Source organism: Halichoeres trimaculatus, unplaced genomic scaffold (genome assembly GCF_033239565.1).
Source record: "Halichoeres trimaculatus isolate MK-OKI-2021-1 unplaced genomic scaffold, fHalTri1.1 fHalTri1_scaffold_7, whole genome shotgun sequence".
NCBI classification, from domain to species: domain Eukaryota; kingdom Metazoa; phylum Chordata; class Actinopteri; order Labriformes; family Labridae; genus Halichoeres; species Halichoeres trimaculatus.
Window position 1 is genome coordinate 18,032,767 of NW_027437185.1, and position 279,544 is coordinate 18,312,310.

The window sequence follows — 279,544 nt, forward strand, 5'->3', positions numbered from 1 at the left end:
AAGAAGTCACATGTATTTCCAGGAGACACTGGAGTGACATGTGAACCCATCATGTCTTTAATGACCTCCTCTGACTTTCTCAGTCTCTGTGGGGACACTCCATACATGAGTCCCATGAGATCTACACTGTTTGCTGCTGTGCACATGTCAGAGTGCAGACTGTGGCGTTGGAAGCTTTCTGGGTAATGACTTAACACTGCATCTCACCTTTATGCTTCTGTCTAAAACTAGCTCAACCTAAATAAAATCTGAACGAGCAGGAAGCAGGGATGAGGGGCGGGACTTCAGCCTCAAGCCAATTAAAGCAGAAACACCTGAGCTAGAAACTTTCTGTGGCATGGATGGGTTTTTTTTGTCTGCAAGAACAACAGTGTTGAAGCCTTTTGGTGTGCAAATGCTCCAGCAGCTGTTTGAGTTGAAGATGTGCATGTGGGAAACTAAAAATAGGACGCACACACCTCTGAGCCAGCTGCCTCCTCGCTGCCTTTGGGAGCGCCTTTGCATCTCCCCTCTCTCCTCTGCCAGTCCTCTTGCTCTCCTCCATCTCACAGATTGCCTGTTGGAACCAGTCACTCTGTTTTCCTACTTTTCTTGGTCCCTGTACCAGGTCTTTTGTCTACGGCCAGTCCTGTGCTGGCATGAAAGACCTGAAACAGGACACCGTTCCCCCCTCACTATGCTCCATTATCCACCCTGATGGGAAAGTAGAACACTGTAGCACAGCTCTGACAGTCTGAAACCTCATCCAATGACTCTCTGTCCAATTATTTAAGCAGCACAAAAGTTTATATCCATCCCAGATATAGAAAATCTGGTGATAAATGGATATTTATATCAGAAACTGTACTTGAAAAGTGTACTAGTAACATGCCAAAAGTTTTTGGATTCAGAGGTTGGCGTGACATCAAGTGTGAATGGTGCAGTTGGAGCCGTGTCTTTGTTCTCTTTTCCTGATTCATAATAAAAAAGCTTCACTGGAACAAGGCAAACGACTCATCTGACATCAGACGGTGGCTAATTTGTGTATTTTCCATTTATAATGAAAAACTGTGACTCAAAAATAATCATAAATTCATCTAATAGTTTTATCTGTTCAACTAAAGCCTGAACTTTTCCCCCTGTTGTCCAGGAAGTTTTCACAGTTGACACAAACAAACTGGAGATGGTGTTTCCCTTCCAACCAGTCCTGAAAAATCACAAACTAGATCAGACGACCTTTTAGAAAGTTTTGCGTTTTGACATTTTTGTGTGTAGCAGTTCAGGAGGTATTGTTAAGAGGAAAGTTTGGTTTATGTTAAGAAAATGATGACAGTTTAAATTGATAAAAACAGAAGTTGGAGGAAGATATATGACAGGAGGGGGAAAAACTGAAGTTGCTCTTCAATACTTATCGACCTTGACAAAACCTGCTTTAACTTTGGTGCAAAATGATAACACTGGATATTGATACTCAAAATTATCTGTGTGGATGTCAGTGGGCGGCATAATCAAAGATGCAAGAAATATTAAAATAGGAAATGTGAATCAAGTTTGAGGAATTATAAGACAGACAGAAATCATTTCTCCCAAATGCCCCTCTCTTGTCTAATTATGTACACGCCATTTAAAGGGGACATATCAAGCTGATCCCTGATTTAATACTTACATATAATATAATAAATTTGAAAACAAGACCTTTCACCCCCTTAACTTTCAAAAAATGAGATATTGTATTTTTTCTGATATCCTAGAACGAGATTTGATGCCTCTGGAAATAGGTCATTGCCATTTGGCCGCGAGATTTCAACCTTCATGACGACACGAGGATCCTTTCTTTTTATTGGAGTATTCTGATTAAGCAGCTCCTCCTCTGTGATGTCAGTTAGTCACACAACCGCCACCGAGGGATACACCCACCAAGAGCCGAGTATAAACGTATAAACTATACATGTTACAGTACCGGTTTGACTCACCACACTGAAGCGTCCTGAGATGATCTATGTCGAGGTGGATTTTCTTCCTCCTGAGCAGCAGAACCGTCCGGGTCTGACTCGGGGTCCACTACAAAAAAAGTATCCTACACTCTGCCATTTTATTAGTGCTATCAATGCCTTACGGTGAAGTTTTTGTCAAACAGCAAACTCGCTCGGTCTGCTCCATCCAATATGGCGATTTTGTAAATACTGTCATGCTGCAAAAACTGCCCCCTGGCTCTACCCCCTCCGCCCCTCTGATAGAACTGACCAATCAGAGCACAAAGGGCTGTGACGTTGCGAGGTTACTGGAGGTCATTCTGGAAATTATTGTGGGGCAATGAAGGAACTAAATGACTTGTACTGAAGGCAGAAATGCTTTACAGGCATCCTAGTCTGGCATAGTGAAAAGGAGAAACAAGCATGATATGTCCCCTTTAAAGCACCCATGTATCCATACAGATATGCTTTTCATTAAAAAAAAAAAAAGAAAGAAGAAGAGAAAAGAAAAATTCTAGTCCAAGTCATATAAATAGACTTTATTTGAGTTCATTTTATTCTGATTGCAACATTAAATAATAAAGGGTCATATTAGGACCATTTCACTGGATATTGATTAATCCACAACTAACTGGGTAATAGATAAGAGTTCATTTGGAGTGACAGTGCCCTGATTTTTGAAGTTTGAAGCCAATCAGCTCAAACAGCACCAATATAGAGTGATTATCTAGCAAATCCAGCTACTGGCCATGAAATTCCTCTATCATACAGTACAATGCTGACAAAGTGCTTGTGTTGGCTGTTGTTGGACCAGTTTATTTGTTTTGATTTCCCTGGTAAAAGGTAGCAAATTGATCTTGACATTTCTACCATTTTACATGCATGTGTGAAACAAAAATAAGAACCATGTGCAGACAAAAAAGATACAAGGAAAAAATGAAAAAGAGAAGAAGAAGAAGAAGAAGAAGAAGAAGAAGAAGAAGAAGAAGAAGAAGAAGAAGAAGAAGAAGAAGAATGAGAAGAAGAAGATAGCTCAAAACACCAGGAATGTTTACAAGAAACCAGAGAATAGCACTGGGAAGACTTAATAAACTGACACAGAAAGGAAGAAACACTAAGTCCATGTCCACGCAATGTAATCAGACACAGGTAAGATAATGAGATACAAGTGAAACTAACGGGGTGCAACCGAAGTGGAGGTAAACCAGGAACAAGGAAATCAAACACACAGGAAGAGTTCTACAAAATTAAACAGGAGACATTTCAAGTGTAAAAAAAAGAAACAAGAATGTTGGTTCAAAAAATGAGATAAGAACTAAAACTTTTGATGACTGTTAAATACTAGAATATACGACAACACCTTAAACCATAGTTCAAAGTTGAAACCTAAACAGGAAGTAAAGAGAAAAGTCATGTCAATATTTGACTGTTTTTATGAAAGTGATTTACCTTTATCCAGACATTTATGGACTAATGTATACATGGATTTTTGTCTTGAATTGTGCAGGCTCATATTTTCATACACAGTAGAAAATCTGTCAAAGCAATGCGAGATGGATGAATGCTGTGTTGGGTTTGTCTTTTCACTGCAGTTGTAGACAATAAGAAACTCACAAAAAGCTGCCAGCCATCTTTCAAGACGAGCAAGATGCCCGAAGGCTTTGTGTTTGTGATTCCACAGAGCATCAATTCAAAGGTGAAGCAGCCTCACAAACAAAGACTTGGCTCTTCTCCATGAAGGTCGGAAATCAAGCAGGCCTGTACGCATGTACACTACGCAGCATGGTCTATGAATAATAAAAAAAAGTGGCCTCTATTTATCCTCCCTCAAGACTCTGAGAACAGGAAAATTCTCTTTCACAAAGTAAACGTGGTAACGTGATTATTATGGCCTGCAGTATGTGTGCGGATGATGAAAGTAATTCACATCAGAAATGACTGGCCGACTTTCTTTCAGTCATCTGCTGTGGAACAAACCCTCTCAATCACAGCCTTTGATGTGCTTTTGTGTGTGTCTAATTCCCATTCAGTCGGCAGATACATGTGCCACGCTGTTTGCTCCGTATCAATTTTGGAGAAAGACTCAGAGCATCAAAACTGGGTTATGCAACCTCTTCTTCTCTCTCTGTGCCTCACCACAGCTCATAAGAAAAACACATCAGTTTTACTGCGCTGAATTCAAATGACTGTCCACCTAATTACTTGTTTTAAACAGGAGATGATTGGAAAATGAAGGGCAAATAAGGGCAGGTATAGATGTGAAAAATGTTGAAATTCAAGTTTTTGATATTAAATCACCAGTGAAGTTCTTCATTATCCCGTGGCATTCGCTGGTAAATGGGGGATGCTGTCATTGCTGTGATTAAAAGTGTGTCACAAGTGATTAAAGTGACACTTAATGCCATCTAGGGGCCAGATCCTGACTCCTGTAGAACCGTGGATATAATCTGTCTGCTGTGCCAAACTGGGAAATGTCACCGGCCCCTTGGAGGGGTTTATGCTTTTGCTCAAGGCTCTCTCTCTCTCTCTCTCTCTCTCTCTCACACACACACACACACACACACACACACACACACACACACACACACACATACTTGAAGCAGCAGAAGCCAGATACTGTTTAGCCATACTCACTTTCAGTCATAGTTTGAAAGTTTCGTGTTTTCTGTGGGTTTTCAGTGTGAGCTGTTTTTCCCAGGATAACGGCTCTGGATCCTGTGGAGAGCAGGGGGGGGCTGTTCCTCGACCTGCATGTAAGTCTCGTCTCCGTTTCTTCAAGGAGCTGTGATCCTGCTTGGCCCGATCTGTAGTCTCCTTTATCTAAAGTTAATCACAGCAGCCTGTCCCCGACTCATGGCCGGCACCCAAACCGTGGATTTATCACACAAACATTCAACATGGCAGCTCAGTATCACCACTCGTCTTTCCTCCTCTTTGACCTTGACTCTTCTTGCTCTCTATGTGATCTCCTGTGAAAGAAGCCTGCGAGCCAGATGTTTATTTTTCTCTGAGCAGAATGAAACAGGAAATAAAAGATAATGCACGCTGTCGTCGATGTAATCAGTGTCACTTTTAAGCTCTGGTTCAGCTGTGTAAGAAGCTTGTAGGTCGAGCTGTTTGATTGTAGCCTGTGATCAACTGTGGGCTGTTGTCATGAGGGTGACTAATTAACATCGCCCTAATTTAGAAAATCAGTCATTCTTTGGTGCAGAAGCAGGCTGTGATATAATACCACAATCAAAATCAAACCTAATCACACAGGCTTTCAGGGTCTGGCAGGATTATTTTTGAGTTTGTTGCCATGGCAATCCAGTCCATCCCATGGCGGCATTTCCAGAGCGCGGTGAAGGATTAGGTGGTGATGTCAGACATCTGTGTCAAATCCTTCTCCAGCTCATTTCAGCCATTTGTCATGTTCTCAGATGACAGATGACAGCCTCACACTAGCAGAGGAAGTGAATGTACTGCAGCTCCATGATGAGTTTCAAACTCCTGTTTTTTCCCTCGCTTTCTTTGCCCAGGCTCTCAGCTTCCTCGCTCCCTTTCTGCCAGCCTGGGGTGAAATGGCCTTTGAGGTAAATACCATTTGTTTTGTGGCGTTTCTATGATGGCTGAATAATGGCTGGAAGTGTGAGGCTAAATGAGAGTCTGAGGCCGGGGATGGGAGTAATCTGGCCTTTCTTTCTGAGCAGTGACACAGGCCAATAGAGATTAATGAGAGTGCAGGGGTCTTAACACTTTCATTACTAAAGTAGAGACAGCATCTGCTCTGTGCTGTTTACACCTCAACACTTTTACATTGTTTGACCACATAAACATCAAAACTAAACAGGCAAAGGTTAAAAACAGAGTACACATCACGCTGCAGCCACAGCTTTTAAAAATACTACAACCCTCAATACAATGCTGCCACCCTCAGCCTTACAAAACTTTTTTTTCTTTTAACTTTGTATTTTTAGCTGCCTTTCTCTGGGCTTTGCAAGTTTTGTTGAAATATTTTTTTGCACTGACTTTAAGAATCTCCAGAGCTTTGGAGCCCTTTGTTATGATGATCTTTCTGTTCCTAAACCAGCAGGTCCAGTTTTGACTCACCTTGAGAAAAGTCTGAGCCGCTACCCAAGAGTTTCACAAAGTTTCCAAGCAGAGAAATCTTCACTTCTTCTCAATGTACCCCAGCGGTCCAAGCTGTGTTAAAATAAATGATTCTGAGTGAAATATCTTAATAGATGGCCTTGAAATATAAAGTGAAGTTACCTGTGTGATTCATCTTATATTCAGACAATTCTCTTGGCTTTTCTCTACCAACGCCATCTAAATGTAAGAACTTCATTTTCAACACTAAGGTCATCAGATATTCTAAACATTACTATTCCCAGGAGGTTAAAGTGTACTTGATGTTAAGTTTGCATCAGAAAATGCTGCAAGTGATCAATCTGCATGATTCAGGTTATGTCCAGTCTGGTTTCATGTATGAAATGAAATAGGGTTTTTGGATCCTGAACGCCACAGTTGAAAGACTGGGATTCATTGATTGGCTGGCACAGGTTTCACATCAACATAAACACTGTCCATGCTCCAGGACGCACTTATTAGCAGATTTGCTCGGTACACGTGGACCAAAGTATCTTTTAGAAACAAATTGGGGGGTATTTGTCTTTGAAAATACCTGGCTACATGTGTACAGGGCCTTGATCTGCGTGATACAGCAACCTAGCTCAGGTCATATCAGAATCCAAGTCACCAGAGAAGAGTCGAGCCTCCAAACCCGGGTCTGAAATGAGTTCTCATTATCTGAGTATTCATAAAGAAAGCTGATGTTTTCCTTCCTACAACTAACTCTATGATCCTCAACAGGCTATCTGGGGCATTTTGAGGGTGTAGATAAACGTATTTAGTTTTTAAAAATTTGATTCTGACTGATCCTATGAGCATGTCCAGAGTCTAAAGTTCACGAAGAAGCCTAAAGGCTAAGAGGATTTTCCATTAATCACATTTGTTAGGAACCAAACATCTTGGCCTCCTGTGGTTGAGTCATTTCAGTGGCTAATGTAAGCTAGCCTGCTAACAATAATGTCAACAGCCCAGGTAACTTCTTCATCTCATTCAGCTCTGAAATCTCATTTTCCTGGGTGGATCCTGGTGTTTTAGCATTTGATTTTGTCTCCATTGCCTTCTCCTTGACAGCTCTTCAAAGGTAGGGTCAGCAGGATTTTCCTAAAAAATAAAATGTCAACTTTTACAGGAGTAATCCTGCTCAACTGTCACTTCTGGTCCTGTATGTCAGCGTGAGTGTTTGCTTTGAACCATAGACTGTACAAAACATGGACGTAGCCTCCGTGACGTCACCCGTTGGTTTCTGATACTGTGAAATGAAGCCAGTCCGTGGACACAGCCACATTTGTTATGACTCCAGCTGCAAGTTTCCTTTCAAACAGCCACAGGGCACCCGTCAGTCACATGACCTAGGCTATGTCTCTGATTGGACAATCAAACATCCTAATAACTTTGAACCCCGGAGTTAGAAAAAAATCACTCACTGAACAGTGTGTGCCAAAAATGAAATCAGCATTTTAGACCCAAGCCATTTTTTGAACCAAGCTGTAAATATGTATTTGAAAGCAAAAAAAAGTCTGTTTTTATGACTGGTGTACGTGACTTTCTGCAGCCAGCCTCAAACGGATCCTCAATGCAGAGCAGCTTTTAGCACTTCCGCATAGGATGTTGCCCCTTGCTTTGAACCCTCTCCTTGATGTTTTGGCTTAGGGCGGAGAGTAGGCGTGGTTACATCAGCCAATCACAGAGCACCCAGTGGGCAAGTGGCTTTGCTTGTTGATTAGCGAGTGGAAGAAGCTATCCTGAATGCAGTGGCAGCTGCTGGTCAGTCAAGGAGGGGAAGCTCATTTATTTCTGGCCTACATCATAAATTTGCTTATTTATTTAAACGTAAATTCTACCCTCCATGTTAGCTTGCTAGATTGCTGACTGGCTCATTTCACTGTCAAACAAAAATGGATTCGGCCTCAGACAGATCATGCAATCATCATGCAGAAGCCGAGCGTCCAGGCCAGCCCACTGTCTCATAGACCCCCAGAGACGCTGAGCGTCCGAGGGCCGGACAAAGCCCAATGTTCATCCAATGACCGTCCAGTGGAACAACCCACTCTACACTTCCCCGCTGACTGTGTTAAATCGCTGAGACGCTGCTGGGATGAATGAGAAGGAGGTGGAGCCAGTTACCTGTGATAGGTAGCTGATTCTGAACAAAAGATGAAGGAATTCTAGCGCATATTTTGTCAACAAAATGCACACACAGCAACACTTTTTGTAGGGACATTTTAGGGAGAGCTGAGCTTCCGTTGCAGTCCTAGAGCAATCGCCACTGCCTGAATGGCTGAGATAGAGGACGTAGCACGGAGCAAGAAAAACAAGGTGAGATGAAACAGATAAAGCTTTTAACTAAACAAGAGTGAAACCTGACTCAGCTTTTGGGCACTTGGAAAGCAGCTCGGGACAAAGAGTGGGTCGATTACTTTCTACTGAACAGGTACGTGTCAAAAACCCAGTGATCAGCTTGTGCTAACCTGTCAGCTATAGTCTGGTGCACGGCTCTCTGGAGTCTCTCCCACATAGAAACGCAATGTTGCAGGTGGTTATAAAATATATTTCCTTTACCTAATAAGGAACCAATTAATATAGTTTGAGAAAAACTATTTATGTTGCTGTTTGATCCCAAATTGTCCACAAAACAGGCAGAGGTTTAAAAAAAAAAGATAATTTATTGAAAGCAGACAGAGGAAATGTAGACCAAGGCTGAGTTGTGGTGGGGTAAGTGGCACTTGTAGGACCAGATGAAGTGGGCACTTGAGAGGCTCACAGTTTAGGAGGTGAGAGGCCAAGCAGTGAGTGGTGAGGCTCCAGAGGCAGAGGCAGAGTGAAAGGCACAGGAAACACCACAGAAAAATAGAGGTTACACACACGTTTGCACTAAAAATGAGCCAACTATACCGCCTACGAAATGGTAATCATGAGCAGATGTGGAAAGGGTGAGTGAGAGCCCAGAGCCTGGAGATGATGCCCAGCATCTGAAATGGAGCACAGGGAAGACAAACATCCACAGCAGGGCAACAGACATCTGAATGCTGTAATGACCTGCACAGACTTTTTGAAGGGCAGAGGTGGGAAAAAAGGAACATACTGTGTGTGTTTTACACAAGGGGGCAGTCTATCATATTTTAATCAGCCAAGGGGGCAGTTTCGTGTTTTTTTTTTTTCCACCCGAGGGCACTTAAGTGTGTTTTGCCAACAAGAAGGCCACTTTAACCCGTGTTTTGGCTCCCCTAAGAGGGCTCTTTAGCCCACAGTTTTGCTCTCACAGGGCCACTTTAGCACGCCTCTTGGTTCCTCTGAGAGGACACCTAGCCCATGTTTTGGCTCCTGTAAAATCAAGATAATAACGCTTTATCAAGATTTTTCCACCCGGGAGTCTTAATGCAGTCCCTGCTCAAGTCATTACTCAAGTCCAAGTTGATTTACAAGTCCTGAAAATCAGACCCCAAGTCAGATTGAAGCCTAGCCTTAAACACTACAGCACTGATATCAGGGTAATGGAAAACCACACATTGATGGATGGACGCTTGCATGAATAGCCTTTGTTCAGTTTATTGTTGAATTACTGCTGACTGTATTTTACAGCACAAAGCTTGAACAGAGTTTCTTCCAAACATCTCTGAATAATTTTGCGGTTGGAGAAAATTGAATCTCATTAGAAATACATGACTTCTTTTTCAGACTATTTTTCATGCTGTCAGGACTTCTATTAAAGTCATTGTTTACAAAGGGTTCATGTCTTTTTGTTTCTTAGCTGGCTCTGTTTTCTTAAGCTAAAGCGATGTATCTTTATTTGAACAGTTTCAATTTGGTTATTGATCCATTTAAACTGCTGCAGGAAGGCAAATTGTTTTCTTTTAAGTCAACGAAACAAACATTCAGATATTTGTATGAGTGTATCCTCAGAACTTCATGTTTCAGTCTTGATATTCCCACCACATAGGACCAAGCACTGAACCTAGGTTGACAGACTGTTGCTGCCTTTTTGTATATGTTCTGCAATCTGTAGTGTCTTTGAAAAGCACCCAGCAAAATAAATGTATTTTCATTATTAGTATTATTATTATTGTTGTTGTTGCAGCAGCTCTGTCTTCTTTGTCTGTATCTTTTAATTTTTTTTCCCCTCTTTTTCGTAATCTTTGTATTTGGAATGGATCATTACTTTGTATGGCTCATTTGTTGGTCATGGACACCAAACTTTTTGTGTCTTCAGTGATATTTTTACTACCTCTGCTCCTGTGTTTGTCTGGAGATCCTACATGTAACCATGGCTGCATTGTTTACATGTGAACTCAGCTGTTAGCAGCCTGTAGCATGTCAATGCTAACTGGTGCAAGGCCTGATGTTTCCCCATAAGGTGAGGACAAGGAGGTGAAGACGACATGCTGGTTCTCAGGTGTGAGCTAAGAAGTGACAACATGGACCTGTCCGTCCATCCATCATTATTGGGAACATAAGATCTATCTCCAATAAGATGGACGAGCTAGCTGTGCTAACCCAGCAACAGAGGGAATACCAGAGGGCAGAGTAGCATCATGCTATTCACAGACATGGATAACAGAGCTAACACCAGACACCAACACCACATTGGAAGAACTCCACCTGCTGTGAGCAGACAGGATCTAGGAGAGGAGAAAAGAGCAGACTGCTGAAGAAGCTCAGTCCTGGACCCTGTGGAGGTGGAGGCTGGCTGAAGTCAAGAATGATGGACAAGCTGTCATCATCTGTTTGTTTTGGACCCTTTTGCACTTTCTATACACTTTCTTACTTTTGTTTTCTGGATTGCTGCAGTGACACCTCCTGAGTTTTCCCTCGGGATAAATAAAGTATTTTCTATTCTATTCTATTGATTTGCTTTAAAGTAATCTGTAGGGATATGTTTGTGCACTGTTGATAATCACAGCAATGTTAGCAGGTCAGCTGACATGGATGCAACATATCCACCATCTGGGTCCCACATTTAATCTCTGGAGGGATTAATCTGGGAAATATAAGGGGTTTCTTAGATGCATTATTCACATGGATTTGTATAAAATTCTCGATTGCTTTTCCTCAAAAATGTATCCTGCAGTTCTTCAACAGAGAACAACTGATGTAATAATCTCTCTAGAGGAAAGAATGCTGTTTAATGAGTGTAGCTAAATGGATTTGCCATTAATACTCAGCTTTTGTGTGATGCTGGCTCCTTACTCTCTTTAAAACAACAGATCATCAGTGAAAATAGATTGGACGAGGTTCAAAGAATTGAGACAGACTGGAAGAGACAATATGCCTCGGCCTCCCTCCCTGCGGTGAGTCGCTCGCTCCAATATGAAACCGATTTCAATTTATAGGAACTTCAGCAGATTTCTGTGACAAGTCCAACCCTCAGATAATGATTTATGTTTTATCAGGGAGTTTTAAGCTCACATCATGCAGTCGTGCGAAATATTTGTTTTCATTAAACCCCCTCTGTGCCTTTGAGTCAAATTGAACGCTCAAATTTAATACTGAGATTATTTCCTTATACAGCGAAAGCTCTATAATGCATTCATAGCAGACTGTCTCCCAAGGCCCTTGTTAAAAGGCATGGAAGAAATTAACAGTGAACAAATTTTTTTATCTTCCTCATATGCTTTAAAAATAAGGGCTACACATAAAGAAAACCGCTCTGAAGCTATTTGAGGATGTTTTATAAAGCAACGACACCTCGAGGTATCGTTTCTGGGATGGAGCTCTAATTGAACAGTGCTGGGAAAATGTTGGGAGGAACTGAGACAGTGTTCTCCTCCTGATTATTTAATAGGACGACACATTAGCTGAGTGCAGCACATTTTGGCTGAACAAACCTGCTCCACAGAGGAGACAAATCTTTGTCTTCCTCAGTCTAATGACGTCTATACAAACTCTGAAATACAAAGTAAAAAAGACATCCTAACGTTACCTCAGCCTCGTAACTGACTGTCTGTGTATAAGAAGGTGAGGAAGTCCTTGTCTATCCCCCCATAACACCTTAACTGTTTACCTGTCCTGTGCTATTCATTGTCTGATATCACACAATGAGTGATTATTTTCAGATTTATGACACAATGTCCTACATTATTTTATCCTTTGCAGTATACTCTGTACCCCTCCTTTGATTTATTACAGCCTGCTGAGCAGCATGCACCACTTTTACACAGTGGTGTAGCAGAGCTGATCAGTGGCCCTCGGAGGTGATTTATGAGCAATGGGATTTCCGGTCAGAACGGCTTAATTGAGCCTGTATATTCTCCAGAGCAGTCCTTGAGAAGGGGATAAGGTAATGAGGGGGAAAATGACGAGTGGAAGACACTTTGACTGTAAATCAGAGTTGAACATTTAAAAACACACACACACATACACACTTTATGTACACTTACACAAATGCTGCAGAGCGTCAAGTTCACTTCACTGACCTCATAACAAGAGAAGTTACTTCTTCACTACACCCCCATTCTTCCACCATTCTTCACCCACTGGCGCACTCCTCATCCCAGGGGGAGCTCAGGTGAGCGTGCAGGTAGCTCGCTGTCCCCTCAGCATGCCCAGGACTGCTGGATATTTCGCCAATTAGGACTTTGCACCTGGATTTAGAACATTGTTTCTGCTCAGAGCAGAAGAGCTGGATGGATACCACAGGGGGTTGGAGATATATCTGAAAATGTGAAGAGCAACACACATGATGCAGATAGCTAAATGAATGCAGCAGCAGTGTGTATGGAGGTGAAAGACTGTGTGCTTGATGTTGTGCTGCGTTGCTGGCGCCAGAGCAGCGAGCTGAGAGTGCAGATAGGGCGCCACAGGAGAGAAAGTAGACTCAGTGTGGACTCGATGCCTGCTGAACTCAGCACTATTGACTGACACCTGTCATTACAGCCTGGAAGTGTCTGCATGTGTGTGTGAGCATTCAGTCAAAAGGCACCTGGGCACAGTGGAGGTACTCCTGAATCCTTGTTCGATGAAAAGGCCCAGTAATTTCTGTGTCATCAGTTTGTGCTGAAGACATGTGACCAAGGCTTACAAGCTAAACAAGCAGACCGGTGCAAATATGAGGGTAAGACGTACAAACTATCCAGAATCATACACACTTTGTCCCTTGTTAATATTTTGATTTTTATTTCCCACATTTTAAGATTTCTGTCTCTGATATATCAAGCATCAAAGAAGTCATTTTGTTTGCCACACATTTATTTTTGACACAATGATAATCCATAAATCTTGTGTAAGGAGGGATCGTTAGCTCTCCTCTAAAGGCACATGGCTGTCAGGGGCCCTAAAGATTACTTGCCGTGGTGAAGTAGTGGGATATGAGCCCATAATCCTTAATGGCACACACGCTTATAGTGACAAACACTTTTGATACTTGATCTAAACTTTTTTTCTTGAAAAGAAACCCGTTCACTGCCATATCTCATCCTGGATTAGCTTTGTGTCACACCTATTTTCCAGGTGTTTGTTTAATTGATGTGGTTCATCATCTCTGTTTTAGAGTCAGTTTTCTCCTGTTTCTCTGCTCTCTGTGGCTGAAAGTGACGTGTAATATAGCTGTGCTGTGTCAAAACTTGAAAAAGCACTATTTATGTACAGTCCATTTCACCTGCGTCTGCCTGTCCCATCTTTGTTTGTTCTTTTTTTCTTCTTCCTTCTGTGGTCAGTTTCATCAAACTTTCTCAACCCTAACACGGCTGCTTCCTCATGGCTTCCTTTGTTTTCACCTTTTGCTGGACCCTGTTTCTATTTTACCTTTGGATATTTTTTTCCTGGATATTAAAAAGTGTGCATTATTTTCCTTTTTGTCTTTTTTTCTTGTGATGAACCCTTGTCGCCAACATTTGCCATAGGGGCAAATGAAAGATAAGGTTATGTGAAGGATAAAAGAGAACAGGTAGAGTACCATGTATGCATGTTTATGTGGAAATTGCCCCCTTAAATATCATCCAACTTTCCACAGAAAATGTCTCTCGCTGTGATTTTGTCACTTCCTCCCCTTGATTAATCTACACTCTGTTCTATGGATACTTCCACACGTTGGTCTTGGCAGAATCAGGCCAGAAAGAGACCTCAAATGTGCTACAAGGCTGCAAATTGGCTCCTGTTTCTCTAACTAGGTCCCTGCAGGGTCCTCATGAAAGAGCATGCAGTTTGTAGGTTTTACTTTACCATAGTTCAGATCACAATATCCCTTCAAAGACAGAAATTGGCTCAAATGTTTTTGATGAAATGGATACTAATGAATGACAGACCCAAAGCAGTGATGCTTAAATTAAAAACTAAATTAAAGTACATTTATCTCCATTCTGTTTAGAGATAATTTATAAGAAATATCTTAAAAGCAAACTTATTCGAGCCATGCAAAAATAGAAAAAAAATGTTGAGGTAAAAGCCTCTGCATACGATCATTATCTGAGTACTTCTGTCCAGCCCCGGGAATAACCCTTTTCCTTCTGTATCAACCATGTGAACCTCAGCAGACAGATCTTAAGTTTCACTTTAAGCTAATGAGCCACATTTCCATTCATCCCCCCAGCATCTATAAAACTCTGAGATATCACTCATCTAAAATTAGATGAGTGAGCAGAAAAATATGTTGGTGCTGGGTATTTAAGTCGATGTGCTGCCAGCAGAAACTTGTCTCCCAATAAGAGAGAAAAAGAGTCTGGGTTATCTTCCACAGACAGGATTACAAGTTAATGTGTATGTGGTGTTTCTATTTCAAGTGTCATCTGTAGAAGAAAATATCCTGGGGATGGGCAATAACTTTTGAATATTTGAATTGTTATCAGTATAAAAAAAAAAATTAAATAGTTCATGTGAAGATGGCTTTGTCCTGTCTGCGGCAGGTTGCATTTTTAAACAAAACAAAACAAAACAAAACAAAACAAAACAAAACAAAAAAACAGGTTGAGGGGGACAGAAGGTTGTGCATGGCACCCACCTTAAATACCCAATTACTATCAAAAATAAAACAAACCGTGTCCAAACCAGATTGTATTTAAATTGAGTAGGGCAACAAACGAACATAATGAACAGAGCCATACCAGAAGTCAACGGGTTGGAGGATTTACAGCCAAAAACAAGAATGAGGAGATGCCCAGAAGTAGATTGGGAAGTGCAGGAACTCCTTTGATAAAATGAACGAAAATGAGATGCAGGGCAAACTGCGAGTTTAAGCAGACATATTACAAGTCTTCAACAGCCATGCACAGCGATGCGCAAAGAGTGCAGCACTGTCTGCAGATCAACAGTCAGGCCCTGTTTACACGACAACGTTTCATCTGCTAAAACGCAGTGAAAAAATCTGCGTTTACACGGAAACACTGAGGGACTGAAAACGCTGTAGTAAGCATGCCAAGCCTGCAGGTGGTGCTATAACTGTCTTGTCCAAAGCAGCTTCGGGAGATCTCAACTGAAGTAGTGTTTAGCTGATCATCTGGTGTATTGGGGAATACTAAGTACAAAATTGGAGTAACAGATGCTCATTTTGTATGAAAGCAGTCAGCAGATTGAGCAGCACAAGCACAACATGGTAGTCCACGGCCATCGTAACAACAGTATCCTACTGTTGTGCTGTTGTAGGCGCTCGTTGTAGGCAGAGTGTGACGTCAGCGTTTCCACTGGAATCGCGGCTTACTGTTTACACGGCAACGTTGTCGGCAGTGTTTCAGAAAAATCCCACTCTTCGGGCCGTCTTCAAAACTTCGCGTTTTAGGTCGGCTGAAACGCCATTTCCGTGTAAACGCGAGGCTGAAAAACTTTTGTGTTTCACCCTAAAACCCCTCAGTGGTAGTCTTTGTAACCCAAGAAGTGAGTTTGATGATTGACATGCAGTGAATAACAGCCCTCTCTCTCTTTGTCAAATTGTAATGTTGGCAGGTACGTGTATGTGGTTGGGCAACAGCGGCGACGGTTTGCAGTGGGGCAACAATCTTTGTCAAATAATTTTTGGAATTAAGTATGAGCAAATATGGAACAGCTGTTTTGCTTGAAATGCCCATCCCTAGTGATAACCTCATATGTCCTCCTCAATAATACTTCCAGTTATCCTGTTTTCTAGATTTAACATCAGGCCTCCATTATTCCATGTCTCAATAAGAGTCATTTCTCCTCTCATAATGTCTAATAAGCAGGGTAATTTTCTCACCCATGTTTTCAGGCATTGCAGTTATTTTCCAACACAGGCGCTATAATTACACCATCAGACTTCCCTCATGCTAAAGAAAGCTGTTGTGGGAAATATAAGGCCTGCTGCTAACCCTGTCGGATAACTGAGGGTGGTTAGCGGTGTCAGTGATGTTTTTTTGATTGAAGATTTAATGTTACTTTGCATCCTAGAGGAGGATGTTGGTTATCGACCGTCTGTGAAGACTGTAAGGCCGGGGCAAAGATCTGAGGATATTGATCCACAAAGGAAGCAGGGGCAATGTTCAGGTGGTGTGGTGGGATAGGCCCGCAAGGTCACCTGGGCCAGGCCAGGCTATGCAACGCCGTGACGCTGAGTACATTTGATATGCAAAAACGGAGTCATTGATTTTTCATCAGGCTATTAGGATTCAGATTGTGTTAAGTGCGAGGGGAAATGGAATCCAAAGCGGATCTGGTTTTCAAAGACGAGGAAAGGGGCATTGGATTTCAAACTGAGAGATTTCACGCTGTGTTCCTATTGAAAGAAGGCTGAGGGGAAGAGATATGGTCCTGCTGAGCGGAGGAGAGGAAGACCGGCCACTATATCCCTGACAAATTTATTATGTTACAATCCCCTTCCAGGTTTTCACCATTTTATTCTCTGCTGGGATATTAAAAAGCTAATGCCTCCTTTTCACGAGTTTCTTGAAATCCATTGACATCCTTAACCACATCTCTACTCAGCAAAAGGAAGTGAATAAAGACTCAAAGGTTATTCAACACTTTTGATTTTTTAACATATGGTTAGAGGCTGAAGTCTGCCTTGGATTTAAGAGCCATGTGGACTCATTCATCAGCTGAAAAAGATAGATTGGGTGAATTGATTTTGTTGAATAAAAGATCCTAAGATCCAATTTTTTTCATAAAACTTTAGCATGTGGGATCAAATATATATCTTTGCATCCTATCAAGGCTGTGTCCTCTAAGCTTGTGTTAGAGGACACTCACTGTCCCAAGGGGGATAAACAGGTCTTCATCTATCATCACTTGGGTTGTTTCTTTGGGTTCCAGAAATAAGGTCCCCAAGCCTCGCTCCTTACAGATGCAATGTGGCGACACTGCAGAAAACTGCTCTCTATAAATAGTGCTCTCTATTAATGGTGCTTGTGGTGTACGGCTCTGGTTCTCTTCACGTTTCTCGCCAGTCCTCTCAAGAGGATGAGGGACAAATCAAAAAGGTTCGCAAGGGGATCTGTATCATTTGTTACATGCTGCAGGTCTTCAAGGGTTTGTTGGTTAGTTGGATAGTGAATGTGGGTGGTTGTTAAATCTCTAACAAAACTGAAAATGTAAAATCACTCTGCGTTTCCCAACAAGATACATAGAAAAATGACGCTGAGTTGAATGAAAAATTATGTTTTATCTTAATCCAATCAGATTACTGTTCTCATTCAGGCCATCAAATAGGTCAGGATAACCAGTCAGCCAATGGATTCCTTATATTGTTAAACTCATGTTTGAATGGAGGCACTCGATGAATATGACTCACTTAGATGATTCGATTAGATTGTACTTCATGCTTGGGTTCAGACACGGGGAGATTCTGCTATTATTGGGGGCTGTGGATGACACAATAATAAGATTGTGGGATGTGATGGATTTTGAAAAAATAAGTCCGACCCTTTGGCAGTAGCTGCATTTATCACCGACAAGCTGGAGGGGCACAGAAAGCTCCATAGATAAAAGCTGTACCAGTCCAACTTATCAAGTATTGACATCCTAATTTGGAATGAAGTTTTGAAGGTACCATATTATGCTCCTTTTCTTCAGTTTAATATGGATCATTGATGTCTTCATGAAATGGTAGTAATATGTTTTGGTCCAAAAAGGCAATAAATCAAGCACAGCAGCATTGTTTCCAGGCTCTCATAGCCCCTCTGTTCAGAACGCTCTGATTTAAATGAGCCACCGCTGATTAGCATACTGAAGCTAACACAGAGACAGGGGGACACTGAGGAAAAGCTCTTACATCTGCTCCACAGCACACAGCATTTAAAATACTCACATTTCCAGGGTCTGCGGTTTGTTGGTGGATGGTTGGTAACGCGTCTGGATTCAGGACCAGTCTATTCTCTAGCCCTCTGTTGTGCTGTCCGAAGTTGGAAAAGCAGTCGGCCGTGAAGTGACTAGCACACACATGCACAGTTTTACTGAGTGAAGCTGGCACATTTCCTTGATAACTCTAGCCACTTAGTCTTCTTCTGAGATGGGAAGCTTGTGCATGGAACTGTGTGGCTGTTTACAGCCAACAACAAAGCAGTGATGGCTCTTCAACTTTGGCATTATCTCTCCAGCAGCGGGGAGGGGAGTGGGTGGGGAGGGGGTTCGGGGGTATTTGCTCCAGTGGACCAATCAGGTCAGACTTGCTCCTGATTGGTCAAAAAAAGGAATCGCTTATGGCAAATCCCAAAAATCCAAACAGCTCCTTTTAGGTCCGGATTTTACATTCACAAGGACTATGAAGTACAGGTTTTGTCATTAAGTACAACAGTTTGTGGTCTGGGAGGAAAGACAAAGACCCACAAATTTCAGTAAAAGACTTAAAAAAGGGATTTTTGCATAATATGGGACCTTTAATATGATACTGGTATGTTGGTTTGTTGGTGTGTTTGCTTTTCTGGTGTGGCAACAGTGTGCTTCCATAGAGAGAACTTTCAAAGTTATTTTTGTTTCAATTCCACAAAATGTGCCTGGTTGCCATCTATATGTTAATGTGTGTTAGAAACTGATGAACAACACAGGTAATTATACAGATTTTCTTATGAGTCCTATTTGAATCAAATGACGAAACGTTAAAAAATGCTCAAGCCTTGTGTCTCTGGCACATGTAAAGGAGACCAACGTAATGTCCATGCATGTGTTGTCTATGGAAACCTTCTATAGCTAACAAAGCTAACGTCTTCTAGTCACTCTTCCTTTTTGAAAAAGCTTTTAAAATGTCATATGTAAAGTTTTTGTCAACTTAAGTTGTGTTGCTCCTTATATAAAGTCATTTGAAGCCAGACCATTTATTTTATGATCAACTGTTTACAGCAGTTTTTAAGCAGCTCTTGCTAGCTAACTGAGCAAAAATCACCCTGTGAATTGTTATCTCTGGCTGATATTTATATGTTTCCAGCTGACACCATTCTTGATAAAACACACGATAAAACAAAATGCTGAATCACAGGGAAAAGCCACCTTTGTCCTTAAAAGTTTCACTGGGTTTAAAAGTAGCTTTTTAGCTGAACATGCTAACATCTGCAGTGACTAATTAAGCGGCTTAACATAGCATTTAATCATCTTCTTGCTTCTTTGATCCACTGCTTTTCTTTGGCTTTGAAAACACTAAAAACTGAGGGAAAAAATAACTTAATACCCTCCTAACTAGCTCTTTTTATAGCACTGTGCAAATTGTTTCAATGTGTGGAGAAGTTAGAAGCTTCAAACGCCTCGCTGTTTTAGAAATGGCTGCGATGCTATCAAACATTCTTTTTAGGGGAGAGCTTTGGTGTACTTTAGTGCACAGAGTCATAAGAAAGTTAGAAAGTTAAATTGTTGCTCATTTGAGCCATAGTTAGAAGACAAATACAATTCTAATCCATTTATTTGCTTTTTTGCACACTTACAATCAAGGATTAGTCAAATATCCATTGGCATTATATATTCTACCTACACAACATCATCTATCCAACACATACGGACAACAATGGACAAAGAGTTTTACAATGGCAAACAGATCTAGGCAGTGCTTTCCTCAATGAATCAACGGTCAGTTATTACACACCATTTTCATCCATCACACAGATTAGTGAATTGAAGATTGTTTGATATTGCATAATTATGCTAAAGGTGAAATGACATGCAGTGCCTTTACCAAAGCCTACGATTAGTTTATGTGTTATTAGTGGAGTAAAGTGATATTCAATCGCTAACTCACAGCACCATCTGGGTACATCCATGTTAAGAAAACAGCTATTGTGGGAAATAGCACAAAGAGTAAGTGATAAGTTGATGAGTTAAAATGATGTTGCCCCTGAGGTTGCTTTGTTGCTTCAACTAGTGACATATCAGCCTTTAGTGCGACTGGCTCCCGGCTCTCTGAAGTGAGAGCAGGGGTGGTGATGTAAGCCCCAACAGGAGTAACCTGATTAACACATGTGCATATCACACACAACACTGTGCATACTTTACAAATCAAGGACCCACACTGCCTTGTACTTTGTGTGCTCAGCTGCTCATGCTGGCGGGAAAGTGGCCTTTTGTGTGATTCAGTGTGTGTCTCAGAGGGTGCTGTCTATTGCCTTTATAGTTAATACTTTTGTTGAAATGATACTTCCATCTCTTCTTTGTCGTCTTCTCTATTTTTAGAGGCGGTATTTTCTCAGGAGCTCTGATTGCCACATGTACTTCCTCTCTGGAAAGTGATCAGGTATCCTAATGCGCCGGAAGTCCTGGATGCATTTCTCCAGCTCCTGCTCTGGAGTCATCTTCTCCTTGTTTGCTTTCCTCTTCGCTGCCTCTCGTTCTCTGACTCCGAAGGTTCTCACACGAAGCCCGTCTGTCTTGCGGCGCATTTCTGCCTGCTGCATCATGTGACCTGGTCCTTTGGGCATGGGACGGTCCAGCGTCTGGATGTGAGAGTGCCGACTAACGGGGCCGCAGATCACAGTCCCCTGAGGGGAGCTGGCCTCTGATTGGGTCTCGGAGCAGGAAGTAGAGAGCTCGTTGACGGAAGTGCCGCTCTCTCCTTCGCGTTCACTTTTGTGGCTTTTGCAGCAGCAGTCACAGTGAGAGGACATCCACCGTGAAGGCCCTCCTGAAAACACACACACACACACAAACACAAGCAGCGTTACAGTAAGTCCCACCTTCATGCAGAAATGCACTGTAAACTAATGTGGTGGTGGTGTGTACAGAGATGGATTCAAGCTGTAATCAAAAGTAACAGTTTCACTGATCAAGCAAATTCTGACGAATGCCTACACAGCAGTTTCAATGTCATACGGATGCCTTTCAAGGAACATCCCATGAGTGTGTGAGGGCACTTGGGGGGTTACAGATTTCAGAACATACACATTAACAGATTCGACAATTGACTACTGAGTCCCAAAGAGCTGGAAGGACATGCACATTTCCTCCTCAGATAAGAAGAACCCCCGAGAGCTGCTCCCAATAAGACCTCACCCATTACCAAAGGGAGAGCTCGTCTGAGCGCCAAAGCTATCGGCTCTGCTGCAACAGCTTCCTTGAAGTAAAAGTTTTTTTTTTCCTATTTTTTTTAGATCACTTCGTGAGGAGGACACGGTGTGTTCTACCTTTAGGGAGTCGACAAGCTAGAAAAAGCAGGTAAAGTATAATTTGTCTCAGGGTGTAACAGAACTAGGTCAGTGAATAAATGAAGCTGCAGGTGTCCTGACCTCCTGTCAGGTAGCTTAGATGGAAACAAACCAGATAGTGGCCTAGTATCAGGTCATTTTCGCTTCTTCCTTCTTTCTCTTTGGATTTACATCCAGAGGAGTGCTCAGGGGAGGCAGAAATAACGCCTTAAAATCAAACTGTGATTGCCTGTGTGCCTTCTCAGAGGTGGGAGCCTGGATTAAATCAACACATTAAGCTGCTTTATGTCTGGTTGCTCATATCTTAATTTGTATTTAAAGGTAACTTTTTCTTTTGATGCTTTATTTAACTCTAAGAACCTTAGACTGTATATAGAGAGGACAGCGTGGCCAAAATGCCAAAATACCAAAATACCCCTGTCACAGGCGCCACCATTGTAGCAGTTTGCAGCCAGAGTCTGCGCAGTGGAGGGATTCTGGGAGAATCTGAGTGGAGCTGGGTGACAAAAATAATATATATATATTTTTTCTTTCGAGAGTTTAATCACTTTTTGACTCTACCTCCCGACAATCCCTGAGAACAGCATCTGTCAATCATAGTAAAACGTTACGTAAAACCTTGTTTTTAACCTCGTATAACTAATGAAAACAAAATTTTTCAGAAAAAAGACGACTTGAATACAAGACAGCCAAATGATATCTTCAAATCACCACAACAATCGGACATTAGAAATATTTCTACAAGGAGTATTAATTTTTAAAAGTTTGACCACAGCCCATCTGGAACGGCTGGAAAGCCAGATTTTTTTAACCTATACTGCAGCCAGCCACCAGGGGGAGCAGTTTTTATGGAGACCTCAATTTGAGCCGAGCAAGCGGACGTCCATTTTTTTGACAGTCCATGCTAAGAACACTTATTTTATTAAACACGTGAGGTTGAATTAATCAAGCAAAGACTGAAATCAAACACTACCCTTTATGTTGTTTTAAAGAGTTGAATTTCCAGCATATACAAGCAGCTGGAAAAAAAATCTTTTTGTTGGATCCTCAAGAAATGAATAAATTATTGCTGTTTATTCAAGTCAGTGCCTGAGTTTGGCCCCCCCTGTCAGAAAAGTCTTAACACACCCCTGTGTCTTGAATCGTTACATCCTCCTGCTAATGATCAAGCAGAGATGCTGCTCCACACTGCAATGTGACAGGATAAGTCACCAGGTAAAGATGGTTAATGCTGAAGCTGTATTTTATGATAAATCCCCCTGAACTCTGCTCTTGTTTAGAAGTAATAAGAGGTAGAAATGGACTGAAAACTGCTGGGTTTGCTGTAATATTTACAGCAATGTATGAGAATCAAACTAATGTCCACTGACTTTAAAAAGCTCTTAATGGCTTTTTCCAGTGTGATGATACAGACTCAACAGCAATGATATCTCAGAGGGAGCAATAATTTGTCCATTACCTCCTTCCAGTGCATGCACCAATTTATAGCGAGCAGAGTTCAAGGGGGATTTTAACCTCTCTGCACACGCTGTAATAATGACCTTATCTCTGGTGCGATGATTGCATTGAGCAGATAGTGAGAGAGTCACTAACAGCTTTTTAATGGCTAATCCATGAGTAAAGAGGCCAATCAGCGCACCAATTTCCCCCCGCAGAAAATGAATCTAGCTGAATCCGGCAGACAGGCCACACCAGGCAAATGGATGCGGGCGCTTTAGAGAGGAGGATGAAGAGGAGGGAGGCTGAGCATTGTTTCTAAATGGATGGATGCTGTCGTCTAGAGGGGCAACTCATTTAGGAAACTAGCCAACATCCAATAATAGCATCATCAAATTTTTAAACTGTGCAGGGGAATGAATTGTATTAAAGCCACTGACAGGCTTAGAGGCACCTGGCCTAGTACACCATCCCATACAACTGTTTGTCTCAATTAGACGTAAAGCTTAGCCTATAATGCAGAAACATATCTAATCATGTAAGAACATTGTGACACACTCTGTGTCTTGTGTTCAGATGTCACAGTTAAAAGCCAGGACGGGGAAATACAGTTTTTATGGGCACATTTAAACAAGCAGGGGTATACTGTACTCTTTGGTATCTTTTCAGGGAAGCCATTGATTGTAATGAGTTTTTCTCAGATTCATGCAGCCTGTCTAGAGATCATGTTCCAACCGCATTAAAAGACTGGTCCTCAGAGCCGACTCGGCTGTGCACTTCTCATAAATAACACAGAGTGGGGGAGTGGAGTTCTGCTCGGAGTGATGCAGGCGTGTCACTCGGGGTATCCTCAGACTCCTCTCCGGCTCTAATGAAAGCAGGGATGTTCGTCCTCGTGCCGGAGAGAGATCAGAGCTGTGTGAAAATCCAACTGTCTGGATATTATGTCAAAACGACACATTTTTTACGCATTAAAAGGTTTTAAATGGCAGAAAAGTAGGACATGACGGAGACTGAAGGCAAAGGGCTCTGACAAGCTCAAATTCAAATGTCATTGGGTTTCTTGCCAGACATTGTGCGTGTGTGTGTGTGTGTGTGTGTGTGTGTGTGTGTGTGTGTGTGTGTGTGTGTGTGTGTGTGTGTGTGTGTGTGTGTGTGTGTGTGTGTGTGTGTGTGTGTGTGTGTGTGTGTATGAGTGTGTGTGTGTTTTCTTTTTTTTCAGCCGTGCCTTTGGACTGACTCATCAAGGGTGTCTGATGATTATTTCTTTAATGGCATAGCAGCTCCATGCCTCAGTCATTTTATCTGACAGACACTTTCATACCCTGAAAGTCAAGAGGCAGGAAAATAAATAAATAAAGAGGAACAAGAAAGACTTATCACTCTGCAACTCTGTGTTGTTATTGCACATAACCAGAAGGCCATAACGCAATTTATTTCAGATTTATACTTCAGTGACCCCAAGCTGTCTGCTCTTCAATTCTGAATCTCTGCAGTGATGTGAACTGTGCCCTCAATCTAAATAAATGAAAGCAAGTTTTTGAACACAGAGAATTTACATCCAGGCTATCAGTGTGTGCAAAAAAAAAAAAAAAAAAGCCAACTTCACTTTTTCAATTTCCAAAGTAAACACTCTTTCCCCAAACACAAGAAACATCCTGCAAGGCTGCATGCTGTGAGTCATCTCAAAAAGCCTCAGTTGCTGCTTGATTCCAGCACAATTATATTCCCCGGCCACAACTTTGGTTGTGATACACAATAAATAGAACAAAAAAAGTCTCAGTCCTGATAAGCTTGATGAAAAAAGTTGTGTTTTGTCTGGGTAATATCATCTGACGTGCTGGATGTGCATATTCATGCAGCTAAGCTCATATGAAAGGAGAAACGCTCTGATCTTTGACACACTCTCAGCTTCCATATCCAGTTACACAAATAATTTTCTGACTCAGCCACAGCCTGAGGAAGAGTGTAGTTTACATGCTTGTTAGCTCACAATTCAGGCCAGCGTGTCCTTGCAGCAGAAAAAAGGCTTGTCTTGCAAATGCAGTGACCGTCCTCACAGGGAAAGGGAAATCCATTCCACTTCTTCTGCTAAAGTATCACTTCAGCAGTTTGTTTCAAGGCTCATGTGGCTTCAGCTAACCTTCTGCTGCATGAAGTGATGATTTTTATATCTGAATACGATGGAATGTGTCATCATTAATGATCTGCACCCAGCTGAAACATCCACCATCAGCAGCAGGAGGAGCGGTCCGGGAAACCAAAGGAGTCCTGACGGGCTTTACGTTCAAGGACACACTTTACTTTTACAAAGACCTGATACAGCCCGAGTCCAGATTATCCTGAGGAGAGTGACAGCTTTATTGGCTGATTGGTGATGACAAGCTGGTGCTTCCTCCTCCCCGAGTGAGAGGGTGTCAGCCTGCTGAGTGTCTCCCTGACAGGGGGAGATGAACAAGCACCGCAGACAGATTGAGATGTCTATATCAGCCTGCCTCTGTAGACCTCCCCACCCCAACCCCGAAACACAAACCCTTCCTCATCCTCCTCCACCCTGCTCTACACAAGCATGAAACAAAGGCAGAAGCGGATAGGAAGAGAGAGAAGCTGTCCTGAGCGTTCACCAAGCTCCTGTCATCACCTAAATGATGCCTCGAGAGGCTGCAGGAAACACGAGGGGCTCTTCTGCTCCCTCGTCCTGTCAAGTAGGTGATTTTCAGGAAGTGACATTTGAAGAAAGTGCGTGTCACACTGAGACATGGTCTCATCTGATGCTTGGATCCTCTTTAAACTTCTCCATCACGCAAACTTCACTTCCAACTTGTCCCGCATACGTACAGCAGACCTAGTTGATTTTTTTTTAAACAGGCAGTTTTTCCTCCTCCTAATAGAGCCAGGCTGAAACTAGTCTCCTGCATACCTACACTTGGAATCCCCGTCTTCAGGAAACTCTCAGCTCTTCCCACAAAGTGAGTTCAGACCATCCAAGTATCCATTAAGTGTCTCTGGAGGGATCATTACGGTGTAAGATGTCAGACTGTAAAAATCTCAGACAGCAGAGAGCAGAAATAAGAGAACAAGGAGCAAGGAGACAATTTCTAATCACGACTGAAAATGATCCAGCAAAATAAAAAACAAACAGACAAACTGGAGGTGTATGCAGTAATCCATCAAGGTCTATTTAAGTGTCTGTATTAGTTAAAATTGCATTATCATTCACCTTGGTAATGAAGTTACCAGCAGGGAGTTTGAGGAAAACTCTCCTTGATGGTGCGTTCAAGGGCACACCAAACACCTGTGATCTGTGAGTCTGCAGTCAGTGTGGTGTCGAGAAAAATCCAACCCAGAAGACATTCAGCGAGCAGGAACAGAAAGTCTGTGAGGGTTTGTGTGAATCAGCCTATTTCATGCATGAAAACATTATTATTTAGCACCCTAGGTCCCAAATTGGGAATTTTACAACCCTACCAATTCTTGTTGCCTGGCAACAAGGCAACTTGACAGAAACAAACAGAAATTTTGCAACAGTTTGTCTCCTTTGAGCATGTTTTATGTCTCTGCAAGTCAATTTCAGTACATTCAAAGCTCCATAAACATCAATGAAACAGCTTTTTTACTGCGGGATTCAGACAACAAGCATCATCACTTGAAAGGCTTGAAGCACAATCTACTGCATGCTGTGTGATTGATTTCAAAATGTTTTTTTTTCTTTGCAGCTGCAGCTTTTCAATAAACTCAGGCTTGCTCTCAAGGTGAGCCAGATTGTCTATGTGCACTGATGTAGTGCACACTCTCGTGCCTTTCTCTTCGCCACCCTCCTGCCCCGGTGCTCTTAAGACAAGTTGTTCATGGGAGGAACATCCATCTCTTCCAGGCATTGCATATCCATCCAGAATCTGACCAGCCTCTCTCAGAGCTGGGGGACGGCCCAATCTCTGCCCTGCTCCTACACTCTGGTAATTGATTACTTTCCCCTGTCTATCCCTGCTGCCTTGTGGCCATTGTTCAGGAGCCATTATGGCCACACATCATCTCATTCAGGGCTCAAATGAAGAGAGCACAGCTACATTAACAGAGCACACCTGGCAGGAATAATCATTCTCCATCTGCGCTGTGCATGTCTGCCCTTTTTGACAAGGCCTCTGCACAGCTCTTTCAGATGGAAAAGGATGAAACTGTCTCTGATGTTCCCGCTCCTTCTGCTCACTAATGATTTGTTCCACCACTGATGTTGAAGCTGTAATGTCAAAGGAGGTTAGGATGTGTTTGGTCCACAATGATTACGGAGTCTCATTCATGGTTTGACATAACCTTTTCCTATTTTAGAACATGAATTGTGTTTTCATCTGCCTTTCAAATTGGGAAATGCTCATCTCTCTGTATTGCGTCTCCACTCTGGATGACTGGATGAGAGGAAATATTTTGGGAGCACAGATTGCTTTTTAATTAGCCCACCATTCCCCCTTTCTGTCTCTCTTTCTGTCTCTCCCTGGAGATAATGCGCAGCGAGGAGAGCGGTCCCAAATGCCAACTGGGAGGTGAAAGCTGTTAATCAGTACAGTAAAGCTGTTGACACACTCAATCTAACAAACTGAATGTCCTTATCATGTTAATGACCTACATTTCTTCAAAACACATTACCTGACACCATCACAGAACTGCCAGAAAGAGAAAAACGGAAGCAGGAGAAATGAAAGAAAACTCATTTTAAGTAACTGTTACAATTTCATAAGTTGTTGGATATTTTTTATATTTACCTCTGCCAAGGAAGTTATGTTTTTGGAGAGTTTGTCTGATTGTTAACAGCATAACTCAAAAAGTCACTAAGAGATCTTGATGAAATTTTCAAGAAATTTTCAAAATGGGATAAGGAAGAAGTGATTAAATGTTGGAGGTAATACGGATCATCGTCTGGATCCAGGATGTTTTTTAAAGGATTCTTTATCATGGTGAGATAGGGCCGTTTTCACCATATGTGTATATAACTCCATGATAAATGGTTAGATTGCTTTAAAAACAATACAAGACAAGGTGACCATAATTTCTGACAGATGTAAAAGTATGATCCAGATCCTGGAAATATTCTGGATACTAAGATCCAGAATATGAAATATGTACTGGGTCATCAACAGGACTCATTTTCAACACTGTCAGGTAACAAATTATCGTACAAACCTGCAAATAACACCACCTGAGTGCTTTTCTAGTTTTGTGTCTGTATTTAACTATTTCTCAAACTTTTAACTCACTTTTTTCCCATGATTAAGTCTGTTATTAAGTTTGACCTTCTTGACCTGCTTAAAATCCTAATACGTTGTTACACTCTGCTTGACGGTGCAGTGGAAGAGGTCCCTGGTTCAATTCCCTGACAAGGCTAGTGCCACTCTACAGTGTCTTCCTCCAACAGTCTCAGAACATGATCGATGGGTTGACTAGTAACTCTTAATCACCCATGAGTGTGAGTTTGGGTGTGAATGGTTGTTTGTTAACCCTGTGATGAACTGGGGACATGTTCAAGGTGAAATTCACCTTTTTCCCTTGACGGGATGTGGTTAAAGGGAAAAGACAGATGAATGATTAAGTAGTTTGTTATGTAATTTTGTCTTCTGCTCATATTTTTGACTCTACATTTCTCAATTTTCATTATGTTACTACTTTGTAAAACTCTCAGTTTGTGCTGTCTTTGGTGCCCCCTGTGGACAAAGCAGTACACCTTTTCTCGTAACTTTTCTCATCTTGTCCTTGGTCAGCAGGAGCTGGGATTGGCTTCCTTCTTTCACCTTGAATCAATAGATATGGATGATCTCCTGTTTGTGTTTAAGCAGCATTTTCTGATTGAGATCTCATCCTATTTTCCATCAAACACTTTTTACTAAGAGGGTAAACTCACTGTCTAACACTAAACTAGTGGCAGCATTTACAGGCATTTAAAGCTGCAACAGGAATAATAGACCTTGTTGCCAAAACTACTATTTTGACACAAGCATACTCATGAAGATCTCCCAGAATCTCTCAGTTTTTCACCCCAACATAAGACAGACTTTTTCCAAATTGCTCCAGCAGCAGAAGGAATTTTTCATTTGTTGTGAGTGACGGCGGCTGCATTTCGAGACCGTTCATGACTTGTTTAAATTTTATGCTACCAATGGAGCTGCTTAGATGCTTTTCCTCTCAGTATGTGCTTTCCACTCTTTCGTTGCTACTCTGTGATCAAAACACATAATACTGAGAAAAATGCAAAAGTTTTATACTAATAAATGGAAACTCTGTAAATCTGCTGAAATGACAACTGATGGAATTATGTGAAAAACTCCTTCAAATTTTGTCCACCATCTCTAATACAAGAGGATAAAACAGCAAATAACCTCACAAGCCACACTGCTCGTTAACGCACCAACACTGGACAATAGAAGAAAATTGTTGCCTGGTCAGATGAGTCTGGATTTCTGCTGCAGCATTCAGATGATAGGGTCAGAATTTGGCATCAACAACCTGAAAGCATGGATCCATCCTGCCTTGTATCAACAGTTCAGGCTGCTGCTGGTGGTGTAATGGTGTGGGGGATATTTTCTTGGCTCACTTTGGGCCCCTTAGTACCAACTGAGCATGGTTTAAAGTCCACAGTCTACCTGAGTATTGTTGCTGACCATGTCCATCCCTTTATGAGCACAGTGTACCCATCTTCTGATGGCTACTTCCAGCAGGATAACGCTCCATGTCATAAAGCTGGAATCATCTCAGACTGGTTTCTTCAACATGACAATGAGTTCACTGTATTTAAATAGCTTCCACAGTCACCAGATCTCAATCCAATAGAGCACCTTTGGGATGTGGTGGAATGGGAGATTCTCATCATGGATGTTCAGCCGACAAATCTGCAGCAACTGCGTGATGCTATCATGTCAATATGGACCAAACTTTCTGAGGAATGTTTCCAGGACCTTGTTGAATCTGTGCCCAGCTCTGAAGGCAAAAGGGGGTCAAACCCAAAACTAGCAAGGTGTACCTGATAAAGTGGCTGTTGAGTGTATAATATTCACATCAACCTGTTTCACAACCAGCTACAAATTCTTCTTGGGGGCTACACATTTATGTTTTTATTTCACTCTTCTCATTGTTTTAACTTGGTATTTCTTTGGACAGCTTTGAATTTTGAACATGACCATTTTTCCACTCTGTTTGAAGGGGGCATCTTGATCTACCTTTTAGTGAATACAAAATCAGTCAATCTCCTTAATGTTTGTTTCTTTATTTTCTGTATATTTTTGAATCAACCAGCGTCCACCCTCTCTAACATTTCCTCTGATGTTTTTTCTTTTAACCAGTCAGCACAGAGCCCTCTCTAGCTCAGTTTTTCAAAAGTCACCCCGTCAAACACAACCTCTTTCATCACGGCCATCAGATGAAAAACTCCATGATTAATGTGCAAACTGTGCAGCCTCCTGAGGTGAGTTTCCTTGCGTCAGTGATTTTTTTTTTCAGTCTTTTTGGAACAGACAGCCCGTATCCCACCCAACAGGAGTGGGTGGCAATTATTGAGAGTGTTGTGTCATAACTTTTTATGGTAAAGAGTTGTTTCACTGACTGTTTGTTCAGATGACACAAGGGCAGTAAATGGTTGTTCCTTTTTGAAATGGATTCCACACTAATACAGAGAGTCAGTGGAGCTTGTTGAAAACAAGAAACACATTTAACAAGAAGAGAAACATGGATGAGCCTAAGGAACTGACAGGCCGGAAGTAAAAAACTCTCAGTGTGTTTGCTGCTCTGAATTACTTATTTTACACTCGGAACAAAAACAGCCTCTGTGTTTCTCTCCACATGAGCCTGTGAGTGGATGAGAGGGAGGTGAGGGGGGGAAGAGAGCAGAGAAATGTTTCGCCGAAAACAACAAACAACAATAAAGCACATCTGTTTTGTGCTCCCCCCCAAAGGTGCACTTGTCTACATGCATTCTTAGCTTAGGACAAGCTGCCCTGGGCCTGCTGGTGTCCCACATTCAGAATCAGGTTACAGTATTAGTTTACAAAGTGGAAGCTGTTCTGTGAAGCCAAAGCTCTCATGTCTGTCTGTCTTACTGATGTGTCCATCCATCACCCTGACTCCATCTTTATCTTCAATCCTACCCTTAATTTATCTCCTCATCTTCATTGTTGCTTAACAACATCACCCCCCGTCCAAAAACAAAAAAAGTTTCCCCCGCTCCTCTCCCTCAGACCCAATGAACTTTTCTGTCTGATACTTCCTTTAATCTATTTTTTGCTCCTCGCTCCCGCCCTCTTCTTTCTGCCTCACTTCCTTCTCCCCATGGCCAGGTCTCATGCAACTTTTACTCCCTCATCCCTCCTGCTCCGCAGCTCTCTTCTCCATCTGCTCGCCTCTTTCTTCTTCTTCCTTAAATCCCCTCTTCTCCCTCTAATCATCTCATTTCGGTTCTTTTCTAACTCTGCATCTTTGCATGCTTTACTTCTGCTTACTTAGCCCCCCTGCCTCTTCCTACTGTCCCAAGACTCGTCCTGGGGCGCTGCCTCTTAATAGGGGAGGGGGTAACACCTCCACCATATGCTGTTCTGTATGACTCAGGAAAATGAGTGTTCGTGCAGGTCAAGGTAGACCCCTCTTTTATAATTAGAGACAATATTGGTTATCATTAGCCAACCATATGTCATGTCTTCTTTCTGCACCCCCAACCTTGACCCTCCAACTAGGTTTTCCCCCTCTCCTCCAAAGGGAGCAATTCACAATAATGAACAAAGTGCTTTTTAATAGGCCATATGTTCCTACTCTTCCCTCAGCAAAGAGTGGAGTGAACCATATTTGCTGCTAATTAAGATATTTGCTGATGAACAAACTTTGTCCTTGAGTTAAGAATGAAAAAGAAATGATGCTAAGAATATGCACCAGCATTCATGGGATTTTTAGCTGCCCACTGGTGCTATATTATTCATAAGCCATCAGATTCTGAGCGGTAGCCCTGGCCTCCACGTGACGCATGTGGACTTGAAGTGTAGCAGCATTGTGACTCAACCCGCCTGAGGCCTGTGGGCAAGTTTGCCTCTTATCCCGGATCCCGAACAGAAGTTTAATGTCAGCTGCTGCAAGGGCTGCTGAGATTCAAGTAACCCGACCATGCCTCCTGGTGGTGTGAGCAAACACACATCACTTCCTGCAGAATGCCTCTGTATCTAGACCATTAGAGTCGATTATTAGGGCTCTTTTTTGGGGGGAAACAGTGTGGCTTAAAACCTACATCTTTATCAACTTAAATCGATCTAAAACTCTGCTGATGTAGCTATAGGACATGTTGTATTTGGGAATTGAAAAACTCATCTCTTTTATTGACTTTACATTAACAGTTGTTGACAGAGTTTTTGTTATAATAAAAAATATAATTAAAGTTACGTGCTTCCATCAATATTTTTCTCAAAGTTCAAAATAAATCTCACTCACGGTAGAAGATGTACTGTGCGTAATTGGACCAGACCCTGTCATCTGCGTAATGACCGATGGCGGACGCAGTCAGGGACGAGTTGCAGGCCACAATGTGAAAGCCGCTTTCTGACAGCATGTCAAAAGCCCTCTCCAGGTGTCTGAACTTGAGGATAAACCTGCAAGAGTAACGATCTGGCGGTCTGTCCAAATCCCTGTTCTCATTCAGGGCGTCTCCAAAAACCTCTTTGGCCAAGCCGATCCTGCTGCTGATGAAGATCCTCGGTAACTTTTTGGTCTTGGTATCAATTTGACTTTCTCTGCCGCCCCCGGCGCAAACACCTTTGAAAGCGACCGTGATGTAGCCATACCTCCTGTCCAGGGGATAAGGGGGATAAAACCTCTGGTCGCTCCCCAGAGACACGTCGTCGTAATCACTGTAGTATATATCGTCTGGCAGCAGCTTTGACTCCTCAGATGCCAAAAGTTTCACCAAATCTGGGAGCTGGAAATATTCCGCTTCTCGTTTCAACCTTCCCCTCTCTGGGAAGTGGTCAGGGAGAACAACTTGCTTATCTCTAAGGTAATCCAATACATACCGGAACAGAAAACCGTCCCTATCAATGAAATAACGTCCTCTTAGGTCCCGGGATAAGTCATTTGAAGACCCCTTCTTGTTCGAGAAAAGCTTTCCAAGTAAGGAATTTGGAATGCTTGTCAAAGTAGCAACACGAGTGTAGTACACCTGTCCACCCACATTTAGCTCAACTACATCCGATGGGGGACTTTGCACCAAGCCTTGCTCTTTTGCAGGTTGCGTTTTGCCGTTTTCACTCAGTGCCATTTTACCCCCAAAATCGTGCACTATAATCTGAGTCTCGGAGTGCAGGCGTCCCAAAAGTTCAGGGGTGCAGTTGCATGGCGGTGATGCCTTCAAACCCGAAGCAAAGTCCCGATTCAAGCTGAAGTCCTTGCATCCAGAGTCTCATGACAAAGTATCCGGAGGTGTACCTACAACAGAGGCTTTAACTCCGTGCGTAAATGTGCTTGCCCACGATGCATCCTTTTATGAACGAAATTGATTATCATAACCAAAGAGCGCATCGTGTGACACGCATCCAGAGTGAGGGGTCATCAGTGTGACTTCGGAAAAACACAATCCGCATTTTATTATAAAATTTTCCGGCAAAAAAGTAAATCAATTTTCTCTCTATCGCAAGTTTTCAGAGGAAATGTTCGTCTTCTTGCGTCTGGTTCCAAGTCCAATCACCTTAAGCCTAGAAAAAAACTAAAAAATGCGCGTACATCCCGCTGCTGAGCGTCCCTCGTGACTGCTGGGATGCTGAAACAAGCTCTGGGGTTGCTCTCGGAGAGGAGGATGGACGGAACTCCGGCGCGCACCCATCTCTCCAAACTGCTGAGTGCGGAAGCGTTTGGTCTGGCAGAAGCTTAAAGATAATGTTGCTCCAGGCTGTGCAGGAGACAGAGAGGGAGAGAGGGAGAACGTGGTCCCATGAAGTAGTGTCTTACATCATCTTAAAGGAAAATGACATTTGCAGACGATCAACACGGCGCGGACTGATGTGGCTGCATCTGTGCAGTTTTTCCATGAATTTCTGATTTCGCCACGGGCGCTGTGCAGCTGGCGGAGAGGATTCAGCTTTTAAACATCCAGCGTTGCGGATTTTAATCCCTTCTTCTGAGTCTTCACTGAGGATTTCGCATTTACATTTAACGCTTTTAGCTGACGCGCTTATCCCGTGAGACGGGTAAGGGGGTTAGGTCCCATGCAGTGACTTGCTCGGAGAGTCATCGGCAGTGACAGCTCCACGTGAACAGAGCTGGTGATCCATAGAAAAGAGCTATTTGTATCAGTTTCTGCCCAGCTGCAAATCGCAGTGTCCACATAAAATTATTTAACAAATATCATGACAGATTCATTCCTGCCTCCTTTTAAAGTATATCATATATTCAACCAGAGCAAAGTGAAGTCTGAATTCAGCACCACGGACAGATCTCAGTCCCAGCTGCCTGATGTCCCTCTATTGACTTGCAAATAAACAGATAATATATATCTTTGAGTAGAATAACACTGATTTATGTCTTTAACATGTGTTCTTGACATTTGATGTTGATATAACATGAATTGTGTACCTAAAGTATGTGGGCTATCCACTTTTTGGTGGCAAAATAAAAGTCTGGATTTATTTGATTGAATCATGAATCGTGAATCATTTCATTCTGGGTTAAAGCAGCAGGGGAAAAAAGGTTTGAGTCTTGTATATTATGGCTCAGGGCCTGTTCAGTGAATTTGTCATAAAGCCATCAGCACACTCCACAGAGGAGCCAAGAACTGGAGGGTGGAAAATCCAGTTTGGATGTGAGATGTAAGCAGAGTTTTAGGCTCAACAATGCATGGCATCTTGTGTAAATGCAGCTGAATATAGGTCACAAGCTTGTGATGTGTGTGTAGGGGTTCTAACAAGGAAACTTAACATAATAACACACATTCAAAGGTGCATGATCAGGTGATTTAGGGAGACCATATGAACCTGTTTGCTCTACATATGAGGTGTCAGGTTATCTGTGCTGCCCACATCACTCAGAGCCCTAGCAGCACTAAAACTAATCTGGTTTTCAGACTGCTTTTGTATTTGCTGTTTGCTTTTCAGCTTTGTTTTCTGTGCTGTTTTGAAACCCCGCTGTACAAAAATCAGAAGCTTTTATTGCTGCGGTGCAGAGAGAAGGCGTTGATGATGGGAGAGCACCCTTGACTGGTGGTTTTGAGGAGGCAGCGGTCACGCTTTACCCTGTTAATTCAGAGTAGATTGTGTTGAAGAGGGGTTGCTAAGCAGCCACGAGGGACTGAGTGGGATTCAAACAGTGGGGATTTATAACTACACTGAGCATCCCACCGATCTCTTTTCTGCCATGCTGCTTAAATTATATGTAACATTGTTCTGTTTTGAGGATTGTGTGACCTCTATATCTAAGCACATCATTGGAGGCATGAAAAACAAATGGAGGCCATGGAGTATCTTATTTGCCTTCTTAGATTTCATGAGTATCCCCAGTGTTGGATTTGTAAAACAGTAACACTTGTTCTTTCACTCACCTTGCTCTGGGATAACTCTCTCCCCTGCTGTAAACCCTGCTTCTTATTCATCTCACTCATCATCCCATTAGAGCCAATTTCCCTGCCTCCTGTCTTCACTTTATTTCCTGTCTGTGTGCTGCGCCCAGGTTAGATTCTATCTTTTAGAAAGGGGTTGAATTTCATGCAACTTCAGCATGAATAATGTAAAACAATATAGGTCCCAGCTGAGCGTGAAGTAAGAAAATCTGAATTTGCTCCGACATTAAACTGACAGTCTCACTTTTTGCCCGGTCTTGTATTACAATCTACTAGAGACACCCGGAAAGAGGGTTGAGGAATAATGACACTTGGGTAGGTCAGGTTGATCTCAGACTCTGCTTCATTAATGTTAAGCAGCCAACAAAGTGAAAAGGAAAAACAGATCCAAACATTTTGCAGATATTCCTGTGCATGTGGAAACAGCTTACCCTGCTTTTAACTCGCTTCTCCTCACTTTTAACATGCTTATATTTCCAGATAAAAGAGGAAAGCCTGTTTTCTTTGTAGATCTTTAATGAACGTGTAGCACTGCTTTTTACAACTACTTTAACCTCAGTTTGATATGAATAAGCACAATCTTTGCATCCCATATCTGCAGAGGATCTAGAAGGTCAAAAGGTTACTCATATTTATTGACCATTAAAGAGGTTTTATTTTAGTTTTTTTTTTTTTTTGTAAGGGGACAGAGGAATACCTCAACATGTTTATTTTGTCCACTAACAGACTGACAGACTGCTGAAGAAGCCTAGTCCTGGACCCTGTGGAGGTGGAGGCTGGCTGAACTGGAGAATGATGGACAAGCTGCCATCATCTGTTTTCTTATGGACCTTTTTGCACTTTCTATACACTTTCTTACTTTTGTTTTCTTGTATTGCTGCTGTGAATTGTACATTTCCCCTCAAGGATGAAACGCTAAGTATATTCTATCTTATTCTCTCATAGGATATCATCTCAGTATGTCATTGTTGTAGGATTTCAGTCCTATAAAAGGTAGTTTTAGATCGCCTACCTGTGTCAGTTGGCTGTTTCTTTGGTATTTTTCATAGGTAGAAATAATCTCATTGGCTGTGCTCAGCTCCAGATTCATCACTCTGTTGTGGATGACTATAACAATGTCCATTCATAATTTTTTCTTCTGTCCTTCCCTCTACAGCCACAGATCTCTCTCAATGAACAAACAGCTGCATGACAGAATAGGCTCCACGCTGGGCAGCTGCGAGAGTCTTTGAAAAGGAGTCCTGATGCTTTGATGAGCAGCATTTGTTACAAATGTACACTTTGACCCAACTGTTCTTACACTTTGTGCTCTGCTGTTTTCGTGCATGAATGAGATTCATTCATATGTGGATCAATTTATTATTGTAGCATTTTTTATTTTCATTTTTTATCTTGTCTTGTTTATGTAATAAAAAACAAATATTTTATAGAGCCTTTATCATGTTGTCATATTTACAGAAATTATTGTCCTTCGATAGTGCTCTGATGTTGATGTTGTCTTTTCTACATTTATGATCTGACTGTTTCTGATATTTGAATCAGAACAAAGCTTTGAGCGTGAATTTTGTGCAATTGTACACAGGACTACGAGTTTTTATTTTTAACCGGGTTTCCAATTGGCTTTGATTTTCTTTAATTCCCTGAGGTGTGTGTTAGCAAAACAACCACCTACAGTTACCCATCATGACCAGCAGGCAGCGCTGCGTGTTGTAAACAGGTCTGCCATGGGGCTGGCTTCCTCAGTTCTCCATTTTGTATGTTTTTCCTGGAGGTTAGCGCCTACTTTCCTAATGGCTAGCTGCAAATCTCCCTAGCTCATCCAGTTCTACGCAGTTTGCGAGACAATTTACAGCTGCATCGTTTCGAAAGAGTCCAAATTCTTCAAACTCACGGACCTCGTCGTGTTTAGTCGTTTTATCGAGCCATGTAGCGAGGACAAGGCGCACGAGGAGCAACGTTAACAAACATTGAGTCAGTGTTGCGTGTTGTGGACTGACACTTTCAACCAAAACAATGTTGACAGACGACCTGTGGACACATACCAGCAATCAGTCATTTCAAGGGTAAATATGAGCTCTTATTTAGATTTCAACCGATATAAGTTATAACCATTGTTATGTACACAAACATTGCACATTTAACGCAAAATGTCTAATTAAACGGGCTATGTTTGTGAGCAGGCTAACATTACTGTGACGACAGTCGACTGAAATGAAGGCACGTAGCATTAACCGTTAGCCACACTGCTACCTAGCATTAGCAGTAAGCTAACGATATTTATTTAGGCTTTTTGAGCTTAAAATGTGGCCGAAAATGTGGAGTGTGTAGTTTATTTATGCACAGTGCATTTAAGGATACGCTACTGTTTTGTTTGGTTGGTGAAATAAATCGTAAATACCATTAGCTACAACAGTTAGCTTTTCCAAGCGTCGTGAGCTATCAAGGGCGCGCAGGGGGGCACACTTGGCAACTTACCCCACTCGTTTACTAGCATAATGTTTGCTGCATACTCTCTGCATGTGCACCACTTAAATGCACTGTAAGCCAAAGTAGGCCTACGCTGTAGCATGACCAAGTAGTTTTTTTGGACTGTTTTAATGTGGCGTCTACGCACTAAGCCTAACACAGTCTGTTAATCTCATCCTTTCCCCTAAAATGAAAGATGGATAAAGGAGGAGTGAAGAAGATAATATACAGAAGAGATGACCATTTAACCAAATTGGTCTACACTGAAAGCCCTGAGGAGGGAGGTCTGTTGAAAGTGGCTCCTCACAGTGCCATGTCCATCACCTCTGCCACATCTGTCGTTCTTCCATCCAGCCCGTTGATGCAGCCAGGACAGGTGCCGAACGGCCTCAGCAACAGCCCCCTTCCAGAGGAGCTCACCTCTGTCACTGCCACTGTTGGCACCTTGTTTGATGACCCAGAGTCCAGGGGCCTGAGTAGAGATCAGAAGCCCCAGCAGCAGCTTCTATTCCAGACACCAGCTTCCTTTTCATTTGGGCGTCAGACCCTGCGGGAAAATCTGCCTCAGTTGGAGGCCACTACAACAGACATTACACCATCCTCCATGGATTCACTTATTGGGGGATCAGATCCCAACTTCTTCCCCATGAAAACAGAGGATTTCTCCATGGATAAAGGAGATCAGGATCCCATTGACCTCGATCACGCCTTCGAGCATATGGGGAAAGATGTAGACGTGCACCAGAAACTGTTTTGTGACAACACTCTGGATCTGCTTCAAGACTTTGAGCTGACAGGCTCCCCTTCAGATTTTTATGTAGGAGATGACGCTTTCCTGTCCTCTTTGGCAGACGATTCTCTGCTTGGGGATGTAAGCTCAGAGAGGGACATGAAGCCTGCTGTCGTTGAGAGTGCCAACAGCAGTGGAGCAGCTTCTGTTGCTCTCAATGGCAGCAGCATTACAAGTCCAGATCAGTCCAGCTCTAGCATGTCCACAGCTGCTTCCTTAACCCCTACAACCACTTTGTCTGCTTTGGTGAAGAAAGAGAAAGATGCTAGCTTCATTCAGCTCTGCACCCCAGGCGTCATCAAACAGGAGAAGACATCCACAGGCCAGAGTTATTGCCAAATGAGCGGGACAACCTCCACAAACATACCCAGCTCTAATCCCATCTCCATCTGCGGGGTCAGCACTTCAGGAGGACAGAGCTTCCACTTCGGGGTCAACTCCAGTAGCGGGGAAGCTCAGCAGCAAAAGAGTCAGAAACCAGTGTCAAACGTGTTTCTCCCAGTGACGACCATCAGCGCACCCTGGAACAGAGGCCTGGCTGCTGGAGACAACAGGAGCACCGAGACTTTCTCACCCTCGCCCTCTGTCACAGTCAGCTTTGTCAAGTAAGTAATAACATTCACCAGCCAGCAGCCCGGTCTGACCTGACCTTTTGTTTTGGTCTCACTAACCTCAGCTTATGTGTTTGTGCTCATCCCAGATACAGACCTGATCAAAATCTTTAGACCAGTTGAAAAATTGCTAGAATTTACTTTTTGCACATTTGGACCTTAATGAGATTTTAAGTAGAGCTACAATATGCAAAAGCAAGAAGGGGGGGTGCGACAAAAAACATTTGGAACTTGTCATAAAAAATTTTAAAAAAATGAAATGGGTTGTTTATCATCTGATCAAAAGTTTAAGACCACAGGGTATTTAAGGCAAAATCTGCTCTAATTTTTCATTTTCTGTCGGGCATTCACACAGTCATGCCCTCCTGATGGCTAAAGCTAAGAAACTGTCGCTTCTTGAACGTGGTCGGCTCATCGAGCTGCATAAGCAAGGCCTCTGGCAGCGTGGCAGTGCTGCTGAGGTTGGACGCAGTTAGACAGTCATTCTAAATTTTTTGAAAGATCCTGAGCATTATGGAACCAAAAAATTGAAGTGGTAGACCCCAAAAAAACATATTTTTTTCTGGTTTGGAGAATTTTTTTTGGTAATTTTTTGAGCGATGGTCTTAAATTTTTGATAAACAGACTGTTTTAGTTAACTTGTTGTTTTCAATAAATTACTTTTTTCACAGTGCTTTTTTTCCACACACCCCCTTCCTGCTTTTGCATAGTGTAGCTCTACTTAAAACCTCATTAAGATTAAAATGTGCAAAAGGTAAAATATAGCAATTTTTCAACTAATCTTAAGATTTTGATCAGGTCTGTATGTCTTGCTCCATCCTGTCGTGCAACACAAGAAAGCAGAGTTCCTCTGCTTTGGGATCAATCTTAAAATTGCACGGTCATGGCCACAAATTTCCAGACATTGTGCTGCAGTAAAAAAAACTCTGGATAATCAGCGGCTTAAAGAGAACAGTCATTTAAGGGAGTGTAAAAATAGATTATTTAAAGAGAAAAGAAATGTCATTTGCTGGTTTAAGCCTTGCAAATTCACAAATTGTTTCTAATCTAATGAAATTGTTTTATTTACAGCTGAAAATCCTGTTTAGGCAAAAAAAAACATCCGCCCTCCTTAAAAAGAGGCTTTCTTAAAGTACTTTTGTGATTTTTAATGATTTCATTAGTAGGATCTATTTATTAGGCTGGTTATATGCGTTTGGAAAAAATCGACATCGTCCAAGAGCATTGGCTGTAAAACAGTTATTATCTGCAGACACTGAGGACAGCCTCTGTGAATTAAGCATAGTGTAGTTTAGGAGAGCTTCTCTCATAGATATCAGTCATCTTCTGAAATCATTCCTTTTTTGTTTTTTGTTCATGAATTAAATCTGTCTTTAAGTCTGTCTGAAGCAGGCTCAGATTAAGTGTGTACAGTAGAAATTCATGTGCATGGAATACTCAATCTTTTTATTTTCAAACAGTTTCACTTTGTCAAATGTGGGACACAGCCGTGATCGTGTGATGTTGGTGTTGTGTGTCTGCCATCAGCTGACCTGCTCTAAATATTAGCTGATAAAAATCTGATATGGATGGATCACTAAATTTTATGGTTTTGTTTATTGTTTCAGTGTCTCTGGGTCAGGACAGTTTAGTCTTGTGGCTCCTGTATTGAGAGCCATAGTTCAGCAGAGAAATGCTGCTGTGAAATGTTGAACTGAAGGGGTGTGTGGCTCAGAGATGCTCCCTGACACTGTAGATGTCGCTCATTAAAACTGAAGGCTGCTTTTTGTTTGTTTACTCGGCTTTATGGCACTCCTGTTTATTACCCTGTGTGCCAGGAAATGGTTTTGGTATTACTGTGAGCTTTTCTTGACAGCCTTTGTTACCTGAGTGGAGTAAACAACGATCCAGTAAAAGAGGCTATGGCTGCTCTGTTAAAAAAAACAAAAACAAAAAAAAAACAGAACTCATAAGTTTTCACACACCTTTGAAATTGAATCAGCATTGAAAGTATTTGTTTGTGCTGTGTCACACTCTACTTCCTCAGACTTTATCAAGTTTCACAAAGCAAACACGGGTAATTCGGATAACATCTCTCACCAAGTAGGTTATCAGCTGGTGGTGTTCATCCAGGATTTTCCACTGTGTGGGTGCTTTCACAGAGGAATTATAAACAGCTGGTCCCTTAAAGCCTTTTTAAATACAGCAGAAGAAATTTGAATGTTTGAATCAAGTGCAGGAAGAGTTACAAAGCGTCAGAGCTTTGTGGAAAAGGTATGTCATGATTAAGATAATGAGATAAATTAGAGGTGCCTAATTTCTGGAATTTATTCTGTAGTCTGTAAACACACCTTTCTTTGGTGAGTTTAGTTTACACCCGTGGGGTGTGTTGTGATATTTTTGTGGCTCTGTTGGAATGGTCACCCTGTTTTCCTCCTTACATGTAGACGGGTGAGGAGGTGGACAAGGAGCAGTGTTTCAACAAGCTAAAATAAAAATCTGCTCCTCACAGGTTTGGTTTGTGGTGCTGGGCTTCCATGGCAACAGAGCTTGATTTGAAATCGAGTCTTTGGTTGGTTTAACCCCTGAGTTGGTTTTTTTAACCCTTTAATTCTGCTGTGTGAGGCTGGTTTGCAGACTGTGCGGGACATAGCTGCAGCAATAAGCACATTGGTCTGAAGAAAGGATGTTTTGTTTCACAGTTGGGGAATTCCGCTTTTATGTGAGCCAGACATTAAGCTTTTTTTAAATCCCTCAACAAGCATGCACTTTTTAGCTTAATAGAATAGAATAGAAGAGAAATACTTTATTTATCCCCGAGGGGAAATTCAGGAGTCACAGCAGCATTTAAGAAAACAAAAGTAAGAAAGTGTATAGAAAGTGCAAAAAGGTCCACAAGAAAATAGATGCTGACAGCCCGTCCACCACTCTCCAGCCCAGCCAGTCTCCACCTCCACAGGGTCCAGGGCTGATCCTCCCCAGCAGTCTGTTCAGTCTCTGTCTCCTGGATCCTGTCTCCCCACAGCAGGCGGAGCTCCTCCAATGTGGCGTTGGTGTCTGATGTTAGCTCCGTTAGCCATGTCTGTGAATAGCATGATGCTACTCTGCCTTCTGGTATTCCCTCTTTTGCTGGGCTAGCACGGCTAGCTCATCCATCTTACTGGAGATAGATCTTGCGTTCTCAATAACGATGGATGGAAGGACAGGTCGATGTTGTCACTTCTTAGCTCACACCTGAAAACCAGCACGTCGTCCTCACTTCCTTCTCCTCACCTTGTGGGAAGACATCAGGCCTTACACCAGTTAGCACTGGCATGCTACAGGCTGCTAACAGCTGAGTTCACATGTAAACAATGTGGCCATGGTTACATGGAGGATCTCCAGACAAACATAAGAGAAAAAGTAGTAAAAATATCACTGAAGCCACAAAAAGTTTGGTGTCCATGACCAACAATGAGCCATACAAATAATGATCCATTCCAAATACAAAGATTATGAAAAAGGGACAAAAAAAATTACAAGAAACGGACAAAGAAGAGAGAGCTACTGCAATAGGCAGCATCTAGCCCAACGTCTTTTACTTCTAAGTTTAACAGCTTTCCTTGCTGCTCCACCTCTTTTCATGGGGGCTCATGAGGTCACTTGATAACTTGAAGTTTCATCGTGCCCAGTATAAACCTGTGAGTCTGTAGGTCTCCACTTTAAGCAGCTCAACCCCACTCAGGCCCACAGTGTGTCTTTTGTACAGTTCTAGTTTTGCTGCTCGGTGGAGTTTTATGGCTTCAGCTGTAAACATGGCCACGGTCATGAAATGGCTCAATGGAAATTCTTCACCAACAGTGGTGCGACAACGTCACGTGCCTCAAACACTTTTTGTTTTCCTCCCCTTTCCGCTCACACTTGTCTGATTGTTAGTATCTGACATGGGAGTGATCAGCTCAAAGACTGACACGCAGACGGATGTTGATTCATCGAGAGCACTGATGTGTCTTACGCTAAGAAAAGCTGGATGCTCCCGTCATGACAGTCAAACTCATGCTTGTTGATCAGGAACAGATGGAGAGAGACATGAGATACACCTCACCTTCATTTCACATGTGGCTTTAATTTCCTTGTCTTTGTGTTCCTCTGAGGTGTGTTTAAGTGTGTGAAAGCCCAGGATTATGTTTGTGCATGTGCTGTGAGCTCAGTTGATTTTGCGTGGGTGTTTGGCTGTTTGGTGGCTGCATCATCAGTGTCTAAACTTAGCGTTTCTCTGTGTGCGTCTCTGTGGTGAGTGGGCGTGTGCTCTCGTTCTGTGCCTTTTCGCCTCGACCCATGTGACATTTAGCAGCTCACCTGATGCCGGCTGCAGCGGCTTGCTGGTTTTCAGGCAGGTTTGCATCAGGTCACTTCCAGCCTCACACAATTGTGCTGCTGCTTCCTGCTGAGGCCAGGGGGACCTTGCATGGCACGAGTACTGATCTCCTGGAGCCCCACAGTTTGCTGCTCTGCACTGTGCCAGTCTTCTTGTATACAGCTTACATACGTCAAAATTAGACAGATTCCCACACACTGCTGGTTCTCTTTACCTCCCATAGGTCTCCTGTTTGTCTCTATTTTGTTCTTTGTTTTGTTTTATTTGATTTGGACACTCAGACTAACAAACACCATGCACACTGAGGATGTATTGTTCAGTTTCAGGAGAACTACACACCCTCATCCTTTGACGACCAGTCTCAATAGACACTATCAACAATGAGACACATTTTTTAGGAAATACACGACGAAAGTGAGGGATAAATCCAGAACCTCTGGTAAATAATCACACAGCTTGTTTTGTAGGCTAGGCCCGGCCTGTGTTATGTAACTGTTTTTTTAAAGCATGGTATTTCCTCCTCTGTCTGTGATTGGCTGAGCCCACTGAGGTCACCTCAATTTGTGGGTCAGATGTAGTGACTAAGCCATACATACTGCTGCTTACTTAAGCCTGGGCCCCTTGTGCGCCCCTCCCCCTGCTCTCTAACTGTAAAGCCCATACAACACTTAAGGTGAGGCACAGTGAGACTTGTGGAGGGCGTCTCGTTGGCGTGAGTTACACAGCTGTCTGACTGAATAGAGCAGCTCTCACATCCCACAGTCAGACAAAGCGGTGTTCTGTTGCCTTAGCGCCTTGTGTTCCTTTATGTGTGTGTTTGTGAGGAATGTATGGCTCAGGTTTTCACACAAGTAGAAGGTCATTCATTGAAAGTCATTCCAGTTGACATTCATTCAGGACTTGAATGGAGTTTTTCTGTCTATTTCCTAGAAGTCAACTTTCATTCTCTCCCTTGTCTTGGTAGATACTGTTGTGTAATAACTGGGGAATTACTACCTACTGTCATAAACATAAGGGCCAGATTAAAACTCCAGAGAATTTCATGTGTAAGAATATTGTATCAGCCCTGAAAAATAACTGATCACTTGTAAAGAAAACCATGAAACAAAAAAACAAAGGGAGAGGGCACCTTCCAGCTTGCTAGACGTGGAGAAAGTCGAGTCTTTCACTGTTACCCTCTACCCCAACAGCTGAACCTCCCCTTTAGCATAAATCCATCTGTTCATAAGAAAGTAACCTGACATACCTTCAAGGAGATAGCACTAGAGATAGACCCATATAATTTTTTCAGGGCTGATACCAATATCAGTTGTTAGGGATGTCCCGATATTACATTTTCACTTCCGATAAGGTACCGATACTGCAGCATTGAGTATTGGCCGATATCAATATTAATCTGATACAATATCAGTATTAAACATGTATACTTTTATTACTTATTTTGTAGTATGTCTGTCATGTTATAAAAGGCTTGATTAAGTGATATTATTCAAACAAAGAACAGTAGTCAGCAACAGTAGGTATGAGGAAAAACTGACCCATTTATCATTAACCAATGGGTAACAGAAACTGCTTATATTGAAGTGTTTATATCGGAGATTTTAGATGCATTCCGATACGATACCGATACTTGTTTTTTTGCTGATATCGGACCGATATCCGATATCAATATCAGACTGGGACACCTCTATCGGTTGTTTTAGTCAAGGAGGCCGATAACCGATATTTGGAGCTGATATTCATGTGCAGCAAAAGTGAAAATATTTGCATCAAAATTTTGAAAAACACCAACTCTAGCACTAAACTTCATATAAACGCCGAAATAAATCAATGTTAAAATAGTTCAAATTAAGTTCAGCTTTTCTTTACAAAAATCAAATGTAAGTAGTAAGAAGGTGTAACTCAAACCTTAAAAGCACTTAGCACCTTTTAGTGACAAACAGATAATATAATTGCAAACAAAATTCTCATATAAACCCAACATTTCACAATTTAAAATTAACAAAAAATAATCCTCATATGAATAAAACAAACAAAATTATGACCTTCCCTTCTGTTGTAATGTTTTTTTTCCCATTTTAATTGTCCACCCAGCTTTACGGTTCCTCGCAGTAACTGCGCCCCATTGTCTTTGAGTCCTGCGTCCAGAAGTTCCCAGAAAGGAAAAACACACAAAGTAATCCACCAAAAAGCAGAGATCGTTTTCCCTGGTCCTGATCTAATGATGGCAAAAAAATCCCACGGTTCACTAAACAATAAATTGTTAAAAAAGCATAACAAACTCCTTTAGTTAATCCATTAGGTTCCGGCATGCGCGCTCCTGTGGGTGGAGAATCCAGTAGGAAACTTTCTCCGCTTACACTTTAGTCTTCTCTACAGAACTTTAAGTCTTTACTAAACCTTCAGGTCATTTAGAAAGAACACATTTTTATTTCACTTAATTCTCTGTGATCAAATTGCCGAATCTTTCGTGTCGTCAGAATCTTTCCTGACACAACACACGTTCGCACGTTGCGTTTCCTGGACCTCCTCTTCCCAGCTACGCCATATTCTTAAACAACTTTCCACTGATTAAAACTTTATCTTTGCCCCATTTTAACCTTTTATTACAGTGGAAACCTTTTATCATTTTTACCACCAAATGACAGTCAACTAATCACTCATTAGATCTGTCACCTTACTTTTCTTCATTCTTTCTTCACACAAACACACATACAGCTTTTTAATTTGGCTCTGTCACAACAGCGTTTGCTAAAAATCAAAAACTGTTACAAACTAAACTACACCAAAGAATCTTTAAAAACATAAAGCAGCATTCAAAACTAAAACGAAACTTAACAATAAACTGTTGTGTATTCTAGAGCTGAAACGATTCCTCGAATGATTCGAGGTACTCGATTACAAAAATTACTCGAGTAATTTTCTCCGCCTTGAGGAACCGTTTGATTTTAAAAAAGATCAAAGAGTGGTATTTCAAATAGAGCTGAGGCCATGTTAAGAGAGTTTTCAGACCCCTCAAGCTACCTCTTATACAAAATAGCAACTAGCAACAAATCTAGCTTCTTTCCTGGAGTTTGGAGACTAATGAGTCATTCTACGAAACGGGTGACTTTTGGGTCCGCAACATTTGATGAGATGTACAAGCCACAAAAAAATTGTCAAAGTGTGTTTACAGATTTTGGAGCTACCAAAGCAAGTGCTGTTATTGACATGCTGTATCAGAAAATTCTATTTCTTAAAGAAAGAGAAAAGAGAAAAAAAATCATTTGATAAATAGCTGCTCTTTAACTAAACAAAAATTGTATTTTATCCGATTACTCGATTAATCGAGTACTAGAATACTCGAATACTAAAATATTTGATAGCTGCAGTCCTTGTGTATTCATTATAATCGCGATATTGTCCAAAATAATCACAGTCGCACAGTTTTGCCAAATCGTGCAGCACTACTGTGGTGCTTTACTCAAATACAGCCGTGTTGCTGAGTGGACTTTGTGACTACTTGTTGAATGTCTAAGTTTCTTCATAATGGTGTTACTTCAACAGAAGAGGTTGGAGAAGAGCCCATTACTCCACCTGGAGGTCTACACTTGAGCACTGACTGGAGGGCTTCAGCCAGAGTGAGAGCAAAGATTGAACTGGTGCTGATAAAGTAGCTGTTTGTCACAGCTGTCAGGAGTCTCAGCTGTGCTTTTGTGGCAGGTTTGATACATGAGTAGTTTGTCTTTATTTATAGCTCTATTTATTTATATAAAGCTCATATTTAGTGTATGGAAAGCGGCAGCTCTCAGTGATCAGGTTCAGACACACCCCTCACTCTTGTCTCTCTTCATCCTGTTATTTGCTTCCTCAAACCGAGGGCACAGACCAGAAGCTTTCAGCTGCTCTAAATCACCTCTGCAATATTGCCCATGTGTGTACGTGGCATGCGTGTGTGTCCGCTTTGTGTATTATGTATGAGTGTGTAGGTGTGCACATGTGTGTGCATGTGGGTGTGTCATAAGTGCTGGGGCAGCCAGGACCACAGAGCGCTGCTGTGGAGCTCTCACTCTCCTGACCTACTTTCCCTCCCGCCTCTCCACAGCTGGCGCCGAGTGAACACACCAGATCAGATGCCAGCCATTCCAGTCGCTTTCACGTTATTACCGCATTCCCCTCCAACCACAGCTTTGCCCTTTCTTTATTTAGATTTTGTTGTGTTTTGTCACTAAAAGGGCTTACAAAGACTCCATGTACTCCCTGCTGAGGCTAAGAGGATATAGCTCAGTGTTTTGCCCCTCCTCTTACTTTTGTTGTCAAGTCAGCAAAGCCCAAACTTTGGGAGTGGGTTCCTCCCACATCTCCTGTATCCAGCTAAAGGAATTATGGTAATGCACCCTGTAGCAGCAAGAAGCCTTCAATTCATTTCACAGGCAGGAAGCCACCTCCCACACACACAAGTCATTAAAGGCTCTTAATATGGAAACTGATACAGAAACTTGAACCTGGGGGGCTCTTTTTTTTGCTTAGCCATGGGTTAGCTTCATTCCCCTCCTGTGGTGTTTGAAGTCAGGCTACAAAATGTTGCTATAATGGAAGCCAGTTTGTCCATACAGCATGAAGGAGGGGACAGCTGCTCCTTGTTGGCAGCGACACAGAGGGATCATCCACAGTGTCACGTGGAACAGTTTCTCACTGAGGGCCCTTGTCATCAGCTAAAACTACGGGTGTAAAAGCTCTCTACACGCGCTCTCTGTCTCTCTTTTGTGTTTCTTCTATTACTGTTTTAATTTGAGGGTTAGGTTGCCCAGTGTCTCCACTCCCTCATAGAGGACGTGTTGTCGTTCTGCATGCAAGAATGATTCAGAGCGTGCAGACCAGTTCCTCTTTCTATTTTGGTGGCTCTTGACCTCGGGGAAGGAGCACTTCCTTCTGCTCTTCCTCTGCTCTCCTCACACTCAGCTGAGTTCAGAGTCGTATGATATGAAATCCATAGCCTTCAGATCTTTGTCAAGATCCCCCCTGTGACATTATAACTTTAATACAGCATCTTGACCTCCGAGACGGACAATTAACAATGTTACTGTTTCTGTTTTAATCTGAGATGAGTCATGTACTGTGACACAGCCTAAAGTAGGTCAAGTAGATGATCAGTAAGTCAAAGAAATGCACGTGGCTCATAAATAAAAGGGTGTGATTTCATAGATGGAGCTCATCTGCCTGTCTGAACAGACCAGGAACCTGAGGTACACAGAGCAGGGGCCTGCAAAGCCACTCGTGACACTCTGGGCTGAAAGGGGATTATGAACGGTTAAGCAGGGCACTAGGCCACGGGCATTATTGTAAGTGCGTGAAGTGGCTTGCCTCATTAAAACCCAAGCTGATTGACTGCGCTCCCACAGACGTAAGCAGTTCACTTCCTCAGTGTGGCTGTTGTTGAAGCCGAGGCCCATCTCAGGGTGTCTCTGCCTCTGCGCTTGTGACTGTGCTCTGACCGATAATAAACTCTGGGGGAATGCGAGCACTTCCTGCCAATGGCAGCGGCTCGTTTCTACAGATGGTTTCAGAAAGAGGAAATTCGGTCTCTCCACATCGCTTTGCAGTTTTGATTGTTTTGTGCCTGACAGCCCACAAAAGCAGAACTGTAGCTCGTCTTCTGGCTGATCCGAGTGTCACCATCCGTTACTGCGTTTGTAGAGAGATGGAGGCGGGGACATAACTTCAGGCTTATTTCTGTTTTCCTTGAAACAGATAGTGGCCACAGTAATTGGATTTGACCCGGGTAGCCTAAAGCTGTCTGGTAAAGCCGTTCTGCTGACACCCTCCCTGAGGGCCAGTGAAGGACAAACTGGTTACCCCACCACACCCTCTGACATCATCATCATCACCACACCCTCCTGCTGGGCTGTGGGGCCTTTTCTTTGTTTGTGTGTGTGTCCGTACTGCATATAACTGTTTGTCCCCTTTGCAGCCTGTCAAGAAAATCCTGTATAAATCTGTGAGTGACAGATGGCAGCTGGTTACATCATGACAGCAGCTTTTATATGAATTATTTTCAGATTGTGTCCCTTCAACCAGGCTTCTGTTGTTTGAGTTTCCTGGAGGATTCTTGAATGTAGATGTGGACATTTAGACAGGCTCATTGTGTTCATTTAAAAGAAAAAAGTGACATAGTTGTTGAAAATTCTGAATAGAAACTTCAGCTGAGCTGTGACCCTGAAACACTCTTTCAGATCATTTTTCCTGTAAATGATCTTCGAGGTATTTTATTTGTCCTTATAGCGACTTAAAGGGATAGTTCAGTTTTTTTGAAGTGGGGTTGTATGAGCTCTATGTGACCACTAAGGACATTAGATACAGTAGAAAGGTGCCTCCTCTCCCTCAGTAAGACACAGACTGTAATCGCTGGTGATGAGGAAATAGACGCTAACAGGGAGAGACTGTACCAAATTCAAAGGCTATTTTCTCTGCCTACAAGGACTAAAATCAAAAAGTAATACCACAGTTTAAGAGTATGCTACATATAATATTTTTTAAGTGCATTAAGTCTACATTTATCCGGACCTAACTAACTGGTCATGTATCCTTCCGCGCAGTGCTAGTGCGCGCCGTCCCCCCTCCTCCTTCCAGCTGTAGGGAATGTAAACAAGCTATGCTTCGGGCGCCGGTTGTAGCCTCATGTAAGTTTGATCAAGTATCGTAATTCTTTTGTTTGTACTCTAAGGATTGTGAGGCAGCGTAGGAAATTCAAAATGAGTGACTGACAGCGACGATGAAGTTCCATTCACTTTGGAACCAAAAGGATACCTGTATGAACCGAAGTACACAGAAGAGGAGCTGCTACAGATGGCGACTGAAAAGAAAACAGAGGAAACATCCACGGATGTTGATAAATGTTTATATTTCTGAAGACTTAATGCACTTAAAAATTATTATATGTAGCGTACTCTTAAACTGTGGTATTACTTTTTGATTTTAGTTCTTGTAGGCAGAGAAAATAGCCTTTGAGTCTGGTACGGTCTCTCCCTGTTAGCGCCTGTTTCCTCATCACCATCGATTACAGTTTGTGTCTTACTGAGGGAGAGGAGACACCTTTCTACTGTATCTAATGTCCTTAGTGGTCACATAGAGCTCATACAACCCCACTTCAAAAAAACTGAACTGTCTCTTTAAGGGCAAAGCATCAGGCTGTAAACAAAATGGACTCATTTTCACCCTATAAAGTTGTTCAAGCACTCTGGAGTCACATTTTTGGCCGTGTGGGACCTGCCTGTGCTGAGGTGGCATTTTCCCTCTTTTAGTTTCCATTCACAGTCCAGGGGCGTGCATTGTGAATAAGCTGTCTGTGAATGACTGGAGACCTGTCTACGCTGTGCCCCACCTCTGTCTCCTGCAGTCCTGCAGAACCTGCCAAAGAAAATGTGGTCATATGGATTACTTGTCGGTCATGTGCCCATTCTTGTGCCTGAACATCTGTACTCAGGAGCTCTACCTAAACAGAGACTGTCTGAATCGTTGTATCTGGATTTTTTTTTCTCCACCCAGCATTACTCGAAATCTATTACTCATGTCCTCCACCCCCTCACTGTGAAAACCACAAAATAATAACATCCCGTTCAGTCAGGACGATTCACTCTGCTCCTATCTTTTTATTTCAGATACTTTTCAGTCATTGGGTGAGAAGTGATGTCTGTCTGCGTCTTGTGTGCAGTGACACAGCTCAAAGAGGGGTTTCTTCTTGAATGATGAGTCAGATGTATGAGATGTGGGGTGGGTCTTTGTGGGTCACTCCTCAGGGAAATACCTGCCCCATTATCTGCTGGATGATGATTTACTAAGTTAACCCTTTAGCCGCTGGCTGAGTTTGTGCCACTGGGCATTGGGTGGTAGCTTAGTGTGAGATTTGGGGGCTGCTGCGAGCTAATGATGATGCACTAATGATGCACGATATATCAGTATCGGCCGATGTTGGTAATTTTTTATCATATTGGTATCAGCTGATGTGTAAAAGTGGGTCAATATTTACTCATTGGCTGCCAGCCATTTTCAGAGCATCTTGAACAGTCTTTCAAGACCCAAATAAATTTTTTTTATATGACTGTAAACACCAAAACTACCTTAGAAGAGTGGACTCTCTTCTTTTATGTCTGTCTTGCTGTTTTTGATCCAAAAACCAAACAAAACATAATTTTAAGATTGCAATCATTCTTTGATCCTCTCCATGGTCTTTGGTCTTCTCTCATGATTGCGCTACTTTTTTTCTCTGAACTACCCCGACACATTATCTCAGATTGTTTTGTTCTTTTTCTTTTCTTTTTTTCTTTTTTTTTTTTTTTACAGTAACTATTGGTCATTAGCCATAACAGTCATTAGCCATAACATTATACAACAACAATATTGGTATCGGCCAAAATTTTCACATCAGTGCGTCCCCACTGTACACTGATTGATGCACCCTCTGTGGACACGTTTTTCGCACAGTTGCCATAGTAATGTGATTTAAGTGCTTGTAGCGTCTAAATCAGGGGTGTGCAACCTGTGGCTCTGGAGCCTCATACGGCTCTTTGACTACTTTGCAGTGGCTCCTTGTAGCTTTAATAATATTATTAAAATAAAGGGCTTTTAATATTTTAATGATAACGACACAGACACTAAGTAAAATCATAATATGAAATTTGGACTAATAAAGGAACACCTCGAAACAAAGCTTTATTTTTTTGTGTGTTTTTTTATTCTTTATTTTTTTTTATTATTTTCTTTTATTTCAATTTTTGACATTTTTGCAAATTAAGAAAAAGAATTCCACATTTTTTGAAGATTTTGCAAATTTTTGAATTTTTATATAAATCCCTCTTTTTTGCATTTTTAGAAAGTTTTTACAATTTTGGAAATTAAGCAAAATTTTGAAATTGCATTATTTGTTTTTTTTTTTTGCAAATTTATGACATGTCATCAATTTCTTTGAAATTTTGCACATTTTTTAAATTCATTTATTTTTATTTTGGCAAATTTTTGATATTTTTTTTAATTACCAAATTTTGCTAAATTTATAAAAATGTATGACATGACAAATTCCTTTTTTCCTTAAATTTGCAAATTTATTAAAAAATAAATAAATAGATAAATTAATTAAAAATAAAAAACTTAGAAATCCCATGTACAAATTTATAAACACAAAAACTTCTCGCTTAGATAATTATTCACCTGTTTATACACTTTTTTTGTCTTAATGTGGAGATAAAGCAGATTTTGTGGCTCCCGAATGACTTTCATCCACGTAAGCTGAGACAAAACGTCTCTTTTGAAAGTAAAGGTTGCAGACCCCTGGTCAAAATCATATTTGTTGTCTTTTTGTTGTCATCCCATGAAGTATAGATCCTGGATGGCAGGTTGGGTTTGATCATTTATTTTGTTGTAGATATCATGTAAAATGTGTGTATGCTGACACACTCAGTCTACTGACTCCTGAATAATGGTCAAAGGGTCAATTGTTTTATTTTGTGTTTTTCTATTCAATTCTTACAAAAACGCTGCCAGAGTTTTCACCCAGTGACTCAAACAAAAAGTTGTTTGATTCCACTTTGGCTGTATTTTAAACAGCCCTTCCGTTGCCTTGGTTTCCCACCTTGGACATGTGTTGTGTCTTCAGTTTGGATCATCACTTATTTATTGCTCCTCTTTAATACACCTGGGCTCTCACTTCAAAACTCCTGCAAATATCTTAGCATGCATGTTGAGTTTTTCCTGAGTAGGCAGTCTGATGAATTTAAAGCAGCTGGTTTGCTGGATTTCTCTGGCTTCAGCCCCTGTGTGTCTTGTATTAGGCGTGCCCTGTGCTTCACCTCTAACAGGTGGATTAGGAGGAGTCGTTCACTGAACGCCCCACTTTGCTCTCTGCCTCCCTGGATCCAAAAAGACTCTGGCGTCGATGTCTGAGGTTAAAATTTCAGCTGCAAGCATTGATGAGTGCAGACAGAGATACTCAGGAAATAAAAGCCCACAAACTATCAGTACACTTTTGTCTTGAGTACCAACCATAAGAGGTAAATGGACAGACTTATTGACCGCAGCGTGTCGTTAGCGGTGCTCAGGAAGCTCTCAGTCCTGTCACGAGGAGACATCCTGCTCTAAGCTCTCTGCCTCATCTTTTTTTATAATCAACTGCTGAATGCCTCTGGACTTGCTGCTTTGATGTCTCACCCAGGTTTCCCCGTCCTGATACACCCACTGACTACTGGGGCCTGGCCTGCTTTCATGCTAATACCCTTGTGTTGTGTAACCAGGAGTGAACTTGGCTCTCTGGCTAAAATCTGCATATCTGTGTGTGTGTTCATGCAGTGACAGTTCAGGGCAGCCCTTATCAAACACAAGTGTTTGTTTTGGTTGAGGTGGCAGACCTGTGAACAGACTGACACAGTTGTTGCGGATCACAGACTTGGTATCCTCTTAGTGTGGGTGGTGTTGTTGCTGTTGCCACTGGGTAAGAAAGGGGGTGTGGACCTCTGGCGCATGGATAGTGCATAGCCCCGACGCCCTCTAGTGGTAGCTTTGCAAACGTGCACCTCTGTTGTTCACTGGGTCTGGAAACGTTTGTGGTTCAGTCAGAGAAGAAAGAAGCCTGTTTTATGACAACCGCTGCGTTTAGAAGGTTGACCGCAAATCTTCAGATAATTTCTGCTTTGAAGGCCCAAAACAGGCACAATTGCCTTACTTATCTTCCCATGATGTGAAATGGAGGCAGCGTTGAGGAAAAGCAAGCACAAGGGACACATTGACTGTGCTGGGAGTAGCTCTATGTATGTATGGTGTATCTGTGTGCTTTGTTGAAGTGTGTGTGCTGTAAATCTGAACTACAGCTGAACTCCCAAAACTCAGAGAATACTTATAGCCGTAGGCGTGGGCTGAATACCTCACATACAGAATTTCTCTTTTACAAACATATGGGTATGACTAAAACCTGTGTCTGCATTTTACTTAAAATAATTCAATTCTGTAAAGAAAACTGAGAAGTTACGATGATGACAGAAGTTTACGTCCATGGTTCCTCTCCTGGTGTGTCACCTTTTCAGAGTGACTGAACATCCTAACATTTCTCCCTTCTGTTCCACCTCCAGACAGGAACTGGGCACAGTCGCACCCGCTGCACAGGCAAAAAGTGGGACTCATAAGATCTGCCTGGTGTGCTCGGATGAAGCTTCAGGCTGCCACTATGGCGTGCTCACCTGTGGCAGCTGCAAGGTGTTCTTCAAGCGTGCAGTGGAAGGTATGAGGACATCATTATTAGCTCACTGATTGATGTGTGGCCTGTGATAAGCTCATTGATCACTAATCTGTGTGACTTGAGTTTTCTGAAATGCCGTTTTAATTAGGATCTTAAGTCTGAGGCGTGATCATAATAAAGTAAAGGATTGTGATGTGTCTAATTAGTTTTTCCCCCCTAGAGTGTTTGTCACAGCAGTGAAGGTAAATAACAGATTAATCTTCCTCTTCTGTGTACCACAGGGCAGCATAATTACCTGTGTGCTGGGAGGAACGACTGCATAATAGACAAGATCAGGAGGAAGAACTGCCCAGCCTGCCGCTTTCGCAAGTGTTTGATGGCAGGAATGAACCTGGAAGGTAAACTTCACATCAGTGACAGAGAACTTTTTATCCATTTCCTGTAATGTCCTCTCCACATTCATTTATTTTTTTCAAACTCTCCTCTCCTTCTAGCACGCAAAACCAAGAAGCTGAACCGCTTAAAGGGCGCCCAGCAGAGCAACCCTCCCGAGCTGACTCCTTCTCCTCCCATCGAGGCTCATTCACTCGTACCGAAGCGCATGCCTCAGCTCGTTCCCACCATGCTGTCACTGCTGAAGGCCATCGAGCCTGACACAATCTTCGCGGGTTACGACAGCACCCTGCCCGACACCTCCACCCGCCTCATGACCACCCTCAACAGGCTGGGTGGCAGGCAGGTCATTTCTGCTGTCAAGTGGGCCAAGGCTCTGCCTGGTAGGTAGTTAGTAGAGCTGAGTTAGTGACGCGGGTAGAAATGTATTTATTAGGGCTGTCATTTTAACACGTTAATTAGATTAATTAATTACACCTCAAATTAACACATTATAAAAATTAACACAGATTAATCTGGATCCCAAACTTGCGGGGCGTTCAAAGACGCACTTATTTTCAAATGTCTGGCATTTACAAACAGTTTGTCCTACTTGGAAAAAGTGGTGTTCTCGTCAGATTTTCAAATTTCCGACGGTCCCTGAATGTATCACACATGAGGTCAGCAACATCCTCTAAACTGGGGGGGAAGCGAGAGTGATTTTTGGGGGACTGCCGTCCACATCTCGTTTATTCACGTCCTTTTTGAAAATCTGCAGAAAATCAACCGTTTGCTCAAGCTCAATTCTGTAAAAAAACAGGTAACACTCTTTACTGCTTTAAACAAGCCCTGAATGATCGATATTTGTCCTGTATTTAAATCTAAAGAATTCTTTGAAAATTTGCTTTCATCTTCCTGGTGTCATGTTTCAGCTTGGGGCTGCTCTGCACCAATGAGCAACAGTTTGTGTGTTCAGAGCATGTAAAACTAAAAAAATACTTTTCTTTGATCCAAGACTTGAATTAAGTGTTTTGTACATAGTTCCTCACAGTTTTTAGCCTTTAGCCTTGGTTCTCCTGACCTCATAGAAATGTAGAACTTCATATTGCAGTGAAAATTGAGTCCACATCGAGTAAAAATGTGACAGAAGCAAAAACCGTCCTAAACATCAAATCAGCTTATCTTAGGTGCAGGACTGTGTAGATTTTGTAAAGATAGAACCATAAAACTTTTTTCATGTGTTCCTTATGCCTCAGGGTACCTAAAAATGTGTTTTATATATTCCCACCTTATTTTAAAATGTTTTAAATGTCTTTTAATGTAATTTTAATGTCCTGGAATTCAAAGTCTTTATTTTGGGTCCTTAAGCAGATATGAGATTGAAATGCGATTAATTAGATTAATTAATTACAAATCCTGTAATTAATAAGATTAATTTTTTAATCGCCTGACAGCACTAGTATTTATTGTTGAGTGTACAAAGTGATTGGACAAAGGGTGTTGAAATAAGAATTTCAAAAAAAGCTCTGCATATAGAGGGGATTATATTGTGTTCCTGTTCTCATGTTTCAGTATTTCACAAACCAAAATGCAGCGGATGTGCCATCATATTTTATTTTACCAGCACACAACTCATTTCAAGCCTACATTTTTAAAACGAGATGTTGAAATATATCAGAGCACATTATGTGACTCAGCTCTGTAAGGAGCAAAGATGGCATTCAGCTGATAAAACCATGAAATAATGTGGGTTTTTTTGTTTGGTTACTCATTATTATTATTATCTTCTCACACACACTCTGTCTTCATACGCTTATCTTCAGGTTTCAGGAATTTGCACCTGGACGACCAGATGACTCTGCTGCAGTGCTCCTGGCTCTTCCTCATGTCTTTCGGTCTGGGTTGGAGGTCTTACCAGCAGTGCAACGGCAACATGCTCTGCTTCGCACCAGACCTCGTCATCAATGAGTGAGTATCAGTCTGTTGAGTCACATTGTGTTGTGACTGTTCCTGATGAAAACGCAGTAGTGTCAGCAGTTTTGAGCACCCCATGGTCTGATTTAAGAGATCCTGATGAATAAATCCCTGGTTTTATTTGTGTATTAGTCAGCCAACGTATAACCCTGTTCTGTTGCAGTGGCTGACTGATCAGTAAAGCTCTGTAGTATCTCCAGAGGATTGCGAGTGTCAATCAGCAGTTATCTGTAATCACAGTTTGATCTCTGTCATAGGCCTGATGACTCTGTTTGTAAACGACCCTCTGAGTGTCGTGAGCGGTCGGCACAGCCACCGTGCTCCAGGCTGCAGAAGGCCTTTTACTTTTCCCTATTTTCCGTAATCATGAGCTGAAAGTTAATTGGATCATAATTAATATCTGATGATGCAATGTTCTCCATTTGTCAGTCAGCCTTGAAAACAAATTTCATCTACGGCATGTTTTTTTGTACTTTATGTTTTCAGTTTATTAAGTCTGCCATAATACAATCTTTCACATTTTGATTAAAGTCTTCAGGTTGTTTCATGAATAATGGAGGAATCTGGTGTTATTGTGAAGTTCATTTTTAATGATTTTTGTCTGTTCACTTGAGCGAGCAACTCCCACGCACACATTTTAAGAGTTTTGCAAGTTTCTTCCAACTTTCCTCCCACAACATCACTTCATCACCGAGGTGACACTCGCTCGTCTTCTTAACGTTCTGCTCCAACGAGCTAATAGACTGAACTCATTTCTGGAAGAATGATTTAAAACAGGATCCACCAGTAAGACCTTGAACGTTTAATCTACAGAGATGTTACAGATAGCTGCTTCATCTCCCTGATAGAGACGGCACCAGTAGGCCCATAAATCAACTCTTACTTGAGGTGAAAGCAGGATAAGCTGTTTAATCGCTTTCTTCTAACTCCACCAGGGAGCGGATGAAGCTGCCCTACATGGCCGACCAGTGCGAGCAGATGCTGAAGATTTCCAGCGAGTTTGTGCGGCTGCAGGTTTCCCACGACGAGTATTTGTGCATGAAGGTCCTGCTGCTGCTCAGTACAGGTACTACAGCTCCTCTCCTTCCTCCACCATGGCATTTTGAAGATGGCGCTGTTTCCATACAGTCGTTACAAATGCCATTACTCCAATCCAATACTGTCCACTGATGCTAAAAGATAATGTTAATGAATGCACAGGACGAGGCAGCGGATCACAGCACTTTCCAAACTCAGGAGCTGACATTCAGAGATTGTGAATTAGAATTGAATTCTCATAAGCTGGCTCAGTGTAAAACAGAGAAACACACGCCCACACACACACACACATGCCCTCACACACACCACTCAAGAGCACTGATTATCTTGAGGCACAAACAACACCTTATGTTGTCTCTTAAACTTAATCTGTTGTTGGAAATTAAAGGTGAACAAAGGCTCAATAATTGTGCTTTTATTAAAAACGTGATTGGAACTTAAATTAGAGACATCTTTGACACAGCTCTCTGTTTGACTGCCACTTCAGGGTGTTGTAGCACGTTCTGCAAGTTGTATTCCTGCGTCTGTGCTGTTGAATATCAGTAGGAGACCACTGAATTGATGATTTGTTGTTTGTCAGCAGCGGTTTGTACCTCTTCACATTTTGTAGGTGTTTAAAAAAAGCATGAAAACTGACTCCTGCTCTGCATGACACCCTGAGGCCTCTCATCAGAGCAGCACTTCCACCATCTTTCTCCCAGATGTTGACCTTTAGTTTTTCCCCCTCCTGCAGTGCCAAAAGACGGCCTGAAGAGCCAGGCGGTGTTTGATGATATTCGGATGTCGTACATAAAGGAACTGGGGAAAGCCATCGTGAAGCGTGAGGAGAACTCCAGTCAGAACTGGCAGCGTTTCTATCAGCTCACCAAGCTGCTGGACTCCATGCACGAGGTAACTCTCACAACATCAGCAGTAAACCTTATTATCAGGGTATTGACGGTCTTCAAGATTACAGAGGCAACCCTGCTTCATTCTTCTTTATCTGCTGCATTTTCCAAGAACTGATGTGTGTGAAGCTTTTCTGATAATGCAGAGTAACCTTCATTTACAGTTTTCAGTGACAATAGTGTTATCTCAGATCTCGGCTCATCCTCTTTATGTAGTGTGGTGTGTTTCTGGATGATTTGACTCCTGGATGTGTCAGTATGTATTGACCATAATCCTCTTTTCTCCGTGTGTAGTTGGTCGGTGGACTGCTCAACTTCTGCTTCTACACCTTTGTGAATAAATCCCTGAGTGTGGAGTTCCCAGAGATGCTGGCAGAGATCATCAGCAACCAGTTACCAAAATTCAAGGCCGGGAGCGTCAAACCCCTCCTCTTCCACCAGAGATGACTCTACCCTGAAACAGACACATTGCCTTAAAAAAAAAAAATCCCACCACATCACCTCACCACCAGAACCCTCTTCCCCATCCCCAACCCCTCACTCCCCCACCCCCTCCCTCCAGGAGCAAAGATGAGAGGACTGAGGATCTGAGGCGAGGAGTCAGCGATGTTTTTCGGGAGCGAGTATGCAACTTTGTGTAAAGACTGGAAGTGTTTGTGTAGAGAGCTGACAGCGAGCATGGAGGCTTGGTTGAGCGGTCTACGAAACAAGTAGGAAATGTTTGTAAGATAAGAAATAATCAGAGAGAGAAGTAGGCTAACATCCACGTCGTCTCAGGTTTCCTACCTTCAAACACAGAACAATATCTGGAGTAGATAAAACAAATATCTGTGTACAGATTCTGATAGTATTTTCTACATTTTCAAATCATAACAGTTTATACAATTTTACAGGTCGTCGTTATCTAAGGAGGTAACGTTTAATTAATAACATGCTCTTAAGTAGGCTTTTGACTGTATGTTCCTCTTTTAGTTTTTATAGGCAGTTATAACAGAACCTTATAGTCTCATGGGAAAATAGCTGTTTTCCAGTCGTTTAAAAAGCATATGTCATTGCTTTGATTGAAGCAGTGAACATAAGAAACAAATCTGTTGAACTGTCACAGTGCATCATTCAGAAGATCACTTCTCCCACATGCTGACCTCTTCCAGGTTTACACACGTCTATTATAAAGGGAAAAAAAATGTGCCTTTTTTACTTCAATTATCATCTACGTCATTTCTTCCTACATGGCCGAGGCGGCGTCTCCAACTCGCCACGGTCTGACTTTCATCATATGTTGATTGTTCTTGTGTGACATGCAGTTAAAAGTTTTTCCTTTTTCTAAATGGCTGTGTTTATCTTTAGAAGTGGCAGCTCGGTCCATCCTCTCTGTGTAGAAAACCCTTATCAAAGCCTGCTTCCTTCTTATCACACGTTTCCCCCCGCACACCCTTCTCTTCCAGTGCGATGTCAGCACTTTGTATCCTTAAGGCTTTAAGAGACTGTGAAGACAGACTGTTAAACTGTAGCGGGCTGTAATGTATGACTTTGGATGGACGGTTGTCGGGAACTTTTCTAGTAGCCCACTCTGATGTTTATTTTAGCCCCAGCTCCCACCCAGATAGTCTAATAATGGAATGTGATAGATAACCTGCGTCTACCAATCATAGAAGAGAGGGCATGTTTCACTATGTTTAAAGGATTATGTCATTTTTTAATTAATCAGGACAACTAATTTCTGTGTTTCCAGCTTGTGTCAGACTGGTTGGAAAATAACCGTCCTTTTTTTAAATACTTTTTACAGTCTGTTTTATAAAACTGACAAACATGTAGTCATGACTCTGCCACTGATGATCCTTCTAAGACCGTATAACATATGCTCAATTCAGCTTCTGTTTCAATGATTAATAACTTAGAGCCTTTGCATTGTCTCCGTGCTGCATTTGTTAAAGGAATATTTGAACATTTTGGGAAAGCCTTATTCTCTTTCTTGTCAGTAGATTGGAGATATTGATACATCAGATGTTTTTTGCTGCATGTATTTGCAGCTGGAATCGGTGGCAGGTTTGTGTTAGCTTTGCTGTTTTGTTGAAACTCTGGCCCAGGCTGGATTTTTGCAGGCACTTCCGGTTTTTATGCTAAGCTAAGCTAACCAGCTACTGACTGTAGCACATTTGAATAACAGCCTCAGTTTTTTTTTGTTGAACTCTGGAGGAGAAAGTGAATAAGCTTGTTTCCCAAATGTCAAACTAATCCACTGAGATGAAGCGTCTGTATGTTAGCGTTCAGCACTTGGTTGGATTTGGTGAAGAACAGCTGTAAATCACGTCTCAACGTCCCACAGAGCTCTGTTTAAGCTCCTTTCAAAGTCTGTAGACACCTGGTCTTACTGTCTGTCTATCTGTCGAACATTTACACGTTAGTGTTATTTAGTCCATCCCCAATGTTAGAAAGCACTTAGCATCAGTCACTTAACGGCGTTTTGTCACAGTGAAAGTGTCGTGTCACTGACTCAGGAGGTGGGCACAATGGCTCCTTTTTGTTCTCTGGGAACTGTTTCAGTGCCAAACTCCTGTTTTTGTCTGATTTCAGTGATGCTTGAAGTTGGGCAGCGTTTGAACTGGAAGAGGAGACTAGTTCCAGTATTGCAGCTTTGTTCACCATTAGAAACAAAATTTGTCAACCCCCCAAGCTTGAAGTCATTTTAAATGAACGATAGCTGTGACACAGGGCACTTACAGAATGATATAAACGATGATGATCTCCTCGTCTCTGCGTTTCATCAGTTTTCTGAGTTTCATAACTTCAACATTTTGTGTTTCCAGAAAAGGATCTGACACGAACGTGAACCTTGCAGAGGGAACTCGTTAGACTGAGGAGAAACAATGTTGACAGATTGAAGATGCTGATGCCTCTTTATGTTAGAATAATTGGATAAATGTGTTGAGTAAGCACCTACAAAGAGTTTGATGCTGCATAAAGAAATGGAAAATTGTTCCAAAAGAAAATAAGCGCTTATTATAGATGTTAAACTTCCCCCTCTCTCAGGTTATAGAAATCTGATTTACACGTTGTCTTTTCGTACTCGTACTTAGAACCAAACGTTGGGATTGTTAAGAAAACCTGTCTTTATGTTTTATTTTTTTGTCAGGCAAAAAGCTCGCTCAACAGATTTAGGAGAGGAATGTGCTGCCACGTCATCCTTCACACTCAGATTAACAAATACCTGTCGCTTTACTTTATTCATGTTTATTCAAAATAGTTTTAAAACTCATTGTCGCTAACTGCAAAGGGGTTACTTATGGGTTACTTTCACATTCAGTATATCCAAATCTCTGCCGCTGCTGCTGCTGTTCATTCAAACAGCTTAAATATATTTATAAGAAATCGCACACTTGCCTCTTCTTGCTCAAAAATGTATCTTAATTTCCTTGTACATTTTTGAGGACATCTGAATATGCAATAGAAACAACAGATACTCTATCTCCATCACATTACAAAATGTGGTTGCCTCGTGTTTTTTTTCCAGGATAAGCTATTTGCATACAGGAGATTCACTTTTAACTATTTCTGCAGGACAGATTTTTCAGGAAACAGACACCCTCACATCGTGATCAGTCCACCACGACTGATCACACTCACAAAAAAAAGCCTATTTGATGTTTGACTACAAGGTGACCAAAGCAAGCACAGACAAATTCAACTCGTCAGTGTGAACTAAAGTTGAAGACAAATGTACAGTTGTCTGATTTTTGTTCTTTTAGACACATTTTTTTACTCTAACATGTTGGCTTTGGTCAAATTGTGTAATACTGTGAATAGGATAGGAGTCAAGTCTTTTTTCACTCACACACAAAAAGAAAAACTGTTTGTGAAAGTAATCAACCAGCTTGAATCTAAAAGGATTTGCACTACCCAAATATTGTTTGAAAATCTATTTTGTATAAAACATATGCAGACATTTTGAGAATTATCAAGGGCAGATCATGTTTCACTGGTATATGCTTTCAATAAAATAAAAAAATGTTTTGCTTAAAAAAATGAATATGTACATATAATCCATTGTAAAGAATATGTGGTGTATTTGTCTCCAATAACAGTTTTTCTATACCTTCCCTCTGTATTATTTCTCCTCTGTAGTGTGGCTCCAGTTGATCTTCTCCTCCATTGATTAAAGGTCGAACTGTGTGTGTGGTACTTCTCCAAACAATGAACTGTATGCTGATGTTTGCCATGATATTAACTCGATGAATCTGAACAGTGGAACCAGTAGGCTCATTGTAAGACACTTTTCATGATCACACCAAACACTTGTTCATCAAATAAATGCGCTTTTCCATTCTGAGTCCTGCTTGATTTACTTGGAATGAAGGCTCCTAGGGGTTATACTATAAAAAGACATCTATTTTTTACACATTATTACTTAAATTTATAACTTTTTTTAATTTCTGGAAGGATATTATTAGGAATCCTGATGAGAAATGCCTGTTCATTAGCTGATGATGAGGATGTGTAGGTTGGAAATTTAGAGAGAAAGATGCTGTGCTTTGTCACACTTATGTGAAGATACATATAAGCATACATTAGTCTTTAAAATTTTTATATGTTTGACTTATGAAGGTAAAAAAAAGAGAATTTCTGCTCAGCTTCACTTCCAAGGTGCCCAGAGAAGAATAAGAAGTCTAAGGTCTGAAGTTGCTAAAAAGATTTTGATTACAATGAAAACACTAATAACTGACTGCTGTCTTGGTGAAATAAGAATTGACCACTTATCATCAGTCTGGTAAATGTATCGATGACAGGTGGTAGATCTTTCTGAAGGGGTCACATTAGTTGAAATTAAAAACAGTTTTTCCTCTTTTGTATTTTGGTTTTAGACAGCCTATGCGTTCAAATGGAAGACTTTATCAAGGCCGGGGTTATTGTGACTTGTAAAAATGATAAGGCAGTTTCGATCCTGCTGGATGAGCGAGTTATGCCCCGACTTGCCCGTGGAGGGCGGAGCTTTGTACGGACAAGGTAAGCTCGTGCACCACCTTACTTTAAACAAACATGCAAATCGGCCATGATGATGAAAAGTGGGTTGTTTTGTTGTAGTGTATAGAAGCCTATTTCTGCCAGGAAAGGGTGGAATGGTTAAAAAGAAAAGAAAAAAGAAAATGATTTGATCAAAAATAATGACTCAGTATCTGATAATTACGACTTAAAATCTAATAACTGTCAGACACTGAGACATTATGACTTTTCTTTCTTTCTTTCTTTCTTTCTTTCTTTCTTTCTTTCTTTCTTTCTTTCCTGGAAGACACATGCTTCCATAAATGTGAGCTGAATGCACCTGCATGTAGAGGTTAATCTTTATTTCTACTGAGTGAAAATGCTGGTCGATGAAATGAGGCATGTTTTGATGTACAAGTGAATTAAAACGTAGAACCAAAACGTTTCTTTACTCCACTCTGCCTTGATAATAATTAATGGTTTTGTTAGATGATAATTTTTCAGTTACTGCTCCAGACATAAGTGAAGAAAAGTGATAAACAGATCTGTCTACCAGTAATGATGAATAACCAGCACTGGGCAGGTGTATCCTTGTAGGATGTACTGTATAGAAATTATGGACTGTTGTGTAGTTCTTTTAGTGTAGTTCACTTAGCTTTCAATATTTTAATAATTTAGTATTGCATTTCTAATGTCGTTGTGAAAGTATCCATGTAGTTGTATAGTAGACATAAATAGTAGGCTAGCTGTCTGTATGATGTACTTTATTTCATGGGGCATCTCTGTCTCCTGCCCACATGTAAATGAACTAGTTTCTGTGGGACAGCTGGGTGGCTGTACATGTCTCTATCAAAATCTAATGAAAGATATTTTCAAATTAAAAAAGGAAAAGAAGGGGGAGAGAGAACAAGATTTTGTGTCACATTAGTTAAAGACTGTCGTCACTGTTTACAATTTTCGCACTGAGGTTGGAGCGGGCACGCGCATCTGCCCGCCAGTGTAACCCGTCCACGCGCATGTAAACACCTGACCACTGCAGGAGAGACAGAGCCGGCTACATTTTGAAGCCAAAATCATCCTCTCCTCTTTCAACCTCCTGTTGATTCACAGTTGTTCTTCCTCTGAGCAGGATGACGGATGTAGCGACGTTTGTGTCCGAGGACCAAACGGCGGACGGCGGCCTGCGGCGGGACTTCAGGCGGCTGACTCGGCTGTACTGCATGAATGGCGGACATCACCTCCAAATCCTACCCGATGGGACGGTGCAGGGCCAGAGGGAGGACGGGGACGATCACAGTAAGCCAGCTGCAGCGCACTGCGCATTTTACATCCAGGTCAGACCTGCAGCATGCTGCGTTCACTTCCCTCCCTGCTGTAGGTGTGTCAGGTTCAGAGGCACACGAGTGGAATGAGTTAGGAAGCAGAGTGGAGAGATTAAAAGGGCGATCCCCAGCAGTAATGCTGCTTGAGGCCCACTTTTTAAATAAGGCTGATTTATTTACCGAAACAACAAGTATTGAACATTACACATTAAAAAGTCAGTGTCTGAACTGTATAGGCAAAATGTTTTACTGTCAGTCCTATTGAAGCCTTACCTGCATCTAAAGCACCAGTATTTTAAATGTCTCCAGTCCAAAGAACAACAAAAAAGCTCTAAAAGTCATAGTCACTCATGATTTAAAAATCCTTATATTTCACTTTTACCAGTGACAGTATCGAAAGTTTTCAGTCACTGCCTTGTTGTCGCACTTTTTCGTCCTTTCAGTTGTATTAAAGCTCACAGCAGTCGACATTGGTGTTGTGATCATCCAAGGAACAGAAGCTGGACGATATTTGGCCATGAGTGATGAGGGACGCTTGCATAGTTCAGTGAGTATCTGCAGCACACCTGCTGACTTGTGTGACACTAAAGGTTACATACATATCGATTGTAAACACTCATTATACTCACCATCAAACAGCCTTGATGAGCCTCAGTTACATCACTTGCTTTGTTTTCTCTCAGCCCACAGTGACAGATGAATGCTACTTCCTGGAGAAGCTGGAGGAGAATCACTACAACACGTATCGATCTCAGAAGTATCAGGAGGAGAACTGGTACGTAGCCCTGAAAAAGAACGGGAAACCTAAACTGGGTCCAAGGACTCATATTGGACAGAAGGCCATCTTCTTTCTGCCCCGGCAGCTGAACGAGTGAAGACGCACAGGCCTCGGCTGGCATGTGAAGCGGCTGCAGAATGGGTTTGTTTTTACAGAAAAAAAAAACAGTGAGGCATTATAACGGCCGATGGAGTGCTCATTGTTGTTATTCAGAAAGAGACCAGCTGCTGTTTCATCCTAGTATTTATCTGTAACCAAAGACTAACGCATCAGGGCTGAAAGACAGAGCATGGCATCTTTTGTACACTAACACATCATCCCATTTGATCTGGTGACAGGTCTTATTTTACCTTTGCCTTACAGTATAAAAAGGACAGCTGAGCTCAACCTGTGGTGATTTCTTGGAATAAAGAAATAAATGGCCAGTGAAACACAATGATGTGATAAATCATCTAGTATAGCATTAGTATATTTGAAGTCACTTAAGTTAAGGATGTAACAGGTGTAAAAACACATGTAATAACATATGACGCAGCACTATGGTGGCCTGGTTTAAGGTTACGAGCTCAGAGTCCTCTCTGATTTGATGTCTGTAATCTGTGCTTTGCTGTGAAGTAATGCCACGAGCAGCTTAAGCCTCTTGCTGCTCTGCCTGTGCCTCTGAAAATTACAAAGTTACACTGAGCTGCCACATGGTGTCATCAATGCGTGAAACCTTAAAGGTGTCGATCTTTTGAATTTCACGTGCCATAACCCCCTGACAGCCGTGAAGAGTATTCATCATGTGTGCACAGCAGTTAATAATCCAGACGACTCAGACATGAGGCATTCAAAGTGACATTTATTTAACACTAAACATTCTCTGTACAGTTTCATATCAACAAAAACCCCAGGGTCAGCTCTACGTCACATAGAAAGAAGCGTAATGAGTCTGTATCAAAGCCATGGCGAATGTATGGAGTTAACTGATAAGGCAAACAGTTCAGTTTGCAGGACCAGACTCAAATCCAGAAGAAATTCTTCCACTGATAACAGAAGTTAAATAAAACAACTGCTGTTTATTCCTCGGCAGAACACAAAACTAAATCCTGCACCACTGCATCATTCATTCCTGGTTAAATATGTCTGTGTCTTGAAGTTATGATGGGAACATCCTCCCAGTTTTATTGGTTATGTTTCTACAAGTGCACCTGCAGACAACATTCTTTGATATAGATTTTATACCCCACTCAGAACAGCTAACATCTTACACCTCATGAATCATCAATTAAATCTAAGGGCAACAATCCCACCTGAAAATGGAATCTGAGTTATTTTTATGCTCTTAGATAACTTGATCCAAACATCTGAGAGAGATGATTAACAGCTGAAATCTAGACAGCAGAGAGTCTCCTCTCTAATCGCAGAGGATGAGACTCCACTGACTCACTGCAGAGTCATGGAAAGGTCACGCTCTTGCATCCACATGAGCTTTTTGAGGATATGAACCAGAAAATTTGCTCATATATGCAGAAAAAAAAATCATCAGGGTGGCTGTCATGCCCCAAACTTAGGCGTCCCACCCTGTCAGCTGACCTGCTCTGAGGTTTGACATTTATGACCATCTACCTCCTGGATCATCAAAGATCATATTTATGAAACAAAATTCATACTCCAGGGTGGAGAATTACCTGATTTAATGTACATCAAAACATTTAACAGGCAAAAATCATAACGTCTGACACACTGATGTCATTTTGGAGCACTCCACTGACACACAGTTTAAATTACAAGCATGTATGTTTCGTTATGATGCTGCCCAAACAGATCTCAACTGCAGCAGCAGCCAACACTGCCCCCTCCTGGCTGAAAAGAAGGGCAACACTACTTAAAGCCAACAGGTGAGAGAAAGAAGTGAATATCTGTGTACCAGCATTTACAGCCTAACAGCTCGCGTTTAGAGTGTAAAAACAGCCTCGAATGGTCACAATAAATCCAGGACGTGAAATTAGTGCAGAGTACTAAGATTGTTGCATGCTACGGCAAAACTACCAAAGTGTGTATTCGTTAAAACCTGCTGGCTTCAAGTGTCACCAACATGAGACTCTCCCTGCGATGAGGGCAGATGCATGCTTGTACGCTACCACCAAATGATATAAGGCAATACTTACACGTTACAGACAGAAATGTAAATAGCACTTAACATTCGCCACTAATGAGTACATTAAGGTACTATTACTGTTAACCATTTTCCATTAATAAAGTTTCAAAACAAAATAAAAACAGGTGATATAAGTCCTGAATATATTATCAACACTTGTCTTTATCTATGACTCCACTGTCCAATTTCTTGTTAGATGTCTTCATTTTAAACTTTTGTGTTGTCCAGTTCTTCAACATCAAAGGTCCTGAATCAAAGTCAAGAGAAGACGTACACATTAAATCAGAAGCATTGGCTTTAAGATGTGTGGAATGATCTGTCAGTGATCATGTGTCGGAACAAACGTGGCACTGAGTGGTTAATCTGTGCATCATTTCTAGACACTACAGTGCAGCCGAATGATCAAAGGGCTACGGTCGGAGTCAAACCCAATACTGCTTGCACTTCAACTCCTGAGCTAAACCAGCTCTTCTATATCTGTACCAAGGTTGTAATAGTTAACTAAAACGAAACTAAAAACGAAAACTAAAATTTAAAATACATTGCAGTTAACTTAAACTAATAAAAACTAGAAAAGAAAACAAAAACGATAAGTAAACTAAAACTGTATCTTGTGTTCACAAAACTAACTGAAACTAACTAAAATTAAAGACAAAATTCCCTTAGTTATAGTTTTTGACAATATTAATAGCCTTTAGGATTTAGATCAATCCGACACATTTTCCCAACCAATTTTAGACAGTTTCAGGCTGTTGTCAGTGCTGTACAGCACCATCATAGCGGCGTATAGGGACATGCTTGTTTACTGCACTGACTGGCTGTGCTCTGTGCTGCAACGAAACGTAGTGGAGCAATGAATCAGAGCATCTGTAATAATTTAATTGTTACAGAGTCCAAGTTTTTATTGTATTTGAGTCTGCCTTTATTGTTACAGAGTCCAAGTTTTTATTTATTGAAGCTCATATTATATTGGGTTTTTTCTATAATTTATGTCAACATTATTTTATAAAATTTATGCTTATATTTTTTATACTAAGTTTATATTATTTTCATGTGTTAAAGGCAGCAGCCAATAGTTCAGTATCAGCATTGACTGAGCAGTGAGCACTATGTTGGACTTGAAAATAAACAGTATGACAAAATATTTACTCTGACATTTTTGAATCCTGCACCTGGTTAATAAGGTATGAAAAAAGTAAAACTAAACTGAATCTAAACTAAAACTAAAACTAAACTAAAACTAAGGCTTGTTGCAAAAGTCAAAACTAAATAAAAACTAGAATGCCTGCTCTAAAACTAATTAAAACTAAACTGTAATGGAAAATAAAATGTCAAAACTAACTAAAACTAAACTATAATGACAAATCCAAAACTATTATAACCTTGATCTGTACTCATTTGTTTCAAGTTCTGTATGCGTGTAATGGTGTCCATTAACATGTTTATGACGGTGACTGGATTAATAAAACGTACCTCTAATAGATGAAGAGTACTCTTGTTCGGGGAAGAGTGGCGTAGGTGGGATCCGCCAGTTTACGCACTCTGGAGTAGTTAACAAAGCCTCTGATGAACAGCATGAAGCCTGTCAAAGAAAAAGATATAATGACATGGATTAAAATCATACAACATCAAATATTAAGTAAAGGGTCTGTCATCTAAAAATGTTTATGTTTTATTTTGTCTGTTTCCTTGCACTTACCCAGAGCCAGGAACACCCACCACAACCAGTACTGCCCGTCAAAGTAACCAGGGAAGTATGTAGAAAACTGGAAGATGATTGAGAGAATCATTGACACTCTGTTAGTCAAACACACAAAATGACTAATAACATGTGAATGCACGTCTCTGAACTGGACCAGTAGCAGTGAGTGTTCATGTAACAGCTCTTACCCGGACGATAAGAACCCATTTGATGAGTGACAGGCCGAAGCCGGAGATGGCTCCGTAGCGGCCGGCTGCTGATGTGGTCAAACAGAACGACAAGAAAAAGCCGATCCAGTTGAACAGGAATGCCACTGGTGATGGAAAAAAAGAAAAATGATAAAAATTGAATGGAAAAAAAACACATTTTATAAACACCACTGATGTGACTTTAAAAGCATCTTAACAAAGGCCATCTGTAGATTTTTAGCTGGCTGGGACATGTCCTCCTCTCACCTTTCTACTTCATTAGTTTTTCTGGTGAGTATCTTGGCGTTTGCAGCCTTTGAATATACACTAAATTCTAAAACAATTCTAAAGAGTCTCTACAAGAACAAGAATTCAACTTCTTCCATGATTACCTACAAGATTTTTTACTACAACATGGAAACCTTTCAATGGTCTTGTTACAAGCTCTATGTAAAAAAACTTCAGCGTATTTTACTCTCTGAGGGTTTTACTTCTATTGGTCTGATGTTAAATTTCTAGTCCAGCTCTTACTGAAGAAAGTGAGCATGAAGATGCCATCATTCCCTATTCGCAGCTGGTCGGCATCCTCAAAGTCATCCCTGGCAACGAAGTCGTCCTCCTGCACCAACAGAGAGAAATAACAGGTGTTCATTTCTTTTTTTATTCTGATTTTTGTTCCTGACTCTAACACAGAACATGACAAGTTCACATCAATAATGAGGCCTTTTTCTTGTTCGTTGAAGCGTACCGTGACTCTTCCAGTGACCAGGGGGACAGCTGCTTCTTCTTTGCTCCTCTCAGCTTCATCATAGGAGGGCAGAGTGGTGGCAACGCTGTACGACGGGGGGTTGGGGAATCTTCCTCCATCTTCCTTGTATTCAAAGAAAGCTGGAGGAAGGAGCAAAACCATTCAATGAACAATTCAATCAATTTTGTAATTAACCTTTAATTATGCTCATAGGTTCAGTTAGTATTGACCCCAATCAAAAGTGATTGAAAATTTATTGTGCAAAGTCTTGATGACTTTTGTATATTTTACTCAGCTTAGACAGTCTCTCAAACAGCAACAACAGTCTTGATTACATGTGGAAAACAAACACTTCTGACTCATCATGTTTGAATTGTTGAAAAAAGTGGATGACCTCTAAAATTTATCAAAGGAAACCAAGAGACACAAAACCAATGAAAACTCTTGTTCGATTTTTTCATATGTCTGCCTTAATTACAAGACAAAGAAGAAGAAGAAAAAGAAGAGAGCGGTGGTTGCTGTGCGTAAAATAATTGACATAATCGACATTGAAGTTTTGATAGTAAAGGTCGACATATAGAGGATCGTATCAGGATCTTATCAGCTCAAAGGTCAGCGCTGCTTCAGGGATTTCACTCTGGGAGGGGTTAGCAAGGACACATTTCAACCAGACCGCTAGATATCGCTAATTCTCCCGTTTCTACACACCACACCTTTAAGTGTTAACCCTCTGTTGTTTTGGGGGGAAAGTCATTCATGGGACTGCTCCATCTAACTACAATTACACTGAGGAAGACAGAACACAATTGTTTGGTTAATTTTCTGCTGCTTCATTGAAGAATTTTTTGTTAAATCTGTATCTAAAATGCAAACAGCAGAGCTTTATGTTAGTACTCAGCACATTTGAGCAGTTTGTTGCTGACAGGCAAAATCTACTTTCACTTCCTTCGACATGACAATCAGCAGCAGAGACTTAGGCAGGACAAAGTACAGCAGGAACAAAGACACTGGTAGTATGTTAGCCCATTACGGCTAATGTTCTGTCTGTTACAGGCTTAGACCTTATCTGGGTCGTTTGGCAGCTATCCAGAGTGCTTCTTTGTGTTGTCCAAACAGAAACTGCACTGAACCAGATCAATAGACTCACCCTGAGGAGCTCAAGGCAACACCCATTTATGCAATGTGTTGACCTTTGGCCTCATAAGAAGTGAGATAAGACACATCAGAGCTTTCTGAGCGCTGAGCACACAAGCCATTACTTCCAACATAAATCTTTCAGCAACTTTCAATACAGGACGAGTAAAAGCAATGATTGACTGATTATACACACCCGTTTAAAAAATACACCTTAGTACGCACAGCCTGGCAAGCATTTGCACTTCAACTCCTTGTGTCAGATTTCAGTAGTAAGTGTTTTCTTTTTACACATTTTTAACCTTTATCTGACAGTTGACATTATTTACTTGCAAAGTAGAGTAAGATTATAGACACAGCAACAAACAGTGATCTGAAATAAAGATTACAGCTTTGGGAGAGCGTTTATACTCAATATTAGTGTAACACTGTGAATAAAAAATGTTCTCCAAAGTTTTTCGCTTTAACTCATGTTGCCACAAGTTCACTCTCAGTACTCCAGCGTGCTACACTTCCACTTTCCATTCAGAATACGCATGCAGCAGCACTGGCTTCTTAAAGATTTAAATGTTTCTTTCATTTCACTCTTAGCTGTGTGAAACGGAGCAGTTGGTGGATCATCACCTGCGTTTGCTGCAGTGACGCTGCTGTAGGGTGGTGGTGCATCTTGGGCAGGGCCCTCCTGGGATGGCTGGGCGGGCTCCTCCTCATTAACCAGCTGAGAGAAAGTAAACAAAAACAACACGACTTGGGTCAAAGTGATGTGATACAACTCAGGAATTCTCAGCTGGCTTTGATCAAGGAAACAGTACTGGCATCTGATTATATTCATTATATCACGAGTTTATGTTTGGAAATGATAGACTTTCTATGTTAATATAGAGTTTCTAGATTAGCCAAACATCTGAAATGAATCTGAACAAAGAACATCATCTGTAGTCTCTTCTGTAAACTTATTATCTTAGGAATTTCCTGTTCACTACACAGTTTCTTTTAAACAGTTCAAAGAGAGGAGGCTATGAGAGGATGTTAGTCTCTTGGTTGGCACAGATATGCTTAATACGTAGGACAAGTAAAGCTACAACAAAAGTAGACTTAAGGTGAGATCACTGATAAACTTGCAATCATATCATTTACACACATGTTGTGCTTGATGCTGTGCAACAAGTGTCCATAGAAGACACATCTTTCTCTGTCTCTTTGAAACTCTCCACATACCACCTCTTATGGTAACACAGAGCTTTACTAAACATATTTACAGCTGCCCTCCCAGTTTAAACTACAAACATTGCACTTGTGATTTCATGTATTAGCTAACCAATTCAAACAAACTGGAAGTTGCATCGTCATAATAGTATATCTATCTTTAACATCCTATAAACTGCTGTCTGGCTTGTCATTAGTCTACAAAGGGTATTTAAAGAGCATATCCGGGCCACAGACTCTGGCTAACCTCACAAGTTTTCTGGTTAGCAAGTCAATGAAAATATCACATTGGCTGTCATACGGTATAAGTAACAAAAATGCCTCTTGGCATGAACATGCATTTTAATGACGTGTATTCGGTTTGATATAAGCTTAGAGTATTTTTCTTAAACTCAGACCCAGCCGTAAACAAACCTCTGTAGAGTTCGTTGTCTCCCCTCACTGACAGGCTTATGTTGACTCGGCTGTAGCTAATGCTAGCTCTCAGCTACGTTTTCCTGTTCCAGCAAACTGTTACGTACCTCTTGATATCTGATGTTACTGTTTTGTTCTGCCATTGTGGCGGAGGAGTGAGATATCTGTGACGTCTTCCTCCCTTTTCAGTTGTAACGGTGCGTTTTACAGGGAATTTCGCCAAAGAGGTATAAGAAATACTGTTGCCTACTTGTCGGCCATCTCCTTCCTTCTCCACCTCCCGACGCCCAGACAGCAGCAGGATCCTGTGCTGCCTTCAAAGGCTGTTGGAATTTCTGAATGTTTTATACATACACTCGAATTAAAGAAGAAAAAGACACTTACATGGACAATCATCACACATTAACTTTGAAATTGTGTACACTGGGCGCTATGAATATTCAAAGTAGCAATTCATATTCATATGACAGTTTTTCCAGTGCTAATTTTGAACCTCTCAATACGTTTTATGTTCATAAAGCTCTTTGGTGTGATAAACACCTGTTCTGTACGAAAAAGTATGATGTGTTTAAAAACTATTATTAAAAAAATGTATCTATTAAATCTAAAGGTAATGAAATAAGTCTGTTTCAGTGCAAATGCAGGCTATACAACATAAATATTTGCCAAGGGATTCATTATTTTTCAACCTCGACCTCACAGTTGCTTTCAACTACTACAACACAATAATAAAACTGCATCTGTATCATCCTGTTCAGTAGGCAGTATTTTTGAAATTGCTGGAAGAAGTGCACAATATAAGACATCCCTCAGCTATAGAAAGCTTTAAGTACTTGCAAGTTGTACATTAAAGTAGAGTGATGATGGTATAGTAAATTCAATCTGAATGTGAATTATTTCTCTTAAACCAACTACCCACCCACTCTCTTAAAAGAGTATGCAATTTGAAAATTATCTCCAGCAAGTTTGCATATAAAAATTTACAAGGATCACTTAAAGGCAACACTAGTTGTTCCGTATTGTCATGTGACAGGAGGTACATAATGTCTTCTTCAGCACCATCCCAAACCACACACAGACAAAGAAAGATATACAAATTGAAAGGACTTTATTACAAAGAACAAACGAAAGGCAAAGCTGTACAGTCACATGAAAACCTATAAGGCATACAGCACCTGATTATTACACGAGTATTAGTGGAAGTTAACACCAAGCGCTGCCTGATGTTCTACAATCTCTCTCCAAAAGAAAAATAACTGGAGTGAATTTTAAAAACCATCCACAAAGCTTGATCTCCTCAGTTCGTCTTAGGTGGCTCCACAAGCTTGTTGTGCACATGCATCATCCCTATAAGAAGGACAAAAAAATCAGCATTTTTAGCTCACTTTGAATTGTGTCTGTTCTAAAAACATTTGTGCTTGATGCTGCCATGGCTGGCAGTTTTTCTATATGAACTGGAATAATTCAAGCATTTGAAATTTTTTGATTCATCTCACCTTTGAAGTACTTTACAGTTTTGACGCGCAGTTCTAGGGTGGCGTCTTCGTCACAAACAAAAACAGTCTGTGGATGCTGCTGGAATGCTGACACTGTCCACATGTGATTCACACCTTCCTCTATGGCTTTGTACAAAGCAAATGCCTTGTGTGCTCCAGTGATCAGAATCATGACCTGAGAAGAAATTGGAAACATGACCTTTGGTCTGAGCAGGCACAACCTGCAAATGGTGCTTTATGTTGAGTCATGGAGACAGATCATTGAGCAATAGAGTGTTCCGCAACTTAAAGTTCGAAGAGAAAATAATTTACCCTTAACTGAGCTGTATTTGACATTTTGGACAAAATAAGCAACAGGAATCAGACCTTAAGCACCAACAAAACAACAAGTTGATGTTTATCTAGCCCTCTAACCTCTTTTGCATCCATGACAGTGCCCACTCCCACTGTCAGAGCCATTGTGGGGACCTTTGAGAGATCACCATCAAAGAACCGAGCATTAGCTATGATTGTGTCCTTTGCCAGGGTCTTCACTCTGGTTCTGGAAGCCAGGCTTGAACCAGGCTCATTGAAGGCAATGTGGCCATCTGGTCCAATACCTATTGGACAGGAGGATCTGAATTTGTGATTGTTACAAAAACAATGACAGGGAGGATTTCTTGTTAGCATGTAATACCTCCAACAAACAGCTCAATCCCCCCTGCTGCGCTTATCTTTTCCTCAAAGGCATCACACTCCGCTTGCAGGTCAGCAGCATTGCCATCTAAGATGTGGGTATTCTCTGCTTTGATGTCTATGTGCTTGAAGAAGTTATTCCACATGAAGGAGTGGTAGCTCTCTGGGTGATCTCTGGGAAGCCCTAAACAAGATAATATCACAGCTCATTTTGAATGAATACTGCTTTCCTTACTGCCTTACAATTTCATGTGGTGAGACAGAATGGTAAAAACTTACCTACATACTCATCCATGTTGAATGTTTTCACATACTGGAATGAAATCTCTCCATTTTTGTAGAACTCAATCAGTTTTTTGTAACATCCGAGGGGGGTGCTTCCTAAAGACAGGCAAGTGCTTACAAAGCAAGTATTGTGGGTTTGTCCATTTCAGGAAAGTTCATCTTCATAATGCACTTATTACTCCATTGAATCATTAATCATCTCTGAAAGGTAACGTATCAAACATGCCCTGGCCATTGTATGTTGTCAGCAGCATATAGCAGGAAAGGACAAGCTAACAATTTACACAGTTCTTCTTAATAAATACATCAAAATTTAGAAGTGCACAACTGTGATTGTGTCTTTGCCAGTCAAGTCCCTTTGTTTCAAGTGGGAAGTCAACTACACGTAAAAGACCTCTTCATTTTGGAATTATAGCCATTAGGTGGCCTTTGTAACTCGATTTTTGTTTTTTATCCTGTATCAACAGATGTGTAGAGATAATGCTGACTATATCAAAGTTGAACACGTATCTTCAACACTAAGTTCGAAAGTAAAACGAACACACGATGAGCCCCTCTACTTACCTGTCGGGAGGCCCAGGGTGAAATACTTTTCTGGACCCGGTTTGAACAGTAAAATCTTGTTTTTAATGTACTTTGCAGCCCACTCGCTTGCCAGATCGTAGTCATTGAGAATGATAAGCTTCATCGTCCTGCTGGAAAAAAAAAACACAGGGATAGAGAAAACCTGTTCCTTAAAAAAAAAATAACTCGGCCTCGAAGGAGTTCAGAACAAAACACGCCTTAACCAGACTTTACACCCATCAAGGGAACTATGACATCCTAGAACCGTAAATTAAGGTTCAGGTTGTTACCGTGCATACATATCGGTGGAACAAGCTGGCAAACGACGGCATCAACTTTGACACAACCATGCGGTTCAACACAAACTTTACCTGAAGCATCAGCGTCGTGGTGAGATCCAAAGACGATAGTTACAGCACGCACGTAAACCCTTAAAGTGTCTGTAGCTTTTATTTGCAGCAGACGGGATATGAATGGATCATGTGACTCCTGCTGTTGGGTGATAACAGCGCTCGCAGCGGAGGAGATGTTTACTAAACCACCATCCTTGCTAATGTTAGCTTTTATGCTAAGTTAGCGAGAATGACTTGGGAAGTTGAGTCTCCAAGCCCATGGGTGCTATCTAGACGCTCACAATGCAGTTGTAAATATGGATAATAGCTTTTAAAAAAACTTTAGAAACTGGGAGTAGACACAATTAAATGATTTATTCACTGATAGAGGCTAGCTCAGTTAGCCGTTCGCAGCGGTTGCTAGGCGACATGAAAGACACAACTAACATGTCCAATGTAGCAGTAACTTGGTTAATTGTCATAATTGCGCGACATTTCACTCACATCTTTCTATTATTCAACTACCAACTATTTAAATAGAGGATATTTGCCTTAGAATAATTCCATGCCATCATGAAAACCAATAAATCAGCTACATGCGTAGAGCTCCTATTAGTTTATAAAAGGTTACGAAACTAAACTTAATATTCATGTCTCTTTGTGACCTACTTAACTATGCAACACTACCAAAAGGAAGATTGATTATTTACCTATACCGGCAGTTGTTTCTTCAAGCCTAAATCTGCTGTCGTTGGGTTGGTGATGGATAGAAACAGCTTTTTCTTCACATCGTTCACAAATGCCAGATGCTTTCGACAGAAGCGTGCGGGCTAGGCTTATTGTTTACAACAGAAAACCAAACTCGTATAGTAAAAAAACAAAGAGATATGAGGTACCACCACATGCAAAACTCGTCACTGACTAGAGAGGTTCCTCACACTAGGTGCCCTAACTTTCATGACAGGTGTGTTCACAGCAGCTCCATCCCCATCAGCTTGACAGAAGTAATACATGGCCGTTATGTGCCCAGTTTGACCTCCAAAGTAAAAAGGTTGGAAGATGAGATTTTCCTTAACTTTATTAAAACCATAGTGTGACACAGACCAGAACACGTACAGAGCACACAACAGAAATAAATACCATCATGTGTACAGCGCTCATTGTCAAACAGGCTTATTGCAGCTGGCTTTGATTTATGTCATCCAGAAAGAGAGAGGGCATGCTATGTCATCAGAGAGATCAGGAGCTGGGCTCAGTGTGCTAGTCACCCTGCCTGCTTTTAACTGTGGAGTGCAGTTCCTGAAACACAAAACCTGCTCTGATATACACCCAGGTTGCACCTCGTTCTCAAGCAACCAGCTCCTGTTTAGCTTTGCTTAGGGAGGCGTTAGAAGGCTGCTTTAATCAAGGTCCATTTCAGGCTTGTTTTCTGTGGTTTCTGAGCTGGGGTTGGCTGTGTTCTCATTTGTTCCCTTGTCTGCAGTTTCTTCTTGGGATTTCTCCTGTCCATTCACAGGCCCATTCTGCTCTGCAGGAGTGTCCTCCTTAGGGAGCTCAACCTTGGGTTTAGGTTTGGTCACAATAGGGTTGCAAGCTGAGAACAGCTCCTAGTAAAAGATTTTTAAAAAACATAATTTAATTAGTTTTATTTAACCAATCCTACAGTTCAATTCTGTATGAAAATCCCTCATAATTAGGATAATTCCAATGAAACACCCTAGGTTTGTTTACTTTCCATGTGTCTGTTGCAATTTCTTTTGAAAGACAAGAAACTCACCCTGGTTTTTGCCTGGATGTCTTTTACTTTAAAGGCAGGGTCCATCGTCAAGCTCTGTTTGCTTTGCTGGTTCATGGCGCTGTTCATCCACATCATAATGTCGCTGGTCAGTTTGTCCACTTTGTTGACATCTGCCTCATCTAGATGGTCATACTGCTCCTCCTGTGATATCAAAAGAAGTGTTACTAACTCTGGCAGTCTCAATTACTTGCATTTTTAGAGATGCCCCCTGTATTTTTATCGAATCACCTACAATTGTAGTCAGATTATATCATGAAGTTAAATGTATGATACCAAATGAACATGCCCGTCTTTAAGGTAAACAGTGTTACGGGGGGAAACAAAAAAGCTTTTAGTTTTACCTTCATTTTGTACGCCTCAACAAATTTCATGTACTGCTGGATCTGTTTTCCCATTTCATCAAATGCTTTAGGTCTCTCCTCAGCCTCAGCATACCTCTCCTGGATGGGCTGGCCCAGTTTCTAGAGCAACAATGGTGCAAAACTCATAAATTTGTGCTAAAATATAATAAAGTCTGTTTTTTTTTCGGAAGAAAAAGTTACTTTGACAGTAGGTACCTTTAACTCTGCCAGTTTGTCAATGTACACCTGTTTGGGTTGGTCCTCTCCATCTTCATAAAGCCAGTTTTCAGTGTCCTCCAGTTTTAATGACAAAGTGTCTCTGTCCTACAAAGGAATAAAAATAACAATATACTTTATTTAAAAGTGCCTTTCTTGGCACTCAATGTCACTTTACAGTTAATAAAAACACAATTACAAAGAGTCAATCAAAATAGAAATTAAACAACACACAAACATGGGTGACGTCAAATTAAAATAAGTCAGAGAGTTTGAAAAATGCAGCTTGGAATAGATGAGTTTTGAGACACAAGAGTAAATGTTTCTGATGTGTGGTGGGAGAGAGTTCAGAGTTGGGGAACAGAGTGACTGAAAGCTCTGCTAAGATAGGCAGAGGGCACAGAGAGGTGGTGGGAGGAGGAAGACCTAAGGGAGGGAGACAGGGTGACAATGTGGAGGAGATCAGACAGCTACGACGGGGCCAGGTTGTGGATGACCTTAAATGCAGAAGGATTTTGAAAATGGTCCTGAATTTGACTAGGAGCCAGTGAGTGTGTTTCCACACAGTCAGTAACCCTTTCATATTTGGAATACTAGCAATAACCCGGTTGTGCAAGAGCCATGTAAACACCAAGAGCCCTTTTTCAGAAATCCAAAAATCTCCCCTGGGGTACTCCTTTTCTTACCCGAATATTTGGTCATGTATACCCCTATCAGGAAATCCCAATCTTAAGGAACATTAATCTGTGCTCTGTGCATGTTCTGTTTGCAAAGATTCCTGTACACTGAGTACAGGAAGTCAGTCGTGCTGCTGCTGTTGTTGTTATGCACACAGCAAGACGAAGTGGAAATGACGCGCATTGCGTCATGACATTCTCGGTGGGTCGAGATGTTGTCCGTGCGTTGCTGTTTTGATCGGTGTACCATGTTAAAAGGAATTATTTTGATTGCTCACATGTAAATGGGTTAATCCTAAAGTTTCAGAAACTGGAATATGGACCTTAACTCAAATATTGACTGCATGTGATGGCAGTCAGTGATGCTGCTGGAGGACGGGGTGATGTGGTGAAAGGGGGAGCTGCAGAGTTTTGGACCATTTGAAGCTTATAGGGGAGACCAAAATGGGAAAAATGTGTTTTTGACTATAGAAGAAAAGCCTGGGTTCTCTGGTTTACTCTATTAATTGGGAGCTAATATTGTTTTAGAATGTACATTTAGAACTTTTTACTCACAGATTCACTGACAAACTTTTCCAGCATCCCATGAAGTTTGTCTCTCATGTCGTACACATACTCCTCCACATAATTCTTAGCGTCATTCCTCTCCTTCTCCAGCTTGTCCTGCATGATCATCTTACCCTGAGGAGAAGGCAAACAGCAGTTGAAAATGCTCAGCATTTCAAATGACATGAAGAGTAGATAAGTCATGTGCATATGTGTCACAGCTGAAGTTTTAGTTACCTCATTTTCAACAAAAAGGTTCAGCATGTCATCTGCTAGCTGCCACTGTGGACTGTTTTCAATAGGAAGCTCCAGCACTTTTGTTTTGACTTTGGGCTTTTTGGCTTGTGGAGGCTGGTCTGACTTCTTCTCGCCTTTGCCCTCCTCTGTGGTAGTCTGGTAGGTGAAACAACGAACAGTCAGCATTAATGTTACACTTTTAGACTGATCTAATGAACTGATAACTTCTATTTGTGTCACACTAAAACAGAGCATCCTACTTCCATCTCCTCATTCTCTCGTGGCGTCTTCTCCTCCACTTCTTTCTGAGCTTCTCCTTGACCCTGCTGCTCGTCCTGATCAGTCTGCATCTTGCTCTGAGGGCAATCATACAGGTCAGGTATATGTTTTGACTCAAAACACAAGTTATAAAGTTATACACACACTAATAATGAAACTATGAAGTCAAAAGACTTCATGTCCTATTCACCTCTCCTTCTTTGTCGCTGGCCTGTTCCGTTTCCATGGGTTCCTCTGTCTCATCTGACTTCATCACTTCAACCAGAGAGGCGCTAGACACACTGAAGATACCGTGGATGTTCACCCGTACTTTGACTTTTACCTTGGAGCTCTCACCAGATGCCTGGGGTACAACCTTCTGGATCATATATTGACCTGTATGATGGACAAAAACAAAGTTATAATGTAATATGTAGGTGGAAAAGCAGCTTTTTGACTTCCTCAGAGCTAACAGTTGTCACCATGTGTGGTCAGTTTTTCTTATTAGCAGTAATTGCTAGAAAGCAGCATGACTGGATGCTTATATTACTGTTTATCTGCAGCATGTGTGGGTCTTTTGTTCCTCAAAGCACAGTTCCTTCAAAAGACCTTTAATCTGGTCACGGCACTCAGATTTGAACGCATTTCTGAATATGAGTTATTCAAAAGAAAGGAGAGTCCTGAATCAGTTAAGGACAAGTGAACAGTTTTAGTATTGATCTGGCTTAAACCTTCAATATGTTAAGCAAAACTTTTGTAAGATTCAGATAGTATGATAAAAAAAATACATCAGTATCATTATTTTGATTAAATTTAAATGATGATTATGCAGTGAGTTCATGGGAGAATCATCCCAAATTGGTCAAACAAAAAAGATTTGCACCATGCAGAATATACTCTCAAAATTCACACACATTTTTGTGTCAAATTATTTTAAAGACATTAATCACAAGGATTGTTTGGCCAGAAAATGGTTTTGTCAACATAACATTACCAAGCAATTTTTTCCAATGTAAAATTACTCTGCATTGTTTTGATTATACTGTTACGAGTAGTTCAAGATAGTTCAATGCCATATGTCCAGTTATTTGGATTGAGAACCCTTAAGGTTTATGTTTAATTATCCCCCTGCTTTCTCGCCTATAACAATGGTGACTAGTTCTCATCATCAAAAATTATGAGGGATAACTATCCACAAATCAAATCCATCCCCAGAGAGCAGTTTAAGCAGTTTGCCACTGCCCATCTACAGGGTGGAAAAAATGTTAGTTTCAGTCGACAGTTGTTTACATTTTGGTAAAAGTATTAGACACCTCCTGTGGACCCTTTCAGGATTCTATTTTGCACAACCAACAATTCACAATATATTAGAGTCAGCTGGGTCTATGACAAGTTCCAGTGTATTACTTCATGTTCTGGTTGTTAATCATATGGTGTTATTAATCTTTTATTATGTAACTTTTGAGGACTGTATGAAAAATAACATTTCGAGTTGCTTACCGATAGTGGGATCAGGGTAGGGCAGCTCATTCGGGGAGTTGTAATAAGCTTCCAAGGAGAAAGGCTCCTTCCGGTAAAAGGTCAGCACCTTGGAGAAAGGTGCTGCATGGTTCCTGGGGAAAACCTCACAATCGCTGGAACAAGGAAACAGCCATAGTTTTACACATATTCGAAACTCAGAAAAAACAGGGTTTGGTCTCAAAGGGCTCTCTTTTACCTCAAACCTTCCTCTGCAGCAGAATGCCACTTCAGGGAGATGGGATAAGGAGCAACATCTGTGATTGAGAACTCCCGCACTTTGAAGGCAGGTGACAGGATCGCACACTAGAAACAAAGTCATTGTTTTAAAGAGAACTCATTACACAAAATTTAAAGCAAAATTACCATTGTTTTATCAAAGAACACTGGATATTTTCTGTGCTGGTTAGATTCTGGCTTTAAATAAGTAAATGATAAACTGTGACAGACCTGCAGGGCACATCCTCGGGCCACAGCTTCGTCAGCATTCAGTGTGGTGCTTAACTCCTTCCCGAAGAATTTGCTGATTCTCTCTTTGACGGCAGGGATCCTGGAGGCTCCACCCACTATCTCTACCGCATAGATGTCCTCCTTTTTCAGTTCTGTTGGAAGTAAAAAAACATTATTTTTATAACAAAATTTCAAAAACATGGACACTTATGATCTTTAGAAGAATAAGTGAAGCGGACTCTGTACTCACTGGTTTGTTCCAGCAGACTCTGCAGAGGAGGCTCAACACGAGCCAAAATATCTGCACACATCTCTTCAAACTGACCCCTGGTGCAAGACAAAAGGTGAACATGACTTAAGCTTTAGAAAGTAAACTTGGACTAAGAAGCAGAACAAATGAGTCATAGATCTTCAGTGCTACAAATGATTGTCTTGACTGGTCTACCTGTTCAGCTTCCCAGTGACGTCAATGTCATTCATGAAGCACTCAATGTTGAGCGGCAGATCAGAAGAGTTGGCGCTCATCAGTTTCTTCAGTTTTTCACACTCCTGGTAGAGCCTGACCAGAGCACGAGGCTTTGACTTTACATCAAGCTTGTACTTCTTGCTAAATTCGTCACAAAAGTACTTCACCAGCATCTCGTCAAAGTCTTTGCCTCCCAACTCTGGGTCACATGCTGTGGACAGTACCTGAGAGATAGAGTGGGAAGAGGTGAGGAAGGATTAAAGGGCTGATAAAAGCATCTAGGCGATGAGGAGTCTAATAGTGTGTTTATTTGTTTACACACCTTGAGTTTGCCTTTATTAAAGGCACACACTGATGTCTGGTATCCAGAGTGGCCTAGGTCCACAAACACCACATTTCTGGCCTTCTCCTCGGGACCAGGAAGATCCTGTTTGTAGATCCCGTATGCCAGTGCCACTGTAAGAATATTATGGGATATCAAAACTGTGCACTTCATCTATCTTTTGTTGGCCTGATTGCCACAAAAAATCAAAATCATGCACATAAATCCCCAGCTCTACTCAAAAAACATACATACAGACCTGCAGTTGTTTCATTCATGAGCCTCAGGCAGTTGAGTCCAGCAATCTGAGCAGCATCCACCACTGATCTCCTCTCAGCATCCGTATAATAGCAGGGAACCTAGATACAACAGGAAGCCTTTAAAACACATCCACCACCAATTTCTGATAATCCTGCTTGATCATATGTCAGACTTACAGATACAACACAATCAGCGACAGGCTTCTTCAGTGCATGCTCTGCTGTCTCCTTAAGCTTGGTAAGCAGCATGGCAGTGACCTGTTCAATGCTAAATACCTTCTCCTCCTCCATGTACATCACCTAGAGAAACATTCACATTGTCAGACAAGATAATTACATTGGTTTCTAACTGGTTGGCTCTGGATTTTTAACCGCAGATAAAGTGACTGACAATCTCACAGTGATCAAATTCCCAAACACACAGTTTGACTCACCAATGTTTTTTAACACTGCCTTTATCAGTGTCTCCTATTCTCTACTGACAGTGTCCATTTTACTTTCACTGTATCACCAAGGCTACATTTTAAACGTCACCTCAGTTTAAACTGAGATGACTGACATTTTATGTCTTTGAGAAGCTCTCATGTGCTGCACCATGGGTTCAATACACTATTTGAAGGCTTCTAGTGTCTGCTGTTTGCAGATTTGTTTAGAAAATAAAGGCTAGTTTATAACTACAAGACTGACAGAGCTGAGCAGGAATGGATACAAAGGGGAAGCTTTTCTTTACATCATTAAGTATAATGAACTCAATAAAGAATCTTCATAACAGTGAAAATTCACTGAATCACTCTAATGTATGATATATGATTTGTTAATCTTCCAAATCTATCATATTCACCATTATTAGTTTGTTTTACTGTTTTGTATTATCCTCACCATGATGGCCTACTTGCACTTTTTTCCATAGGGCACGATTCAGACAGATGTAATGCACTGCAGTATCATTTTTTGGTAGTAGATCATTCAGCTGATGAGATGGACTCAAACTGGCAGTGGAGAACAGGGCTCTGTGGCTAAAAATTACTGCTCTATTGCTTTACTAATATTACAATAGCATCTTAAACCATACACAAAGACAGCTGTACTCCAAAAACCTCTGACACCAGTGTGAGAAATAAAGCTCACATAGCAACTCTGTAGTAAAAGGGTTGTTAAGGCAAACACAGTCACTGCACTATCTAAGAACATCCCAAATGGTAAAGATGTGTTTGTACACATAGTAGATTACCTAGTAAAACAACAATAATAACAACAATAACAAAAACAACAGTTAATATTGCGTAGTTTATCATGAGTGTATGGGTTGACACCAGTAACAAAAAAATCAGCTAATTGAAAATTGTTTAAAAGACACATTACTGCCATAGATTCTAATTATTCCCTTACCTTGATGCCAGTTGTTCCTGTTGGCATTTGTGCAATGTCATAGACCAAACTGTTTTTGATACGCTGCACAAATGGATCTGTAAATGCCCTGCCATGAAACCTTTTGAACCCTTGGACTGTGTTCTTGCAGTTTGTTACGACCTGAGGGCAAGAAAAAGCAAAGTGCACATAGAAGGAAAGTGAAGATTCGTGATTTAGGAGCTTGGTCTTGACATGGTCTCACTGCTCACACTATTGGTACATCACTTCCACTTCAAGTCAATAGACACATATCCATGATAACACACCTGACTTTTAGCAGCGGCACCAATAGAACGATTCCTGGGTCCAAACGAAACGCATGCTCTAAAAAACAAACAGGAAACCTCAATTCAATTAAGCATCATACAAGGTGGATTCAGCCATTAATAAATCAGTCATTTGTTTAGATGGCTGCGTTGTGGTGTTATAACAGGTCATTACATTTTTTTCTCCTAAACAGTTTTATCTACACAACGTAGTCTGCGTTGATTGAGCAGAAACTGTTTGATGGAGCCTTTTTTGACAGCCACGATCCGGCCTCCTCCCATTATGAGCTTGTTCATGCCTGCACCGGAAAAATCTATCACCTGACCGGGTAGGTCAATTACTAGCATTAGAATAAATTCGACGATATAAAAGAATTTTCACATAAAAACAATTATCAAATCAGTTGAGATGGCCACAGCATTTCTTTAGTCTCATAATGGTTTTTCTTCAGCTGGCATTAGCGTTAGCAATCACATGCCGTTTCCTGTTCTGAAATCTGCTAGCATGCTAACTAGCAACTTAGCATGGTTAGCTTCTCTTATTATTATGATAAACAAAAGAGGATTTATTCACAGTCACTATCCGCGACCAGCGCAGGTAATGCAACGGAAATCACGTTCAATTGTGTGTCTGATTGTACTTACGGTGTACATCGATCGCTGTATTCATTAGCGACGGTTTCAATCCCTCCGGCTCTGGCTACCGCTACATAGCAGTTCATAAAGCCGACGTCAAATCCAACAACTGACATCTTGACTCGCTAACCGAGCAGTTTACAAACAGTAAATACAAGGAAGATCGGAAACACAGGTAAGTGCTAAAGTGAAAGCAGCAGGTACAGTGGTTTTCGGTCAGCGGACGGTGATACACCCTTGTTCTTGTTCCATGAAGCTGGGTAGCAGCATGCGGTACGCCGGCTGATGCGTGAGAGCGTTCAGGAATCTTCTGTCTTTCGCACCGACCAATAGCATCACACCGCAGAGCGCAGGAGGCTGCTGTCATACGGCCCCCAGAGGCAAGGAAAGGAACTACAGCAGCGAGTTTTTAAGACACTAGCAAAGCCGCCATTTCAATTCATTTCTGTACATGTTTAAAATATTTTTTTTCAGGTCTCCATTAATTGCAACGTCTCCTTAACTTCAACATATGATCAACGGCCATTAGACCAAGAGTACGACTACAGAAATGAGGTAAACGGTGTGGCTTTCCTTTGTATGCCTTAAACCTATCAACTGATAATGATGTGAAAATGAGTGCTAAAACTGAATTTTATCACGAAAAAGATAATTTTCCTTTCATAATGCCCCAATTGCCAAGCCATGTTGCGGGACTTTTCACTATTTGTTTTACTTGTTAATGTTTTTAAATTCAAACCACATGTAGTCTCTTGTTTTTGCTTGTCAAGACACACAAGGCCTTGTTCACAACAACTTTAATGCTTCGTTATTTTATACTTTTAATAAGGATCATTGTAGCTATCCCCCTTTATTATATTTTATCATACTTTTCTTTTGTTTGGAAAACCATATCACAAACAATATGCCAAACCATAATCAGTTTAATAAAAAAAACCTGTAAAAATGTTGGAACAATTAGCTCGTATTTTTTGCAATCAAAATATGAGATAGGTTTTAATATGGTTGTTCTTTCTGTTTAATGATTTGCAATCCATTGTTTCAAACATTCCCTGCATCAACAAACATAAAAAAACAATTGACATTAACTTCACATAAATATCTTTATTGGTGAAACAAACAGAGTTGAATTTATTAACAGAAGACAGCTTGTAGGGAGGTGGCAGGTGCTCATTCGTCATTCTCATAATCAGCAAGGTTCTTTCTCTTGCCCTGTTGGTGGACACTGTTGCCCCAGGTGTACGTCAGGTACATCACAATCATAGCTGTAAGAGTAAGATCATTTAAATAAAATTAGCAGCAGGAATTTTAGTGTATCAAGCCAAAACAAGATGCATTTTTTTCTTTGTTTTTCATAAACTGTACAATCTTCCCAAAATTAATTTAACGTATGTTAGCTACATCCCAAATAGATCACACATCGGAATAATATTTGTACTGAATTTAAAATAGCTGATATTCTGCATTATAAAAAAATGAAACTAACAAGTGATTGGGATTCTGATACATTTCATTCCAGATTGTATTTGTTTGTACAGCCCCTACTTGGCTGGATAGGCTCCAACCCGAAACAGGATTAGAAAAATATAGAAAACAGATGGATGAATTAATGACATTCATGAGTCGAGAAATTTTGACAAAGCTTGTGGAAATTCATATTGAATTTCACACTGCAAAGTTAGCCATTTAAACCACGATAGTAGCATGGGTCAAAGCAGGTAACAGTCCTATCATATGAACCTGATGTGCACCACAGCCTTGAGTATGTGGAAATTGGAAAAGGAAATCGTGGAAGATAATAACAAACCTTTCATGTGACAGCTCTATCAAAAAAGCAGAAATGTGCGTCCTATTGATTGAGTCTGTCAAGCATTTGAAATGATTACTATACCTAAATGAAATGCTTTCATTGCATGTGGAGCAATGCAGAGAAGGTTCTGGGTACAACTATGACACTCTTTTTCAAAACTACTGTAGAGTGAGTGATTACATAAAGTGTTATTTGGGGATGCTTAAAATGTCAGTACTGATGAAAAATGAGGGGAAAAAAACGTAATACTCACGGGGGGCAACTTTGAAGAAAGATGCAGTGAATCTCCTCCACACATTGGGGATTCCCTTGGAGAAGTAGTTGGGGAAAGCCCTCTGCTCAAAGGGTGACAGACTGTATGTGATCACATGCCTGATCTTGGCCAAGTTTCCGAAGTGGCGACCCATGTTCACCAGAGAGCTGATCTGAAGAGACAACAAGAAAATGCACCAATATAAGTTATTACAGAAACAATACAATAAAACTCCTGTCGAGATTGCTCTTAATGGAGAAACAGATTAAATCGGATATTTGGATATTTGATCTACGTGATCAGCTGGCTATTTCGCAATCACAATAGTATGCTCTGTAGCGTTTGGAGTGAAAAGTTATTCCTTATTTATTAAAAAGTTTGTGTTTTACAGATGAATAATTGTACAGCTGTGTGTGTTAATAATAAAAGCTCGTAAACATGAAGGTTTCGTGGCATCTTAAAACATGTAATGTGTACAATAGAAGAGTGTGACGTTGTTTTGGGCGTAGTTGATCGCTGAGTTGTGAATAGAAACGTTTACAGCCATAAGCTTTTATGATTTTCTTGTTACGCAAGATTAAACCCCATAGATAAATATCCACCACAGATCAATATTGGCCGATTAGCTGGGGAAGCTACGTGATAGCGTTGGAAGTTAGCTCCAGGAAGCTAACGAGCGTCCAAGGTAAAAACAGTCCTTGAAACGCTTCCTCAACCCGCGTGATAACGAGGTGCCTTCTCAACTAAAGCCAAGATAAATACAATAATATGATGATGGGTGATATAATCTACTGGGAATTATCCAGAGTTAGAGACATGACATTGAAACTCACCGTGCTGCTGCTCAACTGTGTTTCCGAACTGAGTTCCTGTGTCCTTCCTTTTCAAGAAGCGTCCTTCGGCTGAAACCACCATTACACTACCGCCACCTACCGGACTGGAGTAAGACCATCAACTGGAGGGCCATGTGGCCCCTTCTCATCTGGGCCCATGAAACCTGTTAAACTCTCATCATCCATCAAATTGTGAGTTTTGAGGTCAATGCAAAAATTCACAATGGCAAATTAATAGGTATGAGCCACAGTGTATCAATATGTGTATCTCAACTCACAGGTCTATTTTCCATGACTTACAAAATGTATTTATCAAAATACATTTTCTCCTCACTCTTTACTGAAAACATATTGTTGAAAAATAGAATGCTAACAATATTTATGCAGGGTAATTTTTTATTTTTCAACTTTCCAGAAAACCTGTCTACACATTTTCATTATTATGAATATCCCTAAACTGAGCACAGACATACAGTGAATTCATTCAATTTGCATAAATAGACAAGGCATGCTTCAAGTCACATTCAACCAGTACAAATTCAAAAGTATGCAGTCAATTCATTTGTTTGCAGTCACTTAGTGACCAGAGGTAATAAATACACACTGAAACCTTGACATCTTTCACTCTGGACATTAGAAAGACAAGCTACCATTCAGGCAGCTGCCTGTAATCCCCAGGAATAAAATAATATGTAAAAGGTTTGATTAAGAGATTGTGACTGTTTTTTCTTTTTGTCCAGAACAGGGTTACTTAAAACTTGGCAATTGTGTTAAATTAAATAATAATGACGGACCACCCACCCAATATAAATTAACAAAAGATAACTTAAAAATAATCCAAAATTAAACAACACTCCTTTTCTTCAAGTGCGTCAGATTCAAAACTATGTTGCAAAACATTAGTTTAAAGAAGGGGATTCAAAGGCACCCTTCCATGTCACTTGATAACAAAAAGCAAATAAATGTCATATTTCCACATTTATATCAGGATAAAATACTTTTTAAGTAAACAAATTTGATTAAGTAAACACACCTGCTCCAGATCAAATTTCTTTCATGCATAACGGTTTTATATTCTCTTGAAATCACTGAGCCTGGTCAGAGTATCTGGTCCACCTGAAACGCCTACTGAAGAGAATTGTGCTGATATTCTGTATAGCCTCTTAGAGAAAGAGAGGAACCTGGGAAGAAACACAGTCAGCTGGCTTAGCGACATGTGCACCTGGTGGCCACCATGTCTTTTATTTCTTTGTATACATAGGAGCCATCCTTCTCAAAGATCATGACACTCAGGGGGCTGTAGTGGGAGGGGATGCATGAGGGCCTGGGCACAGAAGAATCCAGTTTTTCATAGATGAGATTTTGCACCACTGTGTGGAGAGGGGAGCCATAAATGAAGCCCACGGTGTTTGGACAGATGCCTCTGCAGTACCTGGGGTTGTACTTTGGTGGAAAAACAATCCACTGATCCAGTTTGAGCTGGCTAAATCGCACCCTGAAATCATACAAGGCACAGTCACTTGTTGGGAATTCAGAACTTGGAAGTAGCTCAGGCAGGTGGAAATCTCCATTTTTATCACCTCTCTTGCTTTTAGGAGATGCTCTTCTCCATCTTCTCTTCCTCTTGATCCTCTGCTCTGCTTTGAAACCCCTCTGTTTGTAAAGTCCATTACCTGCTGTGGCTGTTTTGTGACCTGCTTTGGCACTGACTGGCAACCTCTGGTGGGCAAAGCTGCTTGTGTCATTGAGGTAGAGAAGCAGAAGAGGTGAGCTTAAGCTGAACTGTGGAGGGCTTTTGCTCCCTTTATCTCTGTTTTTTTGTTCCTCTGGGCAGGTGAGATTGATGAGCAAATTTATGTTCTTTCTCTGGAACTGTAAGTGAGGCTGGAGAAACGAGGTGACATCCACCTCCACCCAGTTCCTTCCACTCCCCCTGTTTGTGGTGGCTGTGAGGTTCACAGTGAGGTGGGCAGCAGGACACAGTTGGCACTGGTCAGAGAGCTCCCGTTCCTTGACCTTCAAATAGCACGCTGAGTTAACAGATGAAGCGAAGTCTTGGTCTACACTGTACAGCAGGGTCGCCTTCAGGAGCTGTTCTTTTCTTCTTACTTGATCAAGACTGTAGGACAGATCCTGCATGAAACTTTCTGAAGGAGAGAACAAAGAAACATCAGTTCCAGTGTCACCATTACATTGGGAGTCATAACACAAAAATGTAATTATTCACTTAATTAATCTTAGCAACTATTTTGTACAAGCACTGATCAAAGTGCGTATTTTGTCATATCCCTATGTATAGTGAGAAGGTGAACATGTCATATTCCACTGAATTGGACCATATCCCACTTATCCTTTTCCTACCACACACAGGTAAGAAATTAATACCAAATTTACTCACTTCTTTAAAATATCTTAAGAAGAAGAGTATATCTCACAGTTAGACTTGAAAATTAAAATGATTTCACAGTAAGAGAAACAACCACAAATGACCAGATTTGCTTATTGTAAAAGTAAAAGTAGTTAAAATATTGTAATCATGAGACAGAAAAGGTAATTTAGGTGAATCCAAATTTCAATCCTCCTACTCCAGCTTTGATGTTTCAATCCCAATTCATCCAACATTTTGTCAAAACTAAGAAAAGAACCAAAATTCAAACAGTTTTGCTTCACCAATGAAGCCTGCATTAAATTCTGTCTGGAGTCTGACAAATTTGTGTTATTTTTTTGTCCTTGGAACCTTGTTGCATTGTGCTTGAACCTCAACTTAGTGCTTTAAATAATGTAGAAATACAGTCCTTTAAAATGCTAGCAAACACATTACATCTTCAGTATAGACCACATAAAATCTCACAGAACCCGTAGACTGAAAAAGTATATTCATGGCTTGAAACAGTTTTCCAAATTTTGCAAACACATAATTCTCATATAAAGAGTTAAATTAGGTGACAGGCCACTTTGGGAAAAGATCCATATTGTCTATGAAGCAGGCTCCACAGCCCTTAAATGGTTGTGTTTACAAAACAAAGATGCAGTAAGCTATAGTGCCACACTCATGTAAATACAGGGTTTTAATTGTGCTGAATCAATTTTACAGTTCATGGGCAGCTTGTAATCAAGCTTGCCAAATAATATATACATATATCTATACATAAATAAAAAATATTGAGGCAGATTTTATGTCAGACTCAATTATCTCACTTCTTTTGTGTAAAAAGGTCTCATCATACGGTATCATTAGAGGGTGCGTTTTTGCCAGTATTGACTTTTGATGGATTACATAACTCAGGGTGGCTGTAAAGCCCAGATATTAAAGGTATTGTTGTTGTATTGGTGTGATTGAGTAGCTCACCTTTGTGACATTTTGCCTGACATTCATCTTGTGGTTTGATCAGTCGGACTGTGTTGTAGATTATATCCAAACTCCTCTGCACTCTGGGAGACTTCTGGTAAACATCTGTCAGATATTTGATGTACTTGTGCTCAGGTTTCATTTTTCTCCTCAGGTCCGGGCTCCACCTGGACCCTCCGTGCTCTGACAGAGCTTTGAGCAGAGGGAAGAAGATGCTGCCGTACGGGTACGTCAGGTCACCAAGGCTGTGCAGCGCACTGGAGCTACCCAGAGAAGATCTAATCAGCGGCGAGCTGCAGGTAAACAGCAGCAGCAACAAAAAAGTGCGAAAACAACGAAGGAAAGCTGGCATCAGCATTTGATTTTCCATTATAAACACAAAGAGACAGGTCAAACTTAGGGGGACTCTCCGCTGAGGGCTCCACGCACGTGCCACAGCTGAAACGCCCAGGTGTTCCCAATCAACTCAAACAATCGTAGCGTTTACCTTTCAGGCACAGCCACCTATTGGCAGAGAAACCACGACGTTTCCAATTTCATACTAACACAATGACTCAAAAAATATGAAGCTGATTTTGTTCTCTCGAGGTAAGAGAAAAATTCAAGACAATGTGATATAAAGTTTGTTCTATTTACAACGGACAGGTTAGCCAGCGAGTTACCGATAGGTGCCCCCCTAAATATATCCATATGCTCGGTTCCTTTTGAAAAATCGTTCTTGGTTAAGTTAATGAAATTTTCATACAGTAAGCTAACATAATATGGTACCTTATTGTAACATTTTACCACATTATTCATTACAGACCATGCTCTGATTGTCTTATAAATCTTCTTACTATTACTGTGTAAGTTAACATCAACTGATGCTTAGCTAATATTTAATTAATTTGTTCGTTGTGGATTACCTGCAGATATGCAAGATAACGTTTGTGTCTTGTTTTGGACACTGCTCTTCAGTGTGCCTTTGTATAAAACTATGATAAAGTTATAGTTCATTTGTCCACTAGAGGGCAGAAATTACTTTATAGATAAATCCGCCTGGAGTGTTTTTTTTTCTAACAGAGAAACAAATGCCCGTGTGAATGAATTAGTCTATGTTGCAGTGCCCTAACATAAATTATTTCATTTACCATCTATACCTGCCTGTTTTTGGCTTCTCAAATGTTCAGTTTTTTCTCAGGCTATTTCTTCATTACAGACTTGTGTCTGAAATTAATTCTACAGAGGTGCACATTAGATTAAAAAAAACAAACAAACAAACAAACAAAAAAAACAGGGGGCAACGATGTGAAAACTTTGAACAAGTGAAATTAAGATTCCTGATTTTTCATATCATAGACCATATCTACAGTCATGGTAATGATAGTGAAGTGACTATTAGCCTATTTTCATCCTCTTGGACCTATCTGTACTCAAAGTAAGACTGAAAGACTGAACCCCTGGGAAAAAAAATAAAAAATAAAAATGTGCAAAGCACCTTAATTAATCCTGAAGCAGAATTTTGTTTTTTAAATAATTTTGATAGCCTTATACATATAGACCAAAAATGACTGATAAAAACAACAATCAACACTGACATGTGAACTGTGCGTGTAAGCCATACACCCAAGCATGACATGGCAATGATACTAAGAAGGTTGTTAAATTTTTCTTGTAGTTATTATAAGGTGGAGATGTCAAAGGCAACGCTTAAGATGTGATAGTGTTCACAATCAGAATGTGCACGTAATATTTCTGAACAATATCAGCTGTATTTTTTAAAATTTACTAATGAACAGTGTGGTGAGTGAAACATGAAATGCACTCAAGTTTTTTTCTGTTAATGGAAAAATTATTCATTGTTACAGCTCTCAACTTAGTTTTACCACAACACCATAGAATAAGTTTCTGGCACAGTAATTCAACCTTTAGCACTATATTGTACATATATGATAGTGACTTCTGAATTAAGGTTAGTTGAATCCTCCTTCTACCACATCATTAGAGGCTTAGACCTATTCTTTTCAGATTGTGTGCTATCCAATAGATTGACATTCTGAAATGTCTTTGTAGACTCTTGGGTTCCCAAGCTAGGCTTTGGCCATATAGCATCTCCTAACTCTACACTAACGTGCATGTCACCCTAAAACCCCACCAACACTCCAAAACAACCACCAATAAAAAAAGTTTTCCATGTAGCACTGACAGGAAATTATGCAAGAGCTGGAATACTCCACTGTATTGTTTGATAATCTTTGATGTTTCCAGATTTTCATTTTAATCATTTAAAAGAGATACCTAGAAGCATGAAAGCAGTACATCTCCTATGTGATTGTTCAGGTGTCCTTTAGTATTTAATAAAAGTTTTTATGTGGGAAATAAACACATACTACAGTTAGCTAGGTTCAAGAGTTGTAGTAGTTGCAGCTGCCCTTCCCCAGTATCCTTATGCAAGCAACCTCTTTTCCAGATGACTAGACAAAGGATATTGTTCTGGCTCTGTTTTGCTCGTGGCTTCATTGTCTAAACTCTGGCTCTTTGCATGTGTCAGAATTGCTTTTCTCTGGGTCAGTTAAGTATGACAATAGTGTACTGCACAAAACAGTGTACATTAGTGTTCCTCACATGTAATCAAATAACTGTTTACTGTTGTATTCATTAATGACAACATACAACCTTTATAAGGATTGGGTATGTAGGTTTTTGTTTAGATCCAACACTAAAATTTTTATCTTTACCTTTTTTTTCCCCAGGTGCAAAAAAGCCACATCTAACTGGTATTTCTGATCCTGAAACACTGATCATCATATGACATTAGCAGCACGGCTGAACAAGTTTTTGTGATTTTTTTTTCCCCCAAAGAATTTGTTTCTGAGTCCGACCAAGAAAAGCCTTCCTCATTCATCACAGTACAACTTCACATAGAGATTAATAAAAACACTTGGCCAGGTAAACATGTGCTTTTGAATAAATGGCCATGTGAAGGCCTCCTTGGCTTTTATTGAGGCTGAGAGATGCTGTTTCTTAAAATGTATGGCACCATAACTCCTGATATTCGAGAGTCAGAAAGATGTATCTTCTAAAATTTGGGATAATTTGAATGCTTATCACTGGCTGTGTTACAAATACACAAATACATAGAAACTGAATTAAGAAACATTCGTCTCAATACAACTGGGGTTCAGACACTAAAACTATTCAGTTATAAATATATTTAAATGTATTACATGGGACAAAGATTTACAGTAAAAGAGGTCAAACACCTGCTAGGTAGTGGGAAACTACATATTTATGACTCTGTAATAGACATCGATGTATAAGCGTTAAGGAGTTGTTTTATATTACATAATGTAGAAACTTGGAAAGTATAGTCCTTTATTTAGTCAGTCATTCTCACCAGTCCTGAGCATACCTCGCTGCTGTCTTTTGCTTCTTGCCCATGTGGGGCTGGAACAGTTTACTGATGGTGTTAAAGCCCCTTGGCTGGTCTCTGTAATCTTCATCCTCTGTCTTTTTATGCCTGCTCTGCTGTCCTCCTAAAAGTGCTCTGACATCAGCTGACACACCTTTCCCCAGGTAATGTATGGCCTTTTTTCCATCATTGTCTCTTAAATTCACGTTGGCTCCGTACCTTTGCACAAGCAGAACTATCACATCAGAGTGTCCATGGATTGCTGCAATGTGCAGAGGTGTGTATCCTCCATGTGCTTTACTGTTGATGTTCACATAAGTGCCTCTTTTCCTGGAGATATTCACGAGCTTGTGTATCATGTCACTGTTGCCATCCTTTGCAGCCCAGTGGAGAGCTGTGAACCCTGACGTGAAGTCTTTTTTCTGTGCTAACCGTGGGTCCTGCAGCAGCAGACCATGAATTTGTCCCCATAGTCCTGCAGCACACTTCACCAGCCACTCATGCGCTAGTTGCTCCAGAGGCACAGACTCTGAATACTTCGCGTCATCCCCCTGTCTGCTGGTCTTATTTGGGGGCCTCACATGAAGAAGAACTGGGGGCTTCGTGTCTTCTGCCTGCCTGGTTTTCAAACAAGAGTCACTTTGTGCGTCCTTCTTATAAGTCTGGACGTTCAGATTCTGCACTGGTTTGGAAACTTTGGTTATTAACGTGTGATTCTCGTGCATTTGAGAGTATAATCCTTCCTGTGTTTCTGGTACAGGTTCTTTCGGTGGGGATTTGATCGCTACGACAGCGAACATAGCTCCAGATTTCCTCGCCTTGCTGTCCTGATCTCTGGAGATATTCAGAACTTTGAGGGTGGTTGTGTCCGTGCTACTGCTGTTCGTTGATGAAGGTGTCCTCTCCTGTTTACTTCCCATTGATGCATGCTTGGCATCATTATGATAATTACCATTTCTGGTAGTGGAAAGGCACACGTTATTGTTTTCAATGTCAGAGTAAATCCTCCTGGCTGACTCGACTCGATGTGGAGGGGATGAGTATGAGAGGCTGGTGTTCAGGCTGGAGAAACTGTCATCCATCGGGGAGCTTTTCGTCGGTGCATCGTGCCCCACCTCTTTAACAAAGTCTTGATATCTTTTCTTCACCACCACAAACTTCACCTCGTCGATCTGTTTGACCACGGCGACGCTGTTCACCAACTTCTTGAAAAGGTCTCTATTGTGCTGCTTTTCCGCGGGATCACTGCAGCTGATCTCACTCCTGAAATTGTTGAGCAGATCCGAGTTCTTCACTTTACCTCCGTGATCCAGCAAAAAAGACAAAACCGATTCCTGGGTCAAAGCCATGTTTCTGAAATAAGGAAAATATCAGAGATACCAAATTCAAACGCGAGTGGGGATTATCTGGTCGGTCTGTGTGCTCCCCTCCTCCTTGCCCTCCACCAACCTGCTGCTTCCGGCGCCTCTCCAAACCAAACATCCCGTTTTTATGATGGCTGTCCCCGTTACACGCTGTGAGTAGGCAGAGCTCCTGAGCGATTATAGCGGCATCAATTGGTTTAAGACCAGTCTAGAAATAACACATATAGAATATAACGAAGCAGCTACTGCAATATATATTTTATGTGGCTAGCAGGCTTTTTTAATCAGTGTAAAAATACAATATCGTTTCAGTTTAAATGTTAAATATTTTGGCCACACACTAAATCAACGACATTTAAATTTACATAAAATTGACAGCATTTTTGGTTAGGTAGCCTCAATCATTTTTGGATAAATACGCATTAATGAAAAAAAAAAGTAATGTAAACCATCTTTCATGCAGCCTGTCTGTATTCCAGTGATTACACGTGATATTTTCTCACAAGGTAAAACTAAAGATTCACGCCATTCCCTTACCACTTGCCACCTTGCTAATACCACAGTAGTATTGGCTATAAGTAATATTTGAACATAAATGCTGTTACAGAGCCCTTAGATTATTTCTTCTCTAAAATAGTTATTTCACTAGATTGCCAGTTCAAAGCTACACTTTTAGTCTGCTGAATGGCTTAACAAGTCATTGCAAATAGGTTTATTGATAACAGTATGAGGACACTGATTATCAAAATAAAATGAATTGTAAATTAATCTGGAGTAAAAGGGAAATGTCCTCTGGATTTGACTCTTTAATAATAATAATAATAATAATAATAATAATAATAATAATAATAATTATTATTATTATTATTATTACAACAAGAAGTGATACTTTGGTTTGTTTAGACACGGACAGTGTACAGACAATCAGCACTATGGGAGAACAGGGTTGGTCATCACACTTATTTTATCTCACTGTCACTCATATTTTGTAATGGAAATTTATCGATTTGGGATCAGAGCTCACCTACATGGTCTTCTTTGGGGTAGCTGAACTTCAGGTGAGAGGACTTTGTGTTTTTCGTGTCAAAGTGTAAATATTCAGCTCCTGAGAATTTTTTTCCAGGCTTTTACAAAACAACTGTTACCCTTGAAAAGTGTGAGGGTAAAGCTATAGCTGAGAATAGTAGTTGTGACCCTTGATGCCAGCAAGAAATTCCCATTGGGGTAGGTTATCACATACAGTCAGGGCTTGACATTAACTTTTTTGCTCACCAGCCACTGTGGCTAGTGGTATCCCTGAGTTACTAGCCACTCAGTATTTTCACTGGCCACAATTTGTTGTTGGATAATTATGCTCAATATGATTAAAGCGGATGATGACATGCTAAAGTTTACTTAAAAAAGATTTACAACCTCTTTAAATGTAAATGACCCCTATGCACACTCAAAACAAGACTACATCAATGTTAAAATCCACAGGTCCTTAATCAGGTATTCAGCTCTGATAAAGTTGTGTGTAACATTATGCTCCTTTCATATGAAAATATGCAGTCTATTAAGACACAATAATTAGAATAGTAGTTTTTTATTGCTTGCTTATGATAAAATGGTAAAGGGGATTAATTGAACTGATAAAATCTCAGCAAGAGACAGTGTCTGCTTAGATATTTATTAACGATTGTAATCAGAAAATAATTTCTTTTTTCATGAGAATGACAATGAAGGGAAGGTAAATTAAATTTCCTCAGAGCTTTCATCATCAGAGTCATCTTTTTGCTTGTCTCTCTGCTCCATGTTTGAAATAAAATTCAACCCGCCAAAGTGGCCAGTAGGAGCATCGGTGTTATCAGGCACTGCCAAAGTCCACCAGCATTTGGCGTACAGTAGTCTGAAGATGTGCTTCCTGTTGATGTTCCTTGCTCATTTTGTGTCAAGATGCATTAAACTATGTATTTGCCAACTTATCTATTCAGTAAATACTTCAAATTCTCTTCTGCGTTCTTCCTAACAAAAAAATCCCATTAAAATAACATTGTGACAAACACCGTAGTGTGTGACAGTCATGTCTTTGATGGGTTGTCACTGGTTGTCACAATGTGTCTTTGATAGTTGGGCCTTATTACCTCTTTGTTAAACCGAGTTAAAAAATAAGAGGGGTACACAGTTTAACACCCTAAGCTTTAGTTTAATGTAGAAATGACAAGTGAAATATGTTTTGATGATGGGCAATTCACACTAGAGTAAAAAGTGTGACAACCAACCTTGGTCTCCCCTATTCATCCCCTACTCATGTATTGGCTTACATGAGTAGGGGATAGGGGAGGTGGGACATCTTAAAACTGTCCCTGGTCAGGAGATTGGGAGAACCGCCTCTTTAAAAAAAAAAAAAAAAAAAAAAGGTACAAATGAAGCTTACACCTGAAAGACAACACAGTTTCTCTAACACTGTATTGGTGTGCCATTTTAGTCTGAATAATGTCCTTTGAAAGTGAAAAGTGTTTTTTTTTTTTTTTTTAACAAAACACATTTAGGTAGAACTCTGTCTCAAAATGTGTTTCATAGAAGGCTTATGCCAAACCATTTCAATGCATTTTGAAACTGGGCCAGCCTGTCGTAACTATTGACTGACCCCTCAACAACCAAGCGAAAATCAATCGTCGTATTAAACTTTATTATCGACAGCTGAGACTGAAGGTGTCTAATTTTCGAGCTCTTGCAGTGTCGCCCTCCAGCAACGAGGGGGTGTTGCCTCCAAGTGGCCATATTGAGAGCTGTGAGTGTGCTGAATGCTGAATGTGAGGAGCAGGTCCGCCTGAACACATAATTCCTGCTCACAGCCACTTGTGACGATGGCGGCCAATGAGGTTGATGTTTTCGCAGTAAGTATGATAATCTACTGTCTGCGGGCCTGAGATATCTAGTGATTTTGGTGTCTTGGGAGTAGTCATTTCATTTAAACCAGCTAACCAGTAGTGTTCAGGTGTGTGTTAAAGAAAGGTAATGACGATGAGGTGTGTGCCGTGAATGCAGCGGAGTAGCTGCCAGGGATAAAGACGCAGTTTCAGCTGCGGTCTTGTCAGTGGGAACGGATCGTCTTCCCATGGATTCACATGTTCCCCAGCATCCAGCAGTGCAGCATGAAACGGGACAATGTACGCTTGGCTGTTTAGCATGTCAACACCTCTGACAGGTGCACACGGGGGGCTAAAGGACCGTGCATTCGCCCGGATGACAGGACAGCAGGCTGGAGACCGAGTTAAGAGGATAAACATAAGCAGAAGCCTCTTCTAAAGACAGCTAGCTGCACTATTGCTTAGCGAAAATTTGAACGGACAAGTCAACGTGTAATTCGTTAAAGTGTGTTAAGTCATAGCTTAAAGTTTGTATCTGATATTTTTAGTATGCATCACAGACGATGAAAGACTACTGAGGATGTGTGTGTGTGCGTGTTTGTGTGTGTGAAGCTGTGGCAGAGGAGTTGTGGGTACCAGGGCAGTGAGCTGCTTGGATATCCTCCCACCCTGTGAAATAACATCTAAAGAAAGAACTCTTTGTGTATGTGTCTGTGTGTATCTGAGAGTGTGTGTTTGTGTGAATAACGGGAGACAGAGAGGGGCAGAAACGGATGATTGTTGTATTGAACACATCCTGGTCCTCATGTTGAGACTCTTCCAGGATGCCAGGATCCCAGCATGTCTCTAGTATGGAAAGAATTCACAATTTCCCAAGCTGAAGCAGCAAAAGAGTAAAAAAAAAAAAGTCAGTTCAGAAACAGTACAGTATTATGTGCAGATACAAAAGCCTTGATTTTCTGCCATATTACTTAGTAGAGAAAACATCAAAATGGTTCAAAGTTTGTGCAGTTAATGAAATTACTGTTAATACTTAAAGCTTAAATCAAGTCTCAAAGTATTGGAAAAATTAATGCTTGAGAGGATTTTTGTGGTTTAATTTTTTAGTGTATTGACATAGAAATACCAGCTGTTCTGAAAAACAAATTACATTTTTCATATTTATGAAAAAAAAGCTGCTTTTCAAGTACCAAACTTGTCGTATGTTTTTTTTTTTTTTTTAAACACCTGAAATTTGGACCAAATGGAGAGAAAATAAAGTAATTGAACAAGTTTAATGGCTTTCTGGTATTAAGAAGAGTAAGAAATCATGATGTTTCATGAGGTAGTACATTAACAAATCAAAACTCTGACTGGGTTAAGAGAGGCCTTAATGTTGGCCTTCATTTAACCTCAAGACAGCTTTATGTTTAACTCATCACCCAACTACCATCTAAATATACAAACAAGTAGACACAAACAATTGATTTGAAGATACATTGGTTGATTTAAAAATGATTTATTTAGACAGTTAAATAGTTACCCTCTTTGTTTTATGCTGATTGAGCTGTCATAGTACTCTTTTTCTGCCTACTTACAGTTTGAAATCACAGCCAACATACAAATCTCTGGTATTTTTTGTTGGCTCACGTAATCAGTCATGTAACACTTCCCACATCATGTTGTGCTTTGTGGTTGCTGTGTGTGTGTTTTCTTCAGTTTGGTTGGGATGTTTTTGACTCAGCTCCTCGTGCGCTTTACCAAATCTTGCCTTCTTTTCTTTGCTGTTGACTGCTTAGCCACTGACCACTAGTCAGTTTTGTGCTTTTCTCATAAATTAAGAGTAATTAAAAAAAATCCCTCATGTTTTCCTCTGATGCTCTTGGAAAAATAAGGTGTTTATTAGTTTACCAACTGGAAGAGTGAAATCATCAAGAGGACACTAGGTGTGCTCCAGTTCCCTTCTGCATTTAGGTTTGCTTTGAGTGATCTGTGCGATCATGTTCTTCCTAGCATTGCCTTTGGCTTTTAGAATAGATAATCCTTGGGTTTTGACCAATCAGAATCAAGTATTTAACAAAGCTGAATGATAAGTATGAGGGCTGGTTAACGATCAAAAAAACAATGAACACAAAAAGCATTTCTGTAATCCCAAACCATTTTAATCTGCATTTTTTGTTATTAATATGTCAGGCTGAGCCCTGATAGCCATGAGACAAACTGACAAACTGAGGGTAGAAAGAATGAAAGAAAGAAGGAAAAACCTAAATGATTTATAACAGCTTGTCGTTTTGATTGATATGTGTGTGTCTCCCCTGGAGGACTGTAACTGGTAACATCGAAAGAAGTTTTTTATAGGTCGGGCTGCTGAGTGTGTGAAGAGGAAGAGAGAGATGACCTCATTTTTTAAGAATGCTTGAAAGATTAACCAGAATGTTAAAGTCAGAAAGACGTGTAGTACTTCACTGGTTCATTGATATGGAGTGAATGTAATGAAAAAAAATTAAATACTAGTAAGTAGTATTCAACCAATTGCGTTTCCTGACTATTTTCTTTTTTTTTAACCCTCAGAATGAAGAAAAGCGAAACCTGGAGCTCAGAGGCCATGTGGGGTTTGACAGTCTCCCTGATCAGCTGGTCAGCAAATCAGTTGCTCAGGGATTCTGCTTCAACATCCTCTGTGTTGGTATGTATGAACCCAGGGAGAGTTTTCAAACCAGGCTTTAGAGTCACATGCTCTATTTGAACCTGTTTTTTTTTCTCTCTATCTTCTCAGGTGAGACTGGGATTGGTAAATCGACCTTAATGAACACGCTCTTCAATACAACTTTTGAAAATGAGGAGGCCAGCCATTATGACAAAGAGGTACAGCTGCGCCCACAAATGTACAATCTACAGGAGAGCAATGTCAACCTGAAGCTGACTGTTGTGCACACTGTGGGGTTTGGAGACCAGATCAACAAAGAGGAAAGGTACAAATCCTTTTTACTCACATCGCTAGAAGCAGAAATTTTTCTTGGTCAGATAAACACCAGCTATTTATAATGCCCCCCTTCTTGCTCTGGAAGTTCAGCCAACGCGCTCACACAGTATGGGACTGAGAAAGAGATCTGTTTCTGGTGTGTGAATTGGAAGGGGGGTAAGGGAATACAGGATTGATTGGTAGAACTAATGCAATCTAAAAAGACATTTAAAGGAAGAGACACAATTTTTCAGCCACATCACTGTCAATTTAGACACTGTTACCAAACATCAAGGAAAGTTCTACTATATTTCTGCATGTTTTGGGGTTTAATAATAGAAGAAAAATATTTATGCTTTGTCATTTTTTTCTGTACAGCTACAAACCCATTCTTGAGTACATTGATGCCCAGTTTGAAAAATACCTCGAAGAGGAGATGAAAATAAAACGCTCCCTGTTTAATTGCCATGACACAAGAATCCACATCTGCCTGTATTTTATTGCTCCTAATGGACACTCTCTGAAGTCTCTGGATCTTGTTACAATGAAGAAACTGGATAGCAAGGTAACTACAGAATCTGGTGATGTACATTTCAGCAGTTATTGCTTATTATTTTTCAGTCCCTCACTTATATGTTGGATTATTCATGCAGGTAAACATCATCCCTGTTATTGCAAAAGCAGACACAGTGTCCAGGAGTGAGCTGGACAAACTAAAGATCAAGATTATGAGTGAGCTGGTCAGTAATGGAGTGCAGATTTATCAGTTTCCCACAGAGGATGAAGCTGTTGCAGAAATCAACTCCTCCATGAATGTGAGTCCTAAAAACACATCAATAATTCACTACACGCCCCCTTTGGGTTTTATGAAGTAATGCGCACTGTAACTTTCTTCATCCCTCTCTCTGATAATGATGATGAGAATGATATCATTGTAGTATTTTGTTGAGTGATTTGGTCTTATCAGGCAACAGGGAGGATTGGAAACAAATGAAAGAGCACATTTAAATCTGTAGTTGACATATTTTTTTATGCAAGTTAGTGTAGAATAATATCCTAGTTCAGTGGTAAAGCATTAAGATATTGTAAGTAAAAAATCTTAGTTGGGACTTCTTATCACAAAAATAATGCTTTATGTTAACAGACTCATCTTCCCTTTGCTGTGGTTGGAAGCGTTGAAGACGTCAAAGTTGGCAATAAGATGGTGAAAGCGCGGCTGTACCCCTGGGGATCAGTGCAGGGTGAGTGTGCTAAATTGGTTTGACAAGCATCATGAACAGAAGGGCTGTTTAGTCACAAACATGCCGCTGAACTGTTAATAGTTTTGCAGTTGAGCTGAAAACCTTACATCATGATTTTTCTGTTTTTATTGGCCGACTTTCTCCCCAGTGGAGAATGAAAACCATTGTGATTTTGTGAAACTGAGGGAGATGCTGCTGCGTGTGAACATGGAGGATCTCCGAGAGCAAACACATGCTCGACACTATGAGCTCTATCGTCGCTGCAAGCTGGAAGAGATGGGCTTCAAAGACTCAGACCCAGACACCCAGTCATTCAGGTGAGATTCGAAACAGACTTGAAAAGCATCTTTATTTGATTCATCGAGATGTGTTACAATTTTTCATAAATAAAGATGGCTGAGGTAGAATTGAGATCTGAAGGAAAGATTATCTGACTTTGAGCATCTGTGGTAGAAAAGCCTACCAAATGCTTCAGCAGACTTGCTGTTTTTTATGGGCTTTCTAAATCTATTTTTCATCCATTTTTTCAAATGTCAACAAAGACACACTTCGGCTGAGGACTAGATGCTCCCCCAGACACACATGGGACCATTGATGTCATAGTTATATAAGCATGAGAAATAAGGAAAAGAAGGAAAAGTGAGTGATATAATGGCTAAATCCTGATTTAAATCTTAGTGTTTTGTTGAAGATAAAGAATAAAACACTTCTCCTTATTTGTATCAAAAGATTAAAGCCCAAAGGGTAAACTTTGTGTGTCTTTTCTGAATCTGTACCTAAATTATTTAATTGGCAGTGTAAGTAATTGATGAATTTGGGTTTATGTTGGACTCAACTGAACCTTTTAGTGCCACTGAAAAGATTGGTAATCCATGTTTAATAAAAAACAGGATTAAAGTAAATCTAGCTCATGGGCTATAGGCTAACTGATGAGAGGAAGTCAATGTCCAGGACTAGGTTGGAACAGCTTCTTTCCTTTATCATTGTAACTGGTAGCTTATCTCGAACTAGTGAGTTGCTTGTTTAGGTTGTGTCAGGGAAACCTCAGGATGCCTGTCCAAGACTTTGTTGTACTGTTAAATTCCCAATGCTGCAACCAACCAGATAATCCCAGTAGCATCCAAAAATAGATTAATATACCAATCTTGTTAAATTGAAATTATTCATTTGTGTACAAATAAGCAAGGTTTGAGTTCATAAACAACCAGAGTAACCAGTTCAAGCATATTAATCCATTCTTCAGAGTGCATTACACTCATTTTACCATTCATTCCACTCTGATCCTCAGCCTTCAGGAAACATATGAAGCCAAAAGGAAAGAGTTTCTTGTGGATCTGCAGCGCAAAGAGGAAGAAATGAGACAGATGTTTGTCAACAAAGTGAAGGAGACAGAAGCAGAGCTGAAAGAAAAGGAAAAAGAGGTGAGGATTGACATCCTTTTCAAAATACAGAAAAATATACTGTGTTAAGTTGGCCTGTGTGTGTGAGGCCTTTATGCCCTCTCCAACCATTAACATCATTTTTAGCTTCATGAGAGGTTTGAACAGCTCAAGCGAATGCACCAGGAGGAGAAGAAAAACCTGGAGGAGAAAAGACGTGAACTGGAGGAGGAGATGAATGCCTTTAATAGAAGAAAGGTTGCAGCTGAGACCCTGATGGGACAGGCACTGCAAGGCTGTTCACAGCCATTCAAGAAGGACAAAGACAAAAAGAAGTAAGTTATCTTTTCTGCTTGTTTTTGAATTGTGTTGCTTCTCTGATAGTTTATAACATACAACAGAAATTTTAGTGCAAACATTGTGATAATTAATGGTTTAATCAGTGAACGTGTTTTTATGTGGCGTTTAATGGATGGAGGGGGATACAATATGATTAATGAGATGGTATTATCTTCCCAGAAGCCATGTTGGCTCAGAAACCAATACACAGACAGATTCAGACTGACACTGTGTGCCTGGACATAAAGGGAAGGGTCGCAGCATGCATGACAAGGCCTGATGGTTATTTCTCTGCAGGCAGACCTGCCAGACTGTATCTCAGGCAGGGGCATTTCTGTTTACATTCGACTGGTCTCTTCTATGCTCACACTAAGAACAACAGGATGATAGAGACACATCCCATGCAGAATAATAATCTTTGCAGGTGGAGACGTTATGTGTCATGATTCATTATAAAAACCCAAACGTGCATACACCGTCTGTCAGAGGGAGGCTAACGCCACAGTTACACAGGTGCAGGGGAGCACATTGATATGGAAATAAAGTGTTTGAAGTTTTTCACATCAGCCATGCAGTCCGCGCTTGTGTCTCACAAAACAATTACAGAGAGGGGTAGTTTTGTTCAGTTAGCATCAACAATGCCTTTCCCTGGACCCAACCTTTCAGCACGGCTTATGGGATGTATGTTAAAGCATTGATTAGGAAGTGGCCTTAGTATTTTTTATTTAGAACTCTCAAAATCTATCTTCCCTTCGTTAACTTGCAATATGAAGGACTGGTAGTGTTTGAGACATATTAAATGGCCTCCAAGATTTTTTTCTCTTTTTCAAATTGGTTTCAAATATTAAAAACCGGAGCCAGGGATGAGTCTGACTCTGGAAATTCCCTCCTATGAAGAAAATTTTGTTGTTTTTTAAGTAGCAGCAACCCAAACACTGTTACATTCTCATTTCATTCATATATTTGCTTCATTTCCACCGTATCTGAAACACCCTACCCTACCACCTTTTCATTTCATTTTTCCCCATATTTTGTCCATGTCTGTTTTGTCCTCTCCCTTTTCAGTTGATTTATCGAACATCCAGGAATACCAGTGATGCCATCAGCATGAGAAAAGGGACTGTCATATCTGACATAGCTTCCTGACACTGTATGTGTGGACTTTGTGTCACAGTGACTGCACGTATGTGAGCCTGAGTATTGTGATGGCTATAACTGTTTATTTATGGACTTAAAGGTAGCTTGGCCCAGTGTCTTAATTTGTCCCTAATGCTGACTGTGCTAAACCCGAAATCTTCAGACTGTTTTCATAACCTCTAGCAAAGTTTTTGTCATGTTCTTGTTCTGAGAGTGTGTTCATCTTCTGTTTTGGGTTTAATGAGCCACTGTTAAGAAGCAGGAACCTTTCAGTTACCCACTGGATTAAGCTGATGATTTGAGTTGTACTGTAGTTTTATTAACAAGCAATTTTGTGTGTATATATACATGCAATAATTAAAAAATGTATTGTGGGTCTTTTTTTAAGACTGTCTGACAATAGACATGAAATTTCAAATACTTTTTTTCTTATCTTTTATAGTTTTTAGACAGCTGGTTAGTTTTCAACACCAGATTGTGGAAAGTGAGCGAAAATAAGTCTGGAATTGGTTCAAATATTTTGCCTCCATTTGTGTTCAAATAAAAGTGGCAATTCAAAACAGAACTTGGCATCATTTCATCTGTTGGTCGGCTGAACCTGTTTAATCCCTCAGTGCTCAGCGATGTCTCATCACATCAGTCATTTTTGTGATTCAGAGCATTTCATTTTGCCAGTGTCATGACAGAAAAAAATGCTGTCCTATCTGATTTTGATTGACAGCGTCAACAGTGTTTCTGCAAAAGAATAATCAACTAATTCAAGTTTTAGCTGCAACAAACCGGACAAATATAACATGCTCAACTAACTGTTGAATGCTCTGTACTGAACTAGAATATGTTTTGTCTTTTGGATGTTGGTCTAATAATAGTGAAAAAGTTGCTTTTTCAGATAAATAACACAAATTTTCTCTCCTCTTCATAGCTTCTTTAGTCTTCCATCTGCGTGCTCCTTAACCTCAGGAAGGAATTTGAATTAGAAGGCTTCTACTACATTAAAGGATCAGAGACTAACAATCAACTGTTATTTTTACAATGTGAAATAATTTTATAGGAAACACTTACCACACCTGGAAGTGAGTCAGCCTGAAGTCTTCCATGTCTACTATACTATCCTTAAAGCTTCTAAGCTGCGCTCTGTAGCATGGTCTTTGCATGGCTCCTAACCCTCAAACCCACAAGCATTGAAATGTATTTGCCAAAATATCAGTTTTTGTACTAGATGTGCTTTCTTCTTTCATCTGCCATGTAGTGCTTATAGTTTCTGAGTGATGACAATTTACACTGTGAAATATATCTTGTAAAGGTTCACAATTTTGCAGCTCAGTGTTGTATAATTTGAACATAATATTATTTATAAGCACTTTAAGTCAATCATAGTTTAAATACTACATGAAAATGTAAATTGTGCCCTATAAAACTACTGTGTCTGCCCTCATGCTGTGTCTAATAGATCTATTACGAGGTGTTCATAGTTTTTAACTGCTAAACAGCTTATAGATATTGTTATATTACAGAAGACTGGATTTCTAGAAAATTCAGGGTTATATGTGTCAGATCTGTAATACAGGTCAGTGTTGGCCTGATTGGAAATTTATAAATTCCGATGTAATAAAGAGTTGCTTTATTGCAAAAAAAAAGTTATTTGTTCTGTTTTTAATTGCACTGATATGCTACTCTAAAAATGACCGCAGGACGTGTTGGTCGCACCCCCAGCAGGTGCGTTCTCAGGGTCCTTCTGGGCGGTTCCAGAAACCTGCATTCAGCCGCCTGTACAAGAATACAAGGTGAAAAGCATATGTCGTGATACTTAACGATGTGTGAAAATTGAAGGTATCGGAATTGAAATCATCTTAAAATTGTAAAAGACCTACAGATAGTTCTCTCTGTGATTCACTTCTTCTACTGTGCATTTTACCTTACTGTCTAGCTCAAGTTTCACTATACTATGCCCATAGATATTGTGCTTTATAAGCACTGAAAAACAATAGTAAATGTCGGGATAAGAAAGGTAAAATGTTATACATCATAATAAAGGGGACAGCAGAACCCTTACATCAGTCATGCCCTGCCTATCCAATTCTGATTGGCCTTCCACATTGTAGAAGGCGGGACATGGTGGTGAAGTATCAGAAGTTATCCAATGGGAATTCAAAGTTACGAGCGTCACCCACCGAAGGCCAATAGAAGCTCACCATGTTTGGTCATGGGCCTGGTTTTATCTCTGTTCTAATACCTTAACTGCCCTTTTCCCCGTCGCCTTACGCCAAGGGTAGGGGGGTGTGCATAGGCAGAAACAAAACTCTGCTTAAAACTTCATACATACTCGTATTTTTTTTCTTTTACTTTTAAACCTTTTTCACTCGCTTATTCAAAGCGCGTGGGGACTTTTTCTACCACTTATTATTCGTAACATTTCAGACAACGCAACTTGATCCAAGGTAAGTTAACTATGCTAACCGTATGTTGTTTTTTACAGTCTATGGTTGGACCTGAACTATTATTTCGGGGATTTAAATCTTTAAATGTTCCTGTCTTTGCCAGCCGGGACTTACAGGAAACAATACGAACGCAATAAACCTTCTCACAGACGTTGGTTTATGTTAGCGTTAGCGACTGGAGCTAACGGTTACGTCGTTTGCGTTGGATTAGTTTTTTTTTTTTAATTTCCCTTTTATTATTCTTACCCTTTAAACTAGAAAGCAGGTTTCCTGAAGTTTTACTGTAAGTGTCACTGTTTGTGTCCCTTGAGTTTGTGATCGTCACCATCAGGTTGTCAGTCGATGGTGTGTGTGGCAGGGACATGTCCTGACATGTCGCAGATCGTGCCCTGGGCCTGATCCTTTGATAGTCAACCCAATGCTTAACATAAAATAGATAGAAAATAGTTATTTTTATTACCATAAGAAACTTTTATTATGTCAATTATTCTGAAACACTCGTAAATTGTTAAAATAATTGTATGCCATGGCCGTCTTATGAACCTCATGTGAGTCCAGTTGAGCCCAGTTCAATGACAGCTGGCAGGGGGGGCTGGTTACTTGATATCCCAAAAGTTTGTAAGTAATTCCGTGTCCTAAACACAGGTGATCAAACTAGTCCCCCAAACCGAGATCTGTACGAATGAGCTAACTCCATTCGTTTTTATATTTTATTCAAAGTTTATCTAATTATCCACACCTATCTCCATGTGCATGATCAACATCAGAGTTAAAACGTTGTGTGAATTAAAAAAAAATGTATAAGGAAAACGGGAATACAACAACTTTGATCAAACATTTGTAGTAATAATCAGTATGGTAGTAAAATAGTATTTTAGTATATTTCCGTATCCAGTCTTGTTAGGCTGTAATTGTTCAAACTTTGATTCATTCAACTTTTATTCACTTCCATTTGCCTCCGCACAGATGCTTGACACAGTGACAGGAACTGGTGCACAGCCCTTTGCAGTTCAGCTGAAGGCCCTTACAGACCTGGAGGGCAGATACCAACCCAAGCTGAGCGGTTTGAGGCTAATTGAGGGCTCCCAGGACAATGGCCTAAGGATGACCACCAGATTGAGGGAGCTGGAGGTGAAGGACCTGCTCTCTCTGACCAGATTCTTTGGTTTCAGCTCAGAGACCTTCTCACTAGCCATCAGCTTGCTGGATAGATTCCTCTCTGTGATGAAGGTTTGTATAAATAAAAATAATTTTGGTTGTTTTTTAATACTTTGTTTTGTAATCAGTTTTCCTCATCCTCCACAGATTCAACCAAAGCACTTGTCTTGTGTGGGCCTGTGCTGTTTCTACATAGCAGTGAAGTCATCAGAAGAGGAGAAGAACGTGCCTCTGGCCAACGACTTGATCCGCATCAGTCAGAACCGCTTCACCGTGTCAGACATGATGAGGATGGAGAAGATCATCATGGAGAAGCTTTACTGGAAAGTAAAGGCCCCCACAGCTCTCCGCTTCCTCCGCCTCTTTCACAGCCACATCCAGGAGCAGCTCGATTTTGAGAGGTAAGGCAACCAAATTCACCTGCAGCACTGAATTATGATTCATCAAGATTATAATTACTCTCCTAATATGTTTCCTACCTTTGGCTTTGGAGAGTCAAAAAATTTTAATTTTACCCCAAAAAGAAATTTTTCGGAAACCTTGCTTTCAGTTCTGTTACTAAAAAAAAGCTAGGGCAGATTGATGTCTGATCTTGTGAGCCCTGTCCCACATCCATCCTGTATTTAACTTTCATCTTGACACTAAAAGTATTTTCTCTCTACAGCAAGAAGATACTGAGCCTTGAGAGACTTGAAGCTCAGCTGAAAGCTTGCCACTGCTCATTTGTATTCTCCAAGATGAAGGTAGGGCTAAAGAACAGGTTTGAAATGTTTAAAAAGGCATACTCCCCTTTAGCCTTTAAGGCTTTATGATGTAAAAGCTTTCTGCCCATGAAATAGAAAATTGTTTGAATGTATCGTGTTAGGATTTTGTTTTGGTCCTATCTTCGGTGCCAAGCACAGTCTTTTTAAAACTGGCCAGTATCACTTTTCTTGAATTTGCTCTTCTTTGTGATAAAGAATTTAAATTCTGTCTCTCTGCAGCCATCTTTGCTTGCCATGGCTCTCCTGTGTTTTGAGGCTCAGGAACAACATGACCCTGAGCACACAAACAACATACAAGAAGCCCTCAACAGTCTGCAGCAGCTTTTGAATGTAAGCACTTTATCTTTTCACAGATGCCTCGCATATTGCTTAATGTTTTATGGAATAAGGTCAATATTAAGCTATGATTCATAAACTACATAATTCCAGTTAATTTCTTTTTTCTTCTGTGTAGATCAGAGATGGGGACCTGGTTTGTGTGCGAGAGCTAGTTGGAAAATGTCTGGCTGAATATGCCACCACTAAGTGCTCCAGGCCTAACACCCAAAGGCTCCGCTGGACTATTTCTGGAAGAACAGCACGTCAGCTAAAGCACAGCTACTACAAGATCAGTCATCTTCCCACCATACCTGAGTCAGCTTGTTAAACCTGGGGCTACCACTGGGCAGCCTTACGTGCAGATAAAAATTACAGAATTCGATAAACTATTCCTTCTCTAATTGGATACAACTTCTGGGCAACTTTTTTGCAGTTTGCTCACTCATTAATACCTCCAGAATTTTTTTTTTTACAGATCTTCATCACTGATGATGGAGTTCTTTAAAGAAAACGCTCATATTTAAGTTCTCTTTTAGTTCGTGTCATACATCTATCAAGCACACTAAATATTCTGTCCCAACGACAAGAAGTAATTCTTCACCAGAAAGTCATACCAATTACCACCCTGCTCAATTTTACTTTCCTGGTTGAGTTGCTTGCACAAGTGTACAGTATGTTCTTGTTTAAATCCGTACCAAGCTGTTTGGTTTTACCTGGAACGGGTTGCTAGTTTTAAGCTATTAAGTATAGAACCACCTAGGTCCTCAGTCCACCATGTGGAAGAGGAGGGAGAAGGATTTTGTGAACAGCAAAAATGGAACCAAGAAATCGGGCCCAAAGTCCTTAACTCCCACCCTAGGTTGCTAAACTGTCCTGTTTGCACACTCCTACCCAAGGTGATTTTTTTTTTTTTTTTGATATGGCGGCGAGGTCTCCTGTGAGATGAGGCTAGTGACAGTACTGTCATGTATGGCAAACCAGACTGTTTGAGGCTGCAAAGTCCTCAGCAGTAAAAGATGAGTTGTTTTCACAGATTCTTGATTTGTGTACACTGAGTGAAGCACCATGTATATGAATTGATTTCTGTTGTCAATTATGCAAAGAGTTGTTGGGGAAAAAATGGTCATTGCAGTGGAAACATGGGTTACAATTTGTTTTGCATTTTCTTGGCCAATTCCCCAATCTAGTCTGAGTTTCCTTAAGATAAAATTAAGAAATGGCAAATTGAATACACCATCTGGTTAACCCATGTACTTGTACCTTTCAATAAAACTTTATTGAAAAGCTATTTCTGTGTAGTCTCTAAATATTAAAGACACACCTCTCACAGGCTGCTTCAGAGCTCAAGAGTTCACATCAGCTGATATTCAGGTTTAATGAGCTGTGCTGTAAAACAAACTGCCTGTTTTAGCTGAAAAAAAAGATGATAAGGCTCCTGAAGAAGTCTCTCTTAGGCAGTAAAATCCTGTATATTCCCCTGTATTCAGTTTCTTCCAAAGGCAAACAGTTTCAAAAGTAAATTTCAAGAATTCACTTCTCTACTTGTCATTAATGTAGCAGTCCTTAAGCAGACAGGGCAACTGCAGTGTCTCATGTAATCCATCACTTCTGTAAGCTGGAGAAGTCTGGACCACCACCTTCAAAGTTCCCAGAGATCTCTGCACCACTGAAGTCAAATCCAGGATTCTAGCAAAGAGGAAGTAAAATTAATATTGACAGTATTTGTACAACTCTCTCAAAACGTGTAACATCTCAAAGTGTTTCTCCATTACATCTCCCATTCACATACTTATGAAAGAGACTGATATGCAAAAAACCATCAGTAACTAAACCCCATCCAAAAGGCAATGACACAGCACTGGGGTTAAAATGACACAATTACCCAGTATAAGGTTCTAAATGGGTTAATCTGATCAATGAATTGTTGACACTACTTTTGAAGTAAAAAAGACAGTTTAGACACATTTGCCCCTGACCACTCTAAACAGTGACCCTGGAGGTAACACTTAATCAAACTAACCTCCCGCTGGAACCTCTCCAGGGTGAGCTTCCTTTGCATCTGGTCCTGAACCCAGGCGTTAGCGCAGTATGCGTCCTCCAGCAGAGAGGACCAGCAGTTCCCTGCCTCTCTGTTAGTCTTCATCAGAACAATCCTGATGAGACACTTGTCCTCTGAGCACAAACAGAGATGAAACGGTGTGATATTAGGATTTTTGGTTAACTAGAGTCTAAGGCAAATAAAATATAAAATAACTTTTGGATGTGCAGCTTACCAAGTGTCCATGTAGCTTCATCAGACATGGTTGTGCCAAACAACTTTCCCTAACAAAGGGTATAAAAAGGGGTCAAAAAGCGCATGAGTGAAAATCTTCATTTCAACTAAAAGCATGCATTCCCTTTGGGAATTTCTGTACTCAAGCATCTTTTTAAAATATTACGATTTTTTTTTTAAATTAAGAACATACATAATTTGTGTCAGTGTGTTGTTCATAGTACATTAACTCAAGAACACTAGGGTTTGGAGTCAGAATACTTTTCTTTGGTGGTGCACTAAAATCTCATTTCTTGGTCTTGCCCCTAACAAATTAAGTCACCCCTTTTTCATTTTTACCTGGTGGAAACTGTCTTCCTCAGTTAACCAAAGGTTAAGATTTTTGTTAATTCCTAATTTTGTAGTCCTCATACTAAGCCTTCTGGCATTCAAAAAACAGACTAAAAGACCCGTGCTAGAGAAAATCCTAAAATACACCCTCTGTGCCTACCTTGAATATCTCTGTGCCTTTAACCTGCAGCTCGATGTCTCTAGATCCTAAACGACACTTGACCTCTTTAGCAGAGGTCCCGTGAGGTACGTCGACTTCAATGAAAACCTCCTCCATGGTCTGGTACCAGGAGCCCCAGGGCGTCTTACAGGGGACGACCCCGCTCCTCTCCTCGAAGTGCACAGACATGCCGCGGCTTCACACCGCCTCAGCTGAAGATACACCGGTTATACCTGACGAGCTGGGATGCTGAGCGAACAGTTTAGTCAAACTGCTGATCTTTAATTGTCTTAATATCATCCGCTTTTCAGGACTGCTGTTTCAACCCGCTAAAGTTGTTATTCTCTCAGTATTTGATGGATGTTTTCTTTCACCATAGAGTTTAGCTTCCCACTCTGGAAACTTCTTCTTCGTGAATAGTTCCGGTTGTGAACAACATTGTGGCTGCAGCACCACCTGCTGGTTGATAAAATAAAGCTCAGCAAGAGCTCTTCTCATACAGCCTATGATCTCATCATTTCATACATGTTCAAAAACTGTTACAAGTCCAGGATAAACTCATTGGTAACATTTCTTTTATTCAATGCCATCAGTATCAATTTCTTCTTTATACTTGGCTTAAAAGAAAACTGAGAGACTCCCCCGGTTTGTCTAAAAGTGGAGAGGATTTACTAAGCTGCTAATTAGATTACTGTATGTGTCTTAGTGCTTCCTGTATCCTTATGCTTGCCTACCAGGTACTTATACGGCACTAGCAAGGACCTGCATCTTCAGCCTTTTATTTCTCACCACTTTTTTTTTTTTTTATTTAAGCTATGCGAGTCTCAGGAAGTTCACTTTAGACTAGGGGGAAAAAAATGCAGCCCAGGATGGCTGTCATGCAACTAACTTTTGTTACTTTTATCTGCTGGATGAGGTAAGATTACCTCCTTGCTTGAACATATCAGAGCATTAAAAGCTTGATGGTTTAACTTTTTTTTGTATTATTATTATTATTATCATTATTATTATTATTACTTTCCTGCAGTCTTGCCAATGTAAACGGAAATGAGAAGGTGTTCTCAGACAACATTACCCGGATTTTGGACCGACTTTTGGATGGTTATGACAACAGACTGCGGCCAGGATCTGGGGGTAATTTATTCAATCGCAATGTTTGTTTGCTTGTTTGTTTGTAATTCTATTTAGATAAAATAGGCATATTATATTGGACTATTATAAATCTTGTGGTTTTGCGTGCATTGCAGGTGGTGTCACAGAGGTGAAAACTGACATCTTTGTCACCAGTTTCGGACCTGTTTCAGATGTTGAGATGGTATGAAGCTGCTGCTGCTGCTATAGGGAGATGTTTAAGTGCTGACTGTGTGAGATAACAGTGCTTCAGTGACCACTGCCTTATGGGCAATCTGCCATGAGAGCATCTAATGAGCTTTAATTTGTTTGACCAGCCTTATAACTCCATTACTGATGGCCTCTAAATCAATATGACAACACGTTGGAGGGATCAAATGGCTGAATGGATTGATTAATGATTATCTGGGATGAGTGGCATCCATCATTGCCTCATCATCTCTCCTCACCTTCCTCTGCACGCTGAAATGCCTCCTTAGTATTATGCTGATAACTGATGGGGAATGCACATTTTTATTTTATAAAGTAATAAAACAAATGGTATGCTTCATCGAATGTAAATAATCACATAAATGCTTTGTGTACGCTTTAGGAGTACACCATGGACATGTTCTTTCGGCAGATGTGGGTTGATGAGCGGCTAAAATTTGAGGGCCCGACTGAGATCCTGCGTCTGAACAACCGTATGGTGGACAAGATTTGGACCCCAGACACTTTTTTCAGAAACTCCAAGAAGTCTCTTTCTCACAATATGACAACACCAAACAAACTGTTTCGCATCATGCAGAATGGGACAGTCCTCTACACCATGAGGTGATGTTACACTGTACAGTTAACGTGCTGTTTGAGATACCGTGATAGTTTTCTCTGAAAAGATAACCCAGGCTTGTTTCTGTGTGCTGATAGGCTGACCATCAGTGCAGATTGTCCAATGAAGCTGGTTGATTTCCCAATGGATGGCCATGCCTGTCCTCTCAGATTTGGAAGCTGTAAGTGTAACAGACTTTTGTCCCAGGTCATAAATGTGTCCAACTTTTCATTTCTCTAAAATTTTTCCAAACATCTTTTTCATTCTAGATGCCTACACAAGCAGTGAAATCATTTTTACTTGGAGGAAGGGGCCAATAGCATCTGTTGATTGTCCTGCAGAGTCCATAAGTCTTCTCCAGTACGACCTGGTGGGACAGACTTTGTCCAGCGAGATATTTAGATCTAACACAGGTAATGCTTGTTGAAGAAAAATGTAGGTATGAGCTGAAATGAGACCCCAAAAGTTGCATCCATTACTTCCCACAGTGGGGAGTTGTTACTGTTGAATGTCTGTAAGATGCTGAAGTGGTCAGGCCAGTGTGACTTAAAAAGAACCGTAGCTTGTAAAAGCCAGCGAGTGCACTGACAGAAAGGAGAAAGAATGGAGTTTGGGTGTTTGGGCTGGCATACCAGCATATGTATGCATTTTCTCTTTTCAAAATAAATGAATAAATTTATAAATTAATTTTCTGCTGTGAAGTGAGTGTATACTCAGTAGATGAAGGAAAAAGATGAGGCAGCTCCAGAATCCAGAGATGGAACCCATTTAGAAAACTAAAAGGGGAAATCTCTTTGTGTGTGTGTGCGTGCATAATGCAGTGTGTGTCTGTGTGTGTGTGTGTGGTATGAGAATGTCTGCATGCATCTGTTTAGACAGAGCAGGGCAGTGTTACGCATAGTGACACTGCATGCTCTTCTCCTGCTCCCTCCTCACTCGCTTCTTCCTCTTCCCTTTATCCCATTTTGAAATGTCTACTGTGCTCGCTCCTCTTTCCCCTACTCCCTTTTGTCCTTCCTCTCCTCCTTCCTCCCCTGCCTCACATGCTGTCTCTGTTAGCAGACTATTCCAGACCTAACAAAAAAAAAAACCATCTTTGCTTCTCTCTGAGCAGCAGCTCTGTTTCAAGGACAGACAAGGGTATGTGCTCTGTCCCCTCGGGGTTGCTCTCTTAACACGTGCTGTTTATCTTACAGGTCAGTACTCAGTGCAGGTGGTCCACTTCCACCTCCAGAGGAAGCTGGGCTACTATCTCATACAGACCTACATCCCTCTCATAATGGTGGTAGTGCTGTCACAAGTTTCATTTTGGATAAACAAGGAGTCTGTTCCTGCACGCACAGTTGCTGGTATGCCCCTCTCACCACCATAGTTTAAGCCTCCTCATCAACTTTGAGATCACCATTCGCCTCTATGAATGTCTCATTAGTGTTTGTCTTCCATCAGGGATCACCACGGTGCTAACCATGACCACTTTGAGCATCAGTGCTCGTCAATCACTTCCCAAAGTAGCCTATGCCACTGCCATGGATTGGTTCATTGCTGTGTGTTTTGCATTCGTGGCGTCGGCTCTAATTGAGTTTGCAGCAGTGAACTACTTCGCCACCCTACAGGCCAACAACCTGAAGAGGAAGAAAGCAAGACAGGAGAAGCTGGAGGTGTTGGCCAGCACCACTGAAGATGGAGAAACAGTTTCGGTGAGCAGCTGATTTTAACTTACAATGTCTAAGTAAATCAATTCCAAACTCTGTCAGTGCTGTAGAAAATGGTAACAGTATTTCATTTATCTAAGTCTTACATGTTTTGATTCTGGTGACCCCTCTTTGACAAAATTGCTTGTCTTTTTTAAGCAAAATTTACCAAGACTATCATCACACACTGAGGTGTGTCTGATGTTGGCTCTGTTAGCCATGTCTGTGAATAGCATGATGCTACTCTGCCCTCTGGTATTCCCTCTGTTGTTGGGTTAACACAGCTAGCTCGTCCATCTTGCTGGAGATAGATCTTCTCAATAACGATGAATGGAAGGACAGGTCCATGTCATCACTTCTTAGCTCACACCTGAGAACCAGCCCGTCGTCCTTACCTCTTTCTCTTCACCTTGTGGGAGGACATCAGGCCTTACACCAGTTAGCATTGACATGCTACAGGCTGCTAACAGCTGAGTTCACATGTAAACAATGCAGCCATGGTTATATGTAGGATCTCCAGACAAACACAGGAGAAAAAGTAGTAAAAATATCACTGAAGCCACAAAAAGTAGGTGGCCATGACCAACAAATGAGTCATACAAAGTAATGATCCACTCCAAATACAAAGATTATGAAAAAGAGACGAAAAAAATTAACGGACAGAGAAGAGAGAGCTGCTGCAAAAGGCAGCCATAGCCAACAGGGTGGCGCCTAGCGACCAAATAAATATTAACCAAAATTACATTAATATTATTAATATTTAAAAAAAAAACAATAAATACAATGATATTAAAATAATATTATCAATAGAATAATATTAACCAAATATTAACCAAATTAATAACTTTTGAAAATTCAAAGTATGGCAAAGCATGGATTAGATCTCGGTTCATCTAACATAGTCCCATTTCCATGCTCTGTGTCCCAACTCCATCAAATATCAATAAAATACTAACAAGTCCTGGTTTTGAGCATTCCTTGTGCCAGTTTCTATCAATTGTTTATAGAACTGACAACATACTTTCTTTTCTACCCATTATGAGCTCCAGAGCCAAGAGACCACCACCACCACAGACATTGATATGTTGCTTTTGTGCAGCCAAGGCATACAAAATCTTCATCAAAGGAGTTTCAGCGTCATTTGCAAAGTATCAGGCAAAACACAAAACTGCATTTTGTAAACGCTACACATTCACACCAATCCTTGTGTTTTTCACGTACTGGTGTTTAAAAGTATACATTTATTAGATTTTGTTTCTAAGTTTATCGGCGCGTTGGAGTTTTTCTTGAAGTAAGCAAAAAGTAAAAATTTGGGAAATCAGTCAGAGATTGGTCTTTTCCTGGTAAAACTTGTGTTTTTGTGAACACGACTGTAGTGTTGAGACAGGTGCCAGAGAGGTTTTAAAATAATAACTTTATATCGAAATTTGTTCAACTCACCAGCAAACTGAATTCATCCTAACACTTGGGCGAACATTCAGATTTGCTTGATGTGGCATCATAAATGCATTCACAAAGCCCTTGATGGTACATTTGGATACTGTGTTTCCTGTTGCAGAGAGTCTGATGCAGTGATGTTGGTAATGAACAGAAAGTCTGCAGCTCCAGACCCTGTTGTAGAGAGAAAGAATCCTGGCACAGATAGGAGGTCTGTTTCTATGCATTTCCAAGTAGTCACCCTTTTTCTCCCATTCTTTGCATTCAGGGCACAGCAGACATTAAATAGTAATATGTGCTGTTTTAGCGCTCTCATCTCCAGCTATATGCTTTATGCTAATACAGTAAGCCACCACAGCGTCCTCCTGGGATCTGTCTCACGTGTAGGGCTCATGGTTAGATGCTTTAAAAATAGCCTCAGTGTGAGAGCAGAGAACAACTTCAGCACTCCTCTCTGCATAATCTCCTCACCATCCTATGGGCATCCAGCAAACTACCTACTCGGTTCTATAGGGATGTTGGCATGCCATTGAGAAAAAGCTCCCATGGGAATCAACACCAAATCAAGGCTCATATACAACACTACAGCATGTTTCAACACCAAACATAGATGCATGCCGGGATTCCTTTCCATGACCTGACCTTCTCCTTTCACAGAACAGAAAATCAACACCAACTCACCCCTTCCTGTTTTTTTTTCTAACAGTCTGACGGCAGCCCTCAGGAAGGCCTGAAGAAGAGGAACCACTCAATGGCTCGCAGTGAACCAGGAGATGCTCCTCCACTGCCGATTTTCCTCCAGCAGGGCTCAGCTTTTCCTCAGATCCCCCAGCTAGCTGGCACCAGCCCCATTGACACGTACTCTCGCATCCTGTTCCCTCTGACCTTCGGCTTGTTCAATGGCTTCTACTGGTACATCTACTTGGCAAAGGACACCATGGAGAGGGCCAGGTACACTATTATCACATTCATTGCTTCTGTTGTGGTAACTTCCATCTTTGTTCAAATGTAACAGTCCAGTGATCATTTTCAACATAAAACCCACACACCACTGTCCTGGTGTTCATTATTGGCATGTGGATGACCAATCAAAGACTCCTTGTGTTGTATAAAAGTAATGCCATAACCCACCATGATGTGTACTAACATCTTGCACAATCAGGGCTACAGTCTGAATTGCTATTTGTTACTTTTTGGAACATAATCAGGTACAGGAATATGGTGAAGACCCCTCAGGTCAGGACTAAGAGGCAACCCCCTGGTCTTAATATATGAAGCCTATGCAGAAGTGTTAAAAACTGCAGTTCTTCAAGTATCCACTTGAGGCTTGCTTCAGAAACACTGGAAATCACACACCAAGCTAAAAAAGTAAACATGTTTACGTCCTAGTTCAAAAACTGTTTTGACTGAGTTAAGCTTTTCAATACGGGGTCTACTGACGATGGGCTTTAAAACTTTGTATCGGAGACAAATGGATGATGTCACCAGCACAAAGCCCTTACACTACACAGTCTATGGTCAGTATTGACAGCCCACCATCTATATAGTGTGGTTAAAATTAATGCTAAAACCCGGGGATGGATAAGTATTGTTTGCACTTCTGGTTCTCCTGACTTGTAGTGCTCAGCCTAAGGTCTGTTTTGACACAAACCTGGATTAATTTCAAGTCTGCTTTAGATGAAAACAACAAATCCATCTTTTAAACATCCTTAGGCTTTTTATTGACATACCTAAAACAAGCAATCACTGCATCACCCGTAATAAACCTCCAAGTTTGACCAAATGAGCTGAAACTAATTTGTGTATGTAAATTTTATACAAATGATTTTATAATATAGAACTCAACAGTACAATACAATGAATGTGACTTATGTTAATAGCCTGACTTAAGTCAAGAATTAAGTCTCACCCCACCTTAAATTCAGGAACATGTTTAGGCAACTGTAAACAAAATGTAGTGCATTTACAAATTACCGCAAAATCAACATCTTCCCACTTCTCTTAATCCGAAGAAGAAAAACATTTTATTTGAAGAAGTAAAGACAAAATTAGAAAATCTGTAAAGCTTTTGAATCGTGCAAACATACAGATTTTTGAATCCTATCCATTTACAAGCCTCTATTTATACACACGTAGCTCCAGTGTAGTCATATCTTACAAGTAAGCGTTTGTCTTTTGGGGTTTGACCTTTCACCTTTTGAGTCATGAGTGATAGGGCTGCAGATTCTAAAAGGTTTTTTTTTTTTTTTTCAAAAAAGTAAATATAGCAGAGACATACTTTGAGGAAATCCACATATCCTGTACATATGAGATAGAAAGGAAAGCAAAGAGACCAAGGATGATGGATATTTATGCTTTTGCTTTGTATCTCAAAGAGGTGCAGACCTGTCTCAGTCTGCTCTAATTGTAACAGCTTCAGTGGAACAATAACTACCCATAGTTTTTGTCAAGGACTTTTATCTAGGCAGTAAAGACATCAATAATTTCTAATACTGAAACAGCCCAGGGAGTTGTAGGCGAATAAAAAAAGGAGGAGGAGAGTGATGTTAGGTGGCGTTGTTTCTGCATCGATGCCAGCACTCTGGCTTTCATCACCATCATCATAGGTTTACAATAGAAAAAAGGGGCTGGCTGATCAGCTAATTTGGGAAGAAAAGCAAGCGTCAATATCTCTCTTCTTTCATATAAGGGTTTACCTGAGGGCTGGTGAAAGCCCCAGTCGTTTCAATAACAACTCTGTTTCTCCGTGGGGAGCAGGTCTCACAGGCAAAACAAACCAGCTCACTTTGTACATTAGACAAATGGGAGAGAGAAAAAAGCTGCTTTTCACTTCCCTGCTTATAAGTGAGCCACTTACAGAACACAAAGCTCCATGTCCAAGAAAGAAAGAGAGAGATCCAGAGCAGAAAGACAGAAAAAGAAAGAGACAGACAGAAGAGGGAGAGGGAGAGAAATGTGTGTTACGTAACACTGAGGAGTGCAAATCTGCTCATCATGCTTCTCATGTTCCTGTCAGAGAATTTTATGCTTGTTTTGTTTATAATGTTCTGCAGAATAATGAGAGAGGCAAGATGGAGAGCGTGAGAACAGCTGCATCACATTTTTTCCCTTTAACATACATTTCTTGCCATGGATCTAGCTCGGTGCTCATGAAGAAGATGCCGAGAGGGGAAGAGGGAGCACATGAATGGTTAGGGAGCTGCGGAGTCTCTGAATGTGGAAAGAGAAAAAGAGGTCTCTGCAGCCTCCTCTCACATTTTGTGCTCTGCTGTGTTCTGCTCTTGCAGAGACGTGGATGTTCAAAGCTGAGAGGACCTGGAAAAGGGCTCGTGCAGCCGGAGAGACCTTCAGCATCCAGCCCGCCTCAGCTCACCCTTCTCTCTCTCTGTGTCTCCCTCTCTATATGTGAACAAGCTCTCAGCAGTCACTCTGCTCTCATCCGACAGAGGAAATGAATCAGAAACTCATTTATTCTCCTGCTGCACATCTATTCATTTCACAGGCTGTGACCACTGCCCACTTGTGTTCTGATCAGTAGCTGAAGAGCTGTCCTTCACAGGGGAGGGGGCTACATCACTTTAAAATCTGACATATACACCCACAACAACAACTTCTCAGGATCCCTGGATCAAGACAGACGACACGTGTGTAATGATGTACCTATGTGTGACACACACACAAACCAGAAACACATCAAAAAGAAGTAGATGATATAATCTATGATGGCTGTAACTGGTGGTGATGCAACAGTGAACCAATGCTTTCAGAAGCCTGCCCTCTACAGAAGCACAGCTCCCACTACAACAAGATCAAAGGCAATTTAGAGGAGGCTTGCATCCCTCCCCATGGCTTCAGAAATGTACTCAAACCTGAGAAAATGAATCGTGGGGATTGTGTTTTCCACCCCACCTTTCTTGCTCTGGCTCCCTGGTGCTTTCTTTGCATTTCCAGATCCACTAGAGGTTCCATGAAAACATAGCAGGGGAGAGAGGGATTTAATTCACACGGGTGCTGATGATCTTTATTTTCTATTTTTGTACAGAAAGTCCATCATGACTGTGCTCTCATCTGTTTTTTTTTTTTTCTCAAACGCCTACTTGTGTTGGATGAATTCTCTTTAATATGTCCAGCAGAATAAAAACCGAGGAAATAAACTTGATGTTAACTTGACATTTTGGTTTCTTTAACCCTTTAGTGCATCCTGTTGTTTGACCTTGTCAGCAAACACAAACTCATCTGTCATGTGATAACCACAAAAATAAAACATGCTTCAAATTCACACTGTTGTTGTTCTTTTCTCTCCGGGCACAAGCGCTTGTTTCTTCATTACGCACAACCACTTGTCCCTTTAATATTTTTCTCTGCAATGGAAACTGCTCATCCACCATCATCAGTCTCCACTCTTTGATCTTGGGCTAGCTGCACGCATGCGCCTCTCATTGGCTCCTCTGCAACGTCTGGAGTAAGTTGGATGTGCGCTCTCCTCACTCGCATCGCCAAACCACCTCAAAAACTGTTGCGATGGGGAGGATCAGGAAAAACCACTTTGGGATTTTGACTTTTTCCTTATTAGTGACTTTTGTCTGGACTCAAAGGTAAAAGCAATTTTCATTGTCCTTGTCCTTGCATGTAATGTAGCCTGTGTGAAAGCGTGCCTGGCGTGTGGTATTAACTAGCTCTTATGCGTTACACCACCTTCTTTTTCTCCCCAGCGTCAAGGATCTGAAAGATCCGAGCAATATGCCTCTGGTAAAAGAAACAGTGGACAGACTGATGAACGGATACGACATTCGGTTGAGGCCAGATTTCGGAGGTAACGAAGAAAAATTGAGGGGAAAAAACGGGAATTTGATGTTTTCACGCCCTCTTGACGTGCAATACATGTTTAATGAATCGCAAAATCTGCTTTAATTTACATAATCATCCCTTCACAGCCAAATAGGCCCTTCCAATTAGGCTCTGAGAAATGATGAGCATACTTCAGCTGATGAGGAGATGAGACAAGGCTTTTAACGGGATCGATCCTGCTCATCAATGTTTGATTGTCCCACTAAAATGATTAAATTAGTAGCATTTAAGACCATGTGCGAGTTAAACATGTAGGTGCTTTTTTTTTTTCGCTCAAGCTGATGATGCCCATGTCTCCTGTAGGTGGAGGAGAGCGACCTGGGCGCGCGCGTCACGAATTTGTTAAATTTACATGTTGGTAGAATGATACATGTATGTTGTATTAACGCCTCGTTTCGTTCGCAGGTGCTCCGGTGGCAGTGGGGATGAATATAGACATAGCCAGCATAGACATGGTGTCTGAAGTCAACATGGTAGGTGCATCTTCATCATTATCAGCCCGCTATATGTTGCCAATTGTGCCTGGCACGCCTGGAATGCCTCTGAAGTGGGCTGCTTATCACGGGTCAGTGTGTGTGTGTGTGTGTGTGTGTGTGTGTGTGTGTGTGTGTGTGTGTGTGTGTGTGTGTGTGTGTGTGTGTGTGGCTGTGTGTGTGTGTGTGTGTGTGTGTGTGTGTCCCTTACACACATACACAGAAAGAGTCGGGATAATGTGATCCAGGTCGAGGCGAATACATGAGGTGAATATATTTTTGCTGTGGTGAGAAATGAATTTAGAAAAAAATTGGAAGGCTTCCGTCCCCTAACACATCATCGCCATCCTCCTCTCGGTCTCCGCATTTGCAGCTCTGGTTGGTTGGATGGTGTGTTGCTGCTGCATTTGAATTCAAAACACACACTCACTGGCGCACTCGGACGCACAGTCCCGGCTGCGCGCGCGCGGAGGGTTGCACGCATGTATGTGTGTATGTGTATGTGTGTGTGTGTGTGTGTGTGTGTGTGTGTGTACTCCTTCTGACTGCTTCACGTTGTCAAGCCTCGGTAGTGTAATTTTGTTGACACGCACCCCCCCACCCCTTCCTCCTCCTCTTCCTCCTCTCTCAATGCAGTTTCCTGCAAAATGAATAAGTCAACCCTCCTCTTCTTCCTCTTCTCCTCCAAAATGGCATTATTTGTTTTTTTGGTTTTATTTTGTTTCCTTTTTTTTATTTTTTTTATTTCAAGGTCTTTAATTCGGCATCCGATCCCATCATCACAAGCTTGATGATCTTCCCCCTACTTGTCAGATGACGTAAGCAACTTAATTGGTAATAAATGTCAGGCCTCACAGCGTTGCAAACCAAATATTACACCAAAAGGCTTTATGGATATGGAGGCTTGTGTGACTTGGAGGAGGACAGGGGAAAAGTTCAGCAGCCCTTGCTGGAGCACCACCTTTTGATTCATGAGATAGACAAACAGAGAGACAGAGAGACAGAGAGACAGACAGACAGACAGACAGCAAGTAGTACTCCTCTGCATTGAAGGTGCTGTGTCTGTATGTCATAGCCGGGTCCCTCTGTGTGGTTTTGGGGGATACAGACAAATATTAAGCACAGCTATCACAGAGAACCCAGTGTGAGAAAAGATCATTTACAACATAGCCTCTCCATGGAGCAACATAATAGAGTCTGTTATATAAGAGCCTAAAAACAAGTTTGCCTTTAGGAAATGGAAGAAGATGTGTTTTCTATTATTAATTGAGCCATTTTAAGTGGATGTCAGGTTTGGATTTGGCAGCCTGTCAAACGTGTGTGGGTCATTTTAAGCTTCACTCAAGAGTTTTCAGCACATCAACACAGATGTGGTTGTGTGAGTTTCTGCATTGGATGGGATCAGTGCTGAATGGCCGAGCGTTTCTTTTGATGGGAATGATTTATTTTGGTGGAGGATGCAGCCAGAACGGAAGTGCCTTGGGGGTCCGAGGAGATTTGAAATAGAAACCCCTTTCTCTTTTTCTTCTCCTTTTCTATCTCTCTCTCTTTCTCCCTCCTCCATCCTTCCCTCCCACCACTTTGACTAGATCCCTAGCTGTGACTCTGGGCTCAGCAGCCATGTAATCCACCTCTGCCTTGCTCCAAAGGGTTATCTTACTTAAGAACTAGGCATCTATGCAAGCATCCATCTGGAAAAAAACAGTGCTTCATACATCCATGTGTGTGTGTGCGTGTGTGTGTAACCCAACACAAAACTGTGCACAAACAGTGAATGGCGGCTGACGTCATGCATCTCCCTGTGGCTATGAGCGAGCGTTCATCTCGTTTATTCCTCAGAGAAGCTCTCCCTGCCATATATACACAGGCAAATTTAAACAGAAAAGTAAAAAAAAAAAAAATACTCAAAAACATCCAAGACCTCTCTCATGTTTTGTTACCTTGTGAAAAATCCTTCCAGAGACTTATATAACAAAGTCAGATTCTCCTCCTCCTCTTGCTTTCTTCCCGTCCAGCTGCCTCGGCTACAATAGAGGACGAGATTGATCTGAGAGAAATCAATAATATCACCGTGGAGCGTGATCACAAGGATGGAGCTGGTGACCTGTGGATGAGGAGCGGCTTTGATCTCCCTCATCAGGGGCAGCCTCTTTTAAGATTAAAGTGCTGAGAGGGAAAAACAACAAGAGGGGAGAGGAGAGGATGTAACCGGTGGAGGCAGTGGAGATGAGGTTGTGAGAGAGGTGAAGGTTACTCTGATCAGTTACAACATTTCTTATCAGAAGTTTAGACCCTCTGCTCCCACAAGAGACTTTCAGTCATGATCAAGTTGACCTCTCAAATACATTTTGCATTTCTTTTTTTTTTTTGTGAATGGCTCAAATTTGGGAGAAGGACCAGAGTTTCTCAGCCAGAGACTTTCCTTTTCTGATTTTTGATTTTTGATCATCCAAAATCCAAACTCCACACAGAGGGGAATATATACACTCAAGATGGCCCCTTGATTTCTCCCAAATTTCTGCTTTAAATCTTTGTGTCAGAAAAACATAACCTTGAAATGACTGAGGGCTGGTGTGTTGTGTGTTTGTGAAGGCTGTCCTGGTCTTGAGGATTTGATACAGTCATTCAAACTCTACACTGTGTGCAGGGAGTTAACCAAATGCAAATAAGGATATAGATATGGGGAAGAAATCAAGTTGTTGATTTTTTTTAAATAACCAAAGAGAGACTTTATTGAAAAATGGTGCCAATGTGCAAAACTGGAGTTTGTTTACGTGGGGCTGGATCCAAAAGCTAAGGAAACCCTGGTGAAGCTGGTATCAATGCTTCTATTTCTACAGCAGAATCAAAGGTGTATGCAGACTGGTTTAAAAAAAAAAAAAAAGAACAACCATGTTCCCCTTAATTTTTAGCTTTAATTATTCTAAGGCTAACCATCAGGCTGATTTAACTTACAGGTGGGTATGTTGCAACTACCTGCCGGACGATGTATAAATATTTGACCTCAACTTATACCTTTGAGCCAGTTTCTAGCTCTCCTAATATCTACACGTTGGTCTCAGTCAGCATTTCCAATATGATGGCAGCCTAAATTGGGGGCTTGTAGCACATATTCAAAAAACAAGGATGACATCCCCAAGGCTATGTCTATGTTTTACAAAGAAGGCCCATTGAAAATGTCAAAGATGCCAACAGAGTGTGAGGACTCTTGAGTTAAAGGATGCAGCAAATGTCTTTTAGTATAACGAAAAAGTCTGTCATGTTCCAGAGTTTGAATTTCTTGTTTGGCCAAAACATCACAGGAAAAAAAATCTGATTAGAAAACTTCAATTCCAATGAAATGACCCCCCAGATTTGGGATCTAGAAATCTAGAAAAAAAAACATGGTTAAAAAGGATTACTTGTTTCCTTTATGTGCACTAAAAATGATGGAAAAGGTTTGCGCTCAAAGAGAAAAATGAAGAAAATCAAGTGCAGTCAGTTTCATTCAGATGAAATCTGGGGAACCCCAAGGTGCTATCCATCTTGATTTAAAATACTCTTTCAACAATCAGAAAGGTGTATTATTACAGACACAGCAGCACATTGGTTAAGATGTTTTGACCCCAAAGGCTGGGGTATTGAGTGTAATTCTCAAAGCCCCAGCATCTACTTCAAATGGAAATGCATAAGATTGCATTATAGCGCAAATAACTGCATTAAACTTAGCATTATACATAGATTAACAACAAGACACAAGCATATAGGCTGCTTATATACACTATCCTGGCTTTGGGGCACTGAAGAGAACTTGGTGTTAAAATCAATCCACCAGGCTATGACAAAAAAGGCGGTACAAATAAAAGGTCTGATAAAGTAAAATGTTATTTGCTCAAGACAAAACCTTGAAGTGAGGCTCAGCAAACCAGAACTACTACTACAGAAACACATTGTCTGCCTGTTCCTTATATTCATATAAACTCACAGCTCTACCTCAGGGTGCTCCAGACATTTTTTTTTTCTTTCTTTTTTCCATTTCTAAATTAACCACTACGTCCTAATTTAAGACCACTTGTTGTTGTAACCCTGCCACTCCACCGCTGTCTGACAAACAGGGCAGTTCTGTTGCTTCTTCTGTTGCCAGATAAAAGTGGAAGTAACAAATCGATCGTTGTCAAGAGTGAGACAATGCTTGGCATTGGTGTTTTGCATTCATTAGTGCTTGCTCTACACTTTCTTTGGTAAAATAAATCTACATTTTCTTCTTGCCCAACATCCAGACCGTTCTCAAAGGCGTATTTAGAAGATGGTGACAAAGTGAGAAAGGATTTTACCCTATGTGTGCCCCATAAGGCGCATTTTTTTTCCTTTAGCCTTAGTATTGGTGTTAACATGTCCATACGGCCCATGCATTTCTACGCCCTTGCCTGTAGTGTTTGACGCTAAAGGTATATTAAGTGATTCTCTGTCAGAAGGGAGAGAGTTGGACTGGATTTGAAGCCAGTGTTTGTGAGCAGCCTGATGTCATGGCAGTGAGCAGGTTTTGGTTGCAGACAGCTGCTCGCTCCTCTAATTAAAAGCAGGACTGCCTCTGGTGGAGAATGAACTCTGCGTTTTGGTCCAGGCTGATTGAAGCCATTGTGGCATCTTCTTCTGCTCTGACATGAAGGGCATGATGGTTTTGAGGTAGCGTTGGGTACATTCAGGGATTAATGGTTTTCATTTCTCTGTATGTGATGTGCATGTCTGAGGCATGTGTACGTGCCGTGGTGGACTCTTTTTGTGAGTGTGCGTTCTCATGTGATCCACAGCGATGGCCCGTTTCAGCTCAAAGGTCAGCTGTGTTGTCGGGCAATAAAAGCGAGCAGGTCAGTCAGCAGCAGTGTGGACGCTGCCTTGCCTACATGACATTACAAATGTGCTATTTTGAGAGGGAAGTGTCCTTCGAGTCCAAGGTGTGACCACACATCCTCACTGGGTGGGCTCTGCTGACTCACGTGGGGGTTAGAGCAAATTATAGACAGGTATGATATCATGGCTGAGACCCCCCTACCTGCAGCTTATCTCTGTCTGTTCAGCGCTCTCTGCATCACTCATCCCTCTCCCCTAGCAGCTGGAAATACATTTGCATATTTCTGTTTGTTTTTGCTGGAATCATGGATTCAGGAACCAAACTCTTGTTACAGTGCATTAAAAAGTGTTGTGCACACACTACCGGTGCAACTGATTACATACAAGTCGTGCGTATGTTGGTGTGTGTGTTGTCTCAGTGCTGCATAATAACATCCTCTGCATGCATCCATATGTTGAGCTGCAATATGCACTCCAAGGCTGCAATAAGGAGGGAGGTAAATGAGTATTTTCTCTCCTCGTCTCTGCTTGTTAATTACATGTAAAATACCTGAGGTTGGTGGTTGTTAAGAGGCACTGCCTGTACTATAATACCGCTCTCTGAATGTTAATTAGCTGGCTGTGAATTAAAAGATTTAAACAAACCAGCTGTGGTGGCTTCTGGGATGGAGGAATTAGTGGGGCGTGAGTGTTCCCTTTATTACGATCATTATCCTGACAGGCGCTGGTTTTCTTTACATGAGTAAGGGGATCTGGCTGTCAGACGACAGAAGGGGGGAATCAGGGGGAGGAGGGGGGGGTCTGTGGATGACCAGAGGGAAGCCGATGCTGGCCCCCTTTATGTCCTCATGTGTCCGTTTGAGAGAGACGCACAGCTTCTTGTGTCTGTGAATTAGCAACCATTTTGATCTTGTTTGTCCAAACGGATCCTGTTCCATTTTATTTTCAGCTTGTGGAAAATAAGCTTGTGTTATTTTTACTCAGTGTTGCCATGACAACGCAGCCTTTTTCTTTTTGGCGGATCTAGGGAAGTCAAGGAAAAGCAAATAAGGCCTCTTTTTTTTTCTCAGGGCTTCTTCATCCTTTATAACACAGGTGAAGGTTGTTCTGTCTTTGACGGGAAGTCAGTTTTTTTGTTTTTGAATTTTGTGGAATTTTTTTTTTTTGCTGATGATGATGCAAGGGATCCCAAACATGATCATAAGAATCAACCAAATTTCAAACACTGATAAAATGCGTCTCCCTCCTTTTCTTTGTTTCATCCTGTGCAGCTCTGACTTTGTTTCGTTCACTCTGCTGAACTTTCCAAAAAGCTTAAGACAAGAATGCAGGTTGTCCAGAACAATGTTATTAGTAATGCTGAGTGGACACACAGACTCACAGATTAATATGGTCTGCAGCATAATTACAGCATGAGAACAACACTTAATCCTGCAGCTTTCTCTCATGCGTGGTGTGTTTAATATTAAGTCCATGGGGGGGTGGCTTCATTTGAAGATAGATTGACATCAGATTGATCATGAGCTTTCAATGCAACTGTGACACTTGATTGAAAAAGCTGATAGATGATATTGATCAATAACTGAATGTGATTTTTTGACACACTATCACTATTTTTCTTGTGTGTTTCAGTTGTGATTTTGTTAAATTTAAAATTTGTGGCATTTCTTCTTGTGAAACCTGATCTGTTTACTCAGATCCTAACAATTTAAAGATATTCCTACTTTGTGATATTCTTAACTAATGCAAGTGTAGATGTGTCGTAAAACAGGCAGTAAGTTATCAGGCTCCATTAAAAGCCTCTAATGTGCTGATGACTCCCTAAATGATTCTGTCAGGCACTTTCTCCACTCGAGCTAAGTAGCTGAAAAATGAGCCATTGCAAAGAGAGTCATAAAGGCGTCCATGTTGCCACTCCCCCCAGGACCAGCAAGGCCGGCAACTCATGCAGATCGCACAAACTCCCCTCTTGACCCCCTTGTATCTGACTGGGAGCTGGTGCTAAACCAGACAAGGAGAGAGCCACAGTGGACAATCTGAGCTTGATCAGTTGATGCTTTGCTGCACTGTGAAGGCAAATGGTCACAAAGCCAAGATGTCTGCAGATGAGCTTGTGGTTATCCAAACATGGAGTGGTCCCCTTGTGGCCGTGCACAGCAGACATTTTTTATTAAGGGCAGACTCTTCATTGTTTCTGCTGCAACAGGGACACAGCAGATGAAAGCACTGGCAATATGGTGGACGTCAGCCTGCTCCTGTGGAGCTGCAGAGGAGAGACACTCAGTAACTCCCAAACTCACAGCTCACTGTTCACGAGTTTTATTGCCTTGGTTTGATTAAACTGGCTTCACTTTGCTTCTCTCAGACACCGCAGCACGATGGGTGTGGAAATAATAATAAATGCAATGTCTTTATTGGATGGACTGATATGTCCGTTGATGAGCAGTATCATCCATTATGGACAGAATTCAGCTTTTTAACAGAGAATTTGACAGTAACTACTGCAGCAGCTGATGTATATCATGTTTGTGGAGTAAGTAGGCTCCATGTTTTAGCCTACTTTAATGGTTTGTCTTTGGGGAAACATAAAAAAACAAACCCTTTTTAATGATACATGATTAATGTTTAAGATTCATTATTTTTTCAGCGTCTGTACATTGGGCTGTGTGAACTTTGAATATCACTTTATTTCCTGAGTTTGTGAAAGTACAACAAGGCAGAAAAGCTCTTGGAGCATTCATTTTTCTAAAACATAACATTTTTCATGTAGAAGATGGTTAAAACTGGAGTGCCATATTGTTCGAGTTGGTGGAGCAGGCGTCCCATGTACGGGCTGTGGGTTTAACTTAAAGTTCTGCTGCTGTTCTCTCTCCTCACATCCCAACATATTTCTCTTCATCTGTCCAAGAAAATCAAGACAGAAGGCCAAATAAAAATATCTGAAACCCAGAAAGTTGGATTAAAGGTTATTTCTGTGAATTTGTGCTCTCACAAAGATGGTGTAATGGAGGCCTGAGTGACTTTACTGATGTTCCCAAATGTGTTTGTGATGAAGCTTTAATTGGATCCCTGGCCTAAATGGGGGTTTAATAACAGGTAAAACAATAAAAACAACAATAATTTAATAATAATAATAAAAAAACTGTGTCTGAATCAGCTACCAGGAAAACACCATGTCTCTGATCAGTGTACCTGTTTTAACATCGGATGCTGGACACATTTAAAACAGGGTCAAGATACAGAACAACAATGAGGCATTATTCTTGCAGGGTACTGGATACTTTTGGTTACTGCAATTTCAGAGCTCTGATGTTTAGTCCGGTTAAGCATGTGAAACAATAAATGAAAATCTTAAAAGTCTGAATTTGTTGCCTTTAGAGGTTAAAGCTGATTCATCAGATCAATTCATGGTGTTTTGAGATAACTAGCATCAGCCATGTCAGCCAATTAAAAAATGTATCATGATGTTGTTAACATCCTTCTGGATGAAAACACACTTTACCTTTCGACTAAACGACTAGATAATTTTAAAATTACTACTGTCATAAACCTGCTTTCATTTCATCTGTATTAGTGTCAGCACTTAACTGATGACCGTCGGCCATATTTATACACTAGTGATGTATATTTGAACAAACAATGCTCTGGCATGGATTCATTTTTACCTGCTGTGCTCTCAGTTTATGTATTACAGTTGTTCTGGTTGTGGGATGCTTATAATAATAAATATCCCCCATCATGCTAATTTATGTTGCGAACTTGCTTCTGTTTGATGTCAGTGAGACTAAAGGTTTATCAGGTCTAAATATCACTCACAGTCACTAATCGGCCACAATACAAACATAAAACAAATATATAATTTATGTCATTTATTGTTCACTATAGAGCTGATAGGTAAGGGAATATTTTTAAGCATTCACATGTGAGTCTCTATGTGTGTGTAAGTCCCACACTGTCTTAAAGCTTAAGATAGCCGGTTGCAAAGAGCACATGTTGCTGTGTTTCCTGTGCTGCTGTGAATTAACCTGCTGCAAGTGATGTTTTTGAAAATCTGTCATAAGTGACCCAGAGGTTATCTGGCACTAGGGACGGATACCGAACTTAGTACTTTTATAGGTACTGCCGAATTCTGTCAAAAGTACTGGGTACCGATTCTAGTAAAATCAAACAGTACCATGTTCAGGTACCTAAATGCATCCTTGTGACTGTGAGAGAGTGGAAGAGTAGGCGATTTTCCATGCTGGACATGATCACAACATTGCAAGGTTGTATATTGAAGAATAATAATGTTAAATTGAAAAAAAAAATAACAACATTTTTTTATCATTACATTTTTTATTGAAAATTTTTACCACATAAACACAAAAAAGTACTGAAAATTGGTACCGTAGAGTACCGGTATCGATTGCCAGGTACTGGCAACGGTACTGTATCATTTCAAATCTGAAAGTTACCTATCCCTTCCTGGCTCTAAACTTAAGTGTAAAACTGAACACAGTTATTAGTTTTTATGCTTTTATTTCATTTTTTTGTTATATTTTATGCTTACAGCAGTGGATAAAATATTTCATTTTAAGTTATTTGACATTTTTGTTTTCTGGAAGCATTTTATGCCCTTATCAACAAACATAAAACTCATAACTCAGCCTAATCATAGAAATAATGAGTGCTTAACATCAGCTGCTGCTTTACGTTTTCATCTTCAAACAGAGCAGGACGTAGTTGTGTATTGGCAGCTCCCTCCATGTTGCTGTTGTCAGCTGACGTAGTTGTAAAGGAGGTCGTGTTGCAGCTGCAGCCTGTCATATTTTCTCAGAGAAACACAAACGTGCTGTCTGTCACAGCCTGTGTCAGGATGTTGATGGAGGTTTGTTAAACATGTGGTGGTGAAGCTCTGCTTGTATTGTTTCTGAGTTAGCCTGGCCTCATTTGGATCTCCATCGGGCGTTTAGTATTCAATGCTGTCATCATCCTTTTTTTTTTTTTAATGTTGGTACTCTCCACAAGATGTCTCCCTCACTGACGCTCACCAGGCTGCTTCTCTGTGTGTGTGTGTGTGTGTGTGTGTGTGTGTGTGTGTTTGTGTGTGTGTGTGTGTGTGTGTGTGTGTGTGTGTGTGTTAGCCTGTATGTGTGTGTGATGTTAATGGAGTTTCTGAGGAGTGCTTCTTGTGACAAGGAGACTGAAGGTCGCTTTGGAGACTGACGCTCCAGCACGGGACGCTCTGTGTTTCAGTTATCTCCTGATTTTTTTTTTTTTTTTTTTTGTGGGAGGCTTCTCGCTGCAAAATCCTCCTTATCTGCTTCTCATTCTCCATCTTGTGTGTGTGTGTGTGTGTGTGTGTGGAGGAAGAGGCTCTCAAAATATCTGTTTTTCTTTTTTTTTATTTACCACGATTTTATTTTTAAACCAGGAGACAAATGTTGAATAACTATATTGGCCTAAATTTACAAGATTCTGCCTCTTTGATATGGCTAAATGTTAGAAGATGCTTTGATTTGATGTGTGCAATGTAGTTTTTATTCTAAGAAAGATTTTTTTTTTACTCAATTTCTTATTTAGTGGTTAAATTGGTCAGAACGAATATGCAGATTAAAGAGATTTACTGTCTTTGCATAGAAGAAGCATGATATTACTGATTTGTGTCTGCACAGCTGCACAGTATCTTTTGTCATCATGAAACAAAATGTTCTCGCTGGCAGAACAATCATTCATGTTGCAGATTTGAGTCTAACTGTACCATGAGATACAGAGGGGGTAGGCAGTGGTATTTTGTGTCCATCTCTGGGATCAAGTGATGTCCGGACGCTGGTAAGCAACACCATCTGTGAGGCTGTAATTACGCTGCCATTTCACAGCACAGCCAGGAGGCAGCGTGCAGGTCCAGGTGTTCTCTATGCAGGAGCAGCATGCCGCTGTACTCTGAAACTCCAAAACGTACACAACTGGCAACAGTGCACACACAGAGACAAGAGAGCAGGCTGCTTGAGCCAAGCTTTGGAGATAAAAAGGGAAAGGAGTGTTATGTATCAGTCTGGCTTCTTTTTTAAATTTCACTGGGCTTCTGTTCTTGTGTTTGCTGGTTTACTGTCACACTGTCACCGCCTGTTGGGGTGCTTTGAGAAGCAATGCAGCTGTGTAATCAGATGTAATCAGTCAGACCTGAGTTTTTTTGGGTTGTGACAATAACATGAACTAGGTGAAAAAGTTTATCATTGTGCAAAAATTTTACTCTCTGCTGTTTCAATCCAGTATCTGAATTCTGAATTTGTTTCCTTTGGCATTGGCTTGTACATTCATGTCTGATAATAATTCCACAATGCAATGCTCCTGCAGAGTAAAAGCAGCATTTGATGACCCTAGAAAGGTAGCAAAAGAACACACAAGTTAAAAATCAGGTTTCAATGCCCAACACTAGTAGAACGAATGAAAGGGTTTTGTTTTTATGATAGTGACACTGTCTGTCCCTCCTCTCAGTATTGATTTGGTCTCCTCAGATTTTCCCCACTTAAGATATTTATGAGAAGCATTTATTTTTGTTTTACTGAAATTTTTTAAAAATTGTTCCTACCCAAAGTCAAAGATGGGTCGGATGTGAAAGAATGTACAGCCCACAGAAGCTAATTCCTGATTTGTTATATCTGTTGACCTGCCTCAGCTGCTGTGAGTTATTGTCGACCTAAACTATGTGTGCAAATACAAGATCATGGGTCAGCTAGTTGAGCTAGGGACTGACACTGACTTATCCTGTCATTGTTGAGAATCACTCATATAACAGGCTGATCTATGTAATAATTGGTTAAACTGTTGTGTATTTGAAGTGTATTTTCACCTGAAAAGACCAAAATTAAAGCTTAAGACTTAAGTTCACTGTAATGAATAAAAGCATCTGCCAGTGCAACATGAACAGTTTTTGAAAGACGCTGATCTTAAACATTTTAAGAACATTTTTCTTGCTGTAATGATAAATACTTTTGCTCATTATGATGAATTAAGCCCACGGCTTTAGGTTGTAGTATCTTGGAAAAAGTAGTTAAATGTTATTTGTTCTTGTCAGGTGAAACTGACTTATGAGGCCACAAATTTGCTGTATCCACATGGTAAGATCTGAGTGACTTTTTGCAGCGTGGGTTCTGGTAGTGGTGTGTGGATCAATCTAAAATTTCAAAACATGAATATCAACATTGGTATCAGTATTGATCAATACTTGCGTGATGAGATCGATACTTAAGTATCTACAATAAGGGGTGGGTACCTTTCACATTTGAAACGATTCAGTACTGATGCATCGGTATCCCTACTCAATGCTACCAATTTTTGGTACTTTTGTGTGTTAATGTGGTAATAAACATTAATTTGTTTGATTACAAAATCTCAAAGTGTTTCGATTTAACATACTTTTTTTTCTCTCAATATATAAACCTGCAATGCTGTGTTCACGCTCAGCATGGAAAATTGCCACTCCCTCACAGTCACAAGGATGAGTTTAGGTATCCAAACATGGTACTGTTTCATTGTATGTGAATTGCTTTACTACAGACAGAATTTCGTAGGTACATATGAAAGTACCTATTTTAATTCAGTACACATCCTCATCTGCTATTCTGGACCAATATTTACTTAATATCAGTTTGATCCAGATTTTTGCAGTATTACACACCGCTAGATTTTATAAAATGGATAATTTTGACTGGTATTACTCAGCTTGTTAAAAAGCACAATGTTTGAAAGTTTTAAAACAATGAAAAGTTTTTTAAAACATATATTTAATAGTTATACAATACTTGATACGCTGTTAGTGTTAGATACAGAAGTAAGGAGCAGTGAAATTAAGTCCACAATGCACTGGTGACACACCAGTCACACTCAGGCCCCGTTTACACGGCGTTTCATCTGAAAACGCTAAAACGCAGTGAAAAAAATCTGTGTTTACACGGATATGCAGAGGGACTGAAAATGCTGTAGTAAGCATGCCAAGCCTGCAGGGGGTGCTAGAGCTGCCTTGTCCAGAAGCAGCTTTTGGTAGATCTCCACCAAAGTAGAGTTGAGACGATCATCTGGTGTATTGGGAAATACTAAGTGCAAAAGTGGACTAAAGATGCACATTTTGTATAAAGACAGTCAGCAGATACAGCAGATTGAGCAGCACAAGCACAACACGGTAGTTTGTGACGATCGTAACTACGGTACTGTTGTCCTGTTGCAGGTGATCATGGGAAGCGGAGTGTGACGTCAGCGTTTCCACTGAAAATGCCGGCTTACTGTTTACACGGCAACAGTGTCGGCAGAAAAATCCCACTCTGCAGGCCATTTCAAAATTTTGCATTTTAGGTCGGTTGAATCGCCGTTTCCGTGTAAACGCGAGGCTGAAACGCAACAAAACTCTTGCGTTTCACCCTTAAACCGTTGTTGTGCAAACGGCCCCTCAGGCTTCCTTGTAACTGTATTCCCCAAATGTCAAAGGACATTTTGCCCCATTTATACCAAAGCTATAGGAAACACACAGAGGTACTGTTGGTGTTAGTCTGTATCTCCATGTTGCTGAATAATTTCTGCTTCAACACAATCACGTTGCTCAGATTGTTGCCACGGGGCTGTAGTTAATATAGTTAGCTTCAGCTTTTCTCATTTAGTCAGAGAGAGAGGGCTGCAGTTACTTCCCCTCAGACGATTCCAGCTCCTCATGTTCCTTCATCAACCGAGCAAATCATGGCAGCAAAGATGGAGACTTATTGTGGGAGATGCTGCCTCTGTGGGTGAAGTATGCCGAGCCTGCAGGCTGCAGCTAACGATCCCAAAGGTGATAGAGACATCAGATCGACGGGCTGATAATGAGACAGAGAGGGAGTGAGTGTGAGAGGAAGATTCACTGGGAACTCTTGTAAAACAGGATAAGGACGCGGCCGTCCTCGCTTGACTTTTCACTCCTGAAAAAATCAACATGGCAGCAGCTCATGTATTTTTAGATGCCCTTTTTACGCAGCGCTTTGGTGGCGCACACACTGCATGCATGCACTGAATGATAAGACTGAGAGAGATGGCTTTGCAGTGTCATGGTGGCAAAAACAAAAGGCTGGGAGACGTAGAAACACAGTGATAAAAGTAACAATGATGGCTGCTTCGAGTAAAAGCTCAAGGGCCTCATTTCACGGGCCGTATTTTTTAATTTGTTTTCCTACTTATCGATTGCACTGCAATACACTGCAACAGAGCAGATCCAACTGCAGTGCTGTGTTTTACTGAGCCTGTGTGGGTGTAAGTCTTTTTTTAAGAGTGAGAAGCAGAGAAAAGAGAAAGAGAGGAGGAGATACAATTCACTGCTACATCTCTGAGCATGTGTAGAAAACAATCTGTACAGTATAGAGCTACCCGTTAAAACCCTTCTTAAATGTAAATGCTTTGTTCATTTACCATCCAAAAAAGGAGCAGAAGTGAGTAGGGAAATATTCTGGCTTTTTGCAGAGAGTGTCTTTGCCCGCTCGAGTGGAAGCAGATATTTTTAGCGTGAGACAATACGCAGCCAGCTGAGAAAGTTCCCCTCTGGTTCAGTTTGAAAATTAAGTGTGGAGAGTTGAATATTATCCCCACATCCCCAGCCGCCATGTTCCAGGCCATGGCCTTTCGTAACACCGGAGACCTTTTGGCTGACCTTCTCTTTATGCTGAGTCTATACATTGTGTTGTGACACGTCCAGAGAGACATATTCAGATGACACAGTGCTTATGCTTGACGTGATTCCCCTGAGTGGGAATAAAACGCACTGTTGTGACACCAAAGACATAGTCAGAAAGTCAAGCTTGGTTGTAGACATCTTTATTTGGTGGCATGCTGAGACTAACCAGGCCTTTTAACAGTTTCTCAACCTTTTCAAAGTCTGAAAAATGTTTAGTTCTCCACCTGGCCGATGCAGGATGAACGTTTGACTGATAAAACTGTTAATATCCCTCAGGTCATTGCAGTCCACAGCAGAACCAATTCTTGTGACGGTTTGAAAAAGACGCTCATAGTGACAGGAAGTTGTAATAGATGTCTCTTCTGCTAATCTGCTCAGGAGCTACATTTGTCATTACTGCTGACAGTCATGAAGGCAAAAACCCTTTTTAGCATTAAATCTAAATGTTGGATTAGATTAAAGTCTTTATTTTCATTGAACATTAGTACAGAGTACGTAAGCACAACAAAATTGGTGCACAGCTCTCTAAAGAGATTTGATAAATAATAATAATGGCCTTTTTGTAAAAACTGTCTCTGAGTCTGTTAGTCTGTGCTTTTAGCACCCTGAAATGTCTACCATAGGTCAGCAGCTGAAACACACAATGTCTTGGGTGTGTGCTGTCTCTCAGGATGCTGTGTCTTTTCTTGAGACAGCGGATGCTGTACAGGTCCTGTAGGGAGGAGAGAGGGTGGCTGATAATCTTCTGGGCCGTGTTTATAACCCTCTGTAGCATCTTCCTCTCTGCTCTCAATGGAGCAGCGGTAGAAGACAGTCAGCAGCTCCCTCTTCAAGTTAATCTTCCTGAGGATCCTCAAAAAGTGAAGCCGCTGTTGGTCCCTTTTCATGACTGCAGAGGTGTTTGAGCTCCACTGGAGGTCTTCGTCCATCTGCACACCCAGGAACCTGAAGCTTTGCACCCTCTCCATGCACTCCCCCTTTATGAAGATAGGCTGCAGATAAATCTTTCTCTTCTTGAAGTCCACAATCACCTCCTTTGTCTTTGAGGTGTTGAGGACCAAGTTGTTATCAGCACACCAAGCCACCAGCCTCTGGACCCTGTCCCTACAGGCCATCTCATTGCCTCCAGTGATGAGTCCCACTAAGGGTCTGGGTGAGTGCTGACAGTCATATGTGTACAGAGTGTATAGCAGAGGACTCAGTACACAGCCCTGTGAAGAGCTGATGTTGAGGCTGAGGGCTGTGGAGAAGTAGGGGCCAACTCTGAGAGGAAGTGTCTGATCCAGTTGCCGGTGGAGACTGGTAGTCCTGTATCCACCAGTTTTTCTGTCAGTCTGTCCAGGAGTGTAGTATTAAAGGCAGAGCTGAGGTCGACAAAGAGCAGCCTGGCATAGCGTCTCAGCAGTTCTAGATGTGAAATGGTGGTGTGAAGCGTTATGCAGATGGCGTCCTCTGTCGATCTGTTCACCCTCTATGCGAACTGGAGTGGGTCAAATGTGGGTGGTAGATAGGACATGATGTGGCATCAGACCAGTTTCTCATAACACCTCATAACCACAGGTGTCAGAGCAACTGGTCTGTAGTCATTAAGAGTGCTGATGGTAGACTTTTTGGGAAGCGGAACGACCATGGCCAACTTCACGCACAGTGGGATAAAGGACTGGGATAGTTACTTTGTTTTTAGAGAAACGACTAACGACAAACCTAGCAACTTTACTGTAGTTTGGAGACCCTGACGTAAAAGCTCATATCGGTCGTACCACACAGAAAAGTCTTTATCGCTTGCAGCAGTCCCTCCCAGCTGCAGTCAGAGCAGGATACTGCATGCAAATAAATCGCACATGTGTGTGTCTCTTCTAGGTCACTTTTACACATCCCAAGCGCTGATAAAGGAGTAGGGTTGTAATTTTGACATAGAAAAAAAAAACCAAGAATCCACAGAAAAAAAAGTTCATTTGTAGTTTTTAATTCACATTGTTTTTACTTCCTTTCTGTTTGTTCCTTGATGTTATTTCTCTCTTCTACAGCATCTATGACAATCACATGCAAATGACTTATAATACAATTAGGGTGGGTCTGTCATTTAGTAGCTTTAAGAGGCTTCTGGGAAAGCCAATAGTGACTTTTCGTACTGAGAAGTTGGAGGCTGTTTGAGTGGTCACGAGACCACAACTTTTGAGATCCCTTCCTATTTTATCATAACTGGTAAACACAAAGCTGTTGAATCATCTTTTTTTAGAAATTACCCAAATGTTGTGTGACAAAAAGCACAATTTAGTAGACTTACTCCAACATTGTGCTAAGCTAGTTGCTAGCAAAGCTAACTCAGTCCCTTCAAACCCTAAGGCCTGAACCACACGTATATGGGTATATTCCTAAACTCACATTTTTCTGTCCAGTTGGGCCTCTCAACCACACGAACACAGCGATTTCACCCACATAAACAGAGATTTTTAAAAACTGATAAAAAAGTGAAGAAATAAAAAAATATCCGGTTGAGTGGAGCCATGTAGCGGTGTTAAATGGAGCTGGTGTTGATGCAATGATGTCAAGCACATCCGCGTCAACTGCTTCTTTTTCCTGTGTTTGACTGCGCAACGTTCTTCTTCTATGGTTTTCACATTTTGCTAACCTGCCACTTATCGGCCAGGCATGGCATTGCAGGCTTCAGAGGCGATCATTTTCAGTTTGGCCTCTTTGTATGGACAGAGATATTTCTGTGGTGTGGACGGAGATTTTTTTTAAACAAGGACAAAGATATCCGATCAAAAAAATATCCATATACGTGTGGTTCAGGCCTGTAACACAAAATGCGAGGAGGTAGATTTTGTGTTGGCGTGTGTTTGCGTGGCTCCTTTGAAAGTTTCTGGCTTTTTCAGTTAAAGACTGTTGATGGTTGGGAGCTTGTGTCGCATTGGTGACAGAGTCATACAAAGTGGATGGGTTTAGGAGGGTTATTCAACAAAGATAGGAGTGAAAAACGTCAACAAAGATGGAAAATACACAAGAAAAGTTTTGGAGACATTTTTATCTTTGTAAAATAAGGTTTGTTCAGAGTGCTGAAAAAAGTTCAATAGTTTGAATGATCCTGGGAGATTCTTGATGGAAGAAGTGTTGTACAGTGACATACTCATTATATGACTTGTGGCTAAAGTGCCTTTGCCGTACAGGGCTTACATCAGATCATTTCACTTTACTATAAAGTTTGATTTTGAGTGGTTCATTTTCAGCCTCAGCTTCAGTTCCCACTCCAGCTTCACTAAATGTCACCCCTCTTCTCTTTGTCTTCCAGGACTACACCCTGACTATGTACTTCCAGCAGGCATGGCGGGACAAGCGCCTGTCCTACTCAGAGATTGCCTACAACCTGACTCTGGATAACCGGGTGGCAGACCAGCTGTGGGTCCCTGACACCTACTTCCTAAATGACAAGAAGTCCTTTGTGCACGGCGTCACTGTCAAGAACAGGATGATCCGTCTGCACCCTGACGGCACGGTGCTTTATGGACTCAGGTAAGACTTGATACGCAGACAAGTACATGACGACCATTACTGCACATGGATGGGTCATGTCTGAGTTTAAACTACAGTTGATCCTAAACTTTCTGCTTCTCATTTGTGGTTTAATGTTTGCAACATGAGCCTGATGTTTGTGATCAATGCATTCACAGTGAGCTTGAAGTCCATGTGAACGAACAGTACTGCATAAAACTTAAGCTTCTGTGAGGAATCTCCTGTTTGTGTTGATTTGGTTCCCTGTTCCCTGTGCACGTGTAAGTGTTGTTTCTCGAAATAGTCAAAAGTTCTGCTCATCATCAATATTTGTTGACCATTATCAATATTCATTGTGCAATAAATTGCCTTGCTTGACACCAGGCACCCTCAAAGTGGTTGAAGGCATTGAAACAATTGAGACGGAAATAATAAATCTCTTCCTCATAGCGTTTATCATATAGAGGCCTCACTGTATGTTTTGTTCTGTTTAATAACCAGTGAAATAGGCAGGGCTGTTACAGCCAGGGCAAAATATTGAGAAGAAAGTTAAAGTACCTGGAAAATGGGTTATTTTAAGAAAGTTGGTGCTCAGTAAAGTGTTTTCAAACTTCTTCCCTAAAACTGTTGAAGGATCAAAACTCTCCTAAGTTTTAAAACTTGTCTCCCCGATTGATTTTTGTATCCTGAGTAAAAAGTTAAAACATCATCAAAATACAAGGTCAGCATCTAGAAATGCAAAACATGCAGTGCAACAATGCAAAAACTTTTCACGCAAGTTTCCACTATTTAGTCTTCAAAGTTGGCTTTGTTTGCACCAATTTTAAAGTTTAGTTTTAAAACAGAGAAGCTGGCTAAAATAATGTAGCTCCTCATAATATTGGTGTCTGCATGCAGTGAATCACATCCGTAGAGAGAGAAGAAATGGGCACAGACTGTGTTTGATCTAAAATTATTTAAACCCTGATGCTGAGAGAACACCACATGCATTTCCGGCCCAGCTCCACTCCGCTGCATACGTCAACTCAAAGCGGTTGCGTATTCAGTCCAGTGCCTCGCAGGACACTAGACATGCATAGTCACGAGACTGTTTAAACGACAACATTTCATCTGCAAACGCTATAACACTGTAAAAACGCAGTGAAACAAATCTGCGTTTACATGGAAACGCTGATGGACTGAAAACGCTGTAGTAAGCATGCCAGGCCTGTAGGTGGTGCTTTAACTATCTTGTCCAGAAGCCGCTTTTGGGAGATCTCCACCGAAGTAGAGTTGAGCTGGTCATCTGGTGTATTGGGGAATACTAAATTAAAAAGTGGAGCAACAGATGCGCATTATTTATAAAGACAGTCAGCAGATACAGCAGATTGAGCAGCACAAGCACAACACAGTAGTTCACGAGGATCGTAACAACAATGCTGTTGTCGTGTTGTATGCACCTGCGTGAGGCAGAGTGTGATGTCAGCGTTTCCACTGAAAACGCCGGCTTACTGTTAACACGGCAACGGTGTCGGGAGCGTTTCAGAAAAATTCCACTCTGGAGGCCATTTTCAAAAGTTTGCGTTTTAGGTCGGCTGAAACGCTGTTTCCGTGTAAATGCGAGGCTGAAACGCAACAAAACTTTTGCGTTTCACCCTCAAACCTTTGTCGTGTTAACGTCCCCTGAGAAGTTCCCTCGATTCCCACTCTATTGATAACCCTCGCCTCATTCATGTCAGACTGTAAAACCTCAAACCTGCTGACTCCTGGTCTGGATGCGCTCAGTGTGTTGGTTTGTTGTTACAGTCAAGTCAAAATGCAAATCTGGTTTCGACATGGTTGGTTTTATTGTGGAAGGCACTGGGCATTTTTTGGTGATACACAACCTCCTGTACTGCTCTAGCTGCTTTTTGTACATGGATACGTCACAGCTCTGGTGTCTGGCTAATTTAGGAGGCTTGAGTATCTGCTGCAAACTGCCAGAGCAGAGACACAGCAGGACTACAATGTAGCAGATCCAGTGCGAGTCAACACATCGACTTGAATAGAAACCTATCTGGCCTGCTGATGGAGTGGAGCCGGGCCAGAGACACATCTGGTGCATTTTGGCTGTAACTGACTGACAGAAATGAACACAACGTTAAAGCATATTGAAATATATGAAAAATGACAAATAGTAATTTTGATCCAGAGAGTTATATTGCCTCCACCAAGGAGGTCATGTTTTTGGAAGAGTTTGCCTGTTTGTCTGTGAACAACATAACTCAAAAAGCTACAAACTAATCACGTTAAATTTTCAGTAATTGTTCGAAATGGGATAAAGAAGAAGTGATTCAATTTTGAGGTGATCCAGGATTTTTTTTAAAGGATTCTTTATCATTGTGCGATAGGGTCGTTTTCACCATATGTGATTGCTTTGCAAAACAATACTGGACAAGGTCACCATAATTTCTGACAGATGTAATAGTAGGATCCAGATCCTGGCAAAATACTGGATACTACGATCCAGAATGTGAAATATGTACTGGGTCATCTTTATTTTCAACACTGTCAGGTAACAAATTATCGTACAAACCTGCAACTAACACCAAATTGTAGCAGACAGTCTGCTGAAAGGGAGTATAACATTAAAATAGGACTGAAGTGTTGTTGACAATAACAATATGCTTGGCGGAGGTCTGCGCTCTCTGTTCAGAAGTATGGCATCACTGCTTCACAACTTTAGAATTTTCACCTAAAAATTAAAATTAGACTTATTACTAAGTGGCAACCTCCAGCTTTGAGGGATTGATCTGTTGCAAATGTGCTAAAAACTGCATTTCTTTGGCTCTGGAATAGTGCTGCACGATTTGGGGAAAAGGTGCGATTTGCGATTAGGTGGACAATATTGCGGTTGCGATTGTGCTTGCGATTTAATAAAAAAAGTTGTGTCATGATGAGTCTACAGACTTGCTTGGTTATCATGGAGAAAAATCTGAATTGCATGTGCTGACATTGCGATTGCGACTGCGATAATCGTGCAGCACTACTCTGGAAGCAGAGGAGACCACAAACACATTTATTCAACAAAGCCGATCTTTACAGGAAAATAAAAGTCTGATCAGCTGATTAATCCTCCCTCATAGATTGCCCAAAGATTGTCCTCTTCTGGTGAATCAAGAAAATCTGAGTTTACCTTCCTAATCTGGTTACAGATGAGCAGGAGCTCTGTGCCTTGTTAGCCTTTCACATCCCCCTGATTATCATCAATATCAATTATGGATCAGATACCATCAATAATGAAGCAGAGCAGTACGAACAGCCAAACTGAGTCTGATTGTGCTGGACTGTTCAAGCTGTCTGCGGGGCATTTCTTTGTGATGTTGGACTGCCATGCCTTTGAGGAAGACCGTCATCTATAATAGATTCCTCATAATCAATAATGTAGCAGTTCAATACAAACACTGAGTCTGTATTTGTTCTGATGCTGCCTGTTTGACTTCCCAGGCCAGCAGAGCTCCTCCATCTCTGTCCCCCTCCAATCTGTCACCTCTTCTTTCCTCTCCTTTCTGTGATGATCTCAGATTAGTGTGTGTGTTTTGAAGATGAGATTATTGTTGCTAATTCAAGATGTTGCAGTGTTCATTCATTCTCTCTCTTCACTCACTTGCCCTTCTTGCGCAAAGACTGCTTAAAAAATTTAAGTATCTGCACTGCACCAGATTATTCATTGCTACATTTTGTTTCAACAGTCCAGAACTGTAATTTCAAATGCTCTGACTCATTTATATAAACCTAACAAATGTGTTTTCATGACTGCCAGAAACAGCTTAGAGACCAGGGGAGGAATGCTGTAAATTTGAGGTTGTGCGTGCAGCAGAGGGATGTGTTTGCTACCTCTGAAACGTCGTCCTTGTCAGGGCCGTTGCCTTCCGGCTCCTGTGCTATCTGGTCCGTGGGTTTGGTTCAGGTTTTTATTTGATGCTAGCAAGTCCAGACACAAGCTTCTGTCAGAGTCAGCGTGGCCAGATGCCTGTGCGCTGTGAGCGCTCTGACACATACCTGTAGAGACGGGCCGGCTGGTTGCAACAGCAGGGCTGCAGTGGATGTGCAGGAAAAGCTGAGATGAGAATGAATATCGTCAATGAGAGCACAGGTTTGATGGGAACACACATTGTGACTGTGTTGTTATCTGTTTGACTATGAGTTCATTCAAGTCTTTATCATCAGAGTTAAGGTGAGTGAAGGTGGAGGAGGTAGCCAGATTATTCAGTTTACCTATAAAAAAAACACCTGGAAAACATACGTAAAATGTTCTGAAAAAGTTCTCAGTGGGCTGCAGAATGACCTCTGCAAGTTTCATTATATCATCATTTACATGTTCATTGATGCGTGAAAGAGTAAGGAATTTTTGGACTTGATGTGGATGTCTTTGAGCAGGTGGTACATCATTATATTCTGTTGTTGAGATTATGAGTCTGAAGGCTACAACAGGTTAAGATCTGCACTGCAAAAAAACGTGAACTGTAATGAGTGTTTGAATCAAATTTGTAGTTGACTTCATTACGCCTAATGTCAGTCACATTTACCTGACAACTGCAGACATGATATCACATTTCAAACAAAGAAAAGATCTTCATTTCTTGCAACAAGCAAAATATCTTCATATGGGGGGAGAAAAACTTTCCTGGGAGCTTCTGATGACTCAAGACACTTACCAAGTCAGTTTCTGCTCCTGAATCTATGGATGCTTTCATTCATTTTAACCATGTGAAGCCTGACCCATCTAAAAAAGGTGGAACTGAGATGTTTATTAAGCTTTCAACAAAATCCACAAATTCATAATAAAACTAGAAAAGCATTCAAAGAGCACAGACCTCCACCAAGCATATTGTGATTGTCACACAACACTTTGGTCCTACTTTAATGTTATACTCCCTTTCGGCTGACTGCTGCTATAATTTGGTGTTAGTTGCGGGTTTGTACGATAATTTGTTACCTGACAGTGTTGAAAAATATGATGACCCAGTGCATATTTCATATTCCAGATCTTAGTATCCAGAATATTGTCAGGATCTGGATCGTACTTTTACATCAGTCAGAAATTATGGTGACTTTGTCTTGTATTGTTTTGCAAAGCAATCTGACCATTTATCATAGACTCATATACGAATGATAAAGAATCCTTTAAAAAACATCTAGGATCCAGAGGGTGATCAGAATCACCTCTAAAATTAAATCACTTCTTCCTTATCCCATTTTGAATATTAACTGTAAATTTCAAGAAGATCCGTTCGTAACTTTTTGAGTTATGTTGTTCTAAGACAAAGAAATAATCAGACAAATTCTCCTCAAAACATAACCTCCTTGGCGGCGGTAATAATGATATTGCCATATTGTGATGCTTCTTTTTTTTATATCAGATTTGACACACTTGGTGGTTCTCACAACTTATTAAGTAAAGTTTTTAGTAAAATATGCATTCTGCCAATGGAGAAAACGCTTAGACATTTAAAATGTTACTTTTATCACAACTTCTTGAAAATTATCAATGATCTTCATGAAAAAAAAGTGTGTGGATGAGGGCAGACATTTTGAAATGAGCCAAAAGACAACTTAAGCTAACTGTAACGGAGTCACTGAGCAGGATACTTTAAGGTGTATTTAAAAAATAAAAACACTTGGCAAATCTAGCTAACAAGGCAGTTTACTCTGCTAAAATAAAACAGAAGCCTGGCAAACCAGAGTGTCCATAGATGAAAAATTAACTTAAAATCAATTTACCTGCATCATCTTGCTTCTCATCGGTGTATTAAGTAGAACTGTGATGACAAATCGATAAAATCAATAAAAATCGTCAACAATGTTTTTCCATTATCGATGCACTGTGCTGCGCCATTACCGCCTGTCTTTGGTTTGTATGTCTTCTTCCTTTTTGTCGGATTATTAAGCGGTTAGTAACTAGCTGAAGGAGCATTACCGCCACCTACTGGGCTGGAGTGGAGGCTGCGGGGCTGTATGCGTCGCATGTTAACAGATCAGCGTGGCGGAGCTGAAGCTGAAGCCGAGCCGACAGGTGGGGGAACCAGTAAACACGCAAATAGTGGCAGAACCGGGGAGGCTGTTCATCTAAAAAAAAAAAAAAAAAAAATCAGAGTTTGGGAGTATTTTACACCGAGTAAAAGCGCACAGCCTGTTAGTTGCACTTAAAACGCAAACGTGTTGGGCTCATCGGAGAGCTCAACGGCCAGGTGAGGAGCTACGAAATCTCACATACACTCATTTATATGTTGTGAAATGCATGGTATGTCTTTTAAGACTCGTTTTATCTTTTTATTATATCGTCACCCCATTTGAAAACCACGAGGAGTTCATTAAACTAACGTTAGCATTAGCGTTAGCTCCTATGGATAATGGTAGGGCAGAGAGGGTGTACTGTTTGACCTGCAGGTGAAAAGTTTGAGGACACATTTTTTGTTTGTTTGCCTTTTTGGCCCTCTGAGTTCTTAATCTGATGGCATAACAATATAAATTCTGTTATTTTGCCCATACTGTTGATTCTTCAAGTGACTATACATTCATGTCATTCATGTTCTTTTTCCCCCTGTTTCATCGATTAATCGTAAATATAATCGTCAGAGTAATCGATTACTAAAATTAGTTGCAGCCCTACTTTTAAGCATCAAATGATTTTAAATAAGTCAAGCTACAGAGCTGATTCTGTCTTCTTAAATCCTCACATTATCATAATAAAAATAAACATATTACTGGCCTCAGAGGTGAACATGGATTTGTGCTGAACTAACTGAAACTGGCCAGCGCCATACCTGGGGAACATTAATGGATTAGTGTGTTGTTTGGTTTGCAGGAGGCGTTAGATGTTAATAGGTGTGTGAGTGTGAGATCTGTGTATGAGTGGATGTGCATGAGTGAGCAAGTGTTATTTTAGGGGGTTGCATACAGAAGAGGAGGGGGGCGGGGGATGAGGATGTTGTTTACTCCTCATTCCCTGGATACAGAGTGCATCCCATTTCTTTCAAATCCTGCTCCTCAATTACCAGGAAGAGCAGAGGGGGGAAAAAAACTGCAGCATTGTTCCTGACTGTCACTCTGGAGCTCTGTTTGACTCTTGGGTAGGTGAGGGGGTCTAATCTAATTACCTAGACCCCGGAAAATGCTCGGCCACTAGCACAGACACCACCCAAGCTGAGGGAAATGAAACAACAACCAAAAAAAAACACTTTTGCTTCATTTTGTGCAGAGAAGAGAGGAGAGAGTCGGTGCACGTCTCCTGATGCGTGTTGCTCAAAATGCAGAGAGAAAAGAGAGATGGAGACATGAAGGTCAGACTTCATTCAAAATGGAGAAATTTTGAGGATTCTCCCTCCTCCCCCTTTCTCTCGCATTTCCACTCCTCCCTCCTCTCTTTCTCTCACACACACTCGGTCTCTCTCTGTGAATGTTGTAACTCCTTTTGTGAGAGGACACATCCTTGTGCTATGGAGACTGACGTCCTCTTTTGTCAGGGCGAGGAGTGTTCCACTCTGCTGCTCAATAGATGACACGGCATGGCCAGGAGGAGAAAGCTGCTGAGTGGAGGGAGAGGGGGATTCAGATCAGCTGTTTTTGTCTGTCAGTACAATCAATACAGGCTCCAGAGCCGTCCATCCCTCTCTTAAACTCAAGATCAAACAGACTGGCGTGTGTGTCGTATGTGCTCTGATGTGCTTCTCCTGTGATTTGACGTGCACTTGAACATGCTGGACCTTTTTGTGTCGCCACTGCAGACATTTTATTTTCAAATTTGGCAACAGTGTGTGAGCAGGGAGAGACAATCCCGCGTGCCATGTTTCCTCAGCTCAACATGGTCTCTCGATCCAAAATGGAGGAAGCTTCTCCATCTTAATTTCACTCCCAACTCCATAGCAGTGTCCATTTATGTATGTGTGTAAGAATAATATGTTCATCTGATAAAAGGATGCACTAGATTGTATCTTTCTTGTAAACAAACAAACAAAAAATCTCTGTCTGCACAGGGCTCTGCTGTGATTCTCCCTCGAAATGAGATTCTGTCTGGGAATTTGTGGTGGTTGTGTTGTGTCCGTAAACAAGGTCATTTGGAATAAAGGTGCACAGGCTGCCTTAAGGGGGGTACACACACAAACACAGAAGCACACACATCCACACAAAGAGGCCGGGCTGATCTGTGAGAGAACATGCACAGAAAAGAAAAACATCCTTTTTTAGAGCTCCATGTCCCGTTATTCTCCAACGCAGAGCAAATGTAGCGTGTTGGAATCTGCGTGATCTGTTTGAGCACGGCCTCTCCCCCGGCAGGTTGGGGATGAGAGAGAGGGACTGGCCCTGATGTTGATGAAGAGCAAACAAGCCTGTGTGCGCTTCATGATCGCTGCTGCTGCTGCTGCTGCTGCTGCTGCTGCTGCAGACTCTCGCTGCAGCGGAGATGACGAAGAAGAGGTGGAGGAGGAGAGAAAAAGATGGGGAGGGAATCCTGCAGAGAAATCCTCATCCATCTCTCCTCCTCCTCGGTTATCAGCTGTGTATTAATTGTTAGCGTGGGTACCGGACATGCTAGCTGGGCCAGAGGATGCAGAATTAGCTCTTGATCAGTGATGCGGAGTCTCAGACAAAAAAGCTTCGAGACTTCTGCTGATGATGTAGGTGGGCTATAAATAGACTGTTATTTTTACCCCTGCCATTTTGGCCTCATTTCCGCTTTTCCCCTGTGCTTCCTCTGCCGGCGTGATTTAGTGGTGCTGATGGTGATGATGGTGAGTGATGAGCGAGTGGCTGGTGAGTGGAAACATCCTAGTAAGTTGTGGCCATAAAAGCAGTAAACTAGGACAGAAATAAGACTCCTGTGTTAATCCCCCAGTGCACCATGGCCCTGCTAACTGGCTCTTATATAAGAGCCCAGAGAGCAAGAAAAAGGAGGCAGCGTGAGAGACACACAGAGAGGCTGAGCAAGAAAGAGAGAAAGACAGAGTGTCTCTACAGCTCAAAAAATGAAATCCTAAACTTGCCAAGCTGAGCCCAGGGGAGCTGCAAGACTTATGTAGAAGGAATTCAAATAAACTTTGGCTCTTAATTATTAAAGACAACACACTCTTCAAGATCAGTGTGTAGATATTGTCATTTAGTGTTCACTAAGAAGAGAGGAGTTTTCTAACATTTCTAGAAAGGATTTGGCCTCAAAAACATTTTCAGCAACACTCAAACACCTCATAGAAAATACAAGAAATCTGTGGTGAGATTGACATATCCAAACATTAGATAAATCTCTGTTTCACTTTGCAGGTTTTGGCACTTTTATGACAAATTTTCGTATCACTGGAGAGTTTTTACTTTTGATTATAGAATCTCCTTCCAAGTCTTCCTTTTTTTTTGGCTCTATGTGTTACAAAAATGTAACCAGCTATCAAAACTGAGTATAGAAAAGGAATTATGATTTTTGAATCAATTTCATCAAATTGAGATTTCTTTTTTTAATCACTCTTTCTTAAAACATGCATATTGGTTGGGTTTCCCTGTATGGGTGACCAAAAAAGTGACTGTACTGTGATTTACATTTGCATTTACTTATATACTGCACTAACATGCAGTCAATATTCTGGTTAAAGTCAATATTCCAGTCTCTGAAACATTCAGAATAACATGTTAACATGCGTAGACAAACAACGTTATTCCTTTTTGCATTGTATCCCGATCAAAACAGCAACGCACAGACAACATCTCGATGCCCAAAGAACATCATGATGCAATGCACGTAATTTTGTTCCTTCTTACTGTATCCATAGCAACAGCAGCAACAATAACAGCAGCAGCAGCACAGCAGACTTCCTGTATTCAAAAGACCGAGATTCCTTGCGAACAGAACATGCGCAGAACACAAATTAATATTACTGTCAATGGAGATATCTGGAAAGGTATATACACGAGCAAATAGTTGGGTTGGAAAAGGAGGGGGTTTTCTGGTTTTTGAAAACCGGATTATGAGCACATTCTTTTTTTTTCAGCTTAGCCTGAACCCTGAGGGTCATCATCCTAAATAATCAATATGACAGATTTTCATGAAATTATTTTGACCAGGTTTAAAAAATATTAAAAACACATATGTATATATATATATATATATATATGTATATATATTGATTTCTCTCACTTGTATTGGAACATTTTGACCTTTGTTATCAGTAAACAGGGAAAGCATTTAAAACTTTTTTTTTTACGTAAGGTACTTTTAAATGATGTTTAGCTCCTATGGTTGGTCTAGATTTAAGCGCTCATAGATCATGAACTAATGAACCACTGAAGCAGTAACTGTTCTACTGATAGTGAGCTGCTATGACAAGGGAGAAAACCAAGGTCACGACAACCCTTCGCACTGGGAGTTCACCCACAGGCTGCTGCTATTGTTAATGGTCACATGATGCTATTATTGTGTATATCAATCTGTGTGTGTGTGTGTGTGTGTGTGTGTGTGTGTGTGTGTGTGTGTGTGTGTGTGTGTGTGTGTGTGTGTGTGTGTGAAGTCTGGGATGCTACATTTAGTCCCTCTAGTTAAATAGTGTGTCCAGTCTCTCTCAGACAGCCTCGGGGGTTTTGGCACCGCCGGGTGCCAGCCTGTTTCAGCTCTGGCCAGCTTGTCGTTTGTGAAACAGGAAGTACGTCTCTCTGAGCGAACCTGTCGGCTGCGGCTGGCTCGCGCTTAGTGGATCTTTATTACAGGATTGTGTGACCAGAGGTTGAACCCTGTTCTTGTTGTACCTACTTATGGAAGGTGTGTCCCAGTCCAAGACTTCACACACCGTTCATTTGGACAGACCACAGGTCTCATAACAAAGTGATGGATTTCACCATATTTTATTTCATTGTAAGAGTTGACGGTACAGTTTAACTTCTGACTTAAATTACTGGGCAAATGACAACATGTCCACAAAGTGATAAAGGAAAAAAACATTAAGATAATTTTTTTTCTTTTTTAAAGTTTTATAAATTTCCCCAAGCAGAAACAATTTTTGTGTAGCAGTTTTAAATAAATTATATGTTTTGGAAGAACATTACATATCATTTGATAGTTCTGCTTTTTGTTAATTGAGTTTAGTAGTGTGCTCTGGTCATCAGCTGTATAGGGATGCACCAATCCAATTTTTTTTAGTTCTGACATCGATACAGAGACCTGGGCTTTGGGTATCATCCGAAACTGATCTGGTACTAGTGTTAAATAATAACCTGCATACCCTACTGTGGGAAAAGACTGGTTATGTTTCGGGTGAAAGGGAAAAAAAATGAGTAGATTTAATTACTGAAGTTAACACTATAAAATCTTTAAATGTTTACCTGCAAAACAAAACTTCAGAATGTATAGAAATTCAGTTTAATGTTAAACTTTTATACCCTTTAGACTGGTAATGCAGTAAGAAACAAAGAGTTTCTAAGAGCCAAGGGTGCTGGAAAAAAGGCATAAAGGTGGTTGCCTGGATCGGCACCACAGATCAGCCCCTTCCCACCAATCCTGATCCAGCTTTGAGGGGCTCTGATACCCCTGGTTCTCTGTTCTTGTGTTAAGAAACAAAACTGCTGATGCAGGTTAGGTCTCGGGTAAAGTGATGAAAATGGATGCCGGATGAGGAGGATTCATGCTTGGAAAAAAACTACCACTTTAACATGAACAGGATAAAATCAGCAAAGCAACAGAAGGTAACTCCTTTTTTCAGCCAAAATTGACACAAACCTTAAGTTCTTCACTGGAGCTTTAGGAATCAAAGATGAGAAGCTGCTGATGCTCGTTTCACATCCCAGGATCAGTGCATTTCTGATAGGGCAAAATGTTCACCCTGTGAAACAGCTGCTACAAATATTCTTTCATTTATTTATTCAACCTGTTTTATTCATAGAGGGCTCTCCAGTGAGACCTACTTTTTCTTCTTCTCCTGTCTTTTGTTTTCACTGGCACTTACACAGGACAATAAAAGGCAGAAGCAAAAATTTAACATTAAGACAAACAGCACTCATGGGAATAAAGTACAAGTACAAACTAGTGAAAGTTTTTTTTTCAATTATAAATGTATTGATTAAGGAATGTATATTTAAGTAAATAAATAAATCCATGGGCTCAGAAATAAATCCAGAAGAGGAGAAATTTATTTTGCTGCCTGTTATAGGTGGCTGGGAACCATTCAGAGCCTGGAGATATGGGGTTGGTTGTTGCTGAAGGTTTGTTTGGACAGCAGTCATGTTGTTTTATTTTGTCTTTTGACTCCTTCTTGTTTACTCTTTATATCTGCGAGACACTACTTCAGGGAAGATTACCTTAGGTTAGCTTAAAAGCTAATTCGCTAATTTTATTTTGAGCTAATTTTGATTCATCTACTTGATACTTCCTTTCTGAACCTGTTGTTTTCAGAGTACTGTATTTGTCATCCCCCTGCTCTGCTGTGTACATCACACTTTGCTGTGAAGGTCAAAGAAACGAACTGGGCTGCTTTGGCTGCCTCCATGAATCCTTTACTTTCTCCTTCCTACTCTGTGTGTAGGATCACCACCACTGCAGCCTGCATGATGGATCTGCGCCGCTACCCTCTAGATGAGCAGAACTGCACCCTGGAGATCGAAAGCTGTAAGTACCGTTGTCCCTGACAACCGCCTCTCACGCCCACATGTAAACGTAGATTTAAACAGATCCCACGTACGCATGCAGCTCAGAAAGGGAAAAAAAAATGAAAACCATCTGCGGGCCAAGGTAGGAGGACGGTTGATAGGGCTGCATGTAAAATGCTGAGAAAGGCTGATGAGATATCACGAGATACGCATCAAGGAGAGGAACATCACTAATGGTTCACTGACTGATAACATCCAGCCTAATTAATTCAACTCCAGCTGCAGTGGCTTCCCAAGGCGTGGAGGAGCCTGATTAGGTCCAGCGTTTCAGGGATGTGCTGATAGTAGATGTTATGTGCAGCTTCTTCTCCAAAATATAAATAAATAAACTAAAAAAAAACTGCCTCCATGTTTGTACAGTACAAAGAGCTCATTTCACACGGAGCTTGTAATTGTACGTGATCTGGTGTTCTCGAGCAGAGGAACGGAGAGAGCGTGGAGCAACATGAGAGGGAAAGATGAGGTCCTCTGCTTGTTTTATCTGGGTCCCTGGAGAAAAGGATTATGGGGCTTGGATGTGGTGAAGGGCTCAGTCTTTCCGGGTTTGATCACACCATTGCCAGCAGCGTTAAGCTAGCACAAAAAACAGTGCGGGTCAGAACCGCCTCTTGCTGCTCCTTTCCCATTATGCTCGCCATCTCCCGCCTCATCACTCCCTCTTTCCGTTCCTCACCTCCTTTCTTTGCACAGTCTCATCCTCTTTCTCTTCTTTTACTCTTAGCCTTTTTATCCATCTCTCTCTCCATCACTCACACACTCTGTCTTTTTTTCTTCTCCTCCTCCTCCTCTCTCAGGCTGCACAACACAGAATGCACACACACACACAGACACACACACACACACAGACACACACACACACACACACACACACACACACACACACACACACTGTCACACACACACACAGCTCCAGTTTTGATCACCAGGCAGTATCTGCTCTCATATGGATTAACTGGCAATGGTTTTAACGTTGGAATCACTTCATGCCAGAGCGTGCTATTTTATTCAGACTAATGAGCCCAGAGAACTTGCACTTCCCTTGATAAACTTGATGCATTTTTAACAGACACAAGTCTTAAAACCGCAGATCCCCCTGATACATCAGCCGCTCAGTGCTGCAGCTCAGGCCACTGGTCTGCACTGAGCGATGATAGATTTCTGCTGTTCCAACACTACAGATTTATTGTTTTGCATACATTTACATGCACACACCCACATACACATGGATATCTTAAGGCTGCATTGTCTCCCTCTCTTAGCGTCACTCTTCTGGGACTCACATGACAGCCCAGGAGGAGCACGGTGATGTAACACATTGACATCGCTCCCTAAACATACAGAGACAATGGTCCAGAACTAATGGAGCAACAAACTGACTGACCAGTTATATACAGACCATAAAATGTTCCCTTTACGACACCAAAACTCCCCTTTCCTCAACACTCTGCTGATCCCAGCTCGTTACGGCTGATCGGAAATGAAGTGAGCTGCTTGTCAAAACAGTAGCGTGGTGGACTCAGCTCTCATTCAGGTGATGCTAGGTGTACGAAGCTGTGGTACTATAATGTAAATTGGGAGAGAGAGCTTACTGTAACTGCGGGGGTTTAATTCCAGTCATAAGTTCCAAAACTGCATCACTACTGTAAAACCCAGTTTCCACCAGGTGGTTCAGTTAGGTTCGTCACGTCACGGCACACATTTTACAGCGTTTTCACTGACTAATCCCAGGACACATCCCCAAATAACCAAGACGAGCTGGCCCACTTTTTGTGACCCTTCTGTAGGCGTGCCAGACTAAACAGATCCGATCCTACAAGCTGGAGCTACAAGAGTGCAGTCCATTGATTGGTTGAAAGAATTGTCACTTACTGTTTGACAGCTGCTGTATTTCTCCTGGCAGCACACAGCCTTCTCTGAGGGCGCAGTCACAGTGGCCATCCAAACCGTGCCAGCGGTCACACTATCCCACTATGAACCAAACTTTAGCGGGTATCACACCTGCGTATGGCCTGCTTAAGTCATCATCTGTTTACATGAAGCGCGATCTCATCAGAGTCAGCACAATGAGACACAGACAACTCTGCTACAACTTTAGAGACTTTTTGACTTGTGGTAAGTCGTTTTGGCCCGACACAGACCTCTAGTACCCTCGCTTTGTGTAAAATTATTATGGAGAGGTGCGCTCGCGGGGTTCATACGTCATGGATCACATGCGCTGTCCGCATGCTTGTGCTTGTGCATGAAGTAAATCGTGCCAAAGTCCACCTCTCTAAAGAGTGCCAAAGCAGAGAAGTGAATCGTCCTCCAGCACGGCACAGTTGCGGTCACACTGCCCATTCCAAACGCGCTTTAGGGCTGAAACAAAGTTTGATTATGCTTTGAAACAAAGAGCCACATGACAATTGCAGAGAAGACCAATTGCTGGATGTCTTCCATAGATGCTCTTTGTTTACTGCGTGGCGTTTCTTCTTCTTTCACTGTCGCGCTGTTATTGTGCCACACTGTTATATTACTGATGTAGCTATTGGCGTCATCATCTTTCATGCCACCTACCACAAGGGGGCACAGTTGGAAACGCAAACAGGACCAGGCTAAACCGAGCCAACCCGAACCAAACCATACTGATCAAACCTACTTGGTGGAAACAGGGCTTTAATGGGCATTTTTTTTTGTTCAACTTGACAATCAATAGAGTAACAAAAGAAATTTGGTTAGCAATTATCAGTTTTTACGTCAGAAAAAATAAAATCAACAACGAATCGATACCACCAATAAAAAGCTTTTTTGTCAACAAATTATAGCGTCTTTTGTCTTAAACAAAAAAATAATCAAGAAATAAATTAGATAAACTGCTGCACTGGCAGATATAAACTTTAATTAGAATAAAGACAAAAACTGTGTTTGTTAGTGTGCTGCTGGTACAATAAGCACAGCAAATGTGTATTAATCAAGTTTGCTCCTTTTTTTGTATATTGTCGGCTCAAAAGTAAAACCTTAGTAGTTGTATATGTTCTGTTTTTTAAACAGACTCACTAATTCACTTAATGTAATTTCACAGAGAAAATGATAAAAATGTGCTGTAGCATTAGCTGAGCTCTTGACCTGGGCCCTTATCCACATCCAGCCATTAGTGATGAAAATGGACCATTTGTACTAATAATGAAAAAAAACAATTGATTCAGGTTATGCTTTGCTCTTGGCTTTTATGCGTCTATGTCCTTCTAAGATGTGTGTGGTGAGTTGTAGAGTCCATCAAACAGCTGCTTTCAGAGTTATACGTTGAATTACAGGGACATGGCTGCAGTGCTTGTTCCACAAAGCAGCTTTCATTTCGATTATTTTTATTTTTGAGGTCTTCTACTGTAGCCACGGTTACATGAGGAGTTTTTCGTCTTTCCAAATGGAATCTTTCTGAATGACTTTCCGAAAACAATAGTATACATGGAAAGGAATATTCCAATCTCTGGTCTACATGCGCCGCCATAATCAAACAGAATAGTCAACGGGGCATGCGCAGAAAAACCCAAACATCACGTGATTTATCAAAGTTGCGTTTTTACGTCATATCTGAGCATGTGCTGAAAAAACGCACCCTGACAACTTTCCATTTGAGTGGATATATGATACCTCAATTGGTTTGGGGAAAGGAATATTCAACCCCCTGTGAAACCGATTAAATGTCCATTCAGATTGGCACTTTTCTTTCGGAATGAGGCCAATACAAAGGTTAAATTCTTTCTGTTTGAGCAAATAAAACGAATGCAAGCGGAATATTTGGGTCCATGTATACGTGGCTTGTGAAACACTGCACGCATTTATTCAAGACCTTTGGCAAAATGTTCCCTTTCTCTTTACTTGTTATCTTTGACGACAGACTAACTGAAAACAGCTGTTTGTTCTTTCTTTATTCTTGAAATAATAAGTCCACTTCTTTCACTGTTTTTTCTTCAACTTCTCTCAGTTGACATGCAATGTTCTGCATCTGCTTCGCTTTCATGGTGCAATTAGTTGACAGGCCAAATATTTGCAGTTGTGTATGCAGCTAACATGCAGCTAACACTTAGGCCAGATGGTCGTAGTGTAAACCCAAATGTTCTGCTCCATAACAGTACTAAAAACTTAAGGTCCTGTTTCTGTAATGACTGACTGTGCATATAAGCCCTGGACATTAAACCCTCAAACAACAGATGCAGTTTGTGTAGGACCTCTAAATAATCCTTCTTGAATCTGATTGGCTTGTGTCAGAGCTTCTGTTGTGATGGGAGAAGTTGGAGTATTGGAATAAGAAACACCTCTGCTCAAAGGCTAAAATATAATTTTTGAAGGAAAGGGTAGAAAACAAAAAAATCTCAGATGTCACTTGAAGATTTAAAAATACTGACAATAGGCTGTAGATTTATTCTTTATTTTAGGTTTGCTCTGTGTAGTGTTCATAAATATGACCAGAATCAGTCAATGCTCTGCACAGACCTGATGATTTTTCCCCATGAAGTTTCCTGTCTGTGGTCAAGTGTAAGAAGCAGAAATCAATTATATCAAAAATTAGAAAATTAATGAATCAAATGGACAAATCCTTGGTCTAGTTTTGTTGTTGGGATATTTTAGTCCATTGAAATTAATGACACAGTTAACTGTCGTCCTGCAGCAGTGCAGAGCATCTCTTGACAATGTCAGAAACACCATGCTACCACTGCTTTCACATGTGAGAATGTCTGCCTGAAAAAAAAGCCTATGGGTGAAGTTCGCTGCCCGCCCAACCAAAAACAGCCCAACGTGAGCAACATGACTAACTTCACCTTGAATGTCAGTGCCACTGCAACAAAGACAAATGTGTTAATTTTTAAAAATCAAACCCTTGGAGTTTAATTATTCATCACATCTGAATAGGTCACTGCCTCTATTTTGAGTGTGAGGCAGGCACAGCAGAGCTCAGAGGAGGGAGATGGCTGCTCCCTGTTTGCCTGCAACGCTGTTCATGAGATGGTCTGCAACGCTGACTGCGCCTGCGCTGCTTTCCATCCATGTGCAACAAACACATCAAGCTCCAAATCTCTGCCACTCACAGCAACAACAGCAACAACAGCAGAAGTCTGGAGTGTTTTTTTGTCACACAGATCTTTTCCACCACTGTAAGCAGTCATACTTAATCAACATGCATCTGGTGTTATGTTGAATTATTCTTACACAGATGATCTATAAGGAAGCCTTTCAGCTTTGCCTTTCAAGTGACTCGTACAACATCAAAGACATCAAACTTAACGTTACCTCCAACCAGCCGCCAAAGCCAACAAAAATAGTTCCTCATTCCAGCCTAGCAGTTACAACCTTTGTTTCAGGTTGATGTAAGTAGGTTAATCAAATAAACTTAAAACCATCACTGTGATTGTGTGGGTGCGTTTTCTTGCAAGTGCTTCATGTGTTTGTAATACAGTTTGGAAAACAGTTTTTGATACTGTTCTAAAAACAAGGGATGCTTTTGTACAGTACTATTGGAAAATCAAAGGTTTTAAATGCACAAAAATGCTAAATTAAACTTGCACCTTCAGCTGCTCGATTCAACCTAAAATCAATATCTCTGTATTTTTAAGCTTATCCTGATTCACAACATACATCTCGATATTCTGATTTTTGCTCTTAATCACTACATGCATTTTTTAATTCAGCTCTTTGATGCATGAAATGACACCAGTTTAGTATGGAGTCAGATCAGACTCAAAATTTATAAGTGCAACATTTGTGTGTGTGTGTAAATGCATTCATAAATACGTGAACTGATCCACAAAATGTGTAAACAGATTTCCAAATGTGTTTGATATTTACAAATTCCAGCACAGATCCACAAATGCATATGGGAGGATTCACAAATGTAAAAAAATATATTGTCATTTGTGAACCTTGCTGCATTGGTGGGTTTTTGAGCTGCTTGTGAAGTGAAAGAGGTGACACTTTAAAGAGGATTACATACCGATGTCTTCAAGAATTTACGTGACAAATTGTACTTGATGGTAGTGATATAGTCATTTCATACAACTCATGTGCAACAACCTGTGATATAACAAGTATGTGATGAATCCACCACCTCTACTTGCATCAATAAATTGCTGTTAAATAATTGAAAGCTAAGCAACTGTTTCAAATATTCCAACTGTATTAGAAAAAAACATAAAGATAACAGTTTATTAACAATATAATGCATTGATATGATTCATTCTCATGTTTCAGTCTAAGTGAAATTTAATGTTACTCCTGTTACACGACAACGTATTTTAAATAATTTTCTGACCTTTTGTTTACTATTCATTTCTAACAGTGCAACATTACAACAAATTGTAAATTAAAACACTAAATATAGATTTTTTTTTCTCATGAATCTGACTGTCCAATAATTTATGCATAACTGAACCTTACATGTCAGACAGGCACTTGTACTTTACTACTCATATTTCCTGTTCGAATCCTATGTCCTTCATCTTTTAACGTTTTTTTTCCCTTCATGTTTATATTTAGTATGAGAGTGATGCCTGAAATTTCCCACAGGCATAAATTAATGTGTTTATTCTTCTTCCCTACAGATGGTTACACCACAGATGATATTGAGTTTTACTGGCGAGGTGGAGACGGTGCCGTGTCCGGGGTCGACAGAATAGAGCTGCCACAGTTTTCTATAGTAGACTATAAACTCATCTCTAAGAACGTAGTCTTCTCTACAGGTACGCAACACAACAGCTGAATTGGTCAATCAGATTTTGATTTTGAACTTTCTTTGTTTGCCGGGTGCTAATTTTAACTGAAAACCAGGTGATGTGATAAGGGACATAAACATAATCAAAAAACATTGTATAGAAGTTGACTTTTTTATAATCAAATACGAAAAAATCTGTATTGTAAATGGACAGTGCAGGACAATGTAGCTTTAAATGGCGGCCATTAAAGAGAAACTATTTCTGTCCCTGTCTCCCTTTAGGTTCCTACCCCCGTCTGTCCCTCAGCTTCAAACTGAAGAGGAACATTGGTTACTTCATCCTGCAGACGTACATGCCTTCCATCCTGATTACCATCCTCTCTTGGGTCTCCTTCTGGATCAACTATGATGCTTCAGCTGCCAGAGTGGCCCTGGGTAGGATCGCCTTGCTGCTGCTGCACAGTGACCCTGAGAAATATCCCAGAGCTAAATGATAACAGAGCATAAAAAGGGCCGTTTAGCCGACATGGAGCCTTTTACATGTGCTTTACATGTTAACAGTAATGTGTGTGTCATGATCTCAGCTGTGACTCTTTTATTTCCCAGCATTTACTTGTCCTCTCATTAGCTTGAAGCATGTGAGTGATAGCAGCGTGTGATAGGCTGCCTGGCTAAATGTCTGTTGTTCAGAGATGACTATATGCATGACTCATGCAGAGCGAGAAGCGCTGCAGCTCGACCTTGAAGCGTGCTGTCTCTCTCTCTCTGCCTGTCTGTCTATCGAAGCCTCTCATTGGTTGAGATTATCAGAACCAGATCTCAGCTATATTACTACCAAATAACATTTGGGAACATTCCTTTAAATACACCTCAATATGTGAGATTCAGTGTCTGTGTCGGTGGAGCACTGTTATGAAAATGGAGCTGCCTTGTGTTTTTAACCGGGGTGTGACAGGTCCGGCGGCGGCAGACATGGCTTTGAGTGCCTTGTGTGTAGCTATTGTTTCACACTATTCATTTTGTGGAGTGGGACACACGCAGTTTGGCGCCAAAGTCGGGGCATTTGCAGGGTAACATGATTTAAAGATCTGTCTCCTCCCAACGTCCTGAGCACATGCAATGAGCCGGCCCCAGCCAATGAGAGATGAGGCTTCGTTCTACGGTGACGCTGCTGGCTGCTGGGTTATTTATAATACGTGTGAATCTGACCAAATGCAGATTGTGCATGCAGATGACTTATGTATCAAACACAATGTGTGTGTGTCAAAAAAGCAGGTGAATCGCGCTGTGACTAATAGCAGATGTTTACCGTGCTAACATTGTGCTTTTTTTAATATAGCCCGCAGTTTGTTTCATGTCCATCTGGATACATAATTGGGCATAAATTTTCACTAACACACACACACACACACACACACACACACACACACACACACACACACACACACACACACACACACACACACACACACACACACACACATAGTTTAACTCTCAGGGGGTTTCAATGCTTTCATCCATATGGGTTCACATTCTATCTGTCCTGTCCATATGTGCTATATAATGTATGTGATGAACCTATTATCATAACTGTGTGCTCTCTTATCCTTTGAAGATGCACACCTGATCTCAGTTTTTCATGTTTAGGAAGTGCACATGAAACATGGCCGTGTTTACTGATTTTAGACAGACAGCAGTCTAAAGCGTCCCTAATGCTAGCTCCTCTGTGATCTCTAAATTTAGGCTGTGCTTTGGATTAAATGCTAATGTCAGCATGCTGAAAGTGTCCACAGGGGTACATCTATCATGATGATTTAAGCAGATACTATGTTCATCATGTTTAACAACCTAGTTTTACATGTTGGCATGCTACCTCTTTGAATTAAAGGTAGGGTCTGCAGGAATTTTTGTGACTTTTTAGTAAACACAACATTCAAACTGTGCTTCTCCTCCTTGGCTCGGTGCCGCCCACACCCACAGCCTGACCGAAGCTACGTAAACACACTCACTAGCCCAGCAATCACCTGTAGCATCGTGTTTCTATGTGGGAGAGACTTGAAAGCTGTGCACCTGACTTAGCATGTTAGCACAAGCTAATCATTGGTTCGACACATACCTGCTCAGTAGAGAAACCAAATCGTGTCACTCTTCATTCCATGCTGCTTCCCAGGTTTCATGAAAGCGAGGAAAGTTTGAGCCAAGTTAAGGGAAAAGCTTTATCTGTTTGGCGTTTTGTTTCACTTCGCTTGTTTTCCTTGCTCCCTGCTACGTCTGCTATCATAGCCACTCAGGATAGCTTCTTCCACTCACAATCAACACGCAAAGTCACTTGTGCACCGGGGATGCTGTGATTGGCTGAGGTAACCACGTCTTCTCTACACCCAGAAACGTCCTGAAACAACCAAACCATCAATATACAGCAGAGGAGCGGGTTGAGAGAGACAGACATTGACAGACATTGACAGACATTGACAGACATTGACACACCTGAAAAGAGGTCCATAGGGGACGATCAAAAAGTCCTGAAAAAGTTGACATTCTCTTTTTTAGGAAAACCCTGCAGACTCTACCTTTAAGGATTGAATGAAAAGTACAGCTCAAAGACAGAGTGTTTTAGTGATTTGGTAATGATTATAAAACTAAAAATGTTTTTAAATCTTCCAAAGAAATGTTTTTCATCATAATATGAACCCATATGGCAGGACAGATTATTAAGGCATTTCACTCAAATCAAAATGTCGATCTTCTTGTGCAGAATTTCAGTCATCTTCTGGGGACCCGAATCTTTGTACAGTTATTTATTTCAATCCTTTTGGGGTGTGACGACATATTTCAGACTTTGATTGTAGCAGTTAACCTTGTTTCCTCACCTACAGTTTACATTAGTAATGTCTTTCATGGTCTAAAGTCTCTGCTCTGTGTCTTTACGTGGGACCTGTGTTGTCCAGGAATCACCACGGTGCTGACCATGACTACAATCAACACTCACTTGCGAGAGACTCTCCCAAAGATCCCTTATGTCAAGGCTATTGACATGTATCTGATGGGCTGCTTTGTATTCGTCTTTTTGGCCTTGCTGGAGTACGCCTTCGTCAACTACATCTTTTTCGGCCAGGGCCCACAGCGGCAGAAGAAGGCAGCTGAGAAAGCAGCTACAGCCAATAATGAGAAGCTGAGACCCGACCCCAATAAGGTACATGAGCAGGCTGACTTTGTCCAGAGGTATTTGTGCTGTCAGTTAATGTGTGTGTGTGTGTGTGTGTGTGTGTGTGTGTGTGTGTGTGTGTGTGTGTGTGTGTGTGTGTGTGTGTGTGTGTGTGTGTGTGTGTGTGTGTGTGTGTGTGTTTGTTTCTGTGGTACAAATGACTGGTTCTTCACTCAAGGCCAATGTGATGCTGTGATCAATGCTTTTTGTCCTTTACCAGCACTCTTAACTCTGCTCTAGCTCTCCGTTTCTCATTGGTTTAGCCTGTGTATCATCTTTATTACTCAGACTAGGATCTGAAAGAGTGAATGCAGAGGCAATTATTGGCTTATTCTTTATCTCCATATTTCTGTGTCTCTCAAAGGGCAAGGCGTCTTGGAAAAATCACACGCTGTGGTGCCAAAGCCTTCCCTTTTCCTTTGTATTCAGCTGCTAACGCTAGCAGGAACAACAGTAACTTTAAAATAAAACACCCTTTCCTTCTGAGTGTGGCAAGCTACGATTTCCCTTAAGTAACAGTGCTGATTTTGTATGCTTGCAGTGGCTGGTGGGAAATGTAGTTCAGAGAGATGATGCTCTGTATGCCAGAATGAAACAGAGGGAAATTGACGCATATGACTCGATGTGGGATCCCATCTTTGTGGACGATGCCGCATTAGGACTAGGCGAGCAAAGAAATAAGGTACTGGAGGTTTTGAAAGTCAAAACTAACAATGTCATCAATCTGAATCAATCCAGGTCAGAGGAAAATGCTGTAGTTTTTGTGCATTTCTTTGATTTCTATAGATTTTTTAAGGCAACTTTGATCATCACTCCCACCATTGTGTTTTTCCCTCTCTTGGTTTGCTCTTCATGCATTTTCCTGACAAACATGGCTCAGCAGTTTGATTTCTGCAAGCATTTGTTTAATCTGGACTTGGGCTTTAAATATAAATTAATGGGAAATGACAACAAATATTGCACGATAGAAGAAAAAATTAGGAGCTTTTATTGAAGTAAAACAATTTAGTTACAAATATTGTAAAACCCCAGAGAAATTTGTTAACTCTCTTTTAAGACCAAGAACCAATAGAATCAAAAAAGGATGTCGGCTAACAAACAGAGATTTACAGTTTGGTGAATAATGCCACAAAAAGTGGCTTCCTTTCAAAGTGAGTTTCACAGTAACACACAAAAAACAAACAAAAAAACAATGAGCTCTATTTACCGGGGGATGGGGTTGGAATTTAGAGAATTTTCCTCAGAAGTCAGGCTATGGATGAAGAAATGTTGATCCGAATTCACTTCCCACAACGTCTTTTCCTGACCTGCCCCGAACCTTTTTAGCCTCTCCTCCATCTTTGCAAAGTCCTTACTATTTCTCTCAACCTTCTCCTGTCACATTTTTTTTTTCGTTTTGCTTTTTACTCTCTCTTTTTTTTCTTTTCAATTCAGTTTGTCTTGTAAATCGACAGAATTTTAACCACACTCTGGTTGAAATTCTGAGATGACAATGAAGATTTCTCCATGAGAATTAGTTTGTGGAGTGCGTTGTGCCCTTCCAGGAATGTTACCTCATAGTCTTGTGGTTGTATTATCACTCTATTGATGACAGATGATCAATGATTAATGTTCTCTGAAGTCCCTTAACTTTTTCTTAACTGTGAGTAAAACAGTATTTTAAATCATTTACATTATTCATTTTAGCACCTCATCAGTAGTTTTGCACCAGTAGTTAATGACTTTAGCCCTACTTGTTTCTGTGCTAGTTTGATTAGTTTCAACCTAAAGACACTTTAGGTTTTTCTTTGGCAGTAACTTCTCATGGCTCCACCTGTTTTTACACCCTCACACAGATGACTCCTGATGACAACATCCTCTTCAGCACCCTGGAGATGAAGAATGAGATGGGTGGTGCCGGGGATCTGTCTCGGGGCCTGGGAGCACCCGGGGACCCTCGCAACACCATGCTGGCCTACGATAGCTCGACGCTGCAGTACCGCAGGGCAGCCATGGCCCGCCAGAACTATGGCCATAGTGCGTTGGAGCGCCACGCTCAGAAGAAGTCGCGTCTACGGCGACGGGCCTCCCAGCTTAAGGTGAACATCCCAGACCTGTCCGACGTGAACTCTATCGACAAGTGGTCCAGGATGATCTTCCCCACCGTCTTCTCCTTCTTCAACGTCATCTACTGGCTCTACTATGTCCATTAAACCTGGCGGCGTCCGGCAGCCACCTCAGTGGCAGGCGTTCAAAGAAGAAGGGGGAAGGAGGGGTATTTAGAGAGGATGAGATCAATCTAGCCCGAGTGTGAGAGGATGTAAGAGAGACAGAGTGAAAGATGAACAGTGCACCAACTTTTTTAGCTGGTTCATTTTAGAACAAGTAAGGAGGATGCAAAGACTTTTGGATGGACTGCAGCAGCACCCAACACTTCAGTCAGCAGTGACTCTTTTAGGATTTGGGAAACACCTTAAAACGACTGACAAACACTCTAAAAAGAAGAGCGAGATTTAAAAAGACAGAAATGGTGCCTGTTCCAGAATTTCAATATATCACTAATATTTGTCATTCGTAGCTTAATCTCTGTGGATCAAATATTTATGCTTGTGTTTGCATATACTTTAAGGATTTGTTTTGTTTAGTATCTATTTACTTCGTAGCCGAGCTGTCTGCATCCAGGAAAGCTTTATAAATGATTTTAAAGGAGTCATCCTTGATAGTCTATTTTCCTATAATTACTGTATATCAAAAACATCCTTTAAAAGCATGCTTATGTTTGATTTCATTTGCATCTCAGTCATGATGATGATGATGATGATGATGATGGAGCGCAGAGTATTTTAGTTTTCCAAGTGGAGGTTGGTCTGTTAGTTAACATTTTGCAGCTTTGGCTTGGCATGGCCCACCTGGGAGGATCGAAGCATCGCTGGATGACGACAGGCGGACAGCAGGGGGCGCTCATTTCTCTGGACATCCCTATGGGGCTGTAATGGTGCCGATGCTGAGAAGAAAAGGTGAATACAGTTGTTTAAAAAGGTGATTTGGTAAAAGAGCAGGACTGATGGACACTGATGCTTTGGCCAAGTTTATGTTTTTTGCTTTTGCTGTGCTGACAGAATCAAATCCATTTCACCATGTGTTATTTTTTTAAGAGAACATGTGACTCCTCTGTACTTTCTGCCATTGTATGAGGAGGCGGAGAATGGCTTTAACATGACTGAAGCTGGTGTAAGAACTTTGCTGTTAGATGAGCTGAGTTTTATTGCAACCAGAGTTGCTGCATAAATATGGCAATCCACAATCATCATTATCAGTAGATTTGAATGATAGAAGTATGATGCGTTTCATTGTGATTAGGTTTCTGTTTTGAAAAACTGTAGATAAACATAAAAATCATATTTAAAGAAAAAGAGATGATTCATTTTTATAAATCAATACTCACATTATTGTGTAAATATTATGGATTTATTCTATTTAAATGGGTCTCTGTTGTTGTTTTTGCAGTTGAATTACAGATCAAATGTTCCATTCAGTCGAGAAAAAAAAAGAAAAGAGCAATTTAACTGAGGAAAAAGAAAAACACAATTCACAACTTTGCTGACTCTGTACTTTTGGGACTTTTCTCTCTTTTCTTTCTTTTTAATGGACTCTAAAAGCATCTACTTGCTGAAACTGAAGCACTTCCAGACACCAGTGACTTTTGGGTCAATGTTTTGTTCTCCTGAAATGACTTAACAAGGACCCCACTATCCAGGCATTGAAGTCAGGCATATTTTGTACAAAGTTTCTGTAAATTCCAATTGTAATATTTCATAATGACTGTAAATATCTTGTGTAATGATTGTCAGCAATTATGAAGATGTATCTAAATTCAATTAAAACTCAATTCAGTCTATCACTTCAATAACAGAGTACACGGGTGGCGGTTTTATGTGTCCCGCATGAGTGTGCGGCTGTTTGTAATTACTGACTGGGCTCACGGCTGATTGAGTGTCTGAACGTGTGAGTGTAAACCTGACGCAGGGAGGGAGAAGGAAAGCGAGAGAAGCAAATGTAGGGGTGACTAGAGGGATGTGAGGTGCAGCTGGGGACTACTGGCTGCATAATGGATGGAGAGGCTGAGGAGTATAAGAGCAAGAGGCTGCAGCAGTGGTGGTGGTCTTAGCAGGGCTGAGTGTCAGCATCAGCCTCCAGGGACATTAAACACAGAGCCAGAGGTAGATGAAGGCACTCTGTGGGCTCAACTGTGGCTGCAGGGGCTGTAGTGCCTGCTGCGAAAAAAAAAAGCAATGGATGTGAAAGAAAGGAAGCACAGGGCAAGAAAGAGGACAATCCATCCATCCATCCATCCATCCATCCATCCATCCATCCATCCATCCATCCATCCATCCATCCATCCATCCATCCATCCATCTTTGCCTTCTCTGCCTCATCCCCCTGACTGTGCCTCGCACCGTTTTGCTCTGCACTGACTTGACCACTGTTACAGCTCTTAAATGGATGCTAGTGAATATTTGATGGTGCAAAAACACTAAATTTTTAATATTTAAAAAGGGATTTTGTTCTTGCGAGAACTAATGTGCAGCTAATGTTTGATTTCCAGCTTACAGGGCAAGAGAACACAGTGAGATACCAACAGAGGGAGGAAGATCACTATGAATTAGAAATAAAGATATAGCCAAGAAGAGAGTTGTTTTTTTTTTCTTGAGTTTGTGAAATAGTTCAGTCCAGCTGCAGACACATAGAGAACAGTGGGGGGAAAAAACACCAGTGGACTTTTCTCCCTGAGCTCAGGAAAATGGAGGACAAATTAATATGTAACATAGAGAGGGGCTGCTCCAGCTGGAGTTTGTTTTTGTGAGGGGAAGACAGAAGAGACCCATCCTTATTCTGAATAGGACCGCACGTGGTGTGTGTGTGTGTGTATGTGTGTAATTCTTCTGAGAGTAAAGACTCTAAGTGCAAAACTCACTAAAAAAAGGCGAAGCAGTGTTAAAACTGATGTAATGTGACATGTAACCTTGTTCCAGGTTCCAGCATGCAGTGGTAAAAATCAGCTCTACATTACTGCTCCCCCTCAGTATAACAGATGTATTATCTCACTACTGTAGACAGATGGTATGTGCTAAATTGGTCCTCTCTCACTCCCCCTCTCCTGTTTCCTCTTTTCAAAAAGGGCATTAGTGTTGACATGTAAGAAAAGAGGAAAAGGCAGATGCTTTCTACTTTGTAGTTTTTCCATGCCACTGCAGTAATCGGGAATGCACAGACCTTTGTAATGTGGAATCATGTGCGTGTGTGTATGTGTCTGTCTGTTTGTCTCCAGTAGTGCGTTTACTTTTTATGTTTGTGTGTGGAGTGCAGACTCACAGCTGTGCCACTGTGCAGCCGGTGTGCCGGCCAAGCCAAACCCAGTCAGAGCAGGACCGGGTGAGAGGGTGAGTCTGGCACACTCGCGTCACGCCACTCCCCTGCTGTATAAGACTGAAAAACACACACTGTGCTTACCTGGAGGGACAAGCCTGTCTATGCCAGGTTTTCAAGGACAAATGGGATCATTTGAGTTGTTTGATATCCCCTTCAGGGTCAAGCATAGCATCATTTTGAACTGTAGTTTAAACCATTTCCATTGAAGGTAATCATTCGATATTTCCAACAAGACAGACACAGTTTTGCTGTAATGACTCAACCTACACACAAACTTTAAATACAAGCACAAGGAATAAGAAGCTGAGTGAAATCTGGTCTTTTTAAACAGGTTCAGCAGCCTGCTCTGGAAAAGTCAACACATCTTAAAATGAGGAAGTGGAAGGCATCCTTCATGCATGCCATCTGTGCAAGAAGCTGCCTTGCTGTGGTTCATCACACAAAAGAGACTGTCACGCACTAATGTTTTAAATCACCAACCTAATTCAGTGTCATCACACTGTCCAGAGCCGGGGTCAGCAACCAATGGCTGGAGCTTCATCCGACTCTTTGACACCTTTGCAGTGGCTCCCTGTAGCTTTAAATAAATATTATCGGTATGAAGAATTTTAAACCTCACCCTAACCCTTTGTTACATAGGGTATTAATGATTAAATTGATACTTAACAAAATCATGACAACCCTAACCCTAACCCTAACTTTCACTCTAACCCTAATACTCACAACCCTTACCCTAACATACTAACTATAACCTTATCCGTGCTTTGAATGTGGCCTTCATGATTATTTTCTTCACCCTTTGTTGTCTCAGTCTTGCCTTTTAATGCATGAATTGCTTTGTGTCTGTTCTCATTTTGAGTGATAAGTTGTATGTCTCTTCCTTTTGTTTTAGGCCTTTTATAACCATACACTCTGTGTATTTTCTTTTGTATTTAACTGTATCGTCACTTTTAATGATTACATTGTAGGCTGCCTATTTTACAACCGGCAGGGGACTACAGCTGGAAATTAGCCTTACAGGCTAAAGCTGCCTCTTTTACTGCATTGTGAATTAAAGGGGACTGTCCACGAAACAATAAACTAAACTAAACTAAACTAAACTAAACTAAACTAAACTAAGCTAAACTAAACTAAACCCCAATCCTAGAAACACTAACCCTAACATACCAACCCTAACCCTAAGTCTAGCCCCGATGTAGGGTTAGGGTTAGAGTTAGGGCTAGCTTTTGTCTTATGGTTGAGGCTGAGGTTGTGACTGGCAACAGTTAGAGTGAGAGGGAGGGTTGAACTAAAGCACATACAAAAACCCTAACCCTAACCTTAACCCAAACTACACTAACCCTAACCATGCTAACCCTAACCCTGACACTACAAAAGAAATATGATTTAACATTTTGTTGAACTCAATATGCATCACATCTTGAAATCAAGCCTGCCACCTCTCTACTTTACCTTCTAGATCATCAACAGCCCCCCAACTTTCCTTGTACCTGTGGCTAACCTCAAGTTTTACTTTGTACAGATTTGAATTCTGTGTGTATGGATTCATTTAACTGCCAATGTGCCAGCTTAATATACATACTTAATGGTTAGAAATTAGCAGACAACTAAAAATGACTGGTAGAGCAACATTATCATTATAGGGTATGTTATCAAATTTGTCTTCTTTTTGTAGCTCTACAATTTCAAATATTCAAAAAACTTCTTGTTTGGATAATTATTCAATATATTTTAACTATGTGTAAAAATGTATACACCTATGGCTTTTGAGGAAGATAAAGTAGATTTTGTTGCTCCAAAATGACATGAATCTACAATCAGACCAAAGCAAACTTTAGCATTCTGACATACTGGTGAGTTTCATATTTTGTCAGGAAATTTCTAGCCAACATAAGACTATTTTACAAATGCTAGTAAGAGATTTAATCCTCAAACTGTTGGCAGGATAACATAAAACATTTAAAAACACATAAATACTTAGATAGCATAACACTAGCTAATGCTATTCCAGTAAGGAGAAGGTTGAATGCTATGATTAACTATTGTTGCACAACAGCTTTTCCTCATGTTAATTAACCTTTACCTACTGCAATAGCGCTGGTGCTAGATATACCTCAGAAAAGTTCAAATAGCATAGGAAACTTAAGAGTTTGTGCTTTCCAGTGAATAAATATAAAAAATACCATTTATTACTGTAATCTCAAGTATTTTAAGTAACTCAGCAAAGCAAAACACCGGAAATACCATGAAAGTGCTAAATGCCTTCAGAACACTGTAACGCCTCAAGTTTTTGCCAAATCCAAAAAGTCTAAAATAAATCATTTTGTTTTTGTGGTTTTCTTATTTAAAACTGCCAATAACTCTAAACCATGAGAAATTATCAATTATCAGATTTTAACCATTAACGCTATTTGAACTCCCCAACCTAAGCATGCAGTCTAACTACTTTTAATACTTAATGAATATGATGGATTGACAGTAAATCTAAAATTAGCTGAGTCACTGTCCATGGTTGGCTTTCTGCTGCTCTAGTTCCCATCTCTGAAGGAGTTTTACTGCTCCAGTTCAAAGAGTGACGACACATAATGAAAGGGGCGTGCTCAGAGAACAAGGTGTGCTGTCAGTTAGGTAAACCTGGCAAAAGGCCTCACACACACATTCACACACTGCAGGAGAAGATGAGCATACAGAGGCTCTTTAAATCACTGGAGCTGTGAGTATTGAGAGGATGAGAAGGAAAAGTTGGTAGAGAAGAAAAGAAAAGAAGAGCAGCCATGACGTGGAGGAGCCCTCTGGCCCTGGTGAGGGATGCTCTGAGAGGTCAGAGGGCGCGGGAGAAGGACCTCCGCAGCCTTGTGTCCAATCTACCCTACGAGGGCCTGGAGAAGGGAAAGCAACCGAACCGCTACTTTCCTGGAAACGCCATCAAGACCACCAAATACACCCTCCTCTTCTTTCTACCCATGAACCTCTTTGAGCAGTTTCATCGCCTGGCAAACATCTACTTTGTGGGCCTGGCGATTCTAAACTTTGTGCCTGTGGTGAACGCCTTCCAGCCTGAAGTGGCTCTGATCCCCATCTGTGTCATCATGTCTCTGACAGCCCTGAAGGATGCCTGGGAGGACTTCAGAAGGTACCTGTCAGACAGGAAGCTCAACAACACACCATGCTTCATCTACAGCAGGTAAATGACTGATAAACATGCTCCTCACTGGACTGGACACGCGTGATGTGGCATGTTAAAGCACTCGTGCTGCATTCAAGACACCTCTGTATCTGTGTTTATGATTCTTATCATCCCCCATGTCTGTAAGAGTGTGTGTGCGTGTGTGTGTGTGTGTGTGTCTGTGTGTGTGTGTGTTTTACCTCCTGTGTTTTAGAGCCCCGTGAGAATTTCAGACTTAGAAATAGAAAATATGTGGGAGATTATTGCTTTTTCTGAAGATCCTTGCAACAATATCACTCACCATCACAATATGCACATTTTAATGCAATCCCCATCTGGAGTGTTGTGTTAGGAAAGACAGTGAGGTCAGTGGTTTTCTGTTATTGTATTTCTGATATAAAAAGAATACATCCTAAAGTAGGACAAACATTTTATCACAGCTGTGGCTTTTGAAGTAGAGTAGCAGTAGGAGAGACTGGAGGCATACAGGATGATGCATCCTCTGGGATTTAACCTCTCACAGGGCGTTTAATGTCATCTTTAAAATCTCCTGTAAAGAGTCAGGGTGTTTCAGTGAAAAAGCTGTGTCACATGTGTTGATCTGTCGAAAGGTTAATCCAGGTGGCTTGAGTGTAGAAAGAAGACGCAGGTGTTTTTTTTTTTCTTTTTTAACTCATAAGTCCATTTATAGACCTGTTAGTGGACTCCAGTTAACTTTCACACAGTCAGACCACCAGCAGCTGACTCATGTTGAGCGGGCTCATGTGGGTATCTCATGGCTCCCTAGGAAGAGATGCTAAAGCTCCATTTTGGGCTTGTAAAGATTAGAACACCATCGATTGGCTGGGATTACTTTGAAGTATACAAATGTTTCAAAGAGAAGCACCAGAATAAATTTAAGGATTCTGCACATTACTCTTGAGTCTGTTAAGGTGAAGTTTATCCACCTTTCACATCTAAACTGCGGTAGTTGTGCATACATCCCCTTGAGGGGTTTAAATGTAGCTCAGCAGACGTTTACAGATGCACTTCCAGTCAACCTTTACCCAGCAGTCATTTTCAAAGAGGTGTGAAGTGTACGTCTTTGAAAACTGAGTGCCTTATCTTTAGGTTCATCCTTACGTCTGTCCATCGGAAAATCTTGACAGTCCTCCTGGGCTCAAACATACCAGACAGATAACATGCTGTCTGTTAATCCTGCTGACCAAATGCCAAATCATGTTATTATGTTAAGGCTACTGAGCTTAAAAAACCTGTAATCACACCTCTCAGTGTCTTAATGTTTATTCTGGGATGCAGATTCTTTTCATCTACATGTTGGACGGGTTATCACATGTCTCTGAGGGACTGTTAAAGTGCTTCCACAGAGAGGCTTAAGACATCAAAATTCAGAATTCACAAAGCATTTTTTTTATTTCTATCAGTTACTGATGTTTTTGGACTGCAGTTATATAAAGATGCTAGAATTAAACCATCCCATTACTTCTTCAAGGCAACAATTTCTGTGAGAGATTTTCAGGAGACACCTCTTTTCTATTTCTTTGTTGAATTTGAAACAACAGGCAACAACTTAGCTTTACTTTGCTTATAGAAAGCATAGAAAAAAAACATTATTAAGGTCATGTTACCATTTGACAATCCGTTTCTTACATCTAACTTTTAGTTTAATTCTAATCTTAGCCTAAGTAAGATTAGATAAGGCAATCCTTTAATACGTCCCACAATGGAGAAATATATAGAATAACAGTAGCAAAAATATACTTGCAGTAGCAGTAACAAGTGAAAACAAAATTACAAACATAACATGTAAAGATTGAATAATATAATAAGTGTATCTAGAAAAACATAAACAGAAAAATTCAACAACAAGAAGTTACTATAACTATATACAGAACAATAACACGGTGGGAAAGTATTACTCAATTTAAGATTGCACAAGTTCTTAAATTACACAAGTAATTCTAACAAGTTGTTGCACATTTAGATAGATTTAGAAAACTTTTAAGTTTCATATTAAAAGTAGAGACTTAAATCATCTGTAACTGTTTTTATTTCTGTAGTTTCAATTCATTATTTAACTCCTAACATCTTCCAGCAAAGCCAAAATAGACTCTTTGGTTTATTATTTACAGACACCCCACACAGGGACACTGCTTACCAAACGGTATATAAGAAAAGAAGCCTAAATGACTGCAAAGTGCATTTGCAATGTGTTTTAATATTTCCTGTTAATGGGGGTTGCTGACATGCATGTCAAAAACTTCTTTGCCTGTCTGGGACTTAAGAATGTGTGTGACAGGTTATTTACCTACACGCTTTCTGCAAAAAGCCTCCAATTGCTTTCTGACACGTGGTGCTTACAGGGAATATTTGTTGCAACCCAGTAAGTCCAATCTAAACACAGCATACTTAAAATAGACGATGCCCCCTCTTGGCTTTGTTTGGAGTGAGGTGTGGTGTTGTGTGGCAGCCACCCGATCAGGTCCTACATGCCGGGCCACATACCTGCACCTCTCTGTCACTGATGGTTAGCTAGCCTGATGTGCGGGTTCAAGCTATGAGGCTCTTTGAGGTTAACAGCTTATTTGTTTTACATCAAGTCTCTGTCCTATAGTTTCCTTAAACACAGAATACCTCTGGGCAACCCTCCAAAAACAACAGCATTGATTATTCCTTAGATAAAGAAGCTGCTATGATTTTTTTATCCATTACATTTTCATACATCCCCAGTGAGCCAGTTTTACATTTGACTGTATAAACATGGACATTGTGTTAATATTGTAGTTAATAATGCGACAGAAGCCAATACAAAGACCATTAAATGACTTTATAGAATACCCTGTAATGAGTGTTGTCACCTGAAATGTTTGATTTCAGGAAAGAGAAAGAGTATAAGGAGAGACGATGGCAGGATGTGCGAGTGGGGGATTTTGTCAGGGTGGCATGCAATGAGATTGTCCCTGCAGACCTCCTGCTCATGCACACATCAGACCCCAGCGGGGCGTGTCTCATTGAGACCGCCAACTTGGACGGAGAGACCAACCTGAAGCCCAGGAGAGCGTTGTCTGGCATCTGTGTCTCAGTGAGTGATACTGGCTTTCTTTCTTACCTGTGTCTGCCTTCTCTTCTCTGTGTGAGTGAAATTTTACACTCATCACTGGGACAACTACTTCCTCCACTGACATAATTTACTGAACAGTTACAGTAAAATGTAATGACACCTCTCAAAGTCAGTCAGTCATGACAGACAGAAAACACATACCTGTTGGATAACATACCTAAAATGATTTTCTGCCACCAACAGTTGTCTTTTTCACTGCATAATAATCATTAAGCCAGTCCAGGAGCAAAGGGTGAGTTACATTTGTAAAGAGTCTCTTAGTAACTTTATGCCCCCTCTTCTTCACAGGACCCTGAATTTGAACCTGAAAGCTTCAACAGCATCGTGGTGTGTGAAAAACCAAACAACAATCTGAACCATTTCAAGTGTTTTGTGTGAGTATCATATACACAGATCACATGTGATTTCCAGAACACCTCTTTGGGTCTTTCAAAGCAGCCGAGCAAAACTAATTTCACCCCACTCACTGCACTTTCCAATGATGCCTCCAGAGGCATTATTGGGGCTGTAATAGACTATAATCCATTTCCTTGGGCACCACAGCTCTTACAGCCAGTCTGCCCATTTTGTCCAGCTATGGCTGTAAAGCAGGAGAACAGCTAATGGGAAAATAAGCAGTAATGAATATCTAACAAGATCTGAAAAGTATAAAGGAGGTTTCTCACTGTCTCCTGGTGCAGAGAGAAACCTGATAAGAAGAAAGTGGGTGCTGGGATCACGAGTCTTCTGCTGCGAGGCTGTACAATGAGGAACACAGAGCATGCTGTCGGCTTTGTGGTGTATGCAGGTATATTCACCACTTTCCTCTAGTGCTTCACTGCTTTGACACCGAGCTATGTGTTGTTTAGGGCCAAAGCTGGGATGCCTTGGTCGTTTGTCTCAATTTATCCAGCACAACCCCACAAAACATCAACATTTCAAATATCCATGATGAAAAAAATAAATGACATTTTGTTATTAAGCAGTTTCTAGGTCACTGGACCATGTCCATTGTCAAGTTTAACACTTGCAAACATTCAGTGGTAACAACTATTTATTTGTTTATTAATCAAAGTACAGCAGAGATGGAAAAGTAACCACATTCCTTACTTGATAAGAAGTAAAATACCTAAGTAAAAAACTACAGGAGTAAAAGTAAAAGGTACAAGCTCTGAAATGTACTCAAAAGTACTTCTAAAAGTAAGAAGTATTTCTATTGTATGATTCACTGGCTGCAAAGCTATTAAACACAGGATGATTTATATGGAATATTGTAATGTTATTGTTCCTACATGCCTAGCATCCTGATGTACTTCACTGCATAGTTATTTGGGAATTTGTATTTACCTTGAAAAAGGCTAATTTCTAGATATATGCCTGATTGTAATCCACACTTTAAATAGAGATTATCAGCCCCAACGTTGCTGGTTACTGGTTATTTTAAATTGCTACTCCTGAGCTTCCAGTTCAGGTCGACCAGGACCGGATTGATTCACGGCATGTTTAGGTCTCTATGACAACACCACGCCGACTGACAAAGTTTAGTTGTGAGAGGAGATAAAACACAAATTTCTGTGATTAATTTTGTAGTGATGTGGACGCTGGAGCCTAACTCTCGGACAGAAAAGAACAGAAGAGCAGAAGAAAGCTAAACAGGAGAGTGATAAAGCCAGAGCTAAAGGCTAATTAGCCTTTAGCTCTGGCTGTATCACTGTATAACACAGGAGCTTAACTATGATAACGTTAATCCCAACCCACAGTCAGCAGTTATTCTGCGGTGGTCTGTTCAAGCTTGAGAGTCTATCAATAAAATGAAGAGTGAGGTTACATTAGCTCTGCTTGGTAGATGACTGGCAGGACATAACCAGGATTTACCAATGTTACACATTACGGACATGTCTTTGAGCACCGGGCTGCCATCCGCGCTAAATACATACAAACTGGCAGTATTTACTTGTTGTCACATTAGCCTATAGATACGTCCAAGCACAAGGCTGCAGATGTCACTATATAGAGTGCAACGACTGTGCTGATAATTACCTTACCTTGGAGCGTTGTACCCAGGAAATAGTTGTCATGAACACAGAACATTTTTTTGAACCAATCTCCATTTAACTCAAAAACAAACACACGCCTCCCAAAAGATAATTTGCAGCAGTGTGCGAAGACTCCGGGCCACAAGGTGGCGATGGAGTACAATTAAAACAGATCCTCCTCATGTCATTTCTAAGGTTAACACATCACACTTCTGAACATTGAATTTTGGACCAGCATTAGCTTCTAAACTATGGTGTCACATATCATGCTCATAGGCTCATCATCAACTTTTTTTTTCTAGCCAATGGGTGCTGCTCCTGTGACTGTGTGGGACCCTCACCATTGCCCATGAGTAAAAGTACAAAATCGTCAGAGAAATAAAACTTCTAAAAATACAAAGTATCTGAAAAATAGACTTAAGCACAGTAACGGAGTATTTGTACTTTGTTCTTGCCATCATTGAAGTACAGCACTGCTTTTAATTCAGAAACTGTAATTCTACCCATACACTGTTCAGATGGTGATCGTAACACATTGGACGATTTTAGGCAAGATTTAGTTCAGGCTTGTGGTTACTGATTATTAAACAATCCTTATTTTATTGCTCTCAAACACATTGGAACCTACGAGATCTGGAATCTTTAACATTTTTTTAACATTTATAACTCCTGGTTGGACTGGCTCTGAAGTAATATCCGCAATACCCAGTGAAAGGAGCATCAGTTCAATGTTAAAGCTCATGAGCATGGCAGCAGATGTAAACAAACTGCAGTAGCTTGACGGGATTTGCAGCTAAAATGAAATCTCTGTCTCATCTTCAAAATCTTACTTCAGCTTCTGTCGAAACGCCTTGTTTCAGTTGTTGTCTCTTTAAGGCTCCCTGCTCCACAAACCCTCATTGCTCTGATTGGCCAGCCCTCCAGAGACCTCTTTAACTTGGTGTTTGAGGCCTAGGAGATGCAATGACTTCTTCATTTCAGACAGTCTAATGTAGATTTCATTAGGATCTCATTCTATTCTTTAATGAACTATTTTGAGCAGTTTACACATTTAGGGATTTCCACAACATATGAATATGTAGAGATTTGAAAACATGCAGATATTTAATTTGGAAATACTTCATTGTTAGTATAAATCCATGTTTATAACATAAGAAAGCACAACACTCCCTCCTTGAAATTTTGAGGAATATCATAGCAGCCCTGACCTTCATTGCCTTTCTTTTGTCCCTGTATTGAGAACTTGTTTGAAGGAACATTTCCCATCACTCTTGTATATGGCGCCATCTATACTGTGTCTGTTGAATCAACTTCTTCTCCTATCCCACCTTCAAGGCCATGAAACCAAGTCAATGCTCAACAACAACGGGTCGAGATATAAGCGCAGCAAACTGGAGCGGAAGCTGAACATAGACGTCATCTTCTGCGTCATTCTCCTCTTCACCATGTGTCTCATTGGAGCAGTGGGTCAGTAATGAATTACATAACTTGACAATAAATCACAATTGAGGACAGGTCAATGATTAATGCTTTTATATTAGTAAAGTGACGTTTAATTTCCAACCCCCCAAAAATCTCAGTCACCTTGGCTCAAAGCCCGGACACATACCAGGAGATGAGGAAGGAGACAGGGGAAGGTGTTGTGCCAAAAATAACTTCTTATCATGAGACAGTTGGTGTGATTAATCCTCATGTCCTCACACATGCAGGTCACTACTCGTGGTTGAATGCGCTGCCTGGTGTGCCCCCTTACCTGGTCCCTGACAGTAGCGGTCACCTAGACACTCCCAGTCTGTCAGGTTTCTACATGTTCTTCACTATGATCATCCTGCTGCAGGTGGATGAGTCTCACTGTGTTCACACATCAGAGTTTACAAGTGTTTTTCTTCATTTCTCACATTTAACAAATCCAACTCCATCCTTGTCATCATCTCCCTCCTCTCTCTTTTCTTTTCTTTTCTTTTCTTTTTCACTCACTTTTTGTTCCTGTGATCACATTTTGTTGTCTCTCCTTCTCTTTGCTTTTTTCTTTTGTAACTCTCCTCTCCTCTCCTCTCCTCTCCTCTCCTCTCCTCTCCTCTCCTCTCCTCTCCTCTCCTCTCCTCTCCTCTCCTCTCCTCTCCTCTCCTCTCCTCTCCTCTCCTCTCCTCTCCTCTCCTCTCCTCTCCTCTCCTCTCCTCTCCTCTCCTCTCCTCTGCTCTGCTCTGCTCTCCTCTCCTCTCCTCTCCTCTCCTCTCCTCTTCTCTCCTCTCCTCTCCTCTCCTCTCCTCTCCTCTCCTCCTCCCCTTTTCTGTCCTTTTATTTCACCTCTCACCTGTTCCTGCCTCCTCTTGCCCTCTGCAGGTCTTGATTCCCATTTCGCTGTATGTGTCCATTGAGTTGGTGAAGATCGGTCAGATCTTTTTCATCACTAATGACATCGATCTGTATGACCCGGACACAAACAGCCGGGTTCAGTGTAAATCCCTGAACATCACTGAGGACCTGGGGCAGATTGAATATATCTTCTCAGACAAGACTGGCACCCTGACTGAGAACAAGATGGTGTATCGCAGATGCTCCGTGATGGGCACTGAATACCCGCACAAAGAAAACGGTGAGTGTTTGAGTTGAGGTGTTTTGTTCAGTATAACTTTCTCTTTTGATACTTCAAGTTTTTTTTGCCATTCAGTTCAGGCTGGTCCCACGACAAGTGTTGTTAAAAGGAGATAAAATCGTTCATTTGGTGTCCTGGAATCTCAACACCTCTGAAATCATCTATGATCCTGTTAGACTTTATTTGTGTTTCAGAGCAGAAATAAATCTAAAGTAAGTGAAGATGATGGAATGGGAGGATCAACTTTTTCACAGATTACTTTTTCATATTCCTCATCATCCTCAGTGGACACACAAAAAAATCTGTTCTCATAATCTGATGCGTCCAATCAGCATGAGGCAAGGTTCCTACATCTCCTGAAACCTTTTGTTGTATCTATTGAGCCACTTGCCGTTCAGTTGTGACATGACTCTATTAAACACTCTGGTCATGAGATCTTGAATAAAAGAGAAAAGACATTTTCTAGAGACATTAAAAAAATCCATACTTCTAAAGATGTGTTTTTCATGGTAAATAATCGTTCAAATCATTCAAACTGCATAAAAATCTCTATCTCCTTTATTTTCTTTGCGAAAACATACAAAGAAGGGTAACCTTAAGCCAGAAACTTTGCACTCTGAGATTCTGGATGAGCCCAATGAATAGTTATTATGTGATGTGTTGGTTAATGTTTAATCACAGACTGTCACATGGCCACACTATAATTTTAATATTTTTAGAAAAGTAAGAAAAGTTTACATCCAATAATTGTATTCGTACAATTTTGCAAGATTTCTCATCTCAGTATTGATTTAGAGAGTATGAAAATCTTATTTTGATTTGCAGCCATCCGACTGGCGATCCTTGAAGGGGAAGAAGTGGAGGAAGATATCATCTTCAACCAAAAGTCCCAACCTGCAAAGACAGGTTGGTCCCTGAATTCTGAGGACAACAACTTTGAGGACGCTCATCAACGCAGGGGTGGAAGGCGCAGGGGCAAGCTCTCCAGAGGGGCCTCAAGTGATGCTGCCTTCAGCAGTGAACTGGTAATGTGATCATAAATTAAGGCAAACATTTCACTAATAGATGGGTAAGGTTTTGGATTTTGTGGGAATTTTGATTACCTTGTTGAATTTAGTGTACAAGCAGGATAAGCAGGACTCTTGATGGAGAAAAAATACCTTTACTTTTTAATGCTTAGATAGCCTGATTGTCATGGGGGTTGAGACTGTGGGTGATAAGCAGGTTATACACAAGACAGATCTAGTTATAATAATATCTTAGTAATTATGAACAATATATTAACTAATAAATTGGATACAGTTTGAATGTTTATCATATCGGTCGACAAATACATCAAATTCCTACCATATTCATTGACCAATTAAGTGTTTTTTTCTGCCTTTCCTTTTTTTTTTTTTTTTTTTATACCCAACATGAATGTGTGGATTCATAAAAAATTGACTTTCTAACCTGATAAGAAAATACTGACCTTTCAGTTTGGGATGTGCGATTAGTTTTTGTATTCAGTGGCAAAATTCACTAAAAAGCCTCTTGGTCTAAGTCCCTGCTGCAGATGGCTGAGCTGCTAGGTGTCATGATGAGCACATCCATTTTGGCTCCAAGTTACCCCTGTGTCTGTGACAGGACATATGGTCAAGCTGGGCAGCACTCGGCACATATCACTGAATTCACATTAACAGTAAACGTGCGCTATAGTTAAGTCACCTTCGTCTTGATCTACAGTAGAGCAGCCTGAGGGCTATTTTTGTACATGGGGGTAATAGGGCAGGATGAGACAGAAAAAGACTTGTGTTTATTCCAGGAAAAGCTACACAGAGGCCAGATTTCATTTCCCTCATGCTGTGATGCTGATATAGAGGAATGTGTGGATGAATAAATCCCTTCTATTGTCCTCTTTTACTCTCCACAGGCAGGTAAAAGTAGACAAAGAGGTGAAAAGATAAAAACTTCTTCTAACCCTGTCATATCAAAATCATGCAAAGCTAAGCATGGGCAGCAAACAGCTATTCTAATTAAAAACACTGATGAAGTTTTACTCCACAGGAAACAGAGGTGATTCCAGACAGGAAGCTGCTTCAGCAGATTAGCAGGGCACAGAGTAGCAGCGGCAGCGGGAAGATTGATCCTTACCTGGACTTTTTTCTGGCTCTCGCCATTTGCAACACGGTGGTGGTTTCCATGGCAACAGCTCAGAGACAGAGGGTAAGCACTCTGTTTATTGTGGCTGTGTATGAGAAGTAGAGATGGAGGGCACAGATGACAGGGGAAAGATGGATTAAGTACTAGCACTCCTTTTGTAAAATCTGTTAAAACATAAGCAAACTTTTATTAACTGATTTTATTGAATTGATTTATTGGTTGATTTATGACTCTGCAAAGTCTGTACACCAGAGTTCAAGCTTTAAAGCTGACGTCCTTTGGCTAAATCTCCACAGTTTAGTCAAAGTACACACATAGTTTAACAAAAGGTTTAAATTGTTCTTGTTAACCTCTGAGGCTTAGTTCAATTTGTAGAATTCTTTAATTGTTACGCTTGAAGTTTCTGCTCTTTCATCAGTAGTCAGTGCTGCTTTTCCCCCCCATCTTTAAAGCCCCGGTTGTAAAGATTTTGAATTTACTGCATAGTAAAGATAAAACACAGGGGCAATCAGGGGTTGGATTTATTAAATTTAGCACTCACTGCTCCGAAGTTTGTTGTTCTAAAGCCTGGCAGATGGGAGAGAAAGGTGAAGCTTCCCTTGAGTTTACGGTTTGAGGGAAAAGCACCAAAAGAGACAGAGTGGAAAGGCTGACAAGGTTTCACCATATGGCTGTCTGGAAAAAAGTTCATCTCAGAACATTATATATAACAGAACAAATGTCATTTCTCTAGGCGGGAGGGTTTTCACGCTCCTCCCAGACAGGCAGCCTTCTGGATTCTTTGTCCACCTGGATGAGAAAGTCTTGCAATATTTTCACCTCATGCAAGCGCAAGTCAAGGACAAATCGCCCCAAATCAGAGGACTCAGTAATAGAGGAGGACCACATCAACACTCCTGTCAAAACAGAAGAGTCTGGGTTCCAAACACGTTCGCTCCATGCTGAGTTTCAGCCTGACACACTTTCCATTACCTCAGACTCTCTGAGCTACGAGGCAGAGAGTCCAGATGAGGCAGCATTGGTGCATGCTGCTAAGGCATATGGCTTTATTCTGCTGTCCCGCACCCCTGACAGAGTGACGGTGAGGCTCCCGTCTGGGCAGGAGCTGGTGTTTGAGGTGCTGGACACTTTGACCTTTGACTCTACCAGGAAGAGGATGTCTGTTTTGGTGAGACACCCAATCACCAAAGAGTGTGTACTGTACACTAAAGGAGCAGACTATGCCATCATGGAGCTACTTGGAACCCCATATGCAGGTATGCACACATATATAGCACATAAATTAAGTTATATTTCATACTATATTAAGCTTTGTCCATGTGTTGGTCAACACTGAGCTCCCTCAGACATCTTAATAATGTCTTGTATTATTTTCAGAACATCTCAGTGGAAATCAAAAGAGCATAGCAGCAGATACTCAGCACCACCTTGACTGCTACGCCAAAGAAGGACTGCGTACACTCTGCTTCTCAAAGAAGGTGCTTTAACTTATTTAACCAGCTTGACTCTTTCATAACATGGGAGCTTCGTTCCATCATTTTTTTCCATACTCTGCAGGTTGTGAGTGAGCAGTTGTATGAAAGCTGGTCAGTGATCAGACAGACGGCCTTGGCTGCTATAGAGAACAGAGAGGAGCTTGTTATGGCCTCTGCTGTGCAACTGGAAACAAATCTCACCCTGCTAGGTAACACACATCAGTCCAAAACACATCACCACATAAATGTACATGTGACAGCTCTATGCAAGAACTGCTGTTTCACCTTCCTGCAGGTGCAACGGGCATCGAGGACCGTCTGCAGGAGAACGTCCCAGAAACAGTCGTGGCGCTACGGGAGGCAGGGATCCAGGTGTGGGTGCTTACTGGTGATAAGCCAGAGACAGCTGTCAACATTGGCTACGCCTGCAGGCTACTGGAGGAGGAAGACCTTGTGATTAACATGAGCTGCCAAAACACGGTGAGAAGCCCACGGTCTACCTTACTTGAGGTTGACTATTTAATGCTGCTTTCGTTATTGCAAGAGATGTCCCAATACTGATACCAGGTATCGGTATTGGGGCCGATACCAGCCTTTTAAGGTATCGGTACTGGAGAAGGCTGCAGATACCAGCTGCAGATACTCTCGGCAAAAAAAAAAATCTTGTGTCGGGCAAGTCCTCCTCGCCACTAGATGCTGCTAATTGCTGTGGTTTAACACCACTGCAAATGTTTGCCAGGTCCTTTTCAGACAATATGAATGAACTAGGAAGATTTAACTGTTAAACTTTTTATTTTGCACTTTGGTTTACTTTAAAAAAATACTTAAACTCTGACAGTTGTTGGTTTTATTGTGCACTTTTTATACATACATTTTTTTTTAATATTTGTCAAAAAAATTCTGAACTCAGAGAGAGTTGTTTGTGTTTTATTTGGACTTAATGGCAGAGTGACTGTGCTGTCTTTGATCAAAATGATCTGTCACTGTTAATTGAAATTCTATGTATCAAAAGTGCTAGTAGTATCGGTACTTGGTATCGGTGAGTACTCAAGAAGGAGTATTCATACTGGTATCAATTTGCATAAAAAGTGGTATTGAACATCCCTTGTTATTGCTTAATATTGTGGTGATTCCTGATTTAAATAAGACCACTATTGAAATTGGTTTTAGCAAACTATAATAATAATAATAATAATAATAATAATAATAATAATAATAATAATAATAATAATAATAATAATAATAATAATAATAATAATAAAGAAATAAATGAAATGATGAAAAATCAGCAATATTGTCTAAAAAGTGAACTTTATACTGAGTGCACTAACTACCTGCATATTACTGCAGTAAATATGCTGACACTATTAAGTTAGCTTAATAGTGGATTATTCCTCATTTTACAGTGGCAACCTTGAACATTAAAAAAAGATTGTTTGTAATTTAGCTGGGTTTTTGAAAACAAAGAAAAATATCTGCATACAGAGATGTAAAATTTAGCAGCATGGTGATCACTGGTTGACTGTACTGTGACTGTTGAAAACCTTTCCACAGGGGCCGAAAACTATGAGGCTCTTTGAAGGCTGTTAATGGTTTATTTACTCCCCATCTTCAGTTTGTGCCATTTTTTCTCTAAAGAAATAAAACAGAAATTTATTCAGCTCAAAGATATGCCTGTTTTTTTTTTTTTTTTTTGTTTTGTTTTTTTTTTTTGTTTTTTTTTAACTTAGTTAAAAAAAAGTTTTTAACTTAGCTTGTTTCAGAGGGGAGTACAGATATCTTCAATGATATTTCATAAAAAGCCTTGTGTTTGCCGTGCAGTGAGTTCAGGAGGTTTCACCTTTGAGCTTGTCTCCATCCAATTTAAATGGCCAAACCTTTTTTGGCCACTTTCACATTTTAACTAAAGGTCAAACCCTCACATTTCCACCTGAGAAAGATAAGGTGTCAGGTATGGGCTCTGCTTCTTTCAGGTCATTAAAGATGTGGTAGCACAGAGAAGAGCTCTTCATAACAACCTGACCACTCCTCATCATCCCCAGCCTCAGATAGACCCAAATTACCTGTGGGCTCTAACTGATGCGTGGGGAGCTTTCCGGAACAAAGAGATGGCTCCTCTCAGATGGGACCATTCATTTGTGATGGATGGAGTCAGATAGCCCCAATACAATATCTGCTGCTTTCATATCTAATTACCAGTTTAATATTCAACACTCAGAGGAAATACCGCCTCGCTCATGATCCAGAGTGGAGGCAAATTGGTAATGAACTATTTTCAACACTGTAACTTGATGACCATCCAAGGGATGCATTCCCATAGACATCACCAAACCACACCTGATGAAATTTAGACACCATTAGATGCATTATATAAGAATAGGATGTGACCCAGTTTTTCTTTCATAGTCTTTTCACACAGAGAGCACTACATGGAAAGCTTAAGAAGCCTGCTCAGCTGACACAGGAAGCACTTTTAAAAACGTAGACTGTAACATCAGCTATAACTTCATTTGTCAATCAATGGTTAAAATCCATAACAAGAGAGTTCCTGACTGAGTAAAAGTTCCTGAAAATTGACTTAGATGTTGACATGATTATTTGAACTGTTGTTGATTTTTATTTGAGGTACAGTTCAGGTAGAAATGTGATCAGCAAAATGAGCAGATGTATTTTTTTTTTCAGCTGACATGCTCTTCCATCCTGGACTGCACACTGGAAGAGGTGAGGAGGTACAGGGCAGACCCTCGTAATGTGGACACGACCCCGGACATCTCTCTTGTGATTGACGGTCGGACCCTTACCATGGCCCTATCATCAGACCTGCAGGACCGCTTTGTGGAGCTGGCTAAGTGCTGCCGCTCTGTACTGTGCTGCAGAGTGACGCCCTTACAGAAGAGCAGAGTGGTGAAGGTTGTCAGGGAGAAACTCAAGGTCATGACCCTCGCTGTTGGTAAGAAACACGAGTTGTTGTTAGTGTTTTTTGCGATACTTTTTTATGCTTTTAGATGCAGAAGTAGTCATCTGAATTCTATCCACAATTCTGTCAAAAATGCCCAAAGAAATAACCACAGGTTTGGATAAAAACAAGTTAAAGGTCAATGATAGCTTATTATCCTTAAAGGACAACTTCTTATACCCAGATGATGATACTGCCCAGTCAGTGAAACTCGTGTGTTTTAGTTTTAGAGTTTAAAAAGTGCAGAAAATTATGGTTTAGGAAGAAACTGCAAAAATCACCACAAGGGAACCTAAAGATAATTTCTTTCTACTTTTTCAGGTTTGCTTATCTTGTACTGAGTCACTGAACCTCCTGAGAAATTTATTGTTGGGCCTTAGACTTTACATTTCAGATCAGAGTCTTGCTGAGTCATTTCAGTCTAAGTACTATCTGTGGCCTTGGAAATGTGGAGGAAAAAGGGTTTTAATCCAGATGACACAATGGAAAGTAGATGTTTTGTTGATATATAGAAAATATAGGTGATGAAAGTGTTTTAAATTATTCTTGCATCAAACTAATATATAATGAATGTAATTGTTGTATAGCTAACATTCACTCTTTGGCTTCAGGTGACGGGGCAAACGATGTCAATATGATCCAAGCAGCAGATATCGGTGTTGGGATATCAGGCCAGGAAGGCATGCAGGTTTGAACTGAAGTCTGAATCTTCAAAAATACTGGTTCCTTCTGCCTCTCTTACTATTCAAAACTTTTTGACACCTGCAGGCGGTGATGGCAAGTGATTTTGCTATATCTCGCTTCAAACACCTCAAAAAGCTCCTCCTGGTTCACGGACACTGGTGCTACACCCGACTTGCCAACATGATCATTTATTTCTTCTACAAGAATGTGGTAGGTTCTGTTTTATTTTATTCACTCTGTTTCCGCATTTTCTGCAGTTGTTTTCTAATCATCCAAAGTTGTGTGTGCTCTCCAGGCCTATGTGAACTTGCTGTTCTGGTATCAGTTCTTCTGTGGCTTCTCTGGCACAGCCATGATTGACTACTGGCTGATGATATTCTTCAACCTCTTCTTCACCTCATTGCCACCGATCATGTTTGGAATAATGGACAAAGATGTCTCTGCAGAGATGCTCTTGGGTGTCCCTGAGCTGTACAGGACGGGGCAGGGTGAAGGGGTCAGTGACTCTCAATAACAAAGTGCAACTCTTCATTCAAAAGGGAAAGAAACTTGTGGTTCATGACTTAACACATGTTTGTTTAGGAATACAATTTTGCAACCTTCTGGGTGTCCATGCTTGATGCCTTTTATCAGAGTCTGGTGTGCTTCTTCATTCCATATTTGGTAAGATAAACATCTGTATTCTCCATCTTTCATTCCACTGTATGAAAGGATAGAGTCTCTGAGTCGCCAGTTATTTCAATGGTTCATAATGTCTACCCTAAATATGTGTTCTCCTGCAGGTTTACCAGGATTCAGACATTGATGTTTTTACTTTTGGAACTCCTCTGAACACCATTTCTTTGTTTACTATTCTGCTGCATCTGTCCATAGAGATCAAAGCCTGGGTGAGTGCCACCTTGATGAATATCTGTTTCTTAATACATCTCAGTTTGCTTTCAGTGAAGCAAAACTCTTATCATTAGATAATTTCAATCCGTGTGCTCTTGAGTTATTTGTAGCATCTACAAACTGGTCACATGACGTGTGTTTTACATCGATGTGAATCTAGAAACAGAGTTGTCACTTTCAGTAGTGTGACTGCTATCTCATGTGTTGCTGTCACAGACATGGGTTCACTGGGTAATCATGCTGGGCAGTGTGGCTGTGTACTTCATCGTGACAGTGGCCTACAGTGGCACCTGCATCACCTGTAACCCTCCATCCAACCCCTACTGGACCCTTCAGAGCCAGATGGCCGACCCCATGTTCTACCTTCTCTGTATCATCACCACTGTGGTGGCTCTGTTGCCCAGGTACCAGAACTGTTTCCTTCCTGCTTTTTAATCTTGAAATGCTGGACACGCACAGCCCTTCACACCTTTACAATCCAACCCATATGTTATTACAGTGTGTCAATTGTCAGCAAGGCCAGAAAGCACTCCTCTATCCCTCCCTCCCATTTCTTTAAAACCAGTCCACCTCACGATTGTCTCATAATTATAATATTATGTGTGTTTGATCATGAACTGCCATGTAGGTATGATGTTGCCATGTGTATGAACAGTTCGAGCTGATTTGTAATGAATGTTAGTTGTGAAGTCCAGGAATGACAGCAGCACAGCCCGCTCTTCCTCCTGGCTGCTGATGCGTCTGAAAGTGCTGATATTTAGAGGGAATGCTCTGATTTACATCAAAGGGCCGCATATTTTTCACTGGCCTACTTTCTCACAACCACTCTCTCTCCCCCAGGTACATGTTTCACGTGCTGAGGAACTCTATCGCCCCCTCCCCGCTCCTGCAAGCCAGGCAGCTGGACCGGATGGATCCCTGCATGAGAAATCAGTGGATCAAGGAGTGGAGGAGCTTCAGGGGTAGTGGGGGGGTCAAACGCTCCGGGCTGTCCACACCTCCCTCTCCCAGCATGGAGACCCCTGTGGATATCTACCCCCAATCTCCCACTACCTCTGACATCATGGGTGATGAATTCACACTGAATGTCATCAGCAGAAAAATGCCAGAGGCCTGAGGAGCACAGACACATATTCTAAATATGAAGGAATAAGGCGATTATTTATTCAGAAAACTGTAAATATGTCAAAATTGTTTATACTTAATCCAGTAAAGAGTTTTATTTTTTCAGGGATGTGGTCTTAAAGAAATTGAGGTTTGAGAAATACTTTTACTTCTCACTCCAACCAAATCATTGACTGGGTTGATGAGTTCATTTTGAAATAAAGGGCTCTACAAAAAGCATGTAGGGGCTCTCCTCCTCTCCCTGCCCATAACAAGCTGCCATAGTGAACACATAAGCCTGTTACTTTCCTGATGGGTTTTCAGAGCACGCTGGTAACCCAATTAGTCATGCCACCCACCCCTCCAAAATGTGGCATTTTTCCACAACAAATTGCTAAGCTAGTTTGATGTATTCATCTCACCTACATACTCTGAACAGTCACAATACATCCGATAACTGAGGGATACACACTTGCAAGATTACAGATTTTCCACTAAAGATACCTGTAGTGATGTTTTATAGACTGAGCCTGTGATTATGTTTGAGGAATTTGTGTATATCTGTACAAATAACTGCTGTGAAAATATATTTTAACACAAATACGTCTTGTGTCTCCTGTGTTTGTGAGTATATGTGAGTGTGTTACCAGCATCATGCTAAATTCAGAATCAGAAGAAAAGCTTCTCAGCTCAACAGTCTGATGGTTTTTTTATGTAAATGGAGTGCAGCACAAGCTGAATCTTCTTGTAAAAGGGTTGAGTATTCATTGGCATACTTCATTCTACAGTAGCAGCTCTGCTTATATAAGGTCCTACTGCCTCAGATCAGATCATTGCTGCTCTCTAGTGGTGAAAATGAGAAACTGCACAAAGGTCAAATGGGACAAAGTCAGTCTTAAAACTGCTCAGATAGGACTCAGCGTGTGCTATACCAACTGGAGCATATTACATTTTTTTTTTATTTAAAGCTCCTGTAAAGAGCTTTTGCTGTTGAACAGGAAACAGACTGAAATAATCTACAGCAAAAAATTTTCATTAAAAATCAGAGACGAGACCACCAGTGATATGATTGGCTTCTTTTGTATTATAATTTTCAGTGCCTAAAACCACTCAGAGGGGATTGGTGTCACAACAGATGATTGACAGCACACTAAAGAAACAGCCCTTTTTGACTCTGGCCACAGGAAATACTCACAGTTATTGTTATGTTTGACTGTTAAAAAAATAAGGATAAGATTAATTTAAAAAAAAACCTCTTCTTTTCTATCTACAGTACAAAACCTGCAAGTTGTTACTTTGCCCACGGAGGGCAAAAGCATCAACTGAAATGAGTATAAAAAAAAAAAACGAATAAAGTGAGGCAAACCTGAGCAGGAGTATCAATACGGCACAGATGGAAAACAAGTAACCATATGAGACAAGAAATGTTGCTGACAATTAAGTGAATAACAGGTAATTATTTGCAGCTGTGGTTATGTATCATATAATACAGTGTGGCACTGGATCTCATCCAGCTGATTTGCTTAATACTACAGAATTACTTTACACTTTTACATTTTAACATGTAATTTAAAAACTGCAACACAAAGAAGTTTGTATTAGTTTCTGTGGTAAAATTTAAGGGTTAAAAAAACAAATAAACCACAACAAAAAAACACTTAACACCAAATGTTTGGCATACTTCCAAAGTGAAAACCATCATCCTCTTTCACAAGTGTTTTCAATCAAACAAGACGTCAATCTATGATACAAAATAAAGTACATCTGAAATCAATACAAAAGCTTGAAAAACAATAAATACAGATTTTTTTTGTCCTGTTTCCTGCATTTTGCGTTTTGTGATGAAAAAAAAAACATTTGCAGTATTTTAACATTGGTACTATAACATTGTATGCTCTGGTGATGTACTCTGATTTTTTAAATACATTTTAATATCATGTTTAAAAACAGCAAGACAAATTAAGATGATGAAAACAGTAAGAAAAAAAATCAGTGCACTAACGTCTAAAATACCCTTTTTTATCTTCCATCACAGACTGTTGTCAGTCCATGTGACTTTTTCGACTTTAGTTGAAAACAATTACTTCAGACTGAGGATAACGGCACAAAATCTATTTAAGCAACAGAAGAAAACAGTTTTCATACTTTGATGTAATTTCATAATTTACAACATCATGCACAGTTTGATAATAAATAGCTCAATATAAAATTTAACAAACCATATTTTAAACAATGTAGGTCAAGGTGGATAAGTAGATCTTCAATGGCACCAGGAGTACAAAACAGCCAGGTGACAAACACGAAGCTGTGACTCATACACCAACCAGACTGGAAATTCTCGTTTTCGTTTGGCCTGCATTGCTATAATTTTTGTTTACCCTTTTTTAGCATCATTGGAGAAATCATCCCTCAGACTGTACCCTGGAAAATGTAGCAAATCACAAACATAATCAAGTACAGATTTAAACAGATGAATTAATATTGTAGAGAGCAATGTCATGAGAAATAAGACCCAAGATACATTGAGGAACATATCATGATAATATATAAGTGCAATAAAAAGCCAACTGATGGGTGAACTCTCCTTTAAAATGTAGAGTAAATCCTGCTGTTGCCAGTCAGGACTTTATGATCCATATGATCCATGCATTTGACACTAACAGCCAGCAGATGGCAGCTCTGCATCCTTCAAACAAAGGTTGTAGTGAAAGCCTGTGAATTAACCTCGTTGCAACCTTAGAGAAACAATCACATACAAAATTTCACACTACAACATCTATGCATAGAAAGACATCTGAGTACTTCCAGAGAGTCAAAAAGAAAGCAAGAAAGCTGCTGATTTTAAGTGAGAACCATAAAAAAGTTTCACATTAAATTCCCCAAATCCCCAAGAATGACAGTGCCACTGATTCTGAACGTTCAGGCTTCATGCCAGTCTACCACGTGGGCATCATGTCAGGGAACCAGATGCGGCCCAGGTGTTTGGAGACCTCACTGTGGATCTGCTCCATGTTGTAGCTGCTGTCTGGAATCAACACCTCCTCCATGATTGACAGCTGTGTCAGCCTGCCTCCACACATCTTTACAAACTCCACAAAGCCGCTGCAGGTCACCTCACACTCTCCCAGCCCAATGGCCGTCAGGTTTTTGCAGCGTTCTGCAATGCGTATCAGCTCTTCGTCCAGGGGCTCTAGGCCGTTGGCACAGACCACCAGCTCCACCAGCCGCGGGCAGTTCAGTCCAATTCGACCCAGCATCTCCTTGCTGACTGCTCGGCCAAAGTACAGGTGTGTGACAGGGGTCTCCTCGCGGAAGAAGGGCTCAAACTCCTCCTCATAGAGGAAGAAATACATGACAATGTTGACCTTGGGGGAGTGTCGTACGAGAGCCTCCCAGCTGCTCCTTTTGATGGTGTGAAAGTGAGTCTGCCCGGGGTTTTCGCTCACCACATCGATGCGGAGGTGCTCCAAATGGACGTGTTTCTCAGAGGAGAGGGCAAGCAGGAGTTCATCACTCAGAAGGTGGTAGTTTAATGCCAGCTCCCTGAGTCCATGGCACTGGTCTGCAACACACAGGATACCTGAGAGCAGAGAGAAGGATCATTACTTATTATTTAGATTATTTCCTTAAGGACATTATGGGCTAAAGAATATAGCTACACTTTAAAGTTTCCCTGTAGTTTGTTTTGTGATGGTTTACTTATATTAAGTTATATTATTGCATATATTATACATACTTTCATGTCCTATTTAAAGAGAAACGGATGATAGAGCAGGAGACTGGGATAGATTGAGGGGAGAGACTTGCGATGACAAGGTTGAAGGTTAAAGTTTGCTATCTATCCTCCCACTTAAGGACCATTGTCTCTGCCCATGGGGCCATGAAGCATGCATGATAAAGACATGTAATTTTTTATGATGGGTTGTGCTTCATAGACTGTTGTAAACAAAAACACACATCCCCTGCTCCTCTTGTAATAAAAAGGAAATGTATTTTACTCAGGTATCATGGTTCAAGGTCAGTTCATTTGTACCTGTAATAGATTTGTGTTGCAGTCAATGAGTTAACCTTCTTTTTAACAACCAAGAATTAGCATGAGACAAGAAATAACAGTGACAAACACTTAATAAATCAAGAAATAAGTGATAAATTAAAGTGTTAAAAAATAAAATGTGCTATCAGCAAAAAAAGATAAAAAGAACGACAAAAAGAAAATAACTATGAGGGAACTTGTTTCTCCAGCATCAGTGCAGTATTACTGTGACTTCTTGATCAAGCTGTCCATGTCTGACCCTGGCCTAAAACATGCATTAACTATCATTTCTCTATCCAAATCATAAAAAACAAGGATCAATTTTATGAAGTGTTTTTACCTGCTGGGGAAACATGAGGGCAGCTGCTCATTTTCAGCAACTTCAGAGTGTCACTGTTGTTGGCAACCAGCACCTTCAAGGACGGGTCGTCCACAGGCGTATCATCAATCTTGATGGAGGAGAGGGACTTGGAGTTGACAAACACCACCGTCAAAGCAGAGACAAAGTGAGCCTTAAGGAGGACAAATGAAACTTATTTAAAGCCACTGTAGAAAGTTCTTTCTCAAATACAGTAAAATAAAGAACACTGTTTTTTTTTTCTAACAAAAAGAAAATCAGACCAAATGTTATAAAAGTGACTGTTTCAATGTTGATTTTTAAAGCCTGAAACTGCTGCAAGGTGATAGGTGTCAGGCAAAGTGAGGAGCTGGATACTTCCCAAACAGACCTTTCCTTCTTATTATTATCATTTATATAGCATTCTCAGAGTTTTTTACTGTTCAATTAACATTTAGTGACTCCTTTGGCAGATAAAAAAAAACAGGTGGGGATTTTATTTCAATCTTTTGTCAAAACCCACTGCTACAAACATGTCGGTAAAAGGTACAAGAATATAAAGTACCACTTTGTCCACAGGGTTGCCAAAATTTACTCAGCTGAATTCCACATAAGATTTAACTGTATCATTACATATCCACATACACCTATCGAATGTGTAGATTTTTGTTCAGAGAGTGCAGTTACTTTCAAAGTTAATCTCAGCAATAACTTATTATGATATATGGTTTGATTACAGTCTGAAGCCTGCCATGCAAAGCTTACACAACAAATAGTGCAGCAGTGAAAGTAGTAGGATGTGACTGTCAGACACAGGCAGAATCTTACCTGAGATACGTCCATAAAGCTGGGCCGTGCCGTGGAGATCAGCCCCAGGGTCTTAATGGTGCAGTTTACCAGCTGGGAGAGAATGTCACAGGCTGCCTCTGCAGACTCTGTGCAGCTGTCCACCTGATTTCCAGCCAGGAATTCCAGTTGTTCATCATTCAGAAGAGTGGAGAAAACACACAGAAATTAGGGATGAAAAATAGAGGTGTAAGAATCCTCTCAGCTCGGATCTCTTCAGTGTAGTTATGCCAAAGCTGCTGAGTTGTGAAAATGAGACCAGCAGAAGAGGCTCTTACCTTAAAGCTGACGTACTGCAGGTGCTGGGCGTGCTTTTTGATGATCTGCTGAATGAGGTCAGGGTGAGTGGAGCGAAGGTAAGACGTAGCAGGCTGATTGAGCTCGAACTCAAATCTCCTCCACAGGTCAGGAGTGTGAAAGACGTCATTCCAGCTGCGACACACAGACGACGCTCTGGCCCGGTCTACCAGGGACAGATGCTGGAAGATCTGTAGGACCACGTGGTGCGGCAGGTTCCCCCAGTCCTCTGACGGAGTCAAGGCAAAGCTGGATGCCCCCCACTTATGTCTCTTAGCCTTCTCCCCGTGAGATGAGAAGGTCTGGCATTTCGATTTGAGACCCGTCCTTCCTCGTTTCATCCTGACTGATTAGGAAACTGTGGTAAAATACGATTAGGATTGATCAGCGTTTTAGTACAAGTTAACATCAGAAAATCAATTCCACTTTGACTGTAGTGAATTTCTACCTGGAAGTCAAAATGTTGACTGAAGTTTTACCTGCAGTTGGTAGAACGTTTTCCCCAAGCTCACAATAAAGACAGTGGCTATCCAGTAGCAAAGCTTTGAGAGTCAAGTTACACTTTTGTCACCATTTTATCACAGCTTTTCTGTTTAAAACAAATTTCTACTAGTTTGCAATGGGATCAAAATGAACTTTGTATCTTTATAACAAATTATTTCTGTTATTGATGTAATGAAAGTTCTGGCATATTGAAATGGGTTGGTAATCCCTTCAATAGTAAAAATTCAGATCAGTAATATCTAAAAATTACAGTTTAAAACCAAATCACTTATAACAAATCTAATATTTTTTTAGTAAAAATAACAATGAGATACAGTCAGATATAATTTTATGTACTAAGCTGAGAATTGTGCTGTTAATATACCCAGTGTGGGTGAATATCAAATTTATAAAATCCAAAAAACATGCCATCTCAGATACCCAAATACATTATGCAGTAGGAGAGCATATATTAATCCTAAAAACTAAGTTTTATCCTGCTAAACTGAAATTACGGTTTGAAAATCCTGTGCACTCTGACCATATAGGATACACACGCTCCTCATTTTTTCCACATAGGAAAAAATAAAAAGAGGGAAATTGTATTTACTGTGCTACTACAGAATTAAGAAACTTACTAAAAAGCTCAATCCATATTTTGACTTCTGGGTAACACTTTTCAAGGAACTTCAGCAAACGTGTTTAATATATAATTGGTCTAGATGTAACCTGATGTCTTTACACATTAAACCTTTAATAATATTCTAACAAAACATAGTTAAATTGAATGTATAACAATATCAAACTTACCACTGAAAACCTGCAGAGACCAGAGTTGTCCCCCCTCTCTTGTGGAAGAGGTCTTTGACTGAGCCCCAGTATGTTTTGATGTAATACAAATCATGAGTGAGCCACCAATCTACAGCCTTTACCTCACTCACCCTGTCATCCACTGAGGTTACTGCAATGCTGCCTGGATTTGACTGGAATTTGACTGTGTTTTTATTGAAGCACGATCATTGGCTGCTGCTATTTTGAAAAAGTTTTCCCTAAACAAACCTATTTTGAGGCTTGAGCTACCAACTGAGCTGTTGTTGTCTCTTGTGGTTGAAGACTTTAAATTTAACACATTTTAAAGACTGATAACTGGTGACTGGTTGCTTGTGCAGTAAACATTAAAGTCATTTTAACCCTGTTGTGTTACACCGCATGTTCTGAAGCTAACTGCAAAGGATATCTGTTCATAAATGAGGTTAAATGGAGCTAAGCTGGGCTACACACCAGGTAAAACAAATCTAGACGCTTTTCGTCTAAATACTGATCAGACAACACTCCAATCACGTTTAGGCTACTTACCTAAATGCAAGATTCTCGGTTTTCTGCTCGGTTGGTTAGGAAGGTAGCGTTCACTCAGAGCCATTGCTGCATATGACTGGAGAAATGCTGGCTGTTGTTGATAAAAGACAGCAGGAGCCGCTCCCATAATAAGCTCTCCTCTCGGCTTTAGCGACAGCTTGACAGGCTCTGCAGAGCGACCGGTCCACGTGAGCGGAGGAAAACATGGATCTTCCCGGCTGCATCTCCAGCCACCATCATGCATACAGAATGAGAGAGGGTTCATTCATCAGTCTGAAGGACAGCTAACATCTACTCTGGCTCTTTTCTTTTCACCTGTGCGTTTCAAACCGCGAGTACGTGTTAATGTGCGTGTGCCTGTTTGTTTGTTTTTGTCGTGACGTGACCCTTCAGCAGGGTGCAAGATATGTAGTTGTGCACGTCTGATGAGAAAGTAGGTTAGTGTGTCAAAGTGTGCACGCGCGCGTGTCGTGTGTGTGAGAGAGGGAGGGCATTACTACTAAACAAGAAATAAACATGGTTCAATACACGTAGGCTACTTGTTTACTTTGAACAGCTATGATCTAAGTTTAAAGGAAAATGTCACCTCAAAGAGGTTAAACTAAACTACCAAATGCTCACCCTCAGGTATGCTCTGATTTTCTGTACCATCATAAATATCTACACAAGAAGCTTTATTTTATTTTATTTTTATTTGTTTTATTCATTTTACACACAAACAGACCGAAAAACAGCCTCTTCTCCAAAGCTGTAGAGAACCCCCAAGGATATAAACCCTATGCTCTGGTTGGTACAAAATTTATCTCAAAGCTAAATATACAATCCATAAATGCCATATTCTCCTGACTTTTTTAGTGCTTGCCTACTTAATGGTCTTATTCTAGATATAGTATCATTTAAAAAAAAAAAAATCATTTTACCTGCATTTGTTTTATTTAGTTATTATTGTCCTTCTCTTTATCTGCTGCTATACTTCTAAAGAAGATATACCAAATAGCCTTTCATTGTTCCACAACTAAAGCACTATTCTATTCTATTCTATTCTATTCTATTCTATTCTATTCTATTCTATTCTATTCTATTATACTATATCATATTATATTCTTGAGCTCTTGAATCATGGTGAATCTTCTGGAAAGAAAACATTTTGTCAGACAAAGATGGAAGAAATCAAGCTTTGGTGCCACTCTGACCTTGGTTCTAAAAAGTAAAGTGGATCTGTTTATTTTAAGACTTAGAGTGTGTTTGCTTTTAAAGCAAGCACACTTTGTTAATGACAACTGTTTGTGATTCTACTGATAATTTTCCTTTGGAATGTGTGTTTCTGTTCACTGAATCCTGCTGTAACTGCTGAACAGATGACATGTCAAGTTAGATCGCTGTGCTTAAAACATGCTCATGAAGATTTGGGGTATTTGTGTGCAATTATGATTATTAGTTTGCATGAAAACAAGTCCATAAATAAGGAAACACATCATTTTTTATTACTCACATCATCATAAGAAATAAAACCTTAAAAAGCCACGATCAAGAGATCAAGAATAAGAACATAGACTAATGGCAAATTACATGGACTTTGATTGTGTCTTCAAGTACCCCTCTTGTGATTAATTTATGGGAATCACAATGAAGAACTTGGTAATACAGCTTTCAAATATCAAACATGGAACAGTTTATCAAAAGATGTTTCACAATTTAGTCAGAATGTGCACATAAAAGACCCAAAAGCCAATTACAGAAGATAGAAGCAGAGAAAAAGACGATTTTGTCTCATGTAGGCTCAGCTATGGGAAAACTTGAGGACAAACATTTGCCCCGTGTGTAAAGCGCCCTCATGAGGTGAACAGTTATATTTCTTCAAAGTTGACTGCGCCTCAAGTCAAGTGGAGGAACTGCATCCCAGTGATTTTCACAACAGACGAGTCTCCTGGTCTTTCTTACTACTGTCTCTCTTGTATTAATTTGAATAACTATTCATATTTCCCTGTAATTTTTCCACACCCTACTGACTGTGCACAACTTTTCACTAAAAAAGTCACTCAAGGCACATCAAATGTTTATTTCATTATATGAGAAAATGCCCTGTGAAGTTGGGCTGATGCCCCTCTAAAATCCTCTGCAAGTCCTTGTTTCACTGACATCCATTTTAGCAAGGTGGAGCCACAGATTTATTGTTTTGTCCTACTCAAGAACTCCTACAGATAATGTCATTAATATCATGCTACATAGTAAAGTTTCTATGGCTAGTTTCAAAAAGAGTAATCCAGAAGGACAAGGCTTGAATCAGATACTCTTGTGATTTCAGGTGCAGGGGGGTGAAAGTTTGGCTCTTAGTAATCACCTGCTGTGTTAATTTAGCTTTTTGACATAACTTTAAGTTTATTTGGCGAGTACAAATCTAGTCTCAAAACTAGTTAACAGCTGACCCATTGTCAACTGAGCCATCAATTGAGAAAGGATTCAAAAAGGAGGAAACTTGCCAACAGAATTTTGATAGGGTGATCAGGCAGTGGGGGGAGAATATGAGTGGTGCTTGGGGGAAACTGACACACAAAGCTACTCTGTAAGTTTAACTTCCAATCTGCATGTCGCATTAAATGTATTTTAACCAGAACCCCTGATCTTGACTTAAAGGCTCCACTGGATTGCTGATATCAACAACCTGCTGCTGTGGACCTGCCATACTCCAGCTGATAGAGCTGTTACAGTCTCATCATTATCATCATCACTGCAATGCCAAACTATGGACTCTGTCTGCGTCTCTCTCCAACCCAAACACAGTTGAAATGTATCATCTATCTAATGTGAGTCTGGATCTGCCTGAGGTTTCTACCTAAAGGGGAAGGTTTTTTTTTAATCAATTTATTTATTTATTTATTTATTTATTTATTTATTTATTTTTTGCCAGTGCTCTACTTATAGTAGGTTATGATGAGATCAGAATTATTTTCTTGTCTTGATGTTGGATCTCTATCTACCATAAGCAGGTTTAGACTTGTCAATTTTTTTGGAAAGCATCTTGAGATATCGTCTGTTGTGATTTGGCCATATACCAACAAGGTAATTTCTGCTCATTCTTGGGCTGCATCAGTGTGACATGCCACCTCCCATAATCTTTTGGCTGAGAAGCTTACAATGGGTAAGAATTAAAAATGAATAAAAAATAAGAACAAAAAATACAAATAAAAAAATAATTCCCGAGGGTATTTTGTGCTCTTTTTAGTAAAGTCTGTCAGGCCCTGCAAGCCCTATTTATGAAAACTAGCTCTTCAACTCAGTTGTTTCTCAGTCTTAATATCTTAATAAAGACTAAAGGTTAAACCCTTTCTAAGCATTTCTAGATACAGTCTGTGTGACTTATGTGTTAAATACATTCTGGTTAAAAAGTGAATGAGGGACATGGCTGGTAAGCATTCACAAACCTTTGCCTGCGTTGCTATGGGTTTCACCATGGCTTATGAGACGTAGGTAGCTCCGCCCATGCGTACTGACGCAGCCGCATGTTAACGTATGTTACGTCGGCATGAGAAGAAGAAACAAAACAGCTTCACAGAGCACAGTTTCTGGAAAACTGTGACAGAAAACTATTGCGGTTGCACTACTCATTGTTCCTCTCCGGCTCCACGATGCTACGACGTGTCGGATTTGTTGCCAGTAACGGGGGGTGAAGAGAGGAACCCAGCTATCTAGCTTACTAGATTTAGCTTGACAGTCTGACAGCTAACGCTAGTAGCCTGTAGCTCAGTGGATACTTATCCTGAATAAGGTAAGACTTTTTCTGTCTTTTCTTCAGCTGGATTACAACCCGACAGACCGGTCATTTGATTGAACGTATGCCGGTTCTTGTAAAAACAAACATTCTTGTTAGCACACTGGCTTTCTTTATGTAGTTTGCATATTTGTTCGCGAGTTGAACAACAGTCTGACGGGTGCTGTTTGGTTCACTGTACTGTCTTTATTTAGCCTAGTTTAACCCATTTTGAGTTGTCTTAACCTTAGCTGTCATCAGCAGAGATTGAAAAGTTGTATCAACACTCCGTCCGCGGTCTGTTTTAAGTTACTTCTATTGGATGTGTACAAACTTCGAGCTTGAAGTTTTATGACAAGTATATTTTAACATTTAGGGTTTTTTTTTCATTGTATAACCAAACTTTGTATTTAATCTTTGATGAGATTTGTAATTGTTGGATTGTGTTAGCAATCTAACATAGTGTTTTGTTTGACTGTTTTACTCATCAGCTTGGAAACCTGGCGTTACAGCTAAAAGGGCTAAAATCCACATGACCCAGACTAAGATGACCTTGTAATTGTACTGCATGTGTGTTTAGACCTAAGAAAGTGAGTGTTGACTCATTTCTGATAAACCTGAAGTTGCTTGCAAAGTGTCAGCTGAGATGGCTTCTTGCCAAGTTTTTTTTAAAGCTCAAATGCGTCTCACATACTTTTCATTCCCTCTGTGAGTGATCTCTTTGCAATCAGCACTTCTCTAAGAAGGTTGTTGTAGGTATCACGGAAAAGCCCCTTTGCAGCTTTATTTGGCTGTTCTCTGGAAAAAAAAATAACTGTGATCTTTCTCAATTGATTTCACTTTTTGAGCTACTTTTAAAAATGTTTCTTTTTCTGTAGTGAATCCACTGGAAATCAGCTAAATGCATCTGTCTTTTATCATATAATTGGTTCATTTCCAAGTTCTGTTATTTCAGATAAGCAATTATCTTCAAGTGTTTTTTAATCTTTGATTTGCTTCCAAACCTGTTCTTGTACACCCATCACCATCTACTTAAGTTAAACTGCTATCGGAATAGATTATGGTAATGATGTCGAAGTGATACTTTTTGTGTATGAATAGTGTGATATACCTCATAACAAATGTATCAAGCCATCTTGTGTTGTTTATTAACCCACTAATGATTACATGAAGCTGAGGGTTTGTTTAAATTGCAGTTTTATAAATTGACAACTTTGTGGACAATGATTTTCCTTCTTTTATCATTTTAGATCAAGCAATCATGACACAAAAAGTCAATCTGTGCTCAGTTACCCTTGGAGTGCAGGGGATGACTTGTGGCTCCTGCGTCCAGTCCATAGAGCAACGCATCGGATCTCTTCCTGGTGTGATACATATAAAGGTAATGCTGTCTTTGCAATGACTTATTAATTTTATTTAACATTTTTATTTCACACTTCCCAACAGTTACGGATTGTATAACAAGCTGCAATTTTTAACCAAAATTGCTTTAAGTGTCACTCCTTTAAAAACAGGATATGAAACTACTATCATCAGCACTGTAAGAGTACAATCTGAATTTTAAGCTGGAAAGAAAAGAAACAGAACCTTGGGAAGCGGCAGATAAGTTTGCATTATAGTGTCAACTAAAGGTTTCTGCCCATTAGAAGAACCAAGTTTGATTTAACTCACAGTTCACTCCCTCAGGCCTCATTTAAACCAAGTTACATCAGTGAGAGAGCCAGCTAATTGGCAATAAATGATGTCTGCTGTTTAGTTCACCATGTTTTTACCCCTCAGGCTGAGGTCAAATGAGAAGATAACTTAATAGTATGTCACAGATAAAGCTCTGCCCTTTGTAGGACTGTGACAGCAGATCGATAGGCAGACTGTGCACACAGGAAATGTCATTTGTGTCTTAAGAGAATCATTTTCTGGGTCCTTTTAAGTTAACCTATGCGGACGTGATCATGGCTTGACTGTTTCCTTGGTAAAACATTGCCTCGTGCCCCCCCCCCCGATCTTAGAAAAATCCAGCAGGCAACCACATGCACTCACTACGAAACCCCCACTGCTATTTGAACTTGTGGCTCAGTCAAGTGATCCCTTTAGTGTGTCACATGTTTCCTTCCTGGGGTCATCGTGCTGCTAGAAACACTATGAGATCACCAAGGCTGTGAATTGTTTCGCATCTTTTCTGTACAAAGTTCATTGACATGAAAAGAACAGACTCTAAGACTATCTGTGGAAATGGAATAAAATGTTCATTGAATTGTAGGAAGGGGATGTGCTATCTTAACACTCAACGGGTGGCAAAAACAGGCAAATGTAGGTACCAAGCTGTGTCAGTGGCTTCTAAATGAACTGTCTGGAGGTAAACTAGGGAATCAGAGTATCTGCATTTTAATTAATAACACAGCCACGTGCAGCACATTTCTTCTGTTGTAATTATTACTCTAATCAAGTTTTTCTTTTTCTTATTTTTTCTTTTCTAGGTCTCTTTAGAAAACAAGAATGCCACCATCATATTCGACCTCAGCCAACACAGCCCTGAGTCTCTATCAGAGGCCATCGAGGACATGGGTTTTGAATCAAGCCAGTCAGAGTCCAGCACAGCCACACCTATCTCCACAGATACACAGCTGATCCCCACCTCAAGCCTAACACCAGCAGCCCAGCAGGAAGCTTTAGAGAAGCTGTCCCAAATTCAGGGAGTGTTGGATGTTAGGGAGAGCCCGGCACAGTCGGGTCTCAGCGTCACCTTCATTCCTTCTCTGACTCCTTCGCAGCAGCTAAGTGAGGTGGTTTCCAGTGTTACAGCTCTGGAGATCGCCATGCCCAGCGGCCCACTGCAGAACAGCCCAAACCTGTCTCCATCTCACAGGTCTGAAGCTGGGGTATCGCTTCTGAAGTTATGCATTGAGGGGATGACCTGCCACTCCTGCACCACCACTATTGAAGGAAAGATCGGAAAATTGAAAGGCGTTGAAAAGATCAAAGGTGATGAATTTGACTAGCTCACTTCCTTTTGGACATGCTCTATCTATGTTGTCCAGACAACAGTTTCATCTCTTTATTATCGCATCTATTCTTCCTTCTACAACTTTGATTTTTTTAACTAACTAGATCAAAATTGAAAGATTGTTTCACAGTCATGACCCTGTGAAGTTTTTTTTCATCTAAGCAACCACAGGCACAACCCAACTGGATTCAAATACATAATCATACAACTTTGACTCTCTAGAAATTTCTAAACTAGCTCTGAAAGTCATGGTCATTTGTACTTTTATTTCTAAATATATTGTATCTTAATTTTTCACAGTTGTTTTAGAGACTCAGGAAGCTACAATTGTGTACCTGCCTTACCTCATCACCGTCCAGACCATCATTGATCAGATTGCTTTGGCCGGCTTCAAGGCATCCGTGAAGTCCAAGCCCCGCCCCCTGCAGCTGTCCCCCAGCGAAGTCGAACGATTTGTTGATTCACAAAAGCCAACCATTTCATCACCATCAGACACATCAGAGGAGACCGAAATCTTCATCGACACCACGCTTACGATGCTCAGGGTGAAGGGAATGCACTGCAGATCATGTGTGGTCAATATTCAGGACAATATTTCTACAGTGCCTGGTGTCTCCTCTGTGGAGGTCTCTTTGGAGAAGGAGAAGGCCACCATCTGCTACGATCCTCTGAAGGTTACTGTTAACCAGTTACAGCAGGCGATAGAAGCTCTGCCTCCAGGGAACTTTAAGACTCAACCCTGGGACTCCTCGTGTCCGCTCAGTCCTTTACCCTCACCGCCAGCACCTGCCTTGTCATCACTGTGGCCTGCAGGGGCAGGCAAGGCGACACCTGCTGCCTTACAGACATCTTTCATTCAGCCTCTAGCATCCACGGCTAAAATTCACATTGAAGGCATGACGTGCAATTCCTGTGTCCAGAGCATCGAAGGCATGATCTCTAAAAGGAAAGGGGTAATGTCAGCTCAGGTCTCACTGGCTGAGCACCAGGGACTCTTTGAGTACGATCCCCTGCTAACCACACCAGAGGAGCTGAGGGAGGCTGTAGAGGACATGGGATTTGATGCCTTCCTGCCTGGTGAGTGGACAGACAGTCTGTGCAGAAATAAGGGCTGTGAACCAGTTTGTCTCTGTTAGCTGTGGTGCTTCTGACTATTCCAATTGCACATTGCATACCTTTGTGTGCATCATGGTATTGATAAATGGCATTTTGATACAACACTGAGCAGCTTTGTACACCTCAATTTGAACATTGGAGCATTTTTTTCACCAGTCTTTTCAGACTGTGAATACCTCTGAAACTTTCCTTTCTCCAAGTAGGCCAATTACTTCTTCTGCTCCATTTCAGGGCCCTGCTCATCACGCAATGGTGAGGGCCCTGCAAAGCTCTGGCATTTGAAACAAAAAGCTTTTTTTTAGGTTTCCTCGTGGAAAAATTGCCAACCTGTAATGTAGTTTTAAGGCGTAGGTGGGTCCAGTGTGTCTACAGACAAAGTGTTAAACATTATTTCACGTAGAGTCCCTGAGGGTTGAAGATTCAGTCTCTTTCTGCTTCCATTATCAGTCAGATCTGAGACTGAATCCTCCTTTACTATATGTCTCCTCTTTCACTGTTTGTTTTTGTTAAATAACAATAATAGTGAGCTGCAATGTTTTCGCCCATTTCATCCACTGGTTTTCCACAGAGACCAATTCTCTGCTGCCGGCGACGGATTTCAGTCTCCCAAAGTCTTTGAGTCTAACACCTGTGAAAGACCTGGATGGTGACATACACAGAGAAACCCCAAGAGAATGCAGCAGAGACAAAAACTCGAAATGCTTCATCCAGATTGGAGGGATGACCTGTGCCTCCTGCGTGGCAAACATCGAGCGAAACCTCAAGAATGAAACTGGTAAGTAAAAGCTTGAAGCTTTGGTAACGTATTATTTCAGTGAGGCTGAACCACTTCTTACTGTCCTCCTCTGACCTAAAAATCAACATGTGACATCCCACGCAGGTATCCACTCAGTTCTGGTGGCACTGATGGCAAGCAAAGCTGAAGTGCGTTATAACCCTGATCTGATCGACCCCGGGAGGATCGCTGACTGTGTTAAGGAGCTCGGCTTCACTGCCTCTGTTATGGAGAACTACGAAGGCTCAGATGGAAACCTCGAACTAGTGGTGAGTGAGCAGTATTTGTTTTGTGATGAGACTTTTTTTTCTATATTGTCGGAAAACTATACAAATGCTTCTGTTTGTATTTGAGAACAATGGGCCCCATTCACTGATAAATGCGTAGAAATGTTCTTACTCAGCGCATAGGTTCTGTGTTTACGCAAAATCATCGTCAGATTCATGACATGTGCCCATCTGCCAATTTTCTTCTCACCGCTGTGCGTATGTTAGTGAATCAGAATCATTCTAAATTGACAGGCACATGCCCACAACCTGCATTCTCCCTTCCCCTCATCGGGAGTCTTTAGGAGGTGATCAGTTATCAGCTGGCTCTCCTGGGTGCTGTGCCGGTGCTCGTAATGGGTATCCAAAGCATAAAGGACACATTAAAACAGTTGCTGGATATTTTTGCAAACAAATAAATACGTTTGAGTAAACAATGAAGCTGTGTGTGATGAAGGCAAGATTTTTCGTGTCTTCATACCATATCCAACGATTTAATCAACATCAAAACTGTGACATTTTAAAATGTACATTGTGACATTTTAAATTGTAAAACCAAGTGTTTAATCTAAGATTATTATTGTGTATAATAGGGGTTAAAATGCGTCAATTTAATGGTTATTTATTACATCTCAATTCACATTTTTTTATTTTTGAATTCTATTGTCAGGCATTTAGTGAAACGTAGTAAATGTCCTTCTCTTAGAGAATTGGTCATCATCATTTGTGCGTACTCGTGGTCTGAGGAGGCTTTAAATTTGTTCGCAGAGTAAGAACAAATTCAAGTAAGAAAATATTGATCAATCACAGATTTGTGCGTCAAAGTTTGTACCCACAATTTAGGCACAAATTTGTGCACACACACTGTTTTCTGACCCATGTGACCCTGGAATAAAACACGTTTGCTCCTTACTTCATCTTCTCTGGGATATTTTTCTGTCTCTTTCCTGCCTTGACAGCCTCTCTTCACTCTCCGCAGGTCAGGGGGATGACGTGTGCTTCTTGTGTTCACAAAATTGAATCCAGCCTCATGAAAGAAAAGGGGATTATTTATGCCTCTGTTGCCTTAGCAACCAACAAAGCACACATTAAGTACGACTCTGAAATTATAGGCCCACGGGACATCATTAAGCTCATCGAGGTACTATTCCTGACGCTCTCTGTTATCAAATTATTTGCTGATGATTTCTTAACCATATAATTTTGTTGAACGTTACCACCAGCTCTTATGCACATTAGAAATGTGTTTTAAAAGGTTAACATTTTGACTGTTATAGAATCTGGGCTTTGAAGCCTCTTTGGTGAAGAGAGACCGCACAGCCAGTCACCTGGACCACAGCAAAGAGATACGACAGTAAGCTCCATTTTGTTTTTTGGACCTGCCTGGTTTCATACATGCAGAAGCCGTCTTTTATGCTTGTCATCACACATGATCAACTACTAACCTCCCTTATGGTTAATTGTCAATAACAGATTGAATCTGTCTTTAAAAGAATAAGAGATAAAATGATAACTGAGCAGTTTGCCTCACTTTTCCTTTAAAATGTTTCACTGAAAGTCTCACCGCTGAGATATAAAAAAAGCTTATTAGGCTCAATATAAGCCACATTCACCCAAGTGGAGAAAAATGTTGTGTTTTTAGATATTAAGAGCCAAAAATGACGCCTGAATTTCTGTTAAGGATCAGAAAAGTCTGCCAATTTTCAAATCTTATTTTAAGAAACTTGACAAAGTTTTTCATCCCATTTGTGGATTTTTTTTTTTACCTCTTTCAAGCAATTCTGTTGATGTTTTTGTCTTTTAATAACTTGAAATTAGACTTTTTCAGGACTGGTGGTTAATGGTAAATGTGGCCTGTAATAAGTGTTATCAGACAATACTTCACTAGCACTTGCTCAGATTTCAGTTTTTTGCCGTAAAGTGCAAATATATGTGGAAATGAAGGCGATGAGAAATGAAGTGTGGGGTGTTTTTTTTTTCTGGCCTATGTCTGCAGATGTTTGTTAAAGTGATATTAAAGCTCTAAGTTCCCTGTCCCCATAGTCCTCCTTTAGTTAGAGAATTAAAACCAGTAAATAATGAAATAAGAGTTTACCAGCTTGCTGTCTTTGCTCTATAAGGTGGAGGAAATCTTTCCTGGTGAGCTTGATTTTCTGCGTCCCCGTCATGGGCATGATGACCTACATGATTATTATGGACCATTACATGCATACTGCACATCAACACAACATCACAGCGGAGGACCGAAACCGCTACCACTCCACCATGTTCCTGGAGAGACAGCTGCTCCCAGGCCTCTCCATCATGAACCTCCTCTCCTTCCTCTTCTGTGTTCCTGTACAGGTGAACAATTAATTTCCCCCAAATCAAACAGATCAAATTCTTTTGGATTTTAAAACAGGCAGTTGAAATGTTTGCAGCTTAGTGAATTGAAGCTCTTCTGTTTCTCCTCTTTAGTTTATTGGAGGTCGCTACTTCTACATTCAAGCCTACAAAGCACTCAAACACAAATCTGCCAACATGGATGTGCTCATTGTTCTGGCTACCACCATCGCCTTCACCTATTCCTTGGTCGTCCTGATAGTGGCCATGGCGGAGAAGGCAAAAGTCAACCCCATTACCTTCTTTGACACACCGCCAATGCTCTTTGTCTTCATCTCCCTGGGACGCTGGCTGGAGCAGATTGCTAAGGTTAGCTTTGTTTTTGCTTTGGGTACCCATGAAAAATCAACTTGATCTCACAAATTTTGTTAAGCTGGACCTCAATCAAATTTATCTTTGACTGAACTTTTTTCATGATTTCTTTCATAAAGAGCAAAACGTCTGAGGCTTTGTCCAAGCTGATGTCTCTACAAGCTACTGAAGCTACAGTAGTCACTCTCAGCAGTGACATGTCTATTCTTAGGTACGTGTTGACTTTGATTTTTTCATACTTTTTGTTGTTTTTAGATCACAGTGTATTTCTAATGATTGCAGCTGAAATTTTTATGTAAAGCGTTTCTCTGCAAAGGAAAGGCTGCTTGAGATTTTCCACAGTTAAAACATGAAAAAAAATGTTTAATCTAAATGCAATGCAAAAAATCCCCAAAAACTAAGATTAAACTTAAACTTTGTGCAAACTAAAAAGAAAACTGCCTGACATTTGTAAGAAAAAACATGTCATGATTTGTTTTGAAATGTTGTCGATGTCAAGTTCTGGTTTACTATCCCTTACTCATTTCTTTCTGTAAAGAAACACAACATGCTAATTGTTGTAGTAGCGGCTTGTATTAGAGTGTTTTACATTGTTTGACTTCCACGTGTGTTCCAGTGAGGAGCAGGTGGATGTCGAGCTGGTGCAACGAGGTGATGTGGTGAAAGTTGTTCCCGGAGGGAAGTTTCCAGTAGACGGGAGAGTCATCGAAGGACACTCTATGGCCGATGAGTCTCTTATCACAGGTAGGTAACAGTAAGCACAAGGCACACTGCTGTATCTGTCTGTCTGTATTTTAATAAAGGCTTGCTGACAGCTTCAATATGAACATGGTGCTAAATGCAAATATTCTGTTGAAGTTGTCCGATACAAGAGATCTGATCTACATAAGTTCCTGTTCCAGTTTTTACTTTATAATTAAGTCTGACCCTTGAGCTGTTTGTACTTTTTAACACGAGGAACTTTCCCTGAAGCCAGCAAATCAGGTTTGTAGAGGTACTCTAAAATTATAATGCAAAACAGAAACCACAAAACCATTGAGTCAACATTAATAAGAACTGAAATAATATTTTGTTTTATAATCACAAACATAACCTTTATCAATGCAATCTTCATGTGTACTCATAACAAAGTTCATCACTAAAATAACTGACTGTAATTAGACACTGTTTAAGTACTCACAGGAGGCCTGTCCTCTCAAACATGTATTATGCTTTGGTAATTGTAGTCGGAGATTTCTCCAGAACGTGTTTGACCTGCTCCTGTGCCCCGTTTCCTTCCTGAGACTGTTGTGTTTCCTCAGCAGCTGTTGCTTTGTGCTGCAGGTGAGGCCATGCCGGTGACTAAGAAGCCTGGGAGCACTGTGATCGCAGGCTCCATTAACCAGAATGGCTCCCTGCTGGTTAGCGCGACACATGTTGGCATGGACACCACACTGTCTCAGATTGTCAAACTAGTGGAAGAGGCGCAGACCTCAAAGGTGAATCATGTGGTTGTAGATCTGCACCATGTTTACCTGTTTTCTTGACGCTTTCTCAAGTGTTAATTTGTGATATTTGACTTTTTAGGCCCCCATCCAACAGTACGCAGACAAGATCAGTGGCTACTTTGTTCCCTTCATTGTCGGCATTTCCCTCCTTACCTTGATTGCTTGGATTTTTATCGGGTTTTTGGACTTCTCTCTGGTGGAGGAGTACTTTCCTGTGAGTTTTACATTTTTTCCCCTCTATATAGGTAAAGATTTTTATTTTCAGCAAATTTAAGTTAACTACTCATTTTCCTCCCTGCAGGGTTACGACAAGAGCATTTCCCGAGCCGAGGCAGTAATCCGCTTTGCCTTCCAGGCCTCGATCACCGTATTATGCATCGCCTGTCCCTGTTCCCTTGGCTTGGCAACACCCACAGCTGTCATGGTGGGCACAGGAGTAGGAGCCCAAAATGGCATCCTGATAAAGGGAGGAGAGCCACTCGAGATGGCACATAAGGTGTGTTACTGATGACATTCTGACACCCCTGTGAAGCCAGCCAATTATGTAACAGACCAACTGTTGACACATTGTGAAATGGCTCTGGTTTCTTACACTCAAAATCTGGATTAATCTAGATATCAGTTTCATTTGATGCAAAAAAAAACTTGTAATGTCTTCTTTTCTGATCAGGTCCAGTCTGTGGTGTTTGATAAGACTGGGACCATCACATACGGTGCCCCCAATGTTGTCCAAGTCAAGATAGTTGTGGAGGGGAACAAGATGCCTCGCTCTCGACTGCTGGCCATCGTAGGGACAGCTGAAAACAACAGTGAGCATCCTCTGGGAGCTGCTATCACCAAATACTGCAAACAGGTCAGTCTCAACCTCAGAGTTTAACTCTGGCAAAGCCTTTTGTGAGCTGTCTAAGATAACTTCTCTTCCATCTCATCAAGACTTTCAAAATCTGGTATTAAACATCTGTGACTCCGTGTGTGTGTGTGTAGGAGCTGGGCACAGAGGCTCTCGGTGTTTGCACAGATTTTCAGGCGGTGCCAGGCTGCGGTATCCGATGTCAGGTCAGCAACACAGAGATGCTGCTGAAACAGGCAGACAGCGACAGTGAGGATAACAACCAGCGCAACAGTGTCCTCGTCCAGATCAGTGACACAAGAATGTCAGCCACCTCACATCCTCTCATCATGGACCCGCAGCCTTTAAGTATGCCAGGAAATACATTTCCACAAAAGTTACACTTCTGTAGTTAGTTTAAAGTAGACAGCAGTGAAAGTCTCCTGGATGTTGTCTGACTGCAGTAATCTTTTTTTTTGTAGGTCTCATCAAGACAGACACCTATGTAGTACTGATTGGTAACAGAGAGTGGATGAAGAGGAATTGTCTGCAGATCCGACCAGACATAGATGACGCCATGATGGAACATGAGCGAAGAGGACGCACCGCTGTTCTGGTAGCTGTAGACAGTGAGTACTATTAGTTATAAAATTAAGCCCTTCTCCTGCATCATCTCCTGCTTTAATGTTACGCATCCAGTTACAATGTCCATCAAATAAGAGAAATTAGCAAAATTATCTGCCTGAGGGACATAAATGTCATTTAAATGTATTTTTTTAAAGCAGGTGGAATTATCTGCTTCCATAGAGCCTACACACACATACACACACTTTCATTTTGCTGATGCATGTGGCATTGTCTTGAAACAAGACTAACTATTTATCTGTGCTCCAAAACATGTTTCTGGATACAAAGAAAAGATTTAAATATATTTTTAAATAAATATAGAGAAATTATAACTAACTGTGATCACAGTTGACACGTTTTAATACCTGGCTTCTTGTTTATTTCCCAGCATTGAACTGAACATTTTCACCCAGTTACCAACATTATCTGATAAATAAGGGCTTCTACATAATGTCTCACTACTTCTTCGCCTTTATTTAAATTTTACTTAAATTGTCTTTGCTGTGAACACAGGTTAAGAACACTTTAAGGGAGGAGCAAGGTTATAATAGTTTTGGATTTGTCATTATAGTTTAGTTTCAGTTAGTTTTGGCATTTTTTTCCATTACAGTTTAGTTTAATTAGTTTTAGAGTGGGAATTCTAGTTTTTATTTAATTTTGATTTTTGCAACAAGGCTTAGTTTCAGTTTTTTCATACCTTATTTGCCAGGTGCAGGATTAAAAAAGGTCAGAGTAAATATTTCGTAATATTTTCAAGTCCAACCTAGTGCTCACTGCTCAGTCAATGCTGATACTGAACTGTTGGCTGCTGCCTTAGACACAAGAAAATAATATAAACTTAATATAAAAATATTAACATTAATTGTATAAAAATAATGTTAAAATAAATTACATAAAAATAATATAAACATAAATTATATAAAACAATATAATATGAGCTTCAATAAATAAAAACTTGGACACTGTAACAATAAAGGCAGACTCAAATACAATAAAAACTTGGACTCTGTAACAATTAAACTATTACAGATGCTCTAATTCATTGCTCCACACCATTCACACTATGTTTTGTCGCAGCACAGAGCACAGCCAGTCAGTGCAGTAAACAAGCTCGTCCCTATACGTCGCTTTGATGGTGCTGTGCGGCACTGATAACTGCCGAAAATTGTCGTAAAATTGGTTGGGAAAACGTGTCGGATTAATTTTAATCCTAAAGGCTATTAACATTGTCAGAAACGAGAACGAAGGACATTTTGTCTATAATTTTAGTTAGTTTCAGTTAGTTTTGTGAACACAAGACACAGTTTCAGTTTACTTATTGGTTTTGTTTTCTTTCCTAGTTTTTATTAGTTTGAGTTAACTGCAATGTATTTTAAATTTTGGTCTTCATTTCTAGTTTCGTTTTAGTTAACTATTATAACCTTGGGAAGGAGTTTGATTTTTATTTTTAATTAGGTATTTTTTCATGATGTTGATTGTAATTTGTGTGTAGATCTACTGTGCGCTATGATAGCCATAGCTGACACGGTGAAACCAGAGGCTGAGCTCGCTGTTCACACTCTCACTAACATGGGCCTGGAGGTCGTGTTGATGACTGGAGACAACAGCAAGACTGCCCGGGCCATCGCTGCTCAGGTAAGGAATGAGGATATTTTATATCAAATATACTAAGATGACCAAATCTTTCATTTCATACATTATTTTTAAAACCATACCAATATCACTTGAAGTGCTTTTAGCTATCTTTCCCCACATCCTCTGTTGACTGCTTTGCATGTTTCTGAGTCTGTCTGGGTCTCATTAACAGGTGGGTATCAGGAAGGTGTTTGCAGAAGTGCTGCCCTCACACAAGGTGGCCAAGGTCGAACAGCTGCAGCAGCAAGGAAAGAGGGTGGCCATGGTGGGCGACGGCGTCAACGACTCACCCGCTCTGGCCATGGCTGACGTCGGCATCGCCATCGGAACTGGAACAGATGTGGCTATAGAGGCAGCAGACGTGGTGCTAATCAGGGTGAGAATTGGCGCTCTAGCCTGTGATGGGTTACGACTGTGTTACAGACAGGCTGTTTTGTAACATGTCATTAATAAACATGTTTCTGCTGCGTGAAATATGATGAGAAATGACACAGTAGCAAAAAAAAACATTAAATATACATGTAAACAAAAGTATTACACAAGTTATCACGTTGTATGATTTAAGGCAGCTGTCCATGGTGAGTGACAGTATCTGTGGAACTGAAGAAGAACACATCTCCTCTTTACCTGGATTTTGAACTACTTTTTACATATCTTCATTCTGGCTTTTGCGGGCCATAAACACCATTTTGCTTTAAATGACTAATTTGAAATGTAATTCTGCCAAATACAGTTTGCTCACTTTTTCTTATCTTGTTGGCAGAATGATCTCCTGGATGTGGTGGGAAGCATTCACCTCTCAAAAAAGACTGTCAAGAGGATCAGGATCAACTTTGTTTTTGCTCTTATTTACAACCTTATTGGCATTCCTATAGCTGCTGGTAGGTATCTGTAAAAAAAAGATCACATTTGTATGTAAGGGATAAATGGCAGTGTTAGCTACTGCTGCTGATGGTTATAGTGAAATTCACAGTGGTAATGCGTCCACAGGTGTGTTCCTTCCAGTTGGCCTGGTGTTACAGCCATGGATGGGCTCTGCTGCGATGGCGCTGTCGTCTGTCTCTGTGGTTCTGTCCTCCCTTCTACTCAAATGGTAACGAGATATTTAAAGTGTTATTAAGCCCTTTTCATCTGCGTGCTTTGCTTTCTCTCCCTTTTGAGCACATGAATCTAAGATCACTTATTCAAGATGTTTTTTATTTGTGTTTTCTGTTCCCTCTGTGTCATTGTTCAGTTACACTAAGCCTACTGCCGAGAAGTTGGAGGCCAGATTGGGCGGCAGCAGGCGACAGGGCAGTCTATCAGATGTCAGCGTCCACATTGGCATGGGCGACGTGCGTCGTCCTTCCCCTAAACTCAGCCTGTTGGATCGCATCGTGAACTACAGCCGTGCCTCCATGAACTCCCTGCGCTCTGACAAGCACTCCCTCAACAGCTTGGTGCTCAGCGATCCTGACAAACACTCCCTGCTGGTGGGGGGCGGGCTGTGTGAGGAGGAGGAGGAGGAGGCCTGCTGAATATGTAAAGCTCACTTTGGCCTTAGCTAAAAGGGTTGCATCATAAAAAGGCCTATCCATCTGATGTAGGTGCCTCAGGGCAGCACTGTGGACTGGAGGAAAGCTTTCATGCCCCTTGTTTTCTTTTAGCTCAGCTGATCACATGCTCCTCTAAACATGTGGGTGGTTTCCTCTTTCAGTTGCAGACTATCCTTTGTTGAGGTCACTTTCTCGCAGCACACGCCACTCTCCAACCCTTTGAGTCTTTGATCCTCCAGCGCTGTTGTTTGAAAGGGGTATGAAGCATCTTTTTGGAGCCTTGAAGCAGGTGTCCACACAGAATTCAGGGTGATGATTCGCTCTGTCACTGTGCTCACCTAGCCGTACAATCTTTAACATCTATCCAAAGTTATCTGAGCAGTGATCCCACTTGTTGGAGTGGACACTACAGAGATCTATTTTAAACAATTTTCCATCAATGGAGAATTATAACAACACTGATGTAAAATTATATTCCATAGTATTTATATTATTTATCTTTTTTGTCAACATATTGTGTGAAAATGAAATTGTACAATCCAAATGCAATTATTCCTCTCCAGTCTCCCAAAATGTGTAATTGCTGAGTAAAGAGAAACAGGAAAACTCAAAGATGTTTTTTAAGCTCAAACTGACTTTGCGCGAAGAGCTAATGGAGTGAGTTGTAAAGTAGAAATTACATAAGTGCCAACTAAAGTGCCACCTTGGCAAAGTCCAACACATTCCAAAGATAGCACTGAACACACATTACCTTGGACTAGAAGTGCGCATCGTGCTAACAGAGAGGAAAGGTCAACGACTTTGAGCAGAGAGCTGAAGACTGACTGTGAATGGTGACACCAACTACAGGAGATACACAGATCTCTGTAGCTACGTCCACCTGCTGCATCATTGGTCCTTGACATGTCTGTCAGTAGAAGTGAACATTATTGTCTGGTCCTTTGAAACAGGAACTGTTACATGGGTGACATGTTGCCTCACTTTATTTCCTTTTGCAAAGAGAAGGATTTCTGTGGTGATGTAGTTCATGATAAAACGGCCAAAATGTGAATGCATTTGTGTTTGGTCATCAAACGTAACAAGCTGTTGTTACTGTCTTTGATAATTGTGACTGATTATTATTTTCTCTGCTTTTTTTTGTTATGATTAACACTGCTGCACTTGATCAAAGATACATTTTAAACCCAGGGGAGCAGGGAACAGCTGGATCAACTTGACACACACAGCTGTGCCCTGAGCATTTCCACCAAACAAGTTACTGACAAGCAAAAGTGGAAGCAGAAATTTATAAGTGTTCCAATTGTTCAGATTTTTATTGCTCTGATCTAGCTATCGTAAATGGCTTCTATTAAGCTGCCTGTTATTTCTACTTATTTCATATGTTTGCTGTGTCAGTCAGAAGATAATCACTACACTTGCTGATTTTTGAATTCGTCTGATGATCAGTTTATCCTGCCACTGTCGGTGCATTGTGCTCTGCTGTCAAAGCTCGCTGAGTGCTGTTGTGCCCATCTGTTGTTTTGTGCTTTGCTTTGTAAAAACGTCCATCAGACATAAGATATGTAACCAAGTCCATGTTTCCAGTCTTTCTTAGTTCTGAACTTTATGTGCCTTGGAATAAATCGCCTTTGTAACGTCTTTCAGATGTGTCTGCTTTTAACCAGAAGAGGACGCTGCTGAGCCACAAACAATCTTCAGACACAAGTTTCAACTATTTTATTTCATCCAGTTATTTTAACATCAAATCACCCCAGTGTACTGCAAAACAATCAAATACCATTTTACTGTAATATCTTTTTAAAAAATACTTATTCAAATGATGTTAAGTTTAAATGACTTTCTCCTCTTGAGTCGCCTTGTGTTGCTTTGGCTATGGTGAAAACTCCTCTGATTTTGTAGATTGAAGCTTGAGAAGATGTTTGAAAGGGAGTTAATTTAACATTTTTAAGGACATAAACTAGGAGTTAGTCTTGTAAGATGTAGTAATACTACACAGAAATAACCTCTGTAAGTATTCTTTTTTCTTCATGGTATGATCAAGTATTGTGTTGATGAAACTGAACAAAATTCAACAAGTTGTAAAAATGTGCAGCATTTAAAATCTGTTACAACGTTGTGCTTTTCTGGACTAAAAACACTGCAAACAGCGGTGACTGTAAAATGCTACATTCATTTTACCTTTGACAATAGAATAACAAACTTTACTTCAAACAGGCTGGGGAACAGCTCCGACATCTCTCTGAAAACACTGACAATCTGAAATAAAGTTACTTATACAGCAATAAATGCAAATAGATTTACAGTATATTAAACATTTAACACAGACATTACACACCATCATGAGCAAAAAGATGCAATGAAAATAATTCAGTGTGCACAAGCATTAAAGAGGTCTTTAAACCTGAAATTAAAACATCTGTGTTAATTAGATCAAACAATTTAAATATTTATTCTAAAAATCACTTTTAAAAATTCAGACTAAGGAAAAGTGGGTCAAAGACTTCATTTTAAATTTTAGGGATCTTTGCATCTTTGAGTCCATTTTTTCCTTTGTTATCCCTGATTTTAAAATGTCAAATAATAAATCATGCACGTTGCTGTCTCTCGAGTAGGTTTTCACACATTAAATTCACACCAGCAGAACAACACGGCTGCCTTCAGGTATTAAGTCCACAGTTTACACCAGCTGCGTACAACCAACATATCAGACACACATTGTTATCTACATATTGAATACTGTGGAACAAAAGTTACAACATCAGACTGCAGCCGCTTTATCAGCTCAGCAGGAGAGAGCTGTGATGTAACTGCAGGTAATAACCAAAGTGAAACTGTGAAGAGGCTGTTAACTACACCTTAAGTTGTAATTTCATTAAAATTCAGCAGCTGAGGTGAAAATATTCCTGTTTTCTGTTGCGGCGACTAAAAATAAGTTATTCATGAGGAATCCACCAAAGAGGTTTTACTTAAAATGGCAAATTTCAAAATGGAAACTTGTGTGTGTGAGTCAGATCTGTCTGTATATCATCCCTGCTTTTCACCCAAACACTGAATTAATATTAAACAGTCTTCAAGTGTTTATAAATGCACAATAATACTTTAAAAACAACCATAACACAATAAAGTGGCTGCTGAAATCTGACATGTTGTCCTTTGGAAATAAACTTCCCATGATGCTGAAGGTCACTACCTTACAAGTCTGTGGAAGGCATGGCTGTCGTATTGAGTCTGAGCAGTAAACTACTGCAATCAATTGTAATTATTCATAACTACTCAAAATTATTTACTAGATTCAGTTCATTAGAACCAGTTTGTTTCTGAAATGATGATAAATAACATTTGACTCATCATTTGGATCCCACTGTGATTAAATAAACAGTAAAATTTCAATTTATAAATTATTTGATAAATCTTATGATGCGCATATGAGGAGTGGTTTGTTCATGCATGTTTTGCAAGCAGAATAAATATGTTAAACACTGATTATTAAGACATCAATAGCACCGTGTTGGTCCATCAGTGACTGCCAACACCAAGCATCACATTTTACAGGACGGGTCCCTTGAGATTAATTTCCCAGTTTATGATCATACACGGAGAAGCTTCGAGGCTGGCTTAGAGTTTCTTATTTGGCAAACTGAATTACTTCTAAGTCAGTTTATGTAAATGTTTCTCATTAAAATAATACTGTCAGACATAGGCTGTTCTGAACCTATTTTGTTTGTACTGATTTGGTAAATGCATTAGCTGCAGAGGTCTTTTAAAATCAATGGAGATCATAATCGGTAAAAAGTTCATGGGAAATAACCTGTCAGCTAATTTAACACAGCAAGTATGAAAACAGTTTGGCAGACACCTCGCAACCAACAAGTCATCGACTGAAAAAATACTGCACTGAAAAAGAAGTCCACTTGAAAAACTTAACAAGGACCTAAGAGCTGTATCTGTCTCGATAGCATTATTTTTCCTCTGGGCCAGTCAGAGGACATCTTCCCAAGCAGTTACATTAAAATCAAGAATCAGATTGACAAAAGCAAACATTTCACAACAGAACAGAGTGAGTGAGAGGGAGAGTCCTCAGATATCGATCCGAACAGTGAAAATGAGGTGACACAAACTTAACTTTGGCACATTGAATGAGGAGGGCTGGTAGAGAGAGAAAGGACTGAGCCTGCAGCTGTGTTATGGCAGTGTTTGGATGAGGGGCCTGCACACTCATAGCCCTTTGTTGAAGTAGACTCTCTCCACCCCCGGGTGGTTGGCTCTGATCTTCTCTTGCAGCTCTGGCTCCAAGCGGCTGACTGACATAGAGCTGTAGCGGGCAGGGGTGGGGGTGTACAGGAGTTATTAGGTCAAACATATACGCGGCAGGCGTATTATGCAACTTTCATGACTGAAGGATCATACACACTCTTCATGGGCCTCAAATGAGAAGAATTGTTTTTACTCTACGTATAAAATAAGTGCGTACGCAAAATCACAGTCGGATTAGTGACATGTGCGTACCAGCCAATTTTGTTCTGACTCCCTTGTGTAGATTGGTGAATCAAAATAATTCAAAATTGACAGGCGTGTCATCAAAATGTGACATTTTAAAATGTACATTGTCATATTTTAATCGTAAACTAAGCATTTGACCTAGCCTTTTCTCTCTTAATGAAAGTAGTTTTATCATGTCATGCCTTTAATTAAAAGAGTTTGTGTTTACATTTTCTGAGAAAGTTGGTCATCATCATTTGTAGGTATGCATGATCTGAGGAAGTTCAATTTTTGTGCACAGTGTAAGAATGTATTGATGAATCCCAGATTTGTGCTTCAAACATTCGTATGCACAGTTTAAGCACATGTTTGTGAGTCTCCACTGTTAGTGAAAGAGGCCCCATACACTCTGCTACACATTTGGCTAATTTCTGAGGAAAGCTTGAATGTTTGACTCACCTCTTCTGAGGAAACAATGCACAGCATAGTGGAGTGGCAAACACCAGGCTGAAAAAGAAACAATAATCTATTTAACAAACAGGCAAACAACCCAGAGCTCACACAGATACAGCGGATAAGCCAGGGTAAATACAATTGTACAGCCACAAGACGCTAGTTGTTTCAACTGTGTGTGAGTGTGTGTGTGTCTGTGTGTGTGTGTCTCATATCATTAAGCTGAACCAAAGGAATGTTTCACATGATTTTCATTGGTCTTTCTGGGGTCACGGGAGATAGAACAGAACATCAGGAGCGCTTTGAGAGGGTTGTGAGACAGAAAAGCCCAAACTGTCTCATTTTGTCAGAACTGTATCAAGATCTTCTCCTGACTGCTTTTAGCAATTTACTGTAGATTTAACTCAGATAATGTGTCACAGAGCTAGTCATCAGATCATTCTGAGATGGACAATATTCCAATCTCAGCGAGTCTTATTCCTCAGAAAAGTATTCTTGCTGTCAGTAATTAGGCTGAAATTTCAAAGGAATTTCACATGGCTGCTTATCAGGTGAAGCATCTGTGACGACTCACCAGAATCCCACCAGGCTGACTTGAATAGGTGCACTCATCCATGGGAACTTCTGAAAAGACCAGGCAGAAACACGAATGAGAGACACACAAAAGCAGAGCTGAATCCCCTCAGTGGGGCGGCCTCATGTCTGTGGCGCCTTTCTCTCCTGTAATGTGCGATTACTAAAAGAAAACTGGATTGTGACACATTCTGAGAAGTGAAGCTCGAGCCATTTTAACCTTTGTGGTACTTGATAAAAATCAAGAATGAGGAGGTTCCTGAAGCCCTCTGCAGAGTGTTTTGTGTAGCCATTTAACATGCATACCTTCAGAAAGGCCTTCTTCTCCAAATGGTTCATTAAGAATGGGGGGATGGCTGGAAAAGAAATAAAACATGTTCAACTAAAATCACTGGAATACTCAAACAATGCTTCAAGACTACATAAAGATACGCATACCCATTCCTGGAGAAGCCATGAGGATTCTGGAGACCACGACCTGAGAGATAGCCTGCTGTGCAGCTTTCGTCGACTCTCCTAACCTGTTGTCGTTCTCATCTGTTACTGGGATGCCGTGTTGAAGTTCTCTGGAGGCAAGAAGAAAAACTAAATTATCAAACCTTTCAAGACATCTATAAAGAGGGATAGACTTTAAACGTGTTTAAACAGGCCTTGTAACCATTTATGTTGTTGTCTAAGGTTATAGCGTTGTGTTAAAGCGTACATGTTGTCAACATAATCCAAAATGATTGCTTACCTTTGTCTCATCAGAGGGATGTTGATACAGTTAGCAGCAGCTACAGCAGCAAATGGAACAAATCGTCCAATCAGAGGAGAGATGTGCTACAGCAGGAGAGAGGTGGCATAAAAGAAGGGAGGAAAATAAGATTGCACTGCTGTGTCGTCAGAGAACACAAATTATAAACCTTCAGACAAGTGCAAGTCTGAGGTCTCTGCTTATAGCTGAGTTGTTGTGCATGCAGGATTTTCTCTATGTGTTAAAGCTGGAATGACAACATCCTGAAAACAGAGCACAACCCTGTAAATAACACACCACCCTCATGACAAAGAGACTATTTGTGCCCAGCTTACTTCACGTCAGCACACCCATACAGCCGAGGTGGATACATTAAAATGTGATGTAGGATGGGGTTAGATGAACTGATACCTTTGTTAGTGCATTTAGTCCTAAAGCGGTGGCAACTGCCCCTGTGGTGGCAGACACATATGCTGTGCCAAGCTGACTGCAAACAGAAGAGTCACCAGTCACTTCAAGCAAAAACACACACAAAAATGATGCACTTTAAGGGTTAATATGAGCTGTTAACACTGCAAAACTTCTGTCTCTTACCTGACTGTGATCGGAGCATCGCCGCTCCGGTTGGTGTAGTTCACTATTGCGTTGAAAGACTGATTGATCCATTGCCAGAGCAACACAGCTGGAGTTGTCCTACAAGATCAAGTACAGAGGAGTTATTAGCACAGTGCTGAAAGACCACAGGGGATAGAAATGTACTCAATAAAGCAAACAATAGATTATCATACAGTTTGAAACATCAAAGTTAGGGATTGTAAGGGCAAATATTTTTTTTTGATATATACATATGTATTTTTCTCTAGTAAGGATGTGTGAAGTTGCAGAAATGCTCATATATCAGAAAATACGTAGTAGATCATTTAACGCTTTGGTAACATTGGAGTGATATCAGAGGTGATTCTTAGTTTGGCACTGTTGTGTTTCGGTGACAAATGAGAGACCTCAAGAAGTAAAGCAGCTATATTGATTCCCACCAGCTGTTATTACAATTTTTAACACATCTTACAAACAAATGTCACATATCCTTTTGTTTGAAAACATGTTTGACTTGTGTTTCTTTTTTAAAGTTATTTTTCAGGGCTTATCATGCCTTCATTCAGATAAGAGAGGACAGTGGATAGAGCAGGAAACAGGGAGAGAGCAGGGAATGAGACGCAGGGAACAGGCCACAAGTTGGATTCAAACCCGGGCCACCTGCTCGAGGGTGAACCTCATGGGGTGCGATCTAAACCGCTAGGCCATCTGCACCCCATGACTTGTGTCTCTAATAGCAGAAATAGAAAAGGAACAACACTAAAAACGTAGCTGATATGATGAAGTAACAATACAATCTCAAAATCAGATGCTCAACATCTATGTGGAAAATTCACATTTAACTTTAACAAATAGAATTAATGAAATAAAAATTAGAAAAATTGAATCACAGGGATCAAATGAAAGTGGAGGTTAACTACAGCAACCCACCAATCTTTTCTCAGTTATCACATATCTCTTACAATAAAGAAATGGCAGTGTTAATACTAAAATACAGTTAAATACCCACTAAACACAAGCTATCGCAGGATGAACTACTGAAAATGTAGAGAACTGAAGAATAAGGTGAAAAAATATTCACACCAAACTGCGCAGGTTGTTTGTTCAGAAGTGTGACTGAGGTGGGAAGGAAACAGAGCAGAAACCAGTCACTTTCCTTTTCATTTCTGCACTAATAACCCCTGTCATGTCTGCTGAAACTCAGTGACTATTAACTTGAGTGTTAAACGTGCAGTGTGACAGTAAAATCCTTTGTGTTTTTACTTGTAAAACGTCATCATGCATCCTGTGATGGTCATGTTCATTGGAACCTGCGCCGACATGCGACCGATCAGGATCATCTTCTCCCCGGTGTCGGGATGGAAAGCTGAGTCAAATATATACTTGGCCCGCCACAGTTCATCCTCAGTCAATCCTGGAGACACTATACCCTGTCTGAGACACAGTAAAGGTTTCTGTTAGGACTAACTTATCTTTGAATTTACAACTTTGTTATTAAAGCCAGTTGTGTGTCTGCACCTTCAGTTACCTGTAGTCAGTGATGACTTTGTGTGCATGAGCTAGCTGGTCGTTGGAGAGGAGGATGTTCCTGGGGTCTGTGACAGTGAAGAAATGTTTAGCCCGACCAATGAATGTGCTTTGGTCCCACCGGGGCTCTTTGATGTTTATGGAAGTGGAGAGCTCTGCTGCCATATTTATCTGTGGAAAGGAAGGTGTTAGAGTGATTTGATGATCAAAAATTAAACAAATATCTTATTAAAGACCCATGCTAATCTGAGACAAACATACTGAAATACAGCACAAACACTGTCACACTGTAATATGTCAGGGTTAATCATGTGGGATAACAGAGCCACATTGGGCTGTGACTGAGTGATACAGTTGCAGGTTTACAGGGCACAGCTCCAGCTCCCAGACCTCCACTTCTTATTTCCTTTGCAGACACAAGTCAGTGTAGGAGGACTTGTGAAAATAAAAGCCCCTGTCTGGATTGCCACGGTGCTTATTCAGCATATTGTTACCATGGTGATGGCTGACCTGACACAAGGGTTGTGAAGCACTAAATTGCAGAGCCCTATAATGGGAGCAACCAACCCCCAAACTATGCCTGCAAGCAGCACTCTGGAAGTGACAAAGCCTACTGCATGAGTCTGTAAATAGCTGTGAACAAAGTATTGAGTTTGTAATGCTAAAACACACTGCATCAAGGTTAGCTGGGCATAAGAAGTTATTCAATATTATGGCTTTTCCAACCACATGTGAGTATTCAAATAAAATGTTTGCATTTATGATTTCACAGTCCAAAATCCAGATAAGAGCGGCCTGCAGTGAAAAACAGCACAATCACAAACATCCCCTGTGTGTGTGTTTCCCTGTAGCCCAGTCTGGTCTGGTTTTTAACTCTTTGTTTTATGTTGCAGATCAACTGCTGGGTGACCTCTTAGTGCAGCACTCAGTGCAGGGATGCAGCAGCATGATGAAACTCCACCTGAAATTGCACCAAAGATGGCTGCTGGATTGACAGGGATACAGAGGATTCTCTTGTATTTGCTGGAGTGCAGGGAATGTGCTGTCCCTTTAAATTAAATTAGACCCCACAGGGTCCTCACGAGATAACAAGACACTCATCTCTGAGTTGTCCAACGAAACACTGATTCAATGCATGCTTTGGAAAGTGGTAAACTGGCACATCCTGTTGTTAATAGCCCTAATATGGCCTATGCTTCATTAGTGCTAAAGGTTATTTGTGAGGCCTGAACTTTGGACTAACATGGCCTTTGATCTACAAACCCTCAACTGCTTCTGCCCTCACTCTCAGCCAATCAAAGGCGGCCTGCGTGGCTACACATTAACATGCAATTCACAACATCTTCTTGCAAAACAATGTATGGATTATTGAAAAACTTCCTCCAGCATCCAATAACACCATTTCAGCCATAATTTCTCACACCCGGCATCTTTTACACAGAGAAATTCAGTTCTCTGTCCGTGGTCGCAGGGTAAACATGCTCTCTGACTGGATACGGTTAATTGTTCAGCCCGCCGTAGACCAGTCAAATCTGGACTGTAACTGGGGGTATTGTTACAATCTGCACAAAGCCGTTTTACATTGATCAAACAATGAAAAATAAATGTCAAGAAGGTAAATACGACCAATTAAGCACAGCATCTGTCCAGCTCGATAATTGTCCAGCTGTGCGCTCCAGATTCAACTAGTATCAGCCTGCCACATCCACACATCCAGCGGGCTGCTCAGGCTGCAAACCCGTGTAATGACACGGAGCTCAGACACAAGGTGCACGCTGCTCTCTACAATGTCGACGTCTTACTGATACGTTTGAAAAATGGCCTGGTTACTTACTGCGCTGTGGGCTCCAGCGGACTGCAAGAGGTGTCCCTAAAAGGCTGCAGCCAGCTAATTATACATGCATCGGCGTCAGAGCGCACAGAGGTTCATCCCCCAGTGTCCGGAACCTGGGCGACAAAATAAAAGCCCTGCTCCAAAGCTGCATTCACCACTAGAAAAGAGCGCGGCTTAAAATACAAAGAAAAAAACATTCAAAAGGAGCTCCATCAGTAGTTTCATCAATATTTCTCATCAAACAAACCAAAAACCAAAATAAATAAAGCTGGGTAAACATCAGAGGTGACATATTGTGTTTTATTTTACGCCGAGTTTAACATGAGGCTTTTATTTTTAACAGTTTACTGAGCTTTACATCCGTTAGTGCTTCAACATTTTCGTCAACTTTATTCAAAGGCAGTTAATGATTAATAACTGGTAAAACTTTGGATTTACACTCACTCACTCTCTCTCACTCACTCACACACACGAACACACACACACACACACACACACACACACACACACACACACACACACACACACACACACACACACACACACACACACACACACACACACACACAGACGCGCGCACCTGTCTGGGCACTATGAGCAGCACTTGAAATAAGTACCGCTTAATAATAAGAGAAGCACTCTTTCGTGCATGCAAAATAAATATAAAAATGTATTTGATAAATATTAAAACAATGACAATACAAAATGAGTCCCTTCCACAGCATGGTGCTTTAAGGTTTTAAATGTATGATAAATGCTAGCATAGGGAGAAATAATGAAGAAGGAAAGAAAAGAAAATCCAAATTGCCTGATTTTCACCATGTTTACTCTTAGGTAATTTTTGTTTTGGTAACTATTATTTTAAAGCATGTTTTTCCCCCTGGTGGTGGCTGACCAGGCGGGGACAAAATGCCACAACCCATACCTGTAGGATAATAAATGAAGATGCAACTTGTCTTTATTTTGGGTAGCTTTGACTGAAAAAAGCAAGTTATAATCATTTTCACATCTGATGTCATCTGCGTACCAATATTGCCACTTTAATGAACTACATTTACTCCCATAAGACAGCAGAGCAGAGAGAGAGAGTTACTTACACTATAGGGTATAAAAAGGAAAAAAGTCCATCAGTGCTGTGTGATAAAAATTAAATACAAAAGTGCAAATAGAACAAATTCATTTCCAGAACTCTATTCCTATCTCAATGCACAAAATAAGCGGTTGCGATTATTTACAAAAAGAAAACAGTTCACGTTTAATTACTGCAACCTTTGTTTTGAGGCCATGCCAAGTGAAAGATGCAGACAGATACTGTACAAGGAAACGCACTCTGGTCATCATCACCCAAACAGAAACGTTACTTATATTTATCTGTTTTTCTCAGAGTTAGTTCATTCGTGTTTCCTCACAAACCAGCAGAAAATGTGACGTACTGTTCATAGAAGCAATCAATTATAGTAATAAAAACATCATGCACAGAGAGGAGAAAGTTGAAAGTTGGGTGATCTATAGCTGAATGTGAGTTTCCATTTCATTGTGATTATGGCACACATATTTTGGTCCACAGGGTGATGAATGACTTTTTAAGGTTTGGCCTCTTTTGCCTTCCTCACCAGATATTTACAGGAAATAGTCCGGTGTACGCCGCGTCACATGTGGCTCTCCTCTGCGGGGTGCAGGGTCGAACTGTAGGCTGAATAAGGTGAAAGGGAGGATTTAACACACCATCACACTGACACATCCTGAGATTTAAATTTACTTCAAAAAGTCAGAAATATCCATGTGAAAAATAGATATACTGATGTTAAATATTTAACTTTTTAACTTACAAAGAATATTTCAATGTGTCATCAAGTTCCATGATTGCTGCTTGGTTTCCACAGCGATAACAATAGTTTGGTGCACTGAAGATCGTCACAACATTACGGTCATGGCACCAATTATAACCCTGGATAAAGAGAATATCAACATTAAACCTAAAATCCATTCATTACAATGTCCCCAATAAAAATAGAACAATTCTAGAAACCTCAAAAAGTGAAAGTACCTCCATGACCAGCTGGTGGGCTCTTGAAACCAAAGTTAGGCCATTTGCGTGGTTAAAGGTCTCTGAAATGTCCTGCCCGAAGGTGTAACCAGCACCACGGGGTGAGATACCCCAGCCACCACGATCATCGGGGTCTGACCACAACAAGTCACACATTGGTCCCTGAAATGTGCGGGGAGAAATGTAGAGAGTATATGTAATACAAAATTCATCGAACATGTAGAAGTAAAATTATTAATGGAAAATTTATTTCAAGGTTCACTTCAGCAAATCCAGTGAACTGAACTAGGCTATTTGGTGGGTATGCATGTTTTATACAATATATCTCAGCTGTCTGTAAACCGCACTGTTGGAGCACAACTTACGTTAAATGCACAATCACACTCCAAAACATAAATATTTCAAAATTAACTCATAATTACAGCAAATTTCAGAGTAATGAAAACTCCAGGAAGACCCTCACGGTAGCCTCAAGTTCACAGTATTTACCTCATGAGGAACCTCTTGCAGGCGATCCAGCGCTCTGATGTGTTCCAGTGTGTCTATTGAAGGGGACAATCCTCCGTGGAGGCAGAAAATCTTTCAGAAAATAAAAAAAAGAAAATATAACTGAAGGAGTCACTTTTCTATGCTTGACATCACATGAACACACCTTAATACACATAAATGTACCTGGTTGTCTACTAGTGCCGTAAGGGGCAGATAGTCAAACAGATCCGTGAAGTACTTCCAAACATTGGCATTGCCATATTTCCTTAAGCACTCATCGTAAAAGCCGTACACCTGAGTGATCTGTCTGCTCTCATGGTTCCCTCTGAGGATTGTGATACGTTCACGAAACCGTACCTACAAACAAAAATGTCATAAAAAATAAACATTATAATTTCCCCAACTTTAAAGCAAAAGTTGTAGGGAATCTGTTATTCTAGAATAAGAGGTGAGCCTTTTCTGTTACCTTAAGAGAGACCAGCAGAGTAACTGTCTCCACGGAATAATAGCCTCTGTCAACATAGTCTCCCATGAAGAGGTAGTTAGTGTCTGGAGACTTCCCCCCAATCTTAAACAGCTCCATGAGGTCATGGAACTGACCATGGACATCTCCGCAGACTGTTACTGGACATCTCACCTCTTGCACATTGGACTCCTTTGTCAAGATCTCCTTAGCCTTAAAAAGGATGAAAGTGATGAATGAAAATAGGTTACAGAGCATGGTGTAGTGTAGGCACAAACAGTGGCCATGTTTATTTTGTTTTTGTGAGGTTGTGACACACTCGCATCAAAGCCTTTGACTGAACTGAACAGTCACCCCATTCCAGGCTGAGAAAAACTATTATTAGTTAATAATATTTATAGTTTACTGTGGTGGTGCCAGTGCACTCCACTAAAGAGGCAACAAGAGTGGGCGTAGCTAGGGAAAACATTTTTCGCAGGCATGCCCCTCCATCTTCTTGGCCAGTCTTTTCCCCGAAAAATTGAGCCGCATGATGAAGCTACAGGCAAATGGTGCGCTCCATCGCCAGGGCACATGCATTAACTGACAACAGTCCAGGCAATCAGCTCGAAAAAGACCAGAGGATGTTACAGCTAACGGTCTGCTAACAGTCAAGCAAGCTAATGACTGATAGCTGCGCTGCCTTCCTGCGCAACCCTTACCTTCTCACACAGGACTTTAACCTGATTCTCCGTTAGCTGTTTGCACTCATTCAGTTGTTCAATCCATCCGTCCAACTCCTTGGTAAATGACTTGTCGTCCATGCCTGATTTGCCGTCAGCTAAAGAGCCGAACAGCTTTGAAAATCGTCGGGAGCACCTCTCGCTATTTTGTTCGTTTTGATGGCCCGGCTACGCTACGTCCTACCACGCGCCCTGGTCATTCGCTGCGTATGTGGATATGTTGTGTGCACGCGCGCACTTGTGTGCACTACGCAAAAACGAATGCGTCAACTGCCATGCGTTGATTTTTGTTGAGTTTGTTGGAGATAAAAATGTTGAAGTGTGCCCCTCACTTGATGTGCTCCTACTTTTAAAGCGCCAAAGATCACAGCTGTGAACTGAGCTATCTCAATAAAATTTCAAATTCAACCAGAATAACCCATCTGAAACTAAGTGAAGCAATAAATCATTTTCATATCACAGCTACCAGGCAGCTCAAAAATAATTATAGAGACACGTCTATCGTTGTGTTTAAAAATACAAAGGTTTTCTCGTTCATACTTTGCGTTTCCTAGATTCTGTGTCTTTAAAATGTGTAAAATGCAAGTCTATTCTGCAACTATGATGAAAAAACATCGACCCCTTTAGTCAGAATAACGAATATTAAGAGTAAAGAAAATGACTTATTTCTCATACAATAAATACATGGTTTATTGTCTTGGTGCAACATCAAGATAAAAACATGTTTGAAATAAATTAAGTATTGTACTTTGAACTATTATCATAACTTATTACTGAACACGGATATTTATTTTTTCTCGATTAAAGGACCTTAAGCTAATGAATGAAGGTATTCACAACAATCACAATAATAATAACAATTAAAAATAAAACAATTAAAATTTCAAAAACAAATTACTAACAGTCGGTCATTGAAGATTTGGAAAAAAAAAAACCGTGAGGGCCTTCTAAATTTTGCATAGATATTGGTAAAATAAATAAATAAATAGATAAATAAAGATTAAAAAAAAAACAAAAACTTTCAATTGCAGTTGGTTTATTAAATGACTTTAAAAAATCCAGCTAATGGTGAAATGTTCTGAGACGTATCTTCACAATACACCACTTAGCTATTTGCTGAAGAAGCCTCCTCAGCCCCCTCTTTGACTTAAAAGCATTAATTCAGGATGATCACTCATTAGCAAAGACAGAATTTCAGTTGTTTTTTGCTGTCAGCCGCGCCCCTTTGATGTTGACTGATTTCTTAAATAAGCATTATAATCTGTCTTTTTTCCACATATAATCGCAAAATAGCTGTAAATTACTTAGATTTTTTAATTCTTTCAAAAAATGTTTTATTAAAACTAAAGTTATCAAGGGAAGGCAAGTGAAGAGCAGGTCTACATTGAAAAACTCCATCATGATACATTTACAAACAGAAACAGAAGAAAAGCACCTGTTTAACCCCTGGAGGTGCATTGCCAGTATGACCAGACTGTGAGTACTGTAAGCAATATAGCTTTCTGACAGACGTAAAGGAAAACCAAACAAACCTCAACTCCTGCCCTCTACTGGACATAACCAGGAACAGTCGGGAACGCATCAAAACACCAGCAAACTATCCACGCTCACAGGACGATTTACTTAGTATGTGGACTAATGGGGGTATGAAGGGAAATATCAATACTGCACGTAAAACAGAAGCTGTCGTGCATTCACTTTGTGAAAGGAGGAGATAGGCTTTTAGTAAATGAAAAAGCACACAGTGCCCTTAATTTTTGCATTAATTGGCCTCATAATGGCTTTTTGTAGTAAAATTTGGTTAACGTGGAACTCTGCCGCAAAGGAAATGGGACGCCCAACGTGTTAGCAGCTGGCCTGTCCGTTTAATATCCTCCTTGCACGCCATTCAAAAGACTGTACAGGGAGGTCAGATTGCGCCAGGCTAAAAGACTTCATTACCCATCGCCAGACGTCTTCCTCTCAAACGCACATGCGCAGTCGTTTGTTCTACTCTGGACAGCTGTAGGAGAAAATGGCAGCACACATGCTAGGACAGCAGGTAAGACATTCAATGATTTTTGTTTTTATTTCACCATTCTTAGATAGTTCGGACATATTTTTATATTTAATGAACATGTATGAAGTTTTGCATTCTTTCTGGGGATCACGGGGTATTACAGAAAGTCCAAAATAATCACACGAGACGTTGCACTTGAATGACTGCTAACGTTAGCCTACAGGCTAACTGTCTTTAACGTAAATGGTACACAGCGTGCCAAAAGTACGCTTGTTTGGTTCAGCTTCTCATGTGCTGAGATCATGCATTTTCTGTTTTTCAGGTCCGTCACTTCAGCTCGTCTGTGGTCAGACCCGCAGCGAAACTGATTAAGGTAAAACTACGTTCTTGCGTGAAACTAGACCGGTCGTTTGACGTTGCAGATACTGGGGGGGATATTGTGACCCTGAAGCTTGGTTAATAAATCTCTGCATATTGTTTTCTAGCCCCCCATTCAGGTATATGGAGTGGAAGGCCGCTATGCCACTGCTCTGTTCTCAGCTGCCAGTAAGCAGAGCAAACTGGACCAAGTGGAGCAGGAGCTGGGCAAAGTCTCTGTAAGTCAAAGGAAGCTAGATGCAACGCTCAACTGGTGCCCCTAAAGTTTTCATCCCAACTCACCCTCATTAAACGAATATGAATAATTTATGTTGGTTTTAGCTAATAATATGTTTATCAAATGTACTACTTGTCTGAACTGTTTTGACTTCATAATGATGATAAGTGCAAGCAAAGTGTATCATCAGGCACCTTGTTGTTATTTTTTTTTTCCATAGAGTTTGATCAAGGATCCCAAGCTTTCCAGCATTGTGATGAATCCACATGTAAAGCGCAGCATCAAGCAGAAGACTTTTGGAGATGCACTGGCAAAGGCTAAACTTTCACCCATCACCATCAACCTCATCAGTAAGTGATAACTGAATAATGAGCCGTTTCTTCAGTGAGTTTTATCTGTGCATCTTAAAGATAATAGTTTAATAAGATCCATAAGTATAATATTCTGACACAACACCAGAGGTTATAAATACGTTTGGGTAGCTGGAAGTAGCATAAACAAACTTGTTAATTATCAGTACTTTTACTTCTCTGCAAATGATCATACACAACCAGCATTATGCAATAGTTACACTGGGGGTGTTGTGCTCAAAGTTGTAAATAAATAAGTAATTTACATGCTATTACTTGGCATTTTGTTTCTAAAGGCAGCTTATAGAAACCAAAAGCATGTATTCTACTGTTAAGACTGTCTGGGCTACTGTCATGTGATGTGGTACCAGGACACAAAGCTTTGTCCCCTTGAATTTCTTTGTACTAACTGAAAGATTAAATCAGTGTTGGTTTACACACTAGCTCATTCTGTCTTGCTAAGTGAAAACAAAGATCAAGTAGGGAAATACATTGTTTATTGTCATTATTATTTACTGTCATTTCTTGGGTTACTCTGACCTTTGAAGGGACCTTTGGAGGTCACAGAAAGAGAAGACATGTAAACGACTATTATTTACTTAGGATTATGCTGTTAATTTGCATTTTCGACTAAAGAAAAATGTGGTAAAAATATTTATCTCCATGAAAACTATGCAACTTTTAAGTTCTTAAGCATTAGCAGATAATTTAGATTATAAGAAACATGTTTTCAAATGGGACTTCATGGTGGTGCAACGGTCAGGGCTGCAGAAGCTGGTCACTGGTCACTGGTCACTGATTCCCAGCTTGGCAGGTGGGCCTTACCGTGTGGAGTTTGCATGTTCTTCCCGCGCATGCGTGGGTTCTCTCCAGGTCCTCTGGCTTCCTCCCACAGTCCAAAAACATGCTTATCAGGTTAATTGAACACTATAGATTGTCCCTAGGTGTGAGTGTGTGCGTGAAAGGTTGTCTGTCACTGTCAGCCCTGTGATTGACTGGTGACCAGTCCAGGGTGTACTCCACCTCTCGCCCAGTGACAGCTGGGATAGGCTCCAGCCATCCCCTACCCTGCACAGGATGAGCGTTTGATAAGCGTTTTGTTGCTAATAATGTCTTTTCAATAGTAGCATTACTGCAGCACAGAATATGCTGCATGACATCAACGGTGTTATAAATTAATGTTTGCTGTTATACTTGTAATTTTCAAAGTTGTCATATGCTTCAGCAGAAATATTCGGCTGAAAACGCAAACCATACGTACAGTAATATGAATTCTTTACACTGTCTTATACTTTCCGACTGTCTGTAGTACCATCATGAGGTTTTGCACTGAAAAAAATAAAACTAAGCAAAAAAATCGAAACAAAAAGAGGGTCGGCTTTCTGCAACCTATCTTGTTTTTATTTGACAGATGTTTTGGCTGATAATGGTCGTCTCACCTTGACTGGAGATGTCATCTCTGCTTTCGGTAAAATGATGAGCGCACACCGTGGAGAGGTCATCTGCTCCGTCACTACAGCTCAGGTATGAAATTATTGGAGGTGCCCTCATTTTGTCTCTGCACATCCATGTTCATCAAATGTATATAATTCTGGTTAGCTTTTATTAACCATGGTTGTATAATTGTACTATTTTGCTTTAAGTGGATCGTTAGACTAACCAACAGATGCACTTATGCATTCTAGCCTTTGGATCCAGCTAATCTTGCTGAGCTGAAAGTTGCTCTCAATGGCTTCCTTCAGAAGGGTGAAACTATCAAGCTGGAGACAAAGGTACAGTTTCAATGCATTTCCCAGAGAAGGCTTATCAGAAATAATATTTATTCATAATCATACATTTTTGTTACTGTGACTGTTAATCTGCAAGTGTGACTGATTTTACCAAAAAAGTAATGAAATAATTTTCTCTCATTTGTCACTTCAACTATTACACCCCTCAGTCGGATCCTGCAATCCTGGGTGGCATGATTGTCAGTATCGGAGACAAGTATGTGGACATGTCCACCAAAACAAAGATTCAGAAGCTGACTAAGCTCATCAAGGAAACTTAAGTCCTGTGGACTTAAACTTGGAGACGTCCATTGGGGATGAGGATAAATGTATATTGCTACCTGCTCTAGCACTGCAGTTGCTCCAGTGTCTGTGCTTAAGTTCATATGGATGTTAATAAAAAGAACAAAAATATTGCCTGGTTTTGTCATTCATGTTTTGTTTTTGTTTTTTTTTGGCAAAAAAGAAAGAAAGAAAAAGCTTTACACAAATTCGTTATTTGTCAGAATTAGTAGTGATACCCTTGAAATAGACAGATTGTTATAGGCAAGTTAATTTGAATACATGATGTGTTGTAATATGTATTTTCTAGAGTTACGCTAATTTATTAAGATTTAATAGTTTTATGGAAGGAAAACGGAATTAATAAGACTTTAATTTGTCTGAATTATGAATGTAGTGGTTCGTTCCTCTGGTTTCCTGGATGCCTTGTGCGCATGCGCAGTCCGCGCATCCTGTTACATTATTTTTTTTTTTCTTATTGAAAATGGCTGCCTCTCCTCTTTCATCTAAATTTCTACCTGAAGGATAAAACGTGAAAACATGATACGTGCTGCAGAAATAACGGGCACGCTACAAGACAGCAGTGATGGACGCGAGGGCGTAGCGTATGCAACGTTTTCTCAAACATGTTGAGGATACATGGGGAAAAAATGTATGCGACTCGGAATTAACTCTCTCCAGTTCAACATCCACTAATAAATGAGGTACGAACATTACGTTATTTAAATTGTTGAGAGTTGTCGGAATAAAACTCAAGTCTAGTTTTGTGCAAGCCATAATTCTGTTTTGCAGTTGCTGTAGTTCACCGCGCTTTGTCTTGACATCTCGTACGTCTTCTGTTGTAACGCTTAAAGGCCTTCATGATGTACCACCTATAGTGAGCATTTCAGTGCACCCCGTTGACTATGTAGTTGTCCGACTGCACGTGTGCGTGTGTATTATATGAACTGTATCCTGTCTAATTACTTTACTTTTCTGCACTCCCACAGAAAATGATGCATCAAGTGACCACCAGCAGCAGTGAATACTGTATGAGCGGGCTGGCAGAGGACTGTCATCCTGCCAGTCATTTCGATTTATGTAGCACACAATCCAACAAGTTCTATCCGTCTGCTTCGCCTGGTCTGCAGCTGTCCCTTGCAGGGTTAGCTCCTTTACCGCAGGGCATGCACAAAGCCATTGCATGTCAAATACAAGAGAATCAGACTGATTTTCAGGCTCAGATGGTGAGGATAAGGGGCAGTGAGGCTGCAGGACCTGATGGCTCTAAGAAGAAGAAAGGTATGGTAAAGTCTGGGCGGAGAGGGAGGCCATCAGGGACTACAAAGTCAGCTGGTTATCGCACAAGTACTGGACGCCCACTTGGGACAACTAGAGCAGCTGGGTTCAAAACCAGTCCGGGAAGACCCCTTGGTACTACAAAAGCAGCTGGATATAAGGTCAGCCCTGGCAGGCCCCCCGGCAGCATCAAGAGTCTAGCTCGGCTCAGGAAACTTGAGTTTGACTGTGACAACGCCAAGAAGCTTGACTTTAGCACATGCAGTGTCCCCAAGAAAATGGACTTCCCAGGTTGTGATGTTCCACCTTTTCCTTACACCTTGGTGGAGAAAAGACCCCTCTGTGAGCCTGCTGGCAAAGTTGATGAAGTCAGTGAACAATGAGAAGAACATTTGTGTGCATGAGCAAAATGATGTTAGAGAAAAACACTTCTCTTAAACACAGGAGATGATAACGTGACTTTAAGAAGTAGCTCTGACTTTTTTTCCTATGTGCAGTCTTTGACATGGCATCCATCATTACATCAAACAACTGAATAAGCAGTATGTTATTCCCGCTTGGTAGAGATGCATGAAAATTTATTATTGACCAATCAGTAAAGGCTCAAAAGTATTAGGCAGTCTCTAACTTCACTAGAGAGTGGGCTTCCCTCTTACATTTCCTTTTTCTGAGCTTTGACTTGCCCTCTTTCTCTGCTTTCATATTTTTGAACCACTTTTTGTACACCTATATAAGTGGTACTGTTGTCAAAACAACCAACCAATTCAGCTTTTTATCAAGAATATGTGGGTGTGTAATTGTCTTATCTGTGTTGTCCTGCTCACTGTTTTCCTTTGTGATTTTATCCAGCATTATTATTAAAACGGAAAAACAGATACACCTTTTTATGACTAGTTCACATTAAATTATATCAGCTTAAGCACAATATGTGTTACTTTGCACTTTGTAAGTACAATTTAGTTCATGTTTGTAACAATAGCCTGTATTTTGTTTCAAAGCTCACTTGATTAGCACTTCCTGATGTATGTAATTTGTTATGCTGTTCAATAGTACTAAAAAAAGAAAAAAGTAAAAGTTTGTGAAATGTGTTATTAATGCTCATGTGCTGTATGTGAAACAAAAATAAAAGTCTTTTTCACTTAAAATATTTTCATTACATAGAAAGTATGTTGTTCTCTCCGCGAACACAAGGGGGCATCTATCCATGACAATAATAATCAGACTACTTCTATTTACCCTTTGTTAAATGAAACTATGTGGTACAGTAATTCAGGATCTGTCGCTTGGGACCTCGGTTAACGCATTGTGATTAGTTAAAAATGTCACTCATTAGCCACGGTTTGACATTTACGCCAAACAGCTGATCCATCATGGTGCGTGGACAATTTATTCGTCATTTGTGACCGGTGTTTTCACCACATGATTTACAAGTAGGGTAGGAGGATGAAAAAACAGAATATGGGAAACAACCACCGTGAGTTCTGAGCCTACAGATAAGGTATCATGAATAAACCCCCCACACAGAGGTTCCTGTCCTGTATGTTACTGACTGCTCTTTGTTTCATCTTGAAGAACTGCCCCACGGCAGCGAGCCTATTGTGCTCAGTGAATTCGCGTTTTTTAAAATTTATTTTGGAAAACCGGACAGTGAATCCTGATAAATCTTAAAGGAAGCTTGGAGGGTTCAGTCGAAAAAGATAATTAAAAACATTTCTATCGCACGCATAAGGCCATCGTCTCTAGCCCTTTTTCCTTGGCGCCTAGCGGCCTGTTTCCTCATGTTAAGAGCTCAGTGCGGGGAGTCAACATGGCGTACGGTGTCTGGTTTGATCGAAGAGGCCGTGTATGCGCACTGCAATCACTTTACGGTCGATCTTTCTGAAACACGGGCCTGCACTCGTCAGGAAACAGAAACTTTGTTAAGGGGGGAAAGGAGAAGAAATGTTGCTTTATTTTCAAAACGGTTCATTCATTCGTTTGTTATTTCACGAAGCTTTTATTTAAAACCAGCGACTGCCAGAAACTTCACCTGGACGTGCATGCAGTCGCACATGCAAATACGTGTGTGCGTGCGTGCCTAGAAGTGTGCGCGCGTGCATTTGAGTGTGAGCAGGGCGAGTGTCACGGCCCTCTGCAGACTGGGGGTTGGGTAGCAGTGCCGATTGGTTGCTGCTCACCAACACAGTCGGTCTGGGCTTGTTTTAACATAACCGGGGGCACTTCGACAGCAGGCAAAAAGCATGTAGTAAATAAGCCGCTGTGGATGGTAGGGGACCGGCGGTGGCACACTGAATTTCGCCGCTGTATGATGTTGCAGCGTATCGGAGATTTACTTGTTATTTTGTATCTAAGGTGACAGTTTTTTAGGGGGCCGCAGCTGATGAGTCGATGAAGTGCAGAGAATGAGAGCTGTGCCTGGGCCTACTACTGCTGCAGCTGGGATTGTGCAGATCCGCTCTCACAAATCGAGAAATAGACTCGCTTTGTGCCACATTTTCACACAGCCGCTGTTGGTTTCACGGTGACCGACTCCCAAATGGTGAGTTTTTCGCCTTTCTCCACGTGTTGTGAGCTTACAGACGATCAGCCTTTTTGTGAGTTAATAGCTTCCTCTGTGTGACTGTAGCTTGTTTGTGTGAGCCACTCAATGTGTCTGTGATGGCTCAGTGTCACCACCTCTACTACCGCCTCAGTGCTCCTCCATTGACTGTACGAGTCAGCGATCGTCATGACCCTCTCCCATCAAACAAAGCGGTGTGATTTTCTGATATGTGAATGAAGTGTGTTGGAGAAGCGGACCAGTGGTTGTGTTCTGTGTCCTGTCCGACCGGCCTCTAGAATGGAGGCCATGCAATGTCGGCTTATTTGTGTGTCTGTGTGCGTGTGTGCGCACAGTCCAAAACTGGTATGCTTCTTTCTAGGTTTCTGTCCGACTGTGTGATCGCTACTCTATTTCCGTAATATTTTCACGTGTGTCTACTTGCTCTGTGTTTCAGTACTCTATACTAGCTTAGATTTAATACACTGATGATACTGAGAGGGAAACTGAAATGCCTCTCCTCGTCTAACCCACATCTTTTGTTTTGTTTTTTGTTTTTCTCGACAGGATACAGCGGTGACAACATGAATCAGTCGTACAGACCGGCTGTTAGGGTAGGCTCAGTGTTTGGCTCAGGCCAGCCAGAGCTGAGGCCTCACAATGGTCTAATGAGCACTTCCTTTGGAAACCAATGTGGCATCGTGAGGAGAGGGTCGGACCAACCCTCAGCTTTGCAACTGCCATCTTCCAGCCTCAAACAGCCAGCTGCACTGGGGTACAACCAGCTGGACCGAACCCACTGCTACAGCCCGCTGAGGAGGCAGCCAGAGCTGAACAATGTGGTCAGCAGGCCCGACCCGACCAAGAACCTCCACCCCAACAATCACTTCCACTGTGCAAGCCCCATCAGTGATGATGATGGGTTTGAGGCACCGTCAGTCCAGCTTCTTTTCTCTCCAGATGATGACATGGAGTCTTCGGAGACGCAGCAGGACATAAGCAGAAATGGCTTCTCCTCTCACAGCCCTGACAGCTTTGAGTGCTGTTCCCCCATTCCCAATGGATACCTGCATTTTGGGTCCACGCTGTTTGACAGCAGTGACATTAAGGATGAAGACGAGGAGAGGGAGCACAGTAGTGGTGATGAGCTGACACCCTTTCACTACTCCCCAAAGTCGGGTCAGGACCGAACTGTTTCTGATAGCAAAACTACTTTCAGCTCAGGGGGAGATAAAAGAACGTACAAACCTACTTTGTTCAATCTGATGTCCAAAACTATATCTGAACTCAACCCTACACTAAGCCCCAGTGCACTGCCTGGCATCACGATGAGAGGTGGATGGAGTTTGGGCGAGGGATCAGACAGTGATGATGATGGTACCTCACCTGTTGACCCTGGACTTATTTCACCAGCCAGCACCAACTCTAATGTAAGTGTAAAACCCCTAAGACACTTTTGTCTTTTGTTTGACCAAGGCAATGCTTTCTTGTATTACTGAGAAAGGCAGCCAGCATGCATAAGCATTAAAGTGATATTTATGTTTATTGTAGTTTGTTTGTTGTAGATTTAAGATCCTTGGCTTTACCACGAACAAGAGTTAAAACAGGGGTATCAAACTTACTTAAGTTTAGGGGGCACAAACAGCCTGATTTGATCCAAGGTAGACAGTAAAAAGCACAATAACCTGTCATTAATGACAACTCCATTTTTTGCCCAGCTTTTCCTAGCTAGTTTAAAGAGAACATACATTCTCAATATAATGATGTTTATAAACTAGAACTGGAATTTCTACAGAAAACTAAGTGCAATTTCACCAAGTTGCCTGTTTATTATTTACACTTGGGCATTACAACATATACATCATAGTGATCTACTAAGGTACAAAACATAAAGTATCTACTTAATGATCCAAAGAACTCGTAAAGATTGGACCCTCAGGTGGGACTGTTTTAGCCCGCTGGCCATATCTTTGACACCCCTGAGTAAAAGTGTTGAATTGAACATCAAATTAAGCACAAACTCTAAAGTAAATATCGCTTCAGAGTTTCTTTTCATTTTAGTCATAAAAGGATTTTTCGGATGACCCTGACTACATGATATTCTACTGTAACACAGTTTTTCTGTATTGGTATTAAAGCATTTCCCATGTCCTGTTTAGTCCAACAGCCCAAAGAAGAAGGCTCTTCTTGAAGTGAAATACTTGGAGGGGGACTTAGTGTGGGCTAAATTCAACAGAAGGCCCTGGTGGCCCTGCCGTGTTACATGTGACCAGGAGCAAGGGACACACAGTAAGATGAAAGGTGAGCTTTCACTGGATTTGTGTTCAAATTCTGTTGGACAACTTCACCCTTACTTGACATTTTGATGCTGATCAAAGGAGAGCGGTTATACAGTTTGTAGAGGGTTATTAATACATCCTCTTTTGATTTTGTTTTCAGTTCCGAGCCCTCGTCCCTGTCGGATGTATTTCCTGGAGACGGTTGGGGAGGTCGCAGAAAAGGCCTGGGTTCCAGGGACTGCCGTTCACCCGTTTGAAGGAGGCCATCAGTTTGAAGAGCTTCCTGTGCTCAGACGGAGGGGGAAGCAGAAAGAAAAAGACTACAAGTATTCGGTAATTTTACGACAACACTGGACAGGTTTCATAGAATTTTGTTGTAAATATTAATTTAAATGTTGATTTTTTATATTCTTGACAGATACCCAAAAGTTTACTGACAGCATGGAAAGTCAGCGTGGCAGAAGCTGAGTATCTACTCCCAAATCAGCAAAGGAATAATAAGAGTACTCATTCGGTATCTGTCAATGGAGAGGAGTGCGTGCCCAGCCCAGTCCCTGCTGAAAAGCCACAAGTGTTTCCCTCTGTCTCTGTGGATCAAAATCAAACTCCTTTACCCACCAAAGGCTCTAACAAAAGTGAGCCTCAATGCATCGAAAACTCTGTCACTGCTCAACCCAACAAAAGCAAAGCCTGCAAGAAGAAAAAGAAATGTTTATCAGACATATTTGGTCATATAGTTGGGGGATCAAAAGAGGCATCTACCATGACAAACATTATGGACCAGTTTCAATCTACAGCTCATGCACTGAAAGAAGAGCCAAAGGACTCGCCGTATGCAGACCTGGATACAGTTCCTATGCTGCATCGTCCTAAACGCACATCTTTATCTCCAACACCAGATGAAAACAGAGTGGTCCTTCCAAAACAGGGTTCAACAAAAGCTAAAACAAAGTTTACTGAAAGAGTGAACAATTACACTGATTCCAGTGACTCCTCTAGCATTTTAACAAACAAAAATACATGTAAAGAAACAAACTCGAAACAGGGTTTAGGCAGCTCTAATGAATCGTCCAACAGTTCAAATAAAAAGCACTCTATGACTCTTCCTGCCAGCAGTCGTCTGATTACGAGGGCTCTGAGAGCAGAGGAAGAGACAGATACTAAAGATGCACTGGCAGTGTGCCCAAACTCAACAGATACCCACATTGATGATTGTCCTGAAAACGCACCTATGAGCACCCCCATCAAATCTGAACCCTCTCCTCACTGGGAGTCACCAGGCAATGCATCATGTTCCTCAAACTCCAGCCCTCCAAGACGGCGTGCGAGAAAGCCTGATAAGAAACACATTCACAATGGCTCACTGACAAAGCCCAAGAGTCTTGGTTCAAGCTTACCCTGTGTATCACCTGTCAAGATTAAGGTGGAGAACTTGGATCTACCTACTTCTTCTCCATCCTCTTCTCTGTCTCCAATGGAGGCTTTCCAAGACCCCAAGGAGCTAACGTTTCAGTCTCTGGTGAAGGAGGACAGCGATGACTCTGAGTCAGCTGCATTTCGACCTGATTCAAATTATAAATTCAGTACCTTCCTCATGCTTCTAAAAGACATGCATGATACAAGAGAGAAAGAAGGTAAACCCCTCACTCTCCCACCGTCATCCGTTTTGATCAGAGAGGAGCCTCTGGTCATCCCTACGCCCACAGGAGGAGACTCTCTGAAGGGCTGTCAGGATGCTCTTACTCTGGGGATCAAAAAGGAAAGCTGGCCGTCAGTGAAACCAACAACACCCAAAAACAAAGCTGTGAAAAGGACTAAAGCTATCATGACAGCTGACACCTACCACTTTGAAGACTTTCCTATGCACTCAAAGACGGGGGCTTCAGACAAGCAGCGTAGAAAACAAAAACTTCCTGCCAAACTCAAACTCAGCATGCCAGACCTTTCCATGGACCTGGCTGACTTATCTTATGGCAGGGAGTTTGTTGGTGGCCAGACCGACTTAGCTGATCCTGGGTCTGCTGAGCCTTTGTGCGGCTACCTCGAGAAGAACTCAGGACCTGCAGTGGCTCCAAAGAAACGTTGGCAGCTGCTGGATGAGGCTGCTGAGTATCAGGGTGATGGTATGAGTGAGGCTTCAGCTGGGATTAATGGCTCATATCCTGCAAGAGAATCACCAGATTTTGATCTGGGGGTTGAGATGAAGGAAGAAAATAACTCAGAGAAGAGCAGCACAGCAGGTAAGACAATAACTGTTAAGTTAATATTTCCTCTTCAGATACTACAGTGGCCTCAAAAGTGCTATTCCTTAATTTTTTCAATGATAACAATAATTCTGTAAGCATATTTTATGTTTTTTTCTCTACCGGACATTCAGAGAGAAAACGCCTCAGAAAGCCAACGAAAAGGCTCCTTGAGTCAACCGAGGATTATGAACAAATATTTGTTGCAAAAAAGAAATCAAAGAAACACACCTCAGAATCTTCTCAATTGGTAAGTTAACATTTTACACAGCTATTTTTAATACAGTACATTTAGGTTGACTAATGTCAACTATGAACAATTCACATGGTGTTCTTGATTTGACTGCAGACCTAAACTTGTGCCCTTCAAGTCTTACTGAACTGTGACACTGCTTCATTCCCTTCTTTGTTCACAGCATTTCACAGAGATAGGCACACTCCAAGATGTCAGCGCCACAGTAGCACTAAATACCTCAACCTCATCCTCGTCCTCTGCTGAGCCAGGTGAGGCTCCATCTGAGACTGAACAGAGTCCATCCCATCATGCGCTCTCTCCTTTGGCTCCCCCAGTTTCTCCAACCACAACACAACCCCTGTCTGTCAGCAAGACAGTAGAAGAAACTGATCTACCTCTTGACCCTGGTAAGTTTGTGTTTTCAGAGTGGATCGTAGGTAAAATCCAACATGACGTATCTTGCTGAGTATGATGATTTTGTCTTCAGACACAGGGTCAGCCCTCCAAGAAAGAAAGAGGCCCAGGAAGCTTTCACACAAGGTGCTGGAGTGTACCATAGAGGAAGTTTCTGTTAGTCCAACAAAGAGGAAGGTAAGTTTGATGCAAGTTAGCTTTGATAGTGAGGAGAATAATAATTATTATACATTAAAATCGGACAATCTGTGTTTTAGGAGCCAAAGCGAAACACTGCAGTTACTGCGGAGATCAAGGTGTCGGTCAAGAAAACTCAGGTACTATAAGAGCACGATCAATATATTCATGTGAGATGCAAAAATACATTCAACAATCATCAACACATGTTCATCAAACATTGATAGGTTGGATTTTCAAAGAAAGTGAAACCGGGACGCAGCACATCCTCATCTCCTGTTGCTGCTGCCTCCCAGAACTCAGAAATCAAAGATTGCCTGGCGGTCCTCACACCAAACAGACCTCCTAGCCCCCGAGGATCAAAGACCCCCAAGCAGGAGGTGGAGATGGAAGCCTGCAGCACTGACGAGACACAAAATGCACACACTGGAACACTAACACCAAAATCTGAGGTGGGGACGTTGAATTGATCGGATTATTTTCAATGTCATAAATGATCCCTTACTTCAACTAAAGTATTGTTAAAAAAGTTATTTAAAAAGTTTTCCTGTTTGTCTGCAGGTGCTGCCTGTTAGTGTGAGTGATAGCTTCTCTTCCCAAGTGGATGTGAAAGGGAAATTAGGTGCTACAAGCTTGAAGGAGAATGTCTGTCAGGTGAGATGAATAATAACTTTTTTTTTATTATTTTACCTATGTGTTGTTTTTTTTTTTTTTGGAGCCATTGTTAATTTAAGCCAGATTGACCTCATTTGATATTTGTGTGTATTTGTGCAGGTGTGTTTGAAGACAGGAGACCTGCTGCTGTGTGAGGGACACTGTTACGGAGCCTTTCACCCTAAGTGTATTGGTCTGTCAGCTGCTCCAAAGGGAAAACTCCTATGTCCTGAATGCAAATCTGGTTGGTGCACTCTGTGTCTCATTACTGATTGGATGTAAAGATAGTTGACGCAGTCTTTGTTCAAAAGCCAAGCTGAAATTCAGAAAGGATTGGTGTCCCATCCTTCCAGCTAATTATAGCACATTTTACTTTCTGACAACTGAACTGAACACAGTTATGGCATGTTCAGGGACTCTTAGCCAAGTGTTTGTACATTGTACATGGAAACAGCATTTGTTACAGAGCTGCCGTTATAAAATAATATCACTCACAAATAGGTATACGTGAGAAGAGTTTTTTTAATCTGTGGGCATGTCTTTAGACAGAGCTCAAATTTTAGCAGAGTGGAATTGGGAGAGAGTATTTTGAGACCAACAAAGGGTTAAGAAATACAATTTCTAATTATCAGTTCCTCCTCACAGTGACAACCCTCTCTGTTGTTTACAGGTGAACACTCGTGCTATGTGTGTAAGAAGTCTGGTCACGGGGTGAAACGCTGCATTATACCACTATGTGGAAAGTCCTATCATGCTGACTGTATACTGGCATACACAGCTACTCAGTCTCATAACAAAGGCTTCCGCTGCCCCCTGCATGTATGTCTCTCCTGCCACATCACCAACCCTCTCAATGCCTGCAGCTCGAAGGGTAAGCTCCAGTTCTGTTTCTTTATTAGTTTAAACCACATGATTTAGTATCTCTCTGATTCTTGAGACTTTAGCAAAAACGTGTCTCAATAAGAAAAGTGCAAATTTGAGTGAAAGTGAATTTAGTTATCCAATTTACAATATTCAGTGTTGCTCATCAGAACCCAGGGCCCAAAAAATTGCCCTCGGACAATAGTTCATTGTTTCAATTTGTCATGAAACTGTGAAAATTGTTAAAAATGAATAATACATTTGGCAGATGAAAGAATAGAATTGAAAGTATTGTTAAATCATCCAGCAGTGAGTATTAAACATTTTCATATTTTGTGATTGCTCAAAATGTGTCCTGAGCCCCATCAGCATCCTGCAATATTGCCTGACCTGTAAAATGTATCTACAGATGCTTTTTCATCTAGGGGAACTTAGTTAGGGATCTCTTGGGGGACTCTGTTTGTTTAAACTGTAGGACCCAGAGTCTTAATTTAGTTCTGGGGTGCTTAAGCTCCTGCATGGGAGCTGTGTGTTTTTAATAGTTTATAGACCTTCAGTGTTTTATTCCATCACCCTACTACAGTTAAAGGAACGACCCTATAAATTGGTGACTCTCAGCTGAAAGTGTGAGTGGTTGTTGAGCCTATAATCAATCAATCAATCAGTCAGTCACTTTATTTGTATAACGCTAAATCTTAACAAACGTTATCTCAAGACACTTTCCAAAAACATTAACAGGTCTAGGCCCGTTAATGTGAATACAATTTTAATAACAGAAAAGATGAGATAAGGAGTCTCATCTCATCTTGAACCACCATGAGTACAGGACTTAGCAGCATTTAGCAAGTTACAGTGGCAAGGAAAAACTTCCCTTTAACGGGCAGAACCTTGGACAGGACCAGACTCATGTTAGACAGACATCTGAGGAGACTGCTGGGGTTAGAGAGAGATAGAGGAGAGAGAAAGCGGGAGAAAGAGAAGCGTAGAGAGAAGAGGGGGGATGATGATGATGGGAAGCGTTTGGCTGAAAGTTAAAGTTAAACCTAACAAGCTGAGATGACCCATATGACGATACCCAGCCATTCGTCAGCTTTGTCTGTTTCCACTATTACTAACTATAGCCGGGTTTCCACCAAGCAGACTGGTTCGGTTCGTCTCATTCGTCTCGGTTCGCATTTTGTGGCGTTTCCACTGACATATCCTGGGACAGATCCTTAGATAATCTCCTGCAACTCACACCACATTGTAGCAGACAGTTTGCTGAAAGGGAGTAAAATATTAAAGTAGGACTTAAGTGTTGCGTCACAATCACAATGTGCTTGGCAGAGGGCTGCGCTCTGAGTGCTTTTTTGTGCTTTATTTGATGATTACAAAATGTTTGATTGTAGTTACTGCATGGAGCATTAAGCTGTGTGAAACTTAAGGAGTACATCGAAAAGAAGTGGTTGTAGGTGATGACTTTGCCTCTGAATAATTTGGCTTACTGCGCACAACCTTAAATCAGTATCTGATGCTGGTGGTACAGTGTGTGTGTGTTTAGATAGGTACATTAAAACCCTTTTTTCCCCCTTCTTGTGCCTTCATGACATTGTTTTTTCAGAATGTGGATTTTATGTTTTTATGAATTTTTATTACGTTTGTGTTGTGGGATTAGTCCCCAAAGCTTGTCAATGTACAAATGCAAATTTATTTAGCTCTTTCTCATCTGTATTTGAATCACAGGTCGGTTGGCTCGATGTGTTCGCTGCCCCGTTGCCTATCATCCCAATGATAACTGCATGGCAGCAGGCAGCTTAGTGCTGGCCAGTAACAGCTTCCTCTGTCCAAACCACTTCACTCCACGCAAGGGCTGCAAGAACCACGAACACATCAACGTCAGCTGGTGCTTTGTCTGCTCCCAAGGTGAGTCAGGTCACACTTTCAGATTATTTTAACCCTGCTGCTTCTTTGTTCATTTAAAACTAATATGCGTTTAAATATGAATTCACCTGTGAAACAGTTGGATCTTAAAATACATTCTTCTCAAAGGGTTTTAAATGCTTTTAAAGTAAAAGTCTGTAAAAATGTGACTAACAGAAGCTGTACCCAGAGCTAATCCATGCCTTCTCTCTGTTGCTGTGGTTTGAAGGGGGCAGTCTACTTTGCTGTGAAGCCTGTCCTGCTGCTTTCCATCAGGAGTGTTTGAACATTGAGATGCCTCAAGGAAGCTGGTTCTGCAATGACTGCAAAGCAGGGAAGAGGCCTCGTATTAAAGACATACTGTGGGTCAAATGGGGACGTTACAGGTAATACTTTATCTACTGTGTACTCTCAGATCCTCTGGGCTGCATCAAAAACCTCCTAAGTTTATGCCTGACTCTCCAGGTGGTGGCCTGCTGAAGTCTGCCTGGCCAAAGACGTCCCGAATAATATCTTGCGGATGAAACACGACGTGGGGGAGTTTCCCGTGCAGTTTTTTGGCTCCAAAGATTTTGTGTGGACGTACCAGGCCAGAGTGTTCCCCTACATGGACGGTGACACACACAACATAGAGAAGATGGGGAAGGGTGCAGATGCAGTGTACAAAAAGGGTATAAATCTATGTCCAATAAAAGTATTAATATGAAGAGCATGTTACTGTTTTCGTTTTTTTTAGATTACATTTATGCTTGATTGAAGTGTGTTAGTAAAAGTGCTTTAATTGTCGTTATAGCCCTGACGGAAGCAGCCGAGCGGTTCAGAGAGCTTCAGGCAGAAAAGGAGATGAGACAGCTTCAGGAGGACAGAAAGAACGATAAGAAACCTCCTCCGTACAAACACATTAAGGTACCCTACGCCCCACATATTCTGTGTTAACATACCCCGAATTAAGAGCACCCCAGTGAGATTATTAAAATGACAAACTGATCTCTGTCTCTTAGGTTAACCGGCCAATAGGGAAGGTGCAGATCATAACTGCCGACCTATCTGAGATCCCACGCTGTAACTGTAAGGCAACCGATGAGAACCCGTGTGGCATCGACTCAGAGTGTATAAACCGCATGCTCATGTACGAGTGCCACCCTCAAGTGTGTGCGGCTGGGGAGCACTGTCAGAACCAGGCCTTCACGAAGCGGCAATACACAATTGTGGAGATTTACAGGACACTGTCATGTGGCTGGGGTTTACGTGCTGTGTCAGATATAAAGAAGGTATTTTGGAGGTGTCAAGTGACTTTGATATAAACTTTCCTAATCATTCTTATTTTTTATATATTACTATTTTTTGTTTATATTATATCAGTCACATATAATATCTAATTATTTTTCTGCAGGGAGCCTTTGTGAGTGAATATGTCGGAGAGGTGATTGATGAAGAAGAATGTCGAGCCCGCATCAAACACGCCCAGGAGAATGACATCTGTAACTTCTACATGCTTACACTGGACAAGGTGACTGTGATGACTAAAAACACATACCCTGTGTCTGTTAGAGCTAAGCAACGCACTAGATGTATTATATGGGTCACATACTTGTTGCAAACTAGTTTGTTTTTTTGTTGTTCCAGGACCGGATCATTGATGCTGGGCCCAAAGGGAACCTGGCCCGTTTCATGAATCACAGCTGCCAGCCAAACTGTGAGACTCAGAAATGGACTGTGAACGGGGACACCAGGGTGGGGCTTTTTGCTCTACAAGACATCCCAAAAGGTTAAACTTTCTGCCTTTGTCTTATATTTTGGTGTTTCGTACATCTGATCACTGCATAGATCTCATACAACTTGTTTTGTAGGTGTGGAGCTGAAGTTCAACTACAACCTCGAGTGTCTCGGAAATGGCAAAACTGCCTGCAAATGTGGGGCACCAAACTGCAGCGGTTTCCTTGGTGTCCGGCCAAAAGTAAGAGCTTGTAGCAGGGCTGAGCAACAACAAGTTTACCTTGGAATGATCTTCTGACCAGTCTTGTCTTTTCCTTGTTCAGAACCAGCCGTCAGCTGAGAAACCGAAGGAAGGGAGGAGAAGAGGCTCCATGAAGAAAAAGACCAAGCAGGAAGTGACAAAGGAAAGGGAGGATGAGTGCTTCAGCTGCGGTGACGGAGGTCAGATAGTGTCCTGTAAGAGGCCGGGGTGTCCGAAAGTCTATCACGCTGACTGTCTCAACCTGGCAAAAAGGCCTGCAGGCAAGTAGAGTAAAAGGCTGTTTGTGTTCCTGTTAAACCAAGCCTGATGGTTGTTCAGGTCAAACTTTTTACTGTTTGAACAGTAAAAGTAATACCATACAACACTGTTAAGTCATCGTGTAAACAGATTTTTATACGCATTTTTTTTTGTTGTTGTTGACAAATCATACTATTTTTGCCATGAGCTTAAAGCAACACACATTTTCTGGATCCACTCACATTGTTGATTGTGTCTACAGGGCGGTGGGAGTGTCCCTGGCACCAATGTGACATTTGTGGGAAAGAGGCTGCTTCTTTCTGTGAGATGTGTCCCAGCTCATACTGTAAAGAGCATCGAGAAGGAATGCTTTTCATCTCCAAACTGGATGGCAAGCTGTCCTGCAGCGAGCATGATCCCTGTGGGCCTGACCCACTAGAGCCAGGGGAGATCCGGGAATACGTGCCCAACATGACCTCCATGAGGCCCGGGGCTGCAGCTGCTCCTGTCAATCTCTCGTTGGTCTCGAACTCTATAAGAGCCGCATCTGCCTCTGTCACCTCCCCTGACAGTCAGTCTGCTCCCAGGCCAGGTCCTCCTCCTCGTCTCTACATAAACACAAAGACTTCTACCTCCAGCTTCACCCCCTCGAACAGGACTTACCTCACAGACAGGACTGAGGACAAAGGGTTCTCCTCTCTCATGCCCTGCAAAGGGGAAAGAGAGGAAGGCGAGGTTGAAGAGGGAGAGGTCTGCCAGTTTGGGGTGGAAGATGATGTGGATGATGATGATGATGACGATGATGATGATGAAGATGATGAGGAAGATGAGGAGGAGGAGGAGGATGATGATGAAGCAGAGGACGAAGAGGATGAAGTGGAGATTGTGGATGAGGATGAGCAGCTGTATCAGGGTGACCAGTTGGAGGAACAGGATGAAGATGAAGGAGGGGACGTGTATGACTCTTACGGTGATTATGGGGATGAAGATGATGATAATGAAGAGGTGGAGGGAGAGGACTCAGAGGAGTGGGGAAGAGTGGAGGATGATGACAAGTGACTCAGTCCATCTGCACCTACATAACTTAAAAAAACTCCAAAAATACATTCAAAGGAGAAACAGAGAGTGATAGTGACTAAAAGAGTTTTTTGGTACCTACTTGAACGCATCACTGCCTTCACTTTGGTACTTCGTTGCCTTCTCGTCCCCAGACTGCTGGACTCTCAGTGGGGAGGTGAACTGGTGCTAGGGCTTGGGGACTGTCTCAGTCCTCTCTTTATACTTCTGTTTATATGTTAATTTGTGTCTGGTGCTGTTATGTTCTTCTGTTTGTTCTCTCTGCATTGTTTACATTTTTGTCTTTTTTAATGTTTGGAATACAAGGAAAAGGTGAGAAGTGCCACCTGACCAAACTGTCATCATAACACCATTTTACATCGTTACTGTCTTAACTTTTCTAGCAAGAGTGATCAAATAGTGTTCTCACTGGTCTGTGCCACAGACGGGCACAATACATGCTGTGTGCTTCTGAGGAGTGCAAAAATAAAACCCACTGGAGTCATGAAGACGTACTCACTAAAGAAAAGTGCTGCTTCTTTCTATTCATTCTGACCCTTTTTCTCCAACAGGAAGATCATAGCTTAGATTGTAGACTTTACCTTTTGTGGATGGATTTTCTTGAAACACACAATCTAAGTTTTTGTTTGCTTTTCTGAAACAATTATTACAAATTTACCTATCAGTTGTGGAGGATTGTTCTTTTTCTTTGCACTTATTGGTTTGTTTACCATAACCAGTGGCGGACTGGGACTGAAAATCAGCCCTGGACTTTAACTCGGTCAGCGGCCCACCGGGGAACCTCCCGGTGCTCCCGATGGCCAGTCCGCCCTTGACCATAACTGGGTATAAGTAAGGGTTGGCAAACTTCAGGTGTTTTTTTTTTAGTGGTTCATACACTTCATGATCATAAACCGTCAAAAACACGTTTGATTTAAGGATTCAGCTGCCATGGAATTGGTTTTGGCCTTTGGGCAAAAACGCCCCATTGTGTTCCTAGTTCTTAAGCTGCACTACCAGGCGGTGCACTGTTGCTTTACAGCAGGGGTCTGCAACCTTTACTGTTAGAGGAGACGTTTTGCTTCATCTTGCTTGGATTCATGTCATTCTGGAGCCACAAAATCAACTTTATTTCCCCCAAAAGCCATAGGTGTATAAGATTTAAACATAGTTTGAATATACTGAATAATCAGCCAAACAAAAAGTTTTTGAATTTATAAAGTTGTACAACCACAAAAAGAAGACTTGAATTTGATAACAAAGCCTATATTGATAATGTTGCTTTACCTGCTATTTTTAATTGTATGCTAATTTCTTGCCATAGGGCATGTATATAAAGCTGACACGTTGGCAGTTAAATGAATCCATCCACACAGAATTAAAATCTATATTTTTTAAGGTTCGTCTTTTTGTAGATTTAGTTATTTTAACAGGGGTGTAAAACTTGGGGTTTGCCACAAGTACAAGGAAAGTTGATGGGCTATTGATGTTCCAGGAGGTAAAGCAGAGAGGTGGCAGGCTTTAATGTCAGATGTAATGCATATTTAGTTCAACACAATGTTGAATTGTGATTTTGTTTAGTGTCAGGGTTAGAGTTAGTGCTTGTAGGGTTCGGTTTAATGTGTTTCAGGTCTATGGTTAGGGTAAGGGTTAGTGCTACTAGGGTTGGGGTTAGTAGGTTTGAGATTAGGGCTAGGGTTCATCATGATATTGTTAAGTGACAAAAGTAAACTTAAGACCTCAAGATCCTTTCATCTGTTTTTATCTTTCCACTTTAATTTAAAGTAATAGGCACAAGTTTTTTAGCCTCATATAGCTTTGGAGTTCAGGTTGTGAAAACAGTTTAAGGTGGCTGAGTGTGAGCAGCTGTGTCCACTAGATGTCGACCTACCAACAGTTCACGCTATTATCGCGGGAGCACCAAGCACTAAAGAAGAAGAACGGATGTGACGTTGCTTATGTGATCTAAAATGGCGACCGTCGTGTGTTCGTCAAAACAAAACGTTTGAGATATCACTTGAAATAAGATACACAAATAAAAGTTAGCCTTCTACAAAGAATTCGGAAAATCTCTTCTCGTTGGTGGGATCGTATCAAGGTAATGGTGTCACATATTAAATCAATCAATCAAAGATGGAGTGCTTCTTTTTACGCCACAGTCAGTTTGAAACCTTAAGTTAATGTTGCCTTACTAAATCGGAAGACTTATGTAGAAGCAGAAGTTAGAAGTCAAGAAAATAGATTATTCTTCGCGACGATGTTCTCTCTGAACACTGCTTGACTGAGTGTCATGAAGCTCATGGTGGCGACGTTTTTGATTGTGTCAGGTTTAGTCATGACGGAGCAGCCAAGCGCGAACACGGAGGGGATCGTGGGCCTGGATGAGCCCAAAAAGATGACCCGGGAGGACTGGAGGAAGAAGAAGGAGCTGGAGGAGCAGAGGAAGCTGGGAAACGCTCCAGCTGAGGTGGACGAGGAGGGAAAGTAAGTTCGTGTATGGACAATGGATAGGATAGAAGAAATGTCCCAATGTGCCCCGTTACCTGATCTCTCCGGGTTATTTAAAGTCAAGCATAGTAAAGTGAGTTGTTGCTAGTCCTATTATGTTATCTACGTACTATTGGCAAAGATGTAAAGTTTCATTTCACTGCTGACAGCGCTATTCTGTACTCTCTATCATCTTCTTTACTGAGTGCAGATAACAGTCTTACAAGCTGCTTTTGATGCTGTCCGAAATAAATCCCGCTGGTGAGCCAAGGTTGGTTTTAAATGCCATCAGGACTAAGGAGATGTACTTCTTCAAGATTAAGGGGGCCGTGTCGGGTTTTACCTTTAGCAAATGTGGTGATTCAACGTGTCCCAACTCCTGAATCTAAATACCTGAGTTTACCTTTCAGTCAGAGTATCCAGGTCCTCTGACATGCTCTGTCTTTTCTCTAAGTACTTTTAGTGTTTTTGCCCTTTCATCCTGATCTGAGCTACAAGGTCCCCAGAAACTGGATAACTCTGTTATTCTCCACACAGGTCACATGGAGTCCCTTTGTAACTGTCTTTGTGAATAAAGACCAGTCTCAGAGCATTAATTTGAACCGTCTGTGCTTTCCTTTTTTCTTTTCAAGGGACATCAACCCTCACATCCCCCAGTATATTTCATCAGTGCCATGGTACATTGACCCATCTAAAAGGCCAACACTAAAGCATCAGAGACCACAGACTGAAAATGAGACACAATACTCAACTATTGGAGAGTGGTACAAAAGAGGGGTGCAAGAGGTATGGTTTAATGAACAAATAATTGAGTAACTTCATCTGTCTTTTAGAAATAAAATTCAAAGTTAATCACTTGTTCTTTCCTTTCAGCAGAGCTCTGTCACCATCAAATATCGAAAGGGAGCATGTGAAAACTGTGGTGCCATGACACACAAGAAGAAGGACTGCTTGGAGGTTCAATTAATTACATTATCTTTTATCTTCCAGAAATAATGTCAACAAATTCTAATGATTAATGTTAAAGAATCATACAATTATCATTAACATTCTACATTTCTGATTTTTCTGTGTCAGCGACCAAGGAAAGTTGGGGCGAAGTACACAGGTACAGGAATAGCTCCAGATGAACATACTCAGGTACAGCTTGACTTGGACTATGATGGGAAGCGTGATCGCTGGAATGGGTATGATCCTGAAGAACATCAGCGTATTGTGGAGGAGTATGCCAAAGTAGACCTGGTAAGCACTGTGCTGGTTGGTTAGTTATCTTCTTCAAAAACCAATGCCTTGCATCTTTCAAGTCTTTTATAAATTTCTGTGTATTACCTGATGTGGTTCTGATTAATTTGTAATTTTTGTTTCTGTCAGGCCAAAAGGACTCTTAAGGCACAAAAGCTTCAGGATGAGTTGGCTTCGGGAAAACTAGACGCAAGTGTGAGTGTTTGGTTGTGTTTTAATTGTGTTATTGTCTGAGTTTAGAGTTGAAGTCCCTGGACTTGACAGCTTACATTCATTTCTATGAATACCATCTTTGCAGGAGCGGGAACATGACAGTGAGGATGAGGATGAAGACAAATATGCAGATGACATCGACATGCCTGGTCAGAACTTCGACTCAAAGCGACGGATCACTGTCAGAAATTTACGTATCCGAGAAGATACAGCTAAAGTAAGCGATTCATCCAGAAACACAAGTCTGATCCTATGTGAATGTTTAGCTCTTTTTTTCTAATACTCATGCAAGGTTGACCATGTTTGGCTGCCTTGAGATAAGACGCTAGTGTTGCCACATGCTCAAACACAACTGTAAGTCTGAACTTTTCATGTCTGTTTCTCACAGTACTTGAGGAATTTGGATCCAAACTCTGCATACTACGATCCAAAGACTCGAGCCATGAGAGAGAACCCATACTCCAACACTGGCATGAACCCTGATGAGTATGTTTTTTGTCACTGTCTTCATCGTAATTTGAGGATTTGTTGCCTTTTATTAAAATAATTGCTTTGCCTGACAGAGTTGGGTATGCTGGAGACAACTTCGCTCGCTATTCTGGGGACACAATCACTATGGCTCAAACCCAATGTAAGTCATGACGTTTCTTTTGAGCTATTTTGTGTATTATTTTTTTAATGTTAGTATCTAAAAGTAAAGAAATGTAGCAAAACAAATTGCTCTGGAATTGACTATTGACTGTATTTGTCTTGTGTAGTTAACATTGTAATCTGTAATAACTTAAATATAACTGACACGGTTGGAATCAGCTAGCACACATTGTTTATTAAACCCTAAGGTCCCACAATTGGGGGACTTTGAGTTTACTTCGCGACAAAAGGCATAAAAAAATACTTGAGTTATGACTCTAAGCTAGCAAGATAAATACCAATACTGAACCTCTGTTTAAATTTCACAAGTGTTTCCTTTTTTTATGACACCAGAATGATACAAATAGACTTTGTAGATGCAGAAATATACTGTTTTCAATTTGGGTACGTCATTTTTCCAGGAGAGACCCAAAAAGATGCCTGGGTTTTGAGGGTTTTCTGAGTTACTGTTAAAACAAATCAGAGTGAGATATGCTGCAAAAAAATCGAAAAACACCTTATTTTTACAAATACAGGAAGAGACCAGTGAAGAGATAAGACTTTCAACTCTGTGTGGAGGGTAGGCCAAAATTCCATACAGGAGCTTTATTTAAGTACAAAATGAGGATCAGCTTTTTTACAATTATTGTTCATTGATATCATTATTGTATGTCATATTTTTTTGCTCAGAATGTAAATTAAGTAGAAATGTTGTGTAAAAGCTACTGGGACTGTGATAAATGCAATGATGTTAAGAGCACTCAAAAAGAAGTCAGATTTCCTAATGTATGCTCCCTCAAAAATGTTTTTCTACAACTAGGTTTAAAAAGCTTCATTCTGTCATGTAATGCAGTGTCCTGATCCAAGTATACTACAAGAACATTGTGATACATCTCACACAATAATATATTCTTCTTATTACACAGTTCAAACTCAAACTATCCCAATGGTGACAAGATACTAAAGCAGGTTATATTTACTGAAACTACTGTGATCTTCACACCAGCTGTGTGCAATGCATTTTTGCAGTAGCTTGTCATTAATGGTCCCTGGTTTGTCATGTGACAGTGTTTGCCTGGGAGGCCTATGAGAGAGGCTCTGAGGTGCATCTGCAGGCTGACCCCACCAAGCTGGAGCTGCTGCACAAATCCTTCAAAGTCAAGAAGGAGGACTTCAAAGAGAAACAGAGAGACGGCATCCTGGAGAAGGTATACTCAGCACCCTTTTTTTAAGCCTCAGCTATAATTGAGTTACTACTATTGGTCAACGCATTGTCCAGAATCTACCATAGTGTGTCGTATTGGTTTTGAGGCACTTCAGACAAACGGTGTGAGTGAGATCTAAGACCACAGTATGGGGTTAAAAATATGCCCCCTCCGTCTGAGGTTGTAGTGTGCAGGAGGCTTTGGTATTTATTAGTATTTGTGCATGCTAAATGCGTCATTGATGTCGTTTGTGTCCTTGTATGTGGTAATCAGTACGGAGGTGAAGAGCACTTGGATGCACCACCCCGGGAGCTGCTCTTGGCTCAGACAGAGGACTATGTGGAGTACTCTCGTCATGGCGCTGTGCTGAAAGGGCTCGAGAAGGCTGTGGCTCGTTCTAAGTATGAGGAGGATGTGCTCATCAACAACCACACGGTAAGGATAGCAGAACACACTCTGGCCCCCGGAGTGAAAAACTAATAATAACCAAATAATTTTGTTACCCTTTTATTATTAAATTATGTTTTCTGATTTCAGTGTATTTGGGGCTCTTACTGGAAGGACGGCTTCTGGGGATACAAATGTTGTCACTCTATGGTCAAACAGAGTTACTGCACAGGAGAGGTTGGCGTGGGAATTGTAAGTGTAGATGTGTGAACAGTTTAAAAGCTGCTCTTTGATAGATTAAGTGCATCAGTCTTTATTGCTTATATTCTTATTGTCTTAAAAATCTGTAGAGCAATTCAGACTGTGTCCCATTCGAAGAGGGGCTGGTTGAGGAACAGAAGGAAGAGGAGCCAAAGTCTCTGCTGGAGGTATGTAAAACTTAGAGTATTTAACACTTAGTTAATCACTGGGTGCTATTTGATCTTTAGTGTAATTGTAGATCCAACCAATGGCTTTTTTTTTAAATCTCCAGATGCATCTAGATAAGATGAAGGAGAAGAAGAAGAAAAAGAAGAGTAAGAAGAACAAGAAGCATCACTCTGACAGTGAGTCAGATGATGAGGAAAAGAAAAAGGAGAAGCTAAAGAAGGTAAAATCATGTTTTTTTTTCATCTCTTTTTACTTTTTTATTATGATTCCTTTCTGTGTGACTAAACTCCATTTTCTCTTTTCCTCTCAGGCCCTGGAAGCTGAGGACAAGCGGGTGAAGCACATAGAGAGCATAATGCAGATTGATGAGAGGAAGAGGCCGTACAACAGTCTGTTGGAAGTAAAGGCGCCCACTGAGGAGGAGATGGAAGCTTTCAGAATGAAACGCTGCCGGCCAGATGATCCCATGGCTTCCTTCCTGGGACAGTGATCACTTGTAAATATCTACGGACTTACTTGAGTTCTCCCACAGGACTCAACCAGAGCAGCTGCTCTGTGCAAAAAAAAAAAAAGACTTCCACTGTCATCTATAAATCTACTGCAGGAGCTTCCTGTTTTGTAGGACTGAGAGTTTATTGATTTGTCTTCAATTTTTTTTTAATTGTTGGTAAAATTTGATGAACATTGAAGAATTAAAACTTTGGTTTAGTTCTCTCAGACATTTGGAACAACTCTCAGTTTAAGTTAATTTGACAGACAAAAACATTTTTACTGATCTTACTGCATTGTTTTTAATAAAATATAAAACTGTATGAACTGACTGTACAGTGTTGATGATATTTTATTTTATTTTACTTTTTTAAGTGTAGCCTATATAAATAAATACCAAGTGGTCTAAGAATATGAGACAATGTGGAAGTGCTAAAATCTGCTGTTTCTTGAATGTTAGCTTGAGGCCGGCTCTGGAAGTACTGGAAGTAACATACACAACAAACCAAAAAAAAAAAACATTTTCAAAGCAGAAATTGACCTATTTACAGCCTTGTTCAAAAAAACGTCTCCTGTCTGAGTCACTATTTCACTACCGGCACCCACTGTACGAGGGGTGAATTTTTTTTCCAACTCGGCAGTTAAGATCGCAAGCTCGCCCAATCAGAGACGTCGCTCAGGGTCACGTGACAGACAGGCGCCCCATAGCTGTACGCAAAGCCCTTACCACTACCAATATGGTCACGATAGCCGATGTGCTCTATTTTCCGTTTCAGGTACAGACGGGTGACGTCAGGGCGACTACTTCTATGTTTTATACGGTCTATTATAAACACAGATGTGAATGTGCAGTAGTAAATGTTACAGCTGTAAACTGACAGTTTACTGGTCATTAATAAAGGGAAGATGGACTCAATAGGACATGGATCAAACTGAACTGTAAGAATAAATTAAGTAGTTCATAAACAGATATTTATTGGGTGAGTTTTGCTGTGTTTGGAGATAGAACTTACTTTTTTTTCTTGTTGTTGCTATTTTACAACATTAAAATTGTTGTTTTAGTGCATTTTTAAGTAAGAAATCTACAGAGCAGACCCAGAACTAATTTTACAATATCCCTGTGGTTATGCATCCTAATTATTTTTGGTAATATTAACAATCAGAAACCTGCAGCACAACCTCTGGTTATGTAATATCTGTTCACATGGTTGCATTTAAAGGTGAACACAGTGGATTGCCAAATACAAGCTCTGCCTCTCCCCACAGCTGGAACATTTTTATTGCTCTCTCAGCTCTTGGCTCCTCCACAAAGCGATAAACAGGAACACATCCTGTAAAATTCATAGATAGTGCACTTTATACATTCCTGCTGACCAAACGCCCTCTTTTGGTGCTACTTTACGAGAAATGGTTTACATGAAATAAACAAAGTTGTACCTTTATAATGATTGTATAACAAAGAAGACAGCTTTGTTCTACATGTTTTCCCATGTCTGCTATATCCTCCTATTTTCCCATGGTATAAGTTGATGCGTCACCACTTCAGTGCACTGACTTGAATTTAATGACTTCATGGTGAAAGTATTTTTTGGCAGTGTTCTTGCAGGGCGGATGTCATGGACTATGATTCCTGGGCTGCACATTTCTCTGCAGCACTTCTCCTGAAGAATGCTATCTCACTGGGTTACCGGAAAACTGTGTGGTAAAGTTTGTACTCGCACATGCAGAAGAAGGTCTTGGATAAAGCGGGGAGATGCCCATGTGCATAATCTGTCAATTGGTGAGTTATTTCTCTGACTTCCATTATGTCTTTTGTATTCCCTTTGCAGAAGCATGCTGTTAGCGCCAGTCTCTGATGTGTGCAGAACAGATGCTTCATATCACTCAGTAAGCAGTGAGTCATTGTGCAAAACTGACCACACCATTAAAAAGACAAGTGTTTGCAAGATTTCTCATCTGATTTTCTGGATATGGTATACATACCTTTAAAACGTATCTCATTTTCATCCAGTTTAACTTTAAGAATGAATGTTTAGCAAGTTTCTATGTTCACAGACATCTTAATGCTGTAAAGTTGTGACCATACAACAATAGTTTTGGGGTTAACATTCATTCGCCCTTGTCTTGTGTTCACTGTACAGTGACCATCATGCTCCAGATTTGTGTGATCTTCTGTTTGCTGTCCACGGTCTTCTCCCAAGCTACATCCTCCTTACCAAAGAAGGGTCGTAACTATACCATCCACTCCTCACAGCTGGTCTGTAGTCTGCCAGGTCCAGCAGGGCCACCAGGGAACCCAGGAGCCCCTGGATCACCAGGGGCTATGGGCCCGATGGGACCCCCTGGAAAAGACGGCCCAGATGGGAAGGATGGAGAGAAAGGAGAAAAGGGAGGTGGAGGTAGGAATAAAGTAATTTGACTCTAAAATGAAAATAATTTATGCTAACTCAGGCAGTGCTGTTGTATAAAAACACAATTTCTCTGGACTGACCGTATCCCAAACAAGGGTTAGGGGAAAATACTTTTCTGCCCCCTCCCACAGTCTAATTTACAACCCCCATAAAAAACTTTGCTTTACAAAATGTAAACAAATCTGCATTTGCTCTGAACGCCAGGATTCACTTTATTTCAGCTCTCTTCAGGAGGAGCTAGCTTTCTCACTGATGTTTACGTTTCTTTCTTTTATTAAAAAAAGATAATTTTTTGGCTTTTTGTCCCTTCTTGATAGGACAGCCTTAAAAAGACAGGATAAGTGAGGTAACATTTGGAAATGACATACATTGAATCATATATCATCAGGACTGTTAAAGCCCATCAAACAACATTCTGTATATTTGTCGATAAGCTTTGTTTTTATATACATATAGACATACTTTTATTTTAATTGAGGGTACTTGATCCTTTTGTAAATGCACTGAACCCTAGGTTCATAATTGGGATTTATGATTAGTTTCCATTAAATCCTTAACTTATCTTCATATCTTTGAGGATTTTGGTTATTTTTCATTGAATTTTTACCTGTACATAAAAAGTCTCTGGTGTGTAATTCAGGGGGTATTCTTTGTTTCTCTGGTGTCTTATTTGAATTATTTTGTATACTGTGCTAGATTGTCATATTAAAAATTGCTATTTGTTTCATTGTGTGTGGCTGTTCTCAGGTGATCCAGGGAGGACTGGGAACCCAGGCAAACCTGGTGTAAAAGGGCGGGAAGGTGTCATTGGCAAGGCTGGACCCAGAGGACTGAAGGGCCCTAGAGGGTCACCAGGGGTCGCTGGGAAACGAGGACAAAAAGGGGACCATGGTGACACAGGCGAGCAAGGAGAACCTGGAGGCTGCAACTGTGGCAGAGCAGCCCGAGTGGCCTTCTCTGTTGCTGTAACCAAGAGCTACCCCAAAGAGCGACTGCCTATCCGCTTCAGCCGGATCCTGCTGAACGAGGGAAATCACTACAATGCCAGCAGTGGGAAGTTTGTCTGTACCATCCCTGGCGTCTATTATTTCACATATGACATCACCTTGGCTAATAAGCACTTGGCCATCGGGCTTGTACACAATGGGCAGTACAAAATCAAGACTTTTGATGCCAACACAGGGAACCACGACGTGGCATCTGGTTCAACTGTTCTCCACCTGCAGGAGTCAGACCAGGTGTGGCTACAGATCTTCTACTCAGAGCAGAACGGACTCTTCTTTGACCCTTTCTGGACAGACAGCACCTTCACAGGCTTCCTCGTTTACCCAGACCAGGACTATCTTAATGAGTCTGATAGAAAAGCTAATGCACAAGGTGAAAGTTAATGCCCCCTTCCTGATTAAGAGTTGGTTCCTTTTTTGAAAACTGCTACATATTTGGTCAAAACATTGAAAAAGTCTGTCCCACATGGGTAGGCCTGATGGAAATTGGTTGATTACAAGTAGTGACACAAGGGGGCGCACAAGGAGAGCGGAAAGTTTAGCTAGAAAATTGCAACTGATCATTGAGTAGCCCTTTGTTTTTTTTATTTTCCACGTTTTTTTTTCAATGTTTTAATAAATAAGCCTGACCATTAAAAAACAATAGATATTTTTTGTTTCTCCAGCTTACCTTCTAGGGGCTCCATTGCTGCCCTAGGTTTTTATTTGTCAGAGACTATTGAACGATTGGCTTGACAGTTCTTGATTTTTGTCTGTTTTGCATGTTTATTTTCATTCTGTTAATAGTTTTTTTTAAATTTGATTATTCAGACACAGTTTCTATTGCAAACTTGTCTTGTTGCCCATGATCTATCTTCATGCCTACAGCACAAATGTTAAACTCAGATTAAAAGGAAGCACAAAGATTGTGTCAAACTCTATTATTATTCAGCACTGCCAAAGTCAAACATTCATATGAAGCAGGGTTACCAAACCTTTCAGCCTGTGCTGTTCACAAAAATTAAGCTAGAGATTTGTTACACTCACTGTCCTTCAATGGGATAAACTGTTGCTCACAGCCACAGACAAGCACTAGTCAAATCCAGAAATGGAGATGAGTACAACACAAAAAAGTTACTTTTTTAATTGTAAAAGTAAAGGCCAGAATTACAGTAGAAGTTATCTTAATGTTACGGTTGTGGCATGGAGGTATGGTCTATAGAAATTTAGCCAAGCAATGTTCACATGTTGCTTTAAAATCAATTTGGGGGTCATATGGTAACAGAAAAAGAAGAAAGCTGATTTTTTTTGTAAGGTTTTATTTAGAATGTAACCTTTGCACTTAAAAAAAAGAAAAGTAGATGTAACTGTGTTTGCTTTTGCATTTCTGTTGATGTCTTACTAAGTGATTTAAAATGTTTACAGTTTTTAACCATTTAGAGAATCAGTCCCATTCAACTGTCTAATGGTGTAAACACAAAAGCATGACAAGTATTAAATATTTCACCTTCCCAGAAGTTATGCACATGTTCTTATGAAATAAGTTATTTGTGATAAAATATTATGTAAGTAAAGTTTATACATACAAAGTATATGTAAAATATTTCATTTCTGAACTTGATAATATGAGTTTTGTTGTACTGAGCAAGTTAGTTTGTCATAGACATAATTGTTTTCTCTTGAATTTTGGGTCAGTTGGTTGAAAATCATTTTAAATTTACAGTGTAGAAGACTGCGTAAATCATGTTCATATTAACCTTTTTGTACATACTAGATTTTTTACAAGGAGCACTGATTACACCTATTGTCATTTATCAGTCTTTCACCCAGATTAAAGTTTAACTTATTAATACATTATTTTGACTTAAAATTATGTGATAAACACAAATCAATTACAGTATCATTCATAACAAATCACTCATAAAGATATAGTATGATCAGGAGTGAAAGTAATTAAAATAAGATTCAAAAATGCAATCCTTCAACTTTTTGAAATTCACATAATCATTGCGGTTTTATATATTTATTTCATTGCAGTCTTATACTCTCAATATCAAATTTATAGTCAAATTTCAAATACATACACATTATTAACAACCAACCATTCACTGAATTCTGAAAAGGATGTTGAATTATGATTTTCTGTTCCTATACAACCTGAAATATTCATGTACCAACAGACCAAACAAACAACAATTAGATTACAGTAACTTTTGTGTAGGGTTAAATTCAAACACTGGTATAATAACTTAAATTTGGCTAAATGTTATTCATGCTTTCTTTAAAACACACTTGTGAGGCAATGCGGCTGTTTGTAGTTCTGACGCTTCTGAAGAACTACAACTCCCAGGCTAGAGGAGGGACCTTCAACGTCGAGCGCACGAGCCTCGCACCGCAACAGCAGCAGCTGGTGCAGCCGAGGACATTACTTTGTTACAGCGGAGCCACCGGAGAGAAACGGACGGGCTGTATCAGTCGGAAAAGTGTGAACAGTTGGGGGAAAACGGTGCGACGAAACTCCTGTGGCCGGGACTTGGCGGTAGCAAGTGTTATATGAACTTGTCAGTGGATTTAAACGTTTTGTTTTCGCCGAGAAAAGCGGTGTTTTCTCAAAGTTGAGCCGGAGAGGAGTTCAGGATGTCGGACTGAGACAAAGGGGTCTGGGGGGCATTCCCGTCGGAGCGGTGAGTGGCGAATGAAATAACCACCGTGATGAAAAGTTCAATTTGTTGTTGGACAAACGAACCGTGTTTTCTGGTGATGTTAAGTTGTATCGGCGTGTTTTCCCTGTTTTTTAAACGAGGCGAGTGTTTGTGTGCTCGGTGGGCAGTTAACTTCTGTAGCTTTGCTGCTTGGCCACTGTCTCGTGGTGCGGACGTCTTCACAATGATAACCCCTGTGTGGGATTTGTAAGTCATTTTGTATTTGTTATGGGCAGCTATGTTGAAACTTACATTACCGAGGAGAAGGCTGCTTTCCAGTCAACGCACAGCGTGGTCGAGCGGATATTTACCAGAGCCATTTAAATTCCCGAGCCGAGAAAATGGCCTGTTCAGGGAAAGAGCTCTGAGGGATTAGCTAGGTGTCAAAGAAATGAATTAAAACCACAGTATTTCCTAGAAGATATACCCTTATTTATTTTTTAATTTCAAAACTAAAACAGACACACGATAGCCTGACTCCTTCAATCCAGATGAACTAGCATAGAATAAGCATGAGTTTAGTTTGTTCTCCCTACTATCAGATGTCTTTCTCTTGACAACACTGAAGTGGTAGTTAAACTCTTTCTCCCTCTTAAAGTGTTTAAACACAGTTTGATTCTGTCTCAGCAGGTAAAACTTGTTTCTGGAAGTCTCCTCTGGATGGGAAAGATGGAGAGGGAGTTGCAATGGTGGAAGGGACAGCTAGCTGCAGATATCCATCAATCCCTCCGCATCAAGGTGAGTCTGACATGTCTGGCCATGCTTTTATTTTAGTAGGGGTCTATCAAGAACAGCCTGGTGTTTTACTTGTCAAAATCACAATCTTCTTGCATTTTAATCCACTATTAACTTGGGGCTAGCGCTGTGTTGCCTTGGAATCTTGGGGAACAATCAATTACAATTTCCATGCTGTGTAAGCACTTAATTTTACAGTTTCAGGGTGTTGGACTGAAAACCTTGTAATACATTGGGCTTTTTTACAAGAAGGCTCTTGCTTTTGGACTTTTTGGAGAAAAAAGGAAAAATTTTACACAGTTACACTGTTAGGCAAACTTCTGAAAACCCAATAATGAATTAATTAAAACTGACCTACTCTAGATAGTCTTAAAGCCAGGGGACTGAACAGTAAAATAAGACTCAGAGAAACATTAGTGTCAATGATCAGAAGCACTACACATGAGGTCTATGTTGATGTTTCACACAGCGGCATCTTAGCATTTTATCCACCGCACACTATATTGAAAGTTGGTTGGGAAATATAATTACATGGTCCTGTTGTCTATTTAAGCATGATCTAAATTACATTACATGAAGGAGTAGAGGCTCATTAATTGAGAATGTCTTAATTAACCTCTAAGCGTGATCATATTTCCTCCCATGTGCCACTTTAATGGAGACATCTGTCACCTGACTGGCACGTCAGAGTTGGGCCTCTGCTGCCAGTTTCTTGCTGACAGAGACAAATACAGATCAGGTTTTAGATGCCATGTTCCAGAGACTGTACATACATGAAGAGGGAGTTCTGTTTGTGAATAAGACGTTTGTCAGCCTTTATAATGAGTCATTTGTAACACATAGTTGATTCAGTTTGCTCATTCTAGACAGTGTCTGACTCAGAGTGAGCTGTCAATTAGACTGAAAAATCTGTACGCAGAGCTGGAAACTAAAACAGCACACCCACTCTTTTCTCATATACTATAATGAGAGGGAGAGATGGTTGCTTTAAGGTTGAGTTGGTTTGTCCTCTATCAGCGCTTCTGGTGGCATCCCAGGAAACAAACTCAGCACTGTGTATATATATGCTGTAAAATGTACTGTCCATGTTATGAATGCTATAAAGCTACATGATAAAGACATTCTGTGAATTGAGAGATGCTTGAATTATTTAAAAACTGTTAAGAGTACATTGCTCTGTTGAGATACTTGACATAGGCAAAATGCTGTATTTACGTTCATTTTACTCAAAATGGGACTCTATGATTGTTTCAAAGCGATGATAACAAATTTAGTTACTGTGTAGTTCATTATGAATGAATCACTCCTTAATTTATCTTTGCTGCTCAACTTAAGAAATATAGAAATAGTTCTACTGTTTTTTTTATAAAGACTGAAAAGGAATTTTTTTCATGAAGCGCTTCAACAGTGGAAGGTTTTATGGTTAACATTTTAACCAATGCAATTAAGCTAATTATCGAGTCATTAGTCTTAACTTTTTCCTTAATTCTCATTAGATGATAGAATTGGTGCACTTCTCTTGTTAATGTATATCAAAAATGATTTGGTGGTGTTGGTTACATTCAGATCCCTCTGGTATGTGGACAACCGTGAGCACACCAAAACCCAACATCACAGCATTAGTGGCTAATTTGCAAAACCTAGTTGTGATCAATATATTATCTTTAAAAGAATCTAAAGAGTCATCTTTAACTCAAAGTTTTTTGAATGCTTAAGGACTTTATCAGAACAGCCTCTTGTTCATTGTCCTTTATCCATTTAAAGATATTTTACATGAGGACTTGCTGACATTATGGTAGAAAAGCTCAAAACGGTGGAATGCTTCACAGCGTTGACGCTGTTGATGCCTGCATGTGTGTTATTTTCAGATGTGGTTTCACTGAAAGCCCTGTAAGGCGCGTAATGGAGAACCACTATCAGAGCTGTGTGTAAAAAGGCCTTCACACAGTGTTCAGATTTCCTGCATGGCGCCCGCTCCCCCACCGTCTCATCCAGCCCTAATGACGTTTGCTGCAGCGGTAATGCCCTGATGTGGGAGATAGCACTGGTGTGTAGCATGTGGCAAATTATCAGACATGCAAATCAGGCGGAGGCAGCTGTGGAATCCTTAATTATGGTGTGGGTCTCCCACAAAGGCACCTCTCCTACCAACACAGAACCCCCCCTCCTCGAAGCCCTCTAGACTCCCCCACCCTTCCCATCCACCCCCATTCTTCTGCTGCCCTTGTACCCCCAGACAGACAGATGGACCAGAGGCAGAGGCAGAAGCAGTGGGAGGAGAGGAGAGTTTGGGGAGGACTGGATGGTGTGGTTGGTTGTGGCACTGGGGGTGGAGTGGCTGTATGTGGATTTGGAGGGGGGTTACTGTTTATTTTTGGAGTTCTTGAAAGTATCGGCCTCTGCATAACTGTTGTTTTAGTTCCACTTGAGAAAAGGCTAAAATTCTAGATAAACCTGACTATGTTAGAACAGTACAAATGCACTTTGTGTTGCTTTGAGTTTATTTTGAAAGCAAAGCTTTGGAGCCCCTTTGGAGCAGTAATTAACAGGCCAGGGCCAGAATTGTTCCTAAACAGTCCTGATATGTTGTTTGCTGTATTTTCCCCTCTCCGAAGGACCCCTCACTGTTTAGAACTAAGGAGATTAATCAACCAATCCTCAATCTCTTATTAAACCCACATCAGATGCTCTTGTTTTTCTTCAGACTCACACATGGAAAACAACACCATTTATATACATATATTATGTTTCTACAAACAGCTTTAATGTTAAAAAATAAATAAATAAAACACGTGCTGTGATCTGGTGGTGCAGTTGAAAATGTTTCTTGTTTCATACTCTGGGGTAAATATTTCAAACTGCTGCCTTTTTGTTTTTCCAGAAGACACCAGAGGCTGATTCAATGCAAATGCCCTCCAGTATCTTCCCTCGCTTAAAACACATGCAGCTAATTGAACATGAATAGGAGATGTGCTAGAGGTGAAACCTAATCCTATCTACTCATCAACCTCCACCGAAGGAACTGTGCCCCCCCCAACACACACACACACCCTAGTGTCAGCCCATCACTCAGAGACCCCTGCGATGACCCATATTAGCTCCTGTTCTCTGCAGTGATGGTAAATTAAATGAGGTTGAAATGAGACAGGAATTTCTGGAAGTAAATTGAGTTTTATTCCTGGTGTGGCTCTGGAGGGTCCCAGAGCCACAGCTTTTAAACCCCATCAGCAGGAGATATGCATGGCTCACCATTATTATGCATATTCTTTACATCCCCCACGTCGCTCTGCCACTTCCTCCTGCCCACTGCCTGCTCCTCACACCTCCCCTCCACAAGTCACCCCCTCATCCTTCTCCTCTTATCGCCCTACAGGAGCTGAAGCTGCCAGTCTTCCGGGCCCACAGTCCTCAGATCGGCATGCGACGGTACTTTGCGGACTTGTTGGCCATCCTGAGTAACCGCTACCAGCTCTGTCCCACAGCGCGGCACCTGGCGGTCTACCTGCTGGACCTGTTCATGGACCACTATGATGTGGCAGTCAAGCAGCTTTACGTTATTGCTCTGTCCTGCCTGCTGCTAGCCAGTAAGTCCATTAACATCACGTACCCCTCCTCTTCTTCACAAATAACACAACATTTATTACAGTTTTAACCACATTTTCAAAGACATTTACTGAACAAATAATTTCATTCTCAATAAAAAACAATGTGTGGTTACATATTCTGTAAACACTGAAAACCTTCTCTGTGCTGGTGGAAACACAATGATGGTAGTTTTTGCACAGATGACACAAGGTGACCTGCAAAAGCAGCTAGTTTAAACTCCCTCTGAAGCACGGTGGTATTTTCCCCTTTAGCTCTGATCTGTCGGCCTGTAATGACAGTTTACTGTAGCTGCATTGTTGGTTTAAAAAAACACAAGGTCTCCATTGTGGTAGGATGACTGTGCCATTGTTTTGGGGGGAAACTGTCGGAGATTATGCTTGTGTCTGCAGAACATTTTGGGTTTCTTTGATCCTGGTTCTAATAACATGTCTGCGGCTGCTGCTCTTAGTCAGTCCCCTCCGTTAGGTTGAGATCACACCTGCCCAGGTCAAAATGTCCCCTGTTCAAAGGTGTGATCCTTTTCCCCCCCTTTTTTTAAATGCTGCTACTGAAATGCATGTGATTTGTTACAGTGTCCCCATACAAACCTCATCAGTTCTTTGTTATCTTAACAATCGTATTGATTTTCTGTTGTCTGCCAGTCACATTGAACAATGAACTGATCCTGAACAACTATGTCTTTATGCTGGATCTGCCATTTTTTGCCGCCACACTGTTTCATTCAGAGGCATGTTGATTTATTAACATGTATGATTTTAAGTCAGTTTCGCACACCTTGTCTCACAGTAATTCTTAAAATGAACGTGCGCCTGGTGAATCTGCTGGAAAACCTTAATTTCCAGCTTTTGAAGTAAATTGAGACTTTTTGTCTTTTCATTTTGAGCTGGAATGAATGTAGAGAAGGATTAAAATGTAGTTTTAGTCTTTTTCATGTATTTTTTTTTTCTGCAAATATCTTTTTTAAACATCACACAGTTTTATTGTTTAAGTCACTGTTTAACTGCAAACCAACCCAGAGATGGCAGATCGTTGGTTTTAGTTGAGTCTCTTGATGTAAAATCAGATATCTTGTAGTTCTCTGAGGCCTCTTTGATGTTTGTCTTTGAGTTTCTTTCCCTCTCAAGCTGTCAGTCTCTACAGAATAGCGAGAGAGGAGATGATGTAGTCTGATAACAAGTCAATGACATGCTCCATTGATACGAAACATAAAATTGAGTCTTTGTGCGCGTGGTTTATTTATTTATCTTTTTCGCAGCAGAGCAGGTGTGTTAATCGTCCCTCTTTGCCTGATGCTGCATTGTGCAGGTTGTGCAGTAGTTATTAGTGTCTCTGGTGATTAACAGGCTGCGAGGTTTTCTGTACATTAATGCAGCCCTTGGCATCATGGGTAATTAGACTAATGATGCCGTCAAAGTGGGAGTCTGGAACAGAGCCTGCCCACTTGGGAGGTGTGTGAGTAGCGTGTGTGATGTCACGCAAGGCGATCAATGCCATCAGAGCTGTTTCTGTTGCAGTTTAAAATTTGAGACTTGAAAGAAGGTTTTTATTTAAACCGAATCTCATGACAATCCAGGGATAGTCTCAAGAGTTTGTTTATGAAGTGAGAGAAGCATAATCAATCAGCCTGGACAGAGGTTCTTTTCTTTTTGCGATAGATTTATCAGATTTTTGTGGCTGAGTCTTTTGTTTGTGACTTCCCACTATTTGGGCGCGCTCCTCTCTGCTCTCCTGCCTCCGACTCCTCCAGGACTCTGGGGAGTTTCCACCATGATTGATGAAGGCATGAAAGGGTGTTTGATTCAAAGTTGTCTTTGGTTTTTTATCAGTCATGAGGTGCTTTGGAATCTGGCCTAGTTATTGAACAGCCTCCCCAGGTCCGCCTGCCTTGAAGACACACAAACATCTGTCTTTAAAATGTTCTGGCTTCCGTGCTCGGTTAATTAATCGCTACCTCTTTTGAGTCTCCCAGCAGCCAGTGCTTAATCCTGTTACTCTATTGTGTGTGTGTTTTTGTGGGTGCTTGAGTGTGTGCATGTGATTGGTCATGGATGAGCTCTTCTTCATTTGAAGAGGTGAGATTATGGTCAGTTTTTCAGATCCACAGGGAGAGTTTTATTGACTGGTGAGCTCTAATTTGAAAACCTTAAATCATTTTAGTGAATCCATTTAGTCAAAGAAACCAAAATCCACCAAAATATAAAGCCAGGACTGCTTACACACAGGGGATGTTTCTGTTTAAATCGGTCCCTTATACTGAAGGTGAAGTTTCCATTGTGTTACATTCCACAGAGTCCTGCAGTGATCACATCAGTCTTCCTGGCAGATCCCAGTCCCTGAAGTCACAGCTCTGCACACTGCAGCTGTTTGTGATGGTAAATGACATCATGGTCATACCTCTGTGCCAGCCAGAAGAATTTAAAAGATTTAACTGTTTACAAAATAATCAACCCTCCAAATAAATCTGTTTTCATGTTTGTTGGAGTTAGAAGTGATTCTGTTTTGATTCAGCTTAGTTTTTTATGCTGAAACTTGATTTGTTTATCTTGGTAAACCTGATCCCTGAATGCTCATACCAAAAAAAAGAGCATCCTATGAAACGGATAATGTGCTCAATCGTACTGACTTGCACAGTCCTCTTACACAGGCCTCAGAGCCCGGGGGTGGGGAGGAACTGCGTGCTGCGGGGCACCTGCCATATGCTCTCCGAGTCAGGCCTCAAACAAAAGCCCGTCAATGCAAGCAGGACAGCCAGCCAGCCAGACTCTTCCCAGAGAGGGGGAGGGGAGCAAAGACTGAGGGGTGGAGGTTGATGTGTGTGCGGGCGTGTGTTTTTGCTAAATGAGAAGATGGTCGCTGTGGCAACCTATGGATAAACCAATGGCCTTTTTTCCTCATGATCATCCAATTAACAGAGACATGTGGAAACCATACCAGATTTTTCCCTTATTGAAAAAGCACTTTTTTCTTCCACGCAACCACTCAACCAACTGTGCTGCTGTGATGGTGTCCCTTTACCTCTTGCTGCCCGCTCTGTTTCCTCTTCGTTTTTTCACCTTGTCGGGGACAGCCGCAGCGAGCCAGTCCTGGGACAGGGTAGCCAGTAAAAGCAGGCCAACATCCCTTGGGGGGGCTGGGAAACGAGCTGAGCGGTACTTCAAAGGCAGGTTGGCTGCTGATGTTAAACAGAGGAGAAAGGGAGGTGGAGGTGGTGGCCTGCAAAATGGGACATGTTAGAACTGAGCCACCCAGCAGGGTGCCTTGAAATGTAGATTAATAGGGAACCCACTTCCCCCTTTCATTCCCCTGTCAGAGCACTGACACTCATTCTAAGAGAAATGTTGTCATGTGAGGCTCTCATGATTAAAGAAATTATGTTAAGATGTACAGATGGCTTTTATTATTTTCCGAACGCCAAAGCTCAGCTTCTGGTGCACCATGAGACACAGCGCTTGTGCAACTTAATGTAAATGTTAGAATTTAATTCTTTGTTGTGTGATGTTGAGTAACGCCAGAGGCTCTGTTTGCCCACACACTCTGTGTTTGCCTTCATCACCCATGCAGCAAAATGCAGCCAAACTGCAGCCGATGGCTCCCCCAAACACACACACACACACAAGCAAGCAAGCATTGGGTTTCTTCTCGGATCTTGCTCCGGTCCCTCCAGCATTAGCATCAGGGGTCAAAGGTCAGCCTACGCTTACATTGTGAGAGCTGCCAGGGCCAGGGGTGGCAACACGAAAGGTTGTGTGATGGAGCTATGAGCAATTTCACACCCCAAATGAAAGATGAACCAACAAATAAAAGGAGTTGAAAGAGCATAGGAAATTCCTTCATGGCTGTCAGGTCAAAGAGAAAAAGAGATAGAAAAAGAAGAATACCACAAATCTGAATGTTGAGCTGTATTGGCTTGACATGATCAATATAAATAAAGCCATGGGGTAACAGAAAGATGGTTTGAGTAAAGCATTCACATCTTTGACGTCATTGTTTCAGCCTGTTACAGCTTCAGTCATGAAAATTATACATTTTTTCATTTTTTTTTACTTCTAGATTTTGTCCATGGTTTATAAAACTCTGTATGTTTTTTCCTCAAGGTAACTTCTTTCAACAGCAGCTGTGGGTGGGCACTTCCCCCCAGGTCTTGAAGGAAAGCTGAGCCCCTGCTTACATTAGCTGTGCTAGAGTCCAGCTGCTTGGCTTGTTTGGTTACTTGAGTGAAGTGAAGCACACAACATCAGTAAAATGTTGTTGTCACATCTGCAATAGATTGAAATTGATTAAAGTTTTTGGGAGAAGTCTGTTTGCTTGCACTTTAAATATTATTTTAACCACATATCTGTTGACAGTTTCGGAAAAACAACAGACATTATTCCCATATCTAATCTACTTGAGTTATAAATAATCTCTAAAATGCATGACGCCTCTGTGGATTTTTTCTTTTCAGGGAAGTGATGTTTGATGTTGGGCACACTAGGTGGAAAGATTTCTTTTTGGCCATCTTACATTTTTTCAGAAACAGAAGCTGAAGCCTTTCTCTCTAGGCTCTCAGGTTTCCTTCCAGCCCCTATCACTCCAACTGTCTCCCTGCCCCCACCACCTCCACCTCCACCTCTCCACAAACAGCACACCTGGGGGGAGGCCCTGCATCTTGGCTTACCTCTTTCTCACCCCTGACCTTTAACTCTTCACTGTTTGCTTGACCTGTTCTCATCCTCACCGTCACCTGTGGGTGCTCTGAGACTGAAGAGGTGTCCTGTCATTGAAGAGTATAGAGAAAGGTAGCTTTTGTAGATGAAAAGATGTTTTTTTTTTCTTTCTGCCTGTGTCTCTGCCTCGCTGACTGGCTTCAGATAGGATCATTGAGACGCCTGCATTCCAGGTAGGCTGAACTCACAGGAGAGGAATGCAGCATCTCGTTCAGGCCACGCTGATGACGGTAAATCAGGGGCTGCACTGGTGCTGGCATGCTGCTGTGGGACATAAATGAGGTGATGACAAACAAATCAGGAAGTCCAGTTGAACTCTGTGTCACACATAAACACTCATGATTATTCTTGGGATTGGCTTTTTGACTTGTAAGATGTCATTTAATATCAGATGTTTTGGTTCAACCAGTTCTGTGCTTTTGTGGCTTGATCCTGGTCAGAAACCACAAAAAAAACCTGATGTGAAGTGTCAATGGTTGTTCTTGTTTAGAGTCCTTATATTATTCAGCGATGAACGTTTCTGCCTGTGTTTTATGAACAACCTGACCTCTACAAACATCAATAGCCCATTAAAATATGGAAATAAAGCAGCACTGGCTTGTTTCTGTATTAGGCAGTGAGGGAAGCTACATGTCCAGGTGAATTTTTGACTCAGGCGGTCATGTTTAATTTGAAGCGTTGCATTACGTTTTTATCAGAGGTGCCAAATTATGAAATGATTCTAAAATGTAACTAAGGCTGGTAGTTTTTCTACAATTGTTCTGTCAAATAGTCTCTCCTCTTGAGAGGTAAACAAAAGACCCTTTAAGGAAAACATGTTTTTGTTCCTCAGACCAAAGTGTAACAGAGAATTAATTTGCTTCAAACCTTAACTTAAATGGGGTGTGATATTTTTTTTATCTGAGCTGAAGAGATAACTGAAAAAGTTTCTCTACAGAGGATTTATTATCTGCAAATTTGACAACCCATGTAGCCTTTATAAAAAAAAAATCCCCTTTAGCCTCTGAAAAAATAAGGTGGCCTAGCAGGGAAAAAAAGTGAAAACAATATATTTTTTCATAATTATTTTTTGTGGAAGCAATATCAAAATGTTTTAGTGTATTATTAATAATGTTTAGTGCTCTAAACAGTTTCTATGGAAACCAGAATTGTTTAATTGTTGTTTTTGGGAAGAAGAATCAACATTTTTTGTCAGATTTTCGTCCACATTAAGAACAATTGGTCAAAGGACTTCTAGAGGCTCAGAGACTTGTTTAAGCCCAAAGGGGGGCACTGGCTGAATGTTTTTAGACATTTTTCTTGGTAAAAGTGAAACTTGGTTGCGATCAGCTAGTAAAATATTGTGTATTCAGAATAATCAAAGCAAATGCCTCCCAAAAAAAATCTCGTAATATTCCATTCTTCTCAAATTCTGTAATTTGACAGTTTTATGTGCTATGAATTGTAATTTCTTCAAAACTATAAAGAGAACAGAATTTTTTGACATTAATAAATTTGGTGAGATTCAGATCAATAACTGAGGGGTAATGAGGGGTTTGTTAGAAGCTATTTACTTTTCAGGAGGAATCAGACCTATCTGTTAAAATATAAAAAGAGGAACGTCAATAAGTGTGAGGCGGGGAATCTAATCAGCAGTTTTAGAGGATGATGTTACTGTGTTACATTTTCTATTAATAATATGGAATCAAAATGATCTCTTTTATTTTCTTTACCCTGTGTATCTGCAGCTCATTAAAATCAATAAGATGATGTTTTGTCATTCAGGCTGTTGTGCACACAGTTCCCTTACAGTAAATCAAATTAGTTTGTGGCTTTAATCAAATTGAGCTTCTGAAGTTGTTAAGTTTTCCTTTTCAAAGCTTTTGGTGTCTCTCGTGCTGCTCGACCACAATCACAGAGTACAAAGGAGATTGACTTGCTCTGTGTCTTTCTTAAGATCAAAGAGGCTGGTGTTCTGTGGAGATTGGAGGCATTGATGGCTTTTTACAGCAGCGTCTGTGTGGACATAGCAGTCTGGAGGCAGACAGAGGCCTGATCCAGAGGATATGATGGTGAGAGAAAGGGGCAAGTGTGGACTGGGCTGCTGAATGAGCCCTGGTGGGTGTAAACAGCCCTGTTTCACTGTGCTTCCTGTTCTGGTGGAGAGACACCATTATTGCCTCTGCTAATTACCCCTACGGCGTGTTCGGCTACAGACCCCCCTGCTCCCTCCCCTCGTGCTCTCTCAGCCGTTTCCCTCTCTCTTCCTCTCCCCTGCAATGCTTAAAGGTTGGTTGCAACATTGGTGATAAAACTCACACTCACTAAGACGACACCCTGCTCACTGAAACGGTGGGTCTGAAGAGGGAAACACCGTTCATGAGAGTGGACCATGACAGCCCTGGCACTTTAGACAATATTCATCTACAGCCTTGATTTTCACATTTGGCTGCCATGGTTCAGGATTAGAGGCCAAAATTTGCCTCAAAACAAAGGGTCTTGTTATTTCCAGCTCTCTGCACAGTTTCATAAAGCAGCTTTGAAACCTAATAATCCAAGCCTGTGGACATTACACAAAGTAAGTCTTCAACAGGGACTGCAGGGAGCTTCGTCAGCACTGTTGATGTGAGTGTTTGTTAGCAGGTTTATACATTCTCTGAGAAGTCTGAGAAGTCATCATTATCTTTATCACTGCTCTTGGACTCATACTAACTGTACTTAAAGGTGAGTGAGGATAACTTCTGTGTAAGGACAGAGAGAGAGAGAGCTGATGTACACATATCACTCTGATAAATGTAGCAGCGCAGATATTTTTCAGTTTATTTATGGTCATCAACATAGTCTGGCCAACAGACACTCAATGAATTTATAATGTTGTAATAAGCACTTTTTTAAACTTGTCTTTTTGAACTGTATCATCAAAGCCTATTTAAAATTCCATACTGTTGTCCTCTACTTATTTATCATCTGTTGTTCGATCAAGCACCTATCGAGGTGGACTCTTTAAGTTGAAAATACCTAAAATGATTTCTGTTTACTCATTAAATGTAAGAACAGGGAAGCTTTAAGCTGAAATGTCTTAACCCTTGAAAGCCTTACTCGTCCAAAAAAGCCAAAAAATTCCATTATTAAGAACTGAGACATTTATTAAACCTTTGAACAAAATCAACCAAAAAACTGTTATATCATCGTTAATGACAACTGTTTTGTATCACCGTGAAGTTTTCAGTCATGCATTCTTTTAATGCAGAAAATACTTATAACAAAACATGAGCAGCAATTAATTTCTTATTTTTTTATTGCTACTTCTAGAAAGTTATCAATGATTTTTAAGAAAAAAGTGTATAGATGATTTAATGAGAGCAGCCATTTTGAAAAGGGCCAAAATCCAACTGCAGCTGTGTGTAGTGTTATAATAATCCTCCAGTGGGTAGAATACATTTTTAACAGGTTTTTGAGGAAATATTTATCATGCTGATCAGACAGAGGTCTTTAGAAATCTGTCATGCTACAATGATATGTTAAATAAAATAAGTTTGGCGGTATAAGTTGGGTTAATTATCCTCTCTCTGTCTTTATGTGTATGTGTGTTTATAATATTTCTCTCCAGTGAAATGTAATGACCATCTTTTACTTGTCATTTTTGTTGATTAAAGTCGGCCTCAGAGCCTGAAGTGGCTGAGGTCTGATTTTCAATTAAGTTCTGTGTCCACGTTGTGTCCCTGCCTGATAATTGTTCAGGTCAATGTTTCAGAGCAAAGCTGGATCAGAGTAACCCGACACCTCCTTGCCCTCACTCTTGAAGTTTAAGCAGGCCTGTTGGACCGTTAGATTAAAGACAGAATCGCCCCTCTTCATTGGTCACGTGCATCCTGGGGGCCTTGGGGCTGTTGCCATGGAAAAAGAGGATGTCTGGGGATAGGGAGGGGGCTCACCATAATGGCTCAGCTGTAACGTCTGAGAGGGTCCGGAGCAAGTGAGAGAGAGGGACCCAAGTACTGGGGCTCGAGCTTAGTGGCCTTTTCATAGAAAGTGTTGGTCTTTTATAACCCAGAGTACGATGCAGGCTCTCTGTGAGCTTGTAGCGATGTTTCCTGAGGCCTCCCTGATAGTGTAACTGCTCAGCTTTATGGCCAGATGTTCAGTAATAGTCAGCTTAATTGCTAATGCTTAGCAGGCACTTGTTAGGTTGTGTGGAAACTTAAGAACAGCTCTTTAGGGTCGTCTATAAACCTCCTCCATGTGGTTTCAAATGGTGATTTCCATGATAACACTGAGGCGCAGGAGTGAATGAAGTAGTCTGAAATGCATTTTATCAAATGCACTTTTATCATATCATGTTAAGGTAATCCGTTTTTTTTTAAAGAGAGTAAAATTTTCTGTTAAAACTTAAACAATCTAGTTTAAAGCTCATTGATATGTGTTTTTCTAATTAGATGAAGCTCAGAGGGCAGTATGTTGATTTAATTTCTGGCAGATGTTTATGAATGTGATGCTTTGACTCACACTGAAAAAAAAACATGTTTAACTTGTTGTATTAATGAGGCTGCCTAATAATTGTTCAAATTCTCAGTTTGCTGTGTTGTAAAAACATTTTTTTAATAAAAAAGTGACTTTATCCCTTCAAATTTGAGCATTTAAAAAAACATAACATTTTTGTCGTATGGACAGCCTCTCCTCGATATTTCTGTATTTGCAAGCAATGCTTTTATGCCTTTGAGAGCCTTGAATAAGGCACTTTACCTACCAAGCCAAACCAGCACCCCTTTGTTTTTACTTTGTGAATGTTTTTTTTTTTTTTTCAAACCCCCCCCCAAAGTCTGAAACTCACATTCCTGAACCTGGAGTGTCTGCTTCTTTGCTTCAGAGTTAAACTAAATGTTTAATTCTTCATCCAAGATCTTGTTAAATGGTTCATGTTGTCAGTAATTACAATGCTGAGTTAATCGCTCATGTGATATTAGTGTGAAAAAAATATTTTTTAGCATTCATTTGAAGGAGTTTAAGGGTTTCCTTGCTGTTTCTAAAGAGTCATGTATCCGAACACTGTCCTGATTCAGCTGCTTTGGATCTACAATAATCTTTGGTGTATGAACAACACTGTCCACTAACACACTTTCTGCATGTTTTTTCTCCCTCCCCAGGTAAATTTGAGGAAAAAGAGGACCGGGTTCCTAAACTGGAGCAGCTGAATTCTCTGGGTTTCATGTGCAGCCTGAACCTGGTTCTCAACAAGAAGGATCTGATCAAAATGGAGCTTCTGCTGCTGGAGACCTTTGGCTGGAACCTGTGCATGCCCACACCCGCCCACTTTATTGACTACTACCTCCATGCCTCTGTGCAGGAGGGCGACCTGTACAACGGCTGGCCCCTCTCCTCCATCTCAAAGACCAAGGCCTTCATGGACAAATACACTCACTACTTCCTGGAAGTCTCACTGCAGGGTGAGTCAGGCAGAGGGGGAGTGGACTTTCATAGACATTATCAGATTTGTGTGATTGAAGAATTAATGACACTGCTGTCTGGTTTCTTTCAGACCATGCCTTCCTGAGCTTCAGACCGTCTCAGGTTGCTGCTGCATGTGTGGCAGCATCTCGTATTTGCCTTCAGATTTCCCCCAGCTGGACGACTGCTCTGCACCTCCTAACAGGCTACACCTGGGACCACCTCACCCAGTGCATTGAACTCATGCTGCTGTAAGAGACACTCACACCTTTACTCATGTAGAGACAAGAAAAGATCCAACAGGGGCTTGATGATTTGCGTTTTTCACCTCTTTCTCTATATTTTGGTCTCTATGGTTTTGGATTATAACCAGCAGGTTGATTCAACCTTGTGGAGTCTTATTATGCTCTGTGTGCCACCAGAAAAATCACTCCATCTGATAATCCTCGCTGATAGCCTTGCTACAGTGTACTTTAACAGCTGTAATTAAGTTTCACATTTCTCAGTGAGTGGGTGGCTGTGTGCGTTTATTTGTGTGTGTCTGTGTAAGTGTAATTGCTTGCACATGTTCACACTAATTGCGAGGTAGTTGAACAGGATGGTGCTGGCTGATTTTTGCCCGATTAATGGATTTATTCAAGCAGACCGTTTTTTTTTTTCTGCAGAGAACCTTTACT

General features: G+C 40.9%; 25 protein-coding genes and 1 long non-coding RNA gene across 33 annotated transcripts in view; 14 read left to right on the forward strand and 12 right to left on the reverse strand.

The window, feature by feature from the left end:
* Positions 1 to 19,834: 19,834 nt before the first annotated feature.
* On the reverse strand, positions 19,835 to 34,194 carry kctd16a (potassium channel tetramerization domain containing 16a). Its single transcript, XM_074673286.1, has 2 exons — positions 32,447 to 34,194; positions 19,835 to 21,039 (listed from the first exon to the last, which is right to left on the reverse strand). The coding sequence occupies exons 1-2, from the start codon at positions 33,267 to 33,269 to the stop codon at positions 20,588 to 20,590; spliced, it is 1,275 nt and encodes a 424-aa protein (XP_074529387.1). The 5' UTR covers positions 33,270 to 34,194; the 3' UTR covers positions 19,835 to 20,587.
* Positions 34,195 to 37,256: 3,062 nt separating this feature from the next.
* Positions 37,257 to 63,547, forward strand: nr3c1 (nuclear receptor subfamily 3, group C, member 1 (glucocorticoid receptor)). Its single transcript, XM_074673429.1, has 9 exons — positions 37,257 to 37,621; positions 38,221 to 39,419; positions 54,855 to 55,003; positions 55,243 to 55,359; positions 55,456 to 55,737; positions 57,157 to 57,301; positions 58,243 to 58,373; positions 59,079 to 59,236; positions 59,527 to 63,547. Exons 2-9 carry the CDS (start codon positions 38,221 to 38,223, stop codon positions 59,677 to 59,679), a joined length of 2,334 nt encoding a protein of 777 aa, XP_074529530.1. The 5' UTR covers positions 37,257 to 37,621; the 3' UTR covers positions 59,680 to 63,547.
* A 1,643-nt stretch (positions 63,548 to 65,190) lies between these two features.
* On the forward strand, positions 65,191 to 70,111 carry fgf1a (fibroblast growth factor 1a). Its single transcript, XM_074673370.1, has 3 exons — positions 65,191 to 65,505; positions 65,975 to 66,078; positions 66,215 to 70,111. The coding sequence occupies exons 1-3, from the start codon at positions 65,340 to 65,342 to the stop codon at positions 66,404 to 66,406; spliced, it is 462 nt and encodes a 153-aa protein (XP_074529471.1). The 5' UTR covers positions 65,191 to 65,339; the 3' UTR covers positions 66,407 to 70,111.
* ndfip1 (Nedd4 family interacting protein 1) lies at positions 67,131 to 74,147 on the reverse strand. Its single transcript, XM_074673369.1, has 8 exons — positions 73,949 to 74,147; positions 72,846 to 72,939; positions 71,088 to 71,227; positions 70,871 to 70,958; positions 70,340 to 70,464; positions 70,149 to 70,215; positions 69,923 to 70,031; positions 67,131 to 68,696 (listed from the first exon to the last, which is right to left on the reverse strand). Exons 1-7 carry the CDS (start codon positions 73,982 to 73,984, stop codon positions 69,925 to 69,927), a joined length of 657 nt encoding a protein of 218 aa, XP_074529470.1. The 5' UTR covers positions 73,985 to 74,147; the 3' UTR covers positions 67,131 to 68,696; positions 69,923 to 69,924.
* Positions 74,148 to 74,960: 813 nt separating this feature from the next.
* gnpda1 (glucosamine-6-phosphate deaminase 1) lies at positions 74,961 to 78,132 on the reverse strand. Of its 3 annotated transcripts, none has more exons than XM_074673368.1 (7): positions 77,904 to 78,132; positions 76,862 to 76,992; positions 76,292 to 76,393; positions 76,014 to 76,196; positions 75,752 to 75,936; positions 75,338 to 75,512; positions 74,961 to 75,188 (listed from the first exon to the last, which is right to left on the reverse strand). In XM_074673368.1, the coding sequence occupies exons 2-7, from the start codon at positions 76,983 to 76,985 to the stop codon at positions 75,139 to 75,141; spliced, it is 819 nt and encodes a 272-aa protein (XP_074529469.1). In that variant the 5' UTR covers positions 76,986 to 76,992; positions 77,904 to 78,132; the 3' UTR covers positions 74,961 to 75,138. The 3 variants fall into 3 exon arrangements, with proteins under 3 accessions (XP_074529469.1, XP_074529468.1, XP_074529467.1); XM_074673367.1 differs by lacking the exon at positions 77,904 to 78,132 and adding an exon at positions 77,233 to 77,377; XM_074673366.1 differs by lacking the exon at positions 77,904 to 78,132 and adding an exon at positions 77,233 to 77,377 and having other exon boundaries at positions 74,962 to 75,188; positions 76,862 to 76,989.
* A 136-nt stretch (positions 78,133 to 78,268) lies between these two features.
* Positions 78,269 to 86,895, reverse strand: hspa4b (heat shock protein 4b). The gene is made up of 19 exons (XM_074673359.1): positions 86,604 to 86,895; positions 85,959 to 86,016; positions 85,672 to 85,812; positions 84,460 to 84,582; positions 84,282 to 84,381; positions 84,023 to 84,156; positions 83,680 to 83,924; positions 83,485 to 83,561; positions 83,235 to 83,386; positions 82,984 to 83,090; positions 82,767 to 82,900; positions 81,478 to 81,662; positions 81,269 to 81,364; positions 81,009 to 81,164; positions 80,781 to 80,906; positions 79,549 to 79,656; positions 79,333 to 79,452; positions 78,971 to 79,132; positions 78,269 to 78,800 (listed from the first exon to the last, which is right to left on the reverse strand). The coding sequence occupies exons 1-19, from the start codon at positions 86,708 to 86,710 to the stop codon at positions 78,594 to 78,596; spliced, it is 2,538 nt and encodes an 845-aa protein (XP_074529460.1). The 5' UTR covers positions 86,711 to 86,895; the 3' UTR covers positions 78,269 to 78,593.
* A 783-nt stretch (positions 86,896 to 87,678) lies between these two features.
* Positions 87,679 to 89,592, reverse strand: uqcrq (ubiquinol-cytochrome c reductase, complex III subunit VII). The gene is made up of 3 exons (XM_074673371.1): positions 89,491 to 89,592; positions 88,658 to 88,829; positions 87,679 to 87,859 (listed from the first exon to the last, which is right to left on the reverse strand). The coding sequence occupies exons 2-3, from the start codon at positions 88,809 to 88,811 to the stop codon at positions 87,765 to 87,767; spliced, it is 249 nt and encodes an 82-aa protein (XP_074529472.1). The 5' UTR covers positions 88,812 to 88,829; positions 89,491 to 89,592; the 3' UTR covers positions 87,679 to 87,764.
* Positions 89,593 to 90,314: 722 nt separating this feature from the next.
* On the reverse strand, positions 90,315 to 93,292 carry gdf9 (growth differentiation factor 9). The gene is made up of 2 exons (XM_074673365.1): positions 92,840 to 93,292; positions 90,315 to 91,637 (listed from the first exon to the last, which is right to left on the reverse strand). Exons 1-2 carry the CDS (start codon positions 93,207 to 93,209, stop codon positions 90,697 to 90,699), a joined length of 1,311 nt encoding a protein of 436 aa, XP_074529466.1. The 5' UTR covers positions 93,210 to 93,292; the 3' UTR covers positions 90,315 to 90,696.
* Positions 93,293 to 93,351: 59 nt separating this feature from the next.
* Positions 93,352 to 109,035, forward strand: LOC141793042 (septin-8-A-like). Of its 3 annotated transcripts, none has more exons than XM_074673364.1 (10): positions 93,352 to 93,427; positions 102,997 to 103,111; positions 103,202 to 103,397; positions 103,766 to 103,952; positions 104,041 to 104,202; positions 104,532 to 104,628; positions 104,777 to 104,945; positions 105,917 to 106,049; positions 106,155 to 106,342; positions 108,406 to 109,035. In XM_074673364.1, exons 3-10 carry the CDS (start codon positions 103,231 to 103,233, stop codon positions 108,458 to 108,460), a joined length of 1,158 nt encoding a protein of 385 aa, XP_074529465.1. In that variant the 5' UTR covers positions 93,352 to 93,427; positions 102,997 to 103,111; positions 103,202 to 103,230; the 3' UTR covers positions 108,461 to 109,035. The 3 variants fall into 3 exon arrangements, with proteins under 3 accessions (XP_074529465.1, XP_074529463.1, XP_074529464.1); XM_074673362.1 differs by lacking the exon at positions 93,352 to 93,427 and adding an exon at positions 100,321 to 100,473; XM_074673363.1 differs by lacking the exons at positions 93,352 to 93,427; positions 108,406 to 109,035 and adding exons at positions 100,321 to 100,473; positions 107,412 to 108,399.
* On the reverse strand, positions 95,167 to 97,731 carry sowahab (sosondowah ankyrin repeat domain family member Ab). Its single transcript, XM_074673360.1, has 2 exons — positions 97,680 to 97,731; positions 95,167 to 97,583 (listed from the first exon to the last, which is right to left on the reverse strand). The coding sequence occupies exon 2, from the start codon at positions 97,577 to 97,579 to the stop codon at positions 96,212 to 96,214; it is 1,368 nt and encodes a 455-aa protein (XP_074529461.1). The 5' UTR covers positions 97,580 to 97,583; positions 97,680 to 97,731; the 3' UTR covers positions 95,167 to 96,211.
* Positions 109,036 to 109,706: 671 nt separating the features above from the next.
* ccng1 (cyclin G1) lies at positions 109,707 to 113,449 on the forward strand. The gene is made up of 6 exons (XM_074674438.1): positions 109,707 to 109,921; positions 110,888 to 111,151; positions 111,227 to 111,480; positions 111,744 to 111,822; positions 112,063 to 112,173; positions 112,298 to 113,449. The coding sequence occupies exons 2-6, from the start codon at positions 110,888 to 110,890 to the stop codon at positions 112,487 to 112,489; spliced, it is 900 nt and encodes a 299-aa protein (XP_074530539.1). The 5' UTR covers positions 109,707 to 109,921; the 3' UTR covers positions 112,490 to 113,449.
* Positions 113,411 to 115,345, reverse strand: nudcd2 (NudC domain containing 2). Its single transcript, XM_074674439.1, has 4 exons — positions 114,924 to 115,345; positions 114,435 to 114,483; positions 114,182 to 114,333; positions 113,411 to 113,847 (listed from the first exon to the last, which is right to left on the reverse strand). Exons 1-4 carry the CDS (start codon positions 115,110 to 115,112, stop codon positions 113,764 to 113,766), a joined length of 474 nt encoding a protein of 157 aa, XP_074530540.1. The 5' UTR covers positions 115,113 to 115,345; the 3' UTR covers positions 113,411 to 113,763.
* Positions 115,346 to 115,792: 447 nt separating this feature from the next.
* Positions 115,793 to 123,888, forward strand: gabra6a (gamma-aminobutyric acid type A receptor subunit alpha6a). Its single transcript, XM_074674443.1, has 10 exons — positions 115,793 to 115,839; positions 115,951 to 116,057; positions 116,171 to 116,238; positions 116,647 to 116,867; positions 116,961 to 117,043; positions 117,132 to 117,275; positions 118,059 to 118,211; positions 118,309 to 118,559; positions 120,697 to 120,941; positions 123,278 to 123,888. The coding sequence occupies exons 1-10, from the start codon at positions 115,793 to 115,795 to the stop codon at positions 123,297 to 123,299; spliced, it is 1,341 nt and encodes a 446-aa protein (XP_074530544.1). The 3' UTR covers positions 123,300 to 123,888.
* Positions 123,889 to 124,419: 531 nt separating this feature from the next.
* gabrb2a (gamma-aminobutyric acid type A receptor subunit beta2a) lies at positions 124,420 to 169,721 on the forward strand. 2 transcript variants are annotated; one of them, XM_074674442.1, is made up of 10 exons: positions 124,426 to 124,585; positions 124,703 to 124,803; positions 125,244 to 125,311; positions 143,107 to 143,327; positions 155,822 to 155,904; positions 162,518 to 162,655; positions 162,910 to 163,062; positions 165,576 to 165,820; positions 166,374 to 166,514; positions 167,668 to 169,721. In XM_074674442.1, exons 1-10 carry the CDS (start codon positions 124,512 to 124,514, stop codon positions 168,022 to 168,024), a joined length of 1,581 nt encoding a protein of 526 aa, XP_074530543.1. In that variant the 5' UTR covers positions 124,426 to 124,511; the 3' UTR covers positions 168,025 to 169,721. The 2 variants fall into 2 exon arrangements, with proteins under 2 accessions (XP_074530542.1, XP_074530543.1); XM_074674441.1 differs by lacking the exon at positions 166,374 to 166,514 and having other exon boundaries at positions 124,420 to 124,585.
* On the reverse strand, positions 147,173 to 149,100 carry LOC141793637 (uncharacterized). Its single transcript, XR_012598416.1, has 3 exons — positions 149,049 to 149,100; positions 147,327 to 147,384; positions 147,173 to 147,248 (listed from the first exon to the last, which is right to left on the reverse strand). It is a non-coding gene; the product is annotated as an uncharacterized LOC141793637 (long non-coding RNA).
* A 4,294-nt stretch (positions 169,722 to 174,015) lies between the features above and the next one.
* atp10b (ATPase phospholipid transporting 10B) lies at positions 174,016 to 191,853 on the forward strand. The gene is made up of 21 exons (XM_074674361.1): positions 174,016 to 174,425; positions 177,285 to 177,489; positions 177,817 to 177,902; positions 178,209 to 178,315; positions 180,879 to 181,010; positions 181,253 to 181,380; positions 181,887 to 182,139; positions 182,965 to 183,164; positions 184,186 to 184,344; positions 185,015 to 185,537; positions 185,659 to 185,759; positions 185,839 to 185,965; positions 186,052 to 186,236; positions 188,439 to 188,706; positions 189,324 to 189,400; positions 189,481 to 189,606; positions 189,692 to 189,892; positions 189,979 to 190,059; positions 190,179 to 190,283; positions 190,504 to 190,691; positions 191,128 to 191,853. The coding sequence occupies exons 1-21, from the start codon at positions 174,016 to 174,018 to the stop codon at positions 191,402 to 191,404; spliced, it is 3,939 nt and encodes a 1,312-aa protein (XP_074530462.1). The 3' UTR covers positions 191,405 to 191,853.
* Positions 191,854 to 192,468: 615 nt separating this feature from the next.
* Positions 192,469 to 199,125, reverse strand: fbxl3l (F-box and leucine-rich repeat protein 3, like). Its single transcript, XM_074674362.1, has 5 exons — positions 198,744 to 199,125; positions 196,886 to 197,262; positions 196,590 to 196,712; positions 195,765 to 195,936; positions 192,469 to 194,971 (listed from the first exon to the last, which is right to left on the reverse strand). Exons 2-5 carry the CDS (start codon positions 197,243 to 197,245, stop codon positions 194,328 to 194,330), a joined length of 1,299 nt encoding a protein of 432 aa, XP_074530463.1. The 5' UTR covers positions 197,246 to 197,262; positions 198,744 to 199,125; the 3' UTR covers positions 192,469 to 194,327.
* A 3,140-nt stretch (positions 199,126 to 202,265) lies between these two features.
* On the forward strand, positions 202,266 to 218,218 carry atp7a (ATPase copper transporting alpha). Its single transcript, XM_074673876.1, has 23 exons — positions 202,266 to 202,509; positions 203,742 to 203,872; positions 204,966 to 205,470; positions 205,793 to 206,569; positions 207,177 to 207,383; positions 207,489 to 207,652; positions 208,629 to 208,790; positions 208,927 to 209,003; positions 209,770 to 209,992; positions 210,107 to 210,340; positions 210,463 to 210,554; positions 210,960 to 211,087; positions 211,667 to 211,821; positions 211,910 to 212,044; positions 212,132 to 212,326; positions 212,501 to 212,683; positions 212,815 to 213,028; positions 213,142 to 213,288; positions 214,779 to 214,921; positions 215,094 to 215,297; positions 215,685 to 215,802; positions 215,912 to 216,014; positions 216,156 to 218,218. Exons 2-23 carry the CDS (start codon positions 203,753 to 203,755, stop codon positions 216,436 to 216,438), a joined length of 4,569 nt encoding a protein of 1,522 aa, XP_074529977.1. The 5' UTR covers positions 202,266 to 202,509; positions 203,742 to 203,752; the 3' UTR covers positions 216,439 to 218,218.
* A 2,316-nt stretch (positions 218,219 to 220,534) lies between these two features.
* sfxn1 (sideroflexin 1) lies at positions 220,535 to 226,784 on the reverse strand. Its single transcript, XM_074673877.1, has 11 exons — positions 226,653 to 226,784; positions 224,820 to 224,989; positions 224,555 to 224,725; positions 223,292 to 223,390; positions 223,109 to 223,184; positions 222,698 to 222,783; positions 222,400 to 222,527; positions 222,268 to 222,317; positions 221,963 to 222,012; positions 221,395 to 221,442; positions 220,535 to 220,768 (listed from the first exon to the last, which is right to left on the reverse strand). The coding sequence occupies exons 2-11, from the start codon at positions 224,981 to 224,983 to the stop codon at positions 220,672 to 220,674; spliced, it is 969 nt and encodes a 322-aa protein (XP_074529978.1). The 5' UTR covers positions 224,984 to 224,989; positions 226,653 to 226,784; the 3' UTR covers positions 220,535 to 220,671.
* A 1,079-nt stretch (positions 226,785 to 227,863) lies between these two features.
* LOC141793311 (serine/threonine-protein phosphatase 2A catalytic subunit alpha isoform-like) lies at positions 227,864 to 230,643 on the reverse strand. The gene is made up of 7 exons (XM_074673878.1): positions 230,353 to 230,643; positions 229,655 to 229,864; positions 229,372 to 229,545; positions 229,189 to 229,278; positions 228,700 to 228,861; positions 228,482 to 228,600; positions 227,864 to 228,345 (listed from the first exon to the last, which is right to left on the reverse strand). Exons 1-7 carry the CDS (start codon positions 230,452 to 230,454, stop codon positions 228,273 to 228,275), a joined length of 930 nt encoding a protein of 309 aa, XP_074529979.1. The 5' UTR covers positions 230,455 to 230,643; the 3' UTR covers positions 227,864 to 228,272.
* Positions 230,644 to 232,258: 1,615 nt separating this feature from the next.
* Positions 232,259 to 235,500, forward strand: atp5po (ATP synthase peripheral stalk subunit OSCP). The gene is made up of 7 exons (XM_074674279.1): positions 232,259 to 232,414; positions 232,695 to 232,745; positions 232,858 to 232,968; positions 233,188 to 233,317; positions 234,729 to 234,841; positions 235,003 to 235,089; positions 235,257 to 235,500. Exons 1-7 carry the CDS (start codon positions 232,388 to 232,390, stop codon positions 235,365 to 235,367), a joined length of 630 nt encoding a protein of 209 aa, XP_074530380.1. The 5' UTR covers positions 232,259 to 232,387; the 3' UTR covers positions 235,368 to 235,500.
* A 326-nt stretch (positions 235,501 to 235,826) lies between these two features.
* Positions 235,827 to 237,690, forward strand: LOC141793556 (uncharacterized). The gene is made up of 2 exons (XM_074674334.1): positions 235,827 to 236,072; positions 236,358 to 237,690. The coding sequence occupies exon 2, from the start codon at positions 236,361 to 236,363 to the stop codon at positions 237,027 to 237,029; it is 669 nt and encodes a 222-aa protein (XP_074530435.1). The 5' UTR covers positions 235,827 to 236,072; positions 236,358 to 236,360; the 3' UTR covers positions 237,030 to 237,690.
* Positions 237,691 to 238,201: 511 nt separating this feature from the next.
* Positions 238,202 to 251,755, forward strand: nsd1a (nuclear receptor binding SET domain protein 1a). Its single transcript, XM_074673776.1, has 24 exons — positions 238,202 to 238,912; positions 238,999 to 239,185; positions 239,753 to 240,615; positions 241,345 to 241,486; positions 241,625 to 241,797; positions 241,883 to 243,704; positions 243,842 to 243,957; positions 244,124 to 244,349; positions 244,430 to 244,533; positions 244,614 to 244,673; positions 244,761 to 244,985; positions 245,095 to 245,187; positions 245,308 to 245,431; positions 245,858 to 246,058; positions 247,771 to 247,950; positions 248,177 to 248,333; positions 248,413 to 248,618; positions 248,741 to 248,853; positions 248,949 to 249,218; positions 249,341 to 249,457; positions 249,574 to 249,715; positions 249,798 to 249,904; positions 249,987 to 250,185; positions 250,425 to 251,755. The coding sequence occupies exons 3-24, from the start codon at positions 239,770 to 239,772 to the stop codon at positions 251,219 to 251,221; spliced, it is 6,420 nt and encodes a 2,139-aa protein (XP_074529877.1). The 5' UTR covers positions 238,202 to 238,912; positions 238,999 to 239,185; positions 239,753 to 239,769; the 3' UTR covers positions 251,222 to 251,755.
* Positions 251,756 to 253,129: 1,374 nt separating this feature from the next.
* On the forward strand, positions 253,130 to 258,623 carry slu7 (SLU7 homolog, splicing factor). 2 transcript variants are annotated; one of them, XM_074673329.1, is made up of 15 exons: positions 253,130 to 253,316; positions 253,546 to 253,702; positions 254,338 to 254,491; positions 254,579 to 254,662; positions 254,783 to 254,947; positions 255,077 to 255,142; positions 255,246 to 255,377; positions 255,549 to 255,646; positions 255,724 to 255,791; positions 256,859 to 256,998; positions 257,269 to 257,430; positions 257,533 to 257,634; positions 257,733 to 257,810; positions 257,915 to 258,031; positions 258,122 to 258,623. In XM_074673329.1, exons 2-15 carry the CDS (start codon positions 253,554 to 253,556, stop codon positions 258,299 to 258,301), a joined length of 1,695 nt encoding a protein of 564 aa, XP_074529430.1. In that variant the 5' UTR covers positions 253,130 to 253,316; positions 253,546 to 253,553; the 3' UTR covers positions 258,302 to 258,623. The 2 variants fall into 2 exon arrangements, with proteins under 2 accessions (XP_074529430.1, XP_074529431.1); XM_074673330.1 differs by having other exon boundaries at positions 254,582 to 254,662.
* A 1,345-nt stretch (positions 258,624 to 259,968) lies between these two features.
* c1qtnf2 (C1q and TNF related 2) lies at positions 259,969 to 262,258 on the forward strand. The gene is made up of 3 exons (XM_074674565.1): positions 259,969 to 260,080; positions 260,442 to 260,699; positions 261,459 to 262,258. The coding sequence occupies exons 1-3, from the start codon at positions 259,969 to 259,971 to the stop codon at positions 262,097 to 262,099; spliced, it is 1,011 nt and encodes a 336-aa protein (XP_074530666.1). The 3' UTR covers positions 262,100 to 262,258.
* Positions 262,259 to 264,045: 1,787 nt separating this feature from the next.
* Positions 264,046 to 279,544, forward strand: part of ccnjl (cyclin J-like) — an 18,853-nt gene continuing 3,354 nt past the window's right edge. The window contains exons 1-5 of one of the 2 annotated variants that reach the window (XM_074674663.1): positions 264,046 to 264,378; positions 265,024 to 265,134; positions 268,505 to 268,715; positions 278,567 to 278,866; positions 278,959 to 279,118. In XM_074674663.1, the coding sequence (XP_074530764.1) occupies positions 265,057 to 265,134; positions 268,505 to 268,715; positions 278,567 to 278,866; positions 278,959 to 279,118 (749 nt within the window). In that variant the 5' untranslated portion in view covers positions 264,046 to 264,378; positions 265,024 to 265,056. The remainder of the gene's footprint in view (positions 264,379 to 265,023; positions 265,135 to 268,504; positions 268,716 to 278,566; positions 278,867 to 278,958; positions 279,119 to 279,544) is intronic. The other variant, XM_074674662.1, reaches the window with a different exon arrangement.

Excerpts from the sequence above, each read along its gene's own strand:
- kctd16a (XM_074673286.1), bottom strand. The coding sequence starts at position 33,269 with ATGGCACTGAGTGAAAACGGCAAAACGCAACCTGCAAAAGAGCAAGGC. Across the intron at positions 21,040-32,446 it reads CGCACAGTACATCTTCTACC|GAGGGCCTTCACGGTGGATG; the intron begins GTGAGTGAGATT and ends GTGTGTTTTCAG.
- nr3c1 (XM_074673429.1), top strand. The coding sequence starts at position 38,221 with ATGGATAAAGGAGGAGTGAAGAAGATAATATACAGAAGAGATGACCAT. Across the intron at positions 55,004-55,242 it reads CTTCAAGCGTGCAGTGGAAG|GGCAGCATAATTACCTGTGT; the intron begins GTATGAGGACAT and ends TGTGTACCACAG. Across the intron at positions 55,360-55,455 it reads GGCAGGAATGAACCTGGAAG|CACGCAAAACCAAGAAGCTG; the intron begins GTAAACTTCACA and ends CTCTCCTTCTAG.
- fgf1a (XM_074673370.1), top strand. The coding sequence starts at position 65,340 with ATGACGGATGTAGCGACGTTTGTGTCCGAGGACCAAACGGCGGACGGC. Across the intron at positions 65,506-65,974 it reads GGAGGACGGGGACGATCACA|TTGTATTAAAGCTCACAGCA; the intron begins GTAAGCCAGCTG and ends TCGTCCTTTCAG. Across the intron at positions 66,079-66,214 it reads AGGGACGCTTGCATAGTTCA|CCCACAGTGACAGATGAATG; the intron begins GTGAGTATCTGC and ends GTTTTCTCTCAG.
- ndfip1 (XM_074673369.1), bottom strand. The coding sequence starts at position 73,984 with ATGGCAGAACAAAACAGTAACATCAGATATCAAGAG. Across the intron at positions 70,959-71,087 it reads TGGTCACTGGAAGAGTCACG|GAGGACGACTTCGTTGCCAG; the intron begins GTACGCTTCAAC and ends CTGTTGGTGCAG. Across the intron at positions 70,216-70,339 it reads AATGGGTTCTTATCGTCCGG|TTTTCTACATACTTCCCTGG; the intron begins GTAAGAGCTGTT and ends ATCATCTTCCAG.
- gnpda1 (XM_074673368.1), bottom strand. The coding sequence starts at position 76,985 with ATGAAGCTTATCATTCTCAATGACTACGATCTGGCAAGCGAGTGGGCT. Across the intron at positions 76,394-76,861 it reads CACCCTGGGCCTCCCGACAG|GAAGCACCCCCCTCGGATGT; the intron begins GTAAGTAGAGGG and ends GCCTGTCTTTAG. Across the intron at positions 75,937-76,013 it reads GATTGAGCTGTTTGTTGGAG|GTATTGGACCAGATGGCCAC; the intron begins GTATTACATGCT and ends CCTGTCCAATAG.
- hspa4b (XM_074673359.1), bottom strand. The coding sequence starts at position 86,710 with ATGTCAGTTGTTGGATTTGACGTCGGCTTTATGAACTGCTATGTAGCG. Across the intron at positions 84,157-84,281 it reads CATGAATGAAACAACTGCAG|TGGCACTGGCATACGGGATC; the intron begins GTCTGTATGTAT and ends ATATTCTTACAG. Across the intron at positions 81,365-81,477 it reads CCAGCGACAAAGAAGGAGAG|AGCAAGATGCAGACTGATCA; the intron begins GTGAATAGGACA and ends GATTGCCCTCAG.
- uqcrq (XM_074673371.1), bottom strand. The coding sequence starts at position 88,811 with ATGGGTCGCCACTTCGGAAACTTGGCCAAGATCAGGCATGTGATCACA. Across the intron at positions 87,860-88,657 it reads TTTCTTCAAAGTTGCCCCCC|CTATGATTGTGATGTACCTG; the intron begins GTGAGTATTACG and ends TTACTCTTACAG.
- gdf9 (XM_074673365.1), bottom strand. The coding sequence starts at position 93,209 with ATGGAAAATCAAATGCTGATGCCAGCTTTCCTTCGTTGTTTTCGCACT. Across the intron at positions 91,638-92,839 it reads TCAGGCAAAATGTCACAAAG|AAAGTTTCATGCAGGATCTG; the intron begins GTGAGCTACTCA and ends TCTCTCCTTCAG.
- sowahab (XM_074673360.1), bottom strand. The coding sequence starts at position 97,579 with ATGGCTTTGACCCAGGAATCGGTTTTGTCTTTTTTGCTGGATCACGGA.
- LOC141793042 (XM_074673362.1), top strand. The coding sequence starts at position 100,444 with ATGGCGGCCAATGAGGTTGATGTTTTCGCA. Across the intron at positions 103,398-103,765 it reads CAGATCAACAAAGAGGAAAG|CTACAAACCCATTCTTGAGT; the intron begins GTACAAATCCTT and ends TTTTCTGTACAG. Across the intron at positions 104,629-104,776 it reads CCCCTGGGGATCAGTGCAGG|TGGAGAATGAAAACCATTGT; the intron begins GTGAGTGTGCTA and ends CTTTCTCCCCAG.
- ccng1 (XM_074674438.1), top strand. The coding sequence starts at position 110,888 with ATGCTTGACACAGTGACAGGAACTGGTGCACAGCCCTTTGCAGTTCAG. Across the intron at positions 111,152-111,226 it reads GATTCCTCTCTGTGATGAAG|ATTCAACCAAAGCACTTGTC; the intron begins GTTTGTATAAAT and ends CATCCTCCACAG. Across the intron at positions 111,481-111,743 it reads GAGCAGCTCGATTTTGAGAG|CAAGAAGATACTGAGCCTTG; the intron begins GTAAGGCAACCA and ends TTCTCTCTACAG.
- nudcd2 (XM_074674439.1), bottom strand. The coding sequence starts at position 115,112 with ATGTCTGTGCACTTCGAGGAGAGGAGCGGGGTCGTCCCCTGTAAGACG. Across the intron at positions 114,484-114,923 it reads AAGGCACAGAGATATTCAAG|GGAAAGTTGTTTGGCACAAC; the intron begins GTAGGCACAGAG and ends ACCCTTTGTTAG. Across the intron at positions 113,848-114,181 it reads TGGAGAGGTTCCAGCGGGAG|AATCCTGGATTTGACTTCAG; the intron begins GTTAGTTTGATT and ends CCTCTTTGCTAG.
- gabra6a (XM_074674443.1), top strand. The coding sequence starts at position 115,793 with ATGGCTGTCATGCAACTAACTTTTGTTACTTTTATCTGCTGGATGAG. Across the intron at positions 117,044-117,131 it reads TCCTCTCAGATTTGGAAGCT|ATGCCTACACAAGCAGTGAA; the intron begins GTAAGTGTAACA and ends TTTTCATTCTAG. Across the intron at positions 118,560-120,696 it reads AAGATGGAGAAACAGTTTCG|TCTGACGGCAGCCCTCAGGA; the intron begins GTGAGCAGCTGA and ends TTTTTCTAACAG.
- gabrb2a (XM_074674442.1), top strand. The coding sequence starts at position 124,512 with ATGGGGAGGATCAGGAAAAACCACTTTGGGATTTTGACTTTTTCCTTA. Across the intron at positions 162,656-162,909 it reads GAACGTAGTCTTCTCTACAG|GTTCCTACCCCCGTCTGTCC; the intron begins GTACGCAACACA and ends GTCTCCCTTTAG. Across the intron at positions 166,515-167,667 it reads TAGGCGAGCAAAGAAATAAG|ATGACTCCTGATGACAACAT; the intron begins GTACTGGAGGTT and ends ACCCTCACACAG.
- atp10b (XM_074674361.1), top strand. The coding sequence starts at position 174,016 with ATGACGTGGAGGAGCCCTCTGGCCCTGGTGAGGGATGCTCTGAGAGGT. Across the intron at positions 189,607-189,691 it reads ATTTCTTCTACAAGAATGTG|GCCTATGTGAACTTGCTGTT; the intron begins GTAGGTTCTGTT and ends TGTGCTCTCCAG. Across the intron at positions 190,060-190,178 it reads GCTTCTTCATTCCATATTTG|GTTTACCAGGATTCAGACAT; the intron begins GTAAGATAAACA and ends GTTCTCCTGCAG.
- fbxl3l (XM_074674362.1), bottom strand. The coding sequence starts at position 197,245 with ATGAAACGAGGAAGGACGGGTCTCAAATCGAAATGCCAGACCTTCTCA. Across the intron at positions 196,713-196,885 it reads TGCAGTACGTCAGCTTTAAG|GTGGACAGCTGCACAGAGTC; the intron begins GTAAGAGCCTCT and ends GCTGGAAATCAG. Across the intron at positions 194,972-195,764 it reads CCCTCATGTTTCCCCAGCAG|GTATCCTGTGTGTTGCAGAC; the intron begins GTAAAAACACTT and ends CTCTGCTCTCAG.
- atp7a (XM_074673876.1), top strand. The coding sequence starts at position 203,753 with ATGACACAAAAAGTCAATCTGTGCTCAGTTACCCTTGGAGTGCAGGGG. Across the intron at positions 208,791-208,926 it reads ACATCATTAAGCTCATCGAG|AATCTGGGCTTTGAAGCCTC; the intron begins GTACTATTCCTG and ends TGACTGTTATAG. Across the intron at positions 212,684-212,814 it reads TCACCAAATACTGCAAACAG|GAGCTGGGCACAGAGGCTCT; the intron begins GTCAGTCTCAAC and ends GTGTGTGTGTAG.
- sfxn1 (XM_074673877.1), bottom strand. The coding sequence starts at position 224,983 with ATGGCAGCAGAGCTCTCCACTTCCATAAACATCAAAGAGCCCCGGTGG. Across the intron at positions 222,784-223,108 it reads GACTAAATGCACTAACAAAG|CACATCTCTCCTCTGATTGG; the intron begins GTATCAGTTCAT and ends CTCCTGCTGTAG. Across the intron at positions 222,318-222,399 it reads CATGGCTTCTCCAGGAATGG|CCATCCCCCCATTCTTAATG; the intron begins GTATGCGTATCT and ends TTTCTTTTCCAG.
- LOC141793311 (XM_074673878.1), bottom strand. The coding sequence starts at position 230,454 with ATGGACGACAAGTCATTTACCAAGGAGTTGGACGGATGGATTGAACAA. Across the intron at positions 228,862-229,188 it reads TGCAAGAGGTTCCTCATGAG|GGACCAATGTGTGACTTGTT; the intron begins GTAAATACTGTG and ends CGCACATTTCAG. Across the intron at positions 228,346-228,481 it reads GACACATTGAAATATTCTTT|CCTACAGTTCGACCCTGCAC; the intron begins GTAAGTTAAAAA and ends CACCTTATTCAG.
- atp5po (XM_074674279.1), top strand. The coding sequence starts at position 232,388 with ATGGCAGCACACATGCTAGGACAGCAG. Across the intron at positions 232,746-232,857 it reads CCGCAGCGAAACTGATTAAG|CCCCCCATTCAGGTATATGG; the intron begins GTAAAACTACGT and ends ATTGTTTTCTAG. Across the intron at positions 235,090-235,256 it reads CTATCAAGCTGGAGACAAAG|TCGGATCCTGCAATCCTGGG; the intron begins GTACAGTTTCAA and ends TACACCCCTCAG.
- LOC141793556 (XM_074674334.1), top strand. The coding sequence starts at position 236,361 with ATGATGCATCAAGTGACCACCAGCAGCAGTGAATACTGTATGAGCGGG.
- nsd1a (XM_074673776.1), top strand. The coding sequence starts at position 239,770 with ATGAATCAGTCGTACAGACCGGCTGTTAGGGTAGGCTCAGTGTTTGGC. Across the intron at positions 240,616-241,344 it reads CAGCCAGCACCAACTCTAAT|TCCAACAGCCCAAAGAAGAA; the intron begins GTAAGTGTAAAA and ends TGTCCTGTTTAG. Across the intron at positions 250,186-250,424 it reads CCTGGCAAAAAGGCCTGCAG|GGCGGTGGGAGTGTCCCTGG; the intron begins GCAAGTAGAGTA and ends TTGTGTCTACAG.
- slu7 (XM_074673329.1), top strand. The coding sequence starts at position 253,554 with ATGACGGAGCAGCCAAGCGCGAACACGGAGGGGATCGTGGGCCTGGAT. Across the intron at positions 255,143-255,245 it reads CGGGAAAACTAGACGCAAGT|GAGCGGGAACATGACAGTGA; the intron begins GTGAGTGTTTGG and ends CCATCTTTGCAG. Across the intron at positions 255,378-255,548 it reads TCCGAGAAGATACAGCTAAA|TACTTGAGGAATTTGGATCC; the intron begins GTAAGCGATTCA and ends TGTTTCTCACAG.
- c1qtnf2 (XM_074674565.1), top strand. The coding sequence starts at position 259,969 with ATGCTATCTCACTGGGTTACCGGAAAACTGTGTGGTAAAGTTTGTACT. Across the intron at positions 260,081-260,441 it reads TGTGCATAATCTGTCAATTG|TGACCATCATGCTCCAGATT; the intron begins GTGAGTTATTTC and ends TTCACTGTACAG. Across the intron at positions 260,700-261,458 it reads AGGAGAAAAGGGAGGTGGAG|GTGATCCAGGGAGGACTGGG; the intron begins GTAGGAATAAAG and ends GGCTGTTCTCAG.